This window comes from Acinonyx jubatus, chromosome A1 (assembly GCF_027475565.1).
Source record: "Acinonyx jubatus isolate Ajub_Pintada_27869175 chromosome A1, VMU_Ajub_asm_v1.0, whole genome shotgun sequence".
NCBI classification, from domain to species: domain Eukaryota; kingdom Metazoa; phylum Chordata; class Mammalia; order Carnivora; family Felidae; genus Acinonyx; species Acinonyx jubatus.
Window position 1 is genome coordinate 3,771,449 of NC_069380.1, and position 288,358 is coordinate 4,059,806.

At 43.6% G+C, this 288,358-nt stretch overlaps 2 protein-coding genes across 10 annotated transcripts; one reads left to right on the forward strand and one right to left on the reverse strand.

Annotated features, from left to right (window-relative positions):
• Positions 1–7,416: 7,416 nt before the first annotated feature.
• SGCG (sarcoglycan gamma) lies at positions 7,417–139,721 on the forward strand. 5 transcript variants are annotated; one of them, XM_053207394.1, is made up of 8 exons: positions 7,417–7,555; positions 59,809–60,003; positions 89,459–89,560; positions 94,473–94,560; positions 102,819–102,938; positions 121,407–121,479; positions 136,153–136,276; positions 138,947–139,721. In XM_053207394.1, exons 2-8 carry the CDS (start codon positions 59,809–59,811, stop codon positions 139,118–139,120), a joined length of 876 nt encoding a protein of 291 aa, XP_053063369.1. In that variant the 5' UTR covers positions 7,417–7,555; the 3' UTR covers positions 139,121–139,721. The 5 variants fall into 5 exon arrangements, with proteins under 5 accessions (XP_053063369.1, XP_026920337.1, XP_026920336.1 ...); XM_027064535.2 differs by lacking the exon at positions 7,417–7,555 and adding an exon at positions 7,985–8,225; XM_027064537.2 differs by lacking the exon at positions 7,417–7,555 and adding an exon at positions 35,274–35,432.
• Positions 139,722–144,182: 4,461 nt separating this feature from the next.
• SACS (sacsin molecular chaperone) lies at positions 144,183–229,621 on the reverse strand. 5 transcript variants are annotated; one of them, XM_027064538.2, is made up of 11 exons: positions 229,479–229,621; positions 214,696–215,227; positions 185,513–185,663; positions 180,853–180,940; positions 179,879–179,964; positions 176,243–176,354; positions 171,575–171,721; positions 167,461–168,943; positions 166,770–166,861; positions 161,111–161,137; positions 144,183–157,089 (listed from the first exon to the last, which is right to left on the reverse strand). In XM_027064538.2, exons 2-11 carry the CDS (start codon positions 214,713–214,715, stop codon positions 145,532–145,534), a joined length of 13,764 nt encoding a protein of 4,587 aa, XP_026920339.2. In that variant the 5' UTR covers positions 214,716–215,227; positions 229,479–229,621; the 3' UTR covers positions 144,183–145,531. The 5 variants fall into 5 exon arrangements, with proteins under 5 accessions (XP_026920339.2, XP_026920340.2, XP_026920342.2 ...); XM_027064539.2 differs by lacking the exon at positions 229,479–229,621 and adding an exon at positions 229,256–229,387; XM_027064541.2 differs by lacking the exon at positions 161,111–161,137.
• Between the last annotated feature and the right edge of the window lie 58,737 nt (positions 229,622–288,358).

Here is a 288,358-nt window from a genome sequence, read left to right on the forward strand (position 1 = left end):
AGGGAGACACAGAATCGGAAGCAGGCTCCAGGCTCTGAGCCATCAGCCCAGAGCCCGATGTGGAGCTCGAACTCACGGACTGCGAGATCATGACCTGAGCTGAAGTTGGACGCTTAACCGACTGAGCTACCCAGGCACACCAGAGCACTTGTTGTTAATGATGGCCCTATTGGAACTCAGAAACAAAATTCCCCTGCATTGTTCATTGATTTCCTTAATGATAATAAAAAGAAATATTCTGAAATAACTCAAGTTTATAAAAATTAAGAGTATGCAAAGATCGTCTGGAACAGCTATCATCTTTGACGGGTACAGGAATAGTTTTTAAAAGTACTCTTATTTATTGTTTAATATATTTTTACACCAATCAAATACTGCAGAAATAGTATTGGACTTGAAAGAGACTTCTGTCTCTGTGAATCATGATTTATAATATGTAGATTGAACAAGAAAGTCCTGCAAAATACACACGTAGAGAGCCATGAAATCAATTAGGGAGTTGTGTTCCTGAGTCAGTACCAAGTGACCCACAGACTTAGGGAAGTATGCCCCAGCCTAAAACCCCAGTGCCCTAGCAAAGGAAAGAAAGTGTAACGGTCATAAATGTAATCGAAGTGTCATTCCACGCAAAATTATTTAATGAAATCACAAACCATATGTCTTTTTAGTTTGAAATTATGTAAAACTTGGCTGAGTTTTTAAGACAGAGAATGAAAACCCAAAAATAAAATCTGGCACCATTAAATTTTACTCCATCAATACCACATCTGTGTGGTAGATTGCATTACTGTTCCAAACTACTTGTTTTCCCTTTCTTTTAGATTCTAAACAAGTTACAGGATTATACACATCTACCTGTGACCAAGTGGCCTCCAGTGTCTTGAGAGGGATACGCATTTGCGATGAGGCTCTGTTGGTACTCGGATTGGGCCAGTGACTTCCTTTGGAATACTGATGTCCTTGGGCTGACAGGTGTCGGGTGGAAAGAGAAGCTTTCCCGTACGTGGTGTGTTTCCATCAGCTCTCTGGATTTTTCCCTTAGGGACAGCTTGCCTCCGATAAAGGCCCCTCCTTTAACCTGGATCCTGGGATGAGAAAACCTGACACAGAGCAGTAGTAGCATGAGTAGTAGCAATGACCGATATACAACACTAGAGAAAAGTAAGTATCTTGTAAGTCACTGCCTTACAAAAAAATAACCACGCCATTAAATCCCACCGCTAATATTTCCGAGTTCCCCTTACGCCACCAACCACCTTTTCAAACCACACCTATACCAAGTATCCGAAGAAATCGCACGGAAACAAACAAGTCCACTCAAGAGGACCTTCACCTTCTGCTCTTGAGTCTTCGACAAATACACAGAAATTTCAATCAGGAACATGAGTGGTGAACACTCGGATCAAAGACTCTACAGCCCAAATATGACTTCGTTACAACAGGTAACGGTACTTAAGCCCCCTTTCCATCTGCCACGTATCAACGGTTATTTCTTGGACACCTGTAAAGAGAGGTCCCCCTTGTGCCCATAAAGCAGTCTGTCACCGGCAGGCACTGTGATGTGTCCACCCTGTTTTCCCCAGCTCATAGTTACCCATGTCAAGGGACTTGTCGCTGACTCTCCTTCAGCTTCTGGCCCTTGGGGCTGCAGAATATCGATGGGGACCCCTTCAAGAAGCGGAGGCTGACTCCCCAACTTTGAATCGCTTAGTTATAAGGCCCTGGAGTGATTCTCCTGGGGCACAAAGGCCCATAAAGTCCCTTTTGAATAGTTTCATTATCTTTTTTTGCCTTGAGAAAATTCTTGACACTGCATGAATAAGTGAGGAAAAAAAAACAAGAGAAAACATTAATTTTTCTAATAAAGTCCAATATTAGGTTAAAGGAATATATTTTATTTTGGAATAATTCATTTAACACGGTTGGATATTAAAATAACCTTCTTAACGAAATATTAGACAGAAATAGAACCAAAATTGTTTTACTGGTTCTTTTTGGCAAAAGAAAAAAAAAAACTACAACCTCCTATGTAGTCCTATATTGTTTAAATTGAAATTTTTCTGTCCAGACTCTGGCCTTACATGAGCAGAGTCCCGCAGCATTATACATGTCTAATCATTTTTTCTCACAAGCATCTTTGGAATATTTGCAAAGATCCACTACTCTATTAAAAGTACACCACACCACATGTATATTTTAAGTGCCACATTATGTGAGTGTGAACATGGTATTTAAATATTATGTATATACGAACATATATATGGGAAGCACTTTCCAACAAATGTCAGCTAGTTGGGACATTTAGAAGTATCTTCCTTATATTAACTTCTTGTTGGAACAGCCAGTGAAAAGCGGCCCATATTAGCCTTGGCGGGGGGCGGGGGTGGGGGGGAAGTCCAACTAAAAAATAACTTATTGGATCCTAGCAATTGAGCTCTGTTAATTTTACAAACCTTAACTCATTTATTTCTTACCACATGCCTATGAATTAAGTTCTAATTTTTACCCTATGCTGTGTAGACTAGGAAGTGGAGATATAAGACTTTAAGTCATTTAACCAAGTTCCTCTAGTGACCAGTAGAAAGAGATCAGAGCGCCTGGATTTCTGGACCCAGACAGGCTCTTGAGATCACGTGAGACTTCAGTTACACACTCCTAGGGTTACTGATGTTCCGAATCATCGGCTTTTAGAACTACAGTGATTTTAGGGAGTACACATTGCCTACGGGTAAGAAACACAGGCACATTCAAAACTCTAGCCTTTCTTGTGACACAGTCACTAATACAGAAAATTGAACATTTAAAATAAAATAGACAATGGCACTTTTAAAGATTAATTTTAAAAATAAATTTTAGGGGACGCCTGGGTGGCTCAGTCAGTTGAGCGGCTGACTGTTGATTTCAGCTCCGGTCATGATCCCAGGGTCATGGGATTGAGCCCCGCATTGGATTCCTCACTGAGCATGGAACCTGCTTAAGATTCTCCCCCCCCCCCCACCCCCTTCCCTCTGCCCCTCTTCCCTGCTCCTGTGCTCTTTCTCTCTCTCCTTCTCAAAATACAATACAATACATTGAAAAGCTTTGGGCCCGTAGAGAGAGCTCTCGCCACAGAAAGGATTGCTGGATGTAGGAATTGAATTTAAATTAACTAGGGCCCCTAGCACAAAGTTCAGCGTTCTTTTACCACATCATGGTGTCCCTCTGAATTGTGAAATCACAATTGATAATTCTGACACATACACTGTACCAATTTAACCTAAACAGTCACAGAAAGAACCCTTGACTTATCGAGCCTCTTTTGAAAATACAGTCCAAAAAATTAAAAAAGAACCCAGGATGTCATCACAGAAGTAAATATGTCAGGGAAGGGATGGGTTTTATAGAAGCGACCCGAGACCTTATTCCCAGATGGTTTTAATCACCGAAGAAGAAAACTTCAAAGCAGAAACAACGGTTACTTGGGCCTGTCTCTCTTCCAACTTTGCCCAACGTCCCTGGAGTTGGGGGTTGGGGGCACGTGACTATTATTATTTATAAGCACTTTGTTTAGTACCTTTATTCAGATATAATTAGCAGACCATAAACATTTACCCACTTATGGTATATAATTAAGAGATTTTGAGTATATCCACAGAGGCGTGCGGTGATCACCCCCTCAGTGTCTCTTCCAGACATTTTCCGTAAGTCAAATAACATAATGTGGATGTTTTGTGACCAGTTTTGTGACACCCTGCATGTTTTCAAGTTTCATCCATATGGCAGAATGTAACAGTCCTTCATTACTGTTTACAGCTGAATCCCGTTGTATGGGTGTACATTTTTTTAATTCATCCATTAGTTGATGAACATTTCTGTTGCTTCTAGATTATTCTGAATAATGCTGCCATAAACATGTGCATACAAGTGTTTGTGTGAAAACGCATTTTTATGTCTCTTGGCATACTAAAAGAAGTGTTGCCCCACATCCTTGTCAACAATTTGCTATTATTTGTCTTCCTATCTTTTTAGTATTTATTCATTTTTGAGACAGGGACAGAGCATGAACAAGGGAGAGCAGAGAGAGAGGGAGACACAGAATCTGAAGAAGGCTCCAGGCTCCAAGCTGTCCGCACAGAGCCCGGCACGGGGCTTGAACTCACAACCTGGGAGATCATGACCTGAGCTGAAGTCGGACACTTAACTGAGCCACCCAGGCACCCCTACTTTTTCCTTTTATTATAGCCTTTCTAGAGGGTGTGGAGTGGTATCTCATTGTGATTTTGGTTTGTATTTCCTTAGTGGCTAATAGTTTTGAGTATCTTTTCATGCAATTACTGGTTATTTGTGCATTTTCTTTGGAGAAATAACTATCCAGATCTTTTGCTTGTTTTTAACAGAGTGGTCTTATTGCGGAGTTGTTAAAGTTCTCTCTACATACTCTGGTTGTAAGTCTCTTGTTAGATACGTGATTTGCAAATATTTTCTCACACTCAGTGTGTTGTTTTTTCACTTTCTTGATGGCAAAACCTTGCTAATTTTGGTGAAGCCACATTTGTCCGGTTTTTTCGTTTGTTGCTTATGACTGCCCCACCCAAGGTTACAAGGATTGACTCTGATATTTTCTTCTAGGAGTCTTTTCTTTAAGCTCCTGCACGAGGCCTGTGACCCATTTTAAGTTAACTTTTGTGCGTGGTTGAAGGAAGGGAACACGTTTCCTTCTTTTGCATTTGTTTGCATATATCATGTAAATTACATAATTTGTCAGTACACGTTGTTCGCAGTATTCCTTGAAAATCCTTTTCTCTAAGGTTGATATTGATGGTCCCTCTTTCACTCCTGGCTTGAAGAATTTGAGTCTTTCCTCTTTTCTTTCTTGGTCAGTTTAGCCTCTGAGACTCCTGTCCCCAAAGTCCCTGTTGAACTTCTGGCTGGTTTGCCTCTGTGCGTATCACACTCAGTTCTTAGCCTCCACTGATTGCTGGCTGATTTCCCTGTTATTTTCAACAACACCTAGGCATAAACTGTTCCTCAGTTGGATCCAATTACAGTCCAGTCCCTTTGCAGGAGTAATCTTTGAGGCCAGTCTCTGAGGTTTCCTCCACCCTGGTGGTGGGGCGGTGGGGGGAGCTCTTTTCTTTTTCCCTGGGTTTCTCTCTTAAATTCCTAGCGGGTCCACCATTTAGCTTTTTGCTATCACGGAGCTTCCAACGTCCTGTTAATTGCTCATTACCAAGATCTCCACTGGGTCCTTAGGTATGAGCTTCCCCACACCCTCTTCGAAATAAAATCCGTCTTCTCAGGGAGAGCTGTGGGGCCATGTTACAGCCTGTGTTTCCCACTGCCCAGAACCTCTGCCCCGCTGCCCCAGAGCTGGAGGCAGGCAGCAGCCTTTTCCTTCACAGTGACCCTTGTGCTCTATGGGCAGGGCACTGATTGGGGTCTGTAGCCCTTGCTATTTATTTTCAATTTTCCTCTTCCAAGGAGGAACCTCCACCCTATGAGTAAGCTATGGTGGGGTCATTAGTAGAAGCCCAATATTCTTACCCCGCTATACCTGGCATAGAGCTTCCACACCTCCCACCACCGCCCCCCCCCACCCCCAGTGGTGGCTGGATAGGTGGAAAGCCCCACACCCCTCAGCCACGTCTGCACACAGCTTAGGGACTGGGGCTGAGAGGGGTGGAGGCCTGCCCCTCCCAGGGAGAAGCCGATATCCTAGACCAGGAACTGGGGAGAGAGGCCATCTTCTCCGTCCACATTCCTCCACAGCAGAGTTTCCATGGCGTTGACCAGATGCCCAGATTCTTGCTCTTCTTATCAAGATTTAGTAGATTTTCATGAACAAATGTTCCTTCATTGCCTGTATGCCCTTGGGACAATTTCCAGACACTTTAAATGATTGTTTTTAAAACTTTGCACCACTATGGTTGTTCCATTGGGGAGCCCGTGTGCAGAGATCCTCATTTATTCCGATACTTTTCCCCTGTGTACCTTTATCTTTCCTTTTTAAGTTTCTATTTGTTTTCCAATGTAATATGTTAACTTCAGGCACGTAACATACTGTATCTTCACAAATGCATATAATTTACAAATAAATATACATGTACCGGGTCGCTCAAAATATTTTTTACTGATACGGTGCTCAAACTGGAGCCGTCATGCCCTTGTACACACGACTGGGGTTTTTCCATACACTGCTTTGGCTGTATTTAGCTTTCCTGCCAAGACAATTATGGCAAGTGCTCTGAATCCTCTGTGTTCTCACCCTCCACAGCATCAAACTGTTGCCAATTATTTCTTTCTAAGGCAACAGAAAAGAAGTCCTGACTCTCAGTTTGTATTAGTTTGGGCAGTGAAAATGAATTAATAATTTTTGATTTCTTTGACACAAACGTACACCCTGCAACGTTTGCTGGATAGTAAGGACATTTTTAGAGCAACAGTTCGCAATTCTTTTCACTATGCTGCCTGCAAAACAGATAGAAAATGATTCACATGTCCTTAATAATATAGTGCAACCTGTATCAATCTTATTTATCCTTGTGAGAGTGAAGTTTTTGAAAGAAATGGTTGTCACTATCACCTATGAGGTGATACGAAACCTTTCGTTGGACTTCTCTTATTGGACACTGACTTACCCCCCCCCCCATTTCTACTTTTGAAAAAGTTTGCTTTCATGTACTCTGAGCATTAGAAACATTTCCCCCTTGGGACTATTCATTTTGTTACATGAAAGACATGTTTAAATTCTCCAGGATCTTTATGTTTCCATCTGGTTCCCAATACGGTAGCATAACTCCATTTAAAAAAATCAGAAACTAGGGGCAACCGGGGTGGCTCAGTTGGTTAAACCTGACTCTCGATTTCGGCTCAGGTCCTGATCTCCCAGTCCTGAGATTCAGCCTGGCTAAGGGCTCCGCGTTGGGGAAGGAGCCTGCTCGGGCTTCTCTTTCCTTGTCCCTCCACCCCTCTCCTGCTCACGCTTTCTCTCTAAATAAATAAACGGTAATAAATCAGAAAACACATCAAAATGATCCCTGCAGGAAGGAGAGAATTTACCTCCCGAGCACATTCACCAAACGTCTTCAGATACCCAAACCATTCTCCAGACACAAAAATGCTAAAACCAAGTTCACCCTCCCGTGTAGACAAAGGGGCGCAACTGTGTGGACGCAACCAGAAAATCCACGATTGAGGTACATCAGCACTCACAGGATACCTGGAGGCCATGGAAACACAGTGGGGCGCGCCTCTCCAGGCCTGGGAAAACCAGAGTAAAAGCGGCTTCCTAAAGTCATGATCAGCGCTCGCTGCGAAGGAGCCCTACGCAGGGAGCTGGTGGTGCGCGGCGGCATTTCTGCCGGCACCAGGCTTCCGCCCGTCCCGCGGGGTGCCTCCTCGCGGCGGGGGCCGGCCCTTGCTTTGCAGGAGTGTCGACGAGGAGAGGGCGCCGCTTCCGGAGCCCCAGTGGTGGTCGGCAAGGCTCTCGAGCCTCCTGCAAGGGACCATGCCCCCGGCGGGGACGCCCTAAATTAGGAAATGCGCCGGCTGTTGCAGCGGGGGCCCCGGAGCCCAGGTGGGAAGAGGGGTGGTTGCGCGAGCCCCAGGCCCGGGATGCCCGAGGCGGGCGCCCGAGGGCCGGAGGGGAGCAGGAGGGCGCCCCCCGCGGGCAGCCTGGAGGAGCCGGCTGGGAGCGGGGGGGTCTGCGAGCGCCCCGCTCAGCGACACGCGCGCGTGCGCGACCGTGGGGGGGGGGCGAGCGGAGGGCGGGAGGGGGCGCCGGGGTGCTGTCGGGGCTCGCGGCGGTGGGACGGGCGGCACGCGGGGGGCGCGGTCGTGCGGGGCGCGCGGCGCTGGGGCCGGCAGGGGGCGCGGCGGAGGGGGAGCCTGGGGGGGGGGGCGTCCCGCCGGCGGCGCCCCCTGCTGGGTCCGGCGAGCGCGCGCGCGCGGGGCCGCCCCGGGGCGGTGCGGGGGGCCGGGCCGAGTCTCACCCCCCGAGGGGAACGGCCCCCGCCTCCCCTCGCGCCCGGCCGGTGGCGCCGGGAGCCCGGGCGGGGATGGGGGCCCCCGCGGCTCGGGGGGAGCGGTGCCCCCGCCCAGGAGCAGAGCTGTCGCTGCGGTCGCCGAGGACGGAGGACGGAGCCCAGGCCCGCGCGGCCCGGGGAGAAGCCGGGGGTCTCAGCCCGTCGGGAATGAAGGCAAGTGCGGTGGCCGTTTGCTCGCCCGGACCGCCAGGAGGACCGCGGGTACAACGGTCACGGACCACCACTCCGCCCCGCGTTGCCCGGATGTCCTTCCTCCCTCCTCTGGCAGCCCCCGAACGAACTCCTCCGAGCTTGGGGCCGCCCGGTTCCTCCGCAGCCCTTGCCCAAGACCCCGGAGCTACCTTCCCGCCCCGCCCCTCTCCCTCGGCACCCGCCGTGCCCCACGCCGCCGGGCGGTGAGGGCTCTGGCGCAGGTGGGAAACGTAGCGGGACAGGTGGCCTTTCTTTGCGGGAGAAAACTTTGCTAACTGATGTGCGTGCGCTCTGCCAGCACTTAAGTAACTTTGTCGGGGCCGGGGTGGGGGAGGGGGAGAGTAGGGGGGAGAGAGGGAGGCCGGCGTGGGCGGGGGGGGGGGGGGTGCGGGGATGAGACGGAATGGAGATAAGAATGATTTGTTTCCTGCAGGTTGGTTTTGCCAAAAAACATTGCCCTGGATGGGCGACTAGCCCCTCCACGGACACTGAGTAAGCAGAGTAAATGCACGGAGTACAAAGTTGCCCAGGGTTAGTTGGGGCGTTTTCGCGGAGACGCAGAGATGCTTAAAATCACAGGTGGCTCACCCGCTCTTCGGTGGGATTATAACTCGACGATCCAACCCCCTTCTACCCATTATCCCTCGTTAAGTTCCCAGGGTTGGCATTTATGTATTTGCATGTTCTCGTTTGGTTAAACCAGAGTTAGCGAGTTGATAATTTTTAAGTCGTTACTGGGTGGTCTGGTGTTTATACATACTGACACAATCACACGCAGTTTTTTGTGTGTGAAACAACTCATCGGGCGATGCCGAATGTTGTGCAGGTGGATTGTTAGCGACGGCGCTCTGTGTGTTAATGCCGCTGGGTGGGCTTTAACACAGGTAGATCTGTGTTTGTAAAGCAATGGAATCGTGTTTAGTTTTCTTTTAAAGCAAATATTTTCCTATGGCTCTTCCTGTGCTTTTCTTTCTTGAATACGAGCAGGCTATTAACCCCCCCCTAAAAAATACAATAGATATCACAATATTTTTCAAAAATTTCCAGGCGCTGACCTCCTGGTTTTGGTGATGGAATGTTTCACTAAAAGGTTCAGTGTCTCTGGTAGCAGAACTTCCTCTCTAGAAAAGAGGTGTCTCCAAAGTGACATCTGTTCCGCGTGTGTAAAAATATGCAGAGTAGACTTTTAAATTTATTGAGTTACCGTGTTTTCAAGTATTTCATTTTGCTTCAGTCCTATGCTTTTTTAATGTTTAATGTATGTTATTACTGAACCAGACATTGAACACAATTTTTAGTAGATATTACACCTAAATCATTCATGTACAGTGTGGGCTTAAAAGTGTAGAAAACCTGGCCTGTAAAACAATTACATCTATAAGATAAATATCGGAAAAAATACAGTGATGAAAATCCATTTAGCAAGTGAAAATCATTAGATATACATAGCAGCCTATGAAAGAAATCAGGAAACGTTGATGTTTAACAAATAATGTATTTGCTTTATTAAACTATTCTAATACCTCTTTCAGAGAGAATGAGGATCATACGGCTCATTTCATTTTTAAAGAATCATTTTAATTGTGTCTAGAGCATATTTTAGATAGATTATATTAAATATATATGTACACTATTATATTTCAATCAGCATCATTGTATTATCTTGGGTATGACTTTTTAAAAGTTATTAGGCCCTCATTTAGATGTTTAGTTCTTTCGATTGTGTCCTAAAAGAGCTTCTAATGCCCTTTGGGCAAAATAGGCAACTATCTATGGACGTACAGTTAAGCAAAAAGTTAATGTTAATTTTACTTCTTTCTCTAGAATTGCACTGTTAGAAAGTGATTTATAGGGACATGCTTATTGTAATATAATAACCCTTCTAATTTCCTAACGGCTTAGGTGATGTTGCTTTGTGATTTTTCAAAAAGTGCCCATTTCATTGTATCTTTGGTAGTTAAATTTATGTGAAGTCAACACAACTAGTTATATGGCGTGAGTGGTACAAATACAGGGTTATCTGTGTGAAGTATTCCTCCTTTGAAGTTATATTTGCCTGTAACTTTCCCATCCTGACACCTTCTAAATTCGGAAACAAAATAGCTACCCATAACGGCCTGAGTTTTTAGTATATCATTTTGTTACACATGAGGGAGATACTTGGTGCTGGAATAGGAGACCTCAGGAAAAGGAAGGATATAGTCAGTAAATTAATGCTTCCTAACTATTTTAAGGTCATGGATTCCTTTGAAAACCTGGCAATAGTTAGAGATCTGCTCTTTGGACTGGGTTTCAAAAGGTTAACTGTTCTTGTAGGCAGTTCTGGATCCCTGGCTTGAGATCACTCAGATTAAGTTCTCAGCATGTAGGTGGGCTTGGTTGCGGCACCTGCAAACCCTTGAGTCAGTCCGTTATAATGAAGTGTAATTACATGAATACGTTAATCATAAAACAATGAACACTTAATTGGATAAGTAACAGGAACCTGGTATTAATTTATAGAAATGTGCCTGGAATATTTTGTCTTAGTAGACTTTACTCTTTGTTGCTAAACTCCTTTTTCAAAAATAACATACAGTAAATGACCTGAATGATAAAAGGGGAAGTTGAAAAACTAGGAAATCTTAACTACAGTCATATTGCATTGAAGACAGGGACCTCAGTAGCAACCAGGTATAAAAAGACTAAGGCTGAGGCGCCTGGGTGGCTCAGGAGGTTCAGCCTCTGACTCTGGATTTCGGCATCAATGTGAGATGATTGTCACTGTCTCAGGGTTGGTGAGATCGAGCCCTGTGTCAGGCTCTGAGCTGACAGCACAGGGCCTGCTTGGGAGTCTCTCTCTGCCCCTCCCCTGTTCACACTCTGTGTCTTGAAATAAACAAACACTGAAAAAAAAGGCTAAGGCTGTATAAAAGTTGTTTTTATAAAAATGTCTTTAGGAGTCACCAGATTATTTACATGAAATTCTGTGGGTTGGATTATAACCGAGGTTGTTTTGCCTTTCAAAGGCTTGGTTCCCAGATGCTCCAGACCCCAGCCAGTCCACGCCTTCCTGCCCCATGGCTACTCTTGGAAGCCATGGTTCGTCTTCCGTAACCTTGGTATCCTTCTCCCTTAAGATTCTTGACTCTGTTTGTTTATAATCGCCTATGCTCTGAAATGATTTCAAGTAAATACCCAGTAAATCATTCTCCAAAGACTTTGCCTCTAACACGTAGAGCTTGCTGCTGTCCCTCTGATTTCTAGCACTTGCTCTAAAAAGAAAAGCACTGGGACGCCCGGGTGGCTGGGTCGATTGAGCGTCCGACTTTGGCTCAGGCCATGATCTCGCGGTCCGTGAGTTCGAGCCCTGCGTTGGGCTCTGTGCTGACAGCTCGGAGCCTGGAGCCTGCTTCCGATTCTGTGTCTCCCTCTCTCTCTCTCTCTCTGCCCCTCCCTCACACGCTCTGTCTCAAAAATAAATAAACATTAAAAAAATTTTTTTTAATTAAAAAAAAAAACAACAAAAGTGCTGTGTTCCTCACCTTGAGTGAGCTCCTCCTTTAGGCCTGGCACGGCGGGCATTCATTACATTCATCCGTCTTCACAAGCACCCTGTGAGGAGGGCCCCACTTAACACAGACAGAAACCAGGCCCAGAGAGGCTGTGGTTTGCCTGGGTGATTGCTCAGCAGGGTTGAGGAATAACACAGACCTTACACCCTGCTCGCCCCACACTCCCTCCCCACTCCCACTGCCCCGGCCCTAGCACAGAGGCAAGAGGAAAGAAAACGTTCCTCTGGTCAGTCTGGCGTTCTTCTTGTGAATGCAAGCTAGCTCAAATGTCTGGTCGACCAAACTATTGCTAGTAACACTTTGAATCAAGGAAGAAGACTCATCTTTAAGGTGAACGTTCGCTAGCGTAAAGAGTGAGCACCCGTAACCGCGGTGCCCTGACAGCCTTGGGTTCTTCCTTAGAAACCCTGCAGAAGTCTTGGAGGGGACTTCAGTGCCTTCATTTTCTAATTAAATAGTTTTCTCTGATTTTTTTCAATAAATTGGGAAATAACAGAAGGCCTGTACAGTACATAAAATAGTATCTCATTGACACGGCGTTCCGTTAGCAAGTCTTGAGAGACGTGTCGAGCACGGTGCGATGGCGTCCAGCCCGCTGTTCTCACCTTTTTTATGAAAGCTTTTCATGTTAGTCATACTTATCTGAAGCAACAGTTGTGTCACCCTTCACAGATCATCCTATTTTGCGGCCTAAGTTTTGCGTTCCGGCCTCTTTTCCCCTTTCCTTTCCATAATCCAAACTTTGGTGAGAATGACCCAACTGGAATAACAAAAGAACGATATTCCAGTCCCTTCCTTTGACCCGTCTCACGCCCAGGCGGCTGTCCTGCGGTGTACGTTTCTTTGAGAAATACCACACGGTGCTTAGGGTTGCACGTGACTCTTCCAGCTGAGAACCTTTCTACGAGTCTGGAAAGGCGGGCATCACTATCTCTTTGAAAAATGCTTCTCTCTTGTATTTTTTTTTTTTTCCACCTCCTTCTTGAATCCTCACCAGGTGCATTTTGGCCCTTCTCGTTTCCGTCTTCCGTCTCTGCTCAGGCTGCTGATGCCCTCCTTCCACATCATGATGGTTTAATTGCTCCAGTGACTTGTAATTATTTTGTGTGAGCTCATCTACACTGAGAGTTATTCTTAGGTAGGAATCTCAACTGCAGCAGGTGTGAAAGTCTCCCTAGTGGTGTTTCTTCTCATGTATCTGCTGGGATGCAGAGGTTTTATGGGTCTCAGAGCAGCTCTTATGTCAATTCCATGGCTTGGGGTGATAGCAGCACATATCTTTTGTAAATTTGGACACATTCACACCTATAAATGGTACAGGCTCGTAGTTGGTGCAAGCTTATGACTTTGCTTTCTACCCAGTGGTTCATCTTTCTATCACAAGCCTTAGAGAGGGAGGGATCCCCTCTTGTACTTTCTTTGCATGGTGGGAGCTCTGGCCTTCTGCTGGACAGAGGCCAACTCTCCCATCTTTGTTGAGCATTAGGATTCAGGCTCAATATCTAGGCCCTGGATCCATAAGCGGATCTAATAACCTGCATCTCTGCCTCTGATCTCCATTCTTTTTTCTAGCCTTGAGAATGTTCCATTCTTTCCTGTTTTACTATATATTTGTAAAGTATTACATTTTGTGAAGAATTCCCGTGTCTTGGTGGTACGAATGGTGCTCTCTCATGTCTTCTCAGTCCCTTATATTGGAAGAACTCTGTAGGTGTAATAAATTTCATTATTTGGGGGGAATACTTCCTATGCAACCATTTCTGAAGAGAATTGTGATATTACGAAAAATAAGCTGTACTAGCTAGATTCTGAGCTAGATTCACAAAAGGACTCCATGACATTCATTATCTAAATTTTATTTTTGGGGCTCCTGGGTGGCTCAGTCGGCTGAGCATCCGACTTCGGCTCAGGTCGTGATCTCACGGTTCGTGAGTTTGAGCCCCGCGTCGGGCTCTGTGCCGACAGCTCGGAGCCTGGAGCCTGCTTTGGATTCTGTGTCTCGCTCTCTCTCTGTCCCTCCCCTGCTCACGCTCTGTCTCTCTCTGTCTCAAAAATGAATAAAACATTAAAAAATACTTAAATTTTATTTTTTTCAAAGTGTTTTTTTAAATGTATTTATTCTGAGAGAGAGAGAACAAGCAGAGGAATGGCAGAGAGAGAGAGAGGGAGAGAGAGAATCCCAAGCAGGCTCTGGTCTGGCAGCACGGAGCCCAATCTCATGAGTTGTGAGATTGTGATCTGAACCCAAATCAAAAGTCAGATGCTTAACTGATGGAGCCAGCCAGGCGCCCCTAATTAAATCTTAAATAAACCAAATTTTAACCGACCTCTGGGATTTTCAAATTGGCAATAAAGTTAAATGGTATATTAAATGATATTGAATGATTAGATGTATAATAAAAGTAATTCTCATTTATGTTCATCTGTGGATTAAGTTGGTTATCTAACCTGTTGTTTATTTTTGAGCTGTCTACACCTTTACTACGAAATTTTGTTTTTATTTATTAGTATTTCTTCCAAATATTCATTGGAAAGTGAGGACAGACATCAGGACAGTTTTGTTACCGATTAGGGTTTGAGCATTCGGTTGCTTGAAACTAGTAAATTGAGGTTTGGGTATTTTATTTACCTTGTGATGTAAAACTGAGACCTGAAGTATGAATTTGTAGTCAGGACAGGTACTCAAGTAAGTACTGGTTGATTTTAGATTTTTACTTTGCAGGGAGAGTGAAGGGGACATAAGAATGTAATATAATCATCAGATTCACCTGTTGGATTAACCATGATAATGAGACAATAAATTTATCTTTAAAATAGTAAAACCCAACTAAAATATGACTTGCATATCTACAATGAGAAGTATCAGAAGTAGGTAGGCAAGCTTTTTCTGAAAGGGCCCGATAATAAATATTTTAGGCTCTGCGGGCCGTAAGATTTCTGTCACAAGTACACAATTCTGCAATGGTAGGGTTGGAAATACATAAACAAGTAAGCATGGCTGTGGCCTGGGAAGACTGTCCTTAACAAAAACAGGTGGCCGGTCTTCTTTGACACACAGGCCGTCATTGACCAAACCCTGATCTGTACTAATGAAAACAATCAATTCCAAAGGAATCAAAACTTCCGTCGTGAAATAGTTTTCAACATAGACTGATATTGTCAACTTTAAAAATTAAACAACAAAGGCTGTCAAGCAGCAAATTGGTTTATTGGGGCACAGCAGAGAAGTCGCGAGTTAGGACGCACAAACTACGGGGAACCCCAGGCAAGTCCAGAGAACAAAAACATCCTTTTGTTTGTTTTTAAGTATAATTAATTGTCAAGTTGGCTAACATACAGTGGAGATACAGTGTGCTCTTGGTTTTGGGGGCAGATTCCCATGATTCATCACTTACTTACAACACCCAGAGCTCGTCCCAACAGGTGCCCTCCTCCATGCCCATCACCCACTTTCCCCTCTCCCCCACCCCCCATCCACCCTCAGTTTGTTCTCAGTATTTAAGAGTCTCTTATGGTTGGCCTCCCTCCCTCTCTGTTTGTAACTATTTTTCCCCCTTCCCTCCCCCATGGTCTTCTGTTAAGCTTCTCAAGATCCACATGAGTGAAAACGTATGGTATCTGTCTCTCTCTGACTGACTTATTTCACTCAGCCTAATACCTTCCGGTTCCATCCACGTGGCTGCACGTGGCAGGATTTCATTCTTTCTCATGGCCAAGCAGTATTCCATTGTGTATATAAACCACACCTTCTTTATCCATTCGTCAGTTGATGGACATGCAGGCTCTTTCCAGAATTTAGCTGTTGTTGAAAGATCTGGAAGAGCAGCCTTTCGTACAGGGAAGAAGGAAGTTGGGAGGGGTCATTCTGAACAGATGTTCAATGGAGGAAAATAGGCTCCAAGTGGCGACTGCAGGTGACTGAGGTGGTGACAGCTTGTCTTTGGCCGCAGGCAAGGGCTGCGTGCGGTCGCCAGACTGAAAGGAAATCTTGCCTCTTCCTGCTGGACTGGGTAGGCCGCGTGGAGTGTCTCCTCTGCCATGACTCCCAACTCCGTTTTCAGGGAGGTTTCCTTTATTCCTTTTCACAGGAGATTCGTAAACGTGATTTTCTGAAGGGATCACTTCCTACAAAATCCTAATACAGTCATACTTAAAAGGCTTAGGAAAGAAAGAATTGCACCTGTTTATTTTTTCTTCACCTTCTTTTTTCACTTCTTGCTTCAGACAATGAAATAATTCACAAAATTTAAAAAAAAAAACCATATTGCTTTCCTCTCAGGAGGAAAGTTAGGAGCTGAAACTTCAAACCGTTTGTAAGTTCATGGTTGTAAACTACCTCTAATTTATAAATGATACCTTAACATATGATACCTTATGATATGATATGATATGATATGATATTTGATACCTTATGATACCTTAATAATGATACCCAAAAAATGATACCTTAATATATGCATCACTGTGAATTTGCTGTACGTGTTACGTAACATTAAGGATCATCCTTGGGCGCCTGGGTGGCTCAGCTGGTTAAGCATCCGACTTCAGCTCAGGTCATGATCTCACAGTTCTTGGATTTGAGCCCTGTGTTGGGCTCTGTGCTGACAGCTCAGAGCCTGGAATCCACTTCGGATTCTGTGTCTCCCTCTCTCTCTGCCTCTCCCCCGCTAGCGCGCTCGCGCGCTCTCTCGCTCGCTCTCTGTCTAAAATAAACATTAAAAAACAAAAAAAAACAAACAAAAAGGATCATCCTTGAATTTCATCACTATATGAAACTGTTGCGACAGGCCAAAATATAAAAAATTAGAGAAATGTATTTATGTAATCCATATTTAAAAGTGGATATTGTATTGTACCTTTCAGTAAGCCATGATCATCTGCATATTTGGTTTATGACTTTGTTTCTACATATAGTAATCAAATGGAGGCGAGCCAGAAGAGTCATTTTCCTTTAAGAGATAAGAATTTATATAAATTGGAAGTAAGGAGGAAAAAAACCCTAAAAATTATTTTATCATGTTTGCCTCTTTTGACATTTAAAAGATTTTACAGTTTCATTAAACTATTTAGTTTCATAAAGTCTTCTTTGGTTCATAGTGGGAAGGGCTCCAGATTTTTCTATGTTGCCTGATTTAAAAATATTAACTACTTACTGACAAGTGATGTTAATCCTTTATTTGCTACACATTAAACATTTGGAAGACGTTTTTCCAACTCATAGATTTTGGTTATTTGTGGATTGTGTTTTCAAATAAAGTCAGCAAAAGGTGGTAATCATTTTGCAGTACATAAATGTATCAAATCAACACACTGTACACCTTATGCCTTTAAAATGTTGTGTGTCAAATATACCTCAGTATAGCTGGAAAGAAAATAAATGAATGGAACCCTACTCCCCCATTTCAAAAAAGAAAATACTGTTATATTATATAGTGATGGTTATATATCATTATATATGTGTCCAAACCTGTAGAGCATACACACCAAGAGTGAACTCTAGGGTAAAATATGGACTTTCAGTGATTATGAGGTGTCAGTATAATTCAGCTTTGGTAAAAAACGTACCATTCCGGTGAGTGGTATTGAAAACGGAGGAGTCTGTGCGTGTGTGGAGGCAGGAGGTATATGGCAAATGTCTGTACCTCCCTCTCAGTTCTGTTGTAAACCTGAAACTGCTCTGAAAAATAGTCTCTAAAAAATGAGCCGTGCATACATACACCACATTTTCTTTGTCCATTCATGTGTTGATGGACACTTAGGTTGTTTCCATATCTTGGCTGTTGTGAACGAGGTCGCAGTGGACTCAGAAGTGAAGCTACGTCTTCAATATCGTGACTTACTTCCTTTGGATATATACCCACAAGTGGCATTGCTGGATCATGTGATAGTTCTATTTTTAACCTTTTGAGGAACCTCCACCCTGTTTTCCATAATGGCTGCGCCATTTTACGTTCTCCTCAACAGTGTGTAAGAGTTCCGGTTCCTCCACGTCCTCGCCAACACTGGTTATCTCCTGTCGTTTTTGATAATGACCGTTATAACATCTCATACTATACCGTACAGTTGAATTTGGTTAAGGTGATAGCGTTTAAGTGTTCTGACCAGGGAAGAAAGGCAGGAAGGAAGGAGAGAAGGGGAGGGGGAGGGAGGGAGGGTGGGAACCGGTAAGTACTTGAGGTGATAGGTGTGTTAATTAGCTTGATGGCGGGGATCATTTCACATCACGTTGTACACCGACAATTTTGAGGCGCTTGGGTGGCTCAGTCAGTTAAGCGTCCAACTTGGCCCAAGGTCCTGATCTCCGGTCCAGTCCATGAGTTCAAGTCCCCTATCAGGCTCTGTGCTCACAGCTCAGAGCCTGGATCCTGCTTCGGATTCTATGTGTGTCTGCCTCTCCCCTGCTCACGTGCTCGCTCTCTCTCTCTCAAAAAAATAGCCATTAAAAAAATTTTTTTAATATATGCAGTTTGTATTTGCCAATTATATCTCAGTCTGGGGGTGGAAATTTTCTGCAGGATATGCTTTCGACATGATTTCTATATTATATCCAAAGTGTGGCTGTCAACTCCTGCCCCAGTCAAACAAACAGATATCTAAAAGTTATTCTGCTGCACTCAGAAAAGGGAGGGGGAAGATTGAAAGGCCAGACTTCCATTAGCAATGGCTTGTGTTGTAGCGCCTCAGAGCTCCTCTGGCTCGCCTGCCCTAATCTCAGACCGCAGACTGTGTGTCTCCGTCCAGCAATCCGCTCGTCCCGCATCTTTGTCCAAAATGGGATGCCTCATTATTCACTTCAAACCATTCCTGCTCTGCTGGTTAACCTTGCTTTTCGTTCCACTTACGCTCCCACACAGCCACGTTAAAACCTTTCACTTGCCCATCCAGCTGGGTGCTAAGTTCCATTAAAGCCTCGCTCTGCACGGCCTCCCAGTTTCCTGCATTTGGGTCCAGTGACCCCTGCTTCCATGACGCTTGGCAGCTTGGAACCTGCTACCATCTTGGATTGCTCAGCAAATTGTTGTGGAGTTAGGCTTAATGTTTTCCAGCCTCTCAAGTTGGAGCACGGAAACCTGCCCCGAACGTCCTTCGCACGTAGCAACTGTCATGAAGAGGCCGAGGCCCTGCCCCTGTCACTCTCTTGGACTGCTGTCCCCCGGCCTCCTCGTCCTCCCCCTCGTTGCCGTTTCCCTTCCCGCGTAGCCGGGCCCATGTTGGTTCCAGAGCTGCCTTGGCCGGGCCAGCACCATCCGCTTCCACCTGTCCACGTGTATCTGCTCCATCCCCTGAGAAAAGTCCTGCCATAGGTTAGTCCTGTGTGGCGATTTTCCTGTTCTTCTCTCCCAAATGTCTTTAAAATCCCATAAACGTTCAGTGGCCAGTGCTGACCATTCACAGCCTGCAGCCGCAGCTGGAAGGACCCTTTAGCATCACGCTGCTGTCCTTCGCTTGTGCTTGACTTGTTCCCTCTCCATCCCGTCGGGAGTCATCCCAGACCTCCTCCGTGGTCCTCACCACCCTTCGCTGCTGACCTCCCTCCTCTCAGCTGGGACGATGCCCTGCCTCAACTTCCTGTTCTCCCCAACCGTAACCCTAACCATGCCTGCATCTGTCCTTTCCTCTTCAGAGCTGCTTCCCCGGGTCCTCCCCTCTTGCTTTTCCTTCACCTTCTTTAGGCCATTACACTTCTGTGACCCTCCCCTCCATGGTGCTTTCCCCTATTTATGCATTAGTGCAAGATTAGACATGTATTTGAGGTTTACATAAAAGACTTTAGAGAGAGACTGGTTGCACGTATGACTGGTTTATTAAAGACAGAAAATAAATTATTATCAGCCTAGCTTTGAGCTGTGTAAAGCAATCTTATCGTGTGCCTATCTTGATCTAGTTTGTATTTGAACATTTTAATCAACTTACTCCATTAAAAAAATTGGGGCAAAAAAATGATTTAAGACAGTTTTTGAACAATGAAAGGGATACATCACATCATCCTCAAATCAGTAATTATGTGACATACTCAGTTCCACAAGTAAATGACCGGTATTTCTTGAACAAAATTTTGACGTACAATTGTTGTATTTAAAAAAGGAGCAAAACAATATGGGATGAAAGGTAAACAATTTTAAAGACTTTGGGGAGAGAGGATAGTTGTAGGTCCACAGCAAAATTTAGAAGAAGGTACAACGATTTCCCATATTCCTCCTGCCCCCCCAGTCTCCCCAATATCAACATCTCATCCTACATTTGTTACAGTTGATGAGCCTACCGGTGGCAACTATTATCACCCAAAGCTCAGAGTTTGCAGTTAGAGTTCACTCTTGGTGTTGTATATTCCATAGGTTTGGACAAGTGTATAATGACAAGCATCCATCATTATGGCACCATAGAGAATAGTTTCACTGCCCTAGAAGTTCCCTGTGTTCTGTGTATTTAGCCCTTTCTCCCCACAGTTTTCTGGTGACCAGTGATCTTTTTTTTTTTTTAACTTTATTTAGTGTGTGTGTGTGTGTGTGTGTGTGTGTGTAAGAGAGAGAGAGGGAGGGAGAAGGACAGAGAGAGAGAGGGGAGCGGCAGAGTGAGAAGGAGAGAAGGAATCCCAAGCTGACAGTGCAGAGCCCAGCAGGGGGCTCGAACTCGCTAACTGTGAGATCAGGACCTGAGCCAAGACCAAGAGGCGGACGCTTAACCAACTGAACCACCCAGGTGCCCCACCACTCATCCTCTTACTGTCTTCGTAGTTTTGCCTTTTGCAGGACGTCATATGCTAGGAATCATACAGTAGGTAGCCTCGTCAGACTAGCTCTTTGTACCTAGTAGCATGCATTTAAGTTCCCGTACATCTTCTCAGGGTGTGAGAGCTCATTTCCTTTCATGGCTGAATAATATTTCATTGCCTGTTTGCACCACAGTTTGCTTATCCATTCACCTACTGAAGGACATCAGGTTTGTGTGAAATCTTTTTAAATGCAAAGCTTATTTGACTTTTCTTTCCTGAAAACATTCCTAAAACTATTTCTTTCAATGTGAGTCCATTTAAAAAAAACAGTCGTTTATACTGTGGGAAGAAAAAGGCCTGGGATGATCTTCCTCATAAGGTACACTACCATTTGTGTCCAGATAATTGGCTGCGTTCTAGACGTTTGTTGGTAAATCTAAATATATTTTCTCAGGGGCACCTGGGTGGCTCAGTCAGTTAAGAGACTTCGGCTCAGGTCTTGATCTTCCGGTTCAGGAGTTCGAGCCCCGAGTCGGGTTGTGTGCTGACAGCTCAGAGCCTGGAGCCTGCTTCAGATTCTGTGTCTCCCTCTCTCTCTCTACCCCTTCCCTGCTCATGCCCCCCCCCTCAAAAATAAACATTACAAAGAATTTAATATATATACATTTTTTCTCAGAAATGTATCGCATATCTGTTATGTTGGAAGGACATTTTTGCAAATGCTTCTTCAAGTGTTAATGTTGTTAAATAATGATGTTTCCGTTGCACAAAGCCTAAGTATTATTCAGAGTATCACCTCTGTGTTTCAGTTATTAAAACCAAAAATATATCAGAACAGATGATGCTCACCATTGGCCTAAAGAATAAGGATTCAAATGGGATAAGTTTACAGTGACAGTTTGGTAGAAAGGGACTGAGTGTGGCCCAGGGAGAGAAGGAGGATTCTGCACACACGGTGGGGACAAGCTCACAGCCGCTTGGCGATACACAGCCGTGTGAACCTGAGCAGAGGGTTTTACCAGCCGTATCGATAAACCGGTAGTGGACTTAATGTCCACATAGTGTAGCCTAGAGGTGAAAAAAAGCTTAACTGCTTCTTGCAAATATACAGAAGGAAGGAAGGAAGGAAGGAAGGAAGGAAGGAAGGAAGGAAGGAAAGAAGGAAAAAAGGAAAAAGAAAAGAAACAAAGGGAAAGAAAAAAGAAGAAAGAGAAAGAAAGAACAAAAGAAAGAAAAGAAAAAAGGAAAAGAAAAAAAAAAATCTCACTTTGGGAGCTAAAGCAATTACTTCATGCTATTGAGTTGAAGTGAACTGTCAAAAATGACGAAGCTTTCAGTTATACTCCAAGGCATAAAGGTGAACTGAACAGAATCGCGTTCCAAAAGAGAGCACTCACGTTGCCAGGGACGGAGAGTGGGATACGATCTACAGAGGAATCGGGAATCCTGAAAGTCTGGCTCGAACCAAGGCCACAAACTGTCCTCAAGTCTGGGCTCCGTTTAAGCTTTTACTGAACCCGAAGTCCGCTATTTTCCTTTTGTCCGGTTATCTAGGGTTTTGTGAGAGACCAGACTTCTTTCAGGAGTCAGATCCGCGGAAGGGAACACCATGGTGGCCGCCGACAGTTGTCATGCGTAGCTGAGGACCCTCGTAGCCCCGTGATAAACACGTCGGTGGCCGATTTCCATCTTGAAGATGACCGTGTGAGGTTAATAGTTACACAGTGCCCTCCCGAAAGCATTCAGAAGCAGCAAGGAGAGAGAAACCCATGCACACTCTAGTTGAGGCAAAAGCAGGAGACAGCTAAAACCCAAACACAAAATTAGTGCAAAGTTGCCCCGAAGAGTGGGAATCGAACAGGGGTATGTCTGAAAGAATAGCGAGAGAGGCCACTGGAGCTGCAGACTCAGAAACCCGGGTGTGTCCTGCGTGGTGCAAAGTGTGCACGTCTCGCAGGGAGGACGGGAAGTGGGCACGCGGACGGCAGGTGGGCACACAGAGTCGCACAGGTCAGTCACACGTCCAGGAGGCAACCTGTTAAAGCTGAGCATAGACGGACCCTGTATTAGGGAAGGGGAGGGGAGGGGAGGGAGGAGGAGGGAAGGGGGAGAAGGGAGGAGAGGAATAAGGAAGGGAGGGAGGGAGGGAGGGAGGGAGGCGGGAAGGGAGGGAGGGATGACTGGGAAGCGAACATCGGACAAGCACAAAAACTCCGGGTCGTGAAGAAAATTGCGGTCAGACCAGAACGTCTCCCATCCCGGCACAGACCTCCTGAAAGTAGCCACTCAGAAGAAGGGAGAGAGGAGAGGGACGGCTGTATGGAGCGGGCTTGTTGGCGGAAGCGAGCAGCATTGCGCTGACCGTGTCCGTCCCCCTCATGTGTTTCTGAGTCTGGCATCTGGAAGAGCGTCTCCTCTTACACTGGGCTGTAGCTACGTTGTTGTGCAGCTGTGGCTCCGTCCTTGGTGACCCACGAGACTGGCCTAGGCAACTGGACTGATAGTGGGGCCCCTGTTGTGCCAGACACGTCGGAAGTTCTGCAGAGGGTCCTGGAGAATGGTAGGTATTATGTTATACATCCCGTGCTTGGTTCTGTTGTGTTGCCACGGCTGAGAACCACTGTTCTTCATGCCTCAGTCTCTCTGGCTTTGTCTGTGCTTTTCCACGCACCATGTTCGCACCCCGGGGCCTTGCTTGTGCCTCTTCAACATAGAAGATCGTTCCCACCCCAGGGCCATTGCATGTGCCACCCCTTGCCCGTATCACACTTTGCCCTAGTATCTTCACGATTAGTTCTTTCTCATTATTCAGATCATCCCACAAAGGCCTGCCCTATGTATTTAAAACATTCTCCCCATCACCCTATTTCTTTTCTTTTTTTTTAATGAAAAAAAAATTTAAGTGTTTATTTTTGAGAGAGAGGCAGAGTGCGAGCAGGGAAGGGGCAGAGAGAGATGGAGACAGAATCTGAGCTGTCAGCACAGAGCCCGATGCAGGGCTCGAACTCATGAACCGTGAGATCATGAGCTGAGCCACAGTCAGACACTCAACTGACTGAGCCACCCAAGTGTCCCCTTATTTATTTTCTTTTTTTTTTAAAGTTTATTTATTATGGAGAGATAGAGGTAGACAGAGCATGAGCAGGGGAGGGGTAGAGAGAGGGGGAGACGCCGAATCCGAAGCAGGCTCCAGGCTCTGAACTGTCAGCACAGAGCCCGACATGGGGCTCAAACCCACGAACCGTGAGATCACGACCTGAGCCAAAGTCAGACGCTCAACGGACTGAGCCACCCAGGGGCCCCCTTATTTATTTTCTTAGTAAACTTGCCACTGTAAGAAACCTTCTTGTTCATTGTTTTCACATTTATTGACTGTTTCCTCTCAACTAGAATATAAGCTCTAAGAAGGCAAGGCCTCCTTTGTCCTGTGCACTCTGGTGTCCTTAGCGTCTAGAACAGTGTTTGGGACCAACGTGGTGCTCATTGGATCAAAAACAGCAGACGTGGCCTCAGCAGGATCCTGGTGGCCTTTAAGTATAACCGGTTCGTACAAGACAAACCAAGTCAGCATCCCAGAAAAATGGTTTTAGAGACTCAGTCATGAATTCCATTTAACAACCACCATATACAATGGGAAGCATTTCCATGCAGCTACCTAAAAAAGCTTTACTTTTCTTAGATAATTACTGAGATGAGAACTGAACATCTCCTTTATTCTAGCAGACAGACATAAAAACAAATCGACAAAAGCAACTCTTGTGTGACAGAGACAACCCTTGATGAATATTATTTAAATAAATCACCAAATGACAGACAACTGCTGTTACCATTCACTCTGTTGTGCTGTTATCATATTTTACCAAATCTAAAATGTCCATTTCTTACATTTTGATAGCTCTTACTTGCGATGCATATTATAATTAGTGTTATAGTTTAATTTGCAGAGGTACTTCCTTAGTGCTGAAAAACATCCGTGGTCTTAAAATCATCAGTCTTTGCTTTGATGAAATAATAGTATGTGGGAAAGTTCAGAGCTTTTGCATGAGGGTTTCTTGAATCGTTACTATGCCTATGGTTTTCTTTTTTTAAATTTAGAACTACCACCTTGGATTTTCCCATTCTTCTTTTGCCAAATCACGTGATGTCTTTTGGTCCTCATCCTTGACCTCCCCAGAGCACGTGGTAGCACAGAATAGTCCCATCGTTTGTGTATGCCACCACAGAGGATATGGAGTTCTGCACCCCCCAAGTTCTGTTTCACGGCTGATGGCAGGGAGTAGTTCACATTTGTGTTCATCACCTCTCTTCATTTTTTGAAGTTTTACTCTTGCCACCGTCGTCCCTTCCTTCTCCCACACCAGCTTCTTTATTGCACTGATTTCACTAAAACTTAGGTTAGATTTCTACGTTGCAAATTATCAAATACCAACTCTATAGTTTTCGATGAAAAAAGGCAACGTGCCGACCGACGCAACCGAAAAAGTACGAGACTGCAGCTGATTTAGGCCTGCCGTGATTCGTGGACTTGAAGTTACCATGCATTTTTCTCGTCGCCCAGCTCCAGCCCTCGTGCTGTCAGGTGGTCATGGCCGCTCACAAGCCAGGCTCAAATCGCTGTCAGCTTCAAGTCCAGCAGAAACCAAAGTGTGTCTTGTCAGTCACGGAAGCGAAAGTCGTGGGGCTGCTCTGACTGAGGCTGGTTGGCTTCGATGGACTCATCCTGAAAGCATCTCTGTGGCCAAGAGAGCGCCTTGCTCTGCTCAGCCCGGGCTGAGTCACATGACCTGCCACTGAACCTGGGAATGGCATTGATGTGACTTGACCGAACGAATAGGCTAAAAGCAAGGTAGGGGTGGCTGCTCAAAAAGAAAACCCAGCGGTCATTACCAGTGGTAGAGTTAATGGATGTTGAGAAACGAACAAAAAGCGTGTATTTCTACGTTTTCTTGGAATGAACGTGTTAATGTTTGCCATTTTCAAGTTTTCAGTTTCTCATTTTTAAATGAGAAAAGTGTTTGTCTCCTTTTTGCATATTAGTGAACGAATGGGATTTTTGTGCCTCGCTGGAGAAACCAGCTTTCATGCTATTGTGGAGATGCCAAGTTTTCTTGTTGCTGAAATTGTATACAATCTGGGGCGCCTGGGTGTCTCAGTCAGTTAAGTATCAGACTCTTGACTTTGGCTCAGGTCGTGATCTCATAGTTCGCAAGTTCAAGCCCTGCGTCGGGCTCTGTGCTGACGGCGCAGAGCCTGCTTGGGATTCTGTCTCCCTCTTCCTCTCTCTCTGCCCCTCCCCTGCTGCTGCTCTCTCTCTCTCAAAAGAAATCTTAAAAAACAAATAAACTTAAAAAGATTATACTGAATCTGATGCTGGATATCAAACAGCTTTTTTTCTTTCATGGTAAACAACCAGACTGGGTCACGCATGGGATGTGCTTAGGCCAACGTCCTTCATTTTTTCCCCTTTCATTGCAGTCTTCCTTCTCCAGTTAAAAATTAGCAAAAGAGCATTTGCTAATTGAGGAACAAATACACACAGTAGTTGAAATAATTTACATTAAGCTATCGATGATTTCCAGTGTGACCAACTGGCCAATGGCAATGCCATTAAGCTAAGGGGGAGAACAGAAGAGAAGGGTTGCAGAGAAGTGGGAGGGACGATTAAAATACGCTGAGTTTGCAACATGATGACTGAAATGGCCATGCCTATAATAAGTCTTCAAACACAAAGGATCCAGGGCTCCTGGGTGGCTCAGTTGGTTAAGCATCCAACTTCAGCTCAGGTCATGATCTCACGGTTCGTGGGTTCGAGCCCCATGTCGGGCTCTGTGCCGACCACTCGGAGCCTGGAGCCCACTTCGGATTCTGTGTCTCCCTCTCTCTCTGCCCCTCCCCTGCTCGCACTCTGTCTCTCTCTCTCTCTCTCTCTCTCTCAAGAATAAATAAACATTAAACACAAGGGATCCGATAGTCAACTTCACCTCTCCATCTCATCTCTCGGTGTCATTCTCTTCACCACTGTCTTTTCTCCCGGGCCCCAGCAACATAATCGTGCTGGCACTCCCATGACCTCACAACACAGCATTTCTGTTGTCAAGATCCCTCTAGTGTCCAGCTACACATTTTCAGTGGAAAAAGGGTTTTTGAAATAACAGGATCTTGAAGACTTTTCAGTAGATAGGATGAAGGTAGGAGGTCAGGAGCACAGGGCCTCTCAGCATGACCTGAGCAGGACAACGGTCAGGAGCAAGTCAAGTGCAGCTGCGTGGGATTACCAGCATCTTTAGTTTTCAGACTATAAAGTATCCCCGTGTGTCTGCCAAGACTGTTCGACTGTACGTACCGTATCAAGGCAAGTTGTTGACAAATGCTGTGGATTTGGATATCAGAAAGCTAAACGGTAAGGAAAAATAATAATTTGGTTTGATAAACTGTAAGAAAAAATAATAATTTGGTTTGCTGTTGTGTGGACTGCCTGTGAAGGTTCGTTACTGGCTGAGCTAATGAGTAGGCACAACATCAAGTCAAATCAAGTCTAAATGCTTTTTATCATGTTAGGTATACTAGTAAGTAAACCAAAATACCTTTGCTATAAAGGCTGAATTTGTCATAATCTGCGATTCACATATTTTATTTCGTTTTGAAGAATTCACTCACGGCATTGAGAAAGAGTTGTAATAATAGCTACCATAGCTTCATATGTGTTTTACTATGTGCCAAGAGCCTTTTGTGCATTGCCTCATTTAATTATTTTAAATAATTAAGGAGCTAATATTATCCCCAACATTAATGGCAGAAAACAAACCATTAAAGAAGGTAACTGAGTTACCTAACACAAGCTATTACTTGTGAAAAAGCTGAATTTAAAACTCACTTGATCCGAAAGCCTGGAATTTGGGGCCATTGGTTTACGTTATTTCTAGGGAAAGAATAAGTAAGGAAGATTTTTACATTAACGCTGTGTAGTGTGAATCATAATCAGACTACAGAATATAGGAGATCAGCCAAGCTGTCAAGCCATAGAGGCTATCAGGTATCTGAACCTGATTTTGGAGGCGTTAGGGGGTTCAACGAAAGTCATCAATACTGTAACAGTAACTTTTTGAAGGTTTTGGTTAGTGCTCTCCAAACCCACTCGTGAATCAATAGAAAACTTAGCACTTAGGTCAGTGACAGGCACATATGTCCATATGTGTTGACTCTCATATTTTTACAAATTATGTTCACACGCTATTATGTCAACTTATTGAATGCGTTTGAAACATGCACAAGCATTAGAAATTTCGGCCGGCCGAGGTAATGATGATTTCTGCTGTTGGAGAACGCACTGCCACTAGGTCTCTTCCAGAAAGAATTACCTTTTCCTTTGTATGTCTCCGTAGCCTGCGCTACCTACCTAAACTGTTAGGCGAACCACATTATTTATTGAGTGTTTAGCGGTCTGCCCTCTAAGCTGGAAAGAAAGCTATATAAGCGTAGGAATTGTGGTTCACTTACTAGATGCATTCATTTAGCAGATATTTACTGAGTACGTAGAGGCTCAGGAAATACAGGGGTCAAGACTCAGTCCCTGCCATCAAACTTAGGATCAAATAAAGGAATAACAGGATATAGGGAGGTAAATGAGCAGTGACACATTGGTCTGCCCTGAATTCTGTGAGGACCACAGAGGTATCCAAGAGGGCACCAGCCAGGCAAAAAGAAGAAGTTGAAAGAGAAGAGTTAGATTAGGTGCTAATACAGAATAGCCCCTGCTATAAAAGTAGATCCTTAGCAGAGATGTGTGGTTGTTAGATGCTGATTGTTTGTTTGTTTTTAGTTTGAGAAGATTGAGAAAACTCCCTTCTGTGTTTACTGCCCGAGTTCTGAACCAATTGAGATGAGGCAAATGAAGGTCTAAATGTCATTTTTGTTGCAAAGAGAGCTGTCGGAGAACATATTCTAGATGTGCAGCGACCATGGGCTTGCTAACGTTGCATTCCCAGCAAAGACTCACCCACCTCTTAGCTCTGGATGATCACAGGTCCCCCCCACCCCTTGCCCCCCGCCCCCGGGAAGGTTACAGTTGAAACTTACAGCCTGAAACTGTACTCCCTGCAGGCATGAAGGTCCCTGACGAGGGAGGGATTGCACCATACAGACCCCCTTTCTTATTGTAACTCATCAGGGAGAAGAATTAAACCACTTACCCTGGGAAGAAATGAGTGCAATTATAGAGAGAATCCAGAAGAACTATTACACTAGGAGAAACGTCCTCATGGAAGGAATAAGTGTTCTTTTTTGTAAGTGGCTATTCTCACAAATTTCAATGCCTGACATGCTTTCCATGGCCCTGGGAACAGATCTTAACTTTGCCTCCAAATGCAGATTTCCAATATTTTTTCAATTGTTTTTCTTTCCCTCCAGTTTATTTTATATCACGTATCTTCCTTTTCATAAATCCTACCATCATTTACTCTCTAGTTCTTGGTCAGAAATTTCTGATCAGAGCAGATTTTAAGAATATTCATGAAATATAACTTGAGTGTCTTACTCAATCATTACTTTTCAGTAAGAACAAATACACTTACATTTTATAAATGGACGCTACCTTCTCTTTGATGTATTCAGATATGTGAAATACCAGAGGAACATAACAGGAAATAAACTAGGGAGAATATTAATTTTACCAACAAAAGATGCACACAGCTACCTTTAAATAGTAACGTACCTTACTCAAAATAAACTAGAAATGCCAATGACTAGAATTACATTTCTCTGCGGGAACTCTTAAGGACAGATGTCAATGGAGCCAGGACTTCAAAGTTTAGTCTGAAATTATTTTAGTCTAGAATTTTATGCTAAATGAAAGTATTAACCAGTTTGGGAGCAGAATTGATACATTTCCCAACATAAAAGGGCTCGGATAATCTACTTCCCCCAAACCCTTTCCGAATGCTCATTTGAGGGGACATCCCACCAAAGCAAGGGGGTAAATGAGGAGAGGACCTGAGAGCTGATTCAGGGAACTGTTCACGCAGCTTAGGAGCGCGGTGAGGAACACGACCACTGTGCAGGAGGCCAGCTCAGCCCCTTGGACTGGCACAGGATGAGGGAGAGTCTGGCATACAAGGATGTTGAAGAAAAACGCGATCGTATACAACGGGTTTTATTATCAGAAATTCGCCAGAAGTCTGACGATGGGGCAGAAGTAGAGAATAAAAGAAACACAAAGACCATCAGAAAGGGAGGAGGTGGAGGTGAGTCCTGCAAGAAAACCATGGTACAAGCTACTTAAACTAGAAAGGAACATTTTTTTTCCTTCAAGAAGAAAAGTGACATTGATTCCAAATAATAGGTTAAAGGAATAAAAAGTGAGAGACAAGTAGGAGATAGGCTGAGGACGGCAAATTTAGCAAAACTTCTTGTACAACAACAATAAAGATGGAAAGATGGCATTCAGAAGCCCCCAACCACAAAAGCTCTCTGGGAAAGACACAGTGTCCGTACAAGGCAATTAAAATATTTGGAGAAATATTTCAAAAGTGGATCATTCAAACTGATAATAGAAGCATTGAAGGGCACAGGTGCTTATCTCTGAAAGGAGCATGGTTGGACGGTCGGGTAGCTAGTTGTAAAATGTGAACACGGTGTATTGCATTAATTTTTAAATCAACTTGATCAAATCACAGGAGATGCAGAAGATTAGTTTCTTTTTAAAAATTTTTTTTCAACGTTTATTTATTTTTGAGAGAGTGAGAGAGACAGAGTGCAAGCAGGGGAAGGGGAAGAGAGAGAGAGGGAGGGAGGGAGGGAGGGAGACACAGAATCCGAAGCAGGCCCCAGGCTCTGAGCTGTCAGCACAGACCCCCACGCGGGACTTGAGCTCAAACCGTGAGATCATGACCTGAGCCGAAGTCGGACGCTCAACCGACTGAACCACCCGGGTGCCCCAGAAGATTAGTTTCAGTGTAGAAGGTGAATATGACCATTGTGAGCATGCACAAAAATAAAGGGAAGGACAGAAGTTTGGAGACAAGAGTGGAAGGCACTGTGGGCAAGGGGCTGGGACATTCAGAATGCTAATGCCCTCCATCAGGCAGCAGGACCAACGGATACACGGTCATTATGGAACAGGAAGTGAATGTTTAAGTCGATTGTTTGAAATTGCAGAGGTGACCGCAGAAGAAACGAACTCATGATAAAAGCACATAGGAAAAAGGAGACAAGGGCTCCCGGGTGATAATGTACATGAAGTAATAGACTAGGTCAAAAGTTCATAAACCCAGCTAGAGCCTTGTAAGGGTACTTGAAGGTCAGAGGTAGGTAGGAGAAGGAAGATCTAAGCGGTGACCTCTGACCGATGGAAGTGTGGATGGGGCAGGGGAAGCGGGAGACACTGAGGTTTCCATTACAAGCCCTTCTGATAGATTTCCCCTTCGCGTGTGCAAGTTCGGCTTTGGTCATTACTCCTCGTGCATTTCCTGTGATTCTGCTATGTGCACGCCACATTTCCGTTTGCTGCCCGACTCACCGCTCGAGTGAGTGACTCACCGAGTCACCGCTCGAGTCTGCACCTAACGGAGTTGTGGAACCTGTTCCCTGTCAATTTAGGCAAAGTCCTGTGTCCATGGAATAAGACTTTAAACATACGATGACCCAGTGAAGTGATTACCAGCAGGTAACTTTTGAAATCTCAGATAGGCCATGTTTCTCTTCTGAAATGTGAGTTTCCTTTTTTTGTCTTTCTCACCTCTTATTTTTCCAGGATCCCACATTTTTCTTTCCCATCATCCCTGACAACACTGAATTAGCTCTTTATACTAAAGAGTGACTCCCCAACTCTCCCAAAGTACCATAAGAAGCCACAAAACGCCTACATGTGGTAGTCTAGCGATCAATTTAATTTTTTATTGACACAGCAACTCCAAAAGAGAATACGAATTATCTTTCTCAGATGTGCACACATGGATGATCCCTATTTAAAAATAACCAGAGAATTTGGGTGAGAAGCATCCAGGTGATGATGTTAATTACATTCCAGATTTAAATTCATCGAGAGTTTTCATTTGTGTGCAGAATCATCTCACTCCATTTTGCTAGTGCAAAAGTCTGTGGCCATCTCTCCTGAGGAAGTGTGGCTTCGATTGGAGGGGCAGAGAACTGATGTGGCATTTTTTAATGCTTGAAAGTCTATCTCTTACAAAATAATTTAATTTGGTTTCACTGTCATTTGCCCTGAAAGCTAATATCTTTATTACTGTTATACTGACCTCTTCTGGAAAAGTCTTAGAATGTCATGCTGATCATATGTTAGCTCTTTTTTTTTTTTTTTTTTAATTGTGCACTGTGGAATTGGTATCGTAAAAAACACTTAAGTTTGGTGTCACTGTTCAGAGGCCAGTTGACTGAGGGCTCACTTTATGAAGTGCTCAGCAAGGAGTTCATGGTCTAGTAGGGAGAACACGTATATAAACCAATGATGGCAACGTGAATACAAAGAACTCTAAGTTTATAAACACATCTAGAAAGCTGATAGTGACGTGAACAGACTTTTAAAGGTTAGACAGTCATTCGTTTTCCTGCAGAAAAGGACGGGAGGTGACTCTAGTCAGAGGCTTGGCCAGGTACCCGAGGGCAGGGCAGGAGAGGCAGACGCGCGGCCCAACGGTGAAGGTGTGTGTGCCCCGTGGAGTACAGGGTACCGCACCCTCGAGGCTCCCTGAAGGGCTTTAGGCTGGGGAGTGCTGTGGAGAGAATTACCTGTTCCTGGCGTCTCTCTGGCAGTTCCAGGAGAGTAAAGTGGAACGTGGCAGGACCTGGAAGCAGGCAGCAGCACCCGGCGAGTCCTGATGTGACCCCCCGCCCCCCATCAGACGGGGATCTGGAGACGAGAGAGCAGGCAGAGCAGGCGATCCTGGGGCTTAGTGACCGGCGGGCTGGTTGGTGAGGGATGTTCCTTTATGGGTCGTCCATGACTTTGGGGAGGATGGAGTCATACACTGAGAAAGGACGGATGGACAAAAGAACGGGTTTGGGGAGATGAGTTTCGTTGCGGAGGCAAGTTGAGGTGGTTTGAGGGGATTTAGTCATGGGCGCTCATGTCTACAGTCAGTGTCCAAAGTCACAGGAACTGTCAAAAATGGGACCAGTGGGTAGTGATCGAGTCCGGCTGGGCCCTGCACCGATCTAGTATATTTCACAAGTGAATTGACTTCCCTGCTCCTCACGACTGCTCTATTCTTTTCACACTTTGAATGATCCCATACCCCCGCACCCTGTGTCTTGATCCTCCTCGGGCCAACCTACAGCTCACTTCATATCAAAACCAAAAATGAGTAGTCCAAAATGAACCATATCTCCACCAGAAACTCCTACTTTTCGCTAGATCTAAAAGTGGTCTCCCCAACCCAGTATCTTAAGCTACACGGCCAGCAGCAGGACTGTCTGCCCCCAGGCAGAAGCAAGGTAGGAGGGCCGGATTGCTAACTGACAACAGGAGGGAGGATGCGGGTGAAGCCCAGAAGGATCCTAGAGTTATGGAATACCCTCTTAAGAATCCCAGAGAGATTCTAGAGTTATGGAAGACCCTCTTAAGAATGCCAGAGAGATTCTAGACTTATGGAAGACCCTCTTAAGAATCCCAGAGAGGGGCGCCTGGGTGGCTCAGTCGGTTGAGCGTCTGGCTTCGGCTCAGGTCATGATCTCATGGTCCGTGAGTTCGAGCCCCGCGTCTGGCTCTGTGCTGACAGCTCGGAGCCTGGAGCCTGCTTCTTGTTCTGTGTCTCCCTCTCTCTGCCCGTCCCCTGCTCATGCTTTTCCTCTCTCTCTCTCTCTCAAAAATAAATAAACATTAAAAAAAATTAAAAAAAAAAGAATCCCAGAGAGATCCTAGAGTTATGTAAGACCCTCTTAACACGAGAGCCTAAGGACTTCTTTTTTTTTTTTTTAATTGAAGTGTAGTGGACACACAATGCTACGTTACTTTTCGGTGTGTAGTGATTCAACAATTCTGGACATTACACGCTGCCCGCCAAGATGGGCGTAGTCACCGTCTGGCACCAAATGACATCATTGCAATATTACTGACTACATTCCCTATGCTGAACTTTCCATCTCCATGATTTATGTAGGACTGGCACTTTGTACTTCTTAATCCCCTGCACCCACCCCGACCCTCTCCCCTCTGTTGACCACCGGTTTGTTCTCTCTGTAGGTAAGATTCCATCTCTGTGCCGTGCTATGGCCAAGCCAGCTCCGTAAGCCTGAGCTCCATAACCTAACATCCAGTGGAATGTTAGACCTGGTTTCCTTTAAGGTCTCTTACAGCTTTAAAGTGTTAGGATTCCACTGAAAACATAGGAGATGTGTATTTGTGAGTTACAGAGTGAAGCCAGACCTGCATTAAAGACTTCGAAGGTGTTTTAATAATTTCAACTATTCTATAAAATGAAAGGTTTTTTTTCCTCTAAGCCTTCCTACTGAAGGACCGAAAAGAGACGTTGGTAGTACTAAATGAATTTTTAGATGTGAATGCAGATCGAGTCCACAGCGTGGCTAACATTTGTACAAAGCAGTCCCCAAAACATTGAAAAGTTCATCGTTATAAAACCGATTTACTGATCGATGAAAAGGCCCCTCGATGCGTAACCTTTCGACGTGTGACATTTCAACCAGAATACTGAGTTAGGAGTTGCCAATTTTGACTCTTTAGACACATACTGGTACAAAAATACATCTTATGTCATCATTGTTAAGTGTTCTATGTTTTTATTAGGAATTGATAGTTGTGCTATAATTTTATGTCCAACTAAATTGCCGTGATAGGGAAAACAGTAATGGGCAGAGAGCTCATGAAAGATTTTTTAAAGTCTTATAAATAAGTGTGAGATTAGTTGAAGCTGTATCAGCTCTTAATTTAAGGCCTGCAGCTGTCAGTATAAGAAGCATCAAATGTCAAAAGACGTTAGGGTTAGGAATAAATAGAATAAGAGAAGAGGTCTCCTGAGAAGAAAAGAAAATAAATATTAAGCATATGGATTATAATTACACCACTTCTTTTCAAGTTTTCGTGCTAAAATCCAAATTTCAAACATACAGTTTAGTCCATGGTAATTCAGGCAGCTCACCAGGCTGTACAAAAATAGGGCAAAATAAAAGATTATTAAAAAGCTCGATATTTATTTTCTTTACCTCTTATAAAAGTTTAATGATCTTTTTCTTTTTCAATAAAGATAAAACATCAAGATTTCACTGTTACATTCGCATACTTTGTCAAACATAAGTTTAGTTTATTAGTAAAGAACGGTCATAATTTTAACATATGGAATGTATTTGCCTTCTCTTTATTAGGATGGTAATTCCTCGAGGTTTTCTTCTCAAACATTAAAATTTTTCACTTAAAAAGAGACTTAAAGAAACTGATCTTTAAGGAGTGACTATTCTAATATGCATTTCATTTGAATGAGAATAGTTTACACTTAATACTAATAAAGTCCTAAGTTGTAAATGCTGCCTGTTAATTTGAAATGATTTCTATGAGATTCTGTCAACATTAGCTTCTCCTGGAAACCAGTCTGCTTTTCTGCTATTCATTTAAGGTAAAGTTTATTTTAGAAAGTTATCATTACATAAGGCCATCGTGATTCAAGATTTAAATGTTGGTTTTATAAGAATTTTCTTTTCTTTTTTTTGGCCCACTTAGAGCTGTGTCCCAGAATTGGTGCCCAAACAATTTTAAGTGTGGTATGAGCTGTTTATGTCACTGAGTAAAATTAGACACGCCTGTTGCTAATACGAGGGAATGAAACATGACACAAGGCCAAAACACGTGAGAGCCTTCCCGGCACAGTGGGTGAAACCTCAACCCTTCACTCATTCTGCAGGGAAGGGGAAAGTTCGAAACATTGAGTCCCCGCCTAACTCTGGAGCTGGTACTGCCCCCGCCCCGTGCTTTCTGCGACGTCTAAGGTAAGGCCCAAGTTTTACCTTGGATTTTGTATCCTTCAACTTGGATTTTTTTAAAACATCGCTACAATGTACAACTTAAAAACCGAGTAGGTACAAGATTTCTCCACTGTTTTTCTTCATAGGTGACATAATACTTAATAAGTTCCTTTTAAAGTGTTGAATAGCTTTCTCTGGAAATGATTATATGTAAGTATCAATAACATTTAGTATCATTTCTCATTTCAACTCTTAAGTTACTCTGACTGCTAACACGCTACGTATTTTTCACACGATTTGTGTTTCTAATGTTTTTAATCTGTAGAACTCCATGGTAGCATTTCTGTATTTATCGGACATTAAATTGTATACTGTAGTTAATCTAGATAAAATATAATCTTTAAGATTGCCTGATTCTAATTCTGCCCTTCAGCTTTTGTGGTAGAACTACGTTTGCTTTACCTTTTGTCCATAGCGCTGTTACAGACGTTAAAAAATAGAGTAAAGTTAATGAGAGCAAAATTTCAAGTCGTGAGATAAATCTGGGGAATCAGCAAAACAAGAGAAGAATACCAACTTCGGCTTCCCAAATATTCTTGGAGCAAAACCAGGAAAGAATACTTCTCTCCTAAAACCTGGAAAACAACACGTTGTTCAAAACACTTGTCAAAAAGTAAATATAAATAAAGTAAAAGGTAACCATGTGCCAACACTCGGGCCTCCTAAACTTGTCAGCTCTTTCTCTGTTTCCTGAGTTGATACAGGACAGATTGGAAAGCAAGTTGAAAGGAAGGCGCAGAGAAAGAGGAGGGAAAACAGGACTCAGCTGGCAGAAAGACTGGCCAGCAGGATGGAGTAACTCACTAGCACGAAACGTCCTGTGTTTACTTTTTACTTATTTTCTCAGAAACATTTTGCTGAAATAGGTGCAAAGAGGCACACTCAGAGTTTCAAGACGAATGGTTCAAGTTGGTGTTAGTTTTGTAGGTTCTAGAACTTAGACCTGAGATTTTCTTTCAAAGCCAAATGAAAAGTAAAGTACTTCTGCATATGTAAATGTCCCATTCCTGAGACTGAAAAATCCAGGTTTCCAAAAGAGGCAGTAAGCTCGCGCTGGCAGGTGCCAAGGGCAGGCCACCCCAAAATGTAAAGGCCGGTTAAGAAACAGCCAGCAGAACACCCTGAGCCCCACCTCCCACACCTGTCTCCAGCCTCCCCTGTGAAAGGCGCCCTCCCTGTAGCAGGAGATAAAGAGACATCCTCATCACCTGAGGTGGAAAAGTTAGAGCCAAGAAGCCTATACAAGCAACTCTTGTTAATTTTTACTGATTTACGCCCCCAGCCAAAACTCTGCTTAGAATTCCTCACGAACGGGGGGTGCCTGGGTGGCTCAGTCCGTTAAGGCGTCCGACTTTGGCTCAGGTCATGGTCTCGTGGCCCGTGAGTTCGAGCCCCGCACTGGGCTCTGTGCTGACAGCCTGGAGCCTGCTTGGGACCCTGTGTCTCCCCCTTTCTCGTGCTCTCCTCCACTCATGCTCTCTCTCTCCCTCTGTCTCAAAAATAAATGTAAAAAAAAAAAAATTTTCTTTACAAATGGGAGCTCCCAAAGCCAAGTTTTCTTTGTCAATTCCTCACCGACTTATGGCCAATTTCTTCAAAAGGTATAAAAGCCACCCACCCCATCTTGTCCTCAAGCCTCAACTTCGTTACTGGGCCTCCACGTGCATGTGGTGAGCCTTTGGCTTGGTTTTGTTTGATTTGTTTTTTTCCCCCTTTATTCTTACACCACCTGGAAGACCTTCAAGGGTGGAAGGAAAAATATTTCCTCCCCTACACAGTTAAAATGCTGAAAATAAAATGGTTCCATGTTGTCCTTCAAAATACTCACCTTCTAGTCGTATTGCTGTCGAGTATGAAAATCCAGTAATAACTGTAAATGATGAGTGGCCCTACTGTTGAACTTGGTGTATTTTGTAGGACCTCTGGTTCTCCCTTTGCTCCCCCTTTTACTTGGCTTCTCGTAGACCCTTGTTTCTTCTCAAATGAGCCCAGCCCGCCTGCTAAGCACCACCCCCCCAGGGGTTCCTAGTGGGAGGGGGAAAAACTCCAGTCAGAGCAGGATTCTGCTACTTTCCTACTCCTCAGAACCTGCCTCTACCCCTCCAGCCTTCCCTCCTCCTCTTCTCATCCTCAACAGCATCTGCCTAGCTCTGTGTGCTTCCGGACCCACTACGAGGCCAGATATTTCCGTGACGGCCCCACGAGTGTTGTTGAATTCCTCGCCCACGGGACTTGCCATTTTCAGGGCACAACTTCACTCAATTTTATATGTGATTTTGCCCTAGAGAAACGTATGAAAAACTGGCAACAGGAGTATTCTTAGCAATTTGTAGATCTGCAGAAGTCTCAAGACTTCTCTCAGAACCCCTCGAAATATTGAAGAGTGCTGGGCGTGCGTCTGACTGGTGCGCAGCCTTCTGCCGATGAAAACCGAGCTGGGGTTGCAGGAGGGTTCGCTTGCCCCCAAAGGGGTCCGCGCTTCCTCCGGAAGCAGTGGGGCGCCATTTAAGCATTTGCCACAGAAAAGCCACAGAGACCGGATTCTTCTTTGGGATGCTCCCTCTGGTTGCCGTGCAGGATGGGTTGGGGGCAAGGGGGAGGGAGAGGAGAGGAGTTCTAGAAAGTCCAAGGCTGAGGACTGGGGAACAAAGGGAGAGCCAGCAGGAAGAGGTCATTGCTGTTGAGATGGATGCCGTGAAAGCTTGCCTCACCTTCGTGACTATTTCAGTTCTCTTCTGAACGTTCTCAGTTAGTCTTACGTGTAGAACACCCCTGAAAAGCACACTATGCATGAAGAGGCAATCATTACAAGCTCAGGCTGTGAAGTCAGAGGGCCACTCTCCCGCCGTGGGGCCTTGTTTGTGCGGCTTGCTTAATTACCCTCAGCCTCAGTTTCCTCATTTGTAAGAATAGGAATAAAATTGCAGTATCTACCTCCTGAGGTTATAATGAGTGCCAAATGCAGTTGATACAAAACAGTTAGACAGTGTCTGACTTCCTCGTGAACAGTAGTCGTACTCCTCCCCCCTCCTGACCCCACCCCTCCTTGTCTCCACAGTCACTGTCAATAATGAGGAAACACAGAACCTCTTAGTCTCAGTGACCAGGAGGTCAGGGAGGAGCCTCAGAATGGTGAGTGATCAGGATTTCTAACCTGCTTCTCCTGGATCCCCTAGGAAGGCACCTTGAGCCCCATATAGAAGGTGCTAGACTAAGGAATGCTCTCCACACGCAGTCTGGGCTGCTGAGGAGGAAATGCACATTCCAGAACACAAACAGAAAACCCTCTCTGGTATTCTCACTAACTTACTGGAAATCCCTGTTGCCTTCAGGAAAAACAAAAACAAAACAAAAAAAACAAAACTCAACTGACTGGGTTTCCTATGAACATTTTCCCTTCATAAAACATTTTAGATCTTAATGAAAATTTTATATGAAACATTCTAGAATGTTAATCTTGGTGAAACATAGAGGTATGCTGTCCCCCTACCGGAATGCATTTGAATGTGTATTCTTTGCAGCAGTTGAAAATCGCTTTAAATCCTCACATTTCAATCCTGAAGAAAAGGTGTCTATAAAGATAGAAGTGAATCGTGACCTTGAAGTTCCTGAAACTTGTTAATGAACTGTCAAAGCAATCAGAAAATTGCATATACACTACATTTGATAAGAACCTTAATTATGCCTACCTCAAGAATTTCTTTTTGCCCTAAATCTTTCACATGGAGACTTGTAACTAAAAAGAAGCTCAGCTTGGTTGATACATTTAAATAACTTTTCTTTTCTTAAAATTGGTCCTTAACTTTGGGTATTTCTCAGAGTTAGCATTTAGTTCAATGCTATTTTTAGGGACTAGGCAAATTGAGGTTTTGAGGGGAAGGGGTTATATAGTTGCTTTGCCTGAAAATTTCAGTTCGGTTAGGAAACTCCAAGGACTTTATGACATAGATGACAGGCTTCTTTATTCCCTGGTTAAATGCAGTCTCCCTGTGTCACTCGAGGAACATTCTAAACTCTGTCTTCCTTTGTAAATAATGTCAAACGTCAGGGTCATGTCTATACGGGATGAATGGTGCTAGGGCGGGCTCAGGTCCCCCTCACCGGTCTGGTACATGAACTGGCCACTGAACCGCCAGTGACGGTTAGGACAGTTCTCTAGGTACCCATGTGTCACTAGACACATCTTTGTGTCTGGCTTCTCCTGCCCTGACCAGCTGTTCTCATCGCCTGACATATATGCCTCTTAGAGAACATTCCCTTCATGAATCATTTGTAGGAGCGTCCTCACCTCAGGTTCCGGAGAATCCGACCTGAGATAGACAAGGTGGAGCCGTGTGCTACTGAGAAATCCATCGATGTGTCTGACTGATCGATCGCTTGTTAAAATCCCGATGTTTCCAACAGCCGTTGTTCAGACCACTGTCCCCAGGAACCACCCTGAGCTGGAGACTTGCCTGCCGGTTTATTGGAGGGAAAACACCTGCACGCGACCGAAGGCAGCCCAGTTGGGCAGGAGGGTTGAATAGCGATGTAGACGCGTCAGAGCCGGGATGGCCCTCCTAGTTGTCCTCAGATTGAGGGAGGGGCCTGGGCTTTTGCCCCCCTGCTGTGATCAAACAGTGGACGTGGGACATATGGTAGGTGGGGCAGCTCAGTGCCATCGAAGCCATTCTCATCCTCAGGTGTCACTCGTGGCAACTGGAAGAGTGAGGCCTGGGTTCTGAAGACTGACCAGGGTAATACGCCACTGCTGTTCACCCCTCGCATCGTGCGGATTACTCCACGTACCTAATTTGGAGATCGCCCCCTGCCCCCCACAGGGTTCTAGTCAGTCTCTTTCCCTGAGGAAGCCACTGAAGGAACATCAGCGGGATGAACTACAGGCTCCGTGGCTGCTGTCAGTCTCCAGAAGGCAACCGACACTCATCGTGTCTCCCTCCCATCCACCACCCCTGGCCACCCGTTCATTCCCACCTAATACCTTTGCTGGTCTAGGTAGCCAACCCGGGTGATGACCCTGACGTTTACCTCTGAGGGGTCTGAGCCGTTGGTCACCATGCCCTTATGGATCAGCCTTTGCGTGAACACGTGTCCATTTGCCATCCGCACGGTCACAGGATACCGAGAAATGCCCTTCCAGGCCTTCTGGGTGACAGACATTCTTCCCAGCCAGGAATGGCACATCCTTTCCTTCTAACTGCTGTCTTGGTGCGAGGGGCTCAAGTGAATGGATGGTAGCATGCACATTAATGGGACTCGTGCTGCACTCCCTGGTGGAAGCATTTCCCACCGGGGAACAGACTTCTAGATCCACAGAGCCCATAGTCGTGGGGATGGGAGGCCCAGATTTCCCATCCAGGTCATTAAAAGTGATGGTAAGAATGACCACTCCTACTCTCACCCTTGGTTCCCAGGCCATGCGTTCTACCCATTGAGGACGGGATACGGTGCCACGTGGTGGTTCAAATGGCCGGTACAGACTGCATCCTGAGGCATCACCCACCCTCACAAGGAATCTCCACACTGGGGCCTCAACAGCAACCTCAAAAGGCTGTCCCATCCCGTTCTCAAGCCGGCAGCTCTGGGACATGCCATGGGTGTTGAGAACAGTAGGCCGATAGTCAAGTGCCACGGTGCCCTTTGTTATGAAGTGGATCATTTGATTCACTGCAGTGTCACAGGGCGTCCCACACCAGTGGATCCAACATCTGTAGGTCCTCAGAGAGTCATGGTGGCCAAGGCCATGCAGGCGGAAGAGAAAAGCCCATACCCGTCCCGTGTGTTCCAGTCAGAGTGATACAATTGTCTTGCCATTGAGTGGCTGCTTGGACGTGTTGGGCTGTGTCCAGCCTCAGCATGGGTGTCTGTTGTTGGCAGTTTAGACATTCAGTAGTGGCAGTAGCTAGATCAGCCTTGACGAGAGGGCATCCTCGTTGGGCCCACACGTGGCCTCCATCGCAGCCACTGTGGCCACTGTGTTAATGAACCCGCTGTGGGAGCACGGGGTGGGTGATGATGAGCTGGCTGCTGTCAACTGGCTGAGTCATTCTGGCCGTTTGGTGCCTCCTCCACAGCGGACACTCGGGAGGATGTTAGTGTGTGAAGCGAAGGTCTTTGCCCTTGTGCCCCCACAGGTCCACCCTCAGGCTCTTTCCCTCATCTCGTTGTCGTCCCCCTTCCAGGTCCTGATGAAACAGCCAAGCCATTCACTCCTGTCAGTGAGACTGTCTGTATTCCAACCTCAGCTTGTCTCTGCTTCCACCAAAAGTGGATGTGCAGATGAACTGCCTGAAGCTTTGTGCTTTGGGAAGATTTCCTCTCAGCACCTTGACGGGGCCATGGTCCACAGAAGACGTTTGTGGCTTGCACCAACATACTGAGCCAACCCACCCTGAAGCCAGGTTTGGCCATTTTCTTCCTCTACAGGCTGGTCGTAAGGGACACCCCTCTGTGGCCAGAGGACTGAGATGAGGCAGAGGTGGTGGGTGACGGAACCATGAGTCACCTGTGCACGCAGCCTCTTGTGCCCTCTGCCTGCCCCAGTGCCTGGTATGCCACTTCTAACGTCCAGGAGATTACTGCTGGCCTCTGACCTCATGCCTCGGTGGAGGGCTAACAAAACTCAAGTTGTGATGGGAGATTCTGGCCACGTGGCCAGATAGATGTCTCATGGTCGGGTGCCCTGTGTCCACAAAAGCCCGGGAGCGCTTAGGGAAATGTTTTACAAATGGCATGTAATTCCCTACCGCACACGGCACCACCTTACTCCAGAATGCTAGAGGACTATACTGTGATTCTTCCACAGGGTTGCCCTTTGCTCGTTGTACCACAGCCCAGTCACACGGCCTCTGGTTCTGCTGGAGCAGGGCTGGATGAGTCCTCGCACTGTGCACTTGCTCCAGTGTCACAGGTGTCTCCTTCTGGGGACCTGGCCTCTCTTCAGTCGAGGGTTTCCACGTCTGGAAACCGAGCAAAGAGTTGTGATCTTTGTGGGGGCCAGGGGCCCTCAGCCCCCTGACCATCCATCTTGATATGTCTTCTTGCACAAATGGAGAGAACTCCCTTGCTGGCTGCCCGTCTGCATCTGTCCTCATCAACAACTAGCATGGAAGTTCCGGCCCTTGCCTTTCACCAGGTGTCATCCATTGCTTTCTCCAGGCCACCCGTTTCCCCAGGAAACAAACAAACGACAGGAGACTGAGATTTGCATGGAGGATGTTCATTAGGAAGGGTTGCTAGGAGGAACAGCTTTGTGGGAGTGGAGGAAGCAGGAATGGGCAGAGGAAGAAGCTGGAGACAGAGGGCTCTGTGATCCCACCGGACTAGCTGGGCAGAGAGGAGAGGTGGGGGGGTGCTCTCTGGAGCCAGACTGACCCTTCAAAGAAGACATGAATGAAGACAACAAGGGCCAGGCCCTTGTGCCACCAGAGCGACCTGTCATTAGCTGCCCTGGGAGGGGCGTCGTTTTGGATGGGGTGGGGGTGGGGGGGTGGGTAGCTCTCTTTGGCCAACGACAGTTCCAGGACCTCAGGTGCACACTGTGAGCAGGGAGTATTCCTGGCGACCGAGAGAATGAGCTCCTCGGTGACGAGGGAAGAAGGTCTACCCGATACCACGGTATCTATGCAGTAGTCCTCAGGTTTGCTGCCTTTATGATTATTTGCCCTTTGCGTGGATTTTTAGAAAATGATTTCTTTCGTGACTGTTTTACTTCTGTAAGTAGGACTCTTTGGTCATATAATCCAGTAGAACAGCAGTTTATAAAGAGCATTTAATGGAGAATTGATCTCTGCGTTATTTTCATCCATTTGTTCATCAAATATTGGCAGTGTTCTAGGGAGCAGGACTGGCCAAGAGCGTAACAGAATAAAAAAATCCTGCCCTTGTGGGTATGGGGCAAACGATATGGGAACGTGGATGCAATATTTTTTGGATGTTGCGTAAGATAGGAAACTGGAGGCAGGAGAGAGAAATTAACGTTGCTTGGGTTCATAAGCAGGGGAATAAGTTAAAGCTATCAACAGAAAGGCCAGCATAACTCCACCTTAAGTAGTGGCTAACTTCAACTAACTAATTATAGCCTTGACATATAGCCTAACTAATAAATAGCCTTGTCAGTATAGACAAATAGAGGTCATTATTATTTTGGTGTTTACTTTGATTAAATCATATTCTGTTATCAAAGCGTTTTATTTTTTAAACTGTTTAAAGTTTATCTTAAGAGAGAGCACGTGCACATGCACACACGACTGAGGAAGGGGCAGAAAGAGAGAGAGAGAGAGAGAGAATCCCAAGCAGGCTCTGTGGTGTCAGCACAGAGCCTGACACAGGGCCCGAAGCCATGAACCATGAGATCACGGTCTGAGCTGAAATCAGGAGTCAGATGTTCAATGGACTGAGCCACTCAGGTGCCCCTGTTATCAAAACATTTTAAAGGGACGAAAACAAAAATAAATATTTAATTTTTTGATATGCTGAGAGGAATTGATCGTGAACATTTTTAACATAGTCTATTTAAAATATGGAAAATATGTAAATATGTGAATCATTTATATAATTTAGTATATTGGCATTTGGGTTTTGATTGATTATATCAATGATATTGTAGAGCTTTTCTGATCTGGTGTGAGTTGTATCTGTAATAATAGTTTCCAGAACTTTGTCAAGATGTAGCACCGTCATCTTCTATAAATACGTATTCTTTGAAATTCTAGTATGATCTAGCTTCAAAGTCAAAAGACCACGAATGTTGTACTTAGTATACAATAATTGCAAGTCTAACACTCTGTGCTAAACATTATTTTAGGAACAGTGCCCTTTCCCTTTGGAGCTAGGGTGGCAAATTTTGGGGAAATACTGGCCTCCAAATATGTAAGACTTACGAATATACTTGGGCATATATCAGAGCATATGTTATAAGGTTAACTGGGTTGGTCGTCAATGTTTGGTGCCCGATGGTAATAAAATGGCTTTGTTTGGAGTAATGAGAGTGATCAGAAGCATAATAACCTTTATGAAACTTACAATTCTCATGATGTGAAATACATGTAAGGCACCCATGAGTCTTCTATTCCACCTGGTGGGAGAAAGACACCAGCAGGTCAGGAGTTAGATGCACCCTCAGAACTCTGGGAATCCCAACTGTAAGCATTTGGGCACTTTGAAGAAAACGATTACATTACTCATGATAGTAGGAAAGCATTTATAAGTTATAAAGCCAGTAAACAGCCCAGTGAAGGCTTCATGTGAAAGCCTTCATAAGACTGCATAATTAAACTCTATGTTTGGTGATCCTTTTTTTGTTGATAAAGCATTCAGGAAACACTATGCAATGAAATATTCCACATATTTGCAGATAGTTTCTGAGTAATTTGACAAAGCACAAAATCAACAACAAACACATGGGGGAAAATGGTAACCATATACAGTTTCCTAAAAGACTACATATTAAATCAGGAAATAAATAGCCTTGGTCATTTTGGACCATCGAAATCAGAGAAGTGGATATTTTAAAGACAAGGCGATAAGCCAAGACCGAATAACATCATATGCCTTCCGCCTCCACTTTTGTCTTCACTGTAAGAAACTGTGAGTCTCCAAGTAAATCTTGCGGACCATTTGCCCAGAACTTGAGTAGGATCACAGGTTGGAGTAGAATTTGAGAAAGGAATGACAGTCTGAAGAAGGAAAAGAAGATAAAACAGCAAGGGCGACCACATTCTCAAGGAAGCAGGTGCAGGGATCAGAAAGAAATGTGGCTCCGTGGGCCTTGTCTCATGGACAGGGCCAGGTGGCAAAGCCACAAAGCCCTGCCGAAAAGCTCTTCAAACATATTCCACCAAAATTCAGGACGTGTCTTCGGACGAAGGAGTCTCCACTGTGAGGAGAAGGCTGTGGGGCCTTTTGACTTGATCGGTTGACAGAATCCATCACGGCATCACGATGTTTTCATCATAGAGCTAAGTAAGGGTGTCTTTAGAAATCAGGCTGGTTTTATGTGAAAGCAACAGGGAAATACCTAAGATAAGACGGTTGAAAAGCAAAAGTAGGAACAGTGCTTTTCTGCTGCTAATCTTCCTCCAAAATCCGACTCCTTTATCTTATCAGGGTAGAACTTTATATGATCTTGACCCTTAAAATGTGCTGTTCGGACACAAAGAGAGCTTACAATTCCCATTCGTGCTAGAAAATGGAGTTGTGCGCAGGATCGCCGAGATGTGGAATGAGGGAAGTGTCAGCCTATCAATTATGACATACGCATCAATCATATCGTTATGCCAATAAAAGGGTCTGGCAAACAATGATGTGTAAATCAATCATTTTCCCCTTTTGTTTGGTGTGTTCCCATTCTTTTCCGAGCTATTCATGGAGTTTCTATTGAAGTTGGTAGGCTCTCAGTTAAAGAATGGGTAGGAGAGATAATACGATCCTTGGGTAGAGATGGAATGACTTGCATTTTCACTCGTAATACCGTTTCGCAGACATGGAAATCTGTTCCACAAGTACATTTAATTTTTTCACGTTTGTTTTTGAGAGAGAGCCCACACATGCGAGCGAGCGGGGGAGGGGCCGAGGGAGAGGGAGACCCAGAATCCGAAGCAGGCTCCCCGCTCCGAGCGGTGGGCACAGAGCCCGACGCGGGGCTCGAACCCACAAACTGTGAGATCATGACCTGACCCGAAGTCGGACGCTTAACCGACTGAGCCACCCAGGCGCCCTGTCCACAAGCACATTTGGATGCGAATGTGTCTTCTTTGGCCTGCCTGCCTGTTACCAGTACATATAATTGAGCCCCTACTCTGTTGGCAGGTCCTACTCTCAGTGCTGTGTATGTGACAGTGAACAAAACATTCTTCCGGCCCTCGTGGAGATAAGAGTCTAAAGAGGAACGGACCAGAAAAAGTAAACAAATGAAGGCAGCATTATCCGTCCTGGAAAATGAGGGAAATAAGCAGGCCTCGGTTGTAAATGACGACAGGGCGGAAGGTACACGGAAGGGGTGCTGGTGGAAGTCCATCTAAGTCCCGGCCGAGGTGGCAGCCACGTGGCACAGACCACGTGATTCGGGCAGAAGGAACACGTGTGAAGGCTACAAGATAGGAAAAGCTGGTTCTGTTTGAGGGATCGGAAGAAGTCAGCGCTGAGAAGGGCACAGTGGGATGGGATGGGACGGGATGGGGCTGGAGAGGCGGGACGCAGCCCCGGAGTGGAGCTTCGTCCCAGGGGCAAGGGAGGCCACTGGGTGACCTTACCCAGGGCGACGCGGGGTTGCCTTAGGGCTTCTCGCAGCGCCTCAGGGTACATTTTGTTAACTAACTTGGCTCTCACTGCAGCCAACCACTACTGGCCCTCTGTATTCGCTGTGCGCGCACAAAGTCACAGGTTAACGGTAGGTATGAGCCCCGCGAAGAAGTGGACCCTAGTTGGTACCAAGTAACACCTGGTTCTGGTTAAGAAGCTAGTTCTCCAGGGGCGCCCGGGGGGCTCAGTCGGTCGAGCGTCTGACTTCGGCTTAACATTCGTGGGCTCGAGCCCCACGTCGGGCTCTGTGCTGACAGCTCGGAGCCTGGAGCCTGCTTCGGATTCTGTGTCTCTGCCCCTCCCCTGCTCACACTCTGCCTCTCTCTCTCTCTCTCTCTCTAAAAAATAAGGAAGAATTTTTTAAAAATTAAACAAAAAAAAGCGAGGTGTCCAAATGTGGCAGCCTTTGTTATGACACTTTCACGGGCGCACTTGTAACTGACGCGAGTGCTGTTCTTAATTACTCTGCCAGCTTCAGTTTCTGGATGTTACTGTTACTCCTTAGATACTGTATAATGACACCTAAAAGCCTCAGACTTCGGAGTTCATTTAATCAAAACAAAGACAAAATGCTAAGAAAAGTACATTTGAATTGCCCACCTTTATAAACCTAACGCTTTGAAAATAAGCCTCTATCTGAACCATGAAACAAAACATGACATTTAAAACCACAGTTTCTTGGGGTGCCTGGATGGCTCAGTGGGTTAAGCATCCAATTTTGGCTCAGGTCATGATGTTGCTGGGAGTTTGAGACCCGTGTGGGGCTCCGTGCTGATGGCTCGGCGCCTGGAGCCCACTTGGGATTCTGTGTCTCTTCGCGCTCTCTGCCCCTCCCCTGCTCATGCCCTGTCTCCCTCCCTCCCTCCCTCCCTCCCTCCCTCTCTCTCTCTCTGTCTCTCTCACAGAAATAAATAAACATTTAAAAAAACAGGGTTTTTTAGCTAACATTTGTATGACAGTGGGTTTGATGTTTTCTTTTTCCTTGTAGTCACTCGTTCATTTAAATAAAGGTTTCTTCCCATTTAGCTTTCTTAGCTACTTACAGGGCACTTAATCCTCTTGGTTTGGTGTATTTTGTAAAGAGCTTTTTTTAAATAGCAACGTTGGCCGTTTTATTTTAAGAGTCAATCGTGGTGTAAGGACGAGAGGATAATTTGATGACCTTTTAATCTGTCTGAGTGTGGACTTGTGTATGTATTTAGAATATTGGGCATGTGATTGTAACTTTGGATGAAATTGATAATTATGATCCGTGTACTTTGCTCTATTTAGGTTTACGATGCTGAGCAATTTGATGAAAAGGTAAAGCAGATCTATTCTTGAAATTGGTCATCCTAACTAGTGATAAAGTTGGGATGAATATGGTAAATTAATTACTAACTTCAGTATTATCAAAGGAATATATATGTATACACACACACATATCTCAAAAGATAGATTTGTATAAATTCTATAAATCTGACAACATTTGGGGGAGGCATTTAAAAATTTTATTTACATGTTTATTTTTGAGAGAGACAGATACAGAGCTCTAGCAGGAGAGCAGCAGAGAGGGAGGGGGACACAGAATCCCAAGCAGGCTCCAAGCTGTCAGCGCAGAGCCCGATGTGGGACTCAAACTCACCAACTGTGAGACCGTGACCTGAGCCAAAGTGGATTGCTTAACCAACTGAGCCATCCAGGTGCCCCTAGGGAATGCAATTTTAAATGAAAAAAAAAGAGACTGAGGAAATCGTCTTAACACTTTTTAAATTTCATCATCTTTTTTTCTGTAGGTATACATTTTAATATGTATTTCAAAATTCTGTCTTTTTCACTTAACACACGGTCATTAGCATTTTCCTGGGATGGTTTTTTTTTTTTCATTTCAAGTCGTTAATTCTGTCATAGTGTGAGAATCCAGTGAATTCGTTAGTCTTCATTATTTATTTAGTGTCCAGTTTTTCACATCCTGGATAATGCTACCGTTGATATCCTGAAACACAAATCTTCACTTTCCTTCCTAATTGTTCCTTTGGACTAAGCTCCTAGAACTGAAATGCCTGTGCGTGTTTGAGGCTCTTGGTACTTAGTGCCAAGTATCTTCCTAGAAGGATTATGTTCCCCCTCCCGCTCACCAGCAGAGGAGTACCGTGGTTATTTTTCAGACACTTTGCCAATGCTGGCTATTGTCAGTTTGTCAATCTCTCTCAGTCTTTGCAGACGGCCCCAGTGCTCATGGTTATTTGAACTCCTTGGAGTCACGGTGAAGCTCAACTTTTTTACCGCGTGTATTGCTGGTCAGTTAAGTTTCTCTGATGTGCGTGCGTGGCCTTGCGCAAGTGTTGCTGGGTTACTTGTGGTTTTTAAGGGCATCAACCTTGCCTTTAAGGCACATGTTCCCCCAGTTTACTACCAGCTCTTGAGTGTGCCTTGTTCTCACGTGCTTTCTGTCACACATCGGTGAGGGTGGGCTCGTCCCCGTGCTCCTTGTTCTCCTAAACCGTGGCTCCCGTTCCAAGTGATGAGTTAGGGAGCAGGGAGGCAGGAAGTTAGCTAATTACTGCGGGAAGGAGCTGTCTTTGAGAAGTCTGAAAGCAAATGGAGGTGCAGCTGGGCCTGTGGTTCTCAGTGCTGTCACGACCTAGTCCGCTTCAACCGATAAGCACACTATCTTCCCCCTTCCCCGGAAGAGTGGCCCACGCGTCCTGGATGCCTCTTGTTGTTTCTCGCCTTCCATTTACTTATCGCTTCCATTTACTTATCACTAAAGCGGGCTTGCTTTAGACTCTCCTAATCGTCTTTCCTGTCTCTGTCTGCCCTTTGTCATGATCTCATGTTTCATACTGAAGCACAAAACTATGCTTTGCCGCCTGTAAGTCCTACTGTCTATGCATTCATTTGTCCACCGCATACTCACCGATTGCCTGTCACGGGTGCGTCACTCCTACTGGCCTCGGTGACACAGTCGTGCAGTTAACCCCTCCCCCTGGACTGACCACTCACCTCAGTCCATGCCTTATCGTTTTAATAGATGATGTAACATGATAGCACTAGATGTGTAGTAAGAAATTACAAGGTGAGGGTGGCTCAGTCGGTTAGGTGTTCGACTCTTGGTTTCGGCTCAGGTCGTGATCTCACCACTCATGGGTTCGAGCCCCATGTCAGGCTCCAAGCTGATGGTGCGGAGTCTGCTTGGGATTCTCTCTCTCTCCCCCTCTCCCTCCACCCCCTCCCCTCCTTGCTGTCTCACTCCGTCAGATAAATAAATTTAAAAAGTTACGCCACCTGGATATTAGAGCTGTGTTACGTGTATGAAAGGTAGTTTTTGAGAGTGTCAAAAATGATTTTCCTACAGTTTTTGGGTTGACGTGACGGGTGCTATTAGACGTGTGGTCCACCCCCAGTCAGCATGCCCTGTGGCCTGGCAGGACCTTACTCAAAGCAGTCAGAATTCCAACCCTAATACGTGGGTGACTCTCCCTTGGAGAAATGAGGTGGCTGAGGAGCTGGTGCCCACTGGACATCCTCCCCCGCCTTGCCTTGTGGTTATGGCAGGAAAACACAGTCTGAATCATGTGTGTGTGTCTGAGTAAGCATGATCTCAAGCCTCAACCCCGTCCTCTTATCATATTTCAAAGACTTTGGTTTCTGTTTTATCCGTTAGTGTGCAATGCAGTTCTGATTGTACTGTATTATCACCAGAGCAAAGAATTTGTCTGAAGCCGATCCATTGGCCCTTCTTCATACTTTCTTGTTGAACTAGCATGTTATCGGATTTTGCAAATGTTACCCGTATGCTTGAGAAAAATAAGCATTTCCCAGTTTCGGGGATAGGGCTCTCTCCATGTCCATTTGAACACATTTCAGTTGTATCGTTTAGGTTTCGTGTAGCGCCACTCATTTTAGAGGGCTTGATCTATCCGTAGAGGTAGGCTAAAATCCTCCACTGTGATGATGGCTTCCTTCACTGTTTCCTGAAGTTCCCCCATTTTTATTACATGTATACAGATGAACAGATGTTTGTTAGATGCATACAAGTCTAGCATTTCTACAGCTGCCCGATATGTATTTTATATCTATAGTATCACAGCAATACCCCACCCTAACGTGCCCTGTCATTATGGGCGTTCATGTATAACATAAATGAGAGATGGCTCCTGTCCTCTGCTCCTGCCCCGTTGTCAAAGGAGGGGTGGCTGAAGTTTTCCTCTCCTTTTGGGGGAAAAGGATGTGTGGTGATGTGTGCAGGCTGGAAATAAGCAGCACCAGTAAAGGGCACCCCATTCACCAATAATCTAGATTACTCGTCCCAGAACAGGTTAGCTGGGAGATTCTTGGAGTCACTGCTGCTTCCTCCTCCCCTTCCTTCTGGGGATTGCTGTGCAGGCCCAGAGTCTCAGCATCGCTCCCAGCAGTTGCCCTACCGAGAAGTGCTAGCTGGAAGGGTGGATTTGAATTCTCTGCCACACTCTGGACTCTTAGCCCACAGCCTACAGACAGGCCCTCACTGGGGTGAGTTCATTAATTCTGCAGCAAGGCTACATTTGCAAAGTCGAACGCTGTCGTGTTTTCTAAGATTTATCTTCTATACCGATTTTCTTTTCGTCTGGATGTGATCTGTTAGATACAGAGAAGACATATATTTTGTATGTCTTATAGCTTTAAGCTATATAACTCCTTTTTGAATTTTAAAATATAACTGAGTTTCTCGTTTCTAAAGGGTCCGTTTAGTTCTTTTCAAACCCATCTTTTTAAAAATCACATCATAGTAGCTTCTTTTCAACATCTTCCAGGGGTTTATGATCTCTGTGTCTCAAACTCCTGGCAACAGCCTGTCCAAATTAGGCGTGTCAGTAAATGATGTTTGAAATTAAGAATGCCACTTAACAACATTTATTTAGTAGACCCAATGCTCAGTTCACTACGTTATGTCCCATGACAAGAATCAAAGAATACAGAAGACAGAATTCCTGTCCATGATGTGGTTTTATTTTCAATAATAAATAGGGAACCATTAATTCAAAGCAGATAAAAACTGATACTTACGAAAAAATGTATTCTAATGCTTCATATTTGATTCCCTATCTATTAAAATGTTGATAACTGGGGCGCCTGGGTGGCTCAGTAGGTTAAGCATCTGGCTTCAGCCCAGGTCTTGCAGTTCCTGAGTTCGAGCCCCGTGTGGGGCTCTGTGCTGACAGCTCAGAGCCTGCCTACTTCAGATTCTGTCTCCCTCTCTCTCTGCCCCCTCCCCCACTTTCTCTCCTTTAAAAATAAATAAACATTACAAAAAATTTTAATAAAAACTAAAATGTTGATAACCACATTTGAGAGAAGCACTTAAAACCCATCAAAATTAAGTATACCACCATCAACATACTTTGAGGATTAGGTTAACAGGAAAAGAGGTGTAATTAAAAAAAAGTTTTTTTAATGTTTATTTACTTTTTTGAGAGACAGAGACAGAGTGCGAATGGGGGAGGGGCAGAGAGAGAGAGGGAGACACAGAATCCACAGCAGGCTCCGGGCTCTGAGCTTTCAGCACAGAGCCCGATGCGGGGCTTGAACCCACGGACCGCGAGATCATGACCTGAGCCGGAGTCAGACGCTTAACAGACTGAGCCACCCAGGCACCCCCGGGAATTCATTTTTGAATGATAACATAAGTTATTTAAAAAAGTGGTCTATGAAGGTAATTTTTATTCAAGATGTAGTAAAACTCAAAATTCCTTATCTTGCTTGGATTATAAATTTTAAGTTCTAAGATAAAGCATCATTTCATTAATGTTTTTGTACAAGGCTTATAAATAAATCACAAAGTGCTCTGCCTTGTGCTGTGCACTTTCCTGCCAGCATGAATGCTACCTTGCTGTTGTCTGACTTCAGAGTCCTGAAGAATTGGTATCCTTCCCAATGCTGATTATAATAATATCTGAAGGAAGCTAGCCCAAGCAGATAGTCTCTGAGAGTCTCTTCTGGCAAAAATTTAATACACGGTGTCAAATAAAAAATGAAAACCACTATGAGCCGTGAGGACTGTAAGCTAATAATTTATTAAATAACAAAATCGACTCTTTAGAAGAAAATTTAAGTTGAGTGTTCCGCCTGGCCACTTACATCATGCCTGTCTAGAATAAAGTCCTAGTTTTCTGCATAATAGCACTGAGAAATAGCGATACCCGCTTGGCCAAAATACATAAAGTGGGCAATGGTAAAACGCGATAGAGTAAGAACTATAACCGGGAAAACAAACAGATACAAAAGGAGAAGTCGTGGCTTTGGTAAATACAGCTCGAGTCTGGAAGGACCAGAAAGCAGGTCACTACTGGCTTCTGAGAGTCAGCCTGGAGTCGGTATGGTCTGCTGAGGAAACGGGGTCCGGCCTCTTCCTTGGGCCGTCATCAAAGCAGGGGTGCAAATGTGGGGTGACTCCTAGACTAAACAGAGCACTTTCCCCGGTTTCCTCTCTCCTGGGAGACGCTCCAGAGATTGTAGGGTAGAGCCTGCCTTCTCTCTCGCAGCAAACAGCTGGTCACACTAACCTAGTCCGTTGTGAGTGGGTTTCCACTTACTAAATATAAACAGTTGAGGGAACTCTGAAGTAACTCTCAACGTATTTTTGTTGTTGTTGTACATTTAAATTTTCTGGGTATCTGCATTCAACGTTTATACTCAATTTATTGAGCAAATGTTTATCGAGGGCATACTACGTGCCAGGCACTGCTCTAGGCACCCGGGGATACAAGAAAATAACCAAACAATTGAGAGCCCTACCCTCTGGGGGCTTCTATGCGCTGAGGTGAGCCTTTACAGTAAAGTAAGTCAGTAAGGTATATAGTATGTCATGTAGAGTTAAGTGCTATGGTAAAAAAAATAAAAATAAAGCAAGAAGGAGCGGAGAGAAATATGCAGTGGTGAGAGCGGAGGGTTATTTAAATCAGATGACCAGGGAAGGCTGGTTGATAAATGCTCTTTGAGCAGGGAGTTGAGGGATGTGAAGGAGACGCCAGCCATTATCTGGGAGAAGACCTTCCCGGCTTCCAGGTAGAGGGCATCGCAACTCCAGAGTTCACGCTTGGAAGGTACGCGGGTGAGTAAGACCGGTGTGACTGAGCCAGGAGTAAGGAGGAGAACGGTAGAGGACGAGGTCAGGATGGGCCCTGCCAGTCAGGTTGAGGATGTCGGGGTTTACTCTGAGTGGAATGGAAAGCTGCAGGAGGATTTTATGGAGAGGTGCTCGGTGACCCAGTCGATGCTTTCACAGGACCTCTCTAGCCCCCATGTTGGAAATGGCCTGTGGGAGATTTGGGATAGAAGCAGAGAACTGTGAGGTGGCAGCTGCAGTCGGCCAGGTGACCGATGGTGAGACGCAGTCAGATCCGGATTATTGGTAGCACTTTGATTCACTGAGTTGTTGATGGATTGCATGCGGTATGGAGAAAGAAAGGGATTAAGAACAACTTAAAGATTTTTGACTTGAGCATCTTTTTTCTTAATTTGTTAAAGTTTATTTCTTTGTTTTGAGAGAGCGAGAAAGAGCACAAGCAGGGGAGGGGCGGGAGAGAGGATCCCAAGGAGGCTCTGCACTGTCAGTGTAGAGTCCCATGTGAGGCTAGATCCCATGACTGGGAGATCATGACCTGAGTCAAAATCAAGAGTCAGATGCTTAACCGACTGAGCCACACAGGTGCCCCTTGACTTGAGCACCTTGAAGAATGAACGAAGTTGCCACTCAGCGATTTGGGGACAGTTTTACAAGGAGCAGGTTGGGGAGATGAGGTCAGCTTTGGTCAGGACATGTGCAACTTGAGATTCCCAGTTGGGGAATCTTGAGTTCAAGGTGAGCCATAGCTAGGAACTAGGAGTCCTCAGCTTAAAGACACATCCACAACTGGGGGCAAATTCAAATGAAGAGGGGAAGTAATCTTGGGGCTGAGCCTGTGGCTCAGAGATGATGAGGACACGGCAAATGAGAATGAGCGGCCATCGCCGTTGCAAGTGGGGTTTCCGGAACCCTAGCGGAAGAGGAGGCAATGACTATTTGGCATGTGCTAACCCTGGGTCGTGTGAGCCCGCTTTGCTTAGCAACACGGAGACCCTTGATGAGCTTACCAGAGCAAGTTCAATGGGTGGCCGGTGTGAAAGCCTGTCTGGAAGCGAGTTCTAGAGAGAAGGCAGGCACGGAATTAGAAAAACAGTGGGTATGGTCAACCCACTCAAGGAGTTTTGCTGGAGGGAGGAGTGGAGAAATGGAGCTGGGGCTGTAGATATTTGTGAAGCACCTGCTGTTGGGCCAGAGCATACGGTGGTAAGACATAATCACTGTCCTCAGGAGCCCCAGGCTGGTGGCTCGCCCCTTCTGATAAGACCGTTTTTCCAGTCTTTACGTAGTTTATCCTTGTTAGTATTCTTTCAGTAATAAGATCCTAGAGACCTCATATTAGAAGTCCTCTTTCCAACAGGTCTTTTCTGAAAATGCTTTAGCAGAGACCGCATGTTTTATTTTTACCTACTTAGCCTGGGTCCCCTTTGGAATTAGCTCCTCACCAACAATCGTTATTTTAGAAGAGTGTTAGACCGCAAGTGCCAACTCTTTTCTTAATGGATTCAGTGCGTTCATAAATCATAGAATGTTTTGTTTAGGATGTAATTCAGAGAAAACACTCCATCTATCTAGCCCCATTTACCAGCCTCATCTCTGGCAGGTAGGTAGCCCAATTAGTGTTTGTGAGATTCAGTAGTTCTATTTTTTTTTAATGTTTTGACGTTTATGTATTTTTGAGAGAGAGACAGAGCATGAGCAGGGAGGGACAGAGAGAGAGGGAGACTCAGAATCTGAGGCAGGCTCCAGGCTCTGAGCTGTCAGCACAGAGAGCCCAACTGAGGGCTCGAACCCACAAACCGTGACATCATGACCTGAGCCAAAGTCGGACGTTTAACTGACGGAGCCACCTGGGTGCCGTCTTTCTTTCTATTTTTTCATCCATTCACTCATTCCCTTAAGGCTTCCATTGTGTCAATATTATTTGTCAGTTACCCTGTTTTAGGGGCACAGCAATGAAAAGGCTCACATAGAGTTTATGTTCTGAGGAGGGGGAAGTCAGTAAACAAGTGAATAGTCAAATAAAACAGATTCCCAGGACGAGTAAGAGGGATTTAAGGGCAACCCTCATCACAGAATTGCTATTGTCTGTCCTGTAAGCCACAGCAAAATTGTCTTAAATAGATATTAAAGTCTTCCCCATCTTATGTAAGTGGGAACAAAAGCTTCCTATGAGAGGCAGAATAATGACCCCCACATATGGCCATGTCCTAATCCCTGGAACCTTGCATGATAAAAGGAATGGTTCAGTTGTGATTATGTTAAGGCCTTTGAGATGGGGAGATTATCTTGGATTACCGAGGTGGGCCCGCTGTAATCCCAAAGGTCCTTATGACAAAGAAGCAGGATGGTCAGAGTCAGAAAGGAGCCGCGGCAACATAAATGGAGGTTGTAGCCAAGGAGTGTGGGCAGCCCTGGAAGCTGGAAAGAGGAGGGAGCAGATTTTGCCTGGCTCCTCCGGAAGGATTACAGACCTCCCCACACTTGGATTTTTAGCCCCCACAGACCCACTTTCAGACTTCTGACCTCCCAAACCGTAAGATACTGAAGTTGTGTTGGGTTAAGCCTCTAGGTTTGTGATAATGTGTTGCAGCAGCAATAGGAGACTATATATAGGAATAGAAATGTGTAGCAGTTGGAAACTCTGTGTGTGTACACACGTTCTTGGAAAGCTGCTATTTTCACGGATCCGGAGCGATGGCGTGAAGTGGCGCACTGGCTATAAATTCAGACACTCTGGCCACCCTTCCCGATCCACTTGCGGTCTGTTAGCCCACGCTTCACAGAAATTGTGGGGTTGCCACCATTATTTCGGATGATGGCAAACAGTCCGAAAGAAGCGTAAGAGGGTAAGGCAATGGCAGGTGACTGCGTGCCCAGAGAAGGCTTCTTTGAGCAAATGACATGCGATCAAATGACATAGGAGCTGCCACTGAAGGCTGAGAAGGAGCCCGCACGCAGAGTGTTTCAGGTGGACGCGATGCCCGGGACGGAGGTCCTGGGGTGAGATGACCTGGTCTGTTAAGGAGTAGCCGGGGAGGAAAAGGTAAAATGGTGGTAGGTGATGTCGAAGAAATACGCAGAGACCCTTCACGCAGGGTCTGCCCGGTGATCGAGGAGTTCAGATGTTCTCAGTGCGGGCGGAAAGCCACCTGAAAGTCTGGCACGACACAGCTTGCTTACATCTTGCACACTTGGCTTCTGGGTGGAGAACGGCTTCTGGAGGGAAACGATGGTACAGACGAGAGAGTCTGTGCTGGCCCGACTAGGGGGGTAGCCAGAGGGGTGGACGGATTCGGGATGCGGGTTAAGGCGGAGCTGAGGCGATGTGAGGTTTGGAGGGAAGAGAGAAGAAGCAAGCGTCGCTCCTGGGGCTGGGGAGCAACGGTGGGGTGGGGTGCGGTGGGCCCTGAGTCGGGAAGGCCCAGGAGCTCAAGCCAAGGGGCAGGTAAGTTACACCAGCGTGGAACCAGTAAGCCCTGGGGTTTCGAACAACGTAGACGGTCCGTCCTGCGGGTCTGCAAATCCCGTGTGCTGAATAGCATAGTTTTATATAATCACAACACGGGAAAATGCCAGTTGTTGAGCGAGAAGGAGATTTAAAGAGTTATTTCAGACTGTGACTTACTTGAATAAGGACACCTCCAAACCGTCCCTAAAAATAAACGTAAGACCGTTGCATGAAGAAAAAACAGAACCCCGGAGGAGAAGATTTTCTGCTCTGATTCGTCCTTTTACCGCATGTACAGTCAGGAAGGTCTTCATTATCTGTCCTCTTCCCTTCATAAGTTAAAACCAAAAGTGGACAGTGTGGAAAGCGGAATAATGGCTATTTTCTTAAATCTCCTCATGGAGTTGAAATGGTTATGGAAACTCTTGCGCGAGCTTACGTAAAACAGCGGGTACTTGTAACCATTTGCATGCACGTGTACATTCTGATCGTTCTTGGAAGTAGGTGAATACCAAGGAAATTTATTATAGGCAAAAAATTACGGTGGTGGGTATCTCGACAAGAGCCTTTTTAATTCTGAGTAATTTAGCGACTGTAGAAAGACGTGGCTTAATAATTTGACTTAACAACTAAGTAATTGGATTTTATTTATTTATTTTTTTTAATGTTTATTTATTTTTGAGACAGAGAGAGACAGAGCATGAATGGGGGAGGGGCAGAGAGAGAGGGAGACACAGAATCGGAAACAGGCTCCAGGCTCTGAGCCAGCAGCCCAGAGCCCGACGCGGGGCTCGAACTCACGAACCGTGAGATCGTGACCTGAGCCGAAGTCGGACGCTCAACCGACTGGGCCACCCAGGCGCCCCTGTAATTGGATTTTAAAAAGACATACAGGTATCAGCTTGATTTTCCACCCACTGAGTCCTTTAAAAAGTTGATTACTTGATTATTTTAGGTTAATGCTTCCATTCTAAGTTTGTGCAGAATTTTGAAAGTTGAATTTATTGATTAAAATCTGAAAATGTGGCCACTGGATTTCAGATGTATTTGCCATAGCTAAACTATTTTGCATGCTTGAAACAGTCACATGTTTCAAAGTAATGTTCAGTTCTTTTTAAAAGTCATTTTCATTCTAGAAATTTATTATTGGGGTAGAAGGTGTTATTTTGTTGGACTTTTAGTAAATCAGTATTGACAAACAAGTTCTCTGTTTCTGTCTCTCTCCCTCTCTCCCCCTCCTTCGTCTCCTCCCTCTCTCCCTCCTTCTCTCCCTTTCTCTCTCTCCTTCTCTCTCTCCCTCTCTCCCCCTCCTTCATCTCCTTCTGCCCTCTCCCTCTCTCCCCCTCCTTCGTCTCCTCCCTCTCTCACTCCTTCTCTCCCTTTCTCTCCTCTCTCTCCCTCTCTCCCCCTCCTTTGTCTCCTCCCTCTCTCACTCCTTCTCTCCCTTTCTCTCTCTCCCCCTCCTTCATCTCCTCCCTCTCTCACTCCTTCTCTCCCTTTCTCTCTCTCCTTCTCTCTCTCCCTCTCTCCCCCTCCTTCTCTCCTCCTTCTCCTCTCTCTCCTTCTCTGTCTCTTTCCCTCTCTCCCCCTCCTTTGTCTCCTCCCTCTCACTCCTTCTCTCCCTTTCTCTCTCTCCTCTCTCTCCCTCTCGCCCCCTCCTTCATCTCCTCCCTCTCTCACTTCCTTCTCTCCCTCTTCCTCTCTCTCTCCTTCTCTCTCTCTTTCCCTCTCTCCCCCTCCTTCCTCTCCTTTCTCTCTCTCCTTCTCTGTCTCTTTCCCTCTCTCCCCCTCCTTCCTCTCCTTTCTCTCTCTCCTTCTCTGTCTCTTTCCCTCTCTCCCCCTCCTTTGTCTCCTCCCTCTCTCACTCCTTCTCTCCCTTTCTCTCCTTCTCTCTCTCCCTCTCTCCCCCTCCTTCTCTCCCTTTCTCTCTCTCCTTCTCTGTCTCCCTCTCTCCCCCTCCTTCATCTCCTCCCTCTCTCACTCCTTCTCTCCCTTTCTCTCTTTCCTTCTCTGTCTCTCTCCCTCTCTCCCCCTCCTTCCTCTCCTTTCTCTCTCTCTCCTTCTCTGTCTCTTTCCCTCTCTCCCCCTCCTTTGTCTCCTCCCTCTCACTCCTTCTCTCCCTTTCTCTCCTCTCTCTCCCTCTCTCCTCCCTCTCTCCCCCTCCTTCGTCTCCTCCTCTCTCTCACCTCCTTCTCTCCCTTTCTCTCTCCTTCTCGTCTCTTCCCTCTCTCCCCCTCCTCTCCTCCCTCTCTCACTCCTTCTCCCTTCTCTCCTCTCTCTCCCTCTCTCCCCCTCCTTCCTCTCCTTCTGCCCTCCCTCTCTCCCTCCTTCGTCTCCTCCTCTCTCACTCCTTCTCTCCCTTTCTCTCCTCTCTCTCCCTCTCTCCCCCTCCTTCGTCTCCTCCCTCTCTCACTCCTTCTCTCTCTTTCTCTCTCTCCTTCTCTGTCTCTCTCCCTCTCCCCCCCCCCCGTCCCATCTCCCACCTTCCCCCTACGGCATGGCAGATGGTCCGTGAACAGTACACTACAGCCACAGAAGGCACCCACGTGCAGAGGCCAGAGAACCCGCGTGTCTACAAAATTGGCATTTATGGCTGGAGAAAACGCTGCCTCTACTTATTTGTTCTCCTTTTACTCATCATCCTCCTTGTGAATTTTGCTCTCACGATTTGGATTCTTAAAGTGATGTGGTTTTCCCCAGTAAGTATCGTCTTCCTTTCCTGGCAAGCATGTTCTTCTTCTGTTTGTTGGGTCACTTTATGCATAATGAATTGGTAGAAGCCTCCTCTAGTGTCATTGACGTTTGTTTCTGTCTGGATCAGGATGGTCTCGTGGCAAAATACTAGTACTTTTTCTTTCTTTAATGTTTATGTTTGAGAGAGCGCAAGCGGGGGAGGGACAGAGAAAGGGGGACAGAGGATTCGAAGTGGGCTCAGCGTTGACAGCAGCCAGCCCCGTTTGGGGCACCGGCTCCCGAACCATGAGATCGTGACCTGAGCCGAAGTGGGATTCTGGACCCACTGAGCCACCCAGGCTCCCCCATACTCTACTTTTTCTTAATTTCACTATGAACTATAGTGTGTTGGGTTTTTTGTTTTTCTGTTGCAATTTTTTTTTTATTAGTCATGATGTCTACACGTGAGAAAATGGTGCCAATCTTGGGTTTGAGTCAAAATTGCGTAATGATTATTCAATAATTTGTAAAATTTTATGAATCCTGTTTTCCTAATCTCATTAATCCATAAATAATAACCATCCAGATGCTACCCTCTCATTTGCTTAAAAAACTTTACTTTAGGGGCACCTGGGTGGCTCGGTCGGTTAAGCGTCCGACTTCAGCTCAGGTCATGATCTCACGGTCCGTGAGTTTGAGCCCCACGTCGGGCTCTGTGCTGACAGCTCAGAGCCTGGAGCCTGTTTCCGATTCTGTGTCTCCCTCTCTCTCTGCCCCTCCCCTGTTCATGCTCTATCTCTGTCTCAAAAATAAATAAACGTTAAAAAAAATTAAAAAAAAAAACTTTACTTTAAAATACGATAAATTAATAAATTCATGCACAGCTTCATGCTTCAACACTTAGCAACACATTTAGTAGATGAAATACCAGTAGTCCTAAGGAATTCATATTCTATTTTACACATCCTCATGTTTTCTAGATTGTTGGGTAATGTTGTATGCTCTGATGATATTTTTGTGTACTTTTTGAAAAAATATTCATTTAATATAGAATATCTAGTTTTTGCTAGATAGTCACGGTGGCAAAAAACACTGCAATGAACATCACCTGTAGGTTTATGTGTTCCTCGCATGCATCTTGAAGGTGTGAAATAGGCAAGGACTCTCTCCAAGAACAGTAGTGGTAGCTTTCAGTGTGAAATGCCTTCCACTGATGACTCTCTTTCTCTTTCTAGGCAAGTATTTCCTTCCTGCCACTGCTCTGTGGCCAGTAGGCACATTATTTATTTCGTGGACCTAAATAAATATTTACATTTTCATGTATTCAAAGAAGTAATATACCAACCCAATCAAAATATGCCTTAAGGGGCACCTGGGTGGCTCAGTCGGTTAAGCGGCCGACTTCAGCTCAGGTCATGATCTCGCGGTCTGTGAGTTTGAGCCCCACGTCGGGCTCTGTGCGGACAGCTCGGAGCCCGGAGCCTGTTTCGGATTCTGTGTCTTCCTCTCTCTGACCCTCCCCCGTTCATGCTCTGTCTCTCTCTGTCTCAAAAATAAACAAACGTTAAAAAAAATTTTTTAATGCCTTAAAATATGTTATTTAATATAAACATTATACATTGTTATTATAAATTATATTTAACTATTAAAAATACCTAAATATATTTAAATTAGCCAAACAGAAGTAGTCATTTCTTCTTTAAAATTTACAAAAACAATATTTTTACGCTATCACAATAGTATTTTGTTCCCTTGGACACCTTTATTAATGTGTCGCACATCATCTTAATTTTATCCATAAATTAAATTTTTTAATGTTTGTTTTTGAGAGAGAAAGAGAGCACGAGTGGGGGAGGGGCAGAGAGAGAGGGAGACACAGCATCCGAAGCGGGCTCCAGGCTCCGAGCTGTCAGCCCAGAGCCCGATGTGGGGCTCGAACTCACAAACCGCGAGACCATGACCCGAGCTGAAGTCAGATGCTTAACCGACTGAGCCAGCCAGGACCCCCTCTAAATCTAAATTTTTTATTTTAATATTTTGGGGACAGTTAACTGAGGTTGGAGTCCTCAGATGATATACTGTGGGATCTCTCGGATGCCTCCTGACTAGAGGGCCCTCCACTCGCATGCAGTGCGCCCTTCAGTTATGCGGAATGTGGGCAGAAAATTTACTAGGGAGGCCAGATTTTAATAGTCCCTTGGCGTCAGGGACCGTGAGTTCTGTCAATCATCTTGGCACATGCTTAGCACTCAGTAAGTATATCCTGAATGAATAAAGGTGTGCATTATATTAGAAGTGTGTGTGAATTAATTTTATAGACTGTATGTGAATGTAAAGTGACAGTGTATCTACCTTGTGCTCTTGCCTTATATTGTAGCACTGAAAACAAGTTTTGGGCGTTATAGATTTTGATTACATTAACCCAAATTGTGCCAGCAGCTGAGTCCACTTCAAGTTACAATGGCTAATCCCAGAGACCAGCAAATGTTTCCTTGCCATTGCTGCCCCTGTTCCTAGCCCGCACTTTCTCGCGAGATACGGTCAGCACGCATGGCATTTTCTTCGACATTCAGGAACCTGTTGCTAATTCAGGGTGCTTCCGTGCTGCCTTTCAACAAAATAAGGTGAACAAACATACGTTCATGGATCAAAAGGCAAGATGCACAAAAAGGTTATTCTGCAGCAAGTGCCAGGGTTTGACCGAAAGACGATGGGTAGACTTTAGGTCATTCTCCTCAAAGTGAGATGCTATAAATGATATAGTTCTCATCTGTGGGTGAGCTTAATCCCTTGCTTTGGAAATACTCCCTACATACTATAAGTTAATTTATCCTTTCATTTTTTTCCTAGTTTGAAAGATTTCTCTGTATAGAAGATTGCAGTTTTGTTTTTATTTTATTCATCTGTAAACTAATATCCTTCCTTGAATACATACATGCCAAGGAAGTAACAGGACTATAAAAGAACCCTTTCATGAGCTTTGGCACCAAAATGATAAAATCAGCTAGAGCTTTCAACATTTGCAGAAAGCTATAGAATTTTTAACATGCAGCAGCTAGTTTCTAATTCTCTACCTGAATGCAGTCACCTACACAGTCATTAGTCTCGATAGACTGAAAACCATAACTTCCCAAATTAGCAAAGTTTAGAAGACTTTCTCTGCTTAGATCCCCCGTGGGTAGCAATGGAAGGTTTATTATCTTACACATGCGATCACTCCAGTCCCCTTGTCCACTCTTCATACTTTAATATTTCTCTATAGAAAACAGTAAAATCAACTATGGGTAATATATTTAAAAATGCCAAGACCAAATTATGGGGGAAGACAAGTAAAACATTACCAAATGAAAACACAAGGATGTCAAAGAATATCGAGACCTCAAACAGAAGTTAAGTGTTGACAAGGGAACTAATCTGAACTCAGTGAAACCAAGCCTTTAACAGCCTTTATGTGCCCGACACGCATCACAAAGACCCCAGATCTTGAGTATCTCACCAATGAGTTCCACTCTTAGCACTGTAACTTCCTGTAGGAGAATTTTACATAATTGCCACGTATGACATCTGTTGAATATAAAGTAATATTAGGGCATTGTAGCAACTGATGCTAACCATAAAGGTTCTAGAATATTTTGTGTTGGCCACGATCATAACTAAATCAGTTAGGAATGTGGACATTAAAAGAAATCAGTGCAATAAAGTGGCTAATTCCGTTTTTCCTTTTTATACTTTCCTTCCATAAAACTAATATACAATATTAGTTTTAGTTCTAGTGTGCATGGTTATAAAATGACATCCATGAGTCTTATCAGTAAGTATGTCAAAACAAGGCATCTTTAATTTTTAATGACCCGCATGGATTTTTTTAAACCTTTATGGTTATTTATTTATTTGTATATAAAATATTTTAGTGCATTCAATGAATGTAATTTTAACAAGATAAGATGAAAGAATCCAAGCTTAAAAAGAAAAAAAAAAACACACTAACCCTGAAAGTTAAATTTCTTTAGGTACTTTTTATTTGGGGGTAAAAAAGGATATAAACAATCAGAGCAGAATTGTAGTATTGAATATCAGAATTAAGCTTATAGTTCTATATTGGTTCTTGACCCTCTCAGGAGCTACCCGGGTGAATCTGAAATTGGCCCCCAAACACGAAGGCAGGGAGAGACCAAAGAAAGAGGCAGGCTTCTCCAGGTTGGTAGGTGACAGTTTTTTGTGTTTTTAAAAATTATTATTTAATTATTATTTTTTTAATTCCAATATAAGTAACATACTGTGCTATATTAGTTTCAGTAACCTGTAAGTAACCTGTAAGGCACTTTTCAGACTCAACAGTTATGCACATTACGCAGTGCTCATCACATTGAGTGTATTCTGGATCCCCTTCCTCCATTACACCCATCCCCCTGCCCACCTCCCCTCCCGTAACCGTCTGTTTGTTCTGTATAGTTAAGAGCCTAGTTTTCGGTTAGTTTCTGTTTTTCTTTGTTCGTTTGTTTTGTTTCTTAAACGGCACATATGCGTGATATCGTATGGTATTTGTCTTTCTCTGACTGACTTATTTCACTTATTTCACTCAGCGTGATACCCTCTAGATTCATCCATGTTGTTGCAAATGACAAGGTCCCGTTCTTTTTTATGCTGAATAACATTCCCTTGTATGTAGCACATCTTCTTTGCTCTTTCATCCATCAGTGGACCCTTGGGCTGCTTCCATATCTTGACTATTATAAATAATGCTGCAATAAATGTAGGGGCACATATACCTTTTCAAATTAGCGTTTTCCTTTTCTTTGGGTGAACACCCAGTACTGGAATTGCTAGATCGTATGGTTGGTTCTGTTTGCAATTTTTTGAGGAAACTCCATACTGTTTTCCACAGGGGCTGCACAATTTTGCATTCCCACCAACAGCACAAAAGGGTTCCCCTTTTTCCACACCCTCGCCAACATCTGCTGTTTCCTGAGTTGTTAATTTTAGCCACTCTGACGGGCGTGAGGTGGTATCTCAGTGTGGTTTTGATTCGTATTTCCCTGCTGAGGAGTGACGTTGAGCATCTTTTCATGTGTCTGTTGGCCATCTGGATGTCTTCTTTAGAAAAACGTCTGCTCGTCTCTTCTGCCCATTTTGTGATCTGATTGTTTGTTTTTCAGTGTTGAGTTGCATAAGTTATTTACATACCTTGGATATTAACCCCTTATTTTGATGAAGTCCCAATAGTTTTGCTTTTGTTTCCCTTGCTTTGGGAGTCATGTCTAAAAGAACTTTTTCTTTAAAAAAAATTTTTAAGGTTGATTTTTGAGAGACAGACATAGACAGAGAGTGAGCAGGGGAGGGACAGAGAGAGAGAGGGAGACACAGAATCTGAAGCAGGCTCCAGGCTCCGAGCTGTCAGCACAGAGCCCGATGCGGGGCTCGAACTCACAAACTGTTACATCATGACCTGAACCGAAGTCTGGATGCTTAACTGAGCCACTCAGGCGTCCCCTTAGTGATATTTTCTAACGCCTCCATTTGTTAACTATGGCATTTTATAAACTCTGAAAATCTGAAGAAAATTTATCGGCACTCACTGCATATGAAAACTTGAATACGTTGTTCTCTCAATGACTTGTTTTCTTCATCTCTAAAATACTTGATGAATACTGGACGATACCTCAGTCCTTCCTGATGTAAACTTTGATGATGCTTTCTCAGGTGCTTTCCTCGTGGATTTTCAATAAGTACTGTTGTCTCATTTTGGCGGATCAAGACTCGTGATCTTGCTTTCCTTGCTTTGGATGGGTAGCAAATGTTGAATATGGCACACCAGCTCCATGGCAATCTAGACTGTGTTCGATTATGTATGAAAAGCTAATAAAGACAGCCCCTACAATGGCTTTGTATGGTTAAATATCTTTTTTTTCAAAGGACCTGGTTTATGCTTGTGGTCGGCAGAATTGTAAGAAGGCTCCCATGACCTCCAGCCCTGGTGTCGTGTTCTGTATAATCCCCTCCCCTTGACTGTGGGCAGGACCTGTGATTTGCTTCTAGGACCTGTGATTTCAATCGAATATGGCAGAAGTGGTGGAATTAAGTCACATTATGTAGCAAAGGCAAAGGCACTTTGCAGATACGATTAATGGCCCAAATCAGTGATTTTGAGTTAGTGAGGAGAGACATTATCCTGGGGAGGCCTGACTCAATCAGGTAAATGGCCTTAAAAGAAAGCCCTCTCGTGGGAGATTCTCCCGCTGGCCTTGAAGGCCTGAGCTGGCATGTTGAGAGGGTCTGTGAGGGGCCCCGTGGCAAGGACGAGGGGCAGCCACTAGGGGCTGAGAGTGGCCCCTGGCAGCATGGAGACCTTGTTCCCTCTCCTGCAAGGAACTGAATGCTACCAACAGCCCCACAGCTTGGAGGGGAACCCCAAGTCCAGAAAGGAACCCCGCCTAGCTGATCCCTCAGCCGCAATTGTGTGAGACCCTGAGCAGCACCCAGAATCCTGACCCAGGGAAACTGAGACAGAAGAAACACACAGTGTTTTAAGCTGCTACATTCCCGATAGTTTGTTACATAGCAGTAGACAGTGAATACAGTGTTATCCACGATTCAGAGTGTTTCATTTCTCTTTTGCTAGATATTGACAACCAGAAAGAAAACCGAGAGAAAAACTCTAAAAGTACCTAAATGAATTTTCCTGATGATTTATATTCGTAATCACTTATTATTGAAGACATATTTAATTTTTGACTCTTTGTGTTGCTGGACATTGATATATCTTAAGTAACTGAGGACATAAGAAAAAGATAAGAATATTTGAGCCTAATCTAATACTGTGCCTTTGAACCATTTACTACCTGAGAAATTCTTTATTCAGCAAGTAAATTTATTTCTTTTTGAAAATATTTTATTATGTATCCTCAGTCTTTCACTTTAATAACAAAAATGTTCTTATATGCATTATTAGGATAGATTGATTATTTCATTATAATCGAGGAAATCACCAAATATATGTATTGGTATATTATTATCGTGAAAAGAACTTATATTTAAGAGTCTCTTTTTTATTTTAATAACTCCTAACTGATGCACACAGATTGCACAGTCCATTTATTCCCATCAACTCAGTTCATCCTCACAATTACCCTATGAATATGACTTTGACTGACTACACCATTATATATTTTATTTTGGTGATTTCAGCAATCGGCGTACTTAACAAATACCAGTTTCCATGAAAATCAGGAACACCTAAGCCAGGTCATCAGAGGTCTTCTGCACCCAGTTAGAAGGTAGTAAGTACTATGAAGTACTCGGATTCGGGGTCCTCACACCGTGTCCCAAGGAGCCCTAGTGGGATCTTAGGGGACCCAGGAAATGCCACTTTTTCCCCAGCCAAGTTCAGAACCAGTGAAAAGGAGAAAAAGGAGTCAGGTAGGGACAGCTCAAAATAACATCTGTATTACTGATAAAAGCCAAGTGCAGGGTACAGTTTGGACCTGCCCAAACATCTTGTCCCTCAGAATTAGAGGAGTTACCCAGCAAGTCACAGATAGCATGGGAAACTGCAGACACCCCTCCAAGGGCAGGGACCTGACCACTGTGCCACACTTCCGATCTGCTTTACTGTACGGACAGCAAACTGGAAATCTCAGGGCAAGTAGGATCCTCAGGGACGGAGGAGCTGAGCCAGGGGCCAAAGTGTAGGGCCCTCCTGTGTACCCCACTTCAGTGGCCTAATGTTGACTTTTCAGACTGCCAGAGAGGGGAGATCAGTCAGGATGTAAGTTAGAAATTGGGGGACCAGAAATGTGCAGGAAAGGGGAGCCCATCCAGCCACCTTGGAGACCTGGTGATCCCTGACCCTGGTTACCCCAGCCTGCCTCTTCAGCTGTTTTAAAAGCTCTGGAGCAGTCTGAGATGAGGAGATGACTCCATTGTGTACATCCAGTCCTGTTATGGAAAATCAATGAGTGGATTCCCTTCCCATTGAGTCCAAAACCACATTAGCTCTTAAAATTCTGCGGATAGTTCTCTTTCGACTCAGTGCTTCTGCACACGTTATTCCCTCTACCTAGAACAGCGACACGCATGCACACACACACACACACACACACACACACACACACAGAGTCTCAGCTCAAAGGGATGTTAACTGGGACTCAGCTCAAAGGGATGTTCCTTGACCATCCCCATCCACAGGCTAAGACAGGGTCCTCCTATCCTTCTATTTTCTAGGACTCCGATTTGTTTCCCCCGTCATAGCACACATCATAATTTGAATTTGTATACCTTTCTGTGGTTAATGTCTTCTCACCCACTGGGATCGTGTCCGTTAAGCCCAGTAGACTCAACAGCTAGCATCTAGCATAAAATCAGCACTCCCTAAATATTTCTTGAATACATAACTGATCGAATGACTGAATGAGAGTATTTTCCTTATTTCCTTCAATTAAATTGTCGTTCTGTATTTTTAGCAAGGGAAGAGAGAAGGAGCCAAGGCAACCCAGAATAGGCAAAGGCGATCGAAGATCAGGATAATCCGGTTGCTAAAGTGCAGATTAGGGAGGAGACTGGAGGGTAACATCACACGGGAGTGAGGGCTGTCCCGCTCAGTGTGCGTGACAGTTCCTGGAAAGGTTACTAGAAATAGATCTTGTGAAGCCACTTCCCAAAAGATGCTGGTTAATGGCGTCTAGAGTGGGGCTCAGGGTTCTCCCAGGGACCCAAGTCCAGGTTGTAGACCAGGTTTGGGAACACATTGCCTTAGGGTCATCTAGAGTTCAGATTACTTTCAGGCAATACAGTGTTACTTATGTGGTGTCACTTGTCCAGATTTCACGTTGTTTCCTAAAGCCTATCATTCTTAATGGTTGATGCCGAGATGTGTCGTAACGTAGAAGCATTCTGTTCCTTAACTGATGGAATAAAAACAGAAGGAGGAATACGCCTGAATGAGATCATGCGGAGCAAGACATTGCACTTTGTCTAAAGAGCAGTCGACTCATCACCCGTATCTCAGCCCTGGTCTTCCTGGCAAATACGTCGAATAGCATTTATCAAATAGAATTCATTCAAAAAGAAAAGATGATGCATAAGCTGTTGAAATGGAAAGAATTCTTATCTGTGTCAGGCCTTGCTCATTTATTGACGAGATCAAGTTCAGTCAAAACAAAAGTTGCTTGTCCGAAAATACTTTCTGCTAGAGTATTCCAATATTTGACAAATGTTTCGTTAGATTGGGCAGAGATTTTATTTAAAAATATCTTACTGGGCACCCAGGTGGCTCAGTCAGTTCAGCGTCTGACCCTTGGTTTTGGCTCAGGTCACGATCCCAAGGTTATACGATCAAGCCCCACGTCGGGCTCCGTGCAGGCGGCGTTAGGATTCTCTCTCCCTCTCTCTCTGCCCCTGCCCTGTGCATGCTTGCTTTCTCTCTCTTTGTCTCTAAACACAAATATGTGTTTAAAATATATATCTTACTTACTGCAGTACCTGAGTGGAAAAAAGAATTTCTATCATATGTTCAGTCACTGATACGACAGTATATATATTTTTTAATTAATTTATTTTTATTTTTATTTTTTTTTAATATGTGAAATGTATTGTCACAACAGTATATTTTAAGGTGCCTCTGTTCAGTGACAAGACTTTGCCCACGGAAATCACTGGGGGGGGCAGGCACCCACAGGTCCCCTGGGGCCTACCAGGTCTGCAGGTGACGTTGTGCTCAGCCTGGCCCTTTGTGTGCCAAAAGCAGAGCCCGCAGGAAAACAGCAGGTGTAGGGGTGAAGGCGGTGACATTTCATGTGGCCCGTAGATCGTGGAAGAGATTTCCACTTCTTCGCTGTACCTGTCTACCGTGGTGACATCTCCCTCCGCGTCACAGAGTTTTACCCTCTGACTCCCACCTGCCTTTACAGAGACCTGCGCTCGTGGGGCGAGAGCAGGTGGCCTCCCGTTCTCCATCCCTGCCTTCCAGAGCCTGGCCTCCTGGTCGTTCCATCGTCAGGGAGCCCATATTGGCTCCTTACCCCCCCTCCCTCTTTCCCACTCATTTTTCACACCAACGGAGATTCGGATTAAAAGAAAACCATGACGCGGTGGCGTTTTCAAGCAGCACCTTGACATTTTCTCAAGTTATTTCCAGCTCCCTAAAAAGAATTACACGACATCGGTGCTTACCAGTCTAAAAGGCAAATTGAAATGTTTGATTTGTGTCTTAGTCATAATCCAGTGGGATTGATCCAGAGGTCACAGGCAGTAAGAACGCGTAGTAACTTAATGGCATTTCCTTTCTAAGAAGACAAGCTATTAGTGAGCCGGGGTGGAGGGGAGGAAGATACACCTAGAGCTGGTCCAACTGCACAGGAATTTCACTGATACCACAGTGACACAAGTCCCACTGTCACCGGTGTCTAGAGATGTGCATAGCACTGTAGTTTTCGTTTTTATCTCAAGGACATTCCTTCAGTTTTCCTTTTTATTGTAATTTTTCCATGAGTGACTTAAGCATATTTTAACGATTGGGAAATAAAGAAAGCAAGAGCACCCAGTCTCACAAGCCTTAGGTTCTTGCCACGCCTGGTGGCAGTCAGTCATCCGCTTACCCCGGGCACCAGATCCATGTTCCCGTCATGGGGAGTATCCCAGCACAGTAAATGTGCTCTAGATGCAAATGTATCCACATGCTTCCCTTTCCCACTAATGATGTAAGACTGATAATGCCTTTGGGCAAATAGTTTGTTTTTTTCTCATGAATGCTAATGAAGAGACTATCTTGTAATTAATAAACCCACCTAGTCTCACTCACTTCTTGAAGTGTTACTTGTTTAAAAAAGAACAAAAGCCCAATTTTTACCAGTACTGGAAGACGGAAAGAACATTAGCTTAGGAGCCAGACTGGATAAGAATCTTGGTTTTAATTAGGATTATGTTCATCCGTGATTTTCTGATGGTGCACACGCACACAGTACTGTTTGCAAGTGTGTGTGTGTGTGTGTGTGTGTGTTTCAATATAATTTATTGTCAAGTCAGCTGACATACAATGTATACAGTGTGCTCTTGGCTTTGGGAGTAGATTCCCATGATTCATCGCTTACAAACAGCGCCCAGTGCTCATCCCAACAAGTGCCCTCCTCACCCACTTTCCCCTCTCCCCCACCCCCCATCAAACCTCAGTTTGTTTTTTGTATTTAAGGGTCTCCTGTGGTTTGCCTCCCTCTCCATTTGAAACTATTTTTTCCCCTTCCCCTCCCCCATGGTCTTCATTAAGTCTCTCAAATTCCGCATATGAGTGAAAACATATGATCTCTGTCTTTTTTGCCTGCCTTATTTCACTTAGCATAATACCCTCCGGTTCCATCCATGTTGTTACAAATGGCGAGATCTCATGCTTTCTCCTTGCCAGGTAGTATTCCATTGTATATATAAACCTCTTTTTAAATTTTAATATTTATTATTTTTGAGAGAGAGACAGAGAGCAAGCAGGGGTGGGGCAGAGAGAGAATAGACACAGAATCCGAAGCAGGCTCCAGGCTCCGAGCCGTCAGCACAGAGCCCGACGCGGGGCTCGAGCTCACGAACCATGAGATCATGACCTGAGCCAAAGTTGGACGCTCAACCGACTGAGCCACCCAGGGACCCCTAAACCACATCTTCTTTATCCATTCATCAGTTGGTGGACATTTGGGCTCTTTCCATAATTTGGCTATTGTTGATAGTGCTGCTGTGAACACTGGGGCGCACGTACCCCTATGGATCAGCACTGCTGTGTCCTTTGCATAAATTCCTAGTAGTGCAATTGCTGGGTCGTAGGGTAGTTCTATTTTCAGTTGTTATTATTTATGATACTTAAATGCTTGGTTTAAATGTGGCACAAAATTACGAAATCCTTGGGCCAAAGTGTTTTTTACTTTATTCTGTGTTGAGCACAAAATGAATGTCATCCCGTTAAACTTCTCGCTGTAAAAATACGGGGAAAGTCACACTCAGACAATATTATCATTCCATGGGTCAAATATGGGTCTGAGCATGGACGATGTGGTTGATACTAGTACAAAGAGCAGGGGGTTAAAACCATCACTGAAACAAAGGTCTGTGTGGTCAGTAGTCACCTTTGCGATAGAGCCATAATGCTTGGACTGTATGTGACTGTCAGATGTGAAAGTCCGACCAATTTCAGACATTCTGTCTACAGAGTTTGAGATAACAGAATTTCAAGGATGACCATACTCAAAAAAAAATGAGACACAGAGAGGGGGACCATTTATCTACTGTGTCTTAATTAATAGGAGACTTCTCAGCGTCCTCCTCCATAGCAATCTTTCTATGACAAAGCTCATTATTGCCATTCCATTAAGAACCCTTTAAAAGTGAACTTGAGTCTTTCTTATCTTTCTGTCTTGGCCCAGATTGAGTCCCACACGCTCCGAGAAATAGTCTCCAGTTTCTCTATTAATCATGCCTCGTTCTGAACTCTCAAAGTTGTCTGTACTACTGGTATATTTTGTTTACGTCAGAGAAACTTTCTGAGGGGCCAGTAGAGGTTTTTGTTCTGTTTTATTTTAATTCCCAGTATCACAGTGCCTTGTACGGAATTTAGGTACCCAGTAAATACTTGATGCTCCTAAAAAACGAGAAGAAATGAAAGATAATTTTCGCACATGTGTATGAAATTAGCAACGACCAAGAAAAAAACGGCACAAATTCAGTACTAGGTTGATGACACAAAATTACTATAGGATTTGCAGATGGGTGGATGGATGCAAAACTACGAATCAAAAATTTGCTCATCTATTATGTATTTTGTTCATAGACTCTGATACTGAGTGGACCATGACATTCGCTCACAAATTCTCAATTTCTTTGCAAACGCACTTGGATAAATAATGTGTGTCCTTAAAGTTGTTTCCCCATTCTCTGAGATGTCAGCGTGGTGGTATAACATTGACTTCTCTTCGTATCCAAATGTCCAGGTGAGTGGTAGCAAAAGCATCTGATCTCTAGGACACTTCCCAGCTGTGAGTTGTATAAAACAATATGGACTGATTGATTTGATGTAGACTCCTCCTGCTGGCCAGCCTGGTACTCTGACTTTAATCCCCAAATCTATACTGCTTGAATCCCCTGGTCTGAGTATTCCCACACTACTGGTAATATATGGAGAAGCACATTCAGATATTCTGGAAATTTGGTTTTAATGCCAGGATAGTAGAAAACGATGATGATTATACTGATAAATAACTTTGTGTAGTGCTTTAGAACGTATAAAGCACTTTCAAGTGTATACAGCATTATAAACATATCCATATATAACGTCTCTGTATAATGCCACCTTTTCCAAATAGCAAATTAAGGAACTACCATTGAGAGTATTCCTGATATGAGCAGTTTTAACTAGATTTCTCTCCCCAAACACCCGGTTTTATGAACACCATTTATAGAATGGTCTGTTTTTTGCTTTTGACAACTTTTATTACTTTTAATGTTTGTGAATTTTGTATGCAGTTTTGAAAGAAAGAAGACTTGAGAAAGAAACAAGAAATTACTCCTAACAGAACTATCTAAAAAAATTTTTTAGCATTTATTTATTTTTGAGAGACAGACAGAGACAAAGCATGAGCGGGGCAAGGGCAGAGAGAGAGGGAGACACAGAATCCGAAGCAGGCTCCAGGCCCTGAGCTGTCAGCACAGAGCCCGACGCGGGGCTCGAACTCATGGACCGTGAGATCGTGACCTGAGCCGAAGTCGGATGTTCAGCCAACTGAGCCACCTAGGTGCCCCCGATTTTTAAAAAACCGTCTAACATTTATTTATTTTTGAGATAGACAAAGCATGAGGGGAGAGAAACAGAGAGAGAGAGAGGGACCCTAACGGAACTATCTAGATATAGCTTGGTATATTTGCATAATGCTTCCTTTATCATATAATAGGCAGCTATGAATAGAATCTGCTTTAGAGCTATATGCTTCCTCCACCTGTTTATTGCTTCTTTTGACAATGTGTTAGGACCCAGTTTTCATTATGATAAGCTTATTATTGTTTTCACATATAGATAAGAGGGCAAAGTCATTCCTCCTTCCTTTTAACTTTCCAGGTGTCCTTAGCACTATGACCTGATTATTTTTGTCTTTGCAGTATATGGTGAATAATTTCAAACATAGAGCCTGAAAATACAAAATTCTCCATGAAGGTGTGTGTCATCTTTACAAAGTACCACGCTGATCTTTTCTCATGTTTACAGTAGTGTTATCTATGCTACTCAGTGAACACACCATCCAGTCATTCTTGGCTCTTTGATGTTCCTTCATTTTCTTCTTGTCTCTCAAACAGCTCTGCTCTTACAGTGGCTTCTCTCCTGTTTCCTTCCCTGGGTCGTTTTATTAACTCTACGAGGTAGAAAAGAAGCCAGTCTATGTGTTTTTTCCAAATACCTTATCTATGCCACCACATACGAGGCACTGCTCCATAAACATAGGTGTTCCTTAACTTGAAGTGTCAGAAATTTAAAAATTGTCTGAGATCACCGGGTGAGAAAATAAGAATTAGAATTTGCATCCATCTCATTTCATTTGAAATCCTCCCTTTTTTCACTGCACCACACACATGGGCTATCGTAGATGGCGGTAATAAAAAGAAATAGTTGACCAGCATACTTCCCCTAACATGATAGCGAATATTTACCCGAACCAGCAGCCAGAAACATACTTGATACTGAAGCCCTAGAGGCATTTCTGCTGAAGCCAAAAACAAGAGAAGTGTATTACTGTATGCTACCCTTTTATTTTTTGAAATATTGTCAGTACAGCAAGGCAATCTGTTAAATAAGGCATTGAAATAGTTAAACAGCAGATGATTTGAGGGAAAAGAATTACTTGCAAATAGTTACCATGTTGTCTTATAAAATCCAGAAGAATTAAATGCAAACCCCCGAAACAAATACGAAAGTTTGGTATGTTGAGTAATAAAAAGAGGTACAAAATGTAGTGTCTAACACCCACTCATATTTTAGTCCAAACTAGTTAGAAAATGAACTAGAAGAATCACACTTCATATTGCAATAATTAACGCAAATCCGCAAGACTCTCAATTTGCGGGAATATACTTTCCCGACAGTCCCGAAAGGAACCCTGAGTAAAAGGGTCTGCACAGCTGGATGAAAAGACTTCATATTAGCTTTATTCATGACAAAGAATAACAAGGGAAAGATTGCTCTAGCAAATACCAAAACATCCCATGAAACTAGAATGATCTGGCGCCTGGGTGGCTCCGTCAGTTAAGCGTCTGACTTCCGCTCAGGTGATGATCTCGCAGCTCTGTGAGTTCGAGCCCCACATCAGGCTCTCTGCTGTCAGCACAGAACCCGCTTCAGATCCTCTCTCTGTCCTTCGCCTGCTCGCGCTCTTGTTCTATCTCAAAAGTCAATAAACATTAAAAAAAAAACCCATCCAAATCCTGTGGCTCATAAACACCAAAAAGACCCATAGAACATAAAGAGATTTTAGAGACAGAATATAAATTAGTAAATTCAGTACAATTATAATCTCACTTTTCTGAAACTTATACTTAATTAAAATGTTTTTGAAATACAAGTAAGCTCCATAATTTTAATGTAATAATGTAAATAATGTAATAAATTAAAACATTAAAAATTATGTAACTTCTTTGTGATGTTAATAATTATAAATTGATAAACTGATAAGCTGATAAATAGAACAACTGATAACTGATAAATATAAACTGATAAGTATATAAACTGATAAAAAATTAAAACTTGTTTGATGGGAAAGGGTGGTAAACGCAAATACATCCTACTGACTTCAAAATCATTGTCAGGCGGTAACCAATATTTTGTCATACACTGGGATAACTTTGCTGCTTAAAGGTGGAGCATATCATAGGTAGAGCATAGCTGTTTGTCTTTATTTCCTTGCGAAAGATTCTGTGCTGCCTCTATTGTACAAATATGCCAATACATTTGAATAATGTAAGTTGATGGGGGGAAGGTGCATTGCTTCGTGAGTCTATGGAAAACTTAGGGAAACTACCCTGCATTTAAGGTTTGCAGTGATGTAGTGGGAAAATTATGAGCCAAAAGAATGTGTATGTTGTACTGCCAGAGTATTTGTATATTGCATATTTTCCTTTATGGGTTTTTATTAGGTGGCATTTTGTAGTTTGGATCATTCCTTGGATTGCTTTTAATGTCAAAATGAAATTATCCATTTTTCATCAGAAGACAATTTTACTAGCAAATAAGTTTTTTTCCAGGGGGGTTTTGCTTTTGTATAGCTGTAATAATATGAAAGGGATTTTTCTTCTAGGAGAGGATATATTTTTAACTTGTTTTGGAAGCCAATAGAAGACTTAATTCAGTTGAAATTAAATTTGCTTCTATAGCAAGTTGCTGGGAAACATCAATTTCATTAAATGAAGTATACCCAGAACTGGTTTCCATATATATTTCTAGAGACTCTCAAAGTTTTACTGTTGACGAGTCAGCTGATCAACTTGACCAAACTTTATCCTTTCTTATGCTGAGCCAAAATGAAAACTCATTATCTAGTCTTCTGCATGGTTTAGAAGAAATAAACATCAACACTTCCTAAGATATAAAGCATTGAGAAATGAGTCTCTTTATGGGTATTTGAAAATAGACAAGACAATCACTGATTATTCTGAGACTATTCCCCAAGGCCATCTTTACACAAAATATGCTCACTTTAATTTCTCATTAAATTCTAGGAACCCCTTGCCCACAATATGAAAAATCAGGATCACGATAAAATTGAGAGAAAATTGTATACAAATCATACCACTGAAGAATAAATTTATGTCTGTCCTTGATCTGTTGCAGTGCTTTAGAATATAGTCAAATAAAAAAAACTGTAAACATTCATTCGTGAAGTAATTCTTCCTGTTTCTAAGGGGAAAAAATCCTTATGAACTAGAAAAACTTACATTTTTTTGATGCCTAAAGTTTTTACTAGCAGCCTAGCAAGGAAGAAAAGTTGCATAGAGAACTCCCAGAAGTGATTGAAAAAACCCAAAAACCTGAGGTAAACAAATAATAGTTATGAGAATAATTAAAGGAGCCTCAGTTTGATTTTATATCACCTCTCAAGTGTCGGCATGAAGTTTATGAAAGCACAACAAGGCTAAAAACTTTAAAATCACTACAACATCCCCCCAAATGCCAAATTCCTTGCTACACACCATGGGTCATCCTAAACGTGCGAATTCTGAAGTAATACCAATTATCAACCTGTTCGTTTTTTAAATGTATGCTGAGCAGCTAACGTAAGGTATCGTGGATCTCACGGTTGCAAAGGCCAATCAGTGAACCCATTGTTGGGTCCTGCTGTGTGTAGGGTGCTAGCCCCCACGATACAGGCCGGGTTTACAAAACTCTCAGTGCAGTAGAGGTCTAGATACATGTAACATAGTGGGATAAGGTTTCTATGAGAGACGGGATCAAACTTTTGTAGAAATCCAGAAGAAGGAGTTATGGTGGCCTGAGGAGATCAGAAAAGCTTCAACAGGACTCCGATCGTTTGGGGATGCAATACAAGGATGAAGAAAGATTGTTGAGTGAGAAGCGTATTGTCACGAAGATGTAAGGTTCGAAGGAGAAGGGCAGGAGATAAACCTGTAGAAATAGGGACCACGTATAAGAGCCTTGTATGCCCGTAGGTCACTTATGTGGTATTGTGTACCCCAGTTTTTAAAGAGGGAGAGTAAACGTTAGGTTAGTGTTTTAAGAAATTATCTGGAGAACACTAAGGAGGGGTACTCACGTGTAAGAGGATGTGTGTGAGGGTTTAACATATATTCAGTATTTACATGGTGCCAGAAGGATGCAACTCCAAGAAACACGGGCCTTTCACAAAAAAGCCTAGGAGGACGTTGTTGAGAAAAAGTACCAAAGGAACAGTCGAAGCCAAAAGATAAACCAAACTGCCCGAAGCCTCAAGGGAAGGTAGAGTGCGAAGAATTATGGATTGGCCAACAGTCCCAAATGCTACAAGAATTTTCCAGTAGAATGAGAATTGAGAAGGGGCGTTGGATTTTTTAATAACAAGGTTATTGGGGAGAGCAATTTCAGTAGAACGGTGATGGTGGAAGCCACATTGTCATGGGCCAAAGACCGAGTGGGACTTGAGGCAGTGTGAATTGAATGTGGACTCTGACAGAATGTGACTCATGCATTGTGGGTACATTCAGCTTTAATGGAAGCTGCCAGTGTTGAGGACGGATTGCGCCAACTCCCACCAGGACGTGAGAGTTCCAGAGCCTCCACATCCACTGCTTGCCACTGACTCTTGACATTTTCTATAATTTTTTCAGCTTTATTGAAGTAGAGTTGACAAAATTGAAAGAGATTTGAAGCGTACCACATGATGATATGATAGACACACACATTGCGAAAGGACTTCCCTCAGGGAGTTCACACATCCATCACCTCCCATATTTACCTTTTGTGTGTGAGGGAGAATAAGTTCTACTCTATTAGCAAATTTAAACTACCCAAAACAGTGGTATCAGCTATCGTCACCATGTTGTTACACAATAGATCCTGAGACTCCATTCAGGTCTTTTAACTGAATGTTTGTACCTTTTTACCAACCTTTTCCTACTTCTCCCCACCCCACCCCACCCCACCCCCAGCCCCTGGCAACCACTTTTCTATCTGTTTCCATGAATTTGATTTCCCCCCTCTTTAGATATCACATAAAGTTATACTATGCAGTATTTGTCTTTCTCTGTATGACCATTTCACCTGGCATAAGACCCTCCGTGTTCATCCAGGTTGTCACAAAAGACAGGATTTCCCCCTTTTTTTAAGGCTAAATAATATTCCATTGTCATTGTATACCACATGAGAATAATGTATAATCTGCTGCTGTTGGGCTGAATGTTTATCTGGTCTAACGTACAGTTTAACCACCCTGTTTCCTTAGTGATTTTCTGTCTGAGTGTTGTATCCATTGTTGAAAGTGGAATATTGAAGTTTCCTGCTATTACTGTATTACTCTCTATTTCTCCCTTCAGTTCTTATACTCAAATGTTGGGTGCATATTTTCTGGTGTTACATTCTCTTGATGAATTGCCCCTCTTAGCATTCTATAATGACCTTCTTCATCTCTTGCTATAGTCCTTGGTTTATAGTCTGTTTTTTCTGATATAAGAATAGCTACCCTTGATTCCTGTTGGTTTCCATTTTCATGGAATATCTTTTTCCATCACTTTCAGTCTATATGTGTCTGTAGAGATGAAATCAGTCTCTTATAGGCAGCATGTAGTTGACTCTTGTTTGGTTTTATTGTGTTATCTAGCCACCCTGTGTCTTTTGAGTGGAAAATTTAGCCCATTTACATTTCAAGTAGTTTTTGGTAGGTATGAACTTATGACTGTCATTTTGTTGATTGTTTTCCGGTTGTTTTGTAATTCCTTGGTTCCCTTCTTCAAGTCTTGTTTCCTTCCTTTGTGATTTGATGATTTTTACATAGTGTTCTGCTTATGTTCTTTTCCCTTTATCTTTTGTGAATCTACTATAGGCTTTGGCTTTGGTTACCATAAGGCTTACATAAAACACTCATAACAGTCTATTATCTTTTTAAGAAATAAAAGAGTTTTATTACAGCCCAAGTTAAAGACAGCTGCCTGGGATGCACAATCTTTACAAAGAAGAGAGTGCTCTAGGGAAGGAACATTGGGTGCAGAGTTACATATGTTTTTTACATCAAGAGTTACAAATCAACTTGATAAAGGACATCCAGAAAGTTACAGGTTTTATCTTATTTTTTAAATTTTTAATTCCAATACAGTTAACACACAGTGTTGTATTAGTTTCAGGTGTACAATATGGTGATTCAAAAATTCCATACATCCCCCAGCGTTTATCACAGAAGTGCACTCCTTAATCCCTATCATCTATTTCACCCATCTCAGAACCCACCTTCCCTCTAGTAACCATCAGTTTGTTCTCCATAGTCAAGAGAATGTTCCTTGGTTTGTGTGTGTGTGTCTCTCTCTGTTTTTACACTGGCTCATTGTTTTAGTTTTGAAATTCCACATATGAATGAAATCATATGGTATTTGTCTTTATCTGACTTATTTCACTTAGCATCATACTCTCTCACTCCATTTGTATTATTGCAAGTGGCAAGATTTCTCTATTTTTGTGGCTGAATAATATTCCATTGTATATACATACCACATCTCTTTTATCCATTCATCTATCGATGGACACTTGGGCTGCTTCCATAATTTGGCTATTGTAAATAATGCTGCTGTAAAACATAGGGGTTCATGAATCACTTTGAATTAGTGCTTTTGCATTTTGGGGGTAAATACCCAGTAGTATGATTACTAGATCCTAGGGTAGTTCTATTTTTAATGTTTTAAGGAATCTCCATACCATTTTCCACAGTGGCTGCCCCAGTTTGCATTCAGCAAACTATCAGCAGTGAAAGTAAGTTCCTTTTTATCCACATCCTTACCAACACTTGTCGTTTCTTGTGTTTTTTATTTTAGCCACTCTGACAAGTGTAAGGTGGTATCTCATTATAGTTTTGATTTGTATTTCCTTCAAGGTGAGTGCTGTTGAGCATCCTTTCATGTGTCTGTTGACCATCTGGACGTCTTCTTTGGAGAAATGTCTGTCCATATCTTCTGCCCTTTTTTAAGTTGGGTTATTTGTTTTTTGTGTGTTGAGTTGTATCAGTTCTTTATATATTTTGGATACTAACTCTTTATTGGATATGTCATTTGAAAATATCTTCTCCCATTCAGCAGGTTGCCTTTTAGTCTTGTTGATTGTTTCCCTCTCCATGCAGGAGTGTTTTTTTTTTTTTATTTAGGTGCAGTCCCAGTAGTTTATTTTTTACTTTATTTTCCTTGCCTTAGGAGACATATCTAGAAATGTTGCCATGGCCAATGTCAGAGACATTACTGCTTGTGCTCTCTTCTAGGATTTTTGTGGTTTCAGATCTCACATTTAGGTTGTTAATCCATTTTAAATTTATTTTTGTGTATGGTGGGAGAAGGTAGTCCAGTTTCATTGGAGTTTTCAGCCTTACACCCCATTCTCCAAAGAAAGGAGAGAGGCTAGAAATGATTGATCATGCCTACATAAGGAAGCCCTCCATAAATCCCAGTTGTAAGGGATAAGGGGAGCTTCTAGATTAGCAAACATATCCACACCAGGAGAGTGATATACCCCAACTCCATGGAGACAAATCCAAAGGTCCCTGCACGTGGGATTTTCCCAGACCATGCCCTATATAGCTCTTCGTCTGGCTGTATATCTGTGTCCTATACCATATTTTTTAATATACTGGTAATTATAAGTTTTTCCTTGAGTTTTGTGACCTGTTTTAGCAATTTAATCAAACCCAAGGAGGGGACCATTGGAACCTCCAATAAAGAGCTGGTTGGTCAGAAGCACAGGTGATAACCTTGGCTTATGACTGGCATCTAAAAGCAGTTGGGTGGGACTGAGCCCTTAGTCTGTGGAATTTGGTGATGTCTCTGGGAAGATATGTCTGAATTGAATTGAATTCTTGGACACTCTGCTGGGATCTGAGGATTTATAGTTGCGGGGAAAACTTCCACACATTTATTTGGTGACCAGAAATGTCAGAAATGAAGTGTCTATGTGAGGAACAGGATCCTCAACAGGAAGAAAAGACATAGTAGGGGAGAACTGAGTTTTTCCTACACAGGAAGGAAAAAAAACCCAAGTGTTTCCTTACCATACCCAGCTGGCCTTTAGAAAATGTTGAATGGGGCAGTGCTGATCGGAGAAGGAAAGCAGAGGGTAATCTATTTCCTACAAGAAGGGAAAGTTATCAAAGGTAGTTATGTGAAACCAAATTAATGTAGTAAATTCAAAAGGATATGTAGGTTAATTAAACTTTAAGAGATGAAAGGAAATCAGAAAAGCCTGCAGAACTATCAAATATTTTGCAGTTTTTGACCTCCAGAATGAAGAAAGCCAACAACAATAGGAAATTGACCAGATGAATTTAGGGTTCCAGGGAAAGTTAACTAGATCCTGTTCTATTTGAGTTCGAGCTGTGAATGCTAAGCTTGCAACTAAGAAAATGATGATTAAGGGCCAGAGCAGCACCCCATCTGTGAGCTCCAGCTTTGGGAAGATGAAAAGTGGGGAAGGGTTTGTGCCACAGGTAAAGGTTAAAGTCATGGATGGGGGGGCGCCTGGGTGGCACAGTCAGTTAAGCGTCCGGCTTCAGCCAGGTCACGATCTCGCGGTCCGTGAGTTCGAGCCCCGCATCGGGCTCTGGGCTGATGGCTCAGAGCCTGGAGCCTGTTTCCGATTCTGTGTCTCCCTCTCTCTGCCCCTCCCCCGTTCATGCTCTGTCTCTCTCTGTCCCAAAAATAAATAAACGTTGGAAAAAAAAAATTTTTTTTTAAATAAAAAAAAATAAAAAAAAAGGCATGGATGGGAAGAATTTGAGTCATGACACTGTTCTTGTTACATGGAAGGGGCTTTGCACTGAGAGTTCATTCACCCTTCTGGCATTCTGTGTAAATTGCCTAAGGATTTAACCAAGGCATCGTCCTACAGGGACTGCTCTCCCTGCCCCCTGCTATTGCCCAGAAGTGTTGAGCCCACTCTGAACGAGTGGTGGGAGCAGAACACAGTCAAAATCTGGCACTTGGTTGGTTTTTGCCAAAACAATGAATGAGTCACGGTACAGTCACATTATGATTGACAGCAGCTGATGCACCAAAGGAAGGAAAGCCAGAGATGAGATGTCCCATACACATGAAACTGACAGTGTGGTGCCATGTAGGATCTAAGTGACATCGAGCTTTATCAGCTTAACCGATGTTTTTCTGGACACGGATCGTTTAACAGCTCAACAACCACGTGCTGAGCACTTTTGTGCATCAGATATTAAACGAAGAGTTGAGAATAGATGTGGTTCATCCCTGCTCACAAGAAGTATCCTGGCTAATCTGTTGCTACAAAACATGTTAGTCTAAAAACAAATGGCTTAAAACAAAAGCTATTTTATCATAACTTTTGATTTTGTAAGTCAGAAAATGGGGCAGGGCTCAGCGAGGCAATTCTGCCCGCCACCACCCCCCATGTCAACTGAGGTCACTCAGATATAATTAGCTGGTATTGGGGCTGGCTTGGAGGGTTTGGGATGACTTCATTCACATATCTGGTGCCAGCGCAGGGATGGCTGGAAAGCTGGGCTCAGCTGAAACTGACAACTGGAGAGTCTGCCCTTGGTCTCCCCAGCATGTGATCTCAAGGTCCCTGGACTTCTTTACATGGTAAGACTAGTCAGGACTTCTAAAGTATTCCAGTAGGCCTGAGCAGAAGCCTCAAGACTTCTTTTGATGTCATACCTGCTGGTAGCCCAGATTCATGGGCAGAAGATTATACTCTACCTCTCGGAGGAATAACCAATATTTTGTGCAGAAACAAACAGGCTCTTATATTAGTAATGACACAAGTGCTACTACAGAGCTATGCACAGGGTGCCGTGGACAGGGAGAATTGAAACGAAGGATTAGTAAGAATTAGCTGTGTAAATTAAAGTAAGAAAGTTATTCATCAACTCCATGAGCAAACACACGGATGCCGAAAGAGCGTGCTGCCACTCCTAGGATACAAGGGAGTAGACGTGAGGGAACCACAACGCCATCAGCAAGAGTCAGGAGAGACTGAGGGATCCAGAGCAAGTCTGTTCCACCTGAAGGGTCAAGAACGGACCTGGTGCCCAGAGCCTATGGCCACACGGCTCCAGACCCTCTCCTCATAAACAGGAGTCAGTGGGGAGCAGCAGGCATTCACCTCTTAATGCCCCTCCCCTTCCCGGATTTCCCTCCGCCATCGGCCTCCAGTGCGCTGCAGATGAGGCCCAACTCCCTTTCATCCCCATCGATGTTGGTCACCATAGGAAACCCTCGCCTCCCCACTGCTCATCTCTTGCACTCAAAGGCTCTGAGGTTCTGCTCACGCACTGTCCTCTCCTACCCTCATCCTTCCCCAACTCTGGGAACCCTCTGTTCGACCCTCTGGAATTCAGGACTTCCATCAGCACGACGAATGTTTAACTTGGCCCATCACTTTAAGCACTCGTTAAAGGGCCAGGCTTCTTCCCTGTAAAATTACTGTTTTCCCATTTGCAGGTATAACTATTTGGTAAGGAGATAGGTTTAAACTATGTAAAGACACTGTTTTCGTCAACCCTTCCATTCATTTGTTTATTTTTGCATGTCTGTATGGACTCATGATTTCTGATTCTATTCAGTGGGCTCTCATAATCCATTGCTGCCATTTCTTTCAGTGCTTATATTCAGTCTCATTTGGCCTCTGGGAGCCCCTTTTAGCCGGCTTTTCTGCCTTTTGGTCTATCCTCAGTATTCTCTGTGCCCTTTCTTGTCTACCCGCACAGGATCTTCCAGGCTCATCATGCTCTTTGCTTACTCTGGCCCTGAAATTAGCTGTCTCTCCAAGGAGCTCTAATCCCTCTTAGTGTGGAATGGTATTTAGAACCTGAGATTCAAGTGTCAGACGCGCTCATTGCTGTCAGTGTGCTGCTAGCCCAGACCCACTCAGAGGACATGTAACTAACACCCGCGTGCACGCATGCAGATGCACATACACACACACACACACACTTATATGAACATTTATTTCTCTACCTATCCATCTACATGTGGAACACCATGGGTTCATACAAATGTTTAACTTCAGTGCAACAATATGGGGATTAACCTGATTTTCTCTCTTTTTGTATTTGTACCTCCCTTCCGTGACAACGAGGAACTTAGCTCCCTTGCTCTTTCATCTACTTATAAACTCAATCCCTTGCATGTTTCCACCCTCGTACCTCTGCCACCACCCTCTCCCCATTGCACTTGAGCCAGACACCCTTCCCCGGGGGAGCTTCGCCACTGAGGGGTTCTATTCACCCTTCTGGGACCTGACACCCAATGCTCGGTCACGTCTCTTCGTAGAAGCCCTCTTCACCCAGCTGGGGCATTTTATTTAACAAGAACACTTGGCCTTAATGGAATCGTACACCTTTTGTGTTCTGAAAACCACAGTGTTCTTACAGGGCTTTGCTATGGGTGTCAGAGCTCAAGGGGCCCGATGATTGTCAGGTCATGGGAGATAGTACTCAATAACCAGAGTGACTTTTCTTAGAGAAAAATAAGATAGTATAAATCCATCAGAATATTTCATTAATTTAAATGACTATGAACATTACACTCTACTATTAATAAAGATTTTCAAGTTGTGTTTTTTAAAAGATCATCTATAATGTCCTTACAAGAGACATAAAAGAAAAAAATGAGAGAGTTTGAAAATAAAAGAAGGAAAAAGGATAAGCCAGAACAGTATTGACTAAATAGAAGCTGGTGTGAGATAAAAATAATATCATTTATAATGGCACCAAGACACATGAAGTATTTATGTAAAAATCAAGCAAAATATGAATAAGATTTATATGCTGAGAACTACAAAACAATGATGAAAGAAATTTTTATGTTTCAATGGGGAAATAGTGTTCGAACATTGGAAGACTCAATATTTTTAAGATGTTAGTTCTTCCCAAATTCATACTTATATTCAATACATTTCTAGTCAAAAACCCAGCAGAAATTTTTGTAGAATAGATAAGCTGATTCTAAAACTTATATTTAAAGGCAAAATGCTAGGATAAAGTTAGAAAGAAAGACAAAAAATGTATATGATTCCACTTACTTTAGGCACATAGAATAATCAGATTTATAGAATCAAGAAGTAGAATAGGAGTTACCAGGGACTGGGGGAGTGGGGAATAGGGAGCTGGGTTTAATGGGTACAGAGTTTCAGTTGGAAAAGATGAAAAAATTATGGAGAAGGATGGTGGTGATTGTGCAACGATATGAAGGTACTTAATACCACTGTACTGTGCAATTAAAGATGGCTAAAATGGTGAATGTTATTAAGTATACTTTATCATAATAAAGATTTTTTTTTAATTATTCGAATTGCCAAAATAATTTTGAACTCCCACTGGGTGATTTCAAACCTGACGGTAGGGTTAGAGTAATCAATACAGTATAGTAAGTACAGACACATAGGTCAACAGACCAGAATAGACAATCCAGAAATACAACCACATGTGGTTAATTTTTGACAAAAGTACAAAAGTAATTCAGTAGAGAAGGGATACAATTATCACCATATGGTGCTGGAATAATTGAATATCCACCCATACGCAAAATAATCTTCATGTACGCCCCACACCATACACAAAAGTTAACTAAAAACTGGTCAGAGACCTAAATGTGTAATCTAAAACTATAAAAATTCTAGAAGAAAACATAGGAGAAAATATGTCCTTGGTTTAGGGAAAGTTGTCACATAAAATATCAAAAGCATAATCATAAGAGAAAAGTGATAAATTAAACTTCTTGAAAATTGAAAACTTTTGCTCTGCAAAAGACACCAGTCAAGGAATAAAAAACCACAGACTTGGTAAGAATATTTGCAAATTACACATCGACAAAGATGTGGATAGTAAAAAGCCCACGGAAAAACACTTACTATCATTAGTCATTAGGAAAATACAAATTAAAACCACAATATGATACCATCACACTCTTATTAGAATGAAAAATAGTACTGACAGTACTAAGTGCTGACAAGAATACAGTGCAACCAGAATACTCATATATTGCTTATGGGAATGCAAAATGGTACAACTGTCTTGGAAAACTGAACAGTTTGGCGGTTTCTTGTTTCTTATAAGGTTAACCATAAACCTACCATACAACGCAGCAAATCCCCAGGCGTTTGCTCGTCAGAAATGACCACTATGTGCGCACAGAAGCCCTTTATTCGTAATCATCAGAGCAAGCTAAATGTCTTTCAACTGACACATGTATAAACAAACCGTGGAATATTCTCCAGTGGAATAGTCTGCCTCTCTAAAAAGAAACAAACTCCTGATACACACAAAAGCATGGATGACTGCCAGACACTTTATCCTAGGGAAAGAAGGCAGTCTGAAAAGGCTACATACTGTATGATTCCATTTAGATGACATTCTGGAAAGGGCAAGACTATTGGAACAGAAAGCAGTGGTTGCCAAGGAGTGGGGGTTGGCTGTGACTGCGGGGGGGCATTGTTTATCGTCTCCAGAACTGTTGTACCTTCACGGTGTTGGTGTGTTGTACTTTGTGAAACCTGGCAAAAATATTCACTAAAAGAGGTGAATTTTATTATTTGTGAGTTGTGGCTCAACATACCTGAGTTAAAAAAAAAAAACGAAAATAGGCATATTGTTTTGTTTTCAGACATTGAGTAGTGATGGATTGTTTGTAGAGGTTTGTAATTCATTTTGTTAAAACCATAGAATATGGGCTGAGGTCATCTCATGTCAATTTCCTCATTTTTCAATGAATGAAGAAAGCCAGAGGAGGAAATGACACGTGACAAAGAACAATCACCTTTTGTGATGTGATTATATAAATAAGCTGCTTCAGAGGCTGGGATCCGCATTACTTTTTTGTTGTTTTCTGCCGATGTAGCGAAACAGAGTCCAGAAAAACTGGCATCTGTTCGGTTGAACCCAGAAATCCACAGCAGATTTTCAGATTTGAATGTACAATGTTGGAACCTCACTTTGGCTAATTCTAGGACCAAAAGTTCCTGATGCAGTTGTCTGCTAAAAATTGGTTTATGATACACACATGACGGATCTTACAACATTGCTCATGTTGGCTTCATTTCATAAACTGTGTCTTACAACTGCACGGTTACATTTTGTGAGAAGTTGTACCATAGTGGCTGTCAACTTTTTAGATTTGGAGCCCCGCCTCCAAAGCTACACACTCAGTCACAAATGTAAGAGTGACTCGGGAAAGCTTCTCTGCCTGTGGTGTCGGTTGACCCAAGCCCAGCAGCACTGAGGGACTTCCATTGATCACAGTGCAAAATCCACTGTTCCCACACCCACGTTTGGGAAGAGGGCCATAATGGTGGCTCACAGACAGCTAGCCAGGCCGAATGATTCCAGACTGAATCTGGTTCTTGTTAGCAGGGCTTATCACTCAGTGGAGTTCTTGAGAAGAGAAGTCTGTGGCATCAGTTCACAGTAACAGATCTCTGTCCCGGAAGTCACCTCTCACTTATAAAATTGTGCTTAATGTCATTGTTCCATTTTATCTGACCATTCTACTCTCCCTCTTTAAAATCTAGCTCTAGACTCAGGAGAGAGGGGAGATCAGAATTCAGTTTGTTGTGTTTAGGTGTTACCAAACTTTCAAAAGGGAAGGAGAGATGGAGAATTGTGTATATGGGTCTGGAGCTCAGGAGAGAAAATGTGAACTGCAGATAAAAACAGGTGAGAATCTCCACACTGAGATGGTACTGGGAGCTGAGGGTGTGGTCAGAGAAGGCTCACAGGAAGGGGCCGGACGGTGGAGGAAGCCAGCAGTCCAGGGCGGGGCAGAGGAGGATGAAAGTATATGGAGGCCAAGGAGAGAAGCTAAGAGAGCCTGGTGTCCTGGAAACCGAGTGAGGATAGGGCACCAACGAGAAAGAGGTCCAGTGTTAAATGCTGCTGAGAAAGCAAAGGGAATGAAGTTTAAGAATGTCCACGAGATTTAATAGCATGATGGTCACTGGTGATCTCCACAATTAAGTCTTCTATCCTTTGTGGTCATTCTTCACGATGAAAAATTCTTTGAGAACAGACCCTTTGAATAGAGCGTCACGTCCTCCTATATGGTCTTGTGCTTAAGAAATGGCCACCGAACAGTTGCTATATTGCAAACTTACCTGATACACATGAAACCTCAAGAAGGTGTCATGGTGGCGGGGGGGTGGGGGGGGCACCTGGGTGGTTCAGTCAGTTGAGTGTCCAACTTCAGCTCGGGTCATGATCTCACAGCTGATGAGTTCAAGCCCTGCGTCAGGCTCTGTGCTGACGGCTCAGAGCCTGGACCCTGCTTTGGATTCTCTCTCTCTCTCTCTCTCTCTCTCTGAAAAATTAAAAAATAATAAAAACATTAAAAAAATTTTTTTTCAATTGTACCATGGGGGTGGGGGTGATGGAACTGTTGTGTACCCTGATTGTGTCAGTGGCTACACGTGTTAAAACTCATAGAACGGTACACCTCAAAACAGCCCATTTTATTACATTTTAATTAAAAAAAAACCAGTTTTAAATAGTAATGGTAAGAGTCTTTTTCTTACATGGTGGTGACTCTAAGGTGTTTATTGTGAAGTGACTCTTTCAATCTCATACGTATTTCCTAAATAGTCCTTTGTATTATGCAAGGGTTAATGAAATATTGACAATTTAATAAAAACAACTAAGGTTTTAAGCAAAGAGAAATCCAGAAAAGTGCCAATAGAAGATTTATGAAAATGCATCTATAATTTTAGCTGACACTAAAAGAAGTGAAAAGGAAAGCAAAAACAAAATCTCTGTTGTCTCGTCTTTTTAACAGACAGGAATGGGTCACTTGCGTGTTACAAAGGATGGTCTTCGCCTGGAAGGGGAGTCAGAATTTTTATTCCCATTGTACGCCAAGGAAATACACTCCAGAGTGGTAAGAAAATGATGAAATATGTAAATGTGTTGTGTTTTATGAAAAATTAATAATCGTTAAGCATAGAAATTCAGCTATTTCGGAAGAGAGTTCTTAGAACGTATATATGTACACGCGTTCATGTTACACGCTTTATAAAAGCTTGGCAGAAGGTTGTAAAACTTATTTCCGATATTATATTATAAAAAGATGCCATTTTCATGTGCTTCAGCTCTGAACTCGGTGGCCTCAGAAATTTAAACCATAATTAAAAACGTCTGGTAATTAAAACCTTTATCAAAGGCAATCTAAATCTCTTTCCATTAGTGCAGGTAATTTAAAGACACTTTTCTCAAGGCATTTAAAATTATCTGAGAAGCTTAGAAAGAAATTAGTTTCATTGTAGCACGTTCTGTACTAATTACGCTAATTATAGATTATGGTCCTGTGGGATTCTCCACAAGTAGATTAAACATATCTGTTAAATAATTGTGTGACTTTAAAAATAAATCTGCCTCCATATTACCTTCATTTACCTCCATGAAATTTGTAACAAATAGAGCCAAGCATGAAACACAGTCAAATAGCTTTTGTAATATGTTCTATTTTTCTTCATGTGATGCTATGGACTTCATAGTAAAGGTAAACCTTTTGCTAAATTATTGGTTGGGTGTCATCTCAATAAAATGTTGAGATTTCACCCAACTGTAACCTACCGGTTGGATGAAGAGTGTACTCTTCGTTTTCCTCCTGTGTTTACACATGTGAAAGGAGGTGTCAGTACCTCCTACATGCTGAGGCTCTTCGAGTGACTCTAGGGCAATTGGAAAGGATACAAAAGGCCAACTGCTGAGAAGCATGTGGTCTTATAGGAGGGGTAAAGCACACCCCCACACAGCCATCAGAACGGTCACCAAGCCCTACTACCAACCATAATGGGATACCGTGTAAGACTTGCACATAAATACACTGCCAAGGAGTCTCGAGAGTGCAAGGCACATTAGTAGCTCTTAGGCACTATTGTATTACTTCTGATAATGTCTCAGTTGACAGGAGGAACCCACAAATGACCTGGAATAGGACAGGCTGATACATGCGTGAGCCAGATGCCGTGAGCTTAGCTGAAGAGCTAAGACACTTACGTGAATCGTGATGGCATTTCAGTGTATTAAATAGCCGTGTCATATGGAAACATGGGGAATAAACCCAAACTTATGTAAAGGGGGAAGTCAGATGTGAGCAAAGAATTTAAATATTAGAACCATTTCCCCCCCCCCCCCCAGAGTTATGTTGGCTGATTCCCTACCTATAGTTTTGAGGAGAGAAGACTGGTAAAATAGCCTGATGGCTGCAATCAGGTGATTAGTTCTAGCAAATTTAATATTCTGGACTTAATAGTACTTTTAGTTATATCTTATCAGATTTTTTCTATCTCCATATACTTAAAAAAAATCAGGGAGCAAAATTATGTCAATTATTTTAGATAATCATATATTAAACTCTTACAATGATGCATTGATGCAGTATGTCGATCGATACATAAAATTATAGAAACATTTGGAATGATATTATGTGATCACAGAGCTATAAAGTATCTGGTAACTAATATGGCTTTCCAATAATTGGATTAACTGAACAAAATTAGGTCTTATATATTCTGTGTGCACTGATGTATTACTTATGTTTCCTTTTCAAAGATGAGTCTAGGAGGTAATTTTCCGTAAAATTACAGAAATGGGATTTACAAAATTTGGCACATATTAATTTATGTATATTGCTGAGGTGAGAGAATTTCCTTATTCTAAATATAATTCAACATGGTACTCTGGCTTCTAACATGTGATTACTTGGTAACTCTTCAAAGCTAATACATGAGGTCCTGTGAAGATTGTGCCTGGAACTCATGATTTATAACCACCTATCCTGCCCATTATTAACCTAAGCACATAGCAATTATAACTGATAAAACAAAAAAGTTGTAGTTAGCAACATACAGACATCGTCAAAGATGAAATGAAAGCAAAACACACAATGGTAAAGCTTTACTTGGAATGATTGTCTTTGAAGTTCGCAGTCCTGGAAAGAGGCAGGGACAGCTTACGGTCAAAGCCCACAGAGACACAGGGACCAGAATGTTGCCTGATGGGACTTCTTGGGGCTCTAGCCAGACCCACTGCATGAGACAGCAATGAAAGGCAGAAAACAGTTGCACCTACTGCCCAGACTTGAATAAAGATGCCAGACCAAGACCCGAATGTCATCCGAGGACACGAGCCCTGAGCCACCATGACAAGGCTGAGAAACCCAGGGGTCTCAATGAAAACAATGGGGAAGCCCTTAGACAGGCTCGGTAAATCCAGAAATCAAAATACATCCACAGAGGGAAGCTTGAGACTGAGACTGGAAACCACATAAGGAAGCCTTCATCTAAAAAAAGGATTCCAACTAAACTCCCCAGAAAGAGAATTAACTTCCAACTAAGTAGAAATAATCATTCTGAAAATGACTGGAAAAGCACACTTAAGCATCTCACAGAGATAAAGCTGTTTTTGAGGAGCTCCTATGAAAAAGACAAGAAATGATAAAAATCAAAACAGGTAATACAAGACAGAAATGACAGGAAACAGACTTACCCGCTTATATTAAACAACTAAAAAACTTGAAAATGTATCAGACACCATGGTTTTTGCTGTGGCCTGGAAGTTACATGTTGAAACCCTAACCCCCAGGGTGATGGTATTAGGAGGTGGGATTTTGGCGACTTCCTCATGAGGGAATCAGTGCCCTGATCAGGGAGGCCCAGAGAGCTCCCTCACCCCTTCCACCAGGTGAGCTGGAGGCTGGGAGGCCCCTTCTGTGAACCCGAAAGTGAGTCTCACTGGACACACCAAATCTGCCAGCACCATGACCTTGGACTTCCCAGTGTCCAGAACTGCGAGAAAGAAACCTTTGTTGTTTATAAGCCACCGAGTCTCTGGTATTCTGTCAGAGCACCAAAATGGAGTAGGACAGTTTGCAGATGTTGGACAGTGGCGGTCAGGACAGTTCTCTCTGAGAGGCGGACACAAGAGGTGAGCCCCAGGACCGCCCCAGTTTGCTACTTGCAGAGAGTTTCGAAGGCCACGGTGAGGGAGCGGGGCCAACAAAGAGGCAGGGGTCCTCCCCGAGTTGAGAAGATATGGTTGGGAGTCCAAGGAAGAGCAGCCAACCTAAAGCTCACAGGCTAAAGCTCACCATTGAGGAGGCCACCACACGGGGAGAGCCCCGAGACGGCGGGAGGTGAGCCCCTCCTCACACCCCTGCACGCCGAGGCTCTACGTAAGAATCCGGTAAACCGTTAACTCTTACCGTGCTACTTATTTTTGAACAATGTGAAGACAAGTATCAAGGTCACATCAGTGGATGAAACACGAGATGCCGATAGGTCATCTGCTTCCACAAAGCGATGGGGAGAATTTCGGAACTGCCAGAGTTCCAGAGCGTTCCTGAAACTTCTTTCCTTCTGAAAAATCACAGTACTCGCTACAACTTTGGAAGACATTCGGTTCCCTCTGAATGGATCATAAACCCGCCTGAATCCAACAGCCAAATCGTTGCGTTCTTTTTTGAAGAAAATTGCTTATATAAAAGCAAACAATCTTCTGTAATGCAAAACCAGCCATTCGGAACTATGATACCACAGGAGGCGCTTATGACATAAAGCCACCTTATCTTCCAACAAAAGTTTAAAAAATATAGATATCTGACAAATTTTAAAAAGCTCTTGTGAAGTTGTGAAAAGGCATTACATTTTGAAAATAAGTAATGTGGTGTTTCTTACAGAAGAACTAACCATGCTCTGATTTATCTTCTAAAAATATGTCATGTCCTGGACATAGATATTAAAAAAATTTTAATATTTTAATATTTTATTAAGAAATTTTTATTCCTTGGAACAGGAAAAAACACTGATTAAAACTCGATTATTTTAGATCTTCACCCAGAGTGCTAACGTGGTACACTATAGCCATTGCATGCGAGCAGTGTGAACCCATAAAAATATTATAATTTATGAAAAAAGGAGTTAGGACACCCTGTAGCAGCAAGGAAATGGATTTTGCCAGCAACCACATGAGCTTAGAAGAAGCTCTTGAGTCTGGAATGAATCCTCAGCCCTTCAGTCCCCTTGAGACCCTGAACAGGGGACCAAGGTAGCCTGTGCCTGGACTCCTGACCCACAAAATCAATAATATAATAAATACGTATTGTTTGAAACTGTTGGAGTAAAAAATTTTCATGTACTCTTTTAACATAGTATAATCCAAGATTTTAAAATACTGTGTAGGGCCACAGGATCTCTGACTATGGAAAAAGTATCTTATATAAATCCTAAATTTATATATGAATACAAATATACAGTCATTTTATTTTTTATTTAAAATTTTTAATGTTTGTTTATTTTGGAGAGAGAGAGAGACAGAGCGTGAGTGGGGAGGGGCAGAGAGAGGGAGACACAGAATCCCAAGCAGGCTCCCGACTCTGAGCTGTCAGCACACAGCCCGACGTGGGGCTCGAACCCACGAACCGCGAGATCGTGACCTGAGCTAAAATCGGACGCTTAACCGACCGAGCCACCTGGGTGCCCCACAGTCATTTTGAATACTATCTATTCATTGGGGTGCCCGGGTGGCTCAGTCACTTGAGTGTTTGACTCTTGACTTTGGCTCAGGTCATGATCCCAGGATCGTGAGATCAAGCCCCGCGTTGGGCTCTACACCGACGCACTGAATGTGGAGCCTGCTTAAGATTCTCCCTCTCCATCCCTTTGGTTGTTCCTGCCCATGGAACGCACATGTACATGGTAAAAATAAGTCTAAAAATATGTCTCTCTAAAAATAAGTGAGTAAATGAGTGAATAGTATGTATTTGTCATATTTTGTAAATGCCCTTCTAGGATTCATCTCTGCTTCTGCAGTCAACTCAGAATGTGACCGTCAACGCACGCAACTCTGAAGGGGAGGTCACAGGCAGGTTAAAAGTGGGTGAGTCTAACCTCTTCACAGTGCTTTGCATGTGAGTGGTCCGTGGATAGTTGTGCTGAATGGATACACGTCTCTCTTCTGAAAAATTCACAGTTACTCATGAACAATTACAGTACGAGTTTTCTAAATATCATGCTGTGTTGACTGCAGAGAATAGTTGGCATCACGAGGGAGACAGTCTGAGATATTTTAAAGTTATTGCGATTCCAAGAAATAGAGGACCATTCAAGGTAGTAAAAGACACATGATTAGTACAGAACACAAAGGAATCTCAGAAACCAAAGGAAAGGAGCCAAAGTGTCTGGCCTCAAAAGAACAGAGACCAGGGGCTAAGAGCCAAAAGATTCTCTCTCGCTCTTCCTCTCCCCACCCCTCCTTCACCTTCCCTTTCTCCTCGCCCATGTACCCCTCCTTTCTACAGCATCTCTGCCCATTATTTTCACTTGGCCACATCGGTTCTAACTCTGTAGGACGTACAGGACCTCTCTGGTTCTTCATCTGATAGGCTGTGCTTCTCAACACCAGCCAGCGTGGTCTTTAGTTTCATGAATTCTAAAGTCACAATAAAGTACTCTAATTGGCCCAAGTAATGTGTGTAACCAACTGCCCGGGGGCAGCTATGTATCCTATCCAACCAGCTAAGACCAGAGAGTAAGCTCACCCAGCAGTGAGATCACACGAACTCTTGTACAGTGAGAAAAAAAGGATTACCGAGAAAGATCATAGGTGGAAGAAATGAGAAAAGAGCAAATCACCTAGTGAAAGGAATGTGTATCCATTCTCTATACTATCAGCAGTCTACACATGTGCCAAATCTAAGAAACTGAGTGGCCTTCTGGGTTATGGGAAAACAGATGAAAAGTGTCCCGCCAGCACAAACTGGTAACTTTCAACGTCTCTTTTCTACGAAACAGAATGTTACATTGGAAACTGCAGCCGTATATTAGCCTGATGATTCCTTTTTATCATGCTGATACACAAGTTCCATATTATATGTTCTGCTTTAATCTTCATAACTTACTTCTCTTTTGCTTAGAAGGTTGTTCGATCACTAAGTCCAGTGAGATTCTCAGTGGTTCCAGACATGAACCTGAGTTTATTCAGCGTACATGTTCTTGAAACGTGTCTAAGATCAAATCATATTTTCTTGAAAGATTATGTAGGATTATGATTTATCTTTACCATTATTTCACAGACTTCTTTGGCTCTAGCCTTTATATGTTTGAGGGATTTTTGCTCATCTTTTGTCATTCATTTGCCATTTGTTGGATGCCTACATGCAACTTTCTATATGCTGTCACATGTAAATAATATGTACGTACCCCTTAGGAGCTCCACAAGAAAAAGACTCCCTTTATATTCTTATAAAAATGATTTACTACAAATACTTATTTCCTCATTTAATTTTTTGTTGAATGTAGATTTTCATATATCGTACAACAGAGTTAGGGGCACCTGGGTGGCTCAATCCGTTAAGTTTCCGACTTCGGTCATGATCTCACAGTTCGTGGGTTCAAACCCTGCATCAGGCTCTGTGCTGACAGCTCAGAGCCTGGAGCCTTTTTCCAATTCTGTGTCTCCCTCTCTCTCTGCCCCTCCCCCACTGATGCTCTCCCCCCCACCCAAAAATAAACACTTTTTAAAATTTTTTAAAAATTTTAAAAAAAGAGAGTTAGATGTGATATAAATCTGCCTCCAATTCCATGAATGAAAAAAACTGAAGCAGTGAAAAGCGAATTTGCTCAAGAACACAGCTATTTAGCAGAACAAGCCAAACCAGGAGTTAGCAGGAATTAGTAGTTTAGCAGGAAAAGCAAACCCCAGGACTTCTCTCCCTCAGCCCGGAATGTACCACTCCCTCTCTCCAATCAGATTTCCTTAAATTATGGCACACCAGTTTCCTTAAATTATGGCCCTATTTCCTGCAAATATGGTTACCATTTTTGTCACCAAGGAATTTACTTAAAAAAAATTTAAAAAAATTTTTTCCCATTAGAATTACGTTGGTTTAAATTGTTCACCTTAAATCTTGAGTTTTAACCTGGGTGTTTCATGCTTGATATAATGTTAAAGCTGGTGGTTTTTCTTAAACCCTTGGTTGAAAAGCCTCTGCTATGTGGCGGACCCTGAAGCAGGGAATACTGCCCAGCTCACCGAGGGTATTTTCAAGTAAACGACTTCCGCAATCACAGCCGTTCCGGCCTCACGTTTCCGGGAAGAAGTTAAATGTAGCCAACCTGGACATTAAAATGTAATTTATGTGAACTAGCCAAATTCATCCCATGTAATGAAATGAATACTTGCTTATTACTAAACCACTGAAAACAATGGCAACCAGTACGGTCAAAACCAAAAGTCTTAAATCTCCAAAGAAGTCAAACACTGACATGAACAATAGCTAACACTCTAAATCCTTGAGCTGAAAGATACCAACTCATAGCAAAATAACGGGAAAACTTACTAACTGTGAGTTCAGCTCTGGTTGCCTACCAGTCATTTTCTTTTGATTTCAAATAACAGAGACGAATTCTGGTTAGCTTAAAAAAGTTTACACAGGAGGGCTGGTCGGGTTCGCCAGTACGGGTTTTCTGAGGACCTAGCCGGGCTGCAGCCAGTGGTTCCTGGGGAACCACCAGCTTTCCGGCAACTGGCAGTCGGTATAGAGTTTGATCAAGCAGGGCCGCTGGCCTCTCTGCCCTGCGATTTCTCTAGAGTTATGGTCACTACCAATCCAACTGGGGATTTTCAGCTAACAACCAAATGAACCCACTGGGGAGGCTGGTAATGTTTATGGCTCAATTTGGTCACCATCACGCAGACACCCAAATCATTTTCCTGGGTGCTGAAAGATGTCCTCTGTCACAATCACACTGTCTTAGATCCAGGTGTTCGAATAGCAAAGCTGAGAAGTAAGAATCTCATTAACCCATTAAGTTGGTTCGGGTTCTTGGAACTTATGCATAGCCATGGTAAGCTTCTGCAAAAGCCTTTGTATACCCAGAGCGTGACTAATATCGAGAATAGAAATGTAAAACAGAAGGATAAAGTGAATGTAGTCTTGCAGAGTTTCATGGACCCTCTATTAAGGAGGGAACAGCAGTGCACCTGCAGCCAAGATATCTTTGGGTGTAATGATTGAACTCAGCAGAAGAAACATCAGACGTGAGGTCAAAAATACCAGTGTTATCCCAGCTGCATGTTTCTCTGAGGTTACCTAGATATTGCTGCTTTGCAATCCTTCCCCAGGGAAAAGGAGACAGAGGACAGTGACTGCAAACCTGAAGACAGGGGACCTTCCGGTGCAGCACGCCCCAGGGAAGAGACACTCCAAACACAGCACAGGGTCGCAACAGGCTGTGGATGTAAGAATATCCTCGAGAGACCAAAGCAGGACAGTGACAGACATGTTTGACATTTCAGCCACTTGATTCGTGACCACCCTGCCCCCCAGGTTAGCAAATAAATTACTAAAGCACACAGCAAGTTCTGACAAGAGATTTGAAGTAAGGGTGATGCTCAGGGACCTTTTCTCCAGACTGGTGGGAATTCATGCACTTTTTCTCTTTAGCTTTGATCCTTTGGGCAGGGGTTTCTGCAGCCCCGTCGAAGAGAAATAACCAAGAGCCTTCTGTTTGCTGCCCAAGCGTGCCATCATTGCTCAAAGCTGAGGCCAACAAGTTTGTAATTGACCAAAGGTCTAGGAAAGTCATGACAGTAGTAATCAACACTATTCCAAGACAGGTCATAGCTCCTCTGGCTATGACCGAGACCCCTCCAAGATCTGGCCTGTGTAAAACACACAAAAAGAAAACTGTGATGACATCATCTGGAACTTTGGTTCAGCTCTCCTGAGCACCATATCCGCAGATGTTGCAGAAGAAATCCTGGAGTGAGCCTACGGAGACCTCGATAGAAGCACGAGTGCAAGAATACAGAGAATTCGATGCTAGATTGCATCTCAGAAGCGGACATTCTAGAATTCAAAAGAAGAGGAAGAGAATGACAGATGGGTGGGGAAGTGCCGGTCTCAGGGAGGGGAGGATGTCGATGGTGAATGGGTTGACACGGACCACTCTTCCCTGTAGAACAGCAAGCATTTGCCAAGAATCTGACCGGCACGCTCTCAGAGGGGAAATCCAAAACTTGTGTGCCTTCAGCACCCGGCAGATTCTAACCCGGAAAGACTTCCAGAAGCTCCACCTGGATTTTTCTCCAACTGAGGAACAAATAGTACTTCCCCCAGGAAACCCCAAAATTAAGTGTATTGAAATACCACCAGTGGGCCCAGAGACAAGTGATGCCCACTTAAGGACATCGAACGTTTTCATAAGAACCCAAGTCTAAAGAGGAGACAAAACCGGCAACTACAGTGGCTGGAAAGACAAACCAGAAACAGTAGGTTCGGAAGAAAACCTAAATGAATCCACTTTCCGGTCCCACAAAAAAAGACAAAGGGGCAGGGGCGCCTGGGTGGCTCACCCTGACTTCGGCTCAGGTCACGATCTCCTGGCTCATGGGTTTGAGCCCCGCACTGGGCTCTGTGCTGACAGCCCAGAGCCCGCTTTGGATCCTCTGTCTTTCTCTCTCTCTGCCCCTCCCCCAATAGCATGCGCTCGCTCGCCCTCTCTCCCAAAAATAAACATTTTGAAAGAAACTTCAAAAACTACTTAAATATCCAGATGTATGGGTGAACTGTTGAATAACCACAGTGCATCCGCGTGAATACCATGCATCTGTTAAAAAGAATAAGGAAGACGCCTATGAATTGATTCGGAGTAACTCCCGGGGCATATTTGGAAGCGATAAAAGTAAAGTGCAGAAGCTTACCTATTGTAGGCTACCTTCATGGAGTAGGAAAGGGCTAGAAGGAAAGATACATGTGTTTGCTCATTTGTGGGCAAAAGAAATAGAGGAAGCATAAGGCCGAAATAGAGAGACTGGCTCCCTGCCCGGCTGCCTGGGAAGAGGCTGGGGGGCCGGGACTGAGGCAGAGGGGTGAGGAGGGAATCACACATGCAATTAAAGCTGTCAGGGATTCTGTATGTCAGGAAAAACTTGGTTGTATTTTCACCGGAGAAAACCCTTCGGCCAATTTCACAAACTTAATTAGTCAGGTCCTAAAACCGTCCTTTATTTATTTCTTTCATTTTTCATTTCCTTCTTTGTACCAAAGCCGCTCATTAAAAATATTCCTTTACCAGATAGCTCTTGTTTTTTTTACCACCAAGGTAGAGTTTGAATTTCATCTCTTAGCTCCACTGCAGAAGAAGATTATTTGCTTGGCTGTAATCAGTGTCCAGCGAGGTTCATAAAAACAAGTAGAATATTAATAAAATCTAAAAGATTAATTAGAAACTCAGTTGTTTTAAGAGATGATTATCCCTGTGGTTATGGGCTAGGGAATGATGTTTTCTGAAGTGGAAACGTGTTTAAAGTTAACATTCGATGCCTCCTTGTTTTTAATAAAATGAAGACGGAATTCTATTCACTTCTGAGCCTTTCCTCTAGTATTTCCCTCTCCCTGGCATGCCTCATTCTCCCTTCATCAGGGAGATGGAAAGTGTTTCTTCAAGGTCAGCTCAGACATCATTTCCCCAGGGTGCCATTCCTGACCCACAAGGACAGACCATGGATTCCGGGTTCTCATTAAACACGGCCCATGCTTGTATCATAGCGCTTACCAAATTGTCCTGAAACTAGGTTTATATGCTTTGCTTTTCAGTGCACTAAGTTGTGAGCTATATCCCACTTGTTTATATATCCAAGGTTCTTAGCACAAAACCTTGAACATAAAAAAACATGCCATAAATATGTGCTGAGTGGTACACTCAGTTTTTTACATTTTTTAAAGTTTATTATTATTATTATTATTTTTAGTAATCTCTACACCCAACGTGGGGCTCCAACTCATGACCCTATGATCAAGAGTCATATTTTTGCATTTTCTTTTTCTTAAGTTTGTATCTTTATTTTTGAGAGAGAGAGAGAGAGAGAGAGAGAGAATTCCAAATAGGCTCCACACTGTCAGTGCAGAGTCCGATGCGGGGCTTAAACTCAGAAACCATGGGATCATGACCTGAGCCGAAGTCAGACGCTTAACTGACTGAGCCACCCAGGCGCCCCTGCATTTACTTTGACTTGAGTAAGGGTTTATATGGTTTCCCTACTCATGAAAATTATGCAACTAAACTCGTTGAACATTTCGTCACCATATATGAAACAATGGTTACAGAAAAAAAAAAATCGTGTCGTTTAACCCTTTTTACTTAATCAAGCCCCCTAGAACTGTTATACAAGTCTCCAATAAGCTAAACAGTGAAGTCTTACTGGAGAAATTATTCCAGGTTTTTTTTCCCCCTTTCAATTTTAAATTCAGATAACTTAATATTCATCATTTAATGCAAATCAGTACTTATATGATAAATGTCTAAGGTATATCCATGATCCAGAAGAGATAAATGGTACCACTGAATCCCTGAGTGACTGAGTCTGGGTGAAAGTGCAGATGAGCAAAAATATAGGCCACTATCCAAAAAATGAAGTCAGGTTTCCTTAAGAGAAAGAAGATTAAGACATAGAGGGAAAATGGAGAAATGTGGTCCACTTTATAACTGTCCTACACATACACACAGACGTAGGTAAATGAAGGCTTTTGCAGTATTGATTAATGAAGTAACGTAAGAGTATGTTGGTGACCATATCCAAAACTGTTTAATGTATCCACTGAAGAGCTTCTATTTAATTTCTAGTTATGTATCCCTCAACTTTAATGAGTAGTGGGAGTGATACAGGAACACTCAAAGACTGTAAGATGTCCATATTCTCAGTACATTTACTCTCCCAGATAAGAATATAAAGCAAACCTACAAAAGAATTAGGGAACGCGTGTAGTTCCTTGAGCGAATGCTCGGAGCTGTGTTCTGGAGAGATTAATCCGTTATGCTCCAGGGTTAGAAAGATTGGAAACACAAAGAATTAAGAGACATAAAATGGTGAATGCCTGAGTGTGGGCAAGGGAAGTGGAACAAGGTCGCATATGCTCTTGAGGGCACAGCATCCCCGGTCCCCGGGCACGTGGGAACACTCACCAAACCTTGTGAGTCTAAAGGGAGTCTAAAGCAGTGAGTCCACAGCTCACACAAGAAGATGAAACTGGGACAGGAAAGTGTTGCTGTTGTCACTGAAATACAAAGAAGGAGGGAGTGAAAAAGATGACAAAAACGCCATAAGAGAATCTGAGTAGGATTCATCTTCTGGGCTGGTTTTGGCCATTAAAGTCAGCCATTCTTTTTTTTTTTTTTTCTGTTTTAGATTTCAGATTTATTTATTTTATTTTATTTTATTTTATTTTATTTTATTTTTATTTTATTTTAAATATGAAATTTATTGTCAAATTGGTTTCCATACAACACCCAGAGCTCATCCCAAAAGGTGCCCTCCTCAATACCCTTCACCCACCCTCCCCTCCCTCCCACCCCCCATCAGCCCTCAGTTTGTTCTCTGTTTTTAAGAGTCTCTTATGCTTTGAAAGTGAGCCACTCTTAAAATGGTCATTCATGGGGCGCCTGCGTGGCTCAGTCGGTTGAGCGTCCAACTTTGGCTCAGGTCATGATCTTGTGGTTCCTGAGTTTGAGCCCCGCGTCAGGCTGGCTGCTGTCAGTGCAGAGCCCGCTTTGGATCCTCTGTCCCCCTCTCTCTGCCCTTCCCCCGCTCACGCTCTCTCTCAAAAGTAAACATTAGATAAAAATGGTCTTTCGCAAACCTCACGTTTCAGAATATAAAATCCTTCGTTGGCTAATACTCAAAAGATTACAAATTTACATAAGCTGAGTAGACAAATTATGTTATTTTTGGCTAGTTTTAACTTGAAAAACTTCACTTTTAAATGATTTATTCTTTTATGTGACATAGATTAACGCTTTCGTGTTCTTTTTAATTTTTTTTTTTAATTTGAGTATAGTTGACAAACAGGGCTACCTTTGGGTCAGGTGTACAACCTAGTGAGTGATTCAGCACCTCCATACATTTGTGCTTTGTAGATTAGCATGTATTCGACATAAATTAATTTTAACAATATCATAGATTTAGGCTCAGAACGTAAAAAGTTTAATCACAAAATTTTTAAAAAATACTGTTGGTAACGGATTTTGTATATTTAGTAATTTGGTATTGCTGGGTGATGTGGCCTGTGTAAAAAGAGATTTTGACACTACGTATAGTAAACACTTCATAACAAACTGTTTTAATGAATCATGCAGGTCCCAAAATGGTAGAGGTCCAGAGTCAACACTTCCAGATCAACTCCAAGGATGGCAAGCCACTCTTTACTGTCGATGAAAAGGAAGTTGTGGTTGGTACAGATAAACTTCGAGTAACAGGTGTGTGATAACTTTTTCCTTAATTGAGATATAATTCATAGATAACATTAGTTTCAGGTGAACAACATAATGATTTGATATATGTATATATTGTGAAATGGTCCCCCGGTAAGTCTAGTTAATGTCGATCACCACACGGAAGTTTTTTTCTAGTGACAAGAACTTTTACTTTTTTATTTTAATTGCAGTGTAGTTAACATACAATGTTTCCGTGTGTGTATGTGTGTGTGTGTGTGTGTGTGTGTGTGTAGGTTCTTTAATGTAGTGCTCTTTATCTGTTTATTTTTTAAAAACTTTTAGTTAGTCACCATGTAGTGCAATATTGGTAGTAGAATTCAGTGATTCGTGTTATGTTAGGTTCAAGATCTATTCTCTTAGCAACTTTCAAATATCTAATACAGCATTGTTAACTCTAGTCACCATGCTGTACATCATATCCCTAGGACTTAGGGATATTTTATAACTAGAAGTTTGTCCATTTTGACCCCCTTCACCCATTTTGCCCAACCCCATCTGCTGCCTCTGGCAACCATCAATATGTTCTCTGTATCTATGAGTTTGGTTTCTTTTTTAGATTCTACATGTACGTAAGATCACACAGTATTTGTCTTTCTCTGACTGACTTCACTTAGCATAATTCCCTCATGGTCCATCCATATTGTTGCAAATGGCAAGATTTCCTTCTTTTTTATGGCTGAGTTATATTCCATTGCATATATAAATATCACATTTTCTTTATCCATTTATACGTAGGAAATCTAGAGAAAAACAAAATCCCATAGAATACACTTCCACAAAAGCATATTTTACTTTTGGCAAGCTTACTCTGGAAGTTGTCAGGCAGGTAAGAAAAAGTAGTTGAATTTGTTGACTCTTCTTCGTAATGTTTGCTTTTTTGATTCTTGATACTCTCCTGGAAGAATGAAATCCTCCTCATAAATCTTTGCTTACTCTTTTCTTCCACCATATTGTTACCCTTTATCTCTTTCCAATTAGGGTAACCCGAAGACTTATAAATTCCTCTGTCATCTGTATGATATTCAAGTATCTCTTTTCCATATGGTTTTGCAAAAGAACCTTCTCCAGAGTTTCTTTTATTCTCATTGTATCAAGCACTTGGAGTCCTTCTATTGCTACAAAAAATTGTCTCTCTTGGAAATAAAGATTGGGTGGGATTCTTATAAGAATCACTTTTAGGACTGAAAAAAAAGCAATTTTGTGAAAGAAAAAATGTCCAGAACTTGTGTGAAATTTACCTGCTGAGCTTCTATAAAAATGTAATGAGAAAGACAGTAGTTAAATTCATCCCAGCACTTTTCTGTACTATTCTGAAAAACAATGGCAACCTTATTCTCTCACACATTATTACCAATACTCATAAATGAAAACTGCCTTAAGAAGCAGACTCAGGAGGCCGCTAAGATGGCAGAACAGCATGGAAGTTTTTTGTGTGTCTCGCGTCCATGAAACACAGCCAGACCAACACTAAACCATCCCGCACACCTAGAAAACTGATCTGAAGATTAACACAACAATATGTACAACCTAGACCACAGAATTCAGCAGGTATGCGGTGCGGAGAGGAGAACTTGGGGAGAGAGAAGCCACGGAGGGCAGAGAGCTGCTTTTGCATGTGGAGAGAGGACGGAGACAGTGGGGAGAATACGGTAAAAGCACTCCCTGCCAAAAACAGCTGGAGAGACAGTGGAAAATTGGAAACGGCCACAGGGACTAAACTAAAAAGGGAGAAAGGAGAGGGTTTAAATTCCATTAAGACTGTAAACAAGGGGACTGTAAACAAGCTAGTAAACAAGCTGCAACTCCACGGCTCCATACCTGGCGGTGCTTTGGTGGGAAGGACGAATCCGCAGGAGCAGAGTGAGATCTGAGCGGTTCTCAGGCCACGTGGGGAAAAGCGGTTCCACTGCTGGAAGGAGATTTGGTAGAGGCTGTGAGGCAACCTGGGCCCAGCAGACCCCAGAGAATGGCCACATTCGCTGGTGCTGGAACAAGATCGTTAAGGGTGAAGCCTGGTGCCAGGTGTGTGTTGTGATTGTCGGTAATCCCTGAAATCCCTCTCGAACATTTTCTGGGGCGGGCTGGCACACAGCCGCAGTCTCTGGGCATCGGCAGCAGCAGGGTCCTGCAAACGTTCCTGCCATTGCTCGGTGAGACCCTCCCACAGAGGGGTGGAATGGGTCAAAGCTGCAGTCCTTGGGAAGTAAGAGGCCAGGGAAAACAACCGCATCTGAGATAAAACTCGGAAGAGAGGTACTGCCTGGGGCCTGGTCACAGACAGTGAAAAACCGGGGAGTGGACGAGAGCTGAAGACAGAGGACGGGTGTGTGATTGCTGATTGGGAAGAACAGACTTCCGATACTAGAGACTGGGTAGCTGGGTGACGCCATTTTCACCGCTTCTGTGCATGCGCATATGCACCTACAAGCGCCACAACAATCCACCCCAGTAGGCTAGCAGCGCCATCTAGTGGAGAACGGAGACATTACACTGAGCCCGCCCAACTGGGCCAACCTCGCTCTTCAAGAATAGAAGTCTCACTGCCTATTTGGTTTATGGATTATAAAGTGCTTCATAGTCTGGCTCCTAGGGGAAAACAAAGTAATTCCAGTCATATTTCAGTCTGTTAGCAGATCCATCTATTCACTTTTCTTTATTTTTTCTTTTTTTCTCTTTTTCATTTGTTTTATTTTTCTTGAATACAGTAAGAGAAAAAATTCATTTTTATTTTCAATTTTCATTTAAAATACTTTTGTTTTTACTATATTTTTACTTTTGTGTAATTTTTTTCAAATTCTATTTTACTTCCATCATTTCATTTTAGTATACTTCAGTGTATTCATTTTTTCAAATTTTCAAACGATTTCCTTTTTTTTTCTTCTTTACCCTTTTTTCTCTAATCTTTCAAGCCCCTTTCAACACCCAGACCAAAACACACCTAGTATCTAGCATCATTTATTCAATTTTTGTGTGTGTGTTTTTAATTTTTTAATTTTAATTTTTCCTACCTCATTAATTCCTTTTCTGCCTTCAAAGTGACAAAATGAAAGAATTCACCCCAAAAGAAAGAGCAGGAAGAAACGACAACCAGGGACTTAACCAACGCAGATACAAGCAAGATGTCTGAACCAGAATTTAGAATCACGATAATGAGAATACGGGGTGGAGTCAAAAATAGATTAGAATCCCTTTCTGTGGAGATAAAAGAAGTAAAACTAGTCAGGATGAAATAAAAAATGCTATAACTGAGCTGCAATCACAAATGGATGCCGCGGTGGCAAGGATGGATGAGGCAGAACAGAGAATCAGCGATATATAGGGCAAAGTTATGGAGAATAACGGAGCAGAAAAAAAGAGGGAGATTAAGACAAAAGAGCATGATTTAAGAATTAGAGAAATCAGTGACTCATTAAAAAGGAACATCAGAATCATAGGGGTCCCAGAAGAGGAAGAGAGAGAAATAGGGGTAGAAGGGTTATGTGAGCAAATCATAGCGGAAAACTTTCCTAACCTGGGGAAAGACACAGTCATCAAAATCCAGGAAGCACAGAGGACCCCTATTAGACTCAACAAAAACCGACCATCAACAAGGCATATCATAGTCAAATTCACAAAATACTCAGGCAAGGAGAGAATCATGAAAGCAGCAAGGGAAAAAAAGTCCTTAACCTACAAGGGAAGACAGATCAGGTTTGCAGCAGACCTATCCACAGAAACTTGGCAGGCCAGAAAGGAGTGTCAGGATATATTCAATGTGCTGAATCAGAAAAATATGCAGCCAAGAATTCTTTATCCAGCAAGGCTGTCGTTCAAAACAGAAGGAGAGATAAGAAACTTTCGCAGACAAACAAAAATTAAAGGAGTTTGTGACCACTAAACCAGCCCTGCAAGAAATCTTAAGGGGAATTCTCTGAGGGGAGAAAAGATGAAAAAATAAATGCATAAATAAATAAAGACCAAAAGAAATGAAGATTAGAAAGGACCAAAGAACACCTCCAGAAACTCCAACTCTACAAGCAACATAATGGCAATAAATTCATACCTTTCAGTACTCACTCTAAACATCAATGGACTCAGGGCTCCAATCAAAAGACATAGGGTAACAGAAAGGATAAGAAAACAAGATCCATCTATATGCTGTTTACAAGAGACCCACTTTAGACCTAAAGACACCTTCAGATTGAAAGTAAGGGGATGGAGAACCATCTATCATGCTAATGGTCAACAAAAGAAAACTGGAGTAGCCATACTTATATCAGACAATCTAGACTTTAAAATAAAGACTGTATCAAGAAATGCAGAAGAGCATTGTATCAAAATCAAGGGGTCTGTCCACCAAGAAGACCTAACAATTGTAAACATTTATGCACCAAATGTGGCAGCACCCAAATATATAAATCACTTTATCACAAACATAAAGAAACTCATTGATAGTAATACCATAATAGTAGGAGACTTCAACACCCCATTCATAGCAATAGACAGATCATCTAATCAAAATATCAAGAAGGAAATAATGGCTTTGAATGACACACTGGACCAGATGGACTTAACAGATATATTCAGAACATTTCATCCTAAAGCAGCAGAATATACATTCTTCTCCAGTGCACATGGAACGTTCTCCAGAATAGACCATATACTGGGACACAAATCACCCTAAGTAAGTAAAAAATGATTGAGATCATATCGTGCATATTTTCAGACCACAACGCTATGAAACTTGAAATCAACCACAAGAAAAAATTTGGAAAGGTAACAAATACTTGGAATCTGAAGAACATCCTACTAAAGAATGAATGGGCTAACCAAGATGTTAAAGAGGAAATTAAAAAGTATATGGAAGCCAATGAAAATAACACCACAACACAAAACCTCTGAGATGCAGCAAAGATGGTCCTAAGAGGAAAGTATATAGCAATCCAGGCCTTCCTAAAGAAGGAAGAAAGATCTCAGATACACAACCTAACCTTATGCCTTAAGGAGCTAGAAAAAGAACAGCAAATAAAACCCAAAACCAGCAGAAGAGAGGAAATAATAAACATTGGAACAGAAATTAATGCTATTGAAACCAAAAACCAGTAGAACAAATCAATGAAACCAGAAGCTGGTTCTTTGAAAGAATTAACAAAATTGATAAACCACTAGCCAGTTTGATCAAGAAGAAAAAGACCCAAATAAATAAAATCAAGAATGAAAGAGATCACAACCAACACAGCAGAAATAAAAACATTAATAAGAGAATATTATGAGCAATTATATGCCAATAAAATGGGCAATCTGGAAGAAATGGACAAATTCCTAGAAACATATACACTACCAAAACTGAAAAAGGAAGAAATAGAAAATTTGAACAGACCCATAACCAGTAAGAAAATCGAATTAGTAATCAAAAATCTCCCAAAAAACAAGAGTCCAGGGCCAGATGGCTTTCCAGGGGAATTCTACCAAACATTTAAGGAAGAGTTAACACCTATTCTCTTGAAGCTGTTCCAAAAAATAGAAATGGAAGGAACACTACCAAACTCATTCTATGAAGCCAACATTACCTTGATTCCAAAACCAGACAGAGACCCAAATAAAAAGGAGAACTATAGACCAATTTCCTGATGAACATGGATGCAAAAATCCTCAACAAGATAGTAGCCAACTGGCTCCAACAACACATTAACAAAATTATTCACCATGACCAAGTGGGGTTTATACCTGGGATGCAGGGCTGGTTCAGTATGCACAAAACAATTAACATGATTCATCACATCAATAAAAGAAAGGACAAGAACCATATGATCCTCTCAATAGATGCAGAGAAAACATTTGACCAAATACAGTATCCTTTCTGGAAAAAAAAAAAACCCTCAAGAAAGTAGGGATAGAAGGATCATACTTAAAGATCATAAAAGCCATATATGAACAACCCAACTCTAAAATCATCCTCAATGGGGAAAAACTGAGAGCTTTCCCTCTAAGGTCAGGAACAAGACAGGGATGTCCACTCTCCCCACTGTTATTCAACATAGTATTGGAAGTCTTGGCCTCTGCAATCAGACAACACAAAGAAACAAAAGGCATCCAGATTGGCCAGGAGGAGGTCAAACTTTCACTCTTCGCAGATGACATGATATTCTATATGGAAAACCCTAAAGATTCCACCAAAAAACTGCTAGAACTGATTCATGAATTCAGCAAAGTTGCAGGATATAAAATCAATGCACAGAAATCCGTTGCATTCCTATACACCAACAGTGAAGCAACAGAAAGAGAAATCAAGGAATTGATCCCATTTACAGTTGCACAAAAAACTATAAAATACCTAGGAATAAATCTAACCAAAGAGGTGAAAAATCTATACACTGAAAACTGTAGAAAGCTTATGAAAGAAATTGAAGAAGACACAAAAAAATGGAAAAAGATTCCATGCTCCTAGATAGGAAGAACAAATATTGTTAAAATGTTGATACTCCCCAAATTAATCTACATATTCAATGCAATCCCTATCAAAATAACACCAGCATTCTTCACAGAGCTAGAACACATAATCCTAAAATTTGTATGGAACCAGAAAAGACCCTGAATAGCCAAAGCAATCTTGAAGAAGAAAACCAAGGCAGGAGGCATCACAATCCCAGACTTCAAGCTATACAATAAAGCTGTAATCATCAAGATAGTATGGTACTGGCACAAGAACAGACACTCAGATCAGTGGGACAGAATAGAGAACCCAGAAATGGACCCACAAATGTATGGCCAACTAATCTTTGACAAAGCAGGAAAGAATATCTAATGGAATAAAGACAGTCTCTTCAGCAAGTGGTGCTGGGAATACTGGACAGCAACATGCAGAAGTATGAACCTAGACCACTTTCTCACACTGTACACAAAAATAAACTCAAAATGGATGAAATACTTAAATGTAAGACAGGAAGCCATCAAAATCCTCGAGTCGAAAGCAAGCAAAAACCTCTTTGATCTTGGCTGCAGCAACTTCTTACTCAACACGTCTCCAGAGGCAAAGGAAACAAAAGCAAAAATGAACTGTAGGGACCTCATGAAAATAAAAAGCTTCTGCACAGGGAAGAAAACAATCAGGAAACTAAAAGGCAACTGACAGAATGGGAGAAGATATTTGCAAACAACATATCAGATAAAGGGTTAGTATCCAAAATCTATAAAGAACTTATCAAACTCAACACCCAAAAAACAATCCAGTGAAGAAATGGGCAAAACACATGAATAGACACTTCTCCAAAGAAGAAATCCAGATGGCCAACCAATACATGAAAAATGCTCAACATCACTCAGCATCAGGGAAATCCAAATCAAAACCACAATGAGATACCACCTCACACCTGTCAGAATGGCTAACATTAACAACTCGGACAACAACAGACGTTGGCGAGGATGTGGAGAAAGAGGATCTCTTTTGCATTGTTGGTGGGAACGCAAGCTGGTGCAGCCACTCTGGAAAACAGTATGGAAGTTCCTCAAGAAATTAAAAATAGAACTACTCTATGACCCAGCAACTGCACTACTAGGTATTTATCCAAGGGGTACAAGTGTACTGTTTCGAAGGGACACATGAACCCCCATGTTTATAGCAGCACTATCAACAGTAGCCAGAGTATGGAAAGGGCCCAAATGTCCATCAGTAGATGAACGGATAAAGAAAGTGGTATATACATACATTCAATGGAGTATTACTCGGCAATCAAAAAGAATGAAATCTTGCCATTTGCAACCACGTGGATAGAACTGGAGGGTATTATGCTAAGCGAAATTAGTCAGAGAAAGACAAATATCTATAACTTAACTCATATGAGGACTTTAAGAGACAAAACGGAGGAACATAAGGGAAGGGAAACAAAAATAACATAAAAACAGGGAGGGGGACAAAGCATAAGAGACTCATAAATATGGAGAACAAACAGAGGGTTACTGGAGGGGTTGTAGGAGGAGGGGTGGGCTAAATGGGTAAGAGGCACTAAGGAATCTACTCCTGAAATCATTGTTGCACTCTATGGTAACTAATTTGGATATAAATTAAAAAAAATAATTTTAAAAACTAACAAAGAAAACATAGAAGCAGACTCAACCCTAGTATAAAGTCTTATGTAGTGTGTAACTCCTCACAAAACAAACTACAAGAATCATACCTATGTTGCAGCATATACTAAGGCAATAGGGTCTGTGGTTTTCTTACTAAAATAAAGGACATTAGGAAATCTACTTAAAGGACATTGATTGTTTCCTAATAAAGAAATGGCTAGAAAGTCCAAGTGCCTCAGTCATCAGAAATCTATCTCAGGGGTGCTGGGTGGCTCAATCAGTTAAGTGTCTGACTCTTGATTTTGACTCAGGTCATGATCTCATAGTTCATGAGTTCAAGCCCTGTGTCAGGCTCCAGGCTGACAGTGGGAAGCCTGCTTGAGATTCCCACCCCTCCTCTGCCCTACCCTCAAAATACCCTCCCCTACCCTCAAAAATAAATAAATAAACTTCAAAAAAAAAAAAAAGAAAAAGAACTCTACTACTGCTAGTACAAAGCATATTGGCTTTTTAGATCTAGATTCTGTTCCTGTCTCAACGATTACTAGCCACATAACCTCAGGCAAGTTGATCTCTTTTGGCTGTTTCCTCATTTTTAAAAGTGGATTGATGATCCCTACCATACTAACATTGCTAAATTAAGTGGATCAGTATATACAGAGGACAGCAGAGGTCTTGATAAAGTATTATGGCACTGCAGGGCAATGAAATCTGTAGGGAAAACAGCCTAAAAAAACAGGAGAGATTGCTTCAAACCCAAGCCATCCTACACAGGGCATCCCTTAAGTGAAATTTTTCTTAGCGTAGGACTCCTTCCAGGCCTTGATGTTAATTTTAGTGGAAGAGGTGAAAAAAATTGATAAGCACCTATATTATTTATTACCAGCATATATGTATCAATCACCTGGAGGGCTTATTAAAATATATATTGTTGGGCTTCATTCCCCAAGTTTCTGATTCAGCAGGTGTGGAATGGGACATGAAAATCTGCATTTCCTATGAGTTGTCAGGTAATGCTGCTGTTCCAGGGACCACAGGCTGAGAACCACTCCCTACACTAATCTGACCAGAGTCAGTGGGAAAAACCTGTTGGTACCAGATAGATGCTGTCTCTGGCACACACATTTAAGTTAGCCTTTTTATTTATTTTTTAATTTCTTTAATTTCTTTTTATTATTGGGGGGGGGGAGTTCGCACACACAGGAGGGGCAGAGAGAGAGAGAGAGAGAGAGAGAGAGAGAATCCCAAGCAGGCTCCACGCTGCCCACACAGACCCTGATGTGGGATTCGATCTCACAGACTGTGAGATCATGACCTGAGCTGAAACCAGGAGTCAGACCTTAACCCACTGACCCACTCAGGCGCCTTTAAGTTAGCCTTTTTAAAGATAAGTTATGTTCTTCTTCTTTTTCATAATTATTTTTGTCTCATATAGTTTTCTTCTAAGCCCCTCTGCTCCCCAGTGAAACTAACTGGGGCAAATATACTGTACCTGTAATTTCTGAATACTTTCCTTGTCATTATGCCTTTAAAACAATACGGAGTTCTCCTCACCAGGGCAGCTAGGAGTGGTGACTGCATGAACAGTGACATTTCGACCCAGACCTTGACTCTTCTCAGCTTTTCAGTATGTTCTTAGCTTCCCTAAATTTGCGGTTAAAGCAATGCAAGGAGTCGTACAATTCTGACTTCTCTCCTTGTTTTTTTCTAAGGTCTGATTCCCTCTCTGTGTCATATAACTTAAACTTTCCCAGCCTTAACACTACTGACGTCTTGGGCTGGATAGTATCTTTGGTATATGTGTGGGGGTATCTGTGCAATGCGGCGTATTCAGCAGCGTCCCTGACCTTCAGCCATCAATCCAGCAGCATTCTTTCCCTGGGAGTTATGATAACCAAAATGTCTCCAAACATCGCCAAAACTTTTCGGAAGGATGACGGCGTTGCCAAATCACCTCTGGTTGAGAACCACCTGTCTAACTTAACCCTGCGCCGTTTCTCTGGACTTACATCCACATTGCCTTCCTGTGTACTGCCAGCTAGAAATGAAGCTAAATGCCTATAGTACAAAATAATTAAGACACACTTCCTTTCACGTGACATTTATATTTTAACTGGAGAGCTGTTACCACAAATTAATTGGTTGGACACAGTCTGCTAAGGATTGTAACAGATGTTTGGGCCAAGGGCTACAGGAGCAGCCTGCACAAGGACGTCAGTTGTGCCAGAGTGTGATGGGAAGAGACACGGAGTAGGTCGGACGGGGTTTCTCAAGGAAAGAGGGATTTGAGGTGGTCCTAGAGAAATGTCTAGAGGTCTGTCAGGAAGAAAAAGTAAGATTCATCATTCTGAACAGAGTGTAGAGCGTGAAGGGCTATTAATAGACGATTGTTAAAAATAAGAGTGGATGACACTCTGAGAGCCAGACCGAGTTCCAGTCCCAGCTGCTCACGGAACAGCTATGTGACCTGGCTCATGTCTCACCTGTCCGCACTTCACGATACATACAGCCCCACGCATCTCTACCCCGGGTCTTCCATTGACTGGAGGACAGTGGACAGAGCGCAACCAGGCAGAGACAGATTGGTCGTGAAATTCAATTGTGACTCTTGCAAAAGATGCAGGGCTCCAGAAGTCAAAAGTGGCACAGAAATACTGGAGCCACTGACAAAACCAGTAACAAAAGAAGACCTGGGAAGTCAGACTTGCCGGCCGCTGAAGAAGTGAAAGTGAACCGAGAAGGTGACCTGGCGGGTACTCCAAAGATCAATAATGTTACTGATGGTCAAAAGATGACATTATTCACCTTTGGGGAGCGTGGCAGTGCCATCGGTTTGACCGTCACGATGGTTTTACTGCCTCTGTAAACCTTGTGAACAATGTCATGTTGTGTCACTGTGATAGGCAAAATTCTAAGAATGAGACCCCCAGCGACCTTGCCCTTGTAAAATCCCCTCACCTCTGAGCGTGGAAGGAAGCTGTGAATATGATAAGATACCACTCCCGTGATTATGTTATTTCTGTGGCAAAAGGGAGTCCGTCTATCTGAGGATCCATTCTCAGTGGCCTACTCTAATCACATGGGTTCTTTATAAGCAGAGAGTTTTCCGTGACTGGTGGTATACAGGGAAACCAGAGAATTTGAAGTGCTAAACGGGTTCTCTGTTGCTCTATGAAGACGGAGAGGGCCATGTGACAGGAAATGTGGCGCCTTCTAGAATCTTAGGTGCTAGGCTGACAGTGGGAAAATAGGGCCTCACCCCTAAAACCACGTGGAACTCTCTTCTGCCAACAGCCTGACTGGGCTTGGAACAAGATTCTTACCCGGAGACTCCAGAAAAGAGCCCTGTGTGGCTGACTCCTTGACTTTGCCCTCGTGATGCCTTGAGCATAAAATCCAACCAAGCCCACTGGGTAGGACTTCTGACCAAAGGACTGTGAGCTAACAAGTGGTTACTGTTCTAAGCAGTGAAGTTTGTCACAATTTGTGACACAGAAATAGAAAATTAATACAGCCATCATATAATTCCAACTGTGTTGGAAAAAGTGCACCGCAGGACAAAACTTGAGTTATTCTTTGTTTATTTGCTGTGAATTCGTAGTTGTTATAGTTAGAACTAAGTTTTGTTAAATATAAAACACAATAAGCATATTTTTATAAACATTAATTTTTAAAGATCCATTTCCATTAAAGCTTCCTTCCACTACTTACTACAAAATTTTGGTCTTGTTTTAAATGGATCCACTCCAGGTAGCCTTTGGAGTTTCCTGGAGCAGAAGCAGCAGCGGCTGAGAGCCAAGGAAAGAAGGCTGATAGGAGAGACAGAGCCAATTTCACTCTGGGGACTGGGAAAGAAAATGAAATGCTTTGCTTCGCTTTTCTCTCTCCTGGTCTCTTGCATGGCTGCCCAAAGCATGGGATTACAGAGGAGAGATCAAGTGGTTCTTTATTTAACGTAGTACACTCCAAATATCTGACTGGTGCTAAATCCTGATCTTGACTCTTGCGTAAAGAAATGGTTTCTTTCCATTACCTTTGTCTTCAGAACTCCAAGAATAAAATGAAACCTCTTTAATTCTTAAGCAGATTCCATTTGCAGAAGATATGACTTTTTATGTAGAAAATCTTCTAAGGATTCAACCAAAAAAGCTGCTGGAACTAAGCAGCAATTTCAGTACAGTTTCAAGATGTAAAATCAACATACAGAAATCAGTTGCATCTCTATACACTGACGATGAAACATCTGAAAAAGACGTAGAGAAAACCATCCCATTCACAGTAGCATCAAAAACAATAAAATATTTTGTTATGAATAAATTTAGCCAAGGAAGTAAATGATCTGTACAATGCAAGTTACAAGACTTTGTTGAAGACTGAAGAAGACACAAACCAATGGAAAGACATCCCATATTCATGAATCAAAAGAATCAATAATGTGGAGAAGTCTATACTATCCAAATCCATCTGTAGATTCAACAGCATGCCCACCAATATGCCAATGGCACTCTTCACAGAAATACAAAAAAACAGTCCTAAAACTTGGAACCACAAAAGAACCCTAATAGCCAAAGCAATCCTGGGCGGGGGGGGGGGGGGGGGGGGGTGCAGAGGGACTAGAGGTATCACATTTCCTGATTAAAAACTGTACTACAAAGCTATAGTAATAAAAACAGTATGGTACTGGCATAAAAATAGACCTATAGGCCAATGGAATAGATTGAGAGCCCAGAATTAACCCTCAATTAATATGCCCTCAATTAATATTCAGCAAGGGAGCCAAGAACGCCCAATGGGGAAAGGATAGTCCCCTCAACAAATGGTGTTGGGAAAACTGGATAAACATGTAGAAAACAATGAATTTGATCTCTGTCTTACACCGCTCACAAAATCTAACTCAAAGTGGATCCAAGACTTGAACATCAGACGTGGTGCCCTAAACCTCCTTAGAGAAAACTTAGAGAAGACGCTCCTCGACATTGGTCTTGGCAAAGATTGTTTGGATGTGACACCAAAAGCACAAACAGACAAAAGAAAAACTCAACAGGAGGGACCGTACAAAGCTGAAAGCTTCTGCACAGCAAAATAAAATATCAACAAAATGAAAAGCCAACATACAGAATGGGAGAAATTTTTGCAAACCGTATATCGGAGGAGGGGTTCATATCTGAAATATATAAGAACTCAACGATAAAATGCTCAAGTGCATAACTCCTACAAATCAATAAGAGCAAGAACAACAAAAAAACTCACACAACTCAAAAACAAGCAAACAAAAAAAGATTTTAAAATGGGCAAAGAAACTCAATAGACATTTTTCCAAGAAGACATTCAAATGTCCGACAGGTACGTGAAAAAATGTTCAACGTAAATACTCATCCGGGAAATGCAAATCAAAACCACAATGCAATATCACGTCATACCTGTTAGAATGGCTCTCATCAAGAAAATAAGAGATAACACGTATCGGTGAGGATGTGGAGAAAAGGGAGTACGCTGTGGGTGGGAATGGAAATTGTCTCAACCACTGTCGCAAACAGTATGGAGGGTCCTCAAAAAACTCAACATGTATCTATATGATGCAGCAATCCTCCTTCTGGGTATACACCCTAAGGAAATGAAAGGAGGACATTGAAGACATGAAGGCACTCCCATATTTACTGCAGCAGTATTCACAGTAGCCAAGACCCGGAAACAACTTAAGTGCCCGTCAACAGACGAATGGATAAAGAGGATGCGGCGTATACATGCGATAGGGTATTATTCAGTCATGAGAAAGGACATCCTGCCGTTGGCAACAACACAGACCTTGAACACATTATGCTAAGTGAGATAAGACAGAGGAAAACAACTGTCTGATGTCCTATGTGGAGTCTAAAAAAAAGCAAAATTCATAAAAACCAAGAATAAAACCATAGTTGCCAGGGGATGGGGGAGAGGACAGATGTTGTGTAAGTGTACCAACTTGCAACAAGTAGCAAATAAACCCCAGAGTCTAATGCAGACTGGAATGAGCATAGAAAACATTATTGTGTTTAATCATCGAAACTGCTAAGAGACTAGAACTTGGTTATCACAGTCACTAAAAAGAAAGGACGACTAGGTAACATGATAGAGATGCTAATTATCACTACAATGACAGTCATCTTACAATATATAAATGTATCAAATTAAGATGTTTCACCATTACATTTACACAATGTTCTGTGTTAAGCAATTTCCATTTAGGCTATAGTCACCTGGGGAACTGAAGAATTGTTTTTAAATCAGATTTATGGAGGAGCTTAAATAATTTCATGAACTCGGTTTGAAATTGATCACGGCCTTTAAACAGTCTTATTTTTTCCCCCTAAAAATAGAATCGGTCACCAAGTGACCAAAGTTAGCATGCCCTCTTGTTAACCCAGTTATAGAACATATTACTGGAGCAGCATCAAAAGTTCATCTCAAAAAAATGTTTTATTAGGCTGTTGCCAGAACTGACTTCTGGCAAAAAATCTACCTTGATTCCTTGGCAGTGATCTGCTTGGCTGGGCCCATTCCCCAACATTTAGTAAGAAAAACAGGGTCCTGTAATGGTATCCAATTTCCCTTGAGGACAGCAAGATTCAGTGATAAGCCAGTTCAGTTTCTTTGCACCTGTTGTGGCTAAGCAGGATCACATGAAGTCAGAGGTGATGGTGGAGAAACACTGCAGTCACTCACAAAGCCACTGAGGATCCGGAGAATAAGATTTCAACAACCGAAAAAGTGGACGTAAACAAAGGCGATAAGTCCAGGTCCCTTAAAAAGACATGAAGACAGATTATCTACCAGATGCTAACAGATCACCATATCCTTTAAGAACATAACCAAAGATCCCCAAACACTTGGTAATGAAGCTCTGTGGACATTGGATAACCTGGCCCATCAGCTGACGATCTTTCAGCTGAAAAGAACAAAAGACCCAATTAAATCTGGGTTAAGTGATAAGGACATGTATTATCTTACATGAGAAGTCTGCAGGTTGATTAATTCAGTGGTCCAATCATTTCTGCTCCCGCTTTGCTTCTCTTAGATGTGTTGATATTCCCCTTTTAATCACAGAATGATTCCATCAGTGCTAAACATCACTTCCCTGTGCAATGACTTCTCTAAACTGTAGGAAGTTGATGACCTCTTTAAATTACCCTTCCAACCTAAATCCTCATATTAAATGACTTACGTTTCTCTTGAAAGTGGCATTTAGCTGAAATTTATTTTTTTAACCCATTCAAATAGACCTTGTGTTTTTTTGGGGGGGGGGGAGGGGGGTTATTTGTTTTGATTTTTGCTTTAGAGAGAGAGAGCGAGCACCTAAGCAGGGGAGGGGGCAGAGGGACAGAGAAAGAGAATCCCAAGCAGGCTTCATGCTCAGTGCAGAGCCCGACTCAGGGCTCAGTCATGACCCTGGGATCAAAAACTCAGCCAAAATCAAGAGTTGGACACTCAACCAACTGAGCCACCCAGAAGACCCTAGACTTTGGTCTTTAATGAGGAGTTTTAAACATTTACATTTTGCGGCACCTGCGTGGCTCAGTCAGTTGGGCGTCCGACTTCGGCTCAGGTCATGATCTCGCGGTTTGTGAGTTCGAGCCCCATGTCAGACTCTGTGCTGACAGCTCGGAGCCTGGAGCCTGCTTCAGATTCTGTGTCTCCCTTTCTCTCTGCCCCTCCTCGCTCATACTCTGTCTCTTAATAATAAATAACGTTAAAAATTAAAAAAATAAATAAACAAAACATTTACATTTGTTTTGATAACTGTTCTATTTGGGCTTATCTGTGTGATATTATTTCATGATTTTTATATTTTAATCAACATTTGTTTGGATAACTGTTCTATTTGGGTGTATCTGTGTGATATTATTTCATGATTTTTATATTTTAATCATATGGAATTTCAGTCTGAAACAAGCCTGGTGTAAGGCGAGATACAGAGAAACCAGCTCATGCAAGTACTTGTTGGCCATTATAAGGACTTCGGATTTGTTTTTAATGCAGTGGAAGGACATTGAATTGTTTCAAACGGTGCTTTTTGATCTATACATTTTAAGATCAATATAACCTATTACAAGGGAAAATAGATTATTTGGAGGAAAGAGAGGAAACAGTAAGACCATTTAGGAGCACGTCAACTGTACAGGCAGTAGATGCTGGTGACCTGGCTAGGTGGCAGCATTGGCCACTGAAGGACAGTAATGACTCCAAATTAAGAACTGACATACAAAGATGTGCCAATAGATCAAACGGGTGGCAGATATTAAGAGAGGGAATCAAAGATCAAAAGATTGTATTTGTTTCTGGATGATGGCATTATTCTCTAGATACTGGAGAAGACTGAGGAGGAAAATACATTTTCAAAACAAAGACTAGACAATTAATGTTTTAGATGCATAAATGTATGATATGTCTGAAACAGCCAAATGGATATGCCAAGTCAGCTCTTGGATATGTGAGCTATTTAGTGCTCAGAGTTCAAGTCTTGACCAGAGATAGAAATGAGGGCATCATCGGCCAAGTGAGTTCTGAGAGATACCAACATCGGGGCCTGCCAGATAAAGGAAGGGTAGCCAGCAAAGGACAGTGTGAAAAGGCAGAGTGTGGTGGAAGAAACATCACAGGAGCCATTTTCTCGATGCCAAGAGAGACTGTGTTCCCAGAATTTGGGTTGAGGAAAGATGAGGATGGAAACTGTCATTGCATATGTCATCATGGAGGTCATTATTATCTTACCAAGCATTTTCTTTGGAGTATTAAGGCAAAAGGCCGTTCGCACTGGTGGCAGGATAGAATGGACCGGAGGCAGTAGAGAGACACCATGTGGGAGTCTGGCTATGAAGCCAGTGGAAATCTTTCTTGTTTTCGCACCACTTGTAAAGCTCATTTCAGTCCATAAATACTCAGTGCACATGTGGAATCAGTCTTAATAAATAGTTATCAGGGTAGACATAAAAACCTAACTGGTGTCTAGGCATATATCATCCACTGTTTGGGCAGTAGTATTCTTACTGAAATACGTCTGTATTTCTGAACCGAAGGAACCTACAGTAGCCACGGGTAGGGAAGGATGGGGCAGCCTAGAGCAATTTCCCCTTCAGTGTTGGGTTATGTCCATGAACTCTAGAGTGTGGGTTCTGTGAACTCTTCACCACCATTCCAACTCCTCTTATATCACAGTCTTACTACAGATCTTCATATGAATATCCATTCATCATAAATTATTCTGTGTTCCAGGACAGAAAGATGGAGTCATCCAAACTATTGACATTTTCTAGTGGAAATGACCAGACCATTTACTACATCTAATCTTAGTGATACATTCTTTCAAAAAAAAAAAAAAAGTTAGCGTTGTAAGACTAGGCTTTTTTTTATAAAATTTTTTTTTAACGTTTATTCATTTTTGAGACAGAGAGAGACAGAGCATGAATGGGGGAAGGTCAGAGAGCGAGGGAGACACAGAATCTGAAACAGGCTCCAGGCTCCGAGCTGTCAGCACAGAGCCCGACGTGGGGCTCGAACTCACGGACCGCGAGATCATGACCTGAGCCGAAGTCGGACGCCCAACCGACTGAGCCACCCAGGCGCCCCGAGACTAGGCTTTTTAAATTACTCTGCTTCCCTTACACAAATGGTTATACAGGATCATACTCTACAGAGTTATTTAAATGCATTGTTTATATAATGATATTTTATAGTGGAGCTTTTTTTCCCAGTTTAAATTAGATTATATGACCCTAAATAATATGTCCTATTTTCCACAAGAAACAGATGTTACACCAATGATATATTTTTATATCATCTTGGTTGGGAATACTTCATATGAATGCATATATAAGGGAAACATAGTTACACTGAAAATTAACAGAGATTTACTGAGAGTTACTTTACGAAACCATTTACAAAACATCTAGTGTAATGTGTGCAAATAGGTCCTGAGGAATATTACTTTGAGGCCAAATAGTAATAACAGAAGTAAGGCCATATAATTTGTGCATCGACAATTTCAATGATGGAAAAATTAAAGATAATACATATCAGTTGATAGGCTTTATGCCTGCCTTGTACTTATGTCCATTACAATAACCACACATCATTGTAATATGACTAAGTGGTTATATTAGAAAGTAATTGTTATACCCTTAAAGACTAATTGCCGAGTTGTAGTTCCTTGTAAAAGAGTGCCCTCTGAGAATAATTTCAGCTCACTGGAAAAGTTAACAGTCTATACATTAGTTCCTGTATATTAGTTGCAGTTTCTTGCTTCCATCTGCACAGATTCAGCAACAAAGTCAAAGTCCTCTTGTGCTTTAGTGTATAAACTAAACGTTTCATTTCCTTGATGCTGTTTATCTGACTTCTGTACAAAGTTGCATCTCTGGTTTTGTTTAGGGCCTGAAGGCGCCCTTTTTGAACATTCAGTGGAGACCCCACTCGTCAGAGCCGACCCATTTCAGGACCTGAGGTAAGAATTCTGTTCACATTTAAACTCTTGTATGGAAGGCACCTGGATATGTGCTGGAATAATATTTTAGCCGTTATTACCAGCATCTGCCTTATTCCGTTCACCGTCTTTATTCTCATCATGTTCCACTTACCAGCTAGTGGCAACTTACTAAAATCCAAGGACACTAAAAAGTGCTACAGATTCCCTATGCTTAATCCGCCCCCAACAGAAAACTTACCACCTTAACCACTTTTAAGTGTGCGGTTCGAAAGTATTGAGTACATTCACACTGTTGTACCACCATCACCACCACCCATCTCCAGAATTCTTTTCATTTCGCAAAACTGATACTCTGTGGCGGGTAAACTCCTCCCTATTCTCACCCGCCACCAACCCTGGAAACCACCATCCCGCTTTCTGTCTCCATGAATTTTATGCCTCTAGGCACCTCATGCAAGTGGAATCATACAGTATTTGTACTTTGTGACCGGCCCTTTCACTTAGGATAATGTCCTCAACAATGTGTATCTTTACCTAATGTCAGAAGATACACAATCACCAGTTCCAGATGCAAAGGGATTCTTCATACAGGGTCTCCGTGTGCCTATGTGCATTTCACTTGATCACTGCACTACCGATGACATTTATTCCAATATTATATTTGTATTTTATAAAAAATCAAAGCACTTTTTTTATTGAGTTATTTTTAAAGTTTATTTATTTTGAGAGAGAGAGAGCGTGCGCACACGAGCAGGGGAGGGGCAGAGAGAGGGAAAGACAAAATCCCAAGCAGGCTCCATGATGCCAGCGTAGAGCCCAATGCGGGGCTTGACTCATGAACAGGAGATCATGACCTGAGCCGAGGTCAAGATTCAGATGTTTAACCTACTAAGCCACCCAGGCACCCCCAAATACTATTTTTTAAAACAAATGTCTAAAGTCTAAGGCATCGCTCAAAATTATATTCAAATATATCTGTGAAATACACACGTGTAAATATCACAAATTTAAATTTTGATATTTGCTCAAATGATAGTCATAGAAGGGTGACAATTACTATTTAAGTAAAAAGGTAATTAATTTGTATTTAAACTAGATTTGCATTTCTTATAGCAAAATCATTTGAACTTGAAATAAAGGCAGAACAATTAACATCCTAATATATTATGTATCATAGAAGAAATAAAGTACAGTCCTGGCTTTACACTGAGAAGCCTTGTGACCTTGGCCAAACTAAACTTTGGAAACTATTTTTTCTCATTTATCAAATGCTGGTAGTAATACATATCTCAAAGGATTCTGGGAAAGATTTAATAAGCTGTTAGGTTAAGAGTATTTTGTAAACTGGAAGTTGAAGACACATAATCATTTTTATTATCAGTATTATACCAAGTGAATAATCACACTAAATGGAATAAAAGGAAATTAAGCATTTCTCTTATCTTTAATGCTTAATTAAATATTAGTCAAAAGCAAGTGAGAGTTTAATTTATCTTACCCACTTAGAGAACATTTGCAGCATGAAAATAAATTGTGACTCTAATTACGTTAGAGAACAGTTTCATTAATTTTGATAAAGGGTCATAAGATCAATATTACAGAATGATTATAGTTAGGAAAGAAGAACATTTTACTTTTCTAGGATACAAAAGTGATGCAATATCTTTAAAACATAATCCCATTAAAACCATTTTGAAATTATAAAATCATACGAACTGTAGAGATACCAAACTCCTTTTTGAACTAAATGTCACTGTTTTAAAAGATAGAGAGCTTGAAATTAAACCATTCATCCTATCTTGTCCATCAGGATATAAATCTGCCTGTCCTACAGCAGACCCTTGCTAAAAAAGAAATGGCAGACAAGTAGCCTCTTGCTTTCTGAAACGTGACATAGTGCGGGACGTCACATAACCCAGGCATTATAACCAAATTGACTGAGGAAATAACAAACTTGTAAGAATTCCTGGAGGAATGGGGTGAAGCTAGAAGGTATCAGCTAACATGTCCTGAATGTCACGCATCTGTGCTCCATGCTGTCTCAAAGTTTATCTCATTTAATCATCAGCTCGACCCTAAAAATTATCAGCTTCATCCCCATTTTATAAAACAGAAAGACTGAGATCAAGACAGTAGCGTGTTCTAAGCAAAGATTAAAGAGTGTCCAAAAGATCATCCAAATTCAGCTCTGACCCCAAAGCCCACGTGCATTGACTATATTGTCTCCACCAGCTAAGTGGACCCCTGGGTGGTTTATCCTTTGATTTACAGCCAGACTCCACTAATCGATTATATGATAGTCACATTTTCTTCTGTAAATCCTTACTATAAACCTTCTCCCACTTTTTCTTTCTGAGTCCAGTACCATTACTATTCTTGGCCCAAGTACAGTGAAAATGATTCTAGAATATCCTGAAAGGAAAGAATGTGGATTTTGTAGGGTTGCGATCATAATGCATTTGCAAATATATCTCTGAAATATACATGTGTAAATATCACAAATTTAAATTTTGATATTTGCTCAAATGATAGTCATAGAAGGGTGACAATTACTATTTAAGAAAAAAGATAATTAATTTGTATTTAAACTAGATTTGCGGGGTGCCTGGGTGGCGCAGTCGGTTAAGCGTCCAACTTCAGCCAGGTCACGATCTCGCGGTCCGTGGGTTCGAGCCCCGCGTCAGGCTCTGGGCTGATGGCTCGGAGCCTGGAGCCTCTTTCCGATTCTGTGTCTCCCTCTCTCTCTGCCCCTCCCCCGTTCATGCTCTGTCTCTCTCTGTCCCAAAAATAAATACAAAAACGTTGAAAAAAAATTTTTTTTAACTAGATTTGCATTTCTTATAGCAAAATCAGTCACAAGGACAATATGAACTCTGACATGCTGCCTTCATTTTGACTTGCTGTTCATTCATGTGATGTAATTCATTGTTTTTTTTTTTTAATTTTTTTCAACGTTTATTTATTTTTGGGACAGAGAGAGACAGAGCATGAACGGGGGAGGGGCAGAGAGAGAGGGAGACACAGAATCGGAAACAGGCTCCAGGCTCTGAGCTGTCAGCACAGAGCCCGATGCGGGGCTCAAACTCACGGACCGTGAGATCATGACCTGAGCTGAAGTCGGACGCTTAACCGACCAAGCCACCCAGGCGCCCCAGAATTCATTGTTTTTTTTAAAAAATTGAGCAAAAATGTACCAGACGTGTTTTTGTGCCAGGGTAGATGCTAGTTCTGCACTGATAAAAGGCATGGATCCTGCTCTTCATGATTTTAAAGTCTGTTGGGAAGTGAAATAGGCAAACAAGTTAGAACAGTATAGTTCCTTGCTCTGATGAAAGTCCAAAATATAGTGAGGGCATAGGAGAAAAAGCTCAAAATCTTCCCGGGGTTATCTGAGATGACGTCACAGGGAAGGAAGCGTTTGAACTGAAACTTAAGGAATGGGGAAACATTAACATCACAGGGTAAACTCTGCAACCCAATAGGGATGTGGTGGCAATTGACTAAGTGACTATTTGTAAATTGCCGGAAACAATGCCTAGCACCTGGCCAGTAATACAGGTGTGTCTTCATTAGGTAAAGTAAAAGGAGAGGACGCAGAAACATTTGCTCCTGTTTCAAACACTTGTAAATACGAGTTTACTTCTAAATAAATAAATAAAATAAACAAATAAATAGGAAGGAAGGCAAGGAAGGGGAGAGGGAGGGAGGAAGGAAATAAATACTTATAAATCTATATTGTAGACTTATAAAACATTGTTCAGCTAGAAAGCGAGACAAGCTCATCCTTAGGTCTCAGTAACAAAGAGGAAATTCATTGTCAGAGCTGAGCTAATGTACTGCTAGAGAATCAGGATCCCATAGAGATGGGGGGCCGGGACCTTAATGTATTATGGGACGGGATGCCAAGCCACAGCCTAGTGTGTGTGAAATGCTCAGGCTGAGACGCCCTGTACACCCTGGTCTCCCAGAGAAGTTATTGTAGAAAATTTGCCTGGTAGTCTAAAGATGCTGCGACTTGGGCCCTGGGTTGGGTGACCCAAAAGAAATCAGGAACTACAGGCCTTTGCTTGGCCAAGACAGGAGGACTATATCCACACTACCTCATAAGATCTCAGAGCTGGAAAATTAATGTCAAAAACTGCACTGAAGTCCAACTACTTTGAAGAAAGTATCCCATTACCCATGACATAAAAACACCTATGGAAGACAGACAGTCATTGCTGAAGATGCGTTTACTACAATAATAATAATAATGCAAAGACATAGAATTAGCAGCCACTACAAGTTACCCTCTGAAACTCTAAGCAAGAGAGCAAAGTGAGAGATTTTTAAAAGATATGAATAAAAGGCTCAAAGAGAAAAAAATGTATTCTTTAAAAAAAAAATTTTTAATGTTTATTTTTAGTTTTGAGAGAACAGACGGGGGAGGTCAGAGTGAGAGGGAGACAGGATCTGAAGGGGGCTCTGTGCCGAGAGCGGAGAGCCCATCAGGGGAATTCACAAACCACAAGATCATGACCTGAGCCGAAGTCGGATGCCACACCGACTGAGCCACCCAGGTGCCCTCAAAGAGAACAAAATTTTGAATACAAGGTTAGGCAATGTCACAGTCGTATGAAAATGGCAGATTTGAAAAATAACAGAATAGAAATTCGAGAAGTGAGCGATCAGGTAATTAAATTCCGTGTCACCCAGCAGTTGGTTCCTCATCTCATTCTGCAATAAAAGAAATCAGGATTCTTTGAAGAAATGGCTCATTCTAGGACGGGGGCAGCGAATGTAGAAGATGAATTTGGAACCTTTTGCAGTGCCAGTGAATAAGCCGTGCTCAAAAATCAAAACAGCAAGGGTACATCAAAAAGACCCAGGAGCCAAATGAACGAGCTCCCAGTCGAAGGACTCCCAGTCACAGCTGGACAATTTAAGCAAAAAAAAAAAAAAAAAAAATCGTAGCATATTGAATTGTAACCCAAAGGAGGTCGATATCGAATCTCCGTGATTTTTAGTTTCCATCAAATACACGGTAAAGCGATGATGAGTGTTATTTCAAAATGACGGTGTGTATAATATGCAGAAATGATATCTTTTGTAAATACTTAAACTTACGAAAAACACAACGTTAACTTAAAACTGTGTAACGGGTGCGTAGTTTTTCAGATATCTTTTAGGAAGGAGAGCCCTGCTCTGAGTTGTCTATTCTACCAAGTTTTACAAAGCGTGGGTTTGGGATGTGAACATACGGAACTTTGCCAAACCTGGCCAGTGTGCCTCTCAAAGTGCCTGATCCGATTTATTGCTCCACGAGCAGTGTAAGGGTCTGTCTTTCCTCACCTTTTTACCTGTATTTTGCACTGTCAGACTTGATGATCTGTTTCATGTTATCTTGTGTTATTTTACTTTTCATTTCCCTAGGGACTAGTGTAGTTCAGCATCTTTCACATTTTTATTTTGTTATTTAAATACTCAGCCTTCTCTTCAGATTTTATAAATCGTTCCCTTTTTATTTAAGGCTGCTTCTCCTGGAACTGCCTTCCATCTCCTTTGCTTCTTTAATGACTCTTTAAAATGGATTTGTAGAGGGGCGCCTGGGTGTCTCAGTCAGTTAAGCGTCCAACTTCGGCTCAGGTCGTGATCTCATAGTTCATGGGTTTGAGCTCCGCGTCGGGCTTTGTGCTGACAGCTCAGAGTCTGGAGCCTGCTTGGGATTCTGTGTCTCCCTCCCTCTCTCTCTCTCTGCCCCTCCCCTGCTTGTGCTCCGTCTCTGTCTCTGTCTCTCTCTCTCTCTCTCAAAATAAACATTAAAACAAAATTTTAGTGGATTTGTAGGGATTAAAGTATAATATAAAATATTCTGAATATTAACATTTTTCCTGTTAACATTCTATTTTTAATGTTTATACACTCAAATTTATTTATAATTTCATTCATTACATCTGGATTTTAAGACATAATTTGAAACTTTCCTTACAGAAAGAGGAAGTCAGGCATGTTGCTTGTCTGGTCTTGCCTTTTACATTACGATACATTTTAGATCCCTGATGCCTTTAGAGTTTATTCCTGTATCCGGTATCAGGTGTGAAGTGTGGGTCTAATTTTATCTTTTCCAGTCATCCAGCCACCGGAGCCAGCAACTAGATTATCTATTAGAAATTCCACCTTTGTCGCTACAATTTGAAATAAAACCTTTATCATCTATTAAATTTCCCTATGCACGTGCGTCTGTTTGTGTATTTTCTGTTCTGTTCCCCTAGTCTTCCTGTTCAGGTCCTAGTCCCAACCTTGTTAAATAGGGTATAAAGTTTATTTTATTTTATTTTATTTTATTTTATTAAGTTTATTTATTTATTTTGAGTTGGGGAGAAGCAGAGAGAAGGAGAGAGAGAATCCCAAGTAGGATCCATACGGGCAGCACGGAGCCTGATATGGGGCTCAAACCCGCAAACCATGAGATCATGACCTGAGCTGAAACCAAGACTTGGATGCTTAACCAGCTGAGCCATGCACGTGCCCCTATAAAATACAGTTTAATGTCTGGTAGGACTAGTCTCTCTCTCTCTCTCTCTCTCTCTCTCTCTCTCTGTCTTCTTCTCTCTCTCTCTCTGTCACACACATGCACACATACCCTTGTAGCTTTCAATATTTCTCTGCCAGTTCTCGCTTATTTTTCCGAACTTGAGCATTAACTTATCTAGTTCAAGAAAAGCATATTCTTTTATTAGGATTATCTTAAATTCATAAATTAACTCGGGGAAAACTGACATCTTTATGTCATTATTTACCCGAAAAACATGGGATGTCTTTCCATTTGTTGAAATCCATTTTTGCCCTTTCAGGAATACTTAGAAGTTTTCCTTATGTATGTTTTTCACATTTCTTGGAAGTTTACCGCTAAGCTCGGCACCCGGCTGGCTCAGTTGAGTATCCAACTTCGGCTCGGGTCATGACCTCAGTTCGTGAGTTCAAGCCCCACATCTGGCTCTCTGCTGTCAGCTCAAAGCCAGCTTCAGACCCTCTGTCTCCCTCTCTCTGCCCCTCCCCTGCTCGCTCACTCTCTCTCTCCCTCTCTCTCTGTCTCTCAGAAATAAAGATTTTCTTTTAAAAAGTTTACCCCTAAGCTCACCTTTGTCGCGATTATATCCCCTAACAAGTTACCACTGTGGGTATGAAAGCTACTGATTGCCGTGTGATAATTTATATAAACAACCTTACCAGACTTTTTATTCTTTGAGTCAGTTTTATGTTGGCTCGTTAGGGTTTTCAGGTACGCTGTCCTATCATCTGCAGATGAATATACTATTGCGCCTTCTTTTCCAACTCTGTGTCTCGGATTGGTTTCTGATATCTCATCCCATGTCCCAGCACTGTTAGCGCCACGTGAGAAAGAAGTGGGCGTAGTGTAATCCTTGCCTTTTCCCAGTCTGAATGCAGATGCCCCCGGTGTTCCCCCATGAAGACGATGTGAATACGTGTTTTATAAAGCAAATAAATACCGTTTTCTATTTTGTGTTGAATGGCCGTTAGACTTTGTCAAAGACTCTTTGGCCCTTGTGGAGATGGTCATGTTTATGTGTTCTTTAGATGCACTAACACAGTGCATCATGGCCATGGGTGTTTCATGCCACACCAATCTTGCATTCGTGGAATCAATTCTACTTGGTCACGGCACATTCTTTTCTTAAACTGGTGTTCAATTCCACCTGCCAATATTCTATCTAGAACCTTCGCGTTCATATACCTTTAGTGATGTCAGTCTGTAACTTTCTTGTTTGTGTGCTATTCTCGTAAGGTTTGGGTAACTATGTTATCCATGCTTTTCAAGAATGGGGAAGATTTCCCTTATTTTCAGTGTTCTGGAATGATTTGTTGACAATTGGGATGCTCTGATCTCTGAAGGTTTTTGGTGGAATTCTCCCTGGAACCATATGGGCCTGATTAATTTTTTAAATATAATTCCTTAAGAGTGCAATTCTTCTTGAGGCGCCTGGGTGGCTCAGTCAGGTAAGCGTCTGACTTCAGCTCAGGTCATGTCACCGGTTGTGAGTTCGAGTCCCGTGTCGGGCTCTGTGCTGACAGCTCGGAGCCTGCAGCCTGCTTCGGATTCTGTGTCTCCCTCTCTCTCTGCCCCTTCCTCGCTCCTGCTCTGTCTGTCTGTCTGTCTGTCTCTCTCTCTCAAAAATAAATGAATATTAAAAATTTTTTAAAAAAAAGCTTCCAGCTTCAGCTCAGGTCATGATCTCACAGTTTGTGGGTTCGAGCCCTGCGTCAGGCTCTGTGCTGACAGCTCAGATCCTGGAACCTGCTTTCGATTCTTTGTCTCCGTCTCTCTGCCCCTCCCTCATTCCTTCTCTGTCTCTCTCTGTCAGGAGTAAATAAACATTAAAAAAATAGTGCAATCCTTCTTTTACTGATTTTTTTTAAAATTTTTAACACGTATTTATTTTTTGAGAGACAGAGAGGGAGTGCGAGCAGGGTAGGGGCAGAGAGAGAGGGAGACACAGAATCTAAATCAGGTTCCAGGCTCTGAGCTGTCAACACAGAGCCTGATGTGGAGCTCAAACTCATGAACCATGAGATAGTTACCTGAGCCAAAGTCGAATGCTTAACCGACTGAGCCACCCAGGCACCCCCAAATCTTCTTCTTGGAGAAATTTGTCTGTTTAAACCTTTACCTTTATAAGGGTCAATGTTGATCAACTGTTTTTGCCTAGATAATTATTAATGTATTCTTGGTTTTCACATATATTTGCATATGGTCTGAAAGTGTTATCTTGGGAATATTTTAATTCCTTCTCTTTCCGTGTTTTTTGAAACAACTCATTGATAAAAAATCAGTGTCTACAAATGCATGATTAACAAATGAAGCATTGAATTGATCTCACACAGCTTGCATAATCACATTCCTCATCCCAAGTATTTATTTTTAATTTATCACAGGTTACTATTCCAAGTCTACTTAAATAGTGAAAGTAATTTGTGCCTCATGGTGATTGGCAGTTTATGGTGTGGCTCGTTTTCCTTAATTCTAGAAATTCCAAGAAAAAAGAAAAAGTCATAAAATATCAAAACAAAACAGTACATTTAGTCAACTCAACAAGTGGAAACAGTTTAAAGAATTGAAAGTTTCAGCCAATAACAGGAAAAAAAAAGAAAAAAAAGGAGGGGGTCTGCCTGGCTGGCTCAGTCAGTGAAGCCTATGACTCAGCACCTTGGAGGTGGGGGTTCCAGCAGTACATTGGGTGTAGAGATTACTTAAAAATTAAAATCTTAAAAAAAAAAAAAAAAAGAAGTTTCATCCAGGAACAGAATAGTGAAAATAAACCCTTAGGAACTTGAGTGTATTGGAAAACACTGTTTGGGCATTAGGAAGGGAACGAATTCTTTCACAACCACGTTTGCTTTTCAGATTTAGGACTTTGATCCAACCAGATTTGTTTTTCGTGTGGGGTATATCTTATGTTTCAGTTTCTCAAATTTCTGGATTTGAGATTTAACCCCCTACCTACAGTAAAGTTCCTAACTTTTAATAGGGGAATTAACCATTTATATTGATTGTTACCACTGACATACTTGACATATTTCTGTGGTATTATGTTTTATTTACTGTGCTTGTTCATTTCATTTTTTCTTCTTACTGACCTTTGGTTAGATCAAGAAGCTTTTCCTTACTTTCCCTCTGGTATTTTCCTCTACTGGTTCTGTTTTTATTCTTGTAATGATTACCCTTTATATTTTACATGCATGGAGATAAATTAATACTTTCTGATGAAGTTTAAGTGATTATCATTCTCTTCCCAAATTATAAAAAAAAAAAAATTTAAGTTATTCCCATCTTGTTCCCACTTTGCTTTTACTCATATCTCCGTTTTCTGTTTTTCAAGCAATACCTATTCAGCTTTACCCACACAGTGTGTTGATTATCCTAATGTCCACCATTAGATGGTGCTTGCAAAATACTCTTTTTGCAAAATATTGCTTCTTGCAAAATACTCTTTTCCTCTGGTTTTAGTTCCTAGAAGCACTGTATAGATAGTAAACTTTTCCCTCTGGGCCTGAAATGTCTAGTCCCTTCATAGTGGAATGATAGTTAAGCTGGGATAGATTTTTAGGCCGATGGTAAATTTTCATCAGCATTCTCGAGATATTATTCATTACTTTTGGGTCTTTGGTGAGCAATTTCATTCTGAATATTCCTCATTAATCTCAAAGTTTTGCCGTTCTACCACCAAGTGTCTGGGTGCCGGGTATGTCTTAATTCATACTTGGGTATTAGGTTGCCACTTCAATGTTAGGAACTCTTGTTATTTGTAAATTCTGGAAAGTGATTAACCGTGACCTCGTCATTTCCGTGTCTTCTCATTCTCCAGAGTACAGGCGGTCTTAACTTGTGGTCTGTGGATCCCCTGGGTATCCAAGAATAGAATTTAGCGGGCTAATGATTTTGAACGTGAAAAAGAAATCCTTCATTTTCGCTGACCTCCAATTCACATTTTGCATTCCTTCAGCTATAAATGAAAGGCAACAAACCACAGTAGTATCAGCAGTTTCTTTGACTTTTTCGTCTGTAGAAGCCAGAGGTACCTCAGTATCACGTAAAGGTTATAGCTAGTATCACAGAATTCGTTACACACTCTTCCCTGCTTTGAAATTACACTAGTTGTAAGACCTCCGACCAGATCTTATTTAGTACATCACTAAACAAGCTCATAAATTGCTGTATCACCCATTGAAAGATATTTTTACATTTGTATTTAAAAGTCATTAGTTCCCTTTGAAATTCTATGTGCTTTATTTTATGCATTGAAAAACATTAAACTTCTATTTCAGATTTTACATTTCTCGTTTTTCCACTGAATTACCAAAGCCACATTACAACGTCCTGTTCTCTTGTCATACGGGGCACGCCTCCCATTTAGCCTGCCAGAAAACTTCAATTTTTTTATTTCATGAATTTCTACTTACTTGGTTTTCATTTTTTTTTAAGTTTCACTTATTAATTTTTGTGTGTGTGAGCGAGAGAGAGGCAGAGGAAGTGACAGAGAATCCTAAGCAGGCTCCGTGCTGGGAGCGTGGAGCCTGACTGGGGGCTCGATCTCACAAACCGTGAGATCATACACAAAACCAAAATCAAGAGTCGTTCGCCCAGCCAGCTAAGCCGCCCAGGCGCACCTGCTTACCTGGTTTTTAAGTCTTTCTTTTTCTACTCTGGTCTTGTTCTATGAGCATTGATTTATCTCTTTGGATGCCCTGAACTTAGTTACGTGTTAGTTGACTGATCTGACTGATCTGTTATCTCTAGTTCCTCATGTTGAGAGATTCGCCCATGTGGTTTGGCAATTCTGGGCATTCATGCCCTTTGGCTCTTCATCTGGGAGAAGCGGTCGGGGAGACCCTTCCATTTGCCTTTCATGTCTGTTTCACTTTCACTTCTGCCCGGGCCCTGCAGGGGGCACTGTTCTGAAGCCAGGGTTTATAAGTATTTCCCAGGTTGGGCTCCTGCAAGGCCTGAATAGTGTGTGCGTGCGTTTGGGTTCTACACTAATGCATGACTGAAGACTCTCTGCTCACATCCCCGAACGAGCAGCCTGCTTTAGGGTTGTTACCATGCCGTGTTTCACCTCCCATCTGTGTGCCCAGAGCCCGTTGCCAAACACCTCTGTCCCGCCCCCCCCACCCCCTTCCCGTAGTTGGCCTCAACTCCTTCCTTGTAGAGATTTAAAATACCAGTCCACATGGCATTAGTCTGCCCAGTACCTCGAGGGCTCCAGCATTTCAACTCCCACTCATCACTCTAGGAGTTTCTTGTGTTTCTGGCACAATGAAAATGCCCTTTGCTTGTTGTTTTTTATGCCTAGTATGTGTTTTAATGTATTTTGTTTCCCCATTGTATTTTAGCCAGCATTTATGTGTAAGTGGGCACTGAGAGGAGAGCTCTGAGCCGCTTATCTGTCTTGAGCAGACTTAATAGATTTGTCTGTAAAACATAGCTGGAATCGGGTCGTTCCTCTGCTTACAGCCTTTCATCTGCTTGAATGTTAGACTCCTAAAGGCAGGAAGCTTGTCTGCCTTGTTTGCTCCTGTTTTTCTACAAACCTAGAACAGCGCATAATAGGGACTTCATAAATAAGGGTGAAATGAATTAAACGCATTTTCCCCCGCCACGTTTAGATTAAAGACAAACACAGCGAACAGGGCCTAGCAGTCGGCCCTGCTGATTTGGCCAGTGCTGCCTCAAGGCCAGCTTTTCTTGTCAGTTTGCGTTTATGCTCCCTGCTCCCTCATCCTCTGTGCAAAATTTGGGCTTAATGGGAGCCTGAAGGGGCTTGAAATCAAAACATTATCCATACGTTTCAATAACTTTTCCCCTTTGTTTGAATGGCACTGACATGACATGAGCAAGAAATATTATAATCAGATGTGATTGACCAGTTACATGCCCTAAACTCAAAAATGAATACGGGCCAAAGTTTGGGAAGTTACTGAATTCTGTGTGTCTTTACTTAAAAAGGAACACAGCTTAAAACTCACCTGCTTTAACAATCACATTATCTTAATTAAATGTATTTTTATAACCCGAATTGTGTGTGAGCATGTTTGTGTATTTACACATACAGCTTATTTATTTAGTGTATTTCTGGAGCAGTGTTCAAACCTTTTTGTTCCTCATGTAAGTCACGAGTAAATATGTTTTTTGAATATTTATTTGAGAGAGTGGGGGAGGGGCAGAGAGAGAGGGAGAGAGAGAATCCCAAGCAGGCTCTGTGCTGTCAGTGCAAAGCCCAGCACGGGGCTCGATCCCACAAACTAGGAGATTATGACCTGAGCTGAAATCAAGAGCCGGCCACTCAACCGACAGCCACCCAGGCACCCCCGGCCATGAGTAAATATTTATATGTTCATATTTGAAGAAAGGGCTCGATATCTAACTGGCAAACTAAAATATAACAAAAGAGAAAAAAGTAAGTTCTTTTATATCTGACTGTTGGTCACCGTGTTCATGGAAACGTGTACTTCAGAGCTGTCTAATCACAGCCTTTTTTGGTAAAATGTGTCTTAACTTGTGCTGAACTGATACATTTCATCTTCAAGGTCAGAAGTGATGCAAAGGGGAAGAAATTTGCTATTCCAGAAACACCGTATTATAACCTGGCTAAGAACTAGTGATTGGTCCTGACTAATGGACCTGACTAGTGGAGTCATTGTGTGGTTTGATGACTGATCTTGAAGCGCACTTGCCTTCACTAGGGTCTTCAAGATCACCAGTGGTTTGCCTGAAAGGGACCAGACCTCTGCAAGTTGCTTCCATGCTTTTCTCCCTTCCTTTCCTTCCCCATCCCCCCTCCCTTTCTTTCTATCAATGCAGGCAGGAAAAATGTAGATAATTAGCAGATGGCAAGGTGGCAAAATGGGCAGGCAATCCACAGACCAAATCATCTGGATATATCTAACTGTTAGCCCATAACCTAAGCTTAACATGATTTGACCAATACATTCCATACATATCTCTTAAGTGTTTTCTTGTACTCAATGTAAATATAAATTTCAAAATGCGTAACATCAAATTTTTCATATTGAGATGTACATAAAAAAAAACGAAACTTTGTTTTCTGTAACAAAGAGTGGTAGACAAAAAACTTGCCAATTGAAGGTAACAGTTCCTCCGAGTCAAAGGTCTATGGGGTAAATATTCAATCAGTTCAAATGCTAATTAACGATCTAGATACTTCTGTCCTCTGGAGCCGCTCCCTTTGTCTCCCCTGCCCATGCCTACCCTAATCTTACCCTGCCGTGGGTGGATCACAGACCTGTACCCTGTATCCTGTTCCACTTCTTACTGATCTTTAAACATTTCAGTCAAATCAGCCTTCCAGACTTAGGGGTTGGGTTGCCTTAGGTTGGGTCGGGCGTTTCCTTGGGTTGAAACTTTCAAGTGATCATGGTGTGCCATCTGGTGGAAATTTAGTGTTTTTTCAGGCAGAGGCAAATGGTATTTCTCTGATCCATATATTCCCGGCTCTGTATCTATGTTTGACTTAGTCCCAAGGAGACTCTGATAGATTTTGCAAAAACAAAGCCAGCCTAGGCCAGTCTCCATCCTGCCAGTATATCAACTCTACCAGTTCATTTCTTTCCCAAAAGAAATCTTTGCATTTGTAACCCTCCTAAGCTTTAAAACAAAAACAAAAACAAAAACAAAAACAAAACCTCAAGGCTAAACATGCATTCTATTTTATGAACAGGTGGCAAATGAACATGTCATCCTTCCTTAAATCTGTCTTTTTCCCCCAAACAAGTGTGAGTTTTCACTAAAAAGAAGGCTTTACAGAGTTTTCACAAGTAGCATTTTCTTTTGGTGTGTAATATGCAGGGTGCTTAACCCTGCCATCTGAAACTACTACGTAGGGGTAGTGCTGTCTAATGTTTTATCCGTTTTTAGAGGATACTGATTTCGTAGACTCTCACTGATGGGAAGTTAATTTCCTTACTGAAACTAACACATTATTTCTGGATTGGTCAATAAGGCGTATACACTCTAGTGGGATTCAAGCACGACACGATGGTGCTTTATACTTTATTAGTTATATTTTCATGCAACGCCATTCAGTCAGTGAGGGATTCCTGGGGAATTATTTTTAATACTGTTTTTTTTGTTTGTTTGTTTGTGTGTTTGTTTGTTTCTTTACCTCATTTCAGATTAGAGTCTCCCACACGGAGTCTAAGCATGGATGCCCCAAAGGGTGTTCATATTAAAGCTCATGCTGGGAAAATCGAGGCCCTTTCTCAAATGGATATCGTTTTCCAAAGTAGTGATGGAATGGTGAGTTCAGTGTGCCAGCTCCTGTTGTGTATTTCCTGGTGATCCTCACATCCATTAAGGTATCGTTAAATTTATGGCCGTCTGTAAACCGACTGAAAAGAAGGCAAGAGACAATCGTGCATTTCAAGAAGAGCCAAGAACGGTTAGTTATTCTGTACTGGATCCAGACAGCATTCTTTGCCTGGTATCTGTGCTGTCCAGTCTCTTGTTATTTTCATCTGGGAAAGAACACTGCAGATTTTCCGAGCCACTTCCTGTGGATGCGGCTTCTCTCAATATGGCGGTCACTGGGAGCTCCCCATAAATGACAGCCACCAGCGCGTATTGCCTAGAGCGCTACGCTTTCTCGTACCAAATTAAGTTTGCGTGCAAGTTAAATGTGAAAAATAAGAGCTTTAAAAGCCACAAGAAAGATGACATCTGGAACTTCAAGTCCGGGGATAAAACGTCACCGACACAAGCCAAAGTTCATAACAAAGCAGTAGAGCGCTTGCTACTCCATGTTGATTGTCCTAGTACCAGATCAGTTCGCAGGTTACCTGTTTGAGTTCGGGGAAGTTAACAGGCCTCTCCGGACCTGGACCTGTCTTCTCATTTGTCAAGTAGGGAAAATGATACTTGCTTAACTAAGTCACAGACGATACCAATGTGATAATATGGGTGACGACATTTTTAAATTATGCTAATTTAATACTAACAGGAAGGGACAGTAGTAGCAAATGTAGACCATGGGAGGTGGCCCGTGTGTGTGGACGGGACCTGTCCAACGGCAGCCTGTCAGGAGGATAAAACAGGCATCTGGTGAAGCCCCTTCAGGTTGTAACTCAAAACGTTATGATGTCAGGAGCAGATAGATGCAAACATGAGAAGGCAAGAATTCTGGAACCTCATTACCACATCATAACGTGACTACATACTTCAACTGTATGACCCTGACAAAATACATACCGATTTTAACTTTGAAATAATGTCACTTGTTTCCATCAATGAGGTGTCATGTTTATCATTGCATACAGCCTGACTCATAATTGAAGTTGTTATCCCTTCTTACTGGGAGCTAGCTCTGGCCTCCCACAAGATATATTCCCGTAAAGACCAACGAAGATGAGCAAGGAACTGGTATGCGGACTACTGAGTGACTAGGGTTTGCTAGAAGAGCAGGAAAAAAATAACTAGAAAAGAAACATCACCAAGTAACCATGAGAAAGGAGAGCAGACAGAACCCAAAGGACTGGACAATAGCATGAGTAGGTTCCACGTTTAAAAACAATACAGTACACATTTCCCTTCTTTTCCTCTGACCGTGTCCCTGACCACAAGGCAAAGCTTTGCTTCTAATACTGTTCTGTGCACTACTTCACACAGGAGTGGCCAACTTCCCGAGAGTACAGACTGCACGCATCAGTTTATATATATATATGATCGGAGTCCATGAGGGCACCCGGATGGCTGAGTCGGTTGAGCGTCCGACTCTTGGTTTCAGCTCAGGTCATGATCTCATGGTTATGAGTTCGAGCCTAGCACTGGGCCCTGCACTGCCAGTGCAGAGCCTGCTTGCAATTCTCTGTCTCCCTCCCTTTATGCCCCTCCCGCCCTCCCTCTCTCTCTCTCTCTCTCTCTCAAATTAAATAAACTTAAAATTTTTTAAAAGTTAAAAAAATAAGATTGGGGTTTGTAGATAAGAGTATGTAAATAAAGAAGAGTCCAACCTTGTTTGCAAGGGAGAACATTCGGCCTGCCTGCGACACACCTTAATTCCTGCTAACAAGCGAGCGCCCTGGAGTGGGTGAGATTTGGCTACTCAAGAGGGTTCTTCTTTCTTCGTTCCCAGAATTTCAAACCTCAACTAATGACCATTTGTTTACATTTCAGTTTCAACTAGAATAGGAGCAAACACCCCAATAGCTTTTACTCACTTCCAGTTGGCGTTAATCTGTGTGTCTGCTGTTCCTCCACACCTACGAGAAGGCAGCAGGGTTTCAAATATTTTAGAAACTAGGGAAGGTTGGTGGTTAATCGGATGAATGTAATTGCCTCTTCTGGGAAAACAAAATCAACAGAAATCCCAACATTCACAGGTAAAAATTGTGAAGGAACACCTGGGTGGCTCAGTGGGTTAAGCGTCCGACTTTGTCTCAGGTCATGATCTCATGGCTTGTGAGTTCGAGCCCCGCATCTGGCTCTGTGCTGACAGCTCAGAACCTGGAGCCTGCTTCAGATTGTCTCTCTCTCTCTCTCTCTCTCTCTCTGTCTCTCCCTCTCAAAAAAAAAAAATAAATATTAGGGGCGCCTGGGTGGCTCAGTTGGTTCAGCGTCTGACTTTGGTTCAGGTCATGATCTCCCAGTTTGTGGGTTCGAGCCCCACGTCAGGCTCCATGCTGACCGCTCAGAGCCTTGGAGCCTGCTTCGGATTCTGTGTCTCCCTCTCTTTCCGCCCCTCCCCTGCTCGTGCTTTGTCTCTCTCTCTCTCTCTCAAAAATAAACATTAAAAATGTTTTTAAAGAAAGAAAATCTGATCATATAATGATCACCTAAGACTTAAGCCCCGTGCCTCATTTCATTTTCTATGCGGAGAAAAAACTAATCTGTTTGGAGCATTTGGAGATACGAGTTTCATGCTGTCCCGCTCATCCCACTGGACCACTTCATCTCTTGTTTTCTCCCAAACAGCTCGTGCTTGACGCTGAAACCGTGTGTTTACCCAAGTTGGTTCAGGGGACTCAGGGCTCTGCCGGCAGCTCACAAGAACTCTATGAAATCTGTGTGTGTCCAGATGGGAAGCTTTACCTGTCCGTGGCTGGCGCGGGTACGACGTGCCACGAAAGCAGTCACGTCTGCCTCTAAACCACCTGCATCTTCCACCGAACGCCTGCCTCGTGTCCGTGAGCTTTACGGTACCGACCTCAGGCCTTCACACTGAGCAACTTAACGTCCTATAAAACCGAGATGGTGGATGGGAAGTCGGAGGACAGAAAAATGTGCCAACGGAAGTAGGATGCAACTACGCGCTCTCAGAATAGTGTCTACTTATGAGACACAGACGTCTAGCAACAGCAACCAAGGAGATGTTTGCTCCACTACACTTATTTTCATCAGAACCGCTGCGACTTTTCCTTTTCTTTCTTGTAGATAATCTACAGTGAAAGATTGAATTGCTGTGTGGAATTAACTTAGGCTGTTCAGTTGTGAATATCTAATTCCCCACGGAAACAGCATTGGTCTAAATGCCCCCAAAGTTCAATGTGGTCCCATTATATCACTGAAACCCACGCACTCATTTTAACGCACAGCATGTCAGGTCTCACGAGAAAATCTTCAGGTTTTAAGGGGACTTAGGTGGATCTGATTTTCAACATGTAGTCAAGAGAATAAATTCTACAAAATCAATCATGTTTTCTTTATGCATAGTCAACAAGCAATAAAAATCAACCTACATTTTCACAAACTTCAGTTTGTCTTTTATGTCCTCTAATCCTCACTCCGGCATTCTGAGGTAGGTATCATTTTCCCCCAAGTTCCTGGTGATTAAAAAAAGGTTCAGCTAGGACAAGTCAGAAGGTCATATAATAGCCGGTGAAACGAAACCGAAACGTGAGCCTACATGTCAACGGCTGTTCTCGCTTCAAAAAACTCTGGCATATTGTCTCATTCCATCCAAACACCAACTACATGGTAACTGTAAATGGGATGATATTCATTTGACAAGTGAAGTAACCAAAGCCCAAAGGGGTTTTGTCGCCCACCAGGATCAGAGAGCCAGGAGGGGGTGGGACTCATAACTGCCCAGCCTGTGTATTTACTTCTGACACAACAGTAACGGACTGGCTGCTCCTTAGACTCTCTTCATTTTTGAAAATATGTTTGATACCAGTGGGTTGCACATGCCACTGTAGAAATCAAACAGGACACACTGAGCCTGTGAAAACGGGCTGGCTTTGTGTGAATGAATCGCTCGCTCATTTTGTTAAATGCCGGTCGTCACAGAGTGGTGGCTTTTTGGTTTTTTAATGTTTTGTATTGTTTTGTTTCGTTTTTGTGTTTTACCAGTTGCTGTAATTAGAATCTCCAAGTAGCACAAGACGTGGCAGGACCAACAGCATTGTAACTTCCTATTTATAGGATTTGTAACTATAAACACCAGTTCAGATTCATTTTCTGCACTCAGAATGGAGAGCGGAAAAGGGAACCCTGTTTCTAATATGTTAACAAGGTGTTCATCTAACAGTGTAGCCCACTTACAACAAATCCTGGATTTTCAAATTGCTATGTGCGTAAAAACTGGAAAGTACAGGGGCGCCTGGGTGGCTCAGTCGGTGAAGCGACCGACTTCGGCTCGGGTCACGATCTCGCGGTCCGTGAGTTCCAGCCCCACGTCGGGCTCTGGGCTGACGGCTCAGAGCCTGGAGCCTGCTTCCGGTTCTGTGTCTCCCTCTCTCTCTGCCCCTCCCCCATTCATGCTCTGTCTCTCTCTGTCTCAAAAATAAATAAGCGTTAAAAAAAATGGCAAGTATGGAGTGAAAATTACATGTGTCCTGGTTAAGAGCAAACTTGACTAGGACCGCCTGGGTAGCTCAGTTGGTTGAGCATCCAACTGTTGATTTTGGCTTAGGTCATGATCCCAGAGTCATGGGATCCAGCCCGGAGTCAGGCTCCACACTGAGCTGGATTCTCCTTCTCTTTCTGCCCCTTTCCCCCATTTGCTCGCCGTCTCTAAAAAACAAAAGAAAACAAAACAAAAACAAAAAACACAATCTCCAGTTTCGTAGGGGATGGGTGTTTTTAGATTTTAAATTGGTATTTCACCTTTTTCCATTTAGTTAAGTCCTGATTTTTTTAAGTTAATGTCTGCTTTCTTGTGATGACATTCCTACTGTCACGGTAAATAGTGTTGCCTTTGTTTTGTTTTGTCATATGCTCTCCTGCTCCCTGTTTGTGCAAAACAAATATCTTCAAGCTCGGTTGACGCAAGGTCAAGAAAAAGAATCAAGGAGAAAGTATGGGGGATAGAACCCTTTGAATAAAAGACATAAATTAGGTGTTTTTTCACTCTTTTGCTATCTGGAATCATCATGAAAGAGATTGGTATGGGTGGCTGCATTCTCCAGAGTGGTAAGGAATTTATCCTTGCTTAGAATCATAGCTTTTAGATAGGCAGTGTTCTCACATGTATTACACACACCTTTTTGAACACGTCAATGCAGTGTAATTTAAATTTTCATTAAAGGTGTAAGATCATGACGATGACCATCCCTAACGGACATACCTGATGAGTTATGTGCACGGATACTCCTGTATACCAAGTGGTTGTATGTAGACCATCGAGTGTCGATATGTGACCTCAAAAATAGCCCCTCATTTTCCATTTCCAAGCCAGCTGAGTGGACACGAGTCAGAGAGGTGAAGAGCAAAATGTTAGCTTTCATAGTAGAAACAATTTGATTTGCAGCAAGGTGGACTGGCCTCCCTAAGCCTTGACAGCTGCGTATCACAGGAAGCTCTCCCAAGCTTCCTGCCAAGAAGGCAGGATGTGGGCCCCTGCCTTCGGTAGCTGGCCATGCCCAGGCCAGACGGAGGCACCTGTTCCGAAGGCAGCCACATGCCAGGTAAGAGGAAGGGGTGAGCTGCACGTGCACGAGTCCTTCCGGCCCATCCACCCACCAGGTTCATCTCGGCTTTGGGGGTCAGCGAAAGAGCAGAAGCTGCTCCTTTCAAGGCAGAGCCAGCCCCTCACACTAAGGCCGTTAGGCGGTGTGAGCTTTAGTTTTTTGCCCCTTCCTTCCCCAGAACGCTTCCTACTCAGTGGTAGCAGTTTGCCCTACGTTAGGTTCCACTTCAGACTTGCTGTGGTTTCAAAACCAAACGCTTGTTATCAGGTAGAACAGGTTGCTCAAAGGGCAGCGCTAAGTAAAAGTCCATTTTTTACCGTGGAGACAGTGCAACTTCGATTTTGTCCTCTTAGATCCCAGCTTTGTGGTCAGAGTACATGAGGGTATTTCCCGAGCCACTTACCAACCATGAGAGAAAGAATATGCATTTTAAACACATAATATTTTTAAATAAAATCTCATGCTGGCTTTAGCATACGAGTAGACTGGGCTCTCAGTGCAGACAATTCTCACTGGTCTGTGCAAACCGACAGCCAGGATGGAACGCGGGCCTTCACGCCTCCAACACCTGCCCTAACGCCTGCGCACAATGCTGAGGGGCTGTTGAATGAGTGAATGAATGAATGGCACTACTTTCAGCCATATCTGCTCAATGGAAAAAGCTTTGGAAGCCAAAGGGTGAGGACGGTCCACGGGCAGACTGTCTCGGCTTGAGCCCCGCCTGGGGGAGTTGGCCGCCTGTGGTGTCCCCCTGCCCTCTGGATTGCACGCTCGCCAGCTCCCACAATCACGGTCACTTCCCGGAAATAGAGATCTTCATGTATGTGTATCCGTGCACCTTCTGGTCCTGGGTTCTCAGGTAGAACCCTGCTTAATGCAGGACTAATTAGAACCTGTCATCGGTCGTTTCTCCCAGCACAAATTTTAACCTTGAGATCTACAGCACGTCTTTAGTAGGGAAGATGTCCATGGGCACTGACGGGAGAGAATCCCACACACCTGCCTATCAGACCCGTGAACCCCTCTTTATTAAAACGATTTGTACATTTTGCCAGCATCATCCTTGGGCTCTCAGCGTCCCTCCCCCCCCCTCCCCGCTGCCTTTGAAACTGGTCTGCAGGGGGGTCTCCCTGAGTTCCCCGTGGACGCTGTGAACAGCTCAGCCTGCAGGGGGCGCTTCCCTCCCCGCCTCCCCACCCCCCTACCCCCCCTTTGGCAGTGAAGAACCAGCCCGCTCCTTCCTGGACCGCAGCTGCAGCACACGCAGGCCCAGTTTCCATTTTCCAAAAGGAGGAAAAGCAAAATAGGGGGAAAGCATAAAATAAGAAAATACAAACAGTAGTTCACGTCAAAAATTCCCTAACCCTGAATTTCAAAGTCCAAAAAGCTCCAAAACTCTGAACACTTTGCAAATGCGTCTGCGGCAAACTACTGGTGGCAAGATCTGCCCTAACTTAAGGTGAGGTTATTTATCACGTCTGCGCGTTCAGCTTAGTGTGAGTGTCCATCGGTTTCCCGGCAGGAATTTAATGTGTTTAAGAGCGCTACCCAACCCTGATGGGAATGCTCGTATTAACTTTCTAAAATCTGATTTCTGAAATAGATTTGGATCCAAGGGTTTTATATAAGGGATTATGAACCTGTTTTTTTTAAAAAAATAAGTATAGAAAAAGAACCCCAACTAACCTCAACTAGCATAATGGCCAGACAAGGTTTTCTGTGTAAATTTCAGTATCAAAAAACAGTAAAATATGTTCCAAGTGCTAAGTGTGAGTTTCAAAGGAGCAAGCTCTTCTCAGGACAGTTCCAGACAGCTAGCGATGCAGAATTTGCTAGGTAGCTCTGGTCTACCTAGCCTTGAAGACCTGTGCCTCAGGTGTTAATGATGAACATTTTCTGTTAGGGCTCAAGTGTAAATTAGCCCCAGACATGCGGCCCTCTGCTGGGGCAAGGTCAATATCAACTCGGCCTCCACCTATGGAAGAACCGTATTTACTGGGTCTACTTCCAAAGATACATATGTATATATGTACATACACCCATACTGTATATGTCAGCTAATCATATTCCCTAAAAAGGAAAAATGAAGTCTTAACAAAACCAATGAGCACCTAATAAACTCAGTATATATCAAGTACTTTATATTCAATCATAAAAAAGAGCCTACTAAAATGCTAATATAAAATGTAATAAAAAATTCTATCCTAAATATTTCCAATAAACATACATATATGCACATATCAAAAACTTTATATAGGAAGGTGCTAAGTTTGCTTTTCAGGAAATACCAGTTACAATAATTTCATATGTACATTTGCTTTATTAAAAGTATGGCACTTAATATAATAGCAGAAGTAATTACATAGCTTCACATCCAGAAGCAATACAATAGTGGAGGCACAAACATTCCTTATTACCAATAAAAGTAAAAAAGTTTTAATATGTTCCATAAGCCCTTAATCGCATAAAATATTATATTTAGCATCATTTACAGCCAGCACACTTATATAAACTAATAATTATCATTACCTCTCTTTTACGTTCTGCCAAAGAAATATGCCGAAGTGAATACAATATAGGAGGACACTCAAGCATGAGAAAAATCAAATGTCAGTTCTGAATCATTCGTGGGGAAAATGCAATAAACTGTCACAAGCTACTGGACATTGTCACAAGGATTTCACACTGATTTTTTAACGTCTTCAAAAGTAAAATCCAAGAAACTCCACTAAGTGCCATGTTGAAAGAAAAGCTTTGTTTTAACTGCAGCACCTTTAGACAACAAAAGATTGCATCCTGTTCAGTCACACTATATAAATTATGATATTTGTGGAAAATATGTACAAACAGAAAGCGAATGTTCTAACAGTTGACAAATGTCGTTTTGGTACGCAGTTCTTGGACGCGATATTAACATCTGGTGATGAGAACTGCCCCCGTTTTGAGTTTTCCAAACATCATCTTCATGAGATAAGGAGCCTGTAAACATAAGGTGTAAAAAACCACTTAAAAGAAAGATGTAAAGTGCACTCAGTGCACCCTAAGGAGTACTATGTGCATACTCTTAATCAAGTAATATTCAGGATTAAAATACTGTACCATTTTTTAAATGTACTATTTACGATGTAAAATTGCAACAAATTCATAATCAGATCCAGCTGATAATGATGCATCCAAAAGAGGAACTAATTAAAGAAACGATCAGCTCCAAAGACTTGATTCCCCTTGTTTGTTGAAACCAGTGATATGTCCAGTGTTTCATAAGCTCCTTCAAAAATACCGCGTTAAAAACATAAAAGATACCTCCATCCTGATCACGGACACACACAGACTCGCATCGAACAAACCGCTAAGCTTTGGTTACATAAAGTGCAGTTCAATAATGTGCCATCCTAGCCATTCAAACACATCTAGCAATTCTGCAGCTTACCATCTGCAAAATAATTTTCTTTTAAAGTCGGCTAAGGTCCTCTGTTGATATGCATGTTAACAACAACTCCAAAGTTCTTCCCAGACACCCCGCAATGTGCTTTACCATTCTTAAATAACTAACTGGCAATGAAGCCTAAGGACGTACAGCATTCATATTTGTGCTACAACACAGTCAAGGTCTGGCTCTGCTTTTTTTTTTTTTTTTCCTTTAAATACCTCACACCTTCTGTTGTATAAAATTTTCAAGTTTTATGATGATACAGGCGGTACATTCCATCACCCTCATAGCAACCTCAGAAGTGAACCTGTCGTTTGGGATCTGCGGGAAAGGAAGCAGATCAGGGTATCTTGTTTTTAAACTGTCTACGCCATAGGCCTCCAGCGTGTGGACATCATTCGTCAGTCCTTCAAGCTGCTGACTGTACTCCTCTATTTTCTGTGCGAGTGCGGTGGGCTTTACGTCTTTATCGGACTTCCCCCTCACAGCGTAGTCAGCGGCGATCAAAGCTAACTTGGTAGAGAGGTGACATTTGAAGCACACCCATTCATTGGCGTTTTTATGAAGGTCATTCCTGGCAGCTGAAAAATTTGCTCTGGCCTGTCTTAACCATCTACGCGCTTCAACCGGATTGCCAACTGACTTGAAAGTGGGAGGGACAAAGAACCTCTGAGAGTAAGTCTGTCCAGCTGAAGGTGTGCTTTTTTCCTTATTTTGTTGTTGCCTTTCAGATTTATGGCTCGTTGCTTCTTGATTCCATGAAGTATAAAATCTTTGAAACGAGTACTTGTCTGACTGAAATCGGGATGCTGAGGTTGAAAATGTTCGCCTTGAGGCTCTGTCTGCATTTTGATCTAGAAAAGTCTGCTTCTCTAGCCTGTTGATTTCGTTCTGCAAATGTTTAAAAACTTCATTAGCAATGTCATGATTCTCTGGATTTTTGTCAGGGTGCCATTTCAAATACAACCGCCTAATAATCTTTTTCCTTTCCGATTCTGGAAGCTTCCAAGCTTGCTCCACCACTGATGTCACTTCTTTTAAAATTTCTGGTAAAGAATTCACCTTGAGCTTTTTGGGGGACGGATGCTTCGAGGATGAGGTCTTTTGGCTCTCTCTGCCGGAGAAAAGAGGAGGAATGGTTCGTAGACCAGGGGCTAGGAACTCGGTAGGGCTGGTCGGTGTAGAAGGGGCACTGTCTCTGCTTTGAGAGCTTTCCTCGGGCCTTGAAAACTTATAGAGATCGAGAGAGCTAACTATTTTATATTCACTGTAACCAATATCAATCTGATAGATCTTTCCCAGAAAACTAGAATTATCAGCATCTTCTCTTTCAACTTCTTGTACGATAATTGCATACGTATACGTTGGCTGGTACGATCCATAGATATCACCACCTTCAGCATCAACAAGGTACCCAACGTATTCTCCCGGGTAAAAGACATTCATTGGATCCATAAGCAGAGTATAATGGATTTCAGCAGGTATTGGAGTGCCGGGCATCGGAAGTTCAAGTTTCGATGGTTCAGAAGAGTCGTATTTTACTCCTAAACTGTCAAGTTTCTCACTGATCCTGTAAATATCATTGCAACCTAGCATAGCAATTAAATACGAAGTGTCAGAGATCAGATTGTCCGTCGCAGACTTCAGCGTCATTGCCAATGCTAACAGGAAGTTAATGTCCTTGCTGTCTGAATGCTGTATGTATAGCAGAATGACCGCGTTGCCAAATCTCTTCAAAAAAGCGAAAGTTTCACTTCTGCTGTGGGGAATAGGGTTAAAACCTTTAACTCTCAGTGTGGTTTGAAGCTTTTCAAAACAGGACACTTTCAATCCTTCTCTTAGGGCTTTGCAAAGTCTTATGGCTTTTTCTTCATTGGCCAGGAAAGCATTATCATTTTCATGCTTCATAATTCTAATCAGTCCTGTGATGAACTGTTCCGAAGACAAGAGTAGCTGCAATCTTCCCTGAAGAGAACACAATGCTCCAAACTGACAAACTTTGGGAGTCTCCTCGTCTAGCTGTTCTTCAAGTATACTGCTCAGTAAACGAGGTCTAAGTTTTTGAGGAAAGAGCATTATCAATTTAGTGTGAAAGCCGTGGTCCTTCCCTAGGTAGCACTGGCTAAGGTCAACCAACATCTGCACGCCGATATTCCCCTGGATTCTACTTTTGTAATGTGGCGCGTCATCAAACACTAAGATGCTCGACTTCACCAGTCTGCCATCCTGGCTTGGAAGGTACAGCGCGAGGTCTCGGACGTTCTCGAGATCACTCCTCACCTTGACCGAATCATTTTGCAGACTCTTGAACAAGCCGGAAACTACTCTCTTAACCGTGCGCATTTCATTAGGATCTAACTGTTTTCCTTCAGAATTTTTGAATATGCGGCTCAACACTTCAACATATTGCTTTGTTGAAATAATATCTTCAGTACCTAGGTGTTTGAACAACTGGTGAAACGTGCCAAGTTCTAAAGGCAGCTTGTACAAGTAAGGTTTGAAATCGGATTCGTATTCTAGATTTATCACTACCTCCTCAGGCTTCAGGAGTTTCCAACCATCTTCCACCATTACAAAAGCAACACCCCGCAGCTGAAACCGAAACTCCCTTTTTTCTGCACTGAGAAATTCATATATGCTCCTTAAGACCTTTGCTCTAGTTTTTACCATCTCTTCATCCAATGTTGTTATGTTGCATATGTTTCTGCAGTTATTAATGACCTTATCAAGAGGAGGATCCAGGTTAACATTAAGCATACTTAAAACTTGTTCGAGCTGTTCCTGCGGACCAAGGTCACTACCTTCTTGTTCTCTGATGCTCAAGGGTGTGGCCTTCTCTGGAAGAATAGGGCAGGATGTCCATAAGAGCTGGAGCACATCACACTGCTTGAATTTGGGGTTTACTTGTGCCCCATTGAACTTTATGAGAGGAAGCGTTCCATTGACCTCTTGATATTGAGGATGAAACCTAATGAACTCTGCAGGGGCCCGCTCAGGACACAAGAACGGTATTAGAGAAAGTTCTTTCAGAAAATTTCCAGATAACAAATCCATTCGTTCTTGGAATATGTGATGGAGAAGGATATCAACTGTATTTTGCAGTGTTTCCTTAGACCAGTTTTCTGTATTAGCTCTCACGCTGATTTCCTTAGCAAACTGCAGCAACTGTTGCTGAGATAGGATGTACTTTAGTCCAATGTTTCTCAAGAATTCCACCCAGGAGGTCATAAACGTGGCTTGATTTTTGGGCTTTATAAGCTGTTCCAATTTTTTAAAGAAGTCCTTAGGAATAAACAATTTTTCGGGAAGCATAACTTCAAAAACTCGCACCGTTCTATCATAAAAATGTTTCGCTTGCTTTAGTCGACTGTTCGCATCGTGGATTATCAGTAAACTTTCCAGTTTTTCAAAAAGTTGTTCCTTGATCTCTGACAGTTCCTCAATACTTGACAGCCTATTCTTAAGATAGATCAGGTGCTCCAATTTTGCATCGTAAGAGAGATTTTCAATTTTGGGTAAGAGGTGCTTCAAATATACCTCAAGATCATCTACAGGTACACAGCCAAGCAACTCATAGAGTTCTTTTAGGTGTATTTTTTCTTCAAGAAATGCAGATGACGACGACTGTGTCCATTTTTCCACTTCAGCTGAAGGAATACTTTTTGTGAGCACATAGCACGTTCCAAATTTCGCGATGCTCATGTAGCGACCACTGATGGATTTGTAGCATGGAAGTGACTTTAAAATTTTTATGTCGTCTTGGGACATCAAGTGACTAAGGTTGCAGTTGAAGTACATCAGAAGTGCTTCAAAGTCATTTTCTACTAATTTTTCGGTTCTAAAGGTTGATGTTTGAACCATATAATGTACGGCCTTTAAAATGCTTGTGGGGCTCTCTATGTTTGCAGTGTGACGGGACAACAGAGGAACAAATGCACTGTCTTTGGAGCAGATTTTGTTCAAAGCAAGCTGGATACAGCCAGCTTTCATGAGCGCGTGAAAGACTTTATCGCTCTGGGCATTTGGAAAAACTGCAATGTGCATGAGACTCAGAGGAAGCAGAACATCACCTTCAGGGACTACAAGCTGGTTGGCTGAAACGGTGAACTTTGTTCCTGGAAGCAACGCCCAGTCTTTTAGGGTATCGACAACAATGTCAAATGTTGGTTGTGTTTCTTCTTGATCTTCTTTCACGTTTACAGCCTCGCTGATAAAATGCCACGCGTTCTTAAGCCAAGACTCACTTGCAAAATTGTCCTTCCACTTGGTACAGTTTTTGGTCTTATACTCACGAGGCAACACAGAGGATAACAAATCAGCGAAGCTGGAGATGTCAAACACTTTTGCAACCTTACAGTTCAATAAAATATTACTGTATTTCAAATATAACGTATTCATGAACAAGTCTTTGCGGGATGGAATCAACTCATGGTACGTTGTTAGAAACTTGGGTCGTTTTGCGTCAAAAGTCTGCAAAACACTGTCCAGTGTAATGAGAAGGGGCAGTCCCTCCACTTCAATCTCATTTTCTTCTGCGTCCTTGAAACAATAATCCACTAAAAGTTTCAAACTATGAAAAAGCTTTAGGTTAGTCTGCTGGAGACGACAAGGCAGCTTCCCAACGTGGCAATTAGTGTCAGGAGAAGAAAAGGTCATTAAAAAAGATCTAACATCAGCAGGGGTGACGTAACTAACAGGGATATCCGCATCTATAAGGCAGTGGTACAGATTGGCAGTTTCATCACAGTTATAAACCAAGTTGAAACCGATTTCTAAAAGGAGGTGTTTCAGTCTATAGACATTCTCTGCCACCGTCTTGCGGGTCGTGATGTTATAATCTGCATTCTTCAGGTGTTGCAATTCATCCTGCAGTAAGTTGTCAAAAAACGGTCTGGTTTTATTTGAAGTAGACATATTAATCCAAGTAATTATAACCGCAGAGTGTAAATCCGAGCCATCGATATTTGGAGCCCGTACAACAGGTAAAAGGCGTTTCATGTCTTCGTGAATGCAGCTGTAAAGTGCTTTCACTAGACAATATAAATCTGGTTGTAGGTCAAGCCTGTTAACTGGGAAAAACGATAAAAACTTCTTTAAAGTATCCTTCACCACATGAATCGGTGTGTTCTGCAAAACCGACAGTGTTGGGTCAGAACCAGGGAAATAGCGCTTTTTTAGCTGGATTAGCAATTCAACATATGCAGGAGCTATTAATGCTGTCATTAAACTGTTATTCCAGTCACTGCGAACACCAACTCCATTATCGTCCCGCCACAGATTTCTTCTGGCTGAATCTAGAGCAAAATGGCCGTTCACGTGGAACGGCAATCCCGTCTCTAAAGAGAGGGGCAAGAAACAGAAGGCCCTGTGGGGTTTTTTGTAGTTGTGAGTAATGCAGGCAGCTACTCCACCACGTGGAAAGAGAGTAATATCTTGGTTCTTGTGAGCCGATATAACGCTCTTAGACACTTTTTCCATACTTGAAAAACCCGACCTATTACAAATTAGCCACGTAGTAAGATTTCCTTCGGAGTCTTCAGTATCCATAGTATAGGTTATCTGTTGGACTGGTATGTCTTTGAGCTGTCTCTTTTTCGTAACACTATCGATTACAGATGCGTGAAACTGTTTCCTTTTCAGTCTGTCCCCGTCGGTGATTTTGCCCTTTACAGAATACAGCACATTCAGGGCTCCAGTACCTTTGTCTATTTCACAAATAGAAATCTTTTCCATGTGATTAAGAAACATTAAAAGTTCTGCCCCATCTGACCGCAATTTGTCCAAAAGGTTCTGGACCATTCTGTCTGATGACGGAACTGAAGAAATTTCCGAAACTTTTGCCATTTCTGCGTTACGAAGAGGAAATCTAAACATTGTGCAATTATCCAATTTAAAGTGGGTTCCCAAGTAAAGATCCAGGACATCTGAGAACTGTGTCCTAAAATCTGCATCCAAATCTCTAAACATGCGTCCAGGACTAACGGATGTGGCTCCTGGTGCATATCTGGCATGAGGATCAAAGATACACAGGATGTCATTGCCAGAAATGAAAGAAGGGCAGTCGGTAATATGATACACAGAATTGAATCCTATTCCGTACTGCCCAGTTTTACAGGGATTTCCTTCTTTGGTGCCTTTTCCAAGGTTCTGAATTCCCCTGACGTCATCCTCCGTGAAAGGTTGGTTGTTGTACACACAGAGCGCTGGCCCTTGCAGGGGGGCCCACTTATCATCAAATATTCTGTCAACTGGATGCTGTCTAGGATCAAACACAAAACAGATTTCTGTGGCCTTTGCATCATCGGCATTCTGAAGAAGTTCTTTCAACATTTCCTTTTCTGAAGGATAGGCATTAAGGATACTCTTGATTCTGCTGGTCAGCTTCTCTTTCTGCCCAAATTCCGTGCCAAGTGTCGTGAAACAGATGTTGGAGGCGTACCTCTCCAAGGCTTTGTGTCGCTTTGGGACTGCTCCTAGTTTCACAGCTACTTCCCTGGGTATATCAGCATGACAGTATTTCACGGTGGTGTCCTTAACTTTTATCCAGGGACAATCGTTGTAGCATAAAGATTTAGCAGGGAGAAGCTTAAGATTAGTATCTGGCAGTAATATTTTGCCATAATTTTTCTCACAAAATTCTTGTTTCTTTTCTCTAATGAGACTCCATATTCCTTCACTAATTATTCGCCGGCAAAGCTGAAAATTCTCTTCTGTTATTTGCTTTGTTCCTTTCTCCTGGTCAATAGATTCCAAAACAAGGGCAAAGTCCTCAACAGTAAATGACTGCCGCACGCCCACACTTTCGAAAAGCTCACGGAAATTGTTTTTGTATTTATTAGGCAGCTGATAAAGGTAGGGTGCTGCCTCGAAATTCAAGTGAAAAGACACTTTTTCTGAGTCAACATATGCATTCTCAACTAGAATGAAGCTAAAGGGCTTTAGCTTTTCAACAATTGACATCTTAGTGACCTCATTTTGCATCATTGCATCATGAAGGTATTTGTAGCAAGCATTGGTGATGTTCTCCTGGTACAATGTTATCCCATCGTCAACTGACTTTGCAACTTCTTTCAGCTGGTTCACAACCAGATCAACTGTCGGCTTCCTCAGTAATCCCAAAAACTCCTTAACAGCCAGTGACACCGAACCACACCCCCTGAAGGAATGTGAGTTTTCATTTAGAATTGGTTGCAGGAGACAAACTATATCTTGGTGCTCAGCCGTGTAGAGATCAGTTGCTGCAAACATGGTTTCGGGCTTAAAACTGTTACCTTTCCAGTCCAAAGAAAATCCTGCCGGCTTTGTCAGAAATGGAAGGAAGGGGATTGTTTGATATTTTGCAGCAAAATCCTTTGCCCTAGGATCCCTGATTTTCAGCTTTTCATCAATGAGACTTAACAGGATGCTACTTCTCAGACAAGCAGCAGCGTGATCGCTTTTATTAATTTCAGCCACTGACTGTGCACGTTCTAGCATGTCGTCCCACAGAATGTCATCTTTGGCCATACCTAACTGAACCAGCTTAATCAGAATAATAGGGTTAAGATAATCCTGAGTGGAGCCATAAGGAAAGCGTCCATCTTTAGTATCAAACAACTTGGCGACGCGTCCTTCAGGGTGGATTAGCCTTGATGGCAAAACCAGAGGATGTCCCTGCAAAGAGCAAGGGATACATGGGGTAACACGAAGAATTCCTGAGAACTCATCAATTTTCTCATTTAGAACAAAGTTCATTAAAGGATCTCTGAGCTCTGCTTCGATTTCTTGGATATTTGGGAAAAACACTTCAGAAAAAAACTGCTTCTCTGAAAAGGTATTTTCAAGCAGTATCTGTTTGCAGCCAGCTTCTTCAAATCCTGCTTTTACTGAAGAAGGAAGTTCAACAGCACAGAGGTTCCTTGACCCGGTCTTCTTGAGGTATTTCAAAAATATCTTGAAGGCTGCTGGGCCAACATCTTTTCTTTTAAGAATAGAGTCATCCAGAAATCTCACGTTCTTCATGGAAACCCACGTAGATCCGTCAGAGAAGACTTTGGTCAGTTCTTTCCCTTTTCCATGAGCTATATCTTCATAAAATCCTTGGCAAATGACAGAAAAATCATCATGGACTAATTCAGGATCGGGCCACACCGAGTAGTAAGTATAATCCATTAGCTCCCCATTAGTAGCCAGGTCGCGTAGGACGCTGAGGGCCTCCAAGTAAGCCCGCACAATAACATGCCTCATGAAGGTGGCATTCCATCGTCCTTTCGTGTCTGTCTTCCAGATTTCTTTTCTGTTTGAAGTAACAGCGAAACACCCATTGATGTGAACCGGCAATCCTGTTTTTATTCGTAAGGGTAAATAGCAAAACACTTCTCCCACGTGTGGCTTCACAGCCCACTTCTGGTCCTGGATTTCGGACAGCAGAACCCCCACGGCCCCACAGGGAACCAGCCCTAGTCTTCGCCCACTTTCATTCAGGGAAAACTTTAGAGCCTCTCCTGTGTCCATGCAGGTGCATATCAACCATGTGGTACACTCTACTGTTTTTTGAGGCAACTCATCTGACGGCTTTTTCGACTGGCCAGACTTAGCCATCTCGAAGAGAGCCGTTAGGTCATCCTCTGGACCTCTGAAAAGCGGTGACTGAAGATCAGCAATCCTCCTGAACACATGGTGAAATTCTTCAACTGTGACCTGAAGAATGCAAGACGACTTGGGGGCATCGGCAGGAAGCTTTTTATTACTGCTGCTGCAACTCTTCATGAGCCTAGAAGCTTCTTTTAAAACACTTAAGACAGGGGCACTCACTGCTTTGGAAGAGCAGGGGCTTTTCTTAATGATCACCGTATCTTGCGCCAAGCTGGGATTGCTCTCCTCGATTTTCAAGTACTTCAAATACATGGAGTTCACACTCTGAGTGAAAATGATAAGCCTGTGACCACAGAGACTAAATTCATCCACAAGAGAGTAAATATCTGCCGTATTGTAGCAGGTACTACTAACTTCACTCACTTTGGCTTCTTGTTGCGTTCTAAAGGACAGTCGGAAAAGAGTTCCATCGTAGCTGTAAGGGGCTTCTACGGTCAGAGGTAACCGACAGCCAAATACATCTATAAACGGTTTGAACTGATTGGGAAATTTCCGAAGTCTTTTCTGCTGTTTACTCCAATTAATCTTGATCCCAGGATTAGATTTGTCTTTAATGTGCTTACTGATGTGGTTTATGTTCGGATCGAACATTATCATGAATTCTCGACTCATAATGATGGGAATGTCAGTGATATGGTACACGGAATTAAATCCCAGACCAAATTTTCCAACTTTGTCAACCTCTTCCCTCTTTAAAGATTCTCCTAACCTAGTTATGTTCACAAAATCTGAATCGGAGAATTGAGAATTATTGAATGACCACAGAGCAGGTCCGTGGCAAGCCGCCATCCCCGGGTCTAGAAGATTCTCTCGAATGTCCATATTTCTTCGCATATCAATCATGAAACTGCATTCTGTTGCATTTGCGTCATCGGCATTTTGGAGCAGTTCTTTAAAAATATCTGACACTGATGGGTATTCTTCCAGAATATTTTTAATTCTTACAGTAAGCGGTTCTCTCTGACCTGACTGCTCAAATCCCATGTTCTCAGGATTGATCAGTCTTGTGCTGAGGCATGGAACTTTCAACCATTCTGCAGTCTTCATGGGTATGTCCTCGTGTACCAGAATGATTGGCTCCACAGAATCTTCCAGTAGATCATTGAGGTCATCAACTTTGATGTCACAGTAACAGCATTCATGAATTGGCTTCATGACAAGTTTAGAAGGGTTTTTGCTGTGATGTATAGGAACTGGTGTGTTGGGACTGGCTGGAATCTGATTGCTATACAGCCACCTGATGATATTCAACATAAGATGGAGATTTTGCTTGCTTTCCTGATCGCTGAGATCTTGGTCACTTTTGAGATATACCTTCTGAATGACTACGGAAATATGATCCGACGTCAACTCCTCTATCGAACCACAGACCTTAAACAGTTGGTGGAATTTTGCCATGGTTTTAGGCACACCGTGCAAATAGGGCTGAAGATCAAGATCATGGAATGGTTTTATCACAGCCTGGGCGAGGGGACAAAATTTCTTGCCAGTCCAAACCCACGGAAATCTTAAGGCCCTGAAAGCATCCTTCCCTTCATTTAAATGATCATGCATGAAACCGTAAATTTCCAGCAAAATATGTTGAAACTGATAGTAGTCCTCATCACTAAAGGTTTTCGAAGTATACCAATCAACAACAATTTTAAAGTGTTTTAAGACCGCACTGATGCTAGGTTCTGTGAAGATGCCCAAAGCTTTTTCCAAGTTCACATGGACGCTCTCAACAAGAGGAAGTGACGAGCCAACCAGGATTGCATGGGCTACATCACACATGTCTGGTGGGGCACAAAGGTCGCAGACATCTCCCTTCCAGACTAACGAGCCTGGATAGTTTGGTGGCCTTTCCTTGCAAGCTGGGACCCATTTTATTTTCTTCAGGGTCATCTTTCCTTCAGATGACTGCAACAGCGTATGATTCTTGTTTAAAACAAGTAAGAGTGTTTTGGCTTTCTTTACAAGAACCTCCTGATTTGGACAAGAACTGACCTGTAAGGCTTCGATTTTTTTTGCCACTTGCACAACATCAGCTTCTTCGAGGCTGGCTTCGTTTTTTAAACCAATCTGTCTTAAAGAGTGCAGGATATCTGGTGAGGTAAAAGCTGCGGGTGGGAAACAGGTTTCTTCTTCACTATAAAAGAGATCCTTTAGTACTTCTAGATCAGGATCAAAGAGTTCGCCGGCTGACACCATCCGATCCTGCGAAATCTGAATGAATTTTAATGGCCTTAACCAATCAAGCACATTCGGATTCTCGTTTTTAAGGGAGGACAGATTCTCAAGGGTCCATAACATAAGGCGTGTCAACTCATCATGTGAATAAAATTCATTTTCAATATCTTTTAAGATGAGCTTGAAGCAACTGGTGGTCTTTAACTTCTCTATCTTCAACATGTTTGCCAAGCGAATGGTAGCTTCGTCACTACTGTCTATGACTGAGAGAGAGAGTCGCAGATCTGGTGGAAGCTTGGCGGTATGGTGCAAGACCTTACAGCCTTTTAGTTTTGTATATGAGGAAATGCCCTGACCAGACAAGTGGTTAATCCGCTTGAATATTGGCAACTCCTGAATTATTCTTTTCTCTTTTTCACTGCTATCAGTTAAGGTAGCTAAAAACTTCCTCAGGGCATCTTTGTGCGTGGGAAGTAGCGAAGCTATCTGATTACACAATTTCTGCAGCGGTATCTTCTCCATTATCTGCAGCACAGCACTTGGTAACGGCGAGTGAATGTATTTTTTAACAAGTGGATGCTGTATGGAGGCATCTAATTTCTTAAGGACAATCCCTCCAAGTTTCTGTACGATATCTGCTAAAAATTCAGGAAGCTGTGCTTCGGATTCATCATCTAAAATGACTAACGATGGAGTCCTGAGTCTAATGAGCTCCACGCACGCCTGACCATCTTCTAGCGTAGTTCTGGGGATAAGTGGCATCTCATCAAACAGAGTCAAATCCTCTGAAAAATGTATATAGAGATTCTTCCAAACCATTTTAAGCCAAGAAACAGATGGGTGATTTTTGTCTTCATCAGATGGATACCACTGAACAATCAACTCTCGGCCAGGCCAGAATGTATTCATTACTTCTTTGATAAGACGTGCAAATCGTTCTGGATTTAGAAGCTGCAGCTGGGTACACGGTCTTCCTGTAAATCATACACAGAGATGTTATAAATACATACAACCCTACTCTAACTTGTCTAGCCTTCTAGTCTTACAGATTACGTAGTACTACGAAGCCATTTTTAGAAGGTTTAAGGACACTGTAAAAATGCGAACATTCAGCATAACTGGGCTAAAATAAGTTTTAAGTAACGACAGAGAATCTGCATATGCACTTGTATTTATGGGAGAAGTGATTCTCTTTGGAGAGTGCTTATTTTAAATCAATCCATAAAATGCATTTACATGCATTTTTAAAATGATGCTGTAAGTTTCTACAAATAGAATCAACACAGAAAATAACTTTCAGTGGTTATCTGTCCACCAAAAAAAGCATCAAAGAAAATGTGGGAAAAGCTTAAACAGGTACCATTCTACTTAAGGCTAAGTAATTTATAAGGAAACGCAATACAAATTTCCTGTCTTCGTGTTTCCAGGAGCTGCGCAGGATGAAGGGAGGGGCATGATAATGGGGTCCCAGATGCAAGTGACCAGCACTCTCTGAAGCTGAGGCCGTGAGGAGTCTTCCACAGTTTCCTTCCACGTACTAACTGGATGCCTAAGGTAGGTGTCACTCAATCTTGTGGGGCCCTGAATCCTCTCATCCGGAGAGAGGACGTGGATGAGGTTCTAGGTTCCCAAGACTGCTCCGTTCACATGCCCGAGTATAGACCACATTCACAACTTTTCCCAGCAGCTTTTACCTCTCTACTTCTTACTGACTACGGTGGGCTCTTTGGAGCCCTGGGATTTTGTGGAAATGCTTCGGGGAGAAACAAGTGGGGCAGCCAGGTGCTGCTGGGCAGGTGGGACTGTCCCCAGCCAAGTGGCTCTACTTCCAGGTGGTTTATAAATAAGACTCTAAGATTTTCGTCTCGGGGAAAAGACTGTTGCTGATTTTTTAACCACCGGTCCAGAAAATAACATTCGGGCTTGCCACGGCTTGTGTACTTAGTGCACAAGCATTTGCACCAAGTGCATTTAGTGCCTCAGAGTAGTTATAACACCAATGGGAAAAAAATGTTTACATAATACTGTGTACCTATAGGTATGTGTCAGCAAATAAATAAATAAATGGCATTTCAAATTCAATCTTCTGGAAACCTAACAATTTTCTTCCAACGTACATACAATTTCTAGACTCTAAAAGGGTAATTTTGGGGAAAAAAACGATAAAAAAAAAAAAGGGGCACACCTCAAGCCCCTTGAAACTCTGGTTTATCACTATTTTTTAACCGAGAAAGGACACCCTTACCTCACAGTCTTACACCTCAGGAAGATGACTTTACCTTCTACCAAGAAAAGGATCCCTCGTGTTACAAGGAGACATTTTAAAACGACTGCCACAGAAATTGAAGGCAGGGCACAGTTTTGCAACCTTTGGGAGATGTCAATACCCAAACGCTGAACACTCTCAGTTTCTACATTGTGTCATTTAGGGTAAGTCACGTAGCTACACTTAAGAAATCCTAAGAGCTCGTCAGCAATTGGACCAGTATAGCCTCCTTGACCTATGTGCCCCATTAAAATAGACTTTGTATAATTAAGTTTTAACAACAATGTTCTTAAAAAAAATGTTTACTGAATTGAGTTAATAGACTACCCAAGGCAAGGATATGATTTTGCAAGGGTACAAAAAAGAGTTAGAAATTAAAATTCAGAACACTTTGAAACGAAACATTAAATATGCACCACACTGTTCTATGTTAATAGGGGCCACATGACGTGCATTTTGTAGATACTCCCATCTAGTATCCTTGCGCGCAACCAGCAACTTATAAACATATACCCACCTTCAGGAAAACAATCTAATATTAACATATAAGTAAAATGCCAATAAAGCACCCACACCACATATAACATGCAACTAACACACCAGTCATGCTCAACTGAAAAAACGTACGAGAAAATAAAGGAGAGAGAAAATGAAGTTAAGACACAATTCTAAGTGCTTCAGATAGATTCAATCTGAAGTCCCGATTTCTATTTAGTTTGTATTTAAGCTTTTCACCCTCAAGTATGAATGTTAACGCAGAAAAACATCTTCACGCCCCGGGTCAGAAAGCCGCTGAAAGGCTGAAGCGCCTCCAGTGGTATCAGCCAAGTAAGTCTTGTGCCATTTTGATAAACCACTTGGCTTTTCTCGCCTCAGCCTTTCAAATCATCAGCATGGTCAAAAGAGGTCAACTGTTCAGGACTCAAGGAGTCCCTGCAGACAGAAACGTTTCACCTAACCTGTCATCAGACAGGACTGTCTAACTCCGAAGTGACTCTTTTAAAGAGCGGTTTTTGCTTTACTGTCCATCTTTCCAAACTAGTAACATCAACCCGCTGAATCACTCTTCAAAGACTGCGCTGATTTGTGTTTATATTTGTTCACTTGTTCCCGTTCACTACTAACTTCGGGACACGTTTGTGACACGGACAAAAGGATACTATAGAGACTACTCCAACATTTACTTTTCAAGAGACCCCAGTCCTGAACGCTCTCCTTAACTGGGGGCTCACTACACTTGCGCCAACTCGTCGGAGGCGCAGCTGGCTGGCCACTCTGTGCATCGCGGCCGCGGGCATGGCGACAGCTTTCCGTGCTTCGCTTGTACAGAAGGCGGCAGCGGCAGCTCTGACGGCTGATGGGTTCTAGCCACGCTCCACTGCGAAGGGACACCCAAATCTCCCTGCAAATACACGTGCGAGTGAAAGTCCAATGCAATGGTAAGCTAGAGGGGGGTCACTCCTTCCGAGAAACAAAAAGGAAGGAGGGGAAGGAAGGACCAAGTCAAGAAGGGAAAGGGAAGCGCCACGTCTGCCCGCCATCACTCCATCTGGCACCGGGCACGTCTAAGTGGCAGCACCGCGGGTGCCACGGGGATCCGGGGGGTCGCTACTCTAACACGGGCCACGCCAAGGTGGCTCAAAACTCGCACTGGTGACCAAATTTCTTCCCGGGAAGTCCACGCTGACACTCTGCGGCTGCCTTCCTGGAGTTCGTCTAGGAGAGTGACCGACTGGAGAGGTCACTCGCCGGCATCACCCAGAGCGCCCCCACGGCAGGCGGAAGCCACGCCGCCTACTCCTACCGCCGTCGCGCTTTCCTCTTTGATTACACCTCAAAACTACAGGCCCCGTGAAGGCTTCAAAATATCTAGCAATAGTAGCTGTGGATGACACGTCACCTACGAGCCAGAAACCAAATTTCGTATTTATGGGAATCGTCAATATAACCAATGACTTGGTTTCCCAATCAGTTTGAGCACGGGTATACGTTACTTCAAAGAACTGAGCCACTCCAAAAATAGTATTTACCATAAAAGCAATTTCCATAAAGCAAATCTTGCAACCTCTAATTTTCCAGGTGAAACGTGAACTGGGGGAAAATAATACCAGTTGGGTCAAAATATTTTTATTTAAAAAAAAAAAAAAAAAAGACAGTCCGTAAAATGACACACTAGCCTCCATGAGAACAATCGGCCGACTGCTCCTAAGGAGCGCGGTGTCAGCCACTTTGCTTTCCTCGGGGTCGGGGGGCCGAGGAGGGGGTGCTCTCTGCCATTGCCGGCTGTGGCACAGCGAGCCAGGCTCCACCAGGGGCGCCGTAGGGCTCCTCCCCACGGTCCCTGGTCCCAGGACTGGCTCCCCTCTAGCCTTTTTAATCGCAGACATTTATGTGTATCATGTAAGAAAGGGGTGTTCACTCTCCTACTCCCCCAATAGAAACCACAGCTTAAAATACAAATTTCAGCAGAATTCTTTCATTTGAAACTAAGTGTTCTGTGAAATGGATGTTTTCAAGTCATTTAGGTATGGTTTTACTGTCGTATGTCCAACCCCCATCTATACACCTACATTGGTACAGTTTCCTCTCTCCTTTAATATTTATTGGCATCAGAAAAAAAAAAGTTAACATAATTTCTAGCTACTTAGGTAAATGAAAAAACAAGATTCAAAGAATCAAATGAACAAAAACATCAGGCTACAAATAAACACAACATTCAGTTATCATACCTGAATATCCCCAGAGTAGCTGTTGTGCTAGAATACAATTAAATCCGGTCTTAGAAAATGCCAGAATTGTCACAATTTCACATGATGGCTACAGAAATTATTCTATATCTTAAGATAACACTGTCTATGGAATCTTACACAACATATGTAAAAGAAAAGCCATACACACAAGTCCAAATATAGCAGAATATACATTTAAGATTTAAAAACGTATTTCAATGCAAACTAAATCCAAACTACATAAAGGTGGGGAATCTTAGTTTAGAAAGAGAGCAAAGACAAGAGCGGTAGGAACTCAGTATGTATAAATTACATTTCAACCACATAAGTAAAGTCATTTGATAAGTTCCCAATGTGCTTTTGTACAGATGACCATCATGTGACATTCAGATATACTAGGTAAGAATTAAGAAAGGGAAGACGTGTGATTTGTGGAGCAAATCACTCCATAAATTGGGGTGTCTCTACAAAGTAGGTACACGAGTTTTAGAGTATCTCTATGAAGTAAATAGAATTCTGACTCCACGATAAAGTAAGGGAGGCTTTATCATACATTTTCACCGCTTGCCTATGGTAACCATAAATAATTTCAAACTTCAAAGAGCTGCTCCATGGCCATCGAAGCCATGATCAAGCACGACTCCACAGCTCTGTAGATGTGTGCATATTTGGGTACCTTAGGCTACACTTGGCAGCTAACACAGAGAACACGCTCTTACCAACAGAAGTTAAGCTCTCCTAATCTGAATACCCTTCCAATTACATGAGACGCAATACTGACTGTTAGAGATGGAGAAAAAAACAAGACCTCGCGCCACGTCTCACAGTCTAATGGGGAAGGCGGACCTTAGACATGATTATAAACGATTAAGCAGGTACACGGGTATGGGTACGAGTGATACGAGGAGCTCCGTGCTCCATGGGGACACGCAGGCCATGAGACAGACGAACACGAGGGAGCCAGATTGGGGGGGGGCAGAGGAAACCAGGTGTGCACCTAAGGGAGGACAAGGACAGGCTGTCTCCCAAATATGAGAAAGATCAAGGGAGACAATCAAGGAGACTATTAATAATAATCACAGTGCCAGCCAACACTGATAGACCCTTTCCATGTACCAGGAATCTTTAGAACACCCAGAAAATGGAACCACATAATGCTGGGCCTCATCAGAAACGTTAAGAATTTTGGCCTTTGTTCAAAGGAAAAAGGCAGAAGCCTTTGAAAGATTTTCAGATAAGAAGTGGGAAAAACTTCAGAAAGATCATCGTAGCCATACTGTTGCTGTATTAACTAGAGAGGCAAGGACGGACGTGGGGAGACTTTGGTTATGCCGTATTCCAGGTGAAACATAACGGTGGCCAGAAGGAGGGTGAGGTGGGGTTGGGAGGCATCCTAAGACAGGGCCCTTCTGTCCAAAAGGCAGCTGTGAAAGTAGGAACCTAGAACATCCTCACGGCACAAATCCTGCACCAAAATCTTTGGAATACTGCTGATCTATGTATCTGAGGCTGGCACCTGAAATTGCTTCTTCTGAAAAGTTCTGCATATATATACGTGTATACATATGTGTATATTTGTGTGTGTATATGTACACACATATATGTATATGCATATACATACATACGTACAGGACTGTCTCCACAATGAACTGTAAATCATTACAAAGTAGTGTCAACGTGTACCAGGGGAATACACAGCCCCTCCAGACACAACGTCTGCAGTCTGTCCCCTGAACGTCTGAGATGGAACACGGGGCCAGCTCCTCCGTGAGGTCCCCCACCCACCCCGACCTGCCACGCCCTGCTTGCACCGACTCTGCTCTCAGTGTTTGACACATGACCCGTCACACTAACTGGCAGGGTTATTTGCACTGCTGTCCCCACTGGGTTGTGAGCTCCTTCACTTCTACTCTTCTTTCTGTTGCTTCCGTTCAGCATGATGCCTGGTACCCAGGGAGAAATTCAGACAAATGGTTACTGGGAGTCTTTGGTCATGGAACGGAGCAAGGCAGGAGGCCATATATAATAAGCAAGTATGAAAGTATTTTAAATAATAAATAGGATCCTGCTGCTAACCTAACAGGCTTTCCTACCATTTGTCTGCTTTAACTGCTTTTTCCCTCCTGATGTCCTCCAAAATCCATCTATCCACTCTTCTAACTACTCTCTAAATTCTGACAGTCAAGCGTTTACTCGAGCAACGTAACACTCAAACGACTCCAATGAACACGACAATATACGGAGAGCAAGTGAGAGGACAGAAGACGTTCGTTTGAGGATGAAGTACTAAACCACGGGCACGACCCCAGGGATTCCTCTGCCGCTTCATCTTTGCGCTCCTGCCTGCTGCAACACAATCCCCAGCCCCGCATACGGAAGCGTGAACGTGTCCAAGCAGGCTTGTCAAACGGGCACTGCGAGTAAGAAACAAAATAAGGGATCGTCCCTGCTCTCAGGGATTTTCTAGCCCAGCACGGCAAAGTTAGGACCGTGAGAAGGCCAGGGGGACTAAAGGGACCACGTCCTGAGCTCCCCGAGCAGAGGAGGGGCATCTACCCCCACTGAGCAGGGCAGGGCATGCGAGGGGCGGCCTGTTGGAGACACGTGTGGGCTGAAGAGTAGGCGACGAACACAAGCCAGCGGGGCAGGTACAGGACGGGGAGGGTGTTCCAGGCAAAGGGAACGCGGTGTACAAAACCCCAGACACAACAAAACTTTCACTGGGGTAAAAGCAATTACCGAGCGGCCGCTGTGACACGGCTCTACGTGCTACGCGGCGGTGGCAAGTGTCACAGGGCACAGGGCCCTGCGCTTGCCGAGCCTCTCAACCTACAAGTGCTTGTGACGGCAAGAACAGAAGGGGGACACTGCGGGAACCAAGGCAGGACATGGCGAGGTCCCCACCACAGAAAGCCCTGTCGCCCGCACGAACCACACCAGGTCTGCCCGGGAGGAAGCGGCATCCGCTGGGGATCCCGAGCAGGGGAGGGGTGCGTTCGGTGAAGAGCGAGCCCAGGAGCGAGGGGCTCTGTGAAAAGCCGCCTCGGCTACCACGGTGGCAGCACAGGAGGCGGAAGCCCGACGGACAGAACCGGGAAGCAGGGGCAACGGATCTGGGGGAGGAGGACTCGAGTCGTGAAAATGTTGATTTCGAGACACCTGCAGACCTCCGAGTCCAACGCGGCAACGGCGGCCGTTCTGTCGGTACTCACGACGAGCCCGGGACGGTGCTGAACCATGTGCACCGCGGACACATCACGCCGCGGTCACAGTCATGACTCCTGCGAGTGAACAGCACGGCAGAGCTCTTCTCAAACGAGCCCTGCCACGGCACCGCAAACGGAATAAAGTCCAGGTAGTACGTTGTGACTGCCTGCCTTCCCTGACCCACCCCGCGTTTGCCTGCCATTAACCTCGAAATAAAGCGATCTTGCATCGGGTATCGCTGAATCTTGAGGGCCTCAGCTACGCCCTCGTGGAAGGATGTTACTGTATTACCAGGTTACTGATCAGGAAACACGGGCTAACTTGTTCAAAGTCACACAACGGAGGAGGCAGGAGTGAGCCCAGATCTGTGTGACTCCCAAGTCCTGACACATAACCACTAGGCCACACTGTCCCTCCTGGGACTGGGATGCTAACTGGAGATCAGCGGCTCTTACACACACCTGGCAGTGGGGGCCCGGGGCCGCCTCACTCAAGGACAGAGAGGAGCAAAACAGAAGAGCGCAGAGGCGCCTGGGTGGCTCAGCTGGTTAACTGTCTGACTCTTGATCTCGGCTCAGGTCATGATCTTTCAGTTCGTGAGCTCGAGCCCCGCATCTGGCTCTGCGCTGATAGCTCAGAGTCTGCTTGCGCTCGCTCTCTCTCTCTCCCTCTCAAAATAAGTAAACTTGAACAAAAAAAGTCAGCGCTGAGAAGAGCTCCTGAACTAGCCCATATGGGGTGGATAAACTCAGGTACAGAATTCACAAAGAATTCTGGGAAGCAGGCATAAGAACAAGGACACAGAAAGAGAATGGTGTCATAAAAGCCAAGGAGTTCAAAGAGGGTGTGAGCAACAGCATCGAAGCTTCAGGGAGATGAGGGAAAAGTGACAAAAAGTCCACTGGATTTAACAAAAAAAAAGTCATTAATGGGTGACCTCGGCCCGGCAATTTTATCAGAATGCTAGCAGAAGCAAATGTTCATCTGCAGTGATAATGGATGATAAGGAGGTACAGACTTGATAAGCACGCCCCACTCGCTCTAGAAACTGGACCGGGACAGACTGCAAGAAAGGAAATCAAAGTCAGGCTTTGTTCTGTTTTCCCCAAGAAGGAAGAGACTGGAACACATCCACAACTAACAGTAAAGGGGCAGTCGCAGCAAAGAGTGAAAACACAAGCAGTAACTTAACGTTTAGCTCTGGATTCTAGACGTGATACAAGTAAAACTATCAACTGAGACAGATTTTACTTGAGCTATGAAATCAGAGAAGTACCCACGGCAGAGAAAAAACCCTCATGTTTTAATTCTATGCCCAGAACTTTCAAAAACGGGCAACGGATGGTTACTGAGAGTCCAGTTCCTGGTTCACAGCTTTAGATCCTGATGGTAACAGCACTGCACACTCATGGAACTTGACTCCTGGAACTTGGACTCATCTTTAGTCTGCCACCCCCATCCCAATTCCCTTCCCTTGTATTTAAATAAATACGTGTATGATCGGTAGCAACTTGTCCTTTACTCATTATCCTCAAAAACACCATATACTGTAAAAGACAGATCACAAAGAATATGCTTTATACCCTTAACCAACGGGACAAATCCAGAATTTTTCAGGCCAATCTCCAACTTCGAAAAAGTTCAGGCAACAGTTCCCTAATGGAAAAGATGCTGGTGGAAGTTGAAAGGTGACATTAAACTGAGAACCATGGTGATTTTGCCGCCCAAACCCTTCTGTCTTTTCCTAAAAAGAATTCGCAATATAAAGGACACCCATCCTTTGCCAAGACCTCAGGAGCCCCCTTTCCTGACCCTTCCATCTGTCTGCACTCCCCGGAGCTGACAACGCACAGCTGCACACAACTCGGGAGGGCAGGGCGGTATGGGTGACATAAGGCTGGTGGGTGCGAGACCTGAGCTCTGGGCACACGGGAGCTCCTGACCTTGAACCGAACCGCTCTCTCCTTCCTCTGTGCAATCTAACCGACCACAGCTGTGCCCACTACTTACTACACAGGCTATGAGATAGGCGACTGGGGGGGAGGGGGAGGAGGACGGGGGGGGGGGGGCAGGGGAGGGGTCACGTGACAAAGGAACTGGGAAAGCATCAAAAAGTTGTGTAAGAAATTACCATAAACATACACCACCCGACCGTGACAGAAGAGGTTCTGAAATACGATACCTGCCACCTTTCAATTCTTTTAGATGTCAGAGTGTAGCACTGAAACACCTTAAAATATAACAATTACAACAGGCTGAACCATCTGAAATCGTGACTTAGAGATCTAGAGTGGGGAACTCCGGGCAATTTCATATTGGTTCAACTTCATAGAGAACTTTTAAAAACTTTGTATTTTTAAAAATAGGTTTATGTAAAAAAAAAAAAAAAAAAAAAACTTTGTATTTTTAAAAACAGGCTTATATATAAAAAAAAAAACTAAACAATTAATACCTCGGGTTTGGGCAGCTTCCTTTAAAGCAGCTATAAGATGAGGCTTCAGGCTATCCAAAATGAACCTTCCTTCAAGACCTGGGAAAAGGGACCTAAAACGTGAAAGGAACACAGCAGAGATAACCTTCTAACAACTACAACGTATTCATTTATTATGTCGTTTCAAGGCAGTTAAACGTGCTAGCTTGCATAAATCACACTGCCCGCGGTGTGATCACACGGCAATACCTTTTGAGCAAATCTTAGCCAGGCTTCACTAACTTAAAATGTCGGCAGGCACCAAACCCAAGTCCAGAGGGGTCTAAACATCTCAGAATTCATTTTGTTTTCTGAAATGTCACGCACACACTCAGGTACGTTGACTTCATGTACTGTTCCCATTCAGTCGAATTGCCTCAAAACAATTCATCGCTAACTCCCCTTACTTCGTTATTCCTAGCACTTTACGACCATGGCTTTCAGTGGCCCGTGCCTGCCACTCCGGAGAGCAGCAGCAGCTCGGGACACCCTCCGGCGGGCCCAGCCCCCAACGCTTTTGCGCTTCAGCGGGTGCAAAAGGACCCTCCGGCACGTTAACAAATGCTTCCGCCAGAGGGCCCCTGACCGCCGCCTCCCCGCCCCCCACGCGGCCGACAGGTGGATTCCCACTAAAGGGGTCTGGGAGTCGAGGCGGGCAGGGGCGGGGCCGTACCTGGGATAGTCCTCTGAGGTAATGTAAATAACATCTTGATCTGATACAGATGACGAGAAGGGCACAAAGTTCCCGCTCTGCACGGGCAGCAGCTCCAGCCCCAGCAGCTCGCTGTAGGCCTGGTCGGAGAGCACGAACTCCAGGAGGTGGAGCTTCTCCCGGGCCCCGCCCGCGGGCGCGCTCTTCCGCAGCACCTGCCGCACCCACGCGGGCGTCACCTTGCGCACCGGCTTCGCGGGGGAGGCGGCCAGCTGCACGGCGGCCGCCAGGTTGGCCGGGACCTTGACGATGTGCTTCCCTGAGCTCTGGAGGTAGTTGAGCACGGCGGCGGTGCACTCCGCACTCTCGTCCAGCTCTGAGAAGTACGCCTGCTCCAGCCGGACCCACTGGTTGCTCCCGGAGTACAGGACCGCGTTCTGGAACAGCTCGTTGAACAGAGGCTCTAACACGGGCTGCCAGTGCACCTTGACCTTGCCGGCGTCGGGCCAAAGCCTGTAGATGAGGTCCGCCGACAGGGGGAAATCGGCGCTCCTCTCCGTCTCCAGGCGCTTGATGGAATCTAGGATGAGAGTCGCGTAGGCTTTGGGGACGACGTTCACGACCAGAAACTCGTTCCACAAGGCCGCCGGGTCTCTCCACTGGTCCAGCTCCCGCCACTTGATGCTTCGGCGATTGTCGGTCAGGCCAAAGAACCCGCTGATGTGAACGGGGAGGCCCGTTTTGCTCTCCTCACCCGGCGGTAAAGGAAGAAAACAGAAGGCTTTTCCTGAGAGATCAGCTGTGGCTCCTTCTTCGTCACCGTCTCTCGATAAAGACATGGCTATTCCAATGATGGGGACAAACTTCAATTCATCGGCTAAAGAATCAAGCTTCCCGCTGATCCCTCGCCCGCCCACACTGTTACACACCAGCCACGACATTTTCTGGGCGTCCTTCCTATCCTCATCTTCTACAACTATATTTATATGATACGTGACACAGGTGATGCTGTTGCTTGGGACCTTCTTACAATAGTTGCTTATGGCAGTCTCCAGGATCTTTACAGAATTCGGCCGCTCATGTCTCAGGGCCTGATTCTCGCTCGCAGTCACTCTGAACACCAGTTTCTCGGTTCCGTCGGCCTCTCGGACATGTAAGGAGACGTCCTGCACGCTTTTCAGGAAGAGCAGCACCGTGTCTGCGTCTGCCCTGAAAGAGTCGAACAGCTCTAGAACCTTCTGCTTATTGTACAGGTTACTGCTAAGCTGTGAAGGCTGGAGGCGAAGGGGGAAACGGAAAAATGTTCCCGGAAAATTGGCATTTACAAACGTTTCCTTGGTGCTTCCAAAAATGCCAATAAATGGCGCAAACTGGTCTGAAAGTTCACTCATTTCTTTGCTGTCGTCTTTGAGATTCCAACACTGGCCTGATTCGTGGGGACCAAAAAGCGTCTGATGAGGATCTAACATCCCAATCTGGTCACCACTAAAGATACAGGGAACATCTGTAAAGAAAAATTCGACACTCATGAACAACTCTGAAATTTGATAGACAATTATAATTACAATGCAGACTGACTATCAAAGCATTACGTGTGGAAGAGCACAAACCATAAAGAGACTCTAATGCGGGTTTATCTAAAAACAAACTAAATTTAGCTTCAGAAATTAATTTCTCTGAGCATGAAACATAATGGTTTCTCTTTTGATTCCGTAAGTATCAGGCAAGGAAACTTCTAATGATTACTGAGAAAATGTAAGATGTATCTTCAGACACCCGTTAAACAAGATATGCAACGACTACTTGGGTATCTATGCTCAATCTCCGCAGCTGCATGAACCCAATTATGCAAAACGCAACTTCATCCCAGGCTCACAATAAAAATTTCAACCGCAGATTCTCTGAAAAGCGGGGAGAGAAAGCACAGCACAGCGACTGCCCGCCATGCTCCTCAGTGAGCAAAGGCCCCCGAGTGAGTCTGCAGTGAGCCCCAGGTTCGCCTCCACCCCCGGCCGCTCACACTGAGCACATCTCAGAACCACGCAGAACCCAAGTGCGGTGCTGCAGGAGGCGCACTGCGTGCACAGCGTGGCTCATAAAACTGGTACCAGCTGCTTCGCCTGTTTCTCAACCAAAGACGGAATGACACTTAGACACTGGCAAAACGACTAGAATGTCAGATGCTCCGTACCTACAGAAATTCTTCACCACGGTGCCCCTGTAAGGACTCTGTGAGAGTGATTTCGACACGTTTTTCCGCACACGCTGACGTTAGCACCTAACCTTCAGGCAAGACACACCTTCAGTATCAACGGTCACCAACAGCAGGCTGAGCCGTCACAAACACCGACTCCTAAGCTCTCAGGTATTTTAAGTATGAAATGTGACGTCCCCCAACCCAGCCACTAAATCAATCAACAACGTGGTCGGGTGGCACTCTTGTCTGTGCTCCCTTTACACCGTGTCCACACTCCCGTTACTTAAATTATGTCAGGGAGACTCCTGACAGTTATAAAGCATGATGCCGGACCTTTGCAAATCCTGTGATTAGAGAATAACACTCCAGTTAATACTGTCCCACATAAACGTGCTCATTCTCAAACAGGGAACAAATCCACAGCATTTGCTGGCAGTCAGCTAGACTCTCTGACTAAACAATTCATTCCTGTACAACAGTCTCCACACTCATGCAATTCACATCGGTGCCCCCATAAAATTGTAAAACTTCCGTATGTCAGGGACCTACGGGGTACCGTGCAAATGGCTGAACACGTGAATCTTCACATTCGTGTATAATGGTTATATAATGCTGTGATAGATGATTTAGTTTATTATTTACTTACAAGACTATATAATAATATAAATGCAATTTAAAAAACAGGCTTAGTAAAATTGGGCTATATAGTGAGTGTGACCGTATGTCCCCCCACCTGCCAAGGGTAGTCCCAATTCAGGCCAGCTGGCCAGCTGTTTGGGAACAATACCACCCTCTTGTACTCTGACCAATGTCCCAATGTGAACAATGAATTATATGGTCACCCTAGCGATAGCTATAGCCCTGCCCGCTCAATCCTTCCTTCTCTTTCAAGTTCAAAACGCAAACAGAGTTTTGAAACTAAGGTGCCAATTACATTAAAAACAAAAACCTTTTACCACAAACTACAGTAAATACCGAGAGCTTTGACTCTGGAAACATAGTCATCCATTCTTAGAGATGTCTACACCACAAGTTCCAAGTATTTCCTGCTCTAGCTATGAACCAGAACCCTCATATTCTTTCTAGATTCAACACATGATTTCAAAGTAATCTTTAAAATACTTCGAAGCTGGGGGGCGCCTGAGTGACTCAGTCGGTTAAGCGTCCGACTTCGGCTCGGGTCACGATCTTGCGGGTTCTTGGGTTCGAGCTGGTTCGAACCGAGTTCTTGCGGTTCATCAGGCTCTGTGCTGACGGCTCGGAGCCAGGCTGCATCAGATTCTGGGTCTCCCTCTCTCCCCGCCCCTCCCCCACTCACACTCCATCTCTCTCAAAAATAAATATTTAAACAAGTGCTTTAAAAAAATAAATAGAACAAAGTAAAATACTCAGAAGTTTGAGAAGAGCAAAAGTTTTACGAGGAAAATGTAGAGAAGCCAGAATCAAAGATCTTCACTTTGGCCGTCATTCAATACTGCTGGGCATTACACTTTCGTCTTTAGTCGCTTGATATTTAAAAATGTGTAAAAGAAAATCTATGAAAATCAGTTGGTCTGACTCAAAAGAGGTTCAGTGTGAAAATTCTGAGAGTAACAATTTGTGTAGGCATTTCAAGGGCTACATTTCAAACCTCACGTAAAGTGACTTAATAGATACTATCACACCGGTCCCACTGGACCGTGAGGACATTAACTTTTGGCATCACATGGTGACACTTCGGTGTGGCTACCGTGGCAACTTTAGAAAACCCAAGACACGCTGATAGTTCACTGGCATATTTCTCGCCGCTGCCAGAGAATTCGGGAGATGCCTCTGAAACCGCTTTCATCTGGAACCGATGCCTTTAAAACAGTATCATCTCCAAAGTGAACCAAATAAATTACAAAACATAGGTGAAAATACTTGGCACTGGTGTGACAGAAAAGGCGAATACTCTACCTGTTATATGGTAGACAGAATTAAACCCGATTCCGAATCTTCCCACCTTCAGAGGGTCGTCCTTCTTCCTGCTCCTTGCGATCTCCTGAATGCCATGCCAGTCCTCGGGGGTGAAGACTGCATTGTTGTACACGTAGAGAGCCGGCCCTGCGGGGGGAATGCACGTTCAGGCGTTCAGAGAGAAGTAAGCCAGAGCGTTCGGCCCTCTCCCAGGAGCTTCCTCTACGTAAAACCGCTTACTTGATGGCAAAAATGGAAAAAAGTGAAGGGAATGACTGAATTCTGCACCGTAATGCCAACATTCACGGTAAAAACAAAAATATAAGCTAACAGCAAAAATTATTAGCAGAACAAAACATTATGGCTGGTCAAAAACCCAAAAAGGAAAAATTAAGGATGTTATGATACTTAGACATCCGAACCACAGGGCACACAAGGAAATTAATCAGAGTACACTATTACTGTGCAACATTCCTTCCTAAATAGCATGTTTAAATTTTTGTTTTGTAAATGCGATAACCTGTACATGTACGGGAGGCCTTGCTATCTACGACAACCTTGTTAATATATTATTTCGTAAGGAGGAAAATAATCCTTCAGTCATGTTAATAATCACCTTGTTTGTTTTTGTTTCCATCAGCCTTTGGATTTTTCTATTCAAGGCATTACTTGTCTAACTACTGTAATCATTAATGTGATAAATTTTAAAATCAGCACCTCAGAATAATGCTACCCTGTCTCTAAAGTAGTTCCTTTAAAAAGTTCTCAAAATATTTGAATTTATAATCTGGATTTATAATTCAACATATTTTAGGGGCATCACTTTTTGAAACTTCTCTTCAGAATCTCTAACATTGTTTGAGTATGTTCAACTATAGTAATTCATCATATTTAAAAATAATTAACATTTTTCTTTTAAAAAGCTACTGAAGTAAACACACACACAGTAAAGTACAAAGACCTTACATGTGTGGCCTGGATGAACTCTGACAAAGTGAATAAGCCTGTGAAGCCTCCAACTAAATACAGAGAACATTCCAGCACCCCCCAGAAGCCTCTTCACGCGCACCTATAAATTCCAGCTCCGATACGGGGATGTTGGCCATTGTTCGCTTTACAAAAACGGCCTGACGGCTGTGTGCAAACCAGTCCAAGAAGGGAGATGAGAGTTCCCAAGCTTGTCTGAGGAGGAGAAGCCCACAGCGGGTGAAGGGGACTCTGGGGCCAGGGGAGCTGGATGTCAGACCCGGATCCACCACTGCCAACTGAATCACTTCAGGCAAACTAAAGCCACTCAGGCTCAGTTTCCTCGTCAGTAAAATAAGGATGAGAACAGCACCGCACTCGCAGATGAGATCATACAAATGAAGGCCCCGGCCCAACACCTACCACAGAGGAATCACCTACACAGTCAGATATTGTTACTGGTATGTACAAGTATTGGCGACTAACCAAATAACTGTTATAGGGATCTATAAAATAAGTATCGTACCACCCAAGAGCTCACGACAGCTGGTTTAGAATGGCATCCAGTGGGCAATGTCTGGTTCTGCCTCCTCCAAATCTCCATTAAACATACCTCTGGAGACACAGAAACGGGGACCACAAACACTGACCACACAGAACATGAGGACTGGGAGCGAGGCTCTTGCCAGAATCTAGAAAGAACGTGCGTAACCAGCAGGTCTACGGAGGGGAATTAGGAACCCAGCGGGAACACATCAGGTCACAGTGCCAGGAAGGAGGCACAGCGGGCCAGCCTGAAGGAAGACCTGCCTTCCTCCGCGCCAGCAGCCAGAATATCCCTTGCTGCCCAGCTGCTTTTACAAAACATTTGTCAAGTTACCAAATAACAGATGCACGTTCTTACAAATTCAAGCGGAGTGCTTCACGGGAAAAGGAATTTCCTCCTCACATCCTCGATCTTCAGGGTTTACTGACACATCAGAACTGTTCTGATGCTATACATCCACAGGTGACAGACCCCCTGCACGTGGAACCGCCCTTACTCACTGGCTTCTGGAACATTCCTTCCACGAGGGCCAGTCGGTGTCTGAACGGGGTGGTGCACAGAGGAGCCCCCCCACCCCACCCCGCACAGGCAGCAGAGAACTGGGTGAGTCAGCTAGACGCATCGGTCCTCACGGGCCTCCACACCCAGCACGTATCACCCAGTTCTTTTTTCATGGTTTCGATCGAGGTGTTATCTGATCATACGCCTCCGGGACTCAGGAGGAAACTGTATGTATTCCACCTCTGTGTTCATCTTGCATCTCACCGAATCTCTGCCTCCATCATGCAGATCAATTTTAAAATACCCCAATCCGCCCTGATCAAAAGAACATCTCCTGGTTCTGAGAGTGAGATAACAAAACAATAAACCTCTTGAGAGAATTTTCTCTAACAAAAGTTGCAGTTATCTGGGAAGGAAAGGTTAGCAGCAGGCCTGCAATCTACTTAATCCTTTTAAAAGGGAATATGGAGAAAGAAGGGGGGGGCAGGGAGGGAGAGAGAGAGAGAGAGAGAGAGAGAGAGAGAGAGAGAGAGAGAAAACCCAGCCCAATCTCCTTGCAAACACGCTGACGACAGACCTCTGGGCAAACACACTCATGCTGTTTGCTAGCCGAGGAGTCTAGTGGAGGCTTCAGAACTTGAATATAAATAAAGCTGGAATTTACAGATTTATGAGACACAACGTCCTGAAAAACTCACAAGCTAATGAACTATCGGAGAAAAACATGTACGTGTTTTATGACCGTGTAGGTGCTGGCCTTCGTGCATCATTCCGAGGCCACCTCCGCTAACTCTAGGCCCAGGTGTGCCCTAACACAGCACGAACAGACCCAGCAGGAAGAGCGGGGAGTCCGACCCTTCTCCAGCCTTCCTTCGCCGTGTCTCTTAATTAACCACGTCCTTGAAATCCTTACTGGTGGGACACTGGGTGAGATCTCCTCATTCTTATGCACCTGATTTGACAGACTGAGTCTTCTGTCATCTGGTTATATAAAAATATAAGAACAAGAATAAGGTGGACTGAAAAGTTCTCATTTGCAAAACTAAGTATCAATAAAGGGGAACAAAACTAAGATCCAAGATGACACCACCTAAGACAATATTCACATCTGAACATAAAAGACAAGCTCAAATATGCAAGAACATGTAGGGCCCTCAACAAGTATTTGTTAAATAAAGAGATCGGAGATCACTTCTACCTAGTTTTATGTGGCCAAGTTTATTTTAAATTGGCTAATCTGATCATGCTTTCAAGAGCCCATCTACGTATACAGCTGACCCTTGAACAACATGGGTTCGAACTACACAGATTATACATGGATTTTTTTTATAAGTTCTAAACATGTATTTTACTTTTCTTATCATTTTCCTTACATTTTCTTTCCTCTAGTTTACTGTAAGAATACAGTATAGAATATATATAGCATACAAAATATGTGCTAACCGACTGTTTATGTTACAGATAAGATGCTCTGGTCAACACTAGGCTATCAGTGGTTAAGTTTGGGGGGAGTCAGAAGTCATACAGGGATTTTTGACCACACGGGGTCAACAGCCCTAACCCGCATGTCCCCCCAGAGTCAACTGTACTTGATTCGGTTAAATAATTTTTATTTCAAATACTTTTTCAAATGAGGTAAAGTCAAGGCTGGAAGCAAAAATCCTAGATGCTGGGTTGGAGTTTGAAGCAAAATACTTCTAGGATCTCCTCACACTGTCCCCTTCGTGCCTCTAAGGTACACACATAATGACTAATATCAGTGTGACACCAGCCGTAAAACGTTATCACACAGAGGAGCTCTCTTCACCCACAAAATCACTGGGAGGCAGGTCTTGTTCTTATTACCATTTACAGGAGAGCAGACTGAAGCGAAGCGGGGCCAGGCCGTCTGCTCGGTCACGGTGAGTGAGTAGGTGGATCTGGATCGGAGCGGCCGCCAGGCGAACCAGTGCTCAGGGGAGGTGTGCCAGGGGGTGGGCCCGTGCGGGACCAGGACCTGAACCAAAGACCCTCCCTCCGATCCACGCCCGGTATCTTCCAACCACGGCTACAGGAATCAGGAATGCCAGAACCAGGACGCCTGACCCGGCAGCCGTCATCATGAAACCGGACGACGGCAGAGGGGCCGCCTGCCCCCATCACCGAGGCAGGAGCAGCCCGGTGCACACGGGCAGCCGCCAGGCATGGCAGGTCTCCTCGCGCCTCGTCACACGACACACACGTGCAACCTGCCTGTCCCAGGTCTGACCAAAGAACGATATATCAGCTCTAAGAAGTGTTAACTATATAACGTTTATGTAGTTAACAACAGTTTGGATCACCCTCCTAAATCCTAAAACATGTTTTCAAAAATACAGGACCTGCACCTCTTTAAAATATATTCAGGGATGTCAGAATCAATCCTTGTTATTTTCAATAACTTTCTACCATATATAGTCATATACAGTCACATATATCCTCCATCTGACTTGTAAGTTGCACTCAAAGTTATGAACGTTCTCTTGAACACAGCACGTCCCAGAGTAGGACCGAGGTATCTGGGGTCTATTGGTCACGGTTATCTTACTGTCTTACCTTTCGCTGTCCTTATTCCCTTGTCTCCTTCAAGCCCTCTTCCCACCCACATCAATCAATAACTGATTATCGATTCTTACCCTGATATTGTGCCATATCTTTTGACCAAAGAGTCTCCGTTCCATACTGAGTTTCATCGTATAAAAATTTAACTTCTGTGGCCCCTGCATCTTCTGCGTTCTGAATTAATTCCTAATCAAGAAAATACACCAAAAAATAATATTTAATAACACACAATCTATTGCCCATCTTTGAACTTCCTATACTATTTAAAAAGTAATTACATTTCAGTCACAGAAACCAACGACCGCATCATTACCTTTAAATCCAGTGGGGATATGACTGCAAGTAACTGTCCCACGCATATGAGAGCACGGTTGAGAGCTCGTGAGTCCCTCTCCAATGACACACTTAACATGCAACCTTTAACTTGCCATCTCCTGTACCCCAGTACAAATCCTGACACTGTTTACAACGCTGACTTACAATCTATACAAGCCTTCATTCAAAAGAAATGACTCCACGTCTGAAAGGTGCACGGGTGGTTCTGGTTCTGGGACGGGCAGCTTGTTCTCAAGCAGCTACCAAAGACAGACCTTTATTTACCAGTCCCTTACCAAACTCACCTTTTCTGAGAAAAAAATGTATCGGTTTATATGTACCGCTTAGTAGTCTGCATGCTTGAGAAGTTGCAATCTGACCCTGTCTTTCTCCTGCACTAAAGCTAAAAGCTTCTTCACAGTCAGGACTGACTCATTCCTTTCCCATAAAGAAGGCAGCAATGTTATTTGTTTGGCGGATTTGTTTGGTGATCACACCTCTGCAATGTAGAAAGGAAAGAGCAAACTACAAGGCTTACACACCCATCGGTAGTCCCCCCAAAATCCTTTTCCTCAACAGCCCCAATCACTCTGGCGTGCCCACCAAAAACATCTTGGGCTCTGGTCCATCTGAAGGGAGCTCTGCCAGACTCTGAAACAGGAGTCCAACTCTTAAAGCCAACACCAGCATCATGCATCTAAAGTAAGGAAAAGGCAACAAGATGACAACTCCTGGATGAGCTCTGACACAGACTAAACCAAATCAACTGGTTTCATTTTTGATGGATGGGTCTTTAAAACACAGTAATTCCGTCTGTAATATTCACCCTGAAGGAGAGGAGGGAGCAGTCAAGGATGGACAAGAAGTGAAGAGAGCTTATACTGATCCCATGGCAATGCCAACAGCAAAGCCTTTATCACGTAGGGAAGAGATACGGTGCCCACGGGACACGACACCACCATGGCCGAGTGAGGGGACACAGCAGAACTGGAGAGCTAATTCTGAGACCAGGGATGGCGTCAGGGTTCACCCAATGCACACCGAAAGGTGGGGGGATCTTAATCCCACCTGCTGTTCAACCCCAAACACGAACATTTGAACCATGCCCTTAGCTACCTCCTTGTCATCTACAAATTCCTCCTATTTACGCAACTGTCTATTTCTAAAAAGATTTTTAAGACCTATCCCTACCCTATTCAGTCTAAAAGAACCCCTAAAACATAGCAATCTTATTTACATTAGGAAATTATAATATAAAAGACAGAAATAAGAATTATCGGTAGCAAAATACAACGTTCACCTACAAAACGAACAGCAATTTAGAAGCTGGATCTTGTTTCCATTTGGATTATCTGTGAGTGATTTCTGTGTATTTTAGGGAGCAGAGAGAAGGAACACTGGAGATAAAACCTGTTAAGTCCCAGGCCCCAACTAACAGTCTCAAGTTGAACAAAAAATAGGATGGGATGCTTTTTGTCAGGGGATCTCTTCCAAACTAATTCTGAGAAGAGGCAATAAATGTGCCAATTTGCATATGATCTTGGGCAAGTCACTAAACTACGTCCAGACTTGTTCCAGCAAACATCACAGAGGACAGTGACCTGAGTGTAGGTAATTTCTATGATTCCTATTAATTAAATCTCTAAGTGCCGAATTCGACCACAATATCCAAAGAACAGAGATGATATTGAGCCGGCTCGCACACAAATGCACGCAGTAAGGAGAGCGAAGGACCGCGGGCTGCTTGCCAACTTTAAGGTGTACAAAGACCTCGCCCAAACCCCTGCCCTGTGTCCCCTCAGTCCCCAGTCACTTGCTTCTGAACTGACAAGCCCCTACTCCCATTACCACCAACTAAATCTTCACTTAAAGTCGCTTAGCTTTGGGGCACGTGGGTGGCCCAGTGGGTTACATGTCCGACTCTTGGTTTCGGCTCAGGTCATGATCTCACAGTTCGTGAGTTTGAGCCCCACATCGGGCTCTGTGCTGACAGCGCGGGGCCTGCCTGTGGTTCTCTCTCTCCCTCTCTCTCTCTGCCCCTCCCCTGCTCACTCACTCTCTCTCTCTCTAAAAATAAATAAACTTTAAAAAAATTTTAAATGGATTCTATTCACCTCTGTCTACCCCCTGGCAATCCACACTTTCCCCATACTGTCCTAGCATCTTGAAATAAAATAGTTTCCAAGCTCACTTTCTGTGAACCACTGAAGGTTCTGTGAACCTTCTGTGAACCTATGCTGAAAGATGACCTTAATTTGCTCCAACATACCGTCATTAAAATCACTAACGATGGGAGCAATCTGCAACCAGCACCTTTCCAAGAACAACTACTTAAGTTCAATTAAATACACCTAATCCTTACTTTCTAGAAACTTACCATCCAAACTAAAACATATAATGAAGACCAGGATATGAAAGGCAATAAACATTAAAATAAATTAGGGGGGAGAAAAATGCAAATAGTTGATCTACTTTTACAGTTAATTGAGGAGGTTTCTTAGGAAGCTTAAACACCAAATAATTTTTGCAGGTTCTTCTATTAGTGCTTTTACGGTTGTTTGGTTTTTTGGTTTTTGGTTTTCAGTGAGTGTATTCAAACTAAAAGAATACACTGTAAATAGAAATAAACAACTAAAACCATTTTGTAGCAACGTGGATGGAACTGGAGAGTGTGATGCTAAGTGAAATAAGTCCTACAGAGAAAGACAGATACCATATATTCTCACTCTTATGTGGATCCTGAGAAACTTAACAGAAGACCATGGGGGAGGGGAAGGAAAAAAGAAAAAAAAAGGTTAGAGAGGGAGGGAGCCAAAACATAAGAGACTGTTAAAAACCGAGAACAAACTGAGGGTTGATGGGGGGTGGGAGGGAGGCGAGGGTGGGTGATGGGCATTGAAGAGGGCATCTTTTGGGATGAGCACTGGGTGTTATACGGAAACCAATCTGACAATCAATTTCATATTTAAAAAAAGAAGAAGAAGTAAACCTCTTTCTAAACCCAGGGGTCAAATGTGCTCATGGCCCCTGAATGTGGGTTGGCATTATTTTGTCCATTCGGTCAACCGGTTGGTTTGCAGCGGCCCCACACGATGTTCCACAAAAGTTGTAAAATTACATTATGTATTTACATAAGATTATTGAAAAAAGCGTTCCTAGAGCCACACTGTGCTTGACTACAGCACCCAGCAACTGAGCGGGCTCCTTTGCCTCTGAACCCTCGCGTCCTTATGACGGCCGCACTCACAGCCCGGCCGAGCCAGCAGGCGTGGAGGGAAGGAAATGCAGCTGTTCAAATCTAGACAACGTGTTTCAAAAGTCAAACGCCACCGGGACTCCCAACTCTTTTTTTTTGCCAAAGTAAATTCACACACGTATACAACACACGCCCTTACCTTAAGGATCTGTCCTCCTTCCGGATATCTTCTTAAAATGTCCTTGAGAAAATCAACAAGCGGTGGGGTTGTTTGACCAAACCGACCTAAAGCACAGAACACACTTAAAAACTGATTTTAGAAGAAAAATCCCCCGGCTGTTGCCCACGTGCTGTTTGGTTCCAAGACCTAAGGAAACTTGGACAAGTTATGACTTCACATGAGCTGTCGCAGCTCTCGGCTCTGAACATCTACCTGGCCAGACACAGTAGGAGCAGAGCGGACTCATTTATCAAATCTCCACCTTTTTAATCAAAGTACAAAATTCGGTTTTTAAAAAAGGCTCACAAACAGACCATATATCACAAAAGATTATTCATTCAAAGACGGAGAGCATGGGGCGGGCTGTCGCCAGGCTCCAAAGCAAGCGAAGTCAATGGCAGTCTTTTGTGGGTGCTCTTGCCGCTAAGAAATAAGCCAGAGATAGTGGCGGCTACTAGGCCATGGTTGATATTCTCAAACCCAACTGACGTTCTGATTACGCTGAAATCGGCCCAGTCACTGTCCCAATAGCTGTCCAGTTCAAACACCCTTAAGCATTTCCTCACCGAGAGATGCTTAGAATTGACTGACCCGGTGACCTTCGGAGAGCTGACAGGGAAGTATAGAGAGGACGGGGAAAGGGAAGTAACTTCTCAGACGCACAGAAAAACACACAAACAAAACTGGGCGTAAAATAGCGAAATCATCACTACAAATTTATCTGCATCGTCGGGGTGCAGCACCCAGCGGGCCCAAGCCCCGGCAGGACTCTGCTTCGCAGGGTACTATACCCCGCACGTTCTCATAGAAAATTCGCTAGCTCCGCCCACCCTGGTTTTCCAGCCTGATACAGCCTCATCACATCCCGTGGAATATACCTTCATTGCACGTTTAAAACATAACCGTTATGCAACTAAAAATGGCACAGGCTCCTGGTAAAATCAGTTCAATACCTCCCCCTTTTAAGCCTTTTGATTGAAGGTTTACAAAAAGATGACAGTTTCTGAAAGTCAGATCTCCAATCTTGATCCGGTCAGATAACTGAAAGAAAAGAAAAGAAAACAGTGTGTATGAAGAGCAACGCTGTTCACTCAAAACTACTTCCATCGTTTTACTCACTTAAGAAATAATGCTTGCTGACCTTTCTTATTAGGAAATCAGTTACTGTGGAGAAGTGAACATTTCAAAGAACAGAAATTTAGTCAAAGTTTCCTTAAAACCTGAAAGGACTTTTCCTTAATTACAAAACAGATAAAGATACATATCTGCTTTGAAACAACGTAAACTTTTAATGATAAATCGGGATCGTCAACATAAACAAAATCTTCCTTTTTACAGTTCCAAAACGTACCGCTCAGAAGCCAAGGCCAGATCAACCTTCTCCCCAGCATTCCTCAAGTGCTAAGATGGGGTGACCTCTCACAGGTCAACAGCCTGCAAAAAGTCACCCAAAAGCTCACCTGCAAGAATCTTCGTAACTTAACACTCCCCAACAGGGTGCGAATGACCTCATTCACCGTATTAAAAAGTCAGTGTTTCCAACTGTCTACCATCATCCCACACAGAGATCCTCCAAGGTTCCTAAAGCTCAACCCATCAAAAGTGACCTCACCAGGTTTCCTTCCAAACCCTCCTCTGCTATCTTTTATTGTATATCTCTATTAATAGGGGCACCTTCTACCTCTGCACCTCGGAGGGAACACGGGAGAAGCTCGCTCTCTCTCTCTCTCTCTTTTGCTCTCTCTCACTCTCTCTGCAAACCACATAGCCAATTAACCTTCCAGGTGCTACCAGGTCCATCCCCAATTTCCCTCAGACCTAACTTGCTCTTCTCCGTTTCCAACTGCTCATGCTCAGACTCTCAGTATTTCTTGGATTTTTATGACAATCTCTCATCTGGCCTCCTTACTTTCTGTGTATCATCATTCTAGTCCCCATTTCTAAAACACAAATACATATCATTTACATGTATTACATATTATATAGTATATATACAGTAGTATATACTATTATAGTATAGTATATATAGTATTATATACATATAATATATACAATATATATAATAGTATATGTATGGTATTATATATAATTATATATAATTTATATTATATATAGTATCATATATATATATATACACACACACACACACACACACACTCCCACTGAATCTTAAAGCAAGCCTGTAAAAACTAAAAACTCCCTGCACAGGAAATATGAATAAGAATAATCCTAGCAGTACTGTTGCTAACCACAATTATTTTAGAAACAACCCCAATTCTGTAACATATTGACAGAGCGGAACATCATCCAGCAATGGAAAAATGGGTTAACTAAGCTGCACAGAACTCTGGGTGAATATTCATAACATAATACTGACTTTAAAAAGATAATTCCAAGTTACCACATATAGAATAATAACCTTATAAAGTTCACAAAGAACTAAAAGTAAACAGTGTATCACTCAGGTTATAGACTTAGGTTACAGACCCACACATACACATATATGGATATATATGTTCCTAGGTATACATATGTACACACATAAATATACACACTTATGATAAAACGACTGAAACAACCAGAAAAAAGGCAACAGAATAATAAATGCAAAAGGGTAAGGGAAAAGAGGCACACGGGCTGGGGCGGAGAGGAGCACACAGGTAAATACAAACTACCAACAGTGTTCTTCTTCTCCAGTTGGATGATGTCATCAAAGTTGTTCATTCCATAGTTAGTTAATTAACTACTTAATTACTAAGTGAGAGCCATGCATAAACCAAGGATTACTAGTCCAATTTAGCACAGCTGAGGTTTATCTGAAGGAAGGAAGGGAGGAAGGGAGGCAATTTTTAATGCAGGAAGAGGTTTGCAGGTCTTAAAGAGGCCTTGAAAAGGAAGAAGACAGGGTAGAATCGCGTTCGTAAACACGGATGTAACTGGCTATGTGAGTCTGACAGCGAATGCTTTTGGTGCAGTGTCATCAGTGACCTGTCTACAGGGAAGTGATTCTCCCAAAGAGAAATCGAGCAGCACAGATAACTGACCTCAGCAGGGCTCTCAGCTTTCCCCTCCGGAGTCTGCCAAGATTAAGGAATTTGGCTTGGGCCTCTCTCCTTCCTAGACCCTACACCGCTCCAACCAAGCAAAGTAACATTGGTCCTACTCCTCTCCAGAGGCAATGAAATCTTAAAAGTTGCCCAGTTAAGTCTTTAGTATACAGACTTAGTATATAGACTAGTATACAGACTCCCTCAAAAACTTCAGAGATGATCATTTTCATGGACTATGAAACAACTCTTTCCAAATTACTAAGCAAACAATACGATATTAATTACAACCTGGATCTCCCGACCCTTCTTCCTTTGTTCAGTTGTCACGGACACAAGGAGTTGTGAGACTCAAGACTCAAGAGTTGACAGAAAGGACATTTTTGATCAATTAAAAGACAGGAAAGTCAAATCATGCTTCACACCTCCTGGTTTGAGGCTCGACCACATTCGGTGCAGAGGAAACAGCTATAATGAGACAGTCTCTTCATCAGACCGGAGGCAAAGTGAAGAACTTAGAAATTCCACTTCCAGGCCAGGGAAGGCAAAAGAGGGACAAGGACAATGAAGGTGGCGGATGGCCCGGAAAGACTGAGGACTGAGAAAGTGCCTGATGCCAACTATGTCCCAAACAGACCCAAACCCGTGAGTGACAAGGAGTCCTCAACAGCTTTTGCTTCCTGCTTACCCTGACATATTTAGGATTCCATTATCTCTGGGTCTGACTCAAGGCTTGTGAACATCCCTGGTGAGACCTTCTGCCTCTCTACATCTACCCCTCTACCCTGCGCACATGCACACACGCACATCCATTTGTACCAACTGCCGTAATCGTATCTTTCCAAAGCCTCCTGTATATCCTTTCCTTCTAGTTTCACTGTGACAGTCGGTCACGATCTAGAACCTCACTAGCTCAGGACAGCACAAGCTTCCTAACCAGACCCCCCCTCACCCAGCCACTCAATCTGAAACTCTCTATGCACCACGGCCACATTCACTATCCCATACCAATGCTTTGCACAGACACCTCCAAAAACACTTCTAGAGGCAAGACTGAGCCACGACTGAGCCTTAGGGTTTGACCACATGTAGGGGACAAGATGGCAAAGCAGACCCAGAGGAATAACCAAAGAAGTGGGTACAGAACCAGGAGACTATAGACAGGAAAGCTAAGAGACAGAGATGGGCCCAGAGAAAGAGGTAAGAATGACAAATATTTATAGAAGAATAAGCTTCTTAAAAAGTTCATAATTTGCTCCTCAATTCTGTCCAAAGTCCTCTAACGAGTCACATGTCTACGTGCTACCAAATACGTAAGAAGGGCTGAGCTGTGGAGGAACATAAGAACAGTTTAACTGTGAACCTGTGTCTAAGTGGTCAAGAGACCATGGTGTGGACCCAGGTACACAGACGGTCAAGATTACATTGAGGGATTGAAAAATACCAATGTTTGTACCGGATATAAATCCGATACTGTAGGTCATTCTGTGTGGCTCAGTATTCCTTGTATATCTGTTTAACATTTTTTTTGCCTCTTCTAAATCCTGGAAAGGCTCTTTTATCTTCTAAAAAGTGAAGGTATTTATTAGGATAAAAGAATGGGTTAATTTTCAGTAAAATGTTTCCATTTAACTCCTTTAAGGAAATTAAGTTTTTTCACAACTTAAAGAATATATAGATCACAATATGAAATAGTCCCACCTTTCAGAGTTTTGATCGAAGCCATTCATTTGCACCCCAGAAATTTTAATGTGAAAGAATAGTTTCTATAATATAGTCTGAAGATCCTTTGCCTAAATTTCTGTGATTCAAAACTGGGGGGGGGGGGGGGGGGGTAGGGGTGTGTGTGAAGGTAAGGATTATTCCAGTTAAGTATACAACACAATTAGAAAAATCTGGGGGCACCTGGATGGCTCAGTCGGTTAAGCCACGGACTTCAGTTCAAGTCATGATCTCACCGTTCATGATGAGTTCGAGCCCCTCGGGGGGCTCTGTGCTGACAGCTCAGAGCCTGGAGCCTTCTATGGATTCTGTGTCTCCCTCTCTCTCTGCCCCTCCCCCACTCGTTTTCTCTCTCTCTCTCTCTCTCTCTCTCTCTCTCTCTCTCTCCCTCCCTCCCTCCCTCCCAAAAATAAAAGATTAAAAAAATTTTTAACACACACAAAAAAAGAAAAATCTGAGTAATGGTTAACTCACTTCAAAACAAGTAAACCAGCACAAAAACCCTCTGGCTACAATGCCCATCGAAAAAGTACCTTAATTTCAGGAAGTGAAGATTCAGACAAAACGGCGGGCAGGGGGCAGGGTGACACAAACGCTGAACCGGCAAATCAATTAAAATTGCCACTCACGAGGGGAAACCCCGTGCGCTTTTTGATCGTGCTACTCACAAAGCATCACGTCCCAGGTGATCGCTAAATCCACCTCTGCCCTCCACGACGCGAGAATGAAACCCGCCCAGTTTCTCTCTCAGCGAGCCCACTGACTTAGCAAGTGGATGCGCTACAACCCCGAGCACAGAGGCGGGCCCACCGTCCTACAGGGAGAGGGGACCGGCGCGCCGTACCTCCCTGTCGCCGAGCCACAGCCGCTGCTCCGACACCGGGAAGCCCGTCTCGGCCAAGATGCGCTCCTTGATGTCGCGCACGGTCCAGGACGCCCGGACGGCCACGGTCCTGCAGCCCACGCAGCCGGGGAGGACGGTCACCCGGAGCCACCTGTGCAAAGGCAAAGGGACCTTCAGTGGGGGCCACGTGGGGACCCTCCCGCGCGGGGTCTCGGGGGGCGGGGAGCCTCGCGGCCCTGGGCTCGGCTCGGCCCGGCCCGGGCGGGGTTACCTGTCCCCCATCGCGAGCGTCCCGGCCGAGCGCGGGCCCGCGTCCGCCCCAGCGCGCCGCGCCCGCTCACGGCCGCCTCCGCCGCCCCGAGAGGCCCGGGGCGGGCACCGAGCGCGGGATCCTCATGGCGCAGGCGGGCGCCGCCCCGGCCCGGCTCAGCCGCAGCCCCGGGAGCGGCGGCACGAGTCGAGCTGGAAACGCGAGAGGAAGCGGCGGCCGCGGAGGCGGGGCGGGGCCGGCGGCGGCGGCGGCGCGCTCCCGGCCGGCGGGGCCCCAGGAGGCGCCGCCCGCGGGCACGCGCCCGCCCGCCTGGACCGTTAGCCGCGTGGGCGCCCCGCCCTGCCCGCAGGCCCCGCCCCGCCGCGCGCAGGCCCCGCCCCGCCGCCCGCGTCCGCCGAGGCGCCAAGGCCTGGGGACTTGAAACACTTCATAGTCCGCGCGGAGCCCTCGCGGAGAAGGCGCGTGTTTTCCCCGGCGGGGTTCAACAGGACCGGGAGAGGCGGAACTAGGCATTCCTGGGGCCTACGCCACCGTCGCCTTTCATGACTTTTCATCTCTGGCAGCGTCTCCAAATAAGACTTCTGGTGGCCTCGCAGGCACCAGCTACCGCCGTGGTGGCTACAGAAAGAAGAGCCTTTTACGGTTTCGTGATTGTTTTTAAGGCACAAAAGTAGGATCAGTGATTCAGTCTGCTGGAGGAAGGAGCAGTAAGAAAGGAATAGAAAGTAATAGATGACGATATACATAAACATATCCTATGCCGTGTTGAAATATACGTAACTTATTTTGGCCATATTTTATGGTTGGTAGCCTGTTTTCCCATGACGCCTGCAAGCTCCTTGATATCAGAAACAGGCCTTAAGAGTCGATGGAGGGGCGTCTGGGTGGCTCAGTCGGCTAAGCGTCCAACGTCGGCTCAGGTCATGATCTCACAGCCTGTGGGTTCGAGCCCCGCAACGGGCTCTGTGCTGACAGCTCGGAGCCTGGAGCCTGCTTCCGATTCTGTGTCTCCCTCTCTCTCTTCCCTTCCCCCACGCACGCTCTGTCTCTCTCTCTCTGTCAAAATTAATAAACATTAAAAAAAAAATTTTTTTTAAAGAGTTGATGGAATCACCCAAAAGTAACTAATGTTGCCTTGTAATTTGAAAGCGTTCTCGCTTGATGAAGCTTCAGAACGTACCATTATTTTCCTCTGGCTTATTTCTCAGAGGTAAGGATGAGACACATCAGGAGCGGGGGGATGGGGGGGAGGCAACATCTATTGCGACAATTCAAAGGCTATGTCCTGAGGAAGTAAACTTGTGTGCTCCTTGTTTAATACCAGGAATAGAATTAAATTTTAGTGTTGGCGCAAAAAAAAAAATGATATTAATGACTATTTTTCAGTTATCACTTTTCTCCCTCTTACACAAAAAAATATTACTCAGAACTAGTTATCATCAATAATAGAGTACCCATACAGAATATTCCATCCCTTCCTTCTAGCCACATTTAAAAAGGAAAGGCTGGGGTGCCTGGTAGCTCAGCCCGTTAAGGCTGGGACTCTTGATATTGGCTCTGGTCATGACCTCACCATTGGTGGGGCAGAGCCCCGCATCAGGCTCTCTGTTGAGAGTGCACAGCCTGCTTGGGATTCTCTCTCTGCCTCTCATGCGCTCTCTCTCTCTCTCTCTCTCTCTCTCAAAATAAATAAACATTTTAAAAAGGAAAGTCTGTAAATCATGCAGCTCTTCCCCTACTTGGAACGAGTACACACAGTCAATCAGAGAAGAGGCCAGAAAACCCTAATGGATGAATATTCGCTTTCTCAATCAGACAACACTGTACATGCAAATGCATTAGAATATCACCAAGGAGAAAATCTCACTGAGCTGGTGAGCACGATCCCCCAGGATAAATCCTCCATGCATAAATCCTTTGATAACCCCCGGGTCTACCTGCTTTCCTTATGCTCTCTCCTAGGGAGACAGGCAAACGTGATGTGGTACAGAGTTAAAGCCTTGAGGAAAAGAAAAGCCCCTAATGGAGGGGACTTCACAAGAAGTGAAGCAGATCTGGCTGGGAAAGGGGGCTGATCGTAAGTATCTTCGAACATCTGGAGTTCGAAGTATATTCAGGATACACTCTAAAGCGTTAGTCTGCATGGGAAATATAAATCTGGAACTCAAACAAGATGTCAAAGCTAAGGATATAGATTTAGAAATCATTTGTTTAATCATTCAGATAATATTTGTTAAACCCCTCCTCTGTGCTAGATGGACACATTTCTAAATGACGGGAATAAACAATGAACAAAACAAAGTCAACATCTCATGCTTGCATTCTAGGGAAGGAAGCCGATTAATAAATAGACAAAGGATATATGAATGCCTCCTATGGTGGCAGCCAAGTAGGGATAAGTACTATTTAAAGGTGGGGGGAGGGAGTTGGGGCAGGACAAGATAAGAGAGGAAAAGAGCTAAGATGGTCGTAGAACTTTCTAAATGACATGTGAGAAGAGGCCTGAATGAAACACAGGAGAAGGAAGTTATCCAGAAGGAGGTTATATGAGAAGGAAGGGGGACAGAGCAACACTTGTAGCCCATGCATCCATCGTCTCTGACCTGGATTTGGGGTCATCCCTTCCTACTTGTTGCCTCCCTTCTATTTCTCTCCTCTCCAACCCATGCCCCAACTGGCCACAAAACCAAAGTTGGAACTGACGTCTGTTCTGTTTGCTGATAGCTTCCCAGAACCTAAAAGAGGTCCTCACACAGAATAGGTGTGCAGTAAATATGAAGAAAGGAAGGAAGTATTGAGGGAGGGAGGGAGGGAGGGAGGGAGGGAGGGAAGGAAGGAAGGAAGGAAGGAAGGAAGGAAGGAAGGAAGGAAGGAAGGAAAAACAGAAGAAGGAAGAAAGGACAGAAGGAAGGAAGGAAGGAAAAACAGAAGAAGGAAGGAAGGAAGGGAGAAAGGAAGGAAGGGAAGAAGGAATTACATAAAGGAAATGAGGGGAGAAAGAAAGGGAGGAAAAGGAATAAATAAATATCTGGAAAATACAGAAAAGTAGATAAAAGCTCAAACATTATACGTAATTCTAACACCCCAATACAAACAACATTTTTATGGCCATTAATTTAAGGGCTTTTTATATGATTACAGTAATACTATGGGTACACAGTGTTTTTCCAATTTTTATCACTGTAATAATTGTATTGCTAATAATTGCCGAATTTTCCATTGAGAAGAAATATCTTAGGCTACTCAACCCTACTGATAAATACAAGGGCATTTTAATTTTTCAGAAGTGCACAGACCAATAAATATCTTTGTTCATGAACTTTCACCACTATTTCAGATGAGAAAGAAATTTGTAAAAATGATGCATTCCAGTAAATGTCTAGCTGAGCCCTAACTCATTCTGTAGGAGTATATTATAAAATTCAGAACAGCAAAAGCCAAAACCATAGTCTCTTCTTTTAGAATGAGTCCAGACACAATAAAAAAAGGGGGGGGGAGTCCTGGGACCATCCTTTCAGCCTATTTCAGTTGTAGAGACGAACAAATAAAATTATTTTATTGCACAAGCCAGATTCAGCAGGACAGAAGCAGAAAACAATGCTGTTCTCTCTCACGAGCCCTGTTTTAATTTGTCCTGGTACTTATTTCTTTCCCTTTCCCTGGATGACAGAGGATGGCAGGGCTTGGACCCTAGATTCCCCATCACTCCCGGATGATAAAAATTCTCCAGTTCCTTCCAGTCCCTAAAATGACTCATCTTAGTAATTGAAAACCCTCTCCAGGGTAACAACCAAACCACCAGTCCAATCCAATGTAAAAAATTCTGAAATAGTAACCGGGCTTTATTCCGGCTCACCAAGTCAACTGCAGTGTGGAAACGTAGCTCAAGGCTGAGCTAATTTCCCCTGAAACAACACTTTGTGGTTTTATGAAATGGAATGTGCCTGATAGCATGTCTTTGATCAGAAGGAAACAAGAAATTAGTCCCTTCTGGAGAATGTGCACCAGTTATGTAAAGACCGAAGAGTGACAAATCATTGTTCCTTTGTTTAATGAGTCAGCGTAAGGCTGTTTGGCTTGAAAATAAAAAGATGAGAATATTGTGGATATGTGAAGTCCTAGAAAAATGAGTAAAACCTTAAGCCAAACAGAAAAAGGAAAAAATCTCTCAGGGAGAAGAAATAGGACCTCTAAAATCATGGGGTCAAAAAAACAGCAATAAAGCTGAGGCATCCCACGTAGCTTCCTATGATGGAATCCGAGGGGAGGATTCACGCGAAGGCACAGAAATGTGATCCGAGAGCACCTGCAGGGATGTCATGAAATCCTTACACTACATCTGCAGTTACATGAGGGGAATGGGAGCCACTTTCGGATTTGAATCAGGTTAGGTGATCTAATTTGCATTCTAGAAAGACTGAGGATGACTTGGAAGGAGGCAAACTTAAAATAGGAACAAAACCAAGAAAAAATGCTATCTGTGAGATGAAAACCTTCAAGAACAGTATCAATCACGTGGATAAAGTGCCCGTAGGATTTGACAACGAGGAGGCCATTGTTGGTTGACCTCTATGCTCCAGAACCTGCAAGAATTTCCTGATGACTGTAGGATCAAGTTCAAGTTATCCTGCATGGATAAGGCCCATCACAACGGAGCCCTGGTCAACCTTCTCAAATTCCTCTGAGGCCATCCCACTGTCTGTCTCCATGACCAGATGATAGTAACACGTAAACGTTATGGAATATTTACTATGTGCCAAACACCTACCAAAATCCTTATGTGACTTAGCTCATTGGATCTTCCCCCCAAACCCTACAAAGTACCATAAACCCTTAATTTCCAGACAAGGAAAATGGAACCACACGCCTTACTTGTAGCTGCACAGCTGTTAGTGGGCGAGCCAACTCCGTGAGCCTGAGCCCTATCACTATTAAACTATAATATTCACAGAATACAATCACTTCACATGGCCTCGCTGCCCCCTGCCTGCACTGTCCTCACCTACTTGCAGTCCCCTTCCCGTCACTTTCCATCTGATAAATCTCTAAGTCGTCCTCCAAGATTGACTACTTGTCCCAGCTGCCCCCGTCTCTTCCGGGCTCCTTCTTTCTGCATAATGTGTACACTGCGTATTCGCTGTTCGTATTATAGCACATATCATGTTTTTTAGTAACTATGACTCATTTTTATTCATTGCAGTGGGAGCCCCATTGCACTCCTCTTGGTACCCCAAGGGCCTAGTACAGAATACTAGTCCGTGACTGTTGCTAAGATGTTTGAGACAAATGAACGGGCTGCATATAGGGAAATAGCAACTTCACTCCTAACACCAATCAGGCTTTGTTTTGTTTTGTTTTGGGGTCTGTTCAAAATGCTTTGGGCTGCAAGTAACTGATTCCCCGACTAGCAGTAGCTAAACTGATAATGGTTTGTTTTTCTCACGGGTCAGGAAGTCTAGAGGAATGCCATTGTTCACCAATCTCAAGACTAGCATTCCAGTGATGTTTTGGGACTTTCCTTCCTCGTCATAGAATGGCTCATCCAGTTCTAATACTTCCGTATTCAATGTAGGAGGATGGGAGAAAGGGAGAAAGGGAAGAAAACAGTTTTACCTCTTTTATCAGAAAAACAAGAATGTTCCCACAGACTTCTGCTTCTCATTGGCCACCCCTAGCTGCAAGGAAGGCGGGCAAAACCAAGCCTCTACAATAGAAGGTTCTAGAAGGAGAATAGGGATTTGCAAGTGACTGTTGGGTCAGCCTACAACACCATCTACAACATTGCTCTAATATGCATGGCAAATGTATTTTTTCTCATGTTTATTTATCTTGAGAGAGACAGAGACAGAGAGCAAGCAAGGGAGGGGCAGAGAGAGAGGGGGACACAGAATCCGAAGCGGGCTCCGGGCTCTGAGCGGTCAGCCCAGAGCCCCATGTGGGACTCGAGATCGCAGACTGTGCAAGACCATGACCTGGGCTGAAATCCGACGCCCAACTGAGTCACCCAGATGTCCCGGCAAATGTATTTCCAAAGTGTCTACAGAAATATTGGAAAACGATGGAACGGGTAGGTTTCTCATAGCCTGATTAGTGACATACCAAGGCACATCTTTTGAAAGGATAGTAGACGTGTTTCATGCAACCAATCTTTCACTGCCTTGGGGGGATTTGGGTAAATCCTATGATTTTTCTGTTCACTTTTCTATAATGACAGTCCCTAAAGTCATTTTAAGTTGCAAAACAGAATTTCAATTCTCTCACTGGGATAAGTTCCAGGCAAAATCATTAGATAAGACTTCCAGCTTCCGTCTTCATTCAAAGGTCACCTTCCTCTTTCTGTTGCCATCACCACCCCATGCTAAGTAAGACCCATTGTCAGATGCCGCCCACCTTCCAGGAGGCGAAAACTGTGGAGCCAGGAGAAGGCAGGAGGATGGGCTGTTCGTTGGCTGTGTGGATCCGAGCCCTACGGGCCTGGCAGGTGATTAAGCTCACCAATTCTCCCGTGGGACTCTTGGGGAAGTCCTGTCACCGGGGACCCCAGCGGGAGTGGGGGGCGGGCAATGCCTCTCTCCACTGAGTGATCACTCACGACTGCTTCCACAACCTTCTGAGTCCACACCACCTCCCACCCCTTGCTGTTCTGGCCCTACCTCAAGCAAACCGCATTGAAGAGGCCCCGACCTGATGCTGTCCCACATAGTTCAGGTGTGTTCTATGGAAAATTCTCTCCTATCCCTTGCCCAGCAAGCTTGGGCAGTGCAGGCCAGAGACCACGATGGCCGCCTGCTGCCTCAGAGTGCTTGGTCCCCAGGCCTGAACGGGCCTTGAACCCAGTCCCAAGTTCTTCCTGTGGTTCACCAGGCTTAATGTAAAGGAGATAAACCCCTCTAATCCTGTCCACTTGGCAACATCTTTCTCCAAAGAAATCGATAGCAAACTTCTCTTCCCTCCCTATACTCTCACTAAAGGGGATCACACAACAGGTCCTGAGCCTCTTTGTAATTGTATATGAGGGCACGTCTGTCCCCCAAACACTTTCCAAACTGAGGTAGGAAGCACTTACTTTTAAGCACTTTTTTACCTTCAATACGCATCAGCCATTGGAATAATTCAAATTGCATTCACAGAGACCAACAGAAAAAAAATACATGAATAGCATGTAAATCAAAAGAATATATACGCGAGACATGCATCATTATATATTCATCAATTCAAAATTCAAACACCACAGTATACCAGAACCATGGCAGTTAAACAAAACACCAGCTCCTATGAGGCTCCCATTCATAATAGGGAGGCAGAAAATAAATAAATACACAGATATATAATATGCAAAGCAGAAATAAGGCCTATGATGAAACATGGTAGGCAAGGGACGGAACATGGCATGGGCTGGGATGCTGTCATCTGAGAACGGAACCGAATATGCAAAGTGAAAAAGCATAGAGAAGGAAGCCTCGGTATGAAGCTGGTGATTGAGAAAGCAACCCTTACCCAAAGGCAAAGTGTATGATCTCTTCCCCATAAAAAACAAAATATGCTATTCTAGTTCACTCTGTTTAACTCACCTCACCTTATTCCCATAACTCTGCTTCAAATATTTTAAATTAAGAAAGTACTCATCAGAATCCTAAGTATTTCACCCACTACAAATTTCTAAATGGAGTATCTCTTCTAAAGCCAATTAAACTATTAAAATGAGGTATTCATCCAAATGATTAATATTTTGTTTCATATTGGTTTTCTCAAGCTTATTTATTAATTTTGAGAGAGAGAGAAAGACAGCATGCGTGCGAGTAGGGGACAGGGAGAGAGATTGGGAATCCCAAGCTAACAGCACGGAGCCTGACACGGGGCTTGGCTGCATGAACCATGAAATCATGACCTGAGCCCACATCAAGAGTTCAACCAACTGAGCCACCCAGGCACCCTTATTTAATATTGGAGGTTTTTTTCATGTTTATTTATCTTTGAGGGAGAGACAGAGAGACAGAGACAGAGACAGAGTGTGAGCAGGGGAGGGGCAGAGAGAGGGAGACACAGAATCTGAAGCAGGCTCCAGACTCTGAGCTGTCAGCACAGAGCCTGATGCGGGGCTCGAACTCACGGACCGTGAGATCATGACCTGAGCTGAAGTCTGAAGCTTAACCAACTGGGCCACCCAGGTGCCCCTGATATTGGTTTTATTTTTTAAATCTTTTTTTAATGTTTATTTTTGAGAGAGAGAGAAAGAGAGAGTGCAAAGTGTGGGAGGGTCGGGGGGGGGGGGGGGGAGACACAGCATCTGAAGCAGGCTCCAGGTTCTGAGCCATCAGCACAGAGCCCGACGGGGAGCTCGAACTCACGAACCCCAAGATCGTGACCTGAGCTAAAGTGGGACGCTCAACCGACTGAGCCACCCAGGCGCCCCTTAACATTGGTTTTAAATTCACTCCGTGAGACTTCAAGGCGAAGCACTTCGTCTTTGTCAATTTTCGTACAAGCGGCCGGTGGGTGCACCACGTTGTGTGTGCAGTGGTGAGCGTGTATGTTTGGGCGTGTGGAAGACAGCCGCTCCTGCTGTTTAACACGCCGTGAGTCTCTGTGCAACTGAATCCTAATGCACGGTCATCACTGATGGAAGCAGGACTCCCCACTGTCTGTGCCCAGAGACACTGAGCAAGTGAAGGGAGGAAACTTACCTCCCCGCTCATCTCCCGCACGACCTAAGACGCCCAGCGCGGTTATGGCAGGATGTCCCAGCAATCAGGGGAAAGGTGGCAGGTGGCACCCAGACCCATGACATCCGGGCTAGACGGCGTTGTTGATAATGCTGTTACCTCTGCTGGCAGAAAGCCGCACGTCTGCAGGCTCCTGTCTAGACCCTTCTTCCCTCTGGAGCCTTCCTTCCTTCTTCTCTTCCTTACCCCTGTAGTTACCGACCCGGCTCGGTGTGATAAGCCCCTTCCAGCACAGCCTTCTGTCCGATTTTGTCAGGCTGGCCCTTCAAGGTCATGGTAAGACCTTGGCCCAAGTCAGGCTCGTGGGCGTTCCCCCCGCTCTGCCTTTCTGCTTTCTTAGGGCACCCCCACCCTTCCCCCGCTACCGCCTCCGGCCCTCCCGCCACCCAGCTGCTCTGGTAGTATCATCAGCCTCCTCCTCTTCCCGCTCCTACACCTTTCTAGAAACATCCACTCACGTACAAATTCTGTTTTGACAATTTTGCGCTCAGCACGTGACTGCGCGGGAAATGACAACCCAAAGTCCGAATACAAACGTGACAGAGGATCGCAGGTGGCGGTCAGGGTCCTGGGGAAGGCGTAGCTACCGAACACAGGGGCAAAGTCCAGATAAAATGGTGGGCTGCAGATGGAAATTCCTGTACCGATGGCTTCCCACGTCACTTAAAGGTAAAGTGAGGGTCCACGGCGAGCAAGGCCTTAGTGGTCAAGCCCCCTGTCCCCGGGCTCGTCTCCTCCTCACTCGTTGTCCCGCTAGCCCCTGCCTCCTCTCCCTCTTGCTCATTCCACCGCAGCCCTCGGCACCCTTCAGTCCTGAACACGGAGCCACACTCCCTGCCCCAGGGTCTTTGCACTTGCTGTCCCCCAGTTCGGCGTGATCTTCGTGCAGATGTCATTTCTTACTCCCTCACCCCCTTTCTGTCTGCACTCAAACGTCCTCTTTCTCAGGATGCCTTCCCAAACACCCTGTACAAAACAGCAACACGCCCCATGCCCCCCCCCCCTTGATCCCTCTCTACAGCACCCATGACCATCTGCTACATACTTAGTAGTTTATCCGTTCGGTATCTATCTCAGCCCAATGTGTTGTCCACTCCGTGAGAGCAAAGCCATCGTCGGTTGAATTCACTGCTCTCTTCTCAGCCTGAGAGGGGTTCAGCCATGCCACAGGCACTCGGGAAATATTGTTGAACATACGAATGGACGAACGTTCACTCTACGGGCATCCTGGACCCCGGGCCGATGCCCGGGGTATCTGTTCCCCCACACCCCCCACCCTCGTTCCGAGCTTGGCTTCCAGCCCCTGCCCCCAGGGCTCCGGCACTGCCAGGCTCACTGCAGCCACAGCTGGGGCGTGGCTCTGACCGTGTCCTGCCTCACGCGGTGGCTGTCCCCCGGCCGCACCCCTCTGGCCAGCAGCTCTCCACTGTGCCCCAGGGAGCCCGTGACCTGCTGTCCCACACTCACTCTGCAGGTGCCAGCTGACCCCAACTCACAGGTCACTTAGCAGGACAGGTTCTGCCACTTTGGCTTCCTTCCCAGGATGCGTAACCACCAGCGGATGGGGAGGACAAGGTCACCTTCACGTTTTACTCCCTTGATGGAGATTCTCGCGTCTGCGTGACAACCCACAGCGGAAGCATTCAGGAAACCTGTGCCTGGGGTTTAAGGTGGAGAACGTATATCCTGATGACTCTCACTGAGAAACGTTCCTAAGAGACGCATCTCTGTAGGAGAGACCGGTTTTGTTACACCAGACACTGCCGGCTCTTGCATCGTGCTCTCCCTAGGTCCTCCTAGGGGCCCCAGAGTCCCTTCCCGTCTGCAGACACATCCTGCGCCTGCCCCCGTGCCAGTCCCACCGGAAGGGAGGGAGTCCCAAAGCCCCGGGGCACGTTAACAACCCCCTGCAGTGGGTGTATCACTAAACGACACTCTTCGCTCCCCAATACCGCAACGTGTACTGTCGCAGCCTCAGCTAGAGCGAGCCCTCCACCACCAGTTTGCACCCCCCCCCCACAGCTCCCATCTTGCGCTGAAAAATCTGTCCACTCCTGGAACACAGCATCCTCAGCGAAATGAGCCGAGCACTCAGGACCACACGTTACAGGCTTCCGTTTGTATGAAACGTCCAGAGGCAGCAAACCCACAGACACAGCAGGTTGTCAGGAGCTGGGGAGGGGGGCGGTCAGGAGTCACGGCCAACGGGCTTCTCTGGGGGATGTTGAAAATGGTCTGGAATAGTGACACATCCTGGTGAGCATCCTAGAAGCCACTGAATTGGACCCTTTCAAGTGGTGAACTGTCCGGTAAGTGAATTTCAGCTTCCGAAGAAAACTAATACGAGCATTGCAGTTGATGGAATACATCGCTGTACCACCACGTGTAGAATCCCTCTGGGCACAAAAATTCTTTAATGCAGCTACCTTGACCTTCCCGGTGGTTTATCGAACTGTCTTCTCGAGATGGTCTCCGTCACTTTCCAGAACGGTCAGAACGGACGGCTCTGTCCCGAAGACACACACAAACAAGACACGATGCAAACTCCCTATCGGCTCATCCAAGTTCTCCTTCTCGCTCTCATCTCTCACTGGCTCCTGGTGACTTCCCCCACCTCCCACCTACCTTGCCACGCCACGCTCCAGCCTCCTCAAATTAACCCTCTGGGCCCTTCGTGTAGCCTCCTTCCCTCCTCAATGTCCACTCCACCTTCAGACCCAACCTTCTTCAGGGAGCCCGATGCTTCACAAGGCAGCACAGCCACGAGCCTGTCTTCTACCCTCTCCATCACTCACGTCATTTGCGTCTCCTCCCCGAGCTCGCGAGGTCAGGGCACCGGGGTCCTGAGCTCCACTTTCAAAGCCTTATGCAGAGTAACCTCTCTAAGGGAAAAGGAGGTCTTCAGCCGGCACTGCAGGTGGCTCAGGCAGAATTTATCCAGCCCCACGTAAGACCCAACAAGCCAGACAAATGACAAAACTTCCGTTCTCTTTGTGCTACTGTAGACACAATTGCTTGACTTCTATTTTTAGTTACATTGGACGTGCTCTGGGAAATGAGGTCATGCTTCTGAATTAACATTCCTGCCTGTTCTGCTTCCAATGAGGGTACTACGAATTCCCCAAAGTGCCGTCAGAACGATGAGAAAATCGGCTTGTCCAGACTTTCTTTCCCTGATGCTTTTGCATCCATATCGCTAATGGGAATAAGGGCTAGTTGCCGGGTTGCCAAAAATCCTAGGTGATTCACAACCAGCTTTGCCAAAGCAAAATTAACCAGTAGGGGCCTTATGTGTCGTCACGCATACATATACCCATTGACTGATCCAAACGGACGTCGCATTAGAAAGGAAAAATAAAACAAAAGGACTCGGCCCCCTGGATGTCAGAGATGACACATCTTGAGCTACATTCGCCATTTGAGGACGACTAGAACCACATGTGAATTCCTCTCAATTCTGAATTGCTCTTCCCTTCATGGTCACCTCTGGTTAAACATCCTCTCCTGGAACATTTTGTAGAAAGCACGGAGGCAGCGTGAGCCGACTAGAGCAGTATGCACGTTAATATAAATGTGCTGCTTGTTAATAATTAGAAACTTTGAATGGAGTCTCAGCCCCAGACACGATAGCAGGAAATTCTTGATACAAAGCTATCCCCCTATAAAACTAAACAAGTTGAACACAGAAAAGGAAATGGTAAGGGCAACAAATACCACAGTTCATTTCTTCCTTTTTCTGCCTCTCCCGCCTACAGTTCTTCTTCCGGTCAGTTGGCTTTCCTTCTTCTACTTGTCCTTTGTTTTCCCGCGTTGTTGTCCTTCACTTTCTGCCCTTCTCCATCCTCTGCCCCTTGTGTGGTAGTGAATTGAGGGTGAGCCTCCCCCACCCCCCTACCTCACACCTGCCAGCCGGGGGGATTGACACGCGTCTGAGCTCACTTTCCCATCTGCCCACTGGACTGATTGTCAGGTTACTGTCAGGTGAAATGGGGCACCTGGGAGGTGCTCATTTATTCATCTAAAAAGAAGCGTAGCATCCACGGTGCCCCGGGCACTGGTATCAGGCTAAAAGAGCACGTTCCTGCCTAGGGGGCTTGTCACCTCCCGGGAACAGCAATCAGGCAGAAATTGCAAGATGGCGGCCTCCACCCCCTTTTCTTTTTCTCACCCCCAGTCTTTCCCTTCACGCTTCTCTCTTGCTTGGGCATCTGAATGGCCAAAATCAACATTGGCGGGGCTTTCCTGGACCAGCACCATGGTTCGTGAGCCAGTCAGGAAAGAGACTGCCCTCCTGGTGGATTTTACATCTGGAATGAAATCTGTTTCGTTTTGTTCTTTCTTCCCCCATTATCTTCGTGCCCACGCACACCGCAGAGTTCAGCTTCCAGGCAGATCTATCTAAGACACCGGTGGTGGCTTACGGCCCAGTTAGGGCACACTTCAGGTCCTCTACATCTTTCCTGCGCATGAACAAAGTCCCAGTCGAAGGTGGTCCTGGCATTCCCTTCCCCCGCATCCTCATTTGTCTGTGCGTGTTTGTAGAAATGATTTGTCTTTCTACCTCTTCAGACCTTCCTGAGGAAGGACAGTGCAGACAGAATAACTATCACCAGCACACTGCCACCACTCTCAGGGGCCAGGAGCTGTCCTTTGATCACCGCTTGCTTCTTCACACAGGAGGGCAATGACAGGCTATTCCCATAGCTAACACCTCCCTCCCAAGTATACTCGTATTTTAACAGGGGATTCTTCATTTCTGCTGCTGGGTGGGAACTGGGTTCATATCTGGGGAAGTTTAGTCACCCGATTCCCCCTGAAGTCGTATCTCGAGGATAGTTGTTCATTTTCAGTAGCAATGACGATGGTGAGAAACTCAAAACAAGGTTTAATAATAATCCCTGCCATTAATTAAGTACTTACCAGCCACCAAGTGCTTATTTAAATCTTCACTAAAACTCTATGAGGCATTTTTATTACTATTTTATTCCAAAGGATGATGAAAGATTCAAAAAGGTCATAACTGCCCAAGACCACACACAAGGCCAACATCTAACCCCACTCGAAGTGAACCCCAAACCTGGGTTTTTAATCACTGTCCACATCCCCATACGGGGTTGTTACTGACAGAACTAGAGGTGTTTATCCTGGAGGAAAAAAAAAAAAATGACTCCCAGGGACGTCTTATGCTATCTAAATAGAGGAACGTTTTTCATGTATAAATATTTCTGTGGCTCCAGAGACAGACAAATTTGGGGTTCACTCTGATTAAACATATCCCAACAACTAGAACAATTCTCATTTTTATTCATTTACCACCAACTACCTGTCAAATCCACATCCACCATTATATTCACTCCCCCCATGTACCTACAAAGAAGACATCATCCACACTTAGAAGTCAGAGAAGATAAATAATCTGCCTCAGGTTCCCTTGCAAATGCAAGTGTCAACATTGGAATTCAGGTCTCTGCTCAATTTCCCTTATTCTGTGCTGCCCTCCAGAATTGAGTGAGGAGAAAAGGCTTTGCTTGAGATTTTAAAAACCGTGCATGATCAGCATGCCCTGGAGACAGCAAGGTCCTAGGTTCTCTTCTTTAAAAAAAAAAAAAAAAAAAAAAGTTCATTTATTTTTGAGAGAGAGAGAAAGCACGGGGGAGGGGCAAAAAGAGAGGGAGACAGAGGATCCAAAGTGGAATCCATGCTGACAGCAGAGAGCCCAATGCCAGGCTCGAACTCACAGGCTGAGCTGTGAGATCATGACCTGAGCTGAAGTTGGACGTTCAACCAGCTGAGCCACCCGGGGGCCCCTAGGTTCTCTTCTAAGAGCTGATCACGGTCTTGTATTTCAAACAGATGGCAATTTTACAGGCTCGCCAGATGTAGGCGCGTGTTAGCTCTCACACATACACACGGGGGAACAATTCTAAACATAAATTTACAAGCATGAATTACACAATGAAGATATAGACATTCGGCCAAAAAGGGGAGATTTTACAAATTAACTACGTCCTTTCAGTTAGTCATTTAAAACACACTCTGCTTTATTGAATGGTATCTCAAATAGAATCCCGAACATAATTTGATTAAACTAACATCCTGTAGTCAAGTACGTGAGAAACAGTTTATTTATGAAACATAAATGGAAATCTTATTGATTTTTGGCCTATTTTATTTTGACTACTTTCTGTTTATATTCACTAAAGACTTTGAAAAACAAAAAAACACGTTCTTATGAATCCCATTCCTAAACATCTGGGCTCAGAGTGGTATGGCCAATGAAGAGTTCAAAGGGTGAATTATTTTATCTCTGTGCAAAGCCAATGCCATAACTTGGAAACCACACATCTGTGAATTTGTGAGAAGGAAGACTGTATTTTTTTTCCTTTGCTTTATAGTAAAAGAGGAGAGCCTGGACAGTCTTCCTCACCCAGAGGGTTTATAAATGGCCGCACACACATGCTGTCTTAGGGAACAATTATAGCGGCTGGCAGGAAGCCTCTACTGGAGGGGACACAAAGAAAATGCTAGTTAGAAATAGGTCAAGGGAGTTGTTTAAGGACAGTGACAGTGAATCCATTAAAAAACAAAACAACTGAATTTTACACGAGCGCTACAATCCAATAGAAGCTTCATCTATTAAAATTCTACATTTTGCTCATTTCCCAAACCATTTCAAATTTTCTCTTGATAGGATCTCATCGGATAAATTAAATTGTTAGATGCTGGAAAAATGAAGATGTCTGCTTACTCACTGCTTATGAAAGTGAATATTTCTTAAGTACCAAGGACAAAATTTTTAAATAAGGAAAGCATAGATAATATTCAAATGTACATTTTTTTCAGAAGCCACCCAAATCAGAACTTAAGTTCATCCAAAACAAACCAAATGATTGCGCACTATTTATATCCTCTTTATAAATATAATGGCTAAGTAACTGACATATAAAACTCATCAATTAGAAAACTATTTAGGGCAATTGAATATGGTTCAGAAAATGTATTTTTTTTAATTTTTTAATGTTTATTTATTTTTGAGAGAAAGGGTAGACAGAGCGTGAGTGGGGGAGAGGCAGAGGGAGAGGGAGACACAGAATCTGAAGCAGGCTCCAGGCTCTGAGTTGTCAGCACAGAGCCCGACGTGGGGCTCGAACCCATGAACTGTGAGATCATGACCTGAGCCGAAGTCGGACGCTTAACCCACGGAGCCACCCAGGCGCCCCAGGAAACGTATTTTTAATTGCATTGGTAATTAAAATTTTATGTGTGTTTGTCTTTTAAGTCTTTGGTCACCTTCTTGTTTTCTAAACATTTTCCTTTTTTTGAGTAAATAACCTGCAGATATCGTAAATATAAGACAAATATTCCAAAAAGGAAATATTGCGTATTCTCTGCAAACCCTTCACCTACGCGTCCAATCAGCTGCCACGTCTGAGTGCCCCATCACACTAGCTATCTTTGAATCCGTTCCTTCCTGGTGTTCATATTAGTTTGGGCTTTCCTCTCTCTTGCTCAGACCATGAGGTCAGAGCCCTAACTTTCCTCACTGCCCCAAATCCTTTCCCTTCAGTCAATCCTTCACAGTGCCATTGAGTTATTCTAGAATGGTGTATGACAAAGCCTCTCCCCTTCATAATGATGTTCAGTACTTCAAGTTACCCGCATGATCAAGGTCAAATGCTTCAAAGACAGGCTCACTTTCTAGCCTTGTCCCCTCCCCTCCTTCCTGAACATCCCCCCCCAACCCCGCCACCAAGAACGCTGCAGGCACGTTCACGTCTTTGTACTTGTTTTTGCACATTTCTCACACATTCTGTTTCCTCCCACAGCATCTGCCTCCTCCCTACCTCTTAAACTCGGTACCCATCCTTGGTGGCCCAGCTCAAATGCCCTTCCAGTTGTGAAACTTTTCCCTCTCGACCCAACACCGCCTAAGGAAAAACAGGAATGGGGCCATGACAAATAAGGCTTTCGGGCCCTTTCTTATTCTCTTATAATAGTTTTAATACCGTATACTTACATGGCTGCATCCCACTCTGGAGACCAGGAACCTTTTAAGAACAGAAAGCTGGTGTCAGTATCCCTCATCCACCCCCCCCAGAGACTGGCACACAATCCAGCCAGTGCTTATGGAGTGAGTGAGGACCGACGAAGGTAAGCTGGGCAATTGCAAGATCTTTCTCTGAACGGCTGATGAAAAGCCAGAACCTTAGACTTGGACCGTGCATCGGGGAAGCACTGATCTTATATTGAAGCTGTTAAGTGCGTGAACGGGGGACGTTGGAAACACTCCTTCACATTTTAGGAGACAGCTATAAAACACTTGAGAGATGGGAAGAACCTGATAATCACGACTACCCAGACCCTACCCGTCCATCGATGCCCAGCCAGCAGAGCAGAAGGCTTCCTCTAGCGGAGCCGATGAGAAGAAACCTCTGTCTTCTTGAACATTGTTAGCACTTAACTTTCATGTATGGGTGACTGAAGAAGGAATGGATTGTCTTTATTCATAAACTATGGAAACGCCTCTCGCTCACAACCTCTCCCGTGTCGTTCCATGTCCCACAACATTCACGGCTGAAAACAGGGAGCCCAAGTTTTCATATACTTGGTTGCTCATGACCATTCCCTAGAGGCACTTCCCCACCTCCATACAAAGTAAGAACTGGAAGAAAAGTGGGTTGTTCTTATCTTTTTTTTTCTTTTCTATAATACTCCTCTTAACGGACAGATATTAATACGTGGCACCAGAAAAAACTGGGAGCTGGTCTAACCTTTCATCGCAAACTCCAAAACAGTTTCTCACAGCTTGGGGAGAGGTACACTCCTTCATGACACAGAAGTTGGGGGAAAGCAATGATTCAAAAAGAGAAAAGAAAAGCAACAGGGCCAAAGGGAAGTTGGGACTCAGCCTATGGAAGATCAGACGGTAAGGAGTTATTGGCATTTGTGCAGAGTCTAAAAAATGTTTGTGGTCAATGCTGTGAGCATTTACTGGTCACTTCCTGTACTAAGGGCTTCCTTCAGGAGCTAGAAGTCTTGTTACACATCAACTGATTGCTCTGCTTGCCCCATACACTTTAAAGTACACTCTATGCCCAATGTGGGCCTTGAATTCATGACCCCAAGATCAAGAGTCTCATGCTCTACCAACTGAGCCAGCCAGGCACCACTAAACATTTCGTTTTTGTCTTAATATATAGGTGATACCAATCCATTTACACGTGAAAGTACCATCTGCTCATGTAGGATGATGATCTGAGATCTGGTGACGAAGCCGCTGGGGAGGATCTCTGGAGCAGAAGACCCTCGGTGGGCCATGAAGTTCAAGTACGTAATTCCTTACTAAGTCCTTGCAACTGAATTTGTTCCTAAAACCTAAACTTCCTCAAGCTTAAAAAGTCTTTTCAAGTGTGAGAATAATGAATTTTAAAACTTCCATTTTGTAATGGATGACTACCCACGAGAAAGATATTAAATTAAACAATGTTAGTTATTCTGCTTTAATGACCTTACAGTAGAAATCAGCCACCAACACTAGGCGTGGCTTCAACAGTCGACCGACTGGATGCAGGAGGTTCAGAAGACAACTTAATTCATGGAGAATCCACTTTACCCATGATGGGCATGAACTAAAGAACCTTAACCCTTGGAGCAGACGTCGCTAAATAAGTTTAGGCAAACTGATAACATAACTCGGAAAGCGCTTACTTCCAAAAAGCAAACTAACAATTGCCTGTTTCAGAATTGGAAATAAGGGTTTGTAATAAGCTCTTACTGTGACGTGACCTATGGATCCACAGAGTATGACGATAGGCACCGCTATGCAGCAAAATGTAGATATGTTTGCCTTTTACGGTGACTGGTCAGTGGGCAGAGAGAAACGATCATTTGCCTCTGCACTTAATACGATGTCTGCAAAGCACGTGTTGTCCTTGAAAACCTGTCCTCTCCTATAACTCAACCGGAGTTTTAAGCTAAGCCTTCCCTCATTAGGAAAAAAAAAAAAAAAAAGGAAAACATCCTTTTTGGATGTTTGGAATGCATCCTTCTCTTTGAAGAACACGTTTGCTTTGTTCTTCTGCATGCAGGTGGAAAGAAGGGATAAATTACAGTGTCTGAACTCTGTTCCTTTGGATTCTGCATTTAGTCACCATTTCCTTGCAACATGGCAAGGGGCAGTTCCTTTAATTCTTTTGGGGAGAAGGGAGCAATTTACTTTTATGTCAGAATGTCATGGGGCGCCTGGGGGGCTCAGTCGGTTAAGGGTCTGACTCTTGATTTCAGCTCAGGTCATGATCTCACCGTTCATGAGTTCGAGCCTCACATCGTGCTCTGTGCCGATGGGGCAGAGCTTGCTTGGGAGTCTCTCTCTCTCCCCTCTCTCTCTCGCCTCTACCCTACTTGCTCTCTCACCATAAATAAATGAACTTTAAACAAATTGTTTTAAATGTCAAGTTGTTTGGCCATGCCTACCTATGCCGGAGGTCCCAATAATATAGAACCACTTTTATACAGCTTTTCTGTTTTTCATATTTTAGAAGATCTTTCAAGGGATTTTTTTCCTATTCATTCTATGAGAGATTGTATATAGAACCTGTTACTTGGTCTAGAAGCCGCTGTAGGCTTCCGATTGTGTCTGGCTCTGAAAAGAATTAATGTTTCTGTCTGCACTGTTTTTCTTATGGCTGTGGCTTTCAATCATAATAAATTAGAAAAACGAGAATAATTTATGTCAAGAATTCATATATAGAGCATTTTTCCTACTGTTTAATTAAAATTTAAGATATATAAAATAAATAAATAAATAAATAATAAAATAAAATTTAAGATATATATACATATATCTTCAATTTGCCTCTAAGTTATCGTTTCCAAATGACATTTTTGTCCCCTTAAGAGAGTCAGTAAATGAGATTATTTAAAACCCTAGTGTCTTGGGGTGCTCGGGTGGCTCAGTTAGTTAAGCGTCTGACTTCAGCTCAGGCCACAATCTCACAGTTCGTGGGTTCGAGCCCCACGACCGGCTCTGTGCTGACAGCTCAGAGCCTGGAGCCTGCTTCGGATTCTGTGTCTCCCTCTCTCTCTGCCCCTCCCCCACTTGTCTCTCGCTCTCTCAAAAATAAATAAACATTAAAAAAAATCTTTTAAAAATAAAAAAATAAATAAAACCCTAGTGTCTTATGCTGGGTAATAAATTAACTCTATATTCTTCTCAAGAAAGATCTACCAGTTGATTTTTCAGCGAAGAGTACCTTCTTAAGCAGTGTTTAAAGGGTGATGATTCCGGGACACCTGGGTGTCTCAGTCAGTTGAGCGTATGACTTCGGCTCAGGTCACGATCTCACAGTCCGTGAGTTTGAGCCCCGCGTCGGGCTCTGTGCCGACAGCTCGGAGCCTGGAGCCTGCTTCGGGTTCTGTGTCTCCCTCTCTCTCTGCCCTTCCCCCACTTGTGCTCTTGTGCTCTCTCTCTACCTCTCAAAAATAAAATAAATGTAAAAAAAAAAAATTAAAAATAAAGGGTGACGATTCCAATGCCTACAAACGTTAAATAACGAACGTATTTCCATCTCTGTTAATGCCCCCCCTCTCCTTCCCGATCCCTCTGGGGGATCGCAGGGAACTTCCTCTGGCACCACCCACAGAACTCCCACCTTCCAAACACACCTGCCTGGCGTGGAGAAGCCTCGAGGGCTCTTTCGGGGTGACCCCTGCAGTTTGAGAAGGGCCACCACACAGCCGCACCCGCCGGGGCCTTGCCGTGGGGACCGGCACAAAACAGAGGGCAGAACTGGCTCTAACGTGCTGAAGTAAAGAGAAAGAGGGGAAGGAACAAATTCAGCAGAACCTCAGTAAGTATTCAATCCGCGTAATGAGCGTGTGGGTGTTCATCGCAATGGTGTCTTCTACCTCTACAGATGCCTAAGAGCTTTCGGGATAATATATTTTGAAAGGGGGTACGGGGGTCCGAGGGCCAGGCACACGACTTCTGCCAATCACGGGTAAAGAGGGTGAAGGCCCAGGCTCCATTCCACCTACACCGAATGGCCTCTGCCTCTCACGTCCACTCTCCACTTGGCTCACCTGGTCGGGACCACATCCACAGAGCCTCAGGGCACTTTCGCCGCAGGCTGAGTCCACCAACAGGAGGGTCAACGTGAGAGTGACGTCAGAGAACCCATTCCCCCAACACCCATCCCACATCCTCACCCCACGGCCTGAGGGTGTCTTTCAACCAAAAGTCACCTCTCAAGGGACGTTGTTCCTTGTCCTTCAGGGTTCAGGCAACCGTTTCCGCCCTGGTCCCCCTGGCCTTGGGAGGTAACGGTGCCTTGGCCGTCAGGTTCCTCGGCATCTGCCCGTTCCTTTTCACCACTGCATGTCAACCCTTGGCTTATCCTAAGCTGACTGCGGGGACCCCGTCTGATAGAGCGCTGATTGCCTATTCCGTCCACGAAGGAGAAGGTGAATCCGACTTACTATTCTGAGAAGCAGCAGCGTGCCTGGCTCGCAGGGAGCCCCTGCAGACCATTCCTGAGTATGTGTGTCCCTCCTTCCCTCCCCAGATTCCTCCCCTTGCTCACTGGCCATGGATTTCTTTTTTTTTTTTTTAATTTTTTTTTTTAACGTTTATTTATTTTTGAGACAGAGAGAGACAGGGCATGAACGGGGGAGGGGCAGAGAGAGAGGGAGACACAGGATCGGAAGCAGGCTCCAGGCTCCGAGCTGTCAGCCCAGAGCCCGACGCGGGGCTCGAGCTCCCGGAGCGCGAGATCGTGACCCGAGCCGAAGTCGGCCGCCCAACCGACGGAGCCACGCAGGCGCCCCTGGCGATGGATTTCTTACTGCTCTGAAGCTGACAGCTCCGGATCGGCCGCAGATCAGGCACTAGGCTGCAAGTACCGCACGGAAGGGCTTAGAGCCGCACATGCAGGCTGAGGCCGCCCTCCCCCGGGAGCCAGCAAAAGGGAAACCGCAGGGAAACCACGCTGGCCGTTTCGTCACCGCTCGGTGACGGCCGCCACCTGCCTCGTCCTCCGCGGCCTCCTGATGATGCTGCTCTCCCTAAAGCTACCGTGTGGTCTCCACCAGGATTCTGCCCCCCGCCCCCGCCTCTTGCGTCTTGTGTTTCCCTTGGATGGCCAAAGACACTGGAGAAGCCCCTCCCCAGGCAGACCCTGGGGACACACGCGGACACACCAAGGGGATGGTAGTGGCAAGAAGGAAAATCCCTGCAACCGCCCTAGAGGGGTAGGACAGACCGGCTTCCGACGGCTCCTTGGGTCAGGAGGGCGGGAGGCAGCACAACTCCTGTGACAGCTGTGTGATGGCACAAGCCGTCGCGGAGGGCTAGATGTCATGCGACTTTCTGGATAACGGAGACTTAGAAAGAAAACCCCGGGCCCAAACGGGCTCACTTATGTTAAGAGCGTCACATCAGCAAACCAAGACCTAATACCTAACCCAAGTGCAGTCTCACCCACCTCCGAAATGTAACCTTTAACCAGTCAACAGGGAATTTCCGCTCAGCGCTAGCAAATATGCGGATAGACCCCTTCCACTCTCCTTAGGAGGGTGACCTTGCCTACACCAATGCATTCTTCGCTAATAACTTCGCTTTTTCCACTCCGTCTCTGCCTTCAAAAACCTTTCCTTTTCTAGACCTCCTTTCTATTTGCTACGTGGGATGCCGCCTGATTCGTGAATTTGATCTTTTAAATTACCCCGTTGAATTTTTGTTGCTTAACAGAAGTAATCGTAACAAGTGTTACCTTTTCTTGGGCATTCTGGGTCCCATGCTACGCTAAGTGTCTTACGCTCGTGACCTCTAACATTGTAGGCACTATGATCACCATACTAAGAAAAAGTAACGTACTCAAGGCCATGTAACTGTAAATATCAAAGCTGACACTCAAACCAAACATGTCTGGCTCAAGAGTTAATACTCTTTCCGTTACACAATTTGTTTTCTCTGAAAGGAGGTGGAAGGATATCTGTTCCGAGTTTGTTTTGTTTGGGTGCAGAGGTATCTAAGGAGAAGAGGAGAGAGAGAGAGAGAGAGAGAAAGAGAGAGACAGAGAGGATACGGAAGAGGCAGGACAGGCCCCATCCTCCTCTCTCTGCTCATACATAAGGGACTGGTTTTGAGCCTGTGAGGATGGAAACTCAGGCACAGTGCTGATGAAAAGTTGGACTGGATTAAGTCCACACAGCACTGCTTCCCCTTAGAGAACAAAATCAGCCCAGGCTTGAGGAGAAGCCACTCCTCTCCCCTCACTGCCCTGTCCCCAGGTTTCAGAGTCGTTTGGGGCTCAAGGTATCCACAGGGGATAATGTCTTACAGAAGCACCTGCTGCAGAGACCTTGACAAGTCCCCTTGACCGAGAGGCTCAAGAGGAAAGAAAGGGAGCAAATTCATTCCTGAGCCCGTATAAGACGTCACCACCCTGAGGAGGCCCCGACACGGCCAGGGAAGAATTTACGCAGAACAAGAGGAGCATGGGGGTGTTAAGGTCTGATCAGACAGGTGAAGGCTTGGAGCCATGGAGATATGGATGTAAATATTAACTGACCTTATTTATACTCGTGAACTACTGGAACCGAGGAGGTGTGGAATAGTGACTAAGCCACATGTTCTTTCTTTGGACTCCTAAAACCCTGGCTCTTTGTTGGGGTCACTGCCATTAGACCCATGGCTTCAAGCCTGCGTCTGCTCCTGCCCCCTCGTGAGAACGCCAAGGTCTGGCTTGTTTTCCTGGCCCTCCGCCGCCCACCTGCTCTTTCCTTTCTCTGCTTCGTTTCATACACTAGGTCTCAGCTTCCTTGTCTGTTCTCCTGAAGACTGGACTCCACTCTCCCATCTGAATTTTTCTTACTCCTAGTGTGTTCCAGGGGGAAAAAACAAAACATGCATTTGGTTTTTGTCTCCTTGGGCCTGGGACAGAACTTGGAAATTTCCTGAGCCACAGGGCTCATTCGTGTATGCTAATGAGATCACTTGTGGCAGAACTGTTACGTAGGTTCAAGAACCAATCGTGTGATTCGCGGTTTAGAACTTTCAGCTGCCCACCCCCCCCCCCCGACCTCCAGGGAGGGGAGAGGGGCTGCAAATTGACTTCGGCCACGGATGACTTGACCAATTTTGCCTACCAAGTCAAACTTCAGTAAAACCCCCGAAACAACGAGGCTCAGGGAGCTTCCAGGTGGGTGAACACACTAAGCTGACGGGAGGGCCCGGAAACTCTGCACACCCCTTCCCCCCAAGTCTTGTCCACTGCTTCTCTTCCACTTGGCTGTGACTGAGTCACTTGCGAGTGAAGTGCCGAGTTCTGAGTCGTTCTACTGAGACGCTGAACCTGAGGGAGGGCATCATGGGAACCCCTGAATTTGTAGTTGGGCAGCCTGGAGATCCCACTTGTGTCTGGCCCCTGAAGTGGGGGGCCAGACCTGTAGGGTCTGTGCTAACTCTTGGTAGTGTCGGTTGGAGAATTAGGAGACTGATTGCTTTGGGAAAAAATGGCGCAACATCCACCCTAAGTAGGTTGCTGTCGATACTCATCTTGATTGTATTTAACGTGGTAAGGATATTCTCGCAGCCTTGGCGAGGACACTGACAAACATGTGCACGAACCACCACGGAGCCATCAGGCAAGAGCCTCCAACACCCTTCTGTCCCGCCGAGAGCCGTCATCATCTCTCGCCTGGATTGTTCCGGCAACCCATAAGGGGTCTCCCCACTTCTACCTGGCCCTCTACGCAGCAGCTAGAGGGATCCTCTAAACACGTAAATCAGAGCACATCACTTCTAAAAACGCTGCAGTGGACTCCCAGTTCCTTCACAGTGACCTGGTGCCCAGCTACCCGTTCAACCACATCATCGACTGGCCATCATTCACCTCACTCCATGCCTGTCACCTCCTTATTCTTGGAACATTCCAGGCAGCTCCCACCTAGAGGCTTCGCACGGGTTCCCCTATCTGGAACCTTCTTCCCCTAAATAGCTTGTGATTATTGCCTCCCCTCCTTCAAGTGTTTGCTCAGATTTCACCCTTCTCCACGAGGTCCGTCCCGACCTTCCTATTTAAAATTGTGACACATCTTCTCATACAACCCCTTCAGACTCACACCTCCTTGTCCCGGCCTAGCGTTCCTTTCGTTCCGTCATAGAAGATAGCATATAATTTAATCATGCATTGCATTTGTTGTTCCTCTTCCCTCTTTCCTTGCTAGAATGTAAGAGTCACAATTCTTTCCCTGATGTATTCCAAGTGCCCGGCACATGATAAATGTACAATACACGTTAGGCGAGTGGATGCTTTTAAGAACAGAGGTTTGTCTGAAGGACCCTGATGGACAGTCCTGCCCTGTAATCCCCAGGTTAGATGTGGAAGTGGCTGCATTTGGTAGACCCTGGGAGACGCTGGGAGAGGCAGGTCTAGTCACACTGGTCCGGAGCTTGCTTGAACCTGGGCTCTCTCCTTGACCAACCTTTAAAAAAGCTCCTCTGAGCCCTCTGTTCAATGAGGACTTGCCTTTGGGCTGTGACCTTGACTTGTCTAGCCCGGTTTTAACAAGAATCCACTAAGTCAGTTTAGCAAAAATCTCCCTCCCCTTAAGATGTGATTTCCCTCAATATTTAACCAAATTCCTTACCCCCTACCCCTGATACCCGGTCACCATGGCCTGCCTTCAGCAAGAATTCTGTCAAGTTGGTTTAGCAAGAATCCCCCTACACTGGATATCTTCTCTTATTAATTTTCCATACCCTGGTCCCCTCACCCTGCTCATTGGCTATAAGCCCCCAGTTGCCATTGCCGTATTTGGATTTGAGCCCAATCTCTCTCCCCTGTTGTAGTGGTCTTGACATCTCTTTCAATAGTCCTGAATAAAGTCTTCCTTACCATTTTAACAAGTGTCAGAATAAATTTTTCTTTAACCAACCCTATGAGTTTGAGCAAGTCACATAATTTCTGTGTCTCATCTGTCAGACCCATAAGAGAGGATCCCAGACATCGCTACTAGCCTGAATCAATACCAAAGATGCCAAGCTTGTTAGCACATTGTAACTAGAATTGTTTCCTAGGCATCATTGGGGGCAATTTCCCCAAATGTGGCCCACCCTTCCGTATCCTGGAATCTGCTTCTACACTGTCACACACTGAAGCTCCAGAAGCTTCCTGACGGGAATAGAGAGAGAACCAATCCCAAAGTAGCCTTCAACAAGTGAGATCAAGTCTCAACTTTTAGTTCAAATATTCATATGGCACATTCAACGATACATCTGCCTTAATTTTAGCATAACACTTGATATTGCTTATTAGATAGACAATGTAACTAACTTCTTTTCCCAAAACATTTACATAAATCTAGTACCTTAGGAAGGGCCTGACTTGTCGACACTGTGACCGCATGACCCCCCACCACACACACACACACACACCCCTGGGGATTCGTGATACAACCCCCCACCCCCAGAGCTCAAGAAGCCCAGACTAGATCTTTTTCAGCTTTAAAAATTATCTTGCCCCAGGAACAAGGAGACCAGGCAATCAAGTTTTATAGCTTAATGGTCTTAATAAGACAGGTTTTAAATGCCTTAATAAAAGTGTGTACTTATAAGGATGACCTTAAGATAGATAACGTTGACCCTCAACTCACGTACTCCACTCTATGTATTCATACATGTTGCTATATCCAGTCACTGACGTTTTGGCTTTAAAAAAAATTTTTTTTAATGTTTAGTTTTGAGAGAGAGAGACAGAGTGTGAGTGGGGAAAGAGCAGAGAGAGAGAGACAGAGAGGGACACAGAATCCGAAGGAGGCTCCAGGCTCTGAGCTGTCAGCACAGATCCCGACGTGGGGCTCGAACCTACGAACCACGAGATCATGACCTGAGCTGAGGTCGGATGCTCAACTGACTGAGCCACCCAGGCACCCCCAACATTTTGGCTTTAAGTAAATAAGTAAATAAGCTTCAAGTAAATAAATACATCAGTTGTGAGGAAATTCTAAAGCACCCAAAGCCTACACAATCTGCAAAGATATACCCAAAGTTAATATACTTTTTGCTAGCTATAAATAGAATTTATCAGCCAATGACTACAAAGACAATTGAACATGTTGTTTTCTCAACATCTGTCAGATGCTTTCAAATCAATCCTGACTGTTGAAAAGTTGGACTTCAGTATAACTGTACAGCATTAATGCTTTATTTTAAGATAAACTTACAAGGGAGCGTGGGGGGCTCAGACAGTTAAGTGTCCAACTTCAGCTCAGGTCACGATCTCCTGGTTTGTGAGTTCGAGCCCCACATCGGGCTCTGTGCAGACAGCTCAGAACCTGGAGCCTGCCTTGGATTCTGCATCTCCCTCTCTCTCTGCCCCTCTCCCATGCACACTCTGTCTCTCTCTCTCTCTCAAAAATAAATAAACATTAAAAAAATAAAATAAATTTACAAATGAAATTATTTTTAACCAGTCAACTGGTAAGTTGAATGAAAATGAATTCACCTTTAGTTTGAAAGGCAACGACTTTCATAACTAAGAAGACATTATACAGAAGCACTTTAAAAGGTAAAAAAGAGGGGCACTTGGGTGGTTCAGTCAGTTAAGCACCCACTCTTGATTCCCACTCAGGTCATGATCACAGAGTGATAAGATCGAGCCCTGCATCAGGCTCTGCACTGAGGACAGAGCCTGCTTAAGATTCTCTCTCCCGGGGCATCTGGGTGGCTCAGTCAGTTGAGCATCCAACTTCAGCTCAGGTCATGATCTCCCGGTCCGTGAGTTCGAGCCCCGCGTCGGGCTCTGTGCTGACAGCTTAGAGCCTGGAGCCTGTTTCGGATTCTGTGTCTCCCTCTCTCTGACCCTCCCCCATTCATGCTCTGTCTCTCTCGGTCTCAAAAATAAATAAACGTTAAAAAAAATTTTTAAAAAAATAGATTCTCTCTCCCTCTCTCTCCAGCCCTCCCCCACTGGCATACGTGTGCAGGCGCGTGCGTGAGTGCACCTGCACACATGCGCGCTCTCTCTCCCTCTACTAAAAGAAAAGTAATAAAAAAAGAAAAAAGTCAGAACTACTGTGAGAAAACACGTACAGTGATACATAAGTATATTTCTCTCACGTCTAAGCAATTTAGTATCAGTAAGCGTCCGAAAATCCATCTTACATGGCTTCTTATTATACTAAAAAATTCAGAAAATAGTCAGATATTCCAATTGGGCAATAAAAATCAAAACCATGATGTAGTCTCAATTCGTGTGTACATTCACATATTTAGGTAACAAGCAGTCGCAAAATTAATCCTGATTTGCTAGAAGGCAGGTACTATTGAAAAAGTTACACTTACCTCCACAGCCTAATGAATAAAACACTTAAGAATTTTTATTTTGGAAAAATTTGAAAGAGAAAAACAAATACTGGGCTTCTTCAACGGTAAGCCAAGTTTGAAAGCCAACTTGGAAAAGCCTTCCATCCACTGATATCATTAGGTTATAAGATGTGAAGCCTTACGTGGTCCCTGTGGCACGAAAATTTTATTTATTGAACATAACTGTTTGAATACAGCATTCAAAATCACTGAAAGAATGTTTTGCTATATGCTTAAGAAAAAAAAGAATACATGGAAATTTAAGGGGTAATTATAAATATTATATTTTTGCATAAATCCTCAAGCCTGCAAAAGAAGCATATGTTCTCATAAAATAGCAATTAAATTTGAGGAAAGGAGTGAATTTTGTTGTTATCATAGTTCCCAAAGTCAATGCAGACTGTGCTCCCTCTCTCTCTCCCTCTCTCTCTCTCTTTCCTGGGTTATCTGATAAAATTTCAGGTACTTCACAGTTTTTTATTTAACATTTTCTGAATAATCGTATGGCCAATAAGAGGCACTAACATATACACTTGAAGGAGGAGAGAACGGGGTAGATCCAATCAACTGTCCCTTACAGCAGCCACACCAGAAGACAGAAAATCAAAAACCATCTGGACGAAGGTAAGGAATGATTTTCAACCCTTGGCTTGAACTTTTACACAGGTAATTCCAGTTAGAACTAAAGTACCTGTAGGTGATTCACTTTCATCTCTAGAAAGCTTTCACCTGTTTTTGCCTACCTATGTTTCACTTGGGAAAACCCAATAAACCTTGAAATATCAGTGCAAATTGTCGTAATTGAAAACATGAGCTCATTTACCTATTATCCTTGGCCTCCATTATCACTTCCAGAATATGTGTCGGTGAAAATCATGAAACTCTTTTTCTGTCTTCTAAGTCTTTCGTTTGTGTTTCCTTTGAATGTATACTCCAAGCTCGGCTCTGCCTGGCCGGTAAAAAGCCCGTGTTCCCCTCAGTGTCCATTCATCATCTGACGCCCGGAAGCATGGTTGCGTTTTGTGGTGTTCCCTCACGTGTGACTCTCCCGACTGAGAGTTGAAAGCGGTTGCCTCGTTGGGTTATGCGCCTGATCGAGCAACCCACAGAAGTTCTTCAGGTAAAATAGTACTGGTTGGGCAATGGTTTTTGGCTATTCCCCACAGCACAAATGAGCTATTTTCATCTGAGAATCTTCTGTATTTTCTTCACGAAGGTGGTGAGGAAAAATGTCACAGAAGCTTTGGGGCTCGGTGTTCCTCCCCCTCATCTCAGCAGATGTGAAATGCTCACGGGCGAGAGCCTTTCTTCTTGCTCTGGTGATGATACCTGCTTTTCCACGTCACTTTTGGACCCTGAGAGAAAAATCAAGGAAGGTTACAGGAAGGAGTAAGGAAAAGTACGCAGAGTAAAATGCACTGAAAATGTAATTCCTCATGGAAGACAGCCACGGTTCTTATTTCCAGCGACCTTCTAATTATAAACTGCTGGTTGCACTGTGGCCCTGCCAAACAGCATGGCATTTATCCCTCCCTCACAACCAACAGACGCACATGGCGGCCTCGGTAAATTTAAGAAAAAAAACCTACTTAATTTAGTTTCCTGTTCTCACTCCCTATGCATTTCTTCTCATTTCTCTATTTCTCTGGCTTCTTTCAAGTGAAATATGTGCTTCACATGATGTACCTTTTGCCGGGCACAGTACCATTAAATCCAAAGCTGCGACTTTACATATAACACAACTCACGTTTGAAAGTAAAACATCTACATCAGAAAAAGAAAAGAAAATGTGTCTTTCAGAAAGCCTTTCTTTCTAGTATAGTCTCAATAACCACTAGTACCTGCCAGCAGTCTAACATCTTAAGAAACAAACTAGAAAAAAAAAAAATGACTAACTTTGACAACGGTGATAAGCCAGAGGGACACATGAGACTGAATTTTCTACCCGTTCATACAACTCTCTTGAGTATAAATGCTTGATAATTTTAGACAGTACCACACTTCAACAGTTCTTTGGAGCAGACAGAAGAGAGGTAGAATTGCTAAGATGTTTAATATGTTAACGAAACTTGAATGCAGAAAGGTAAGTAACTGTGTTCAAGCTCACTCAACCAGGAACTGATAAACCAGAAACTGGAAAACCAGCTCCCGGACTCCTATTCTACTTTTTGTTAGCTGACAATATTTCGTTGCGGACATAAGTCATTTAGAGAGAGTAATCTAAGCTATGCTTATAATACTATAGATTCTTGACTTCATGAAAACCAAAGAACTCAAAACTCACTGTAAACTATTTCCCGAAAACACTTCCCCAATAACTTGTTATAGTAAAAATATTACCAGGCATCATGAGTGAGATTAATTGAAACAAACCAAACCAAATCTTAATGACGCTTTCATATAAAAATGTGTATAATGAAATTTGAATGCCATGTGTCAAGAATTAGAGAAATTTTGTATTTAAATTTTTAATTAAAGAATTAAAATTAAATTAAGAATTTATAGGGTGCCTGGGTGACTCAGTCGGTTGAGTGTCCGACTCTTAATTTCGGCTCAGGTCGTGATCTCAGGGTCGTGAGACTGAGCCCTGCATCGGACTCCGCACTGGGCATGGAACCTGCTTGGGATTCTCTCCCTCTCTCTCTCTGCCCCTCACCCCTGTGCATTCTCTCTCTCTCTCTTCCTCTTTCTCTCTCTCTCCGAAAAAGAAAAAAAAAAAGGAAATTACATAACAAGAAGATGAAACCCTTTTGTATGACAATGGATTTCAGAAATTAGACTCTTCAATTTGAAATGTTCAGTTTAAGAGAAGTTATGTGTAATAAAGTGGAAGATTAGAATCAGTTTCTTTACCTGTAAAACAAGGAGCTGGAGTAAGTGTTGTAACTTATTAACACCTGTGAAATTCTGCAATTCGTTCTATGATTTAACTTATATAACAATTCTGAGCATAGGAATTAATCCAGATATGTCTTCTGACTAAAAACGATTTTGTCAATTAAAATGTCATGTTAAATATAAACATAAAATATAAATGTATTGTAGAACAGACACAGGTTTTATATAAATGTTTATGATAAAATATGAAATTCCAAGGGAAATCTGGAATCACTTCTACTCAAATAGAGGCCTTCAGCCGCACGTTTTATGTGCTCATGGTGTTCTGCCTCTGTGGGAGCATTAGAGAAAAACAGAAGTATTGACTTAAGTGTAACACTGCAAGTTCATGCTTATTAGCCTCACTGAAGGAGTTTCCAGCTCTAATTCCAGTTTGTCAATATCTTTTGAAAAACATATTCTGAGATCTGCAATTTTAATTAGCTTTATATCACCTGGCACGTTTTGCCAAATTGCAATACAACGTAGGAGAACCTTGTGGCAAATTATTAGAACGTTCCTCCAGAGGGACAATGATACGTTGATGACAAAAAAAAAAAAAAAAAAAAAAAAGATCTCTGAATAGTTTTTACTACACAACTCTGAGCCCTAATGAAAGTCCCATCATCGAGCACATCAAGCTATCAATATTAGCAAGATACAACAGCTTTGCCCAGTGTATCACCAAGGCCAAGGTACAGTCTTTCTGCTGACCCCTCCACGGTGCTGCCAGTCTAAAAATGTTGTCAAAGGGGACATTGACATGACATGTTCTTGATGAACCCATGCTGGGTCCCAGGGATAACCGTGCCCTTGTCTAACAGCCCCTTAATTCTCTTTCAATGCAATCAATTTTAATATGACTGCTATAATTAACATCTAGCCTACAAGTTAGAATTCTAACAACTATTGTTCCTTTTTGGACACTGGAACATTGGTACGTGTGCATCTCCCCAGGACTTGTCTTTTTTCTCCAATTGTTCAGAACTTACCCCCTGTGAAAAGGCACAGCATAGGCAATACAGTCAATGATACTGTAATAGTATTGTATGATGACGGGGGGGGAGCTACTTTTTGGTGGACAGAGCAGAATGTATAAACTTGTTGAATCGCTATGCTCTACACCCAAAACTAATGTAACATTGTATGTCAACTACCCTCAAATTTTAAATTTTTTTAAAAAAATTTAGAAAGAAATTACCCCCCGATGATATAACAATTGTATACACATATTGATGAGAGAAGACAGCGTGTTACCTGGAAACACCAGTTGCCCGAACTGTAGTCACTGATGAGTCACCCTTATGGTTTTTTTCATATTTGAGGATCTGTGGCCTAATTGGGTACCATCTATTTGTCACTTACTTAATAATTTTTAAAGTTACTCTGTGCTTACATAAATGTATTATGAAAGGAAACTCTCTATTCACAACATACATGGAAACCCAGTCCTACGTGCCACAAATAGAGGGCAACTCTAAAGATAAATAAGATGAATACAAAACAAAAGGAATCTCTAAATTCTGGTTGGTCTCTGTTCATTAAAAAGGGGGTTAGTAAATGGATGGGGACATTTAGAGCCTTTAATGATTTCATTTAGAAAGAAGAAAGACTGAAAATTAAGTATCCACTTCAAGAACTTAGAAAAAGGTAATGGGACAAACCCAAAGAAAACAGGAAATAATGATGAGAGCAGAACTAATGAAGTGGAAAACAAAGACACAGAAGAAAATATCAGCAAAGACAAAAGTGAGTTTTTTTAAAAGACACACTGGCAAACTTGGGGCAAGTCTGATCAAGATAAAAGCAAAGTCATTCACACAAAGCTAGTGCTGGGAATGAAACATGAGATGCATCAGAGATTAAAAAGATAAGAGATGATACAACCTTTCGGGTAATGAATTTTTAAATTTTGAAAATGGACAAATTCCTGGAAGAATATAAAGTACCAAAACGAATTCAAGAACTAAGTCAATCCAGGAAATAGATTCGATCACTGGTATTTAAAATCTTTTCACAGAGAACACATGAGGCTGGACAGTTTCACTGGTGAGCCGTACCAAATGTTCGATAAACAGATTAACTCTAATATCTTATAGATTCTACCAGAGAACATGAAAACAGACAATATGTCCAAGTAATTTCATGAGGCTGATACTATTCCCAATTAAATGATCTACACCAAACTGGGACAATTATGAAAAAGAAAAAGTAATGGCCAATCTCACTCATGCAAAAATTTGAAATACCTATTAGCAAGTTGAGTCCAGCAGTGTGTAATAAGCATAATACCTTATGATTAAGCTGATCAGAGAATAAAATTCAGTATCCATTAATAACCAAAAAAAAAAAAAAATTAAAAGGAAAGAAAACAAAAAACTTTAGGTCAATGAGAAGTAGGTGAGAACTTCATTAAAGGGCAAACATACCCTCCTGTCTTAATTTCTATTCCCCATTTTATGGGAGGTGCCAGCCAGTGAAAGACAGAAAAGGGGGGAGAAGAATGAGAAACGAGGGGTGCAAGAGAGGAAGCAAAGCTGTCACTATTCACAGAGGGAATATTAAAGAAAAGAAACTTAGGCAAATTACCAAAATTAATAGTAGAGTGAATCAAGATTATTGATAAGTTCAACTGCCTTTCTACATACCAACAAGAGTTTGTGGATTTTTTTAAGGTGTTCTTTTAAACGATAGCCATTTATAATAGCCCGGGGGGCGGGGGGAAGGAGTTACCTTGGAATAGTTATAACGAAAGAACTTGTATAAAACTTCTAGGAAAAAAATCTGTCAACTTGAACAAAAAAACATTAAAGAGGCCCTTTTAAAAATGGAGATAATGCATGTAATGCCATGTCAGCTTTCCTCAAATTGATCTTTTCATTCAGAGGAATTCCCACTAAAATCCCAGTAAGTTTTTAAAATAAAACTTGACAAGCTGATTCTCAGAGTTTTAGGGAAGAACAAAGGGACAAGAATTTTTTTAAAAAGACTCCTTCAGAAAGCTTTTCTAGATGTTGAATCTTAACGTAAAACTATTATAACTAAGTTGGTATGGCATTCACACAGGAACAATCAGAATAAAAAGCTTAGCAACAGGGCCCTGCATTCATGGAAACTTGATACATAACAGAGGTGTTTGTAGAATTTGGTGGAGAAAGCGGACCATTCGGAAAATGTTACTGGGACAAGCGGTTATCTACGTGGAAACAAAATGTATCTGTACCTCCCACTGTGCACAAATACCAACACAAACTCTCATGAGCGAGAAGATCAAACCTTAAGCTTTTTAGAAAGAAATAGAACACAATATCTTAATGACTTCAGAGTAAAGAAGAATTCTCCAAAGAACAAATAGAAGCCACGGATTGTAAGACAAAGATTGTTACAGTCAAACCATATTAAAACTAAGAACTTCTGATCACCTAAGGTAAGCTACAAAAATCAGGAGAACGCATTTGCCACACAGATAATTGTGCCCAGAATAAAGAACTCTTGAAAATAAAAAAGAAACAGCCCCCCAAAAAGTACGCAAAATTCTCTAATTTATACATACTCTTTCATATGCATAGTATTTTCATTTAAAAAATAATAAAAATTATGGGGCACCATAATAAAAATTATGGGGTGGCTCAGTCGGTTGGGCGTACGACTTCCGCTCATGTCATGATCTCGTGGTTCATGGGTTCGAGCCCCGCATCAGGCTCTGTGCTGACAGCTTGGACCCTGGAGCCTGCTTCAGATTCTGTGTCTCCTTCTCCCTATCTCTGCCCCTCCCCTGCTCGCTCTCTCTCTCTTTCTCAAAAGTAAACATTAATTTTAAATAAATAAATAAATAAATAAATAAATAAATAAATAAAAATAATAAAAACTAAACGTGTACTATAAATTGTGTCTTGTGCAGGGGATAATATTAAAAATAGGTTTATAACATGACGGAGGGCATATAATGACATCTTTGCTTAAGACAGTCTTTAATATCTTCCATTTATTGCTAGAACAGCTGTTAATTAAGAATGAGGTTCTGATGGAAAAATAGAGTCTACGTAATAAGGTTTTTACAGGAAGAAGGAAGGAGAGGAAGAAAAGAAGAGGGAGGGGAGGCAAGGAGAGAAGGAACTTGCAAAAGGGGTCATATCCTCACTGAATAATCTCATTTTTTTTGATGCCTATTTGAGTCACATCACATCTCCTCATTTCCCCAACACCGACCATTCCCTCCGTGATCAGGGCATGTGGCCTCCACGTTGTGAAACGCTCTGTGAGAACCTGTTCCCCCAGCATTCCAAAGTTTTCCTCAGAGTTGCGAAGATCCACGTGGTGCCCATGAGCCCTTCTGAATGAATATGAAATTCTGCATGTGGCGTTTAAACGTCAGCACCTTACCCGTGTAGTCCCTTACAATCACATCCGTGGTTTCACGCAATCCTCAAGCCTACTTGAGGAAAGAGGGAGACCAGCTGGTTTCCCCATTTTACAGGTTAAGGGACCAAAGCTCAAAACACGTTAAGGCATGTGCCCACGCCACAAGGGGATATAGAAGGGAACGAGGTGACACACGTCCCCAGGGCCAGTCTATGGCAGATGTTGTCCATGTGAGTTTATAAATATGACAACGTTCGTTTGCGAAGGCGTTAATCTTCGCGAAATGTAGCTCTGCAGGGGCAGGGTTAGAAGGGGAGACACTGCGCCTGCCATCACAGGGTCCCGTGGGCCACAAGGGCACTACAAAGGTCACACCGAGGAGGTGACAGAGCCCCAACACCAGCTCTAGCCCCTTCGTTCAAGAGCTTCTCCGATAAACCCAACTGCTTCCCATATAATGATATCAAAATGTCTGCAGCTCACCAACATTCACAAAGCACTTATTGTATATTCTTCTCTTTATTCTCATGATTATTTTGTACTAATCCAAGATCAAAATATATAGGCAAAGGAAACATTAAAATGTCTTTTTTATTCCCAACTCATGATGGCACACACACACACACACACACACACACACACACCTTTACTCAAGTCAACAAACATCTATTTCTTGGTGTGTGATAATTTCACATTGTAAAATAAATTTTTTTAATGTGTATTTATTTTTGAGAGAGAGAGACAGAGCATGAGCAGGGGAGGGGCAGAGAGAGAGGGAGACACAGAATCCGAAGCAGGTTCCGGGCTCTGAGCTGTCAGCACGGAGCCCGATGTGGGGCTCGAACTCACAAACCGCAAGATCATGACCTAAGCTGTAGTCCGGATGCTCAACCAACTGAGCCACCCAGGTGCCCCAATAATTTCACATTTTAAATAAGCCTATATAGGAACACATCTCTGCTTGTGATTATGTATTTAGTTCTATTTCATGTTCATTATTTTAAACTCAGAAATGCTTTTTGTGCCTTACTGATGGTAACATTACGTGGGATTTTTATACTTCTATGTTTAACGCTTCTCTTGCATATAAATCTTCACCTGATAATGCATCCATTTTTGAGTGCTCCATTTACTTCTACAAATCCTTAACAATGACATCACACAGAAGACAGAAGCCTTTTTTATGGCATCAGCCGTGAATGAACAGCAGTCCAATGCGATTTAAGACAGCTTTTCAGGACGACCAAATTAACCATGAAGTGTTAACTGGTGTTTTTTACTGCTTTCATAATGTTGTGTTAACGTAGCTCATTAGCATAGCCAAGAAAATCAGTATATCCTACATTTTGTGTGCCGTTGAAATGTTATTGATAGTAAAATTATAATGCAGTATAGTAGGAGTGTCTTGCAAAGATAAAGTATCTTTTTTTTAATTTTTTTTATGTTTATTTACTTTTCAGAGAGAGACAGAGACAGAGTGTGAGCAGGGGAGGGGCAGAGAGAGAGGGAGACACAGAATCCGAAGCAGGCTCCAGGCTCCGAGCCATCAGCACGGAGCCCAACACAGGGCTCGAACCCACAGACCGCGAGATCATGACCTGAGCTGAAGTCAGGGGCTTAACTGACTGAGCCACCCAGACGCCCCAAGATAAAGTATCTTTAATTCATTGAAGTGACTCCATAGATATTATCTTTTTGCAGTTTCATAACAGCCTGGTAATTCGGTAGAAAATTGTTAATTCTGTTTCACACCTAAGGAAATTGGTGCACAGAAAGTCAAGCGACATCTGACCCTGGGACTCAAACACGGGGTCTTCAACTTCTAGCTCTTACCTTATTCACCAAACACAACATCTGTTCTCAAATATGATTTCCTTCTCTCCCATTGCTTCTTCCCCCAAAGGAAAGAAAGCCGCTTCCATCACATCAAGTCCGGGGTGGGGGGTGGGAGGGGTTAGGAACGCAGGAGGAAGGCCAAGGCTGGAGAATCACGTCATCTCTCTGCGCCTCATCTGGCCTGCCCCCTCCCTGTGCAGGTTCCTCAGAAAGACCACCCGGAACTATGTCTAAAAGTACTCAACAGACTGCAGATGACGTTTGCCAATCTTGGATGTCCCTCTTCATGTTCGTGTAATATTCTCCAACACATGCGGGGCCAGGAAACGCACGCATGATACCCTCTGCCGCCTGACTCAGGCCCTCGTCCCGGGCGTCGGGCCCGAACAGTTGGCTCTCTGAGCTTGCTACTTGGGAACGGGGATTTGGACATCCATCCCGCCAGCTGTGGAATCCGTTCGTCTGGCTCTGAAAGCTGAGGCCGCTGCCCACGGCTGAGAGAGGCACGGCGTGCCGTTCAGTGACCTCTCCGCCTTCCCGGCAAAAATACCCTGTTCTGGCAATCAGGGTTTTCCCCACAGCGGGTGAATTTGGCACCATCTACGGTCTCCTTTAAGGAGGAGGAAACACACGTGCTGGCCCCGCTAACTCACGGAGGTGAAGCTCCCTTCGGGTTGCTCTGCGCAAAGCAGAAACGGCCCAGAGACTCGGGGCGGAAATCATGGCCCCGGTGGAGACAAGTGGTGATGTCCCCTCAGCCCAAAGCCGTCCTTTGGTGGGTAGGCGGGGAGAAGCGAGGAAGACGAGGGGATTTCTAAGGTAGACTTCACCAGAAAGCAAGAGGACAGAACAGACTTCCCAGGAGCTAGAACACACACACCCAGCTGCCACCCGTGGGAATGAAAAGAAAGGTCTTTCCTGCAGGGAACGAGATACAAATATCAACAGGACCTACCCCTTGGACATCATCCCCAGGATGATGGCTTAGCGTGTCCGTTAAATACAGAACCACATGGGCTCAGAACTAGTAAAAGCCCCTCTTGATGGGGGGAGAGGAAGTGGCCTGTGGCCCCGAGGAAGCGAGGACATCTCGGGTGACCTCTCCCCCTTTCCACTGTTGGCCGTGCTGCCATATTCACAGGCATCGCGCTCTGCAGCTTTACTTATCAGAATAACATTGGTTTCCCCAGAAACGGTCCTTCAACCCACCTACAGCAAACAACAGGGTCAGAGCTGCCCGTGGTGACCTCCTGAGAAGGGCATCCACGTTCATCTAAAACTGGGAACTAACAACCCACATTACTGTGTATCGCGTCTGACCAAAGCCACTGGTAGCGAAATCCTCCGGCATGCGGTGAAAATTCACCCTTGAAAGTCCCTCACGTCACGAGAACGGGGAGCCAGCCACAGACAGACTTCGGGCCCGCAGAAAGCCTCGACTGGCACTGCCCTCGGAATAATTGTCTGGCCCTCCTTAATGTCAGAACAAAACAGGAGTCAGCAGAGACTTTAAAATGGCATCTTTGCAAAATGGAGAAATCAGATTCATTCGCCCTGTACGTGAATGGAGCAAACTTAAGATTTTAAGACATAGCAACTCTTTTGAGGGTCGCTAATGACAGAACTGTATCGGCACAATCTGTTGCAGAAAAGGCCACGGTCACTAGTCATCATCTGACCTCAAACGCGCATCCCTGTGATTGAAGGTGTCTGTACATGCACTTTGTGGAGCACCAAAAGCAAAGTGAAAGGTGGGCGATAAGTAACTGGTTGGTTGTGTGCATGTGTGTGTCACTGAAGATGTCCGTGTACAATGTGTAACAGAAAAGATACTGTATTTCAAATGGAATAAGAAAAAACTATGAGCTACTCCCTCAGATTCCGAAGCTCCTCTGTGTTACACAAATCTTCCTCCCCTACTTTGCTGAACACGCCTCAAGAGTGTTTTCTTCGTCGTTGACTCTCTCACTCAGTGAGATCTGGGGCCATGGATACGTAAGGCATTCAACAGAGATTGAATAATTTAGTCACTTTGGCCAATTTCCAGCTAATAAAAATACACGTACTTTTATAGCGTATCTTGGATCGAATTGAGGAGCCTCTGTTTTCAGTCTTGTCAACTAATGGAGCAGATTGTCTGAGGCAGGAGTCTGGGGAGGGCTGGAACTGGAACGGGACCTCCTCAGAGTCTTGGGTTTATCTTTGGATCAATGTTATCAAAGATAACGTTTCACCCCAAAATAAGAGACCATATAGACGAATTACATGGCATAGGAATTAGATCTCCATAAAGCTTTTAAAAAATAGTGCATGAAAAATAGACTGTGTGATTAAAATACATCTCATTTCATATTATCTGACTAATATTATCATCTGGGTTTTTTGCAGGGAAAAAGAATATTCATTCATTCCCTTAAAAAAACAAAGGGAGCTTGCCATGGAAATCCACACCAGAGGCTTCACTCACCTGTCATCTGACCTCTGAGGTGGTGACTGTTAGCCTATTATCAGTGCCACTTAAGGAGGAGGAAACTGAGGCACGCCCGAGTAGCTCAGGTCATGATCTCACGGTCTGTGGGTTCAAGCCCCGCGTGGGGCTCTGTGCTGACAGCTCAGAGCCTGGAGCCTGCTTCGGACTCTGTGTCTCCCTCTCTCTCTGCCCCTCCCCTGCTCACACTGTGTCTGTCTCTCTCTCTCTCTCTCTCTCTCAAAAAATAAATAAACATTTAAAAAACAAAAAAAAGGAAGGAGGAAACTGAGATTCCAAGAGGTGAAGTATCAGGTCTAGTATGATGCAGAGTCAGTTTGCAAAACCAAGTTTGACTCCAAATAAATATATTTAAAATCTTGGGTATTTTTTTTTCCATTCAGTAGCAAGGCCTCTGGGGAATATGAGGTGAGTTGGACATAATACGGTCTTCAGAATCAGGATTTTCTTAGAATGGTCACTTATTGGGGCGCCTGGGTGGCGCAGTCGGTTAAGCGTCCGACTTCAGCCAGGTCACGATCTCGCGGTCCGTGAGTTCGAGCCCCGCGTCGGGCTCTGGGTTGATGGCTCAGAGCCTGGAGCCTGTTTCCGATTCTGTGTCTCCCTCTCTCTCTGCCCTTCCCCCGTTCATGCTCTGTCTCTCTCTGTCCCAAAAATAAATAAAAAACGTTGAAAAAAAAATTTAAAAAAAAAAAGAATGGTCACTTATTACACATTTAATAAACAAAAGCATTAATAAACAAAACTAGTGAGACGCTTGCATATTATGAGAAACTGATAAAGGTTGGATTTAATGTATGTTTTAAGCTTTAAAAACCCAACATTAATATCTTTATGCTCAAAGTAAATGACTCTCTAATTTATCAGTTAAGGTTCTGTTTATCTAGGGTTCCTAGATTTAGCAAATAGAAATGTGCCTAGTTAAGTTTGAATTTCAAATAAACAACAAGCAATTTTTTAGTGTATGTTTACCTTAGGCCATATTTCCTGTAACGGATCTGGTGACCCTATTAGTCATTTATTAATGCCCCTAAGAATTAATAATGACCCTAATCATTTCTTAATGATTAAATTGATCACTGCATTAAAAACAAGGAGAAAGAGCTAAGCCTTCACTGCTAGAAGTAAAGTCGTGCACAAATTCTAGATACCTGAAAAATGCAAATACATGCGGCTCTCTAGCACTTGGTACTTAGATGAAACAAAGAGATCTATGAAGTGTAAGTGATCACCCACAACATTATTTGGGTCTTTGACTTATTTTAATGTGTTGTAGTTTCAGGACACATGAAAAGGAAAATGGGGATTACATTGCCCTCATTTTCTAATTTTCTAACCCGGAGCAGAATATTTAAATCAAATCTTTGGACACGACGTCACTGTAACCAGACCATCGATGCCCCCTTACAAAAGCGAGAACCGGTGTGCATTGGATTTCAGGCCACTGTAAGCTCTAAGTGCTGTGAGAGGGGACACAGGGGTACAGGGGCCAGAGCTCAGCGTTTGCAGGCTAAGGACTCACTGACGTCTAGCGAGAAAAGCCAACTTGGATACCACCTGGTCGACCTCCCCTTTTCACAAATGAGAAATCGTTGGGGCTCTCTTCTCCCTTGGTCTTACGTTTTATCATCGGCAAAACAGGCCGGCTCTTCCTCGAGGCTATTGTGTTGAGGACAACGGACAATGGAGGTGAAAGCACGTGACTTGATCAAGTAACTGTTATACACCAAGAGTACCCCAAAGACAGGGTGTATTAATTGTGCACCCAGGACTTGAAGGAAACTTAAAGGGTATCTACGTCGTGCCTCTGATCGCAGAGGTGAAGTCAAATGACTTTCCGGTTAGCGAAAAGAGAAACCAAGGCCTCGGAGCTAGCACCACACCCCTCGATTCCCGCCCAGTACTTCCCAGTTCACCACCACAGTGGCTCCGTCCTAGGCTCTAACGTCAGACGCGATGCGCGACGCGTAGAGTTTAAGGAAAGAAAAGGTGGCAAGGAGGAAGGAGAAAAGCACATACGAACAGAAACTAAACTAGCGACAGGCTGGCGATACAAAAAGCAAACTGCTGCTCAGGTTGTCCAAGGTCAGAAGAGCAACGGGATCTGTTCTGGTTTCCAATTTGGCACTGCTCGCATCAGTCCCATCTAACGGTCCTCACTTGGACAGTCAATATCATCATCACCTCTGCCATCGTCAAGGCTTTAACAGGAGCTGTACAAAGACACTTGGCCTTCCCTCCTCCAATGAACACTCTTGTGGCAGCGTGGAAACGTCACCATTACGCTTACAGGCAAGAGATCCTAAGCAAGTACCGGGTATGTTCCTTATATCTACTTAGAGCTGATTAAGATGCACTTGATCAAAAGATCATTTCAGAGTCCCTTCCTTTAAGGAAATGCTATGAGAAACCACGGTAGCCTGCTTCCCCACGGATCGGGGAATAGGAAGGTGGGTAGACCGAATGGGAAAAGTCAGAACTCCCGCTAAACAACAATACGGTGCACGTTCGGTGCTGATGCCCTCATGTGCATGACCTCATTCGAACCCGGGGACAGTTGTGTGAAAAACAACGGCCCACATCTCTAATATAGGAAGGTACTGAGACCCACAGAAGTTAAGTGAGTTTTCGGCGATCAGAGCTACAACGAAGCGTGGCTGAGATAAATACCTAAAGCTCCTGAGAACCAATCCAGCAAAAACAACAATACACCAGATACTTCCAATGGAAGGGAATCTTGGTCTTTCAAAGAGCGTGACTGGGCTTTTCCTCTTATCACGGGAAGCATAGAAAACACCATCTTCATCATGGAAAGAATCTCAGAAACCAAGCAAGGCACGAGGGAAAGACGGGAACGTGGAACATGTGGCTTGGTGTGTTTGAAAGGGAGACTGAAGGAGCCTCGAACGCCAGAGACAAGAAGGGGGGAAATCGGCCAGCCAAACAGCCAGAGAAGGTACGGAAAGGATGAGTAAGACTTTGAGGCAGGGTTAGGGAAAGGAGGCTGGTTAGTCATAAGCAAAGCCACCGGGGCACCATGGTCACATACTGACCTGGTGCGTACCTGGTTACCAATGGGCAGCTTGAAAAAAGACCAATATAGGAGATTTACTTCCCACGTGACAAATACAATGGGATTACGCGTCGATTACTTTTCTCTGCTTTGGAGGAGAAATAAAGAGCTGCCCTTGCATGGAACTCGAGGGCGGTTCGTGCTGGGGAAACGCGTGGAACGAACCTGCTTTTGCCTTCCACTTACACAGAGCAGGATGAAACGAAAGCCCGGACCAGTGGCATGTTAGAAACCAATCCGGCGGTGTGTCCTGAGGTTATTAGCCTTGTTTCAAGAGAAAGAACAAGACGGAGAGGTTTCCTCCTTGTTAAAACTGGGATACTCTTTCTAAGAATGTGACGATCACTCGCTGGAAGAAAATGGAATGACTTGGTAAAATGCTGCTCAGTAAAAGCAGGATTTTCAAAACCCGTTATGTAAGGTAAGGATAATATGTGGAATCACGCAAGGGCGTGCTGTTTAAAATGAGGACAGCCAGTGTAAATTCCACCAGAAGCCGCTCTGAGAATCCCACTTGGTATTCAACAGGGCTCTTGACCCCCACACCCCGTTTTACAGCAAAGGACCCATTGTGACCAAACACTGCAAGCCCAGGGTGGAAATTAAAATGACAAAGCCGGGTGGTCTGAGCACGGGGACCACCGTGGATGTCTCTAGGAACGCGCGGCCGGCTGGCGTCTCTCCCCGCCCCCAAACCCGCAGGCTGCCAGCCCCAACGGCACGTTTTAAAAAGAGCCCATTACTCACAGGTGCACGACCCACGAAAGAAGATTCTCTGCCTTCCATGGAAGGCAGTGTCTTAGGAGAGTGGTCAGTGCTGTCCGAAAACAACTGCAGTGACTGACCGACCTGGTTCCAGCCCAGCTCTCGGAGGACCCAAGAACCAATCACACCGTGGGCTCGCCGATTTCTACAAGCTTCTTCCCTTTCCCTTCCCGTTCCTTATCTAACCGGATCCTCAGCCACTTACCGGTGGCCGTCAGCGTCCATCTCAGCGCCTTTGTTTTCCTTTTGTCACATCAGCAGGCTCCAGCGTGACTGCCACCGCAGCCGCACTGGGTCCAGGGGACTGGATGCCGCAGTCAGCGGGCCCCCCGCCCCCACCCAGCAGACTTTTTTTTTCTTTTTAAAGAGATAGGACCATCATCAACCTTAGGCTTTAACAATGCTGCAGAACGCAGCGCGGGTGCTCACGCTGGTCGTGCAAAATAACAAGGGCAGTTTCTATTCTCACCAAATTGCCCAGATTAATTTTCGGACATAGGCACGGCTGACAAAAGCCCGCTCTGTTAAACGCGAGCCGAGTGGCCTTAGACAAGTCATTCGTGGATCTCATTTAGCTCATGGAAAATGAGGAGTTGCGACCAGGCGATAGTCTGGAAATGCTATCATTTACTAACATCAAATACAAAACAGCAGCCACATACTCGCATATAAAAGACAATAACACGCTACGTTGGCCTTGCAGGTTATGGCTTACAAAGCGCTTTTCTTATTTTATTTGGATTTGGCTGTGAAGTTCCAAGGGTTAAAAAAAAAAAAAAAGAGCATTTACCCAAAATGCTTTGTAAATTAGGAAATGTTGCCCAGCTATAAAATGGTCTAAGTTTTCACTGGTAATGTCAGTGTAGTAATAAAAATATGGTAAGAATAAATTTAAAAAGAGCTCTATCTTCTTGCTTCCTAAAACGGGGGTTGAAATACCGAGAGAGCCTGTTTTTGTAAATAGCTCTCCCCCACGACCCTTGGGTGCACCATATTCCTCATTATAGCCTCCTCGTACAACCGCCTACATCAGTAGAAATCTAGAATAGAGGCTTACCTAGAACCACTTGGGCTTTGAAAGTCTGGGTCGCTTGACGTCTGAGCAAAATACCTGACTCCACTCAGCAAACTCCAGACCTGAAAAGGCTAAACTCTTACCTCTCCTGCGAAGACCAACTGAGGCCCAAAACAGCATCCACTCCAGAAGCAGCGTCACTGTCTGCAGCAGGGGCCTCCGCAGGGCCGCCGCTGAAGACACCAAATCTAATTTCCTTTGTGTCCTAGACTCACAGATTCAGGTATAGAGCATGCCCAGGAAGTAGCAGGGCAATGTCTTATTCCAATAAAATCACTGTGTACCAACAAGGGAGAAATAGTGTCCTGACGGCCTTTTGTCTGACCCTCACCACAGCGCTTTGTGGGCCGCCAACAGTCTGGTCCTCAGGGGTATTACCCCCGTGGGGGTGAGCTTCTCCCCTCCAAGGATGCCTCAGTTCCAGCAGCGCCATCTTGGATGTCATCAAATTAACTCAGGGCACATCTGTAGAGCACTGCCACATAGTTAGGTACAGGGGGCTGCGAGACGAATCTTCAGGTTTCTTGATGTAATGTGATCATCTACATACTCCCATCGTTGAGCTCCTGGAGCCCCGTGGGCGCCAAAGTTATAAATTATCAGTATTTATAATTCCCGGTTCCTCCACCTTCCAAGGAAAATGGGTCCCTAAGGAGATCATTTTGTTTGGTTCAGTTGCCACGCTGCTGGGATGTAACAGAAACAAAGCGATAATGACTGTTACTGTTTTATGCTAATTAGAAAGACCGCATGTGATTCTCTTAGAAAATAGGAGACATGGAGCCCATAATCCTACCATCTGAAGCAACCACCTTTTATCTTTTGGTATTTGATATATACACATTATATACATATTTTATACATATATATACATATATCTGGCTTTCCCGCTTAACATTGTATTGAAAACATTTTCCTCTTTCACTCTTTGAGGACATACTTTCTAACGCCTGCATGATAACACTTCTTACAGTTGTACCGTAGTGTATTCAGCCGATTCCCTATTGTTGGTCTTTTAGGTTGATATGTGCTTCTCTCAGAAAGGTTATGCCGTTTTGCCCACCTACTCAACACTGAATGAAAGTGCCCAGTGACACACTGGTTGTGCAGAAATGACCAAGTGACGCAGAGGTTGGAACTTCAGGACCCCCACGTGCACTGCACCTGACATGCCTTTCGCTGTCAAGAGGATGTGCCCGTGTGTGTGTGGTGGGGGGGTGGTTCCACATGCACTCTGAAGGTGGTTTCACGTGAAGCACAGCCCTTGACCTCGCCCCAGTCCAGACACACTAGCGCACTCAGTAAACCATACGAGCCACTTAAAGTTGTGGTACGATTTATGGTCTTGAACACTGTGGTCAAAAGATTGAGGCTTTGTCCTAAACATGGTAAGGAGCCAAAGGTTTCTAGATAATCCGTGAATCGCAAATCCCGCATGTTCTGGTCAAAGATTGACTGTTGACACACGCGGTTTAGAGGTCAGCACATCTTTCCTCACCTTAAGCTCACTCTGGCAAGAGGCATATGAAAACATCGTCTAGTACCTCCCTTGCCCAGAACCACGAAGACTTAGCCAGAGGGAGAAGTCTTTGCCACTTTTCTAGGGCTTTTAAAGAGCTGGCACCAAGTCTCTGGCCTCTTCTCCTGGACGACTCCCAGCCATGGCTCTCGCCATGGCCCACTCTTCCTTTTCTAGCCACATCATGTGGCCTGGAGTCCACGGGGCCTTTGTGGCCCTCTTCCATAAAGCCGTATGGGTGTCAGATGTTTATCAGCTCAGAAACAGCCATTGTTCCACCTGAGAGATGTTAGCTCAACCCCGACATCTACTCCTAATTCTAGAATCTTAGCCTTAGTATCTTTGTCACAGATTCTGTTAACTCGTGCGTGTATGATGCCAGTACTCTCTCAATCTCACTAACTGCGTTTAGCAGCTCAGTAGGCCAACCATGGATTCGATCCCTATAAACCAGTACATGTCCACGCAAAAAGCACGTATGCTTTTTGACCTTCTGTTTCTCCTTCTGTGAAATGGCAATATTAACTCTCCAATATGGGGATACACAGTTCTTGGCAGGTAATAGGGATCCAAATTAAAGAAGCTATTAGTTAGTTTTTTATCTTATTTTTTTCTGCTTTAAGTCACTTTCTCAAATCGAGAAGTATAATTTTGGAACTGAGAGCCAGACACTTGCCCTTAAAAGATATCTATGTAACCTCAGCTCAAGACTTTTAGAAAATTCCCAGCTACATTTCTAATCCCAGCAGCAATGTGATCCCATGACATGTTCTAAGAAGGACACACAGACTCTAAGTTATGAAAATATGGAGGGCATCAGATGACAGAAATATGACCTCATAAGCATCATGGCTCCCAAGTACAACCACGCGGCCATGGTAAAGGCACCCGCCATTTTGTAGATTTCTTAAAAATCCCCACAGCTTCTAGTCCAGGGTAGGCATGTAGTAGACGTGTGGCCAATGTTAGCTGAGCAGAGAACTTGGGGGCAGAGCCCGCTTCTTCCTTGGGCCAATTTTATTCTCATGTCTCACTATCAAATTTAGGGGACCAGAATATGTCATCCTAAAATACTCCACTTTGTCACAAGGATTATTTTGCACTGAAAACAACTGAGAAGGAGCAGACACAGAAAAAAACTCTTTATCCCTGTGTTAATCACCAGGGAGGAGCCCAGAGGAACATACATATCTTGCTACAACCCCCCTTACCAGCCATTAGTTTTCCCACAATTTGCCACCCCTAAAAGCCTGAGTCCCTTCTCCTTTGTCTTGTCTCATCTCTACAAACTTACCGTTCTTTGCGAAGACCCTAGATGGAGCCCCAAGTTCTAACCACCCCTTTGAGTCACTGCTCAGCGTTGAGTTCCTCCAGTGTTACTGCACATCGCACACACTGTTAAACTTTGTGTGCTTTTCTCTTGTTCACCTGTCTTGTGTCAGTTTAATTTCCCAGCCCCACTTGTAGAACACGGAAGGAGGGAGGAAAGGGGTGTCTACTTCCCTGCCTACAGTTACAGACTCGCGACTGGCTCCCTGAACTAGTTTCCAAGAAGTCAGTCCCTAGAGCTTAGCCCTGACAACATTCCCTGCAGTTTTCTAGTCCTGTGATGTTCCAGGAAAACACAGGCCTCTTGAGGCGCGGCCACACAGACAGGTAGACCAAGACCACAGTGCACAGCTTCCTTACAAGTAGCTTTCTGTACACAGCCAAGGTGGTGTTCCTTTGTCCCTTCTTCACCCCTCACAACATTGCAATGAAACCTTGCAGACTCCGTGCTTCTTAATTACAGCGTGCCCCGTTCTGCCACAGGATGCGGTGGAGGCAAAATCACAATCAATTTTTAAGGTCAATGATTAAAGTCATCCTGGTCACCTAAAAAAAAAAAAAAAAGAAAAGAAAAGAAACTGCACACCAATTTACAGGATCATCAACTCACTGGAAAAGGATACTATCGTCAACAACCCACACCTCACTGAGACCACAGAACAGAGTCTCAGCAAGCAGAAGTGGTCTCAGATGAGTCCCCCCTGCTCCCACATTTAAAAAAGAAAACTTCAGGGGCCCCTGGGTGGCTCAGGCGGTGGAGCGCCCGACTTCGGCTCAGGTCACGATCTCAGGGTTCGTGGGTTTAAGCCCCACATCGGGCTCCATGTTGACAGCTCGGAGCGTGGAGCCTGCTTTGGATTCTGGGTCTCCCTCTCTCTCTGCCCCTCCCCCTGCTCACGATATCTCTCTCTCTCCCTCTCTCTTAAAAATAAATAAACATTAAAAAAATTTTTTAATTAAAAAAAACTTCATTTAAATATGCAAAAATCAACCATCCTACCACTCAGAAAAAAACACTCTTGGTACTTTAGTGGGTGTAACTCATTCCACGTTATTTCCCGGGCATGTGTGTGCACCGCCACCAAGTTATTAAGGCACCGTGTGGCTTCCAGGTGCAAGGCCCTTTTACACCTGCTGCTACAGTCAACAAATGGCGGAAAACCAAATAGGCAAGGGCCCTCCCATGGGGAGCTTGTACTGTAGTGGGGAGAGACCAAATAAAATAAACATGCATATGCCAAGTGGTAAAAAAATAAATGAATAAATAAATAAATAAAAAGGAAATTAAGCACCATGAAAAGGTGTTGTACAGGCGCTATTTTAGATGGAGAAGGAACGCAATCAAGTTATCTACCTCAGGGGCGCCTGTGCGGCTCAGTTGGTTAAGCTTCCAATTCTTGATTTCGGCTCAGGTCATGATCTCCAGTCGGGGGATTGAGCCCTGCACTGAACTCCACACTGACAGCGTGAAGCCTTCTTGGGATTCTCTCTCTCTCTCTCTCTCTCTGTCTCTCCATCTCTCTCTCTCTCTCTCTCAAAAATACAGAAACATTTATTTTTTTATATTAAATATAATTTATGGTCAAATTGGTTTCCATACAACACCCAGTGCTCATCCCAACAGGTGCCCTCCTCAACGCCCATCACCATAAGAGACTCTTAAACAAATTTAATACTTAATTTAGTACATTTAATACTTAAAATGTTAGTTTATTTTTAATTGCACAAGTCACATATAATTGGGTTTTTCTTGGACATGATCGGAACCCCGCGGCTAGAACGAACTTTCTATTATAAAGCCCATCCTCTGTTTCTCATCTCAGAATAAGTAACCATCGTCATATGTCTCCTTTCAGAGTAAATCGTCTCAATAATGCATATGCTCATGCAGACATACTGACAGCATGTTGCAGTGAATCTTCCAAAGGACATAAATTCTACTTTCCTTTCTGCAACTTGCTTTTCTCACCTAACAATCTGCCAGTAAATATTCTTCTATTTCCATGCCAGTGCCCCATTCTTTCTTTCCCTTTAAGTAGGCTTCACTCCCATTGTGGAGCCCAATGTGGGGCTTAAACTCACAGCCTTGGGTTCATGACCTGAGCTGAGATCAAAAGACAGATGCTCACCCGACTGAGCCACCCAGGGGCCCCAGCACCCCATTCTTTCTAGCTATTGCCTGGTATTCCATGGTTAGGACACATCATATTGTATTTAACTCTTCCATTTTGATAGATACTAAGGTGACTTCCAACTTGCATCATCAAAAAATAAAACCGTAGGGGCGCCTGGGTGGCTCAGTCAGTTAAGTGTCCCACTCTTGGTTTCGGCTCAGGTCATGATCTCACGATCCAAGATCGAGCCCCAAGTCGGGCTCTGGAGTGACAGCTGGGAGCCTGCTTGGGATCCTCTCTCTCTTCTCTCTCCACCTCTCCCCCGGTCACACTCCCTTGTGCTCTCTCTCTCTCTCAAAATAAATAAACATTAAAAAAAGAAGAAAATGAAACCTGCCTGTTTATGTCCATGTGACTGAGGCAGGTAATATGGAGTGGAATGGCTGGATCATAGGATTTGAGTTTTAATACCATACTGCCTGATGACTCTATCCGTTTAAAGTGCTTGTGTTGGTTTAAAATTCCACCAGAGGTTACCCTTTGCAAAATTAGAGCTACAATATACCTACTGTTTAAGACTGTATTTTCTCCCATGTAACGAAATACCCTGAACATCTTTCTATGTATTTAAGTGTTTTTTATTTTAATTTTTGTAAATGTTTATTTATTTTTGACAGAGAGGGAGAGAGACAGAGCATAAGCGGGGGAGGGGCAGAGAGAGAGGGAGACACTGAAGCCGAAGCGGGCTCCAGGCTCCGAGCCGTCAGCACAGAGCCCGACGCGGGGCTCGAACTCACAGACCACGAGATCATGACCTGAGCCGAAGTCGGACGCTCAACTGAGCCACCCAGGCGCCCCTCAAGTGTCTTTTTAAAAGACAATTTTTAGTGGAGGCACATTATTCTATCTCGGTTGTATTAAACTGTTTGTTTTAAATCAGTTTCCTTACTGTTGAGTATTTCAGATATGTCCCACTGCAGCTATAATCTTTGTATGCATTTGGGATCGTTTCTTTATGGGACGTTCTTTGACGTTAACCCTGGACCAAAGACGACTCAAAGACACGTTTAAAGCATCTTACCCAGGAGTGGCCAAATTACCCTCCAGGAAGACTTCACCAGTCGACATTCCCACCAGCAGGCGGTCGGAGTTAACACATTTATGTTCAGATGCACAGTCCAGGTGTTGCTCAGGATTTACAGGGCCTGAGGAAGTCCCGAAGGACTTTACGAAAGTGCTGACCTGCCCGCGATGGACGGGCCCCGCACCGCAATGTGGGGCAACGTGGCAGAATGGGCGAGCGAACGTGCCAACCATGTCCAAGCCCCGGCTTCCCACTTCCCACCGTGGGCCCTGGAAACACCACCTGATGTCTTCATGCCTCAGCTTCCTCACACGTGAAACAGGAATGTTAACAGCACCCCAGTGGGTGTTTGTGTGCAATAAACGAGTCCATGGGTGTAAAGCTTTTCGCACAGCACCTGGTTCGGCTCTCTCCTCGGTACCCGCAGGAAGTCACCACAGCTTCGCTGTTTTCCACGGTGTTCGATGTCAGCAGCGTTAACATCCGCTATTCACTCGTTCAACATGTTCATTGAGACCCTCCTGTGAACCAGACACTGTGATAAGCAAGTCTCTTTGACCACGTGACAAATCTATTTGAAATATGAGGAAGACTGTCCGCTGGAAGGAGCACTGTCTCTTGTGAGCGGTGCAATCCTATATGCACATGCGTTTGCCTTTTTACCTTTGTTCTTGGGAAGTTGAGAGGGAATTATAATGCTCTGTTATGATAATACTGACCCCGTTTGTCTCTTTATTTAGCATGTTAATGCTTTCTCGTTCTGACACTTTCCTTTTCACTCTCCATTTTCCACACTCATCGGCCTTGCTTTGAGTAGCTTTTATATAGATATAGAACCATATACTTTTACTTAAACACCTGGACGTTCTGGGGCGCCTGGGTGGCTCAATCGGTTAAGCATCCGACTCCACGTCAGGCCGTGATCTCACAGCACGAGTTGGAGCCCCGCGTCGGGCTCTGTGCTGACAGCTCGGAGCCTGGAGCCTGCTTTGGACTCTGCGTCTCCCTCTCTCTCTCTGCCCCTCGCCGGCTCACACCTTCTCTCAAAAATAAATAAAACATCACAAAAATAAAAACCATTCTAACTTATGAGTATGGAAGCTTTTCATTTAAACAGATATAGAGGTTCCCCAAAAAAGGCCAAAGTGTAGCAAGGTACAAACTACAAAAAATACTAAATAAAAGGACTGATCTTTGTGATGTGTATCTATTTGGAACAGTTCAGAAAAGACAAAAAACAAAACTGGGATGAGGGGCCTTGAAACTCCTGACCTTTGGTTTCCTGGGTACCTGAGCCAGGAAGGGCTAGAAACTGCCTTTAAGGAGAAATGGAAACTAACATTTATTTCGCAATCTACACAGCTCCAGGCACCACGTTGGTTCCTCTCATGCTTGGTCTTCGCAAAATAGTCCTGCGGGGTAGGTATCTTCCCCCCTCTAGATGCAGAAGCTGGTGTCTAGAGTGATTCATTCCCAGATCTTGGTTAATTACCGCCCCCATTCTCAGTAAGGAGCAACATGCTGGCATCCCCAGGGTTGGGTGAGAAGGAAGACAAGGGTAGGGCTCTCTTCAGGAGCCCTAACACTGAGTAATCGTCTTACTGGTCTAAAAGAAGGAGGATATGTAGTACTTTTTAATAAGGAATAGGGAGAAACGTTGATATCATATCAGAATATAGTAATATGAGACATAAAAATGTACATGCCATGGTCCATCAAACCTACAGCTAGAAATTATCACGATTAATTTAACAAAACAAGACTCTACACGCATAAAGATAGTTTTGCAACATTGTCTGTATGCAATACAGCTTAAATGAACATAGAGTGAATTAGGAAATAACAGTCATAAAAGCAAAATAAAGAGAACCTAGGGCCAGCTATGTAATTTGCCAGTCCCACCACCAAATGAAAAACATTAGTTGGGGCGCCTGGGTGGCTCAGTCGGTTAAGCATCCGGCTTTGGCTCAGGTCATGATCTCGCGGTTCGTGAGTTGGAGCCCCGCGTCGGGCTCTGGGCTGACGGCTCGGAGCCTGGAGCCTGCTTCGGATTCTGTGTCTCCCTCTCCCTCTGCCCCTCCCCTGCTCATGCTCTGCCTCTCTCTCTCTCTCAAAAATAAATAAAACATTAAAAAAAATTAGTCACCTTGTTCAAAATTATTAAGAATTTCAACATGTTGACAACTGGTCATTAAAGCAAGTACAGGACCCTTCTGAGCACGGGATCCCGTGGTCCTTCATGAAGCTGACCTTGACAGAAACGTAGAAAATGTTTACAATGTGTTACACAGGAAACAATACGTGAAGCAAACACGCCATGATTATAGTTAGATAGAACACATCTGCACGGGCAAAAAAAATCTGGGAATTAACTCCAAATAACCCAAACAGTTGTTAAGGAGGTAAGGTCACGGGGAAAAACCTTCCGTAATATTTCCATCATATGATTTGGGGGATAGAAAATGTTTTAAATAAAGCAGCTAGGTTAGAAATTCTACATAAACAGAAATTCTACGTAAAAAATCTATAGAAACAGGATAATGAGTGATGAGGCCCACAGCCTCTGCAGGACTGTGTGCCTCCTCTGACAGATTTCCTGCCGTCCCCACTTAGGTCACTCCAGTGGGGCCCGAGGTCACGTGAAGAGACCGCCTGTGCCTGCCATTCCGCATATGACTGCCAGAATGGTCCGGAGCTGTCTTGGCTGGTCATCGGGAGCCTACCTGGCCCAGGTTCCTATCTGATGCTACCTGAAGGGCGGCACTCAGGGCCAGTGAGACAACAACCAAAAAAAAAAAAAAAAAAAAAAAAAAAAAAAAAAAAATGGCGGAGAATGGTTAGGCGCAAAGTATCACATCAACTAAGCTGGTTTATAAGATACAAACTCGATGCCTCCAGAAAACATCTCGGTCCTGGTCCTTACCTCTTCTGAGCCTGCCTTGTACCATCTGTGTCCACACGTCTGTGGTCACCACCCAGCGTTTGCCCTTTGGTGTCTGAGGTTGTACAACGCCCACCAGTAGAGAGTCTGGCGGTGCGTCCCCGGCCGGGCGACCCGTGACCCGTGACCGGGTGACCTGGGTGGGCAGACCCGTCGCCATATGCAGGATGTGGGTGGCTCCGGGAGCCTGTCAGGCCACTTACCCAGAACATTCCCCAAGCCCGAGCAGAGCCAGGAAGGCAACACAGACACACGGTGTGTCGGGAGGGTGGTGAAACCAGACCGAGTGGCGCACGAGGCGGTGGGGGCACGTATTTTTGCCAGGCGGCAAGGCCAGGACCCCAGGGGGTTCATCGGACAAGGTCTCCCGTACAGGGTGAGCGGGGTCAGCATTTCAGGCCAGCCCGGCTGGAGCATTCTGCAGGCCGGCTTCCTCCCCGGATGTTGGCCTCTCTGTGCTCGAAGAAGAGCCTGAAAAGATAGGGACTGCCAACACCTGCATCGTGGGAGCCTTTGGATTTTGCGGGCGATTTCGTTTCCTCCACGAGACACTTCACAAGGTGAGCGCAACACGACCAAAAGCGTGCAGCCGCTTCCCAGCAGCTGACGGTGGGTGCACAGCTTCTGTTCCATCCCTTCCAGTCGCGAGCCTGCCCGGTTTGTAAGAGCACGCGGAGCCAGAGCTCAGACCTTCCTCGGTGCAGACCACGTCCACCCCAATCAGCCGCCATCTCTGTCCGCTGGCGGACGTTGTGTCGCCTCTCAGTGCACAGCCTCAAGCTCTCCGCTAATGATTGTGTACGGAATCCCCCCCCCGCATTCTTTTGCCCTGCAGTGAGCACCCCGTAGAAGCGAGGCATTCAAGCTGTCTTAGGCAGTCAAGATCTCTTGCCTCCCCGCTGCTGACACCCGTCCGGCTGACCCGACTGAGTCACCGCAGGCTGCACGGCCATCACGGCTGACTGGCTCCTTTCAGGGCCTCTCTCTCCCACTGTCCTCTCTTGTGGTATGTGGGTGGCCCTCCCTGGCCAACCTGGCCGGCTATTCCTGGAAGCCACTTCCAGATTCCACGGCCACGTAGTAAACACTTCCTGCTTCATCCAGAGTTGGGTCTGAGGTCACGTAAATCGGGCGTTGCACCTTTCGTTGAGAAACCTGCTGGTGGAGAAACAGGATACCTTTCCACTGCGTGTGCTTGAGAAATCTTTAATATCTTACTTTAGGCTTCTCCGGGCTCATTACTGTAGGAACGTAGGATCAAACACCTTCTAACTTTATGGACATGAAAACGAGGCACAGAGAGGTCAAGTGACTTCAAGGGTAACACAGTTAATAAGTGTTGAATAATAGGTCTTCAGAGAGCCCCAATCAGAACCTGTACCTTGTGATTCCCAATCCAGAACATTTTTCTTTTATTCCTCCCACCCCTGCCCCTGACACCATCAAGCACTGACATAGACAATGTTAGGCATCCACTGCAACCTCTATCGTCCAGATTTACCTGAAACACATGAAAGGATTTCTTTTGTTGTTGGTTTTACACTGAGCTGACCCTTCCGGTCATGAACGTTGCCAAACGTAATTGCATTGGGTTTTGCAAAACAGTTTCCATAATTTGTAAAAAATTTTTCCGTGTCCTTGTTTATGAGTAGCTTCTAATGACTAGTTTGTAATTATGTTATATAGTGGTGGTTTGGACAAGGTAGAAAATCAAAGACGACAAATGATCTTGGAAACTCACTTGTGAGTAAATGGTCACTGATGACACAGAATAATAGTAGGGGACAGGCTCTGGGGGCTGCAAGATGTAAATAGTGGAAGGGGCACCGACAGCTTTCCTAGAGTTGGAACTGGGTGTTTTGTTTCCACCTTGTTGCTTTTCACTTGTTCACTGTTGGTGGTTCAGTCGGGTAAGCATCCGACTTCGGCTCAGGTCATGATCTCAAGGCTCATGGGTTCGAGCCCCACGTCGGGCTCTGTGCTGACCGCTCAGACCCTGGACCCTGCTTCAGATTCTGTGTCTCCCTCTTTCCCTCTCAGCTCCTCCCTCACGCTCTGTCTCTCTCTCTCTCTCTCAAAAATAAATAAACATTAAAAAAAATTTTTTTAAGAAAAAAAAGAACTAGACAGTAGGCTGTCTGCTGTAAGAAATTGATAAATTAGATTTCTTCTCCATTTTTCAGGGAAATGGTGTCCCTGCTGTGCGGGGGAGGGGGGAAAGCAGGGAAGCTAATGGAAGAACCTAGTAATACCTGCAGACATCTCCTACTGCCGTATTGCAAAACCATAACGGTTAATGAAAGATCCGTATCCTACACACACAGGCTCAGATCCCTCAAAAAACGAAGGTGTGAATGACTCAAAGGAGGAAAGAACCCCAGCTGTCAAGATGCTCGCTAAAGACAAAGGGGATCCAGAATAAGCAGCAAAGAAGGAAACTCTTAAATACGAGTTCTAGCCTCAGGAGCGTTTGCAGAAACGGGGACCATCACCCACCCATGTTTAGTATTAACATATGGGATGTTGGTGGTAATGGAACTTGCAATCAGATCCACAAGTTACAGATCATAACCTGTGTCTCAGAGAACTTACAAAAGAAAGCAGATCGGTCAGACATACAGGACCTGGGTCTGAGTGAGCATATGAGGGTTTGGTTTGTCTCCCTCTACAAAAGGTGTCACTTTGGTCAGATGACCAATAGGAGCATCATACAAGGAGAAAACGTTTCTTTTCACAGACTATAAATATGGAAAGAAGGGAGCATGCGTCAGTTACCTATTGCTGTGTAACAAATTATCTCCAAACTTAGAGGCTCGGAATGACAAACCTTTATTATCTCACGGTTTCTGGAAGTCAGGAATCTAGGCGTGGTCTGGGTGGCTGTGGTTCAGAATCTCTCGTGAGGTTCTAGTCAAGATGGGTACCGAAGCTGCCATCTTCTAAGCCCTCCACGCGGGCTCTTTTCACATGCTGTGGGCTGGGGACCCCATTCCTGCCCACGTGGACCTCTCCATAAGGCAGTTTGGGGGTCCCTCCGTGCATGCGGCTGGCTTCTCCCAAGCCAATGCAATCCAAGAAAGAGAACAAGGAAGAAGCCACAATGCCTTTGGCATCCTAACCATCGTGATCATTCTGTGCGTTAGACACGAACCACCAAATACAGCCCACACTGAGTGCAGTGGCTTACCCCAGCCGTCCTTGTTCCCGCCTGTTCTCCAAGTCTTCCCAGCAGTGCAACGAGCTACCAGTACCTTCCAATAATTTTCTTTTCTGCCCGTTGGTCAGACTCAGCTGGTCTTGCCTGGCACCTGCTCTTGACAAATATAAATATATTGAAGTCCCAGAAACGTGGTCTACTCAGAACCCGCAATGAAATGCCTCCATATACTTCCCGTTAGACCTTGTCTATGTATCTGTTTACTTGTATGTTGTACATAACCATCCGAATGACAGCTCTATAAGAACATCTCATCCATTTTATATCTTCCCATCTTTTAAAAAATAACTTTAGGGGCACCTGGATGGCTCAGTCAGTTAAGCGTCTGACTCTTGATATCGGCTCAGGTCACAATCGCGCGGTTTGTGACTTCAAGCCCCCTATCGGGCTCCAGGCTGACAGCATAGAGTGTGCTTGAAATTCTCTCTCTCTCCCTCTCTTTCTGCCCCTCCCCTGCTGACACACACACACACACACACACACAGACTCTAAATAAATAAATAAATAAATAAATCTTAAAGAAATTTAAAAAAAAAAGAAAAATTAACCTGGGGTGGGGGGGGCTCACTCTTGATTTCAGCTCAGGTCATGATCTTACGGTTCGTGGGATCAAGCCCCGCATCAGGTTCTGCGCTGACAGAGCAGAGCCTGCTTGGGATTCTCTCTCGTCCTCTCTCTCCACCCCTCCCCTGCTGACACACTCACACACACACACACACACACATACATACACACGCACACACACACTTTAAATAAATAAATACATACATACATATACTTCAAAAAAGAAAAGAAAAATAACTTTATATTTTGAACTCATTTGTGAATCACAAGAAGCTGCAGAAAATGCTAGAGAGAGTTCCTATGTACACTTCGCCCGCTTCCCCAGGGATAGCATCTGCATACGCGTGTGGCACATACTCAAAACCAAGTAATATGACATTCGTATCATTGGTATTGTACTACCAACTCAAATGCAAATATTTTTCTCCCTTTAATTTTTTTAATTGAAATATAGGTGACATAGTGCTACATTAGTGTCAGGTGTACAATATAGTGAGTCAACAATTTTACATATTTACCCAGTGTTCATCAAGATAACTGTACTCTTTTTTTTTAATGTTTTTATTTATTTCTGAGACAGAACAGGAGCAGGGGAGGGGCAGAGAGAGAGGGAGACACAGAATCCGAAGCAGGCTCCAGGCTCCGAGCCGTCAGCACAGAGCCCGACGCAGGGCTTGAACTCACAGACTGTGAGATGGTGACCTGAGCTGAAGTCGGACGCTTAACCGACTGAGCCACCCAGGGGCCCCAGGATAACTGTACTCTTAATCTCCTCTACCTATTTCCGCATCCTCCCATCCACCTCCCCTCTCATTTGTTCTCTGTATTTAAGTCTGTTTTTTGTCGCTTTTGTCTTTGTTTTTTTTTAATTGCACATATGAGTGAAACCACATGGTATTTGTCTTTCTCTGACTTATTTCACTTATTTCCCTTCTAGATCCATCCATGTCATTGCAAACAGCAAGATTTCATACTTTTTTTTCTCTGAGCAATATTCCACTGTATATATATACCACCCTAATCAGAGAAATGCAAATTGAGACCACAAGATATCACCTTACACCTGTCAGAAAGGCTAGAATCAAAAAGCCTAGAAATACCAAGTGCCGATGAGGTTGTGGGGAAAAGGGAACCCTTGTGCACTCTTGGTGGGAATCTAGTGCAGCTGGTGTAGAGAACAGTATGGAGGTTCCTCAAAAGATTAAAAATGGAATTATCGTATGATTCCGTAATTCCACTACTGGGTATTTATCTACCTAAAGAAAACAAAAACACTGCGGCGCCTGGGTGGCTCAGTCGGTTGAGCGTCCGACTTTGGCTCAGGTCATGATCTCACAGTTTGTGAGTTCGAGCCCCGTATCGGGTTCTGTGCTAATGGCTCAGAGCCTGGAGCCTGCTTCAGATTCTGTGTCTCCTCTCTCTGCCCCTCCCCTACTTGTGCTCTGTCTCTCTCTCTCTCAAAAATAAACATTTAAAAATGTCTTTAAAAAAAAGAAAATGAAAACACTAATTCAAAAAGATATATGCATCCCTGTGTTTATTGCAGCATTATTCACAATAGCCAACATGTGAAAGCAGCCCAAGTGTCCATTAATAGATGAATGGATAAAGAAGGTACAGTCTGGTATCTTCAGGACCCAGGTAATAGTGCTTGGCACATGGTAAACACCCAACCAATTCTTGCTGAATGAACAAACGGGTGAATAAGTGAATCAATTATAGCAGTACTCAGTGAAATAAAGGGAACACTTTTAATCCCAGGCTGTGGGATGTGACCTCACATGGAGAAAGAGAAAGGGAAAGAAAGAAGAATGTGGGAGGGGGGGTCCTGGAATGTAAGGGAGTTGAGACAAGAAGTGAGATTTTTGAACAGCCTCCAAAGGGACTGATAAATTTTAAGGGTGTTTTCCTATCAGATGCACTGTAGAAATCCTATTTAAAAAAGAAAAAAACCTACACTAACATTCTACGTTACACTTTGAAGTCATATTTGACATTGAAGGCTCTAAAGTCATATTTGAATTTCATTTAAGCGCATCAAGTGGAGATGATCCTGAAGGCACTGCAGATATATCCGGAATATGCTAACTTACTCAACACTATAACCTCGTTGGAGGAGGAAAAGATCAGTAACGTCCAACATACACTGATGTACTGGACTGTTATGGAGGGAAGTAGGGCACTACTGTACTGGAAGGGGAGGACTCCCCCAGCTCACCCTCATCAGTGGAGGCCTGTGAGGGTAGCAGCAGGACACAAGGGGACCCCCAGGAGACACCTAAAGACTGCAGATCATAATCAACCATCACCTTACGTCATTAGTGAAGTAAGCTGGGACCCATGGAAGAACAGAGAAGAGTTTGGAACTGGGAAGAACAGAATGAAGTTAAAATTAGGTTGATTAAGTCACTGATATTATATTCCATTCTTTTTTTTTAATGTTTATTTTTTAATTTTGAGAGAGAGAGAAAGAGAGCATGCGCACGCACGAGCCGGGGAGAGGGAGAGAGAGAATCCCAAGCAGGCTCCGCACCGTCACGAACTGTGAGATCATGACCCAAGCCAGAATCGAGAGTTGGATACTTAACTGACTGAGCCACACAGGCGCCACAAGAGTCCTTTATTTTTACAGCAGCAGACCCACTAGGAAATTATTCCAAACTGAAAACTGCATATAGTGAGTTGAACGGTAGCTCCCCTCCCCCGAAAGACTGTATTCTCCAGAATCTGTGAATGTAAACTTATTTGGAAAAGGGGTCTTACAGATATAATTTAGGATCTTGAGATGAGATCACCCTTGATGATTTAGGTGGACACTACATCCAATGACAAGTGTCCTTACAAGAGACAGAAGAGGAGGTGACATGGACACAGAGGAAAAGGCCAGGGGAAGACAAAAGCGAAGATGGGAGAGATGATCTACAAGGACGGCACACCTAGGGCCACCAGCAGCTGGAAAGGGCAAGGAAGGTGTCCCCCAGAGCCTGCGGAGGGGTACGTCTCTGCCGACGCCCAGATACGCAACTTTTGGCCTTCACGCGGCCTCCACATAAATGTCACAAAGTCTGTGGTAATTTGTAATGGCTGCCCCAGGAAACAAATACGCTGCCTAAGGACACACAGTGTCGGGTTTGAAAATGTGGGCTAGTATAGCTTTCAAGACATGGAGTAATAGCGTCTGTATCTGTCAGGGTTCAACCAGTCCCGTAGGAGATAATGGGATTTGTTGGAACGAATGGCTTATGCAATCGCCGGGGCTGGCTGGGACGGTCTGAAATGTGGAGGGCAGGCTGGAGCCCTTGGCACAGGCTGACACCGCTGTCCTCAGGCTGACTTCCTTCTTCCTCTTAAAGCCTTTTCACTGGTTGATCGGCCCACCCAGGTTACCCAAGATAATACACTCTTGTTTCAGGTCAGCTGACTTTGGACCTTTATCACGTCTACAAAGTACCTTGGGAGCATCACCTAGATTGGCGTTTGGCTGAGTAACTGGGGATGGCATCCTCCCCAAGTGGACACATCGACAAGACCACCACGACGCCCCTGAGCTACTACTCTATGCGCTGCCGTGCTAGAAGTCTGCACCCTCAAGTTGTTCCAGCACGTTCTGGCCCAGAAGTGACTGCTCCCACCAAAAGGTCTGGCCATAACCTCATCACTCATTGTCCCCAAAGTGGAAGACCTAGAATCCAAGACAGAGCAAAAACTCAGTTAAGAATGGAGTTGGCCAAAAATGAACTACTGGAACCTCAGCAAAATAAAAAGCTTCTGCACAGCAAAGGAAACAATCTGCAAAACTAAAAGGCAACTGACAGAATGGGAGAAGATATTTGCAAACGACATATCAGACAAAGGGTTAGTATCCAAAATCTATAAAGAACTTATCAAACTCAACACCCAAAAAACAAATAATCCAGTGAAGAAATGGGCAAAAGGCATGAATAGACACTTCTCCAAAGAAGACATCCAGATGGCCGACCGACACATGAAAAAATGCTCCACATCCCTCATCATCAGGGAAATACAAATCAAAACCACAATGAGATACCACCTGACACCTGTCAGAATGGCTAACATTAACAACTCAGGCAACAACAGATATTGGCGAGGATGCGGAGAAAGAGGATCTCTTTTGCACTGCTGGTGGGAATGCAAGCTGGTGCAGCCACTCGGGAAAACAGTATGGAAGTTCCTCAAAAAACTAAAAATAGAACTACCCTACGACCCAGCAATTGCCCTACTCGGCATTTATCCAAGGGATACAGGTGTGCCGTTTCGAAGGGGCACATGCACCCCAGTGTTTATAGCAGCACTAGCAACAATAGCCAAAGTATGGAAAGAGCCCAAATGTCCATCGAGGGATGAATGGATAAAGATGTGACATATATATACAATGGAGTATTACTCGGCAATCAAAAAGAATGAAAGCTTGCCATTTGCAAGTATGTGCATGGAACTAGAGGGTATTATGCTAAGTGAAATTAGTCAGAGAAAGACAAAAATCATATGACTTCACTCCTATGAGGACTTTAAGAGACAAAACAGATAAACATAAGGGAGGGGAAACAAAAATAATATAAAAACAAGGAGGGGGACAAAACAGAAGAGACTCATAAATATGGAGAACAAACTGAGGGTTACTGGAGGGGTTGTGGGACGGGGGATGGGCTAAGTGGGTAAGGGGCACTAAGGAATCTACTCCTGAAATCATTGTTGCACTATATGCTAACTTGGATGTAAATTTTTTAAAAATAAAATTAATTAAAAAAAAGAAGAAGAATGGAGATGCTGTGGGGTGCCTGGGTGGCTCAGTCGGTTAAGTGTCCAACTTTGGCTCAGGTCATGATCTCGCGGTTCATGGGTTCGAGCCCGGCATCGGGCTCTGTGCTGACAACTCGGGGCCTGGAGCCTGCTTCAGACTCTGTGTCTCCCTCTCTCTCTACCCCTTGCCTGCTCATGCTCTCTTTCTCTCCCTCTCAAAAATAAACAAAAAAAATTTTTTTTAATAGAAAAAGGAATGGAGTATGATGTATTAAGAAAAACCTGACAAAGCCGTGAATCGAAAAGTGAATGTAGAAACAAACCTCTGGTTCTCCTCACCCCCACCCCCGCTAGGGTGTGCTTTTCAACTAAAAAATGAAAAGATAATTTCTCCTCTTTCACCTTTCCCTCACAGGGAAAACAGTCTTGTATAACTGATACCATGAAACTATGGACAACATAACATTTTTATTTCCAGAGCTAGCCGTAAAGAGTTGTTACCCAGGAGGGTAGGGTCAGACAGAGCCGATTCCTGCCAGGGTTTTCTGTGTAGAATTTAGACAAGAGGTTGCAAGTTGGCAATAAGGCTGGTGACAGGAGCCAAGCCAGCAAGGAAGGCAGAGCAGCAAGCTGGAGACAGCCAGGCACCGAATGGTGTCACTGAACAACCGAACCAATGCCAACCACAGCCTAGACCTCTGCTTATGTGGGAAAAACATTGAGATCTTAACCAGGCAGGCCTATATCTGTGTCTTTCCTTTTATTTGCAGAACAAGAAATGTGGCTGATCTGACAAAAACAACACTTAACGCAAAGTCTGCCCTGCCTGCCTCAGCAGGTTGGTATCTGAATTAAACGAGCTAATGCGTCTATAGACACGACAGTAAGATAAGGTGTTTTAATACAGTGCCCAGCCCGTGACAGCTGCCCAAGAAATGTGTGTTGATTTGACACACAACTCCCATGAAGCCAATGGTTTGCTTGCGAGTTTTTGTTTGTGTTTTTTTTTTTAAATAAAAGCAAATGAAAAAAAAAGGATTGGAAATCAAAATATTTCTATTTTTCGATCCAGGGAAACAATAGCACATTTTATTTTTCACAAAGAGGAGAGAATATTATTGTTTGTGAATTCGCAACTTTCATCTAGATGTCAATTTCCATGTCCTGACACATTTTGGAAGAGGGATTAAGCAAGTCGAGGAGGTGTTCCCAATGCCATGCTGGCCCACATAACTCGGGGAAGGCCGAAGTCCCTTTGATCAGGTCATTTGCTGCCTCCCTTTGTGTCAACCAGGAGGAAGCTACGGGTCCATGAGGATCCGTGGAAATGAGAAAAAATTATGTCAGGCGCCCAGTGAACCTTGGAAGGTCATCAATGACCATCTCTGTGCTTCAGGCCAGCCAAAATCTAAACCATCCATGGGGCGTGAGGACTCGCCTGGGTTGTCAAACCACCTGCTCCCCATTAATCAGGATGACATCTGGAGTCAAACGTACCCTCTTGAATTCTGGAAAGCATTCTGGTGCGTGATGACGGTATTTCTCCTTGGATCATGGAAGTGAAGTGTATTTAGTCAAGTTGCAATAGTAACGATGCCTTCATGTGAACCTTGGAGAGCTGCCCCCATTCTCTGTAAGGCCATAATATAGGGGGCAGGTGAAATAAATGAAGGGGCTTACAAAGGGGATTGAACTTCCAGTTATAAAATAAATAAGTCACGGGCACGTAATGCACAGCACAGGGAATAGAGGGCTTTTTTTTTTTTTTAATTTTATTTTTAAGTAAACTCTATACCCAGCGTGGGGCTCAAACCTACAACCCTGTGATCAAGAGTTGCGTCCTCCACTGACTAAGCCAGCCAGACGCCCCGCGAGAAGAGCGTTACTATTGTAATAACTTTGTGTGGCGAGATGATAACTAGACTTACGGTGGGAATCCTTTCATAGTATATACAAATATTGAACCACTCTGATATACACCTGAAATGTGTAGGAGTATGTCAGTTATATTTCGATTAAAAATTAAAACAAAACAAGACACTTCAAAATTCCTCCCCCCAAAACCTTTACTGGTTTGTGAAGAACTGTTTGCCGTAATCAGTGAAGTGAACCCTTTCCCTTCACCACTTTTAAAGGTCCACCTTAACTGGAGAGAGTTATCACAGTGGCTAAGCCCAAAGACTGTCCCTCGACTGAATGTCTAACTTCACCATTTAGCTGTGTGGTCTTAATACAAATTACTTACCCTCTCTGTCAAAAGGGATATATTAATCCTGTTTTTTATTTTGTATGTTTTAGGATACTTTGACGTCTTGGGGGCCTGGCTGGCCAGGGGCGTGACCACCCCTTCCTGGGTTAGCTAATTCCTACAGATAGCAAGCTGCTTCCCTCAGAGTACGACTTTCCTACACAAACCAACTAATCCAGAGCCCATATTCCCCAACACCTCCTTTATCCCACTCTGTCACACCAAGCCAGTATTTCCCTGGCCCCACATCACCCAAGAGCTAGGTGCTGGATGACTAGAGACACCCTCTATAGACAAAGCCGATCAAAATTATTCAAGGTACCCATCCACATCTGCTCAAACTGGCCTACTCTGCCTTACCCATTCCTTCTCATCCCCATAAAAACCACTGTAAAGGGGCGCCTGGGTGGCGCAGTCGGTTAAGCGTCCGACTTCAGCCAGGTCACGATCTCGCGGTCCGGGAGTTCGAGCCCCGCGTCAGGCACTGGGCTGATGGCTCGGAGCCTGGAGACTGTTTCCGATTCTGTGTCTCCCTCTCTCTCTGCCCCTGACCCGTTCATGCTCTGTCTCTCTCTGTCCCAAAAATAAATAAACGTTGAAAAAAAAATTTAAAAAAAAAAACCACTGTAAAGACTCTGGGCCTTCACACCTTCTTCCCGTTGACCCTGGGACTTCTCTTTGTGGGCCTCTGTGGTGTGGCGTGCCCCTCCTCTTGGAAACTGTGAGAAATAAAACTTCTTTCAATGGCATCGATCTGTGCTGTCGCTTGAACACCTCTATCAGTTAAGCCCTGGGCACAAATGAAACACGGAATATTGAAGGTTCCCACCTCTAGGGCCAGTATGAGCATTAAGCAACTGAAAGCCTGTAGAGCATCCAGAGCGATGCTGGTGCTTTGTATGCCTGTCATGGGTTAGCTGTTACTAACTGGGCCCACGCTGCTCCCTGGATGAAGTCTAGCATGACTCCTCACTACCCATGCCCGGGTCCAGGCTCCTCTCCATCCCTGTCTTATGATTGCAGTCTCCCTGCCTCCAACATCATGTCTCGCTGCACTGTCCTCCTTACAATAACCTTCTTCCTCCTCTCTGATTCCCAGACTCCTAAAAGCCTGCTGTCTGGTAGACCAAGGCCAAGAATGCACACTTCTTCCCGACAGAGCCTGGGCTGGCCCAGGCACCCACCTCCTCCTCTGCCCAGCACACGCACCTGTCCCAAGGTGCCTTGAGGATTCAGTCACGCGCCTCTCCAAGATACCAACAGAGGTATTGAATAGACTACTCCCCACGGTACCATTTTGGACACAATCGCCACAACAGCCGCCAATAATATGGATGCGTCTCCTGGGAGCCAGCGCTTGGCTCACTTTCATTGAGATTTTCCTTCTTAGTACAACTCCTGACCCCGGTACCATTTTACAAGTTAGACAACCATTGTACGGAGAATTTAAGTCATCTACCAAAAGTCTTGACCGCTGGGGGGCCGAGCCATATTTCCAACCCAGAGCTACCCGACTCTTAGCCATGCCCCTATCACATTACTTACATGAGCCGCTTTTGATATTGTTGGGATACTGTTGACCATTACTGTTACTCGTGTGGTTCTTATCGCTATTGCTGCTTCTAGATTACTGGCCAACATCACAGAGGTACGTTTTTTATCATTCCAGGTATCCTTCCCACCAACAAAGAATCAGACTTCTAGCATAAGCAACAAAGGCCACCTCCATGTGGAATGCTAGCAAGTTAGAGTTTTCTTGTGAAGACTGGTTTCATAATTTACCTCACCTCTAGCTTGTACTGTTTATTGTAGAATCACTCATGCTTCAAAACCATTTTTTTTTCCACTAAGAGAATAATTCTGGAAGTGAAACAACAACGACTCTCCATGTATGAACCAGATGGAGGACTGTTAGCCAGTTCCCAAGGGGAAAAAAAAAAAAACCTTCCCATTCTGTCATAATATTTTCCAGTTAATTATCCAGTTCAATTATCAATCGATAAATATCAGTTATCCAGTTAATTGTGGAAATTGAATGGCCTGATTTACTAATTAAATTTTCTAGGCAAAAATATTAAACTCTACGGGTTTTCTAGGCGCAACTACTCATCTTGTGTAAACATAAAAATTATTTCATAACAAGACTGTAAGCTGATAAAAGCATTTTCACATGCGGCCAGGGTTGGATTCCGGCCTTTGTTGAAGCAATTTATTTTATTTAGAAAATTGTTCTTTCCATACGGGCATTCAGGACCTCCTCTGACTCAAGCCAAAGCACTGAAAGATGATGGCTGGAAAGGCAGCACGCCACAAATAAGCAGTTAAAATTCTAAGATAAGCTGTAAAGACCAATTACGGTTAGAAAGCTCGGCTCAGTCGGTCAAGCGTCCACCTCTTGATTTTGGCTCAGGTCACCGTCTCTCAGTCCAGAGATGGAGCCCCATGTGGGGCTCCACGCTGAGTGTGGCGCTTACTTGGGATTCTCTCTCTCCTCTGCCCCACACCTGCTCTTGCTCTCTCTCTCAAAATAAATACATAAACATTTAAAAAGAAAGCTCATAGATCTCTAACTGATAGAGCGATTTCTTTAATCCGTTTTTCCAAGGGAATAAACCAGGCTCAGACGTGATGTGTTGTAAAGCTCATGGCCAGATGATGCAGACAACACATTTTTTGTTTTAAGTTTATTTATTTTGAGAGAGAGATAGGGAGGGGCAGCGGGAAGGAGACAGAGGATCCCAAGCAGGCTCTGCACTGACAGTGGGGCTCGAACTCATAGACCATGAGATCATGACCTGAGCTGAAATCAAGAGTCAGACGTTCAACTGACTGAGCCACCCAGGTGCCCCCAGCCAACATGTTGTTATAATGCTTAGCACGAACACTGCTTGAACGGCAAAATTCACCCAACGTTTCTTATGGCCTTCAATATGCCAAGTGCTGTATCAAGCCTTAGCGTGAGTGAGAGGAGAGACACATTGCTATGTTCAAAGGTTTACAGTCTAGTGGGGGAGCTGAGCATGTAAAAGTCTAAAATACAAGGTGATCATGACATATATGATGGAGGGACCATTGGGGTGCCTGCCGTGGGGCTATAGGTGGGGACCTAATTCAATATGAGTGGCTGAGAACTATCACCAGGGCAATTCTTACCCATTGATGGGCCTACAGACCCTTTGGAGACAGAATGATGCATTTTCCTTCTCATGTGTATACAATCCCCACCCCGCACACTGTTTAACGTGCCTCTCCAGCCTCAACTCTGAGCACGCCCACTTGCTTACGTCCTGCCCGCTGACCTCTTCTCCTGCCCCAAACACCTGCCCGGCCTCTCTTAGGCAAGTTCCCTCACACCTACCGTCTTCCTTCTATGCCCCTCTTTCCCGATCTTTTTCTCACCTGCAGGTCTTTGCCAACGTCACTCCCACATGATGTGTTGGGCCACACATCAACCCTCACAGGAACAAAGGAGTCTCTGGACATCCTTGGCCTGGGAAGCCATCGCTGGATCAGCCAAGACCACATGGGTGCCCTCTCTCTGCTTCCTTAGCTGCTCAGTGACCCAGCCCTCTCTTTTCTGCCCCAGCCCAGGGGTAGATTCAGGGACCATGCCACCAGTGCCCAGGATAGATTCACTGTAGACATGCAACAAGTAGTAATAAAGGCAGCTTTTCAAAAATCTATATAAAAATTCCATTTCCACTTAAACAATTATACAAACAGAATGGCATGTCCCTTGAACTCCCATAATTCTTTATCAAAAATGCACACTGCCAGGGGTTCAGGTTTATTCACGTCTGTAAACTATAAGATGCTAAAACCCCCAAGTTTCCAAGCACAGGGTGACTCTCAGAGTATTCGAGGGGTTTTATGTCTCTAAAGAACTTTTGTGCAATGGGGTGACCCAGTGGCTCAGTCGGTTAAGTGTCCAACTCTTGGTTTTGGCTCAGGTCACAATCCCGTGGTTTGTGAGCTTGAGCCCCATGTTGGGCTCCTCCTCTCTCTCTGCCCCTCCCTCTCTCTCTCTCTCAAAATAAAAAAAAAAAAAACAACACTTTGTGCTATATTGGGTATAGCATATGTACAAGGCATTCAGATATTAACCAACCTTTTTATATGATGGTAGTAATGATTATGAAGTGGGACAAAATGTACTTGTCAATTGTGAATCAGTACACAAAAGTGAAGGACCATGAGCATCAGGACTCTGCCAGGCCTAGGACCCCTTGGATGTCCTGCCATGTCCGGTTAATCTCAGACAATCGTCCCTCCCTCTCTCCAGGCCTAGGACCCCTCGGATGCCCCCCTGTGTCCGGTTAATTTAAGACTGTTGTCCCTCCTTCTCCCCAGGCCAAGCCTAACCTAGCTGAACACCTTGCAGTGCCCAAGAAAAATCCCCCCAAGCCAAGAATGGCTCTAAGTTCAGCAACAAACAACAATTAAGACTAGCATCAAGGCCACTGTAAAGCTTGACATGCTCTCGCCTTTCCCAGCTTGGTGATTGCTTCTATTTGGGACTTCCCGGCAAGCCCACCACCACCACTGATGAGCTAGAAATGTGTGCTCCCAACATAAGGGGGGAAGGGCGGGGGGCACCGTGTTCGTCATCCTCATCAAACACTAGAGCACAGAGAGGTGGTTCAGCCCCTGGGAGGAGCTTGCTTTATGGCCAACTGCCTGAGCTGACTCCAGACGCTGCCTCTTCCCAGCTGTGTGAACTTGAACATGTATACTAGCATGGCTTCGATTCTTCTTCTGAAAGATTCGACAACAATAAAACTTCCTTTGTAAGATTTTTTGTGAACCCTAAGGGGGCTAACAGTTTTCTGGATCAGAAAAGTGCCTAGTGTGCAGAAACCGCTCAGTACATTTGCTCTCATTACCAGCACCATCATCATTCAGCTGGTTTTCAGGAAACTAACTGAAACTAGTGTAGGCAAAAACTTGGGCCTCAGGAGTATAGAAACCAGAGCTGGAAATGCCACAAGGACTCTCTCTTCGTCTTTCGTCTCTGCCCCTCTCTTTGGCCGAGCTAATTCTCTTCGAGTGAGACACTCCTCACTTGGGCTCCTGGGTTTGCTCCGGCCAATCCCCATGGACAGGACATGGCATTGAGGACGACGGCAACTCTCACTCAAACCTGAAATAAAAGGAGCCTCTTGAAAAGGGACCCTCTTGCACACAGATGAGTCAGTTACTACGCTCACTGCCGGCTTCTACAGAAGCATTTCTATAGGAGACAACCCCTTCCCCTTCTGGAACACTCTTCTTTCTCATTCATTCGCCTTCACATCTGTCTGTTACCCTCCTATCTATTTAAACAAATATTTAATCACATTTCTGCAAGGTGCCAGGTGCTGTACTTCGAGGTGGAATCGGAGATGAAAAAGACATAGCCTCTCAAGACTCTAGATTTCCTTTTCTCCTTACAGACGACTTGGCCAGAACACATCCATTGGTTGATAAGAGAGAAGCTGCTTCTGCCCAAAGATTGATGCCTGGCCATGCTCCCTCTGAAACAATGAAGACAGCAGCTGTTGCCCCACAGAGGCCATCTTGTCCATCAGACAGTGACTTCCGAAGGCCCGCGAGCAGCTGCCTCCACTCACGGGTGACATGTGACATAATTCAGGGAATCCTACAAACGACGACAGGGCAAGTGTTGGTGTAACCTCACAATGAATGAGTGTTTGGAATGTGGTGAAGACATGAAGCCTAGGTCTGTGACATACAAACAGCTGCAGAATCATATGAGCCTGAGAGAAGCATGTGAGAGGTCAGACTGGAGAGCCAGAGTGAGGCCAACCCCTGACCCCCTTCTACAGCCTGCCCCAAGTTCATCCTGGGCCATTTCCTTCCCTCACCTCAGCCTTCTCCCCTCTGTGTATCACTCTGGTGAACACTTCTGGAGGTCCCCTGCTCCGGACTGAATGTTTGTGTCTTGCAAAATCCATACGTCGAAGCCCTAATCCCCTCCATGTGATGCTATTTGGGGGAGGATGATATTTGGTGGCTTTTGAGAAGTGATTAGGTCATGAGAGCTCTGCCCTCAGGAATTAGAGCCCTTACAAGAAGAAATGCATCAGAAATGATCTCTCTCTCTCCACCAGGTAAGAGCACAGAACGAAGTCTGCCATCCCCAAACCGGGAGCTGACCTGGCATCCTGATCCCAGACTTCTAGCCTCCATCACTGAGAAACACATTTCTGTTGTTGAAGCCTCCAGCGTGTGGCATCTGTTACAGCAGCCCACTCTGACTAAGACATGTCCCTCTAGTGCCGAGGCTGAGGTGGGTGCTGGGGTAGAAAGAAAAGCAAGAATGGCCTCCTGCCCCAGACCAGCATGGATCGCCCCTCAGGAGAGGCACACAGCCTGAAAGATGGTGTGGAATTCAGAAGAGTGGCTTTTGCGCCTCAAAATATGACTCAACTGTGTTCATTTTTAAAATTAATGTTTCATTAAAGTCACAAATTTTAAAATTTAATTTTCCTTTAGCTTTTGTGGGTTTTTTTTTTGCAAGTATTCTGTTCTTTTTTAAGTTTACTTATTTATTTTCGAGAAAGAGAGAGAGACGGAGAGGGAGAGAGAGAATCCCAAGCAGGCTCTGTGCTGTCAGTGTGGAGCCTGACATGGGGCTCGATCTCGAGGACCATGAGATCATGACCTGAGCCAAAATCAAGAGTCGGGCACTTACCCAATTTTCCTTTAGTTTTTAATCCAACTTCCAAATCTTATTATTCTACAGTCATGAGTGGCGTGACTCTAGCAAAGCAAACTCTGACATCTCATTGAGATCACCATAAATAGTTCAAACTTAATTATAAATGTGAAATGTTCACTTTTTTAAGTGCTACAATAAACAAAATCTTCTTATTTAAATAGCTCCTACAAATCTTATAAATGTAATGATTCCTAAGGTATCATAACTGTCTATCATGTTAGTAAGACTTCAGTATAAAACAGCAAGTCAGAGTGAACCAGTCAATGGCAAATTTTTAATAGAATCATAAAGCTAATCCATTGCTTTGGGACGCCAAGCTCTTTCAAACATTACAAATCCTTAAAATGTCAAATATACACAATTAATTTTCCAAAGGTCAACTACAAATACCACATGGTTGATGCATTTCACCTCCTTAAATATTTCTGTATGTCACACAACTTTCTCAGGATTAAGAGATGCTTATCCCCTAAGAAGGCAATGGTTATCAACCCAACATTTTGGATGTAACTCTTCTGCTTGCTGAGGGTGCATAACAAAGGAGATGTGAGCTAAGCCTGAGCCCAGAGGATTCACAGGTCTATTTTTCTAAGATCTTGAGTACCAGGCTGAGCCATACAAAATGAACTCTACACCTCAAAGAAAGGGTGTTCAGGAAACCCACATTCTTGGATCTGCATTTGACGCATCCACTTACCTTTACTTTTAATCGCTCATGGAAGTCTACAACTGCCAATCAGGATGCTACGCTACCTAATTAGATTTTGTGTCCGATTTCCTAATTGGTTAAGGTTATATCTTTCACGTCTGGTAGAATAACAAACACTAAGAAAGCCTTGTGGAGAGAGAGGGACCTGAGCTATGTTTAGAGAAACCTCCTCACGCCATTTTCTGGTGCCTCGTGCCTGCTTGATGTCTGCTCACTGTCCAAGACCCCACCGTGATGGCCCAGGGGGATGCTAGAGGCAGCCGTATACATCCCCTCCTGGTGCTGTGCTCAGCAATATCACATTGGTAGCTTTAAATCAGCCACAGTGAAAGTGTTTACTCCATGAAAATAGGCAGATGCTACTAACAAGAGCCTTCAGGAAGCTAGTTGTCACTTACCAACACCCAGTAGTCCCCCGCCTTATCTGTACCTTAGCCTTCGTGGTTTCAGTCACCCGCCATCAAGCCTGGAGGCAGATGATCCTCCTGTGACGTATGGCCAGAAGGTCAACAGTACCCTAACGTTACATCACGATGCCTGTCATCCATTGCACTTCATCTCATCAGTAGGCATTTGATCATCTCACATCATCACAAGAAGAAGGACGAGCATAGAGTGGTAAGATATTCTGAGACAGGGAGACCACATTCAGATAACTAATATTATAGTATATTGTTATAATTGTTCTATTTTATTATTAGTTGTTATTGTTAATCTCTTACTGTGTCTAATTTATAAATTCAACTTTATCATAGGTATGTCCGTATAAGAAAAAATTCGTATATATAGGGCTCAGTACCATCCACAGTTTCAGGCACCTGCTGGCGGTCATGGAACATACCCCCTATGGATAAAGGGGGCTACTGTACTGTTGGTGGTACTCCAGTCAGGCTTGTGACCTCGGTCAAGCTCTGTATTCTAGGCCAATCAGTTGATTATTCTCTTCTTCCAACCAAACTTGGTTTATGCCAAGTGGGAGTATTCCAAAGCTTTGTACTACTTTCTTTAATGGAAAAGACTAACCTAATGATGGATAAACTAAGTCACGTGAAGATATCAGTAACAGGTGTTTACAGGCAAGTTGAGAGAGGACTCTTCCATAGCATAGTGGGAACATAATTATAATTTTTTAAGTGTCACCCTTGCTTTCCATGATACTTTCTCTAGTATCTTTCTGGTTTTATTGGTGATCATAATCTTTAAAAAAAAAGTGTAAACCTATTACTGTCTTTAAAAAAGGTCATTTAGGGGGTGCCTGGGTGGCTCAGTCGGTTAAGTGTCCCACTGTTGATTTCGGCTCAGGTCGTGATCTCATAGTTCGTGGATTTGAGCCCCGCATTGGGTTCTGTGCTGACAGTGCAGAGTCTGCCTGGGATTCTTTCTCTCTGCCCCTCCCATGTGCTCTCTCTCTTTCTCGATCTCAAAATAAATAAATAAGAATTGAAAAATAAATATATACATTTTAAAGAGGCCACTTACAAAATGAAGAAAAAGACATCTCGGTAACATCACTTTCCAGAGACCCCTGCTATTTCATACTTTGGTTTTCCCCCTCTCTATTTTCTAGCTATCCATATTTTCACATAGTATTTAAATTCTAGACACAGTTATGATGCTTTTCACCTAGGACTTCTCCAGCCTCAGTGAACATACTTTACGCCAAAGCTACCTGACCTCTCTGGCCACCAGATTCAAGGGTAGCCTGTTCTTAGACTAAGGACCTCTGAGCTGGGATCTGACTCAAAAAGACAAGCTAGGCCAATCAGTCTAGGAGTTTGGAATTGGGAGACTGAGAACTGAAGCCAGTGAGTAATGAAGCTGAGATGAATGGATATGAAATATAGCAGAAGCTAAGAAGAACCTTTTGGGCTATGTGCACACTGAAATCCTGAGACAACAACAACCACGTTTAAGGAGAAGAGGTTGGCATGATAGAGAAATACAGAAAAGGCATGCAAGGACAATGAGAAAATTCGGTAGCCCAAAAAAGGAGACACGCTCATTGATCTTCCAGATTCAATTTCCAAGAGACCTGTCTTTCTTCCTGTGCTTTGATCCTCATGAGACTTCTGAAACATACTTCAAGCCCCCTTTATCCGAGTTGGGTCAATGATACTGGCAACCAAAAGAGACCCGATGCAAACAATTTAAATTTGAATTGACAATTTTGTATTGACGATTCTAAAGTACTTCCCAGGTTGTTACGTATGCTTTAAATATATAGTTTTAAATGGCTAATCGTATTTCATAGCACAGATACATGGGGTAAGAAAGCTGAAGGGCAAGGAAGTTGACTGTGATGCTATTAAAATTATCCCATAGGTACTAAGAAACCTAAGACCTGTGGTTGCCCAAATGATTTAGGAAAAGCTCCAAAAATTTTTAAGAATCTTTTTACCCACACTGAAATGGTGTCAGCTCATAGATTGACATCAATATGTAGTACACCCCTGGGCCAGCTCTGAATAATCTGAGCTCCACTCTCTTCAAAATATAATAGTAGGTTTGGAAATTGGGAAAAAAGGTTTATCACCTTTCCTCACGCAAATTGTATCCACATGCACCTAGAAAAAGCTTCTGTAGCTCCTTTCTCAACATAATAGGATAAGTTAGCCTTTCTAGCTCCAAACTCGTAACCTCACACTAATCGTCCCACAAAATTATACCCATACAATATTACCAAATACGGGCAAGAGAGAACACCCACAGGTAAAACTTAAAAAAAAAAAACAACAGAGGCATCTATGAACATGAACTAGCCTTTCTTTGAGTGCTTTGCCTTATGTTTTTTTCAGGGAACGGATGATGCTATGATGTAGCTAAACCACCGATGAGGTTAGGGACTTAAAGTTTTACTATTTATTTAGTATTATTTAGAAATGATCACGGGCCCATGTAATTCAAAGGTTAGTTCTGGGAAAATGGGATATCAGGTGTGTAAAAGCATTTAATTACATTTTAAGCAATTTACAAATAAAATGATTTCCTTTTGCTAGAAGGTCAAGTAAGGGAAAAGGTCTAGTGACCAGAACAGGCTGAAATCTTACAGACTTGGATTCAAATTCTATTTACTTGACCCTGAGAAAGTTCCTCACTGCTCTGCACTTGGGTCTCCTCATCTGTATAACAGTATTACTGGTATATTATGTATTTCATCAAAGTTAAATGTATCCTGTATGAATAATGCCTTCCTCACCAAGTTAATGAGAAGATTCAATAGGACTTGTGATGTGTCTGCAATGAATGTGGTCTAGCAGTGGTAAAAAAAAAAGGTGGGGGGAGCACTTTCCAAGTGGTCTTGCTCAGAGGTTTGATCATTCTTTCTACTACTCCCCTAGTTTCATTTGACCTTTATATTTTTTGGCCAGCACGGTGTTTAATAAGTAATTGCCACATTGAAAAAACATTGTCAACATTCAAAAGTTGGAAGGCTTCACTTACAGTCCAGATTTCTGGCTTCTCTTGACAACTGGAAGATCTGTGAACACACTGACCCATATTCTCGAATGGCCGATGGTCAACAATGGGCGCAGGCTGGGAAGCAGGGGCTCCTCTTTAAATGGGTTATGTTGGCTTTAGCTCATCACAGTGCTGATCTGACCTACTTCTCTCTCACTTACATTTACTGCCCGGAACGGGTCTTGGAAATAAAGGTAACGTTTCGAGCAGACTGGCAGGCTGGTGGATGTTTTTCTGACATAATGCGGGCCTTCCTGAGGGGAGTATTGACACCCTCTAATAACACAACGCGTTGCCCAGATGATAAAACTACAGCCCTTTCTAAAACTATTCACTCCAATGTCCTGAATCTCCAGGCCAGGCCACAGATTAGATCAGCATGCACACAGTGCTTTCTCTTAGACAGAATCACAGACTCCCTGGGATAAGAGGAACCTTCGTGATAATCTGGCCGAGGATCCACGTACTGCTTGAAACCTCTCTTCAAACATCCTTGCCAGAGATTCCCAGGGATCTTCAAGCAGCTGAGATGGTATCATCACCTCCAAAGGTAGCTCTTGTGACTCCTGAGACCCTCTTCATATACTGGACAGAAATCTGATGTCCCTGTTATCTCACCAAACTTGTACAGCGGTACAATCTGCAGAGTTCAACCACAAATGAACTCTCTTCAATGAGAGTCCTCTGCAGGACTGCATTATTATTTCTATCGTTGCTTCTTTACAGATGGGGACGTAGAGGCTCAGAGAAGTTGCGTGGCTTAGCTCAAGTCACAGAACGATGACAAGTAGTGGCAAGAGGTGGTTTCCTGATTCAAATGTCGATACTGTTGCCGTAGAACCATCAGTCTAAGTCGCTTTCCTACGAAATAATACTGCATCTCTAATTTCTCTTTTCCGTAATACACCTTCATATGTTTGAACGCAGGTAGGATGTCTCCCATGAGCAGCTCCTGCTTCTAGGTAAATAGCCCACTTCCCCTCAATCCAGACTCATGTGACAAAGTTTCTACACTCCTCACCATTCTCATTTCCCTTCCAAACACGATTGTGATGATTACATTGATAGGTCAACTTGACCAGGCTGAGGGATGCCCAGATAGCCAGAAACATGATTTCCGAGTGCGTGTGAAGGCGTTTCCAGAAGAGATTAGCATTTGAACTGGTAGTCTGAGTAAAGAAGATGTGGAAGAAGAGGTGGACGGGCCCACCTCGCCACCTCACCAAGGTCGAAGGGCGTCATCCAATCTGTTGAGGGCCTCAAGGGAACACTGTAGGCAGAAGAGGGGTGAGTTTGCCCTCTGCAGACATTTCTCTGGTCTTGCCCTCAGACATTAGTGTTCTTGGTTCTCAAGCCATTGGTCCAACACCTGGACTTACCCAATAGGCCCCTTGCTCCTGAGGCCTTCAGACTCTGAATAAATTACACCACTGGCTTTCCTGATTCTCTGGCTTCCCAAATGCAGATAGTGGACTTTTCAGCCTCTGTATTGGATGACGATCCAATAAGCCAACTCGTATAATAAATAAATGTACATGTCCATCCTACTGCTTCTATTTCCCTGGAGAAACCCGACCAATACAACAACCAATTAGTTTTGAAGTTCAGATGTGAACACACTACTCCAGAGGCGGCCAGACCAGCACAAAGGAGAGTAGAGCTATCTTTTTCATCTTTCTGAGTATTACACATGTGGTAAGTCAGCCGAAGTGTACCTCAGGGTTTGGACTCCCATATCAATATGTTAAGCTACATGTACAGTGATCATGGGTCGTGTTTTACCCAGGACAGTCCCTGATTCTGCTTATTGTCCTAAATTATCAAGACTGCCCCTTTTTACTCTCAACTGCCCCACTTTGGGTGATTAATTGTATTGTCGCCTTATCTGTATGAAACATGGCGGCAACTACATCTTTCCTAGATGCCGTTTCCAGATGCCGTTGCTCAGGCCTGTCTTCCTGGGATAAAATTTGAACCCAAGTTACAATAAATTTATCCGTGATACATTTCATCTCAATGGATTCAACCTATCTAGATTGCGCCAGAGGTCCCAATTCTTTAGCGTTCTTTGTGCCTTTTACCACGTAACTTTGCAGGGCCCTTACCTTATGGGCTTGCCGTCATTCTCAGACCCTCAGCTTGGCCATGCAGTTTGCTTTGGTCAATGGCATGTGAACCCGACACGAGAACAACGGCGTCTTGCAAAGCGTTCCCGTGACCAGGCTTGCATGCTTCTGCATCTGGCATCGCTGTGAAGTGACTGCGTCTCGGGTGGCTGCCGGTCCCAAGAGAATGAGAAACACGTGGAACACAGCTGCCCCAATCCAACGACCCCAGCCTTGAGCTGTGGCCAGCGGACATTAAGTGAGCGTTAGCTCAAGCCACTGAGTTCTGGTGGCTTTTCAATGCAGCTGTGCATCTACGGTCCAGGACCTGACTCTCACGTGGTATATTTGCTTCTCCTCAGCTAAGGAGCTGTCACCCAAGAGTATGCACATCATTCACATCCTCACTCGTGTCGCTTTTACGTTGTTGAATAGGACACAACTTAGAATTCTGTAGCCCTCTAAAAACAACATTTCAGGGGTGCCGAGGCGGCTCAGTGGGTTAAGTGTCTGACTTCGGCTCAAGTCATGATCTCACACGGTTCATGGGTTTGAGCCCCGCATCTAGCTCTGCACGGACAGTGCGGAGCCTGCTTGGGATTCTTTCTCTCCCCATCTCTTTCTGCCCCACCCCCAGCTGCACTTTCTCTCACTCTCAAAATAAATAAATAAACTTTAAAAATAAATAAATAAATAAACACAATGTTCCAGGTTCATATTGATAATTTAATCCATATCCTTTGGGCAGACCATTGATTTATTATACATACTAATAATAACTACCTTTTATTGAACATTTGCCATTTGTATGTCTTAAGCATTTTATATGTATTATCTCCTTTAATCCTCTCAATTCTGTTTTAGGACAAAGACACTGATGAACCCATACATCAAGGAGCATTTCCAAAGTTGTACTGCTGGGAGTAAAGCCCAGATCCCCCTTCTCCCCCCAGCAGCACTCTCACTCACAGGTACCTCCTCTTATAGTCTCTTGGCTACTAACCCCCCACATTATGATCAGATTACAGGAGATCTTGGCAAACGGGGTTTGGGGGAGTTGGGAAATACATTTCTGAAATCTTAGTGGGAGATCACTCACCTAAAAGTAGTCATGGTGAACTAAAATAAAAGAACACACTCTTTGGAGGTAGCCAGACAGAGGCGGGCTGAGGCCTGAGCTCCCACCAACTGTCTAACCTGCGGGCCACCTATTTGATCACTCTGAGCCTTGGTTTTCTCACCAGGGAAATGAAGATAAAAATGCGAACTTCCCACGGCTATTGAGAGTGCGTGAAGCCCCTAGCTTCAGAGATATTTGCACTCTTCCCCTTCTTAGGTGGAGAATGAGGTTGGTCTGCAACCTGCCACGTGGTCTGTGAGCAAGGTGGGTTCTGCACTCATGCCCACACTTGCTTGCTGGAGACCTGTTTTGTGTTCACGACATCCCCTCTTTTTCTCACCACTGCTGAGTTTTACTCTGACTATTCAGCTCATCACTTACTCCAAAAAGGACAATGCAATCCTCTTTTTGAGCTAGCTAAGTGACTAAAAAACAAAATCTGGAGAAGTGAGAACCAAAAGAAAAATCAGCAAAAGTCATTTCAAGAACTCTAATTATGATAAGAGATGGAAAACTCACTCTCCAATTTTGGAAAATCCTCCATCATTTGAACCTAAGTATAGAAACGAACTCATCATTTTGGCATGCTGCACAGAACTCTGCCATGGTAGGTTCTGAGTAGCCGCATTCTGACCAGATATCAGTAGAGGCAAAGATCACCATCCCAGGTGTTAGTCCTGAAAATTCCAAAGCGGCTTACTGGCTGTGGAACCTCAGCTACTCCACCCATCTCTGCTCTAGTTTTCTCATCCATAAAATGGAAATCACAACAATGCCACATGTCCAATGGCAGTGAGGATTCAAGTACCTGCAGAAACCTTAGCACGTAGTAAATTCTCAAAAAAATCAGTGGGGATTTACACTGCAAAGAAGATTTTATTCAATTAAATGTGTCTCCGGAACACATTTTAAATTACGTGCGAGCATTACTACAGCAATCCAAGGCAATGCTATAAGAAATGGAAGAATCTAGGAGCACCTGGGTGGCTCAGTTGGTTGAGCGTCCGACTTCAGCTCAGGTCATGATCTCACAGTCTGTGAGTCCGAGCCCCGCGTAGGGCTCTGTGCCGACAGCTCAGAACCTGGAGCCTGCTTCAAATTCTGTGTCTCCCCCCTCTCTGTCCCTCCCCTGCTCATGTTCTGTCTCTCTTTGTCTCAAAAATAAATAAAAACATTTTTAAAATTTTTTAAAAAGAAAAGAAATGGAAGAATCTAGAAATGGAAGTCATCGATCCCTACCTGCAACAATTCCTAGTAGACACCATAAAATGCTCTAAACTCCCTTTCCCTGTCCACCTCCTCTCTCTCCACTTTTCCTTCTCTCTCACCACTGAAACAGGATTCTAGCCGGCTATTAAGGAAGGTCCACATGGAGGTGACAAAGAATAGGACATTGACATAAATGTCAAATATCTCTCCCCAAACACTCATCAAATACAAAGTGCAAAAAGTCATGATAAAGTCATGGAGGAACTGGGCAGACGCCCACTGGGCCATTTCATCAATATTAGCATCATACAAGTGGATCAAGGTGACCTCTAAGAGGAACACGGCATAACTTCTGATTCCTCCAAGTCTGGTCGTGCGAAAACATCAGAGAGAACCAAGTCGGCGTCATCCTACACAGAAGACCTATACTTTTTTGTTATTACTCTCCAGATAAAATTGACAGAGAACATCGTTTTAGCTTCAGGTACACAGCATAATGATTTGACATACGTATCTACCGCAACACGATTCCTACAATAAATTATTGTACCACCAATAAATTATTGTACCACCGCACGCAGTTACTCTTTCTTGTGGTGAGAACTTCCAGGATCTACTTCAGGTCTGTATTTTTAACCCTCTCAAGGACCCCGTTATGAGCTGAATTGTGCTTCCCCCCTCCAAAAACATCATATTGAAGTCCCAGCCCCCCAGTACCACAAAATGTGACTGCGTTTGAAGACAGATCCTCATCCAATCTGACTGAATGTATAAAAGGAGGAGATCAGGACACAGACTCCTACGGAGGAAAACAACACAAGAAGACGACCGCCTGAAAGCCAAAGGGAAACGCATCGGAAAAACCCACTCTGCCAACGCCTTGATTTCAGATTTCTGGCCTCCGGAACTGGGAGGAAGGAAGTTGTTGTTTCAGCCACCCAGGCCGTGGTACTTTGTTATGCTGGTGCTAGAAAGCTAATCCAGACAAGAGAGGGAAAAACTGAGCGTGTTCCAGAAGGAAACTAACCACATGTGACAACCAGGGGCCACCCACGATCCTGATCCTGGACCAGAAAGGACAAAGAGAAATACACTGGTGAAAGAGAATGGCTCCTCCGCCCCAAGAGGATAAATGTCCTATGATTCCTCTTACATGAGGTTCCTAGAGTAGTCATACCTCTCAGAGACACTGAGGGCTACCAAATTATGCCACCCCCAAAATACGCCTCCCTGGCAATGGACCCTTTTGAGCTTAAAGGCCGTTGCGAACCGGCAGATGCAAGGAAAGGCTCTAAAACCAGGGGACCAGTTTTCCTTTTGGGAAGCGAATGTGCGTCTGTAAAGGACATTTCCATTTGTAAAAGGTATCCCCCTTCAGAGAGCAGGGAGGAGGACTATGAACAAATCTCATCAATGGACCAAGTAAGATCTGTACCACAGGCCAGACCAAACACCCTTCTTTGCCACACTTCCTGGCTACCTTCCCATAACCCGCCTCCCCCACCAGGAAGCCCCAAACCCCTTTCCCTTTGCTTGGCCTATGATGGGGTCAAAGCCCAAGCTCTCGCCATCGCTTTGGTTACACACTGCTGGGCCTTGCCCTGTGTCCATGCGTGATGCACATGCTAATAAACTTGTGTTTTTCTCCGTTCATCTGTGTTTATAGGGCTCCGGCTGGAAAACATAAGTGAAAGTGGACCTCAACCACCTCCATGTTGACCTCCAACTTTCTCATTGATTCTTTCCAGCTTGTTTTTTAACTCAGGCAACAGACCCTGTGGGCATGACCCCGTGACTGACCTCAAGCCAATGAGGACTTGACCTTCCCTGCCCACCTGCACGTACTCACTAACCTTTATCCCACATTTCCCTCACATAAACCTGGACATATTTTCGCGACTTTGGGACACTGGCTGGCTGTCTTCCCCGTGTTGTCCTGACTGGAATCAATCCCTTTCTGTGTCACCACCTCTCATCCCTCTGCCTTTGGATTCTGTCAGCGGTGAGTTGGCCGAACCTGGTCTGTTTGGTCCCCCAGGGCCAGGGGCCCTTGCAGCCTCCAGTCCCGGCTCTAGGAGGATAGGAGAGAAAAGGAAATTTCCCTCCCTACGAGACTACGTAGAATGTTGCCAGGAGCCGGAGGAAGAGGGCAAAGCAGAGTTGTTATTTAATGAGGACAGAGTTTCAGTTGTGCAAGATGAACAGTGCCCTGGAGGCTGCACACACAACCCTGTGAACATTCTTAGCAAGGCCAAATTTACAAAGAACGAAACCAGTAAATATTCCCGTTACGTGTATCTTAGAGATTTAAAAGGCTCTAAAAGATATCGTGACGATCACTTCTGTCTTTATATATCTGCCTTTTCTTCCTTAGCTAGGATAAATCTTATGGAGGCAGAAAACATGTCTTAAATACACTGCATCTTTCAGAATCGAAAGCCAGGTCCCAGAAGCTCACCCGTACGGGTTTGCTTACGGGAATCCTGAGAGTGAATGTTTGAAACTATAGCTGCCTTGGAAAACCTGGTGTCTGGGGTTTCCTTACGTATTCTTCTTAATATTCCCCAGCATCTATCACAGCGCCCCATACATAGTAAGGGCTCAATAAATGCTCACCGGTGACAATGATAAGGACCCAAAGGCTTCTCTGACTCTTTCTTGCACCCCTAGCGGCAGGTGTAGGGACACAGGGGGCTCTGGCTGAGTGGCCATTCTTCTCACGGTCTAGGAATATGTCTGCCACATCATATCCTGCAGAAGTTATTTAGACTTTGACTAGAAGCCAGCTCTTCATGTGCGTTTTATTTCTCTTGTCCCCATAATGACTTCGATAAATGCCTCATTTTTACTAACTTTGTAAATTCAGGGCTCCATGGGAGGCATCCAGAAATATGTCAGGACACCCGGAGGTGCCCAAGGGGACCTAAAATTCATGGAGTGCCAGAGGCTCTGCGTTTGTTATTTCATTTCAGGCTCCCAGAAAACCTCAGGATTCAACCAGGCTTCCAGTGGAGAAAATGGCGGCTCGCAGGGGTTAAGTTGCTTTGCCACCAAGTCCCACGGGGCGAAGAGCAGAACCCATGCTTTCTCCGGCACCCACAGGTCTCCAGTGGCCGGTCGGCGGGGCCACTCTTCCCATCACGTGGGTGAGACCATGGCTCTGGAGGCAGCCAAACCAGGAAATAGGGGGACTTGATGAAAAGGCCCTCCAGCAGGGTGGCTCATTCGGTGGAGTGGCCAACTTCGGCTCAGGTCATGATCTCACGGTTCGTGGGTTCAAGCCCCACGTCGAGGTCTGTGCTGACAGCTGGGAGCCTGGAGCCTGCTTCCCATTCTGTGTCTCCCCCTCCCCTGCTTTTTCTCTCTCTCTCTCTCAAAAATAAATAAAATAAAAACACTTTCAAAAAGGCCCTCCAGCAAACTGTTAGGTGTCCATGTGGGGAAGGCACAGGTGGGGGCGGGGGGAAGGGTCATGTGAGTACTGGCTTCACCAGGAAGAGGAAATGATTCTCAGAAGTGCCTCTGAGAGATTCTTGAGAAGTAACTGACATCACCTGTTACCCAAGCAACAGCGGGACTCCGTATTAGGTCTGGTATCTCCGGGCTGGTGACTCCCAGGGCCTCTCAGTCGTACTTGGCAGTGAGTCTACCTGGCAGTGCAGCGCTTTCTGGAATGGTCAGTTGACACAGACACGGATCTTTGTGACTTGGGCCACACTTGCCTGACCCCGGTTCCCCAACGCCCTGCCGTCACACTGGGACCGCTTGATGGCCCCACTTTCAACCACAGGAGGGCGCACTGGTATCATTAAAAAAAAATTCCCCACCTCAAAGCCGCCGCTCAAGACGTGGTTTGCGAAAAGACCCACATTTGGCTTGGGTGGGGGGGGAAGGCTCGGGGGCTGGGAGTTCATAAGAGATTGTTCTAAAATTTTTTTTTAACGTTTATTTATTTTTGGGGGGGACAGAGAGAGACAGAGCATGAACGGGGGAGGGGCAGAGAGAGAGGGAGACACAGAATCCGAAACAGGCTCCAGGCTCTGAGCCATCCGCCCAGAGCCTGACGCGGGGCTCGAACTCACGGACCGCGAGATCGTGACCTGGCTGAAGTCGGACGCTTAACCGACGGCGCCACCCAGGTGTCCCATAAGAGATTGTTCTAACACAGACACAATTGTTGCCAACAGGAGTGTGTTCCAATGCCCTCGTTGTGCAAATAAGAAAACTAATCCCAGGAGGCTCCAGTCCTTCCTCTGCCCACAGTGCAGATGGCCGGTGACCAGGGGTATCACTCCAGGTTTCCCCAGAGAGTCCAACCATGACCCGGCTGGGGTCCAGCGGTGGAGCAGGGGGCCGCTCATGACTCAGAAAGCACACAAGAAGGGACACCCGGGTGGCTCCGTCAGTTAAATGTCCGACTTCGGCTCAGGTCACGATCTCGCAGTCCGTGGGTTCGAGCCCCGCGTCGGCGTGTGTGCTGATGGCTCAGAGCCCAGAGCCTTCTTGGGATTCTGTGTCTCCCTCTCTCTCTGCCCCTCCCCTGCTCATGCTCTGTCTCTGTCTGTCTCAAAATAAATAAACGTTAAAAAAATTTAAAAAAAAACAAAAACAAAACAGGATAGGCTCATGAGAGAGGACTGAGGGCAGCGGCCCTCTTAGACACAGAAACGTCAGGGAATAGCTACCAAGTCCTGTCCCAGATGGCGAGATCCGTCCTTGTGTTCCAGGGCCGAGTTTCTGAGTCTGTTGGTGGCAAGGACCCAGCCAGCTTCAAGCCCGAGCTCCTAGGGCAGCACCTTGCACTGAAAGAGCTCTGTATACCATTGGTGGCTAAGGCTGGAGGCTGCTGAAGCAAATCCACAGATGGACAGAGCCTCAGAACCAATGGCCTGGGCTAGCACGTGTCTAATACTCAGACACACGTCCCCACTTTTAAATTTCATTTTATTTACGACTCTGCTCTATTTAGTCTTGATCATTCACACTTAAGTACTGTTGTCTGTGGAATTTCATTAAACACCTGTTCTCAGATAATAAGCTTGCATACCTTTCCAGAGTAATGTCGGAAATAAAGAGGACCAAGAACCTCAGGGGCGCCTGGGGGGGTCTCAGCTGGTTAAGCGTCCAACTTCAGCTCAGGTCATGATCTCGCGGTTCGTGGGCTCGAGCCCCGCGTTGGGCTCTGTGCGGATGGCTCGGAGGCTGGAGCCTGCCTGCTTTGGATTCTGTCTCCCTCTCTCTGCCCTTCCCCCACTCACGCTCTGTCTTTCTCTCTCTCTCAAATATAAATAAACATGAAAAAAAAAAAAAAAAGGACCAAGAACCTGAGAGACCGAGGTACTGAGAATCTGTAAGAAATGTTTTCTGGTTAACAAATGTACCGCTAATCAGGCCTCCGGCATTTGTATCAATGTGGATGCTACACCCACAGTGAACCTCACGAGAAGCGAGGTCTCTTGCTTCTCGAGTTTTTAAAGAGATACAGTCTGTTTCTTCTAGAAGCATATAATCTAAAAACAAAGGTGATTTCGTTGGACAATAAAGGACGGTTATGCTTTATTGTTTATATAAACCCTGTCTTTCTCCAAAATGGTTTTGATATTATTTACAACAAAAAAAACATACGATAGGCTTAATAAAAGAACAGAGAGGGGAACTAAGGACCGAGAGGAAAAAAATATAGTAAATACAATAATACGAACACGTAACGTAGTTTCTATAACTGAGTATAAAACGTGGCTCTGAGCTCCCTGTGGGCTGAGGCAAAAGTAGAGACAAGAGAAATGTGTAATATCAGTAGGCAGACGAAAGAATGTGGATTTTTAAAAACAGGTTTTTTTCCCTAGAAACCAAATCTAAAAAGAACTGCCGTATGCAAGGATTCATACGGCTTTACGTGAGGATGTGACAGACAATACCCGCCCCCCAAGAGTTTTGACACAAGTTGAAGGGAATAAGAATTGCCATTAAAGCACCACTCGGTAAAGGTACTCCTCTCAGGGGCTGGGCTGCCACGAGCAAACTTGTGAAGAAAAACTTAGAATTTCAGCCAACGGACGCAGGGAACGAAGGCCACCTATTCACTCAACCTACAGCGTGGCGCACGGAGCCTGGCTTAAATGTTGACGACAGCTCCTTCCGCAGAAATTCAAGTGGGGGTGTTCAAAACGGGAGTCTGCAAGGAGTCCACATCTCTGATTTGAAACTGTGAATGGGTTTCATCAGCCGTGTATCCGGCCCCTTCGCAGGCACCCTGGGCCCAGACACCAGGCTGTTTGAGCGTGTCCTCCGTCAGGCTCGGTGCACGAACGGAAGACGTCTATGCAGCACACGCATATCTCCTCTTTATTTCCCAATCTCATTGCTTGATTGAATTTTGAGCAGATGTGCCTTTCTCTCTCTCTTTTTTTTTTAGGGTAGAAAGCAATGGAAAATGCTGTGGCTTTAAAATTAAGTGAGCACTTGAAAAACATTAGCTCTAGTTTGCTTCAGGATTCTGTCCTCTACGAAGGCTCTCTTCTTGGCAGCAAAATGTCCAGTTGAAAACGGTGCAGCCACTGGCTCCCTGTTCCTTAAAACAAACAAAAAACAAGCCTGCGGAAAGTCTCCATTAACTGAAAGAGAGAACTTCTTCACAGTTTGGTTGGTTGGTTGGTTGGTTGATTTGAGAGAGAGAGAATGAGCGGGGGAGAGGGGACAGAGGGAGAGAGAGAATCCCAAGCAGGCTCTCATGCTCAGCACAGAGCCGCACACGGGGCTCTATCGCACAACCCTGGGACCATGACTTGAGCCAACATCAAGAGTCAGACGCTCAACCAACCGAGCCACCCGAGTGCCCCATGAACTTTTGCCTCATCAAAAATGTAGCAACCGACAAAAGAAGCAATCCCTACTTTTTGCCTGATGTGGAATATTTCTTTTTGCACAAACGTTTATGATGACTGTTGAGGGAAGGTGTATGTTCTGGAATTACCAACATGACCGTCAAGGGCAGTGTGGCTGCCAGCTTCATCCGCCTCCCTATTTCACGGAGTGCCCTCGACAAGCCAGTGGACAGAGACCGGGCAGCAGCAGAGATCTCATTTAACAGGTAAGATCTTGCGTTCAACTAACAGACCTGCTACAGTCCCCAATATCAGATTGACAAACCCTTGTTAAATACCAGCCACGGCCATGTTCTGGGCAGTGTGGGATGATTAACAAATGGTCGCTGCCCTTTGGGCAGTCATTGTTTTATAGGGAATTCTAGAAGCAGGGAGGAAGGAAGGTCTCAGGGGGGTAGGCTTTGAACTGAATCAGTCTTTAAAGATAAATTGGTCAACAGAATTAGAGAGCGGAAGAGAAAAGACCGTTTTGAAGGTGGACCTTTCAGAAAAAGCAAATAACTTGAGCAAAAGCATGGGCACAAAAAAGCCAGAGCATTTGGAGAATTTCAAAACATTTTGCATGACTGAGTATAAGGAGCACGAGAGGGTCTTTTGAGAAATACGGCTGGAGAGGTAATGAGGGGCCAGACCTCGTGTCACACAAAGGACCTCTTATGCCACACAAAGGAATTTGGATTTTTTTTTTTCCTCCTTAGGCATAAGGAAGCCATTGAAGGGCTTTAAACAGGCAGCAATGTAATCAGATTTAGTCTTTGGAAATAAGACCTCCTGATTAGTTAATGAGCTCGTATTTCTTTTCTTGTATGTTAACCATTGTTTTATTGCTTGGTCTTTAGACTCTATTATTGATTGAAATAACAAAATGATGGGAGTTAAGAGGCCGCGCCACTTAACCTTCCAAAGTCTGTTTCATCTGCGTTACCTTACTGGTTTGGTGTAAAATTAAAATAAGATAAAGGCAGAGAAACTAGCTTTGCAATGCTATTGCTTTGATTTGCCTGCTGGACTCCATGAGTTAGCTAAAACCAAGTAGCGTACAAATGAATCAATATTTATAATTGGGCCACTTGTGAACAAAATCAGGAAATATTTCATCTAGCATAAATTTTACAAACCACTGAGTTTTTCATTTTGCTTTGCATTTTTAAATATTGACAGCTACGTCCCAACTGAGAGATTCTGATTTTGTTCATTAGGGCTATAGCCTGGGGTCGGGATTTTGAAAAGCTCTTTGGGTAATTTGAATATGCAGTTAGGTTGGAAAATCATCAGTCTAGTCTTTTGTGGTGTCACGAGTAGGTCTCTTAACTTTTCCAGTGATACATAATTCACACGCTATGTAGACTGTACTAAAACACACAGAAAAAACAAAGGAAGCTATGGAATTCATTTTATGAAGCCAGAACAATCCTAATAACAAAAATTAAAACTTTAAAAAATTCATCCAAAGACATTAAGCTGTAAATTAGCCTCTGTTATGAATATAATAGAAATCATAAATAAAATATTTAAACTGTATATTAAAGGAATAGACCAAGTAGGATTTATCTTAGGAGTTTAAGGATGGCTTAATATTAGGAAATTTGTAATTGTAATGGGTCATGATTTAAATAATATTTATTGAGAAATATAAAGTAGCAGATACTGTGTGAAGCAATGGATATGTAAGAGAAACTGTCTCTATCCCACAGAACGTACACAGCAGTGTTAAAGATAAATAAATATTAAATTAATCGTATACACCAAAAGGCCAAATAAGAAAACTATTAATAAATACCGAGTGATATTGGATAAATTTAAACACCAAAATACTATTAGAGCTAGGAATAGAAAATACATTTTTATCATGATATCAGAATGAAATATATTTCCTTCTAGTAGCCAATATCCCGTGAAAATCAAGGAACAAAAAGTTGCCTGTTGATGTCATTATGATTTTCATTGTTCTAGAATTTCCGGCCAACAGAAAAATAAATAAGTCAAAAATAAGAAAGGATACTAAATCGCAATTATTTGAAGAAAACCTGATTTTCCACTTAGAAAAACAAAGGGAATCATCTGAAAATTATTAAAATTAATTTCTGAAGTTTAGTTTAAAAGCTGAATAAAAAAGGGGCACCTGGGTGGCTCAGTTGGTTGAGAGTCTGACCTCGGCTCGGGTCCTGATCTCACAGGCAGTGAGTCTGGACCCCACATTGGGCTCCGTGCTGACAGCTCGGAGCTTGGAGCCGGCTTTGGATTCTGTGTCTCCCTCGCTCTCGGCCCCTCCCCCACTCATACTCTGTCTCTGTCTCTCAAAAAATGAACATTAAAAAAAAAATCTAAAAAGAAAAAGAAAATGCAAAGGCAAGTCTCAAGCTGAGAAAAATACTTGCAAACCATATATCCAATAAAAGACTGGATCTCGTATAAAGAGCTCCATAACTCCATAGAGAACTTTATAATTCCATAGAAAAAAGGCAAATTCTCCAATTAAAATTGGGCAAAAAATGGAACAGATAATTCACCAAAACATATTCTGGATGAAAGATAAGCACACGAGAGCTGCTCAGAGACATGCGAATTAAAACTATAATGAGGACTATACGCACACAGTAAAATGCCTGTAATCAAAAAGACTGACAGTCAAGTGTCAGTGAAGATATGGAGAAATGGATCTTCAAACACAACTGGTGGGAATATAAAAACCATACAGTCACTTTATAAAACAGTTTGGCAGCTGCTCAGTAAGTTCAACACATGCGCTCCTAAATATCTACTTAAGAGACAAGAAAACTTAGGCTCAGACATGTCTGTGTAAACATCCGTAGCAGCATTCTTTCTAATAGCCGCAAGCTGGAAACGTGGCGGATGCCCATAACTGATAAACGGATAAACGATATATGGTATATCAATATAATGGGATAGAGTAGTAAAGAGAATGAATTGCTGATACACGCAGGAACACCGATGAACTTTAGAAACACCATGCTACGTGAAAGGAGCCCAACACAAAAGACTATATACTGTATGATTCCATTCACATGACATTTTTGGAAAGGCAAAGCTATAGGCGCAGAAGGCAAACCAATGCTCGCCTGCCGCTGGGGCTGGGAGAAGGAAATGGCTCAAATAGGCACAAGCGAAGGGCTCCTGGGTGGCTCAGCCGGTCAAGCATCTGACCCTTGATTTTGGCTCAGGTCATGATCTCACAGTTTGTGAGACTGAGCCCCACATCAGTGCAGAGCCTGCTTGGGATTCTCTATCTCTCCCTCTCTCTATGCCCCTCCCGTGCTACCTTCTCTCTTTCTCTCTCAAAATAAATAAATAAAGTTTAAAAAAAATAGTCGCAAGAGAACTTTTTGGAGTAATGGAAGGTTTCTAGAACCGGACTGATGATTGCACACCTTTACAAATTTATAAAAGCTGTATAGAACCATACAGTTACAATTGGTGAATTTCATCATGTGTATAGTATATCTCAATAAAGTTGCAATATGAAAAAAGACAAATAAGCAGAGGAAATAATGACAGCAAACATAATGGAAGAATTATTCACTTTAAATATGCTTCTTTTTAAAATGCACGAAGTATCAACAAGGATAGCATTATAACTTTTTTAAATGATTACAAAATCTTCAAGCACACAGAAGAATATAGGGAATGATGAAACAAAAACTAGTATATTCATTAGTCAGTTTTGTCAGAAGATAATATTTTGCAATTTTTTGCTCTAAATATTTTTTTACAGAAAAGGACTGTAGAGAAAATAAACTCTCAAGCATTACTATTACAGCATTTCTGGGAAGAAATCTGATAATATCTGATACAATCTGTTAAAGCTAAAAATATACATACTATTTGACAAGCAATCCCACTCTTGGGAAAATATCTATTAGATAAAATCATCTGTACATAAGGATGTGTGTTCAAGGTTATTATTGCAGCAAGGATGTGCAAAAGAAGAATCAAAGAGATTATTCATCAATAGAGGAATGATTGAATAAACTGTGGCCACGTCCATAAAATACATAAACTCAGACTTTTCCAGCTAACTTGGGGATTCTCAAACACTTGTATTTAATTAAAAAAAAATCAAGATTCAGAGATAGGTGAATTAAAATCCAAATGTTACGGAGGTCCAGTATACGATGGCAACGTAGGAAGACTCTGAATTCACCTCCTCCACAGAACACGCCAAATTACACCTATGAATAGAACAATTCCTCCTGAAGAAGAACCGAGGCGTGACTGAACAGCTACTGAGCAGCCAAAGATAGAGAGAACCACAAGAGAGACAGAGACACGGCAGCAAAGGGAACCGACACTCCCAACGCTGTGAATGGCCGTCGGGACACATAGTCTTGAGGTACAGGGAACTTTGTCCTTGGGCACAGAAAAAAAAAAAAGCCATAATTTAAAAGAACAGCTAGCATATGAAAGAGACAACACTAGAACTCTACCAAGGAGCACAGGAGCAGTGAGAAGGCTCTCCAGGTCTGGGGACGGGAGGACAGCACAGCTTACACTCCCCGCCCGCCCCCCCACGTTAAAAGCCTAGACCAGAGCTGGTTCTGACACACACTTTGCATACAAGGCACCATACACAAGACTATTCCTTTCAGTTTAGGAAAAGTAACCATTTTGCCTAATCCCTAGAAGCAAATGCAGAAACTCAAGCACAATTGGGACACAGAGGAATATGCTCCAAAAGCAAAAATAAGAAAAAAAACTCAAAAAAAAAAAAAACCCCAACCCTAAATGAAACAGATAAACAATATGCTCGATAAAGAATTCAATGTAACGATTGTAGACACACTCACTGGGCTGGAGAAGAGGGTAGAAGAACTCAGTGAGACCTTAGATAAAGAGAAAATATTAAAAAGAACCAATCAGAGCTGAAGAACACAATAACTGAAATAAAAAACCCACTACAGGGAATCAACAGTTGATTAGAGGGTTCCGAAAAACATACCAGTGATCTGGAAGACAGGGTAATGGAAACCACATAAGCCGAATGGCAAAAAGAAAAAAGAATTTTTAGAAATGAGGATAGATTAAGAACTCTGTTGAACAACATCAAGTGAACAAATACTCACATTATAGGGGTCCCAGAAGAAGAGAATGAGAAAGTTGTAGAAAACATATTTGAAGAAATAACTGAAAACTTCCCTGATGTAGGGAAGGAAATAGACATCCAAGTCCAAGAAACACAGAAGGGCCCAAACAAGACGAACTCAAGAAAGTCCATGCCACAGAACATAATAATTAAAATGTCAAAGATCAAAGATAAAGAGAGAATCTTCAAAGCAGCAAGAGAGAAACAAAAGGTTACCTACAAAGAAAAACCTATAAAGTTATCAGCTGATTTTTCGGTAGAAACTTTGAAATTCAGAAGGGAATGGCATGATATATTCAAAGTGCTGAAAGGAACAAATATATCAGCAAGAATACTCTACCCAGCAAGATTATCACTCAGACTTAAAGGAGAAATAAAGTTAACCAGAAACACAAAAGATAAGGAAGTTTATCACTACTAAACTAGCCTTATAAGAAATGATAAAGGGATTTCTTTAAGTGGAAAAGAAATGGCCATAATTAGCCATAAGAAAAGTATTAGTAAAAAGATGTAAGATATGACAACATATACATAAAATGTAGAGAAGGGAGTAAAAAGGGAAGTGAAGGGAAAAAAGAAAAAAATATATTTTTCTGTTTTTAGTTTAGTTTTGGGTTTTTGTTAGGATGTGTTTAAATAAAAATGACCATCAAATTAATACGGACTGCTGTTTACTTAGGATGTTACATATGAACCTCATGGTCACCACAAACCCCAAACCCATGATAGATACCCAGAAAATAAACAGAAAGAAAGAAAGAAAGAAAGAAAGAAAGAAAGAAAGAAAGAAAGAAGAAAGAAAGGGGAAAAAAAGAAACGCTAGACACACTCATTGATCACAAAGAAAGAGAGTAAGAGAAGAAAGGAACAAAGAAGAACTATGAAAACAAGCAGAAAACAACTTTTTTAAATGGCAATAAGTACATACCTATCAATAATTACTTTAAACGTAAATGGCCTAAATGCTCCAATCAGAGACAGAGAGTGGTGGAATGGAAAGAAAAATAAGGTCCATCTATATGCTGCCTACAAGAGACTCACTTCAGACCTAAAGACACATACAGACTGAAAGTGAAGGAGTGGAAAAATATCCATAATGAAAATGGAAGGGAAAAAATAGCTGGGGTGGCAAGACTTAATATCAGACAAAACAGAAAATAAGACAAAGACCATAACAAAAGAAAATAAAGGCAGCACATAATGAAAAGGGATAGATCCAACAAGAGGGTATGGCAGCTGTCAATATCTGCATACCAAAATTGTAATGTTCGTGGACATAAAGAGAGAAATCTATGGTAATACAATGACAGTAGGGGACTTTAACACTCCACTTACATCAATGGATAGATCATCCAGACAGAAAATCAATAAGGAAACAATGTCTGTGAATGACACCTTGGACCAGATGGACGTAACAGATATCTAGAGAACATTCCATCCCCAAACCACAGAATACACATTTTTTCAAATGCATATGGAACGTTCCCCAGAATATATCACACTGAGGCCATAAAACAAGCCTTAATCCATTTAAGAAAATTGAAATTATACCATGCATCTTTTCTCACCATAATTACATGAAACCAGAAATAAATCACAAGACAAAAAAACTGGAAAAACACAAACATGTGGAGACTAAACAACATGATACTAAACAACCCATGGGTCAATGAAATAAAGAAGAAATCAAAAAATACATGGAGACAAATCAAAATGAAAACACGATGGTACAAAATCTCCAAGACACAATGAAAGCAAGTTCTAAGAAGGAAGTATATAGCAATGCAGGCTTACTTCAAGAAAATAGAAAAAAATCAAATAAACAATCTAAGACCTAAAAAAAGGAGAAAAAAAAAAGGAGAAAATAACAAAACCCAAGGTGAGTAGAAAAAAGGAAATAATAAAGATTACAGCAGAAATTAATGACATAGAGACTAAAAAAATAATAGAAAAAAATCAATGAAACCAAGAGCTGGTTCTTCAAAAAGATAAAATCAACAAACCCTTAGCCAGACTCAACAAGAAAAGAAAGAAAAAGGACCCAAATAAATAAAGTCAGAAACAAGAAAGAAATAACAACTGACACCCCAGCAATACAAAGGATTATAAGAGAATGCCATGAAAAATTATATGCCAACCACCTGGACAATCTAGAAAAAAATGGACAAATTCTTAGAAACATACAATCTTCTGAAACTGAGCCAGGAAGAAATTGAAAATCTGAACAAACTGATTACAAGTAATGAAATTGAATTGGTAAGTCAAAACTACCAAAAAACCAAAGTCCAGGACCAGATGGATTCACAGGTGAATTCTACCATTTAAAGAAGAGTTAATACCCATTCTTATCAAACTGTTCTAAAAAATAGAAGAGGTAGGAAAGCTTCCAAATCCATTCTGCAAGGCCAGCATTAACCTGACACCAAAACCACACAGACTCCACAAAGGAAGAAAACCCCAGGCCAGTATTCCTAATGATCATAGATCTAAAAATCCTCAAGAAAACATTACCAAACAGCATATGACATTTAAGCAAACACTCACCATGGTCAGGTGGAATTTATGTCTGGGATGCAAAGCTGGTTCAATATTTGCAAATTAATTAATGTCACACACCACATCAACAAAGCAAAGGATAAAAGTCATCTGATCATCTCAATAGATGCATAAAAAGCTTTTGACAAGATTCAGCATCCATTCCAGACAAAAACTCTCAACAAAACATGTTAGAGGGAACATGCCCCAACATAATAAAAGCCACATATGAAAAACCCACAGCTGACCTCATACTCAATGGCAAAACACTGAGAGCTTTCCTTCTAAGATGGGGAACCAGATAAGGATGTCCACTCTCACCACTTTTACACAACATAGTCCTGAAAGTCCTGCCCAACATAATCACACAACAGAAAAGAAACAAGAGAAATCCATATTAGTAAAGAAGTTAAACTATTTGCAGATGACATGATATTATACGTGGAAAATCCTAAAGGCTCCACCAAAAAACTACTGGAAATAATAAATGAATTCAGTAAAGTGACAGGATACAAAATCACAAGCCAGAAATCAGTAGTGTTTCTATACACTAACAATGAGTTGCAGAAAGAAAAATTAAAAAAAAAACAAACCACCATTTACAATTGTACCAAAAAGAATAAAATACCTAGGAATAAATTTAACTGAAGAGGTGAAAGACCTATACTCTGAAAACTATAATACATTGATGAAAGAAATTGAACAGGACACCAAAAAATGGAAAGATAGTTCATGCTCATGAAATGGAAGAATTATTATTGTCAAAATGTCCATATTACCCAGATCAGTCTATAGTTTGAGTGCAATCCCTATCAACATACGAACAGCATTTTTCGCAAAACTGGGACAAATAAAACTAAAATTTATATGGAACCACAGAGGACCTCAGGTAGCCAAAGCCATCTTGAAAAATAAGAACAAAGCTAGAGGTATCACAATTCCAGATTTCAAGATATACTACAAAGCTGTAGTGATCAAAACAGTATGGGCGCGCCTGGGTGGCTGAGTCTGTTAAGCTTCCGATTCTAGATTTCGTCTCCCGTCATGATCTCACGTGGTGAGATCGAGCCACATGTTGGGCTCTGTGCTGACATTGTGGAGCCTGGTGGGATTCTCTCTCTCTCCCTTTGCCTGCCTCTCTCTCTCTCTCTCTCTCTCTCCCTCCCTCCCTCCCTCTCTCAAAATAACTAAATCAACGTTCAAAAAAACAGTATGGTACCGACACAAAAAATATACACATAGATCAGTAAAGCAGAATAAAGACCCCAGAAATAAACCCACACTTATATGGTCAAGTAATCTATGACAAAGGAGGCAAGAATATACGATGGGGAAAAGGTAGTCTTTTCAATCAATGGTGCTGGAAAACTGGACGGCTACATGTAAAAGAATGAAAGTGGACCACTATCTAACACGATAAACAAAAATAAACCCAAAGTGAGAGGCACCTGGGTGGCTCAGTTGGTTCAGCCTCCGACTCTTGATTTTGGCTCAGGTCATAATCCCAGGGTCATGGGATTGAGCCCTGCATCAGGCTCCATGCTATGCTAAGATTCTCTCTCTCCCTCTGCCCCTCTCCCCAGCTTGTACTCTATCGCTCAAAAACAAACAAACAAACAGAAACAAACAAACAAAACAAAACAAACCCTGAAAATGGATTAAAGACCTAAACAGGAGACCTGAAGCCATAAAATTCCTAGAAGAGAAAACAGTTAGTAATTTCTCTGATAGTGGCCGTAACAACATACTTCTAGATTTGTCTCCTGAGGTGAGGGGAACAAAAGCAAAACTAAGTTACTGGACTGCATCAAAATAAAAAGCTTTTGCACAGCAAAGGAAACCATCAAGGAAACCAAAAGACCACCTACTGAATGGGAGAATATATTGGCAAATGATATATCTGATAAGTAGTTCATATCCAAAATATATAAAGAACTTACACAGCTCTACATCAAGACAAAACAAAAACAAAAAACAAAAACAAACAAAAAAACAATTCAATTAAAAAAAAAATGGGCAAAAGACCTGAATAGACATCTTTCCAAAGAAGATGTATAGAAGGCCAACAGACACATGAAAAGATGCTCAACATCACGCATCACCAGAGAAATGCAAATCAAAGCCACAATGAGATATCACCTCATGCCTGTTAGAATGGCTAAAATCAGAAGACAAGAAAAAGGACTACTGGCAAGGGGATAGAGAAAAAGGAACTCTCGTGCTCCGTGGGTGGAAATGTAAAGTGGTACAGCCACTTGGGAAACAATATGGATGTTCCTCAAAAAATTAAAAATAGAAATACCATATGATCCAATAATTCCCGGGTATTTGCCCAGGAAAAATGAAACACCAGCTCAAAAAGACACATGTGCCTCTATATTTATTGCAGCATTATCTACAATAGCCAACACATAAAAGCAGCCTAAGTGCCCATCGGTAGATGAATAGATAAGGAAAATGTGGCGTGTGTGTGTGCGTGTGTGTGCGTATACCTACATATATGGACCTAGAGGGTACTATGCTGAGTAAAATGAGTCAGAATGAGAAAAACAAATATTATATGATTCCACCCATAAATCGAATCTTTAAAAATATAAATAAACAAAAAGCAGAATCAGGATTATAAATACAGAGAAGAAACTGATGGTTGCCACAGGGGAAGGAGCTGGGGGGGGGGGGGAGGTTGGGCAAAATGGGCCAAGGAAAGAGGGCGATACAGGCCTCTAGTTATGGAATGAGTAAGTCACAGGAATAAAAAGCAGAGCATAAAGAACACAGTCAGTGGTATTGTAATAGCATTGCCATGGGACAGATGGTAACTATGCTTGTGGTGAACATAGCATATCATATAAACTTGTCAACTGCCCCCTCCCCCAAAAAACAAATTTTATAAAATAAGTAATGACCAAAACACTCTATAAATGTGCCTTCGTGCATGCATTTGTATTAAATCTAAGCATAAGCAATCAGTGGGAAAATGTTAAATTCCATTTGTCATAAAACAATAAAAATCTTAGTAATAATACGATATGCCATTTTCAACTATCACATTTTAAAACTTTCAAAATAGAAATAACTGATTTAGGAAATGCTTCTATGAAGCAAACATTCTCATGCATGGATTTTGGAAGAATAAATGTGTACAGCCCTTTTGAAGTATGATTTGGAAATGTCGTTCTGAAAGCCTTAACGACACTATTATACTTTGAGGCAATAATTTCAATAATGGACTCGAGCCTTTAAAAATAAATCAGTAGGGAGGCACCTGGGTGGCTCGGTTGGTTAAGCATCTGAATTTGGCTCAGGTCATGATCTCATGGTTCACGAGTTCGAGCCCCACATAGGGCTCTGTGCTGACTGCTCAGAGCCTTGAACCTGCTTTGGATTCTGTGTCTCCTTCTTTCTATGCCCCTCCCCTGCTTGCATTCTCTCTCTCTCTCTCTCTCTCTCTCTCTCTCTCTCAAAAATAAATAAATATTTTCTAAAAATTAAAAAAAATAAGTCAGTAGGGGCACCTGGGTGGCTCAGTCAGTTAAACATTTGACTCTTGATTTCAACTCAGGTCACGATCTCACAGTTCATGGGTTCAAGCCCGCACGGTCAGTGTGGAGCCTGCTTGGGAATCTCTCTCCCCCCTTCTCTCTGCCCCTCCCCTACTGTGTGTGCTCTCTCTCTCTCTCTCAAAATAAATAAATAAACTCTAAAAAGTATATAAATTGGGGCACCTGGGTGGCTCAGTTGGTTAAGCGTCCGACTTCGGCTCAGGTCATGATCTTGCGGTTTGTGAGTTCAAGCCCCGCATCAGGCTGCGTGCTGACAGCTCAGAGCCTGGAGCCTGCTTTAGACTCTGTGTCTCCCTCTCTCTGCCCCTCCCCCACTTGTGCTCTATCTCTATCAAAAATAAATTAATGTAAAAAAATAATTCATTCATTCATTCATTTTGAAAGTATATAAGTCAATAGAGTTATCTGAGTGGCTCTGTCGGTTAAGTATCTGGCTCACAATTTTGGCTGAGGTCATGATCTTTTGGTTGTGAGATCAAGCCCCACATCGGCAGGCTCCATGCTCACAGCGGGGAGCGTGTTTGGGATCTTCTCTCTCCCTCCGTCTCTGTCCTTCTTCTGATCTCTCTCCTCTCAAAATAAATAAATAAACTTAAAAAAACATTAAAAATAAGTCAATTAGTACACAACAATGCTCATTATAGAAGTAAGCATCACCCTTGAAACTACAAAAATATCTTATTAGAAGACTAGCTAAATATATTTAAAATTACAGTAATTATACAGCAATTACATTATAAGTTAATATATACTATACACACAGTAACTTAAATGAATGACAAGAAAGACTTCAGAATAACATTAAACACTGCTTATGTGATAATGTTAATTAGAAAGAAGAAATACAATTATATACGTAACGTGATATGAACTAGGCAAATACCTTTTTGAAGACAACAAGGAATACTCTAAAAAGATCACAGAGTCTGTTTCTGAGCTTTGAGTTTACAGGATCCACTGTAAGATGGAAATAATTGTAAACGGCCAATAATATTTCTCTGAATGGATAAACTTATTCCCCAGGGCTTTATATAATGGTACCAACCTCTTCCACCAGTCACTTAATATCATCCTGTTTTATTTTCTTCATTCTACCGTTCCCTACTGAAAAATCTTATGTAAGTCACTCACTTATTTGCAGTCTCTCCTTATTAAATGAAAGCTCTGTGAAAACAAGAAGCTTTTAGTTTTCTTAACTCCCTCAACCTCAGCATCTAGGACAGCGCTTGTCCATAGAGCACTCAACACATATTTGTTGAAAGAATGATATATGTATAAAGACAACATTACAAATATCAGTCGTGGTTCTTTCAAATGTAGACGAGAACAGTGATGAGTTAATCCAAGTAATTTACATCAAGGAAAACTTTTAATCTAAAATATTTATATATTGATTACATAGAACTGGTAAATTTCTTCTTCAATTATCTGGATAATATCTCACCTTGAGAGAAGTCGCACTGTGGTATTTTATATGGTATTTGTTAAAAGAATTTACACATGCATCAAAGATTCAAACCTGAGGATAATCGAGTTCAAGATCATAGTGAACATATATCCACCTCCCATTCCTCCTGAAAGCCATAAAACGACAGCATAGACGCACAAAGAAGAACGTATTCACGCAACACGGAAAGCAAGGAAGAGGGGTATCGGTAGACCAGACACTTCAACAAATTTCTGGAAGACAGAAAGCAGATGAACAAGAAACAGAGGAAGCTGGAGCCCAGAACTGTTGGAGACAATGTCGGAGGGAGCCAGTCTCCCCTCTGGAGTCTTGGGCCTCAGAAATGGCAGATACAGTGAGCAGAAACGAAAAAGAAAGCAGAGAACCGGAGGAAATGATTGAATGTCTTCATAGACCTGTGCTAGTCTCCTCTCTTTCATACCCCATAACCCCTCCAGAGCATGTGGAAGGCCAACATTGTCCCTTCAAAGTACTAATAAAGGAAGTCTGCATAAAAGAAACTGTACAAAACCCGGGAAGACGTAAACCTACTGTCGATACTTCATTACAGAGTATTCCTTCAGCATCAAAGAGCTAGGATGAACTCCAGTCCAAGTGCCCCATGCTGGGGCTTCTCAAACCATCTGTGGTGAAGGACCCATTCCTTTTCCTTCCTCCTGTTGTTTTTTAAAATACAATCAAAATAAATTACTAGCAAAATAAATATTTATAAATAAATAAAAATTTAAAGGCAAAGATGTACAAAGTACAAACACAAATGTTTCAAAATCCAAGAGACACAAGATTGCACTTCAACATAATCAGAATAAACTTCAGAAAAAAGTAGAATTACAAAAATGGTACACGCTTATTGAAAGCGAGAAAATAGGCAACTAAATAGAGAATTAGTATTTAATAAGTTTTTGTCATTCTGGAGTCGTAACTAGAGTTATGAAAGAAATCGTGGTTAAAAAAAGGAAATTGTGATTGCCCATACAAAAAAATAGGGTCTGGGTCCAGCATGTATGTCTAAAAGATAAATATAAAAAATGTATAAGCTCACATAATTATTAAAAATATATATTCATATATGGTATTTGTGTACACATTACCATGGTAATGTATATGTGTGTATAATATATATGTATGTGTATATTTTAATGATTATCTTAATGAGAGATAACTGTCAAAAAACTAAATATAAATGATGTTGATATGCTTACTGAATATGTATGCTGCATATCATACATAAGATTGACACATAAAATTATATAATATACTTTGCTTTTTATAAAGAGGTATACTGCTATTTGTCTCTTTAGGTCTGTTAACATTTGCTTTATGTATTTAGGTGCTTTTATATTGGGTGTATAAATGTCTATAAATATATATTGTATAATATATTTTATATATAAAGGAGAAACAAACAGAAATACAATAATAGTCAGGGACTTTAATTCCCGACTCTCAAAAATGGATAGATCATCCAGACAGAGAATCAATATGGGAACAGCGGACCTGAAAAGCACTACAGACCAAACGGACACAGACATATACAGAACTTTCTACCCAACAACAGCAGAATACACATTCTTCTAAAGCACACAGGCAACATTTTCTAGGACAGATCCTATGTTAGGCCACACAACTAGTCTTAGCAAATTCAAGAAGGTTGAAATAATACCAAGTGTTTTCTCTGAGCACAATGATATGAAACAAAATCAATAAATAGCAGGAGAAGAATTGGAAAACACAGGAGTGGATGGAAATTAAACAGTGCTCTCCTAAACAACCAATGGATCAAAGAAGTAATTAAAGAGGAAACAAAAAATATCTTGACACAAATAAAACTGAAAATAAAAACAAACCATACCAAAATCTACAGGATGCGGCAAAGGCTGTTCTAAGAGAGAAGTTCATAGCAATAAATGCCCACATTAAAAGCCAAAAAAGATCTCAAATGAACAACCTAACTCCACACTTCAAGGAACTGAAAAAAGAAGAACAAATTGAGCGTGAATTTAGAAGAAGGAAGGAAATAATAAAGACTAGAGTGGAAATAAATGAAATAGAAAGTAGGAAAATAATAGAAGAGATTAACAAAACTAAGAGTTGGTTCTTTGAAAAATAAATAAAATGACAAACTTTTAGCTAAACCAAGCAAGTAAAAAAAAAAAAAAAAAAGAGGACCCAAATCAACAAAATTCTAAGTGAAAGAGGAGATATTCCAACTGATACCACAGAAATACAAAGAATTATAAGAAGTTACTGTGGACAACTATATACCAACAAACTGGACAACCTAGAAGAAATGAAAAAATTCTTAGAAACATATAACCTACCAGACTGAGTCAGGAAGAAATAGAAATTAACAGACCAACTACTAGTAAGGAGATTGAATTAGTAACCAAAAATCTCCCAATAAAGGAAATCGTAGGAGACCAGATGGTATTACTGGTGGATTTTACCAAACGTTCAAAGTAGAACTTATAGCAAGCCTTCTCAAACTCTTCCAAAAAATCAAAAAGGAAGGAACACTGCGAAACTCGTTTTAGGAGGCCAGCATTACCCTGATACCAAAGCCAGAAAAGAATGCTACCAGAAATGAAAATTACAGAGCAGTATCCCTAATGAATATAGATGCAAAATTTCTCAATAAAATACTAGCAAACCAAATTCAGTAGCCCCTTAAACAAATTATTAACCATGATCAAATGGGATTTATATCTGAGATGCAAGGATGATCCAACATATGCAGATCAATCAATGTGGTATATTAATACAATAAAAGAAAAAATATATGATCATTTTGATATCTGCAGGAAAAGCATTTCATAACATTTAGCATCCATTCGTGATAAAAACTCTTAACAAATTAGTTATGAAGGAATATACCTCAACATAATAAAGGCCGTATACAGCCCGTAGCTAACAACATAAAGGTTGAAAGTTTTTCCTTTAAGATCAAAACAAAGACAAAGGTGCCCATTCTCACCACCCCCATTCACCATATTACTGAACGTCCTTGTCAGAGCAACAGGTAAGAAAAAGAAATAAAACTCATGAGAATTGAAAAGGAAGAGGTAAAAGTATCTCTATTTCCAGATGACATGATTTCACATATAGAAAACCCTAAAGAGCCCACAATCTAATCAACAAATTCACTAAACTTGCAGGATACAAAATTACTATACAAAAATCAGTAGCATTTCTTTACATTAACAAATTATCTGAAAAAAATAAACTTATTTAAAATAACATCAAAAACAATAAAACGCTTGGGAATAAATGTAACAAAAGAAGTGAAAGAGCTTTATACCTAAAAGTACAAGATACTGATGAAAGGCATTAAAGGCGCTGAATAAATGGAAAGAGATCCA

What these genes read in the sequence shown, in the direction of transcription:
- SGCG (XM_027064535.2), top strand. Translation starts at nt 8,037, where the DNA reads ATGGGGGCCCCCGCGGCTCGGGGGGAGCGGTGCCCCCGCCCAGGAGCA. An exon ending in AAGTGATGTGGTTTTCCCCA is followed by an intron (nt 60,004 to 89,458) that starts GTAAGTATCGTC and finishes TCTTTTTAACAG; the next exon opens with ACAGGAATGGGTCACTTGCG. An exon ending in AGGAAATACACTCCAGAGTG is followed by an intron (nt 89,561 to 94,472) that starts GTAAGAAAATGA and finishes ATGCCCTTCTAG; the next exon opens with GATTCATCTCTGCTTCTGCA.
- SACS (XM_027064538.2), bottom strand. Translation starts at nt 214,715, where the DNA reads ATGGAGGCCAAGGATAATAG. An exon ending in AGATATGGCACAATATCAGG is followed by an intron (nt 171,722 to 176,242) that starts GTAAGAATCGAT and finishes TTCCCCCCGCAG; the next exon opens with GGCCGGCTCTCTACGTGTAC. An exon ending in GCTACTCTGGGGATATTCAG is followed by an intron (nt 157,090 to 161,110) that starts GTATGATAACTG and finishes TATGATTTACAG; the next exon opens with GAAGACCGTGTACCCAGCTG.